The following is a 285,061-nucleotide window of genomic DNA, read 5'->3' on the forward strand; positions in this document are numbered from 1 at the left end:
AGAGAGAGAGAGAGAGAGAGAGAGAGAGAGACTCACTCTCTTATGCTGAGTCAGGTCTCTACCATAATGTACATCCTGCCTTGCCTTCACACACACACCCTGTCGTGCTGCAATATAATATTAACAGCCGAAGTAGGATTGGGACTCAATTGAATGTACTTGTCCCAGTGTCCATCAGGCTCTAAACCACAATGAGACTCAGAGAAAACTGTTCTTCTAAACCAGATATTCCCAAACTGGGGTACGCTCTGCCGTCGAGGGTATGATCTGCCGTCTGGGTACGCTCTGCCGTCGAGGGTACGATCTGCCTTCGGGGGTACGCTCTGCCGTCGAGGGTACGATCTGCCGTCTGGGGTACGCTCTGCCGTCTGGGGTACGCTCTGCCGTCGAGGGTACGATCTGCCGTCTGGGGTACGCTCTGCCGTCTGGGGGTACGTTCTGCCTTCGGGGGTACGCTCTGCCTCGGGGGTACGCTCTGCCGTCGGGGGTACGCTCTGCCGTCGGGGGTACGCTCTGCCGTCGGGTGTACGCTCTGCCGTCGGGGGTACGCCCTGCCGTCGGGGGTAAGCTCTGCCGTCTGGGGTACGCTCTGCCGTCGGAGGGTACGCTCTGCCGTCGGGGGGTACGCTCTGCCGTCTGGGGTACGCTCTGCCGTCGGGGGTACGCTCTGCCTTCGGGGGTACGCTCTGCCGTCGGGGGTACGCTCTGCCGTCGGGGGGTACGCTTCTACCGTCGGGGGTACGCTCTACCGTCGGGGGTACGCTCTGCCGTCAGGGGTACGCTCTGCCGTCGGGGGGTACGCTCTACCGTCGGGGGTACGCTCTGCCGTCGGGGGTACGCTCTGCCGTCGGGGGTACGCTCTGCCGTCAGGGGTACGCCAAATAAAAGTGTAATTCACATTTAAATAAAAACATGTCAAACAGTACATTTATATATTGCAGAGTTATGTGCATCCTTTTAAGCACACCCTTCTCATTAACCTGTGGTGAGTTATTCACCATTTTTTATTAACAAATAAGGTTTTATATGTAGATGGCTAAATAAAGACCAAAATTATTGATGATTATTATATTATTATTTGTGTCCAGGTCCTATAAGAGCTCTTTGTCACTTCCCACGAGCCGGGTTGTGACAAAAACTCACACTCATTCTTATGTTTAATAAATGTATTGTATAGTGTGAGTGTGGCAGGCTTACAATGATGGCAAAAGGGCTAGAGGGGGTATGTAGCTGGAGGTTCAATGTTTGAAGTGGTACGGGACTATAAAATGTTTGGGAACCACTGTTCTACACCATCCACCATGAGAGTCAGATAAAACTGTCCTTCTTGTAGTATTTTATGGTGAAACAAAATGAAAAAGCACATTGTGACAGTGAGACCACTGTGTTACTGTTTACAGACGCACATTGTGACAGTGAGACCACTGTGTTAGTGTTTACAGACGCACATTGTGACAGTGAGACCACTGTGTTACTGTTTACAGACGCACATTGTGACAGTGAGACCACTGTGTTACTGTTTACAGATGCACATTGTGACAGTGTGACCACTGTGTTACTGTTTACAGTAATCCACCATCCTGATCCTCCATCCTGATCACCCTCTCTCTCCTAGCCTGATCCACCATTCTGACTGTTGCGCTCTCATTGTGTGTAAGCTCGCGAGATCAGGATGGTGGATCAGACAATCTGTCTTCTGTCCTGGGTGATATTTAGTCTTCCGTGTGTGTGTGTGTGTGCGTGCGCATGTGTGTGTGTGTGTGTGTGTGTGCTGACCCATCTGCATTAGGCATACAGTCAGTGAACTCCCAATAAGGCTGTGACAGTCCCATCATAGCAGTCTGATATACAGAGCTATACGCTCAGAGATAGAGTGTGTGTGTGCGCGCACGCGCGCGCGCGTGTGTGTGTGTGTGTGTGTGTGTGTGCGTGCGTGTACGGTCTGGCAGAGACAGTTGGTGCTGAAGGTGAACTCTGTATGTGGAGCATCATCCCAGCCTGGATGTGAGGTGTGTGTGTGTGTGTGTGTGTGTGATGTTGACCCTCATTCCTATAGTATACACTTTGACCTGAGCAATCTCCTAAAAAGCTTCTGATAACGTTAATTGATGTCCGCTTCACAGTCGCATGTCAGCCTGCATGCACGCACACCCACCCTCACACACACACACACACACACACACACACACACACACACACACACACACACACCCCAGCCTAGTTTACAGGGACAAGGGGACCTTCACATATATGCTGGATGGGAAATTGTTTTGTGAGTGTTTAAGATGATTGCTGCCCGCAATGACACTACAGAGGACGTTTACCTATCCTTCCTGTGTGTGTGTGTGTGTGTGTTCGTGCGTGTAGTAACCCAGAGTTGCTGTTTTAGACATCCACCTTCTTGTTCACAGTAATACCATATTGTAGATAGTGGAGAATACACCCTACATCGTATATCAATATCCAGTCATTGCAGATTGCACCATTTTATGATCTATATTTGAACTGCCCGAACCAAGACAATATTACAGACTGTTTTCCTTGATGGAGAAAGGCCTAAAGGTGGTGGTTAAGGCTAGTGTTGGTTAGTAGTGTTGGTTAGAAGTGCTAGTTAGTCGTGTTGGTTAGTAGTGTTGGTTAATTGTTTTGGTTAATATTGTTAGTAGTGTTGGTTAATAGTGTTCGTTAATGACTGAAATTAATGACTTACATTTAATTTCGTGTCAAATCGCCAGTTGGTAACCCATCCCTTATGGGATTAATTGACACATAAACAAACATTACAATAATTTACTGTGGTAATTAAATGATAATACTTCTTCCGGTGTTCTCTGCATTATGCATCGCATAAAGAGTGAAAAAAGCAAGGTCAAAATCAATACATAATAGTAAATAAGGTTATCCAAACAATAATTACATCCCTAGAGCAGTAACATAATATACATACATACATTACACAACCTACAGGTGAAGTGGCTAGTTTACATACACTTAGGTTGGAGTCATTAAAAACTAGTTTACATACACTGAGGTTGGAGTCATTAAACTAGTTTACATACACTTAGGTTGGAGTCATTAAAACAAGTTTACATACACTTAGGTTGGAGTCATTAAAACTAGTTTACATACACTTAGGTTGGAGTCATTAAAACTAGTTTACATACACTTAGGTTGGAGTCATTAAAAACTAGTTTACATACACTTAGGTTGGAGTCATTAAAACTAGTTTACATACACTGAGGTTGGAGTCATTAAACTAGTTTACATACACTTAGGTTGGAGTCATTAAAACTAGTTTACATACACTTAGGTTGGAGTCATTAAAACTAGTTTACATACACTTAGGTTGGAGTCATTAAAACTAGTTTACATACACTTAGGTTGGAGTCATTAAAACTAGTTTACATACACTTAGGTTGGAGTCATTAAAACTAGTTTACATACACTTAGGTTGGAGTCATTAAAACTAGTTTACATACACTTAGGTTGGAGTCATTAAAACTAGTTTACATACACTGAGGTTGGAGTCATTAAAACTAGTTTACATACACTTAGGTTGGAGTCATTAAAACTAGTTTACATACACTTAGGTTGGAGTCATTAAAACTAGTTTACATACACTTAGGTTGGAGTCATTAAAACTAGTTTACATACACTTAGGTTGGAGTCATTAAAACTAGTTTACATACACTTAGGTTGGAGTCATTAAAACTAGTTTACATACACTTAGGTTGGAGTCATTAAAACTAGTTTACATACACTGAGGTTGGAGTCATTAAACTAGTTTACATACACTTAGGTTGGAGTCATTAAAACTAGTTTACATACACTTAGGTTGGAGTCATTAAAACTAGTTTACATACACTTAGGTTGGAGTCATTAAAACTAGTTTACATACACTTAGGTTGGAGTCATTAAAACTAGTTTACATACACTTAGGTTGGAGTCATTAAAACTAGTTTACATACACTTAGGTTGGAGTCATTAAAACTAGTTTACATACACTGAGGTTGGAGTCATTAAAACTAGTTTACATACACTTAGGTTGGAGTCATTAAAACTAGTTTACATACACTTAGGTTGGAGTCATTAAAACTAGTTTACATACACTGAGGTTGGAGTCATTAAAACTAGTTTACATACACTTAGGTTGGAGTCATTAAAACTAGTTTACATACACTTAGGTTGGAGTCATTAAAACTAGTTTACATACACTTAGGTTGGAGTCATTAAAACTAGTTTACATGCACTTAGGTTGGGGTCATTAAAACTAGTTTACATACACTTAGGTTGGAGTCATTAAAACTAGTTTACATACACTTAGGTTGGAGTCATTAAAACTAGTTTACATACACTTAGGTTGGAGTCATTAAAACTAGTTTACATACACTTAGGTTGGAGTCATTAAAACTAGTTTACATACACTTAGGTTGGAGTCATTAAAACTAGTTTACATACACTTAGGTTGGAGTCATTAAAACTAGTTTACATACACTGAGGTTGGAGTCATTAAAACTAGTTTACATACACTTAGGTTGGAGTCATTAAAACTAGTTTACATACACTTAGGTTGGAGTCATTAAAACTAGTTTACATGCACTTAGGTTGGGGTCATTAAAACTAGTTTACATACACTTAGGTTGGAGTCATTAAAACTAGTTTACATACACTTAGGTTGGAGTCATTAAAACTAGTTTACATACACTTAGGTTGGAGTCATTAAAACTAGTTTACATACACTTAGGTTGGAGTCATTAAAACTAGTTTACATACACTTAGGTTGGAGTCATTAAAATTAGTTTACATACACTTAGGTTGGAGTCATTAAAACTAGTTTACATCCACTTAGGTTGGAGTCATTAAAACTAGTTTACATACACTTAGGTTGGAGTCATTAAAACTAGTTTACATACACTTAGGTTGGAGTCATTAAAACTAGTTTACATACACTTAGGTTGGAGTCATTAAAACTAGTTTACATACACTGAGGTTGGAGTCATTAAAACTAGTTTACATACACTTAGGTTGGAGTCATTAAAACTAGTTTACATACACTTAGGTTGGAGTCATTAAAACTAGTTTACATACACTTAGGTTGGAGTCATTAAAACTAGTTTACATACACTTAGGTTGGAGTCATTAAAACTAGTTTACATGCACTTAGGTTGGGGTCATTAAAACTAGTTTACATACACTTAGGTTGGAGTCATTAAAACTAGTTTACATACACTTAGGTTGGAGTCATTAAAACTCGTTTTCAACCACTCCACAAATGTCTTGTTAACAAACTATAGTTTTGCCAAGTCGGTTAGGACATCTACTTTGTGCATGACACAAGTAATTGTTCCAACAATTGTTTAAAGACAGATTATTTCACCTATAATTCACTGTATCACAATTCCAGTGGGTCAGAAGTTTACATACACTAAGTTGACTGTGCCTTTAAACAGCTTAGAAAATTCCAGAAAATTATGTCATGGCTTTAGAAGCTTCTGATAGGCTAATTGACATAATTTGAGTCAATTGGAGGTGTACCTGTGGATGTATTTCAAGGCATACCTTCAAACTCATTGTCTCTTTGCTTGACATTATGGGAAAATCAAAAGAAATCAGCCAAGACCTCAGAAAAATAATTGTAGACCTCCACAAGTCTGGTTCATCCTTGGGAGCAATTTCCAAACACATGAAGGTACCACGTTCATCTGTACAAAAAATAGTACGCAAGTATAAACACCATGGCACCACACAGCGTCATACCGCTCAGGAAGGAGACGCATTCTGTCTCCTAGAGATTAACGTACTTTGGTGCGAAAAGTGCATATCAATCCCAGAACAACAGCAAAGGACCTTGTGAAGATGCTGAAGGAAACAGGTACAAAAGTATCTATATGCACAGTGAAATGAGTCCTATATCGACATAACCTGAAAGGCCGCTCAGCAAGGAAGAAGCCACTGCTCCAAAACTGCCATAAAAAAACAGACTACGGTTTGCAACTGCACATGGGGACAAAGATCGTACTTTTTGGAGAAATGTCCTCTGGTCTGATGAAACAAAAATAGAACTGTTTGGCCATCATGACCATCGTTATGTTTGGAGGAAAAAGGGGGAGGCTTGCAAGCCGAAGAACACCATCCCAACCGTGAAGCACGGGGGTGGCAGCATTATGTTGTGGGGGTGCTTTGCTGCAGGAGGGACTGGTGCACTTCACAAAATAGATGTCATCATGAGGTGGGAAAATTATGTGGATATATTGAAGCAACATCTCAAGACATCAGTCAGGAAGTTAAAGCTTGGTCGCAAATGGGTCTTCCAAATGTACAATTTATTTATTTACCTTTATTTAACCAGGTAGGCAAGTTGAGAACAAGTTCTCATTTACAATTGCGACCTGGCCAAGATAAAGCAAAGCAGTTCGACAGATAAAACGACACAGAGTTACACATGGAGTAAAAACAAACATACAGTCAATAATGCAGTATAAACAAGTCTATATACAATGTGAGCAAATGAGGTGAGAAGGGAGGTAAAGGCAAAAAAGGCCATGATGGCAAAGTAAATACAATATAGCAAGTAAAATACTGGAATGGTAGTTTTGCAATGGAAGAATGTGCAAAGTAGAAATAAAAAAATAATGGGGTGCAAAGGAGCAAAATAAATAAATAAATAAATTAAAATTAAATACAGTTGGGAAAGAGGTAGTTGTTTGGGCTAAATTATAGGTGGGCTATGTACAGGTGCAGTAATCTGTGAGCTGCTCTGACATTTGGTGCTTAAAGCTAGTGAGGGAGATAAGTGTTTCCAGTTTCAGAGATTTTTGTAGTTCGTTCCAGTCATTGGCAGCAGAGAACTGGAAGGAGAGGCGGCCAAAGAAAGAATTGGTTTTGGGGGTGACTAGAGAGATATACCTGCTGGAGCGTGTGCTACAGGTGGGAGATGCTATGGTGACCAGCGAGCTGAGATAAGGGGGGACTTTACCTAGCAGGGTCTTGTAGATGACATGGAGCCAGTGGGTTTGGCGACGAGTATGAAGCGAGGGCCAGCCAACGAGAGCGTACAGGTCGCAATGGTGGGTAGTATATGGGGCTTTGGTGATAAAACGGATTGCACTGTGATAGACTGCATCCAATTTGTTGAGTAGGGTATTGGAGGCTATTTTGTAAATGACATCGCCAAAGTCGAGGATTGGTAGGATGGTCAGTTTTACAAGGGTATGTTTGGCAGCATGAGTGAAGGATGCTTTGTTGCGAAATAGGAAGCAAATTCTAGATTTAACTTTGGATTGGAGATGTTTGATATGGGTCTGGAAGGAGAGTTTACAGTCTAACCAGACACCTAAGTATTTGTAGTTGTCCACGTATTCTAAGTCAGAGCCGTCCAGAGTAGTGATGTTGGACAGGCGGGTAGGTGCAGGTAGCGATCGGTTGAAGAGCATGCATTTAGTTTTACTTGTATTTAAGAGCAATTGGAGGCCACGGAAGGAGAGTTGTATGGCATTGAAGCTTGCCTGGAGGGTTGTTAACACAGTGTCCAAAGAAGGGCCGGAAGTATACAGAATGGTGTCGTCTGCGTAGAGGTGGATCAGGGACTCACCAGCAGCAAGAGCGACCTCATTGATGTATACAGAGAAGAGAGTCGGTCCAAGAATTGAACCCTGTGGCACCCCCATAGAGACTGCCAGAGGTCCGGACAGCAGACCCTCCGATTTGACACACTGAACTCTATCAGAGAAGTAGTTGGTGAACCAGGCGAGGCAATCATTTGAGAAACCAAGGCTGTCGAGTCTGCCGATGAGGATATGGTGATTGACAGAGTCGAAAGCCTTGGCCAGACAATGACCCCAAGCATACTTCCAAAGTTGGAGCAAAATGGCTTAAGGACAACAAAGTCAAGGTATTGGAGTGGCCATCACAAAGCCCTGACCTCAATCCCATAGAAAATGTGTGGGCAGAACTGAAATAGCGCGTGCGAGCAAGGAGGCCTACAAACCTGACTCAGTTCCACTAGTTCTTTCAGGAGGAATGGTTCAAAATTCACCCAACTTATTGTGGGAAGCTTGTGGAAGGCTACCCGACACGTTTGACCCAAGTTCAATCATTTAAAGGCAATGCTACCAAATACTAATTGAGTGTATATAAACATCTGACCCACTGGGAATGTGATGAAATGAATAAAAGCAAAATTGAAAGGCCGCTCTAACTGTTAGTTAGTAGTGTTGGTTAGTAGTGTTAGTTACTAGTGGTAGTGTTGGTTAGTAGTGTTGGTTAGTAGTGTTGGTTAGAAGTGTTGGTTAGTAGTGCTGGTTAGAAGTGCTGGTTACTAGTGTTAGTAGTGTTGGCTAGTAGTGTTACTAGTGTTAGTTACTAGTGGTAGTGTCGGTTTGTAGTGGTGGTTAGTCGTGTTGGTTAGAAGTGTTGGTTACTAGTGTTAGTTAGAAGTGTTGGTTACTAGTGTTAGTAGTGTTGGTTAGAAGTGTCGGTTACTAGTGTTAGTAGTGTTGGTTACTAGTGTTAGTAGTGTTGGTTACTAGTGTTAGTAGTTTTGGTTAGAAGTGTTGGTTAGAAGTGTTGGTTATTAGTGTTAGTAGTGTTGGTTAGAAGTGTTGGTTACTAGTGTTAGTAGTGTTGGTTAGAAGTGTTGGTTACTAGTGTTAGTAGTGTTGGTTAGTAGTGTTGGTTAGAAGTGCTGGTTACTAGTGTTAGTAGTGTTGGGTAGTAGTGTTGGTTAGAAGTGTTGGTTACTAGTGTTGGTTACTAGTGTTAGTAGTGTTGGTTAGTAGTGTTGGTTAGAAGTGTTTGTTAGTAGTGTTGGTTAGTAGTGTTGGTTAGAAGTGTTGGTTACTAGTGTTAGTAGTGTTGGTTAGAAGTGTTGTTTACTAGTGTTAGTAGTGTTGGTTAGTAGTGTTGGTTAGTAGTGTTAGTTAGAAGTGTTGGTTACTAGTGTTAGTAGTGTTGGTTAGAAGTGTTGGTTACTAGTGTTAGTAGTGTTGGGTAGTAGTGTTGGTTAGAAGTGTTGGTTACTAGTGTTGGTTACTAGTGTTAGTAGTGTTGGCTAGTAGTGTTACTAGTGTTAGTTACTAGTGGTAGTGTTGGTTTGTAGTGTTGGTTATAAGTGTTAGTAGTGTTGGTTACTAGTGTTAGTAGTGTTGGTTAGTAGTTGTGGTTAGTAGTGTTGGTTACTAGTGTTACTACTGTTGGTTAGTAGTGTTGGTTAGTAGTGTTAGTTACTAGTGGTAGTGTTGGTTAGAAGTGTTGGTTACTAGTGTTAGTAGTATTGGTTAGTAGTGTTGGTTAGTAGTGTTAGTTAGAAGTGTTGGTTACTAGTGTTAGTAGTGTTGGTTAGAAGTGTTGGTTACTAGGGTTAGTAGTGTTGGTTAGAAGTGTTGGTTACTAGTGTTAGTAGTGTTGGTTAGTAGTGTTGGTTAGAAGTGTTGGTTACTAGTGTTAGTAGTTTTGGTTAGAAGTGTTGGTTACTAGTGTTAGTAGTGCTGGTTAGAAGTGTTGGTTACTAGTGTTAGTAGTGTTGGTTAGTAATGTTAGTTAGAAGTGTTGGTTACTAGTGTTAGTAGTGTTGGTTAGAAGTGTTGGTTACTAGTGTTAGTAGTGTTGGGTAGTAGTGTTGGTTAGAAGTGTTGGTTACTAGTGTTAGTAATGTTGGTTAGAAGTGTTGGTTACTAGTGTTAGTAGTGTTGGTTAGTAATGTTGGCTAGTAGTGTTATTAGTGTTAGTTACTAGTGGTAGTGTTGGTTTGTAGTGTTGGTTATAAGTGTTAGTAGTGTTGGTTACTAGTGTTAGTAGTGTTGGTTAGTAGTTGTGGTTAGTAGTGTTGGTTACTAGTGTTACTACTGTTGGTTAGTAGTGTTGGTTAGTAGTGTTAGTTACTAGTGGTAGTGTTGGTTACTAGTGTTAGTAGTGTTGGTTTGTAGTGTTGGTTAGTAGTGTTGGTTAGAAGTGTTGGTTACTAGTGTTAGTAGTGTTGGTTAGAAGTGTTGGTTACTAGTGTTAGTAGTGTTGGTTACTAGTGGTAGTGTTGGTTACTAGTGTTAGTAGTGTTGGTTTGAAGTGTTGGTTTGAAGTGTTGGTTACTAGTGTTAGTAGTGTTGGTTAGTAGTGTTGGTTAGAAGTGTTGGTTACTAGTGTTAGTATTGTTGGCTAGTAGTGTTACTAGTGTTAGTTACTAGTGGTAGTGTCGGTTTGTAGTGTTGGTTAGAAGTGTTGGTTACTAGTGTTAGTAGTGTTGGTTAGAAGTGTCGGTTACTAGTGTTAGTAGTGTTGGTTAGTAGTGTTGGTTAGAAGTGTTGGTTACTAGTGTTAGTAGTGTTGGTTAGTAGTGTTGGTTAGTAGTGTTGGTTAGAAGTGTTGGTTACTAGTGTTAGTAGTGTTGGTTAGTAGTGTTGGTTAGAAGTGTTGGTTACTAGTGTTAGTAGTGTTGGTTAGTAGTGTTGGCTAGTAGTGTTACTAGTGTTAGTTACTAGTGGTAGTGTTGGTTACTAGTGGTAGTGTTGGTGTGTAGTGTTGGTGTAGTGTTGGTTAGAAGTCTTGGTTAGTCGTGTTAGTAGTGTTAGTTACTAGTCTTAGTCGTGTTGGTTAGTAGTGTTGGTTAGTAGCGTTAGTAGGGTTGGTTACTAGTGTTGGTTAGTAGTGTTTGTAATGTTAGTTATTAGTGTTGGTTAGTAGTGTTCTTTACTAGTGTAAGTAGTGTTGGTTACTAGTGTTAGTTATGGAGAGGAGGCTCATTTACAACAGACCTGCAGTGTTTTTATGTCCTGACATGTACCAGTATAAACATGTACCAGTATAAACCACCCATATACATGTACCAGTATAAACCACCCATAGACATGTGCCAGTATAAACCACCCATAGACATGTACCAGTATAAACCATCCATAGACAGGTACCAGTATAAACCATCCATAGACAGGTACCAGTATAAACCATCCATAGACAGGTACCAGTATAAACCATCCATAGACATGTACCAGTATAAACCACCCATAGACATGTACCAGTATAAACCACCCATAGACATGTACCAGTATAAACCATCCATAGACATGTACCAGTATAAACCACCCATAGCCATGTACCAGTATAAACCACCCATAGACATGTACCAGTATAAACCATCCATAGACAGGTACCAGTATAAACCATCCATAGACAGGTACCAGTATAAACCACCCATAGACATATACCAGTATAAACCATCCATAGACAGGTACCAGTATAAACCATCCATAGACAGGTACCAGTATAAACCACCCATAGACATTTACCAGTATAAACCATCCATAGACAGGTACCAGTATAAACCATCCATAGACATGTACCAGTATAAACCATCCATAGACATGTACCAGTATAAACCATCCATAGACACCTATCCCTCTTAGTGCCGTTACAGACACACACAGTCCTCATCAGTTACTGTCGAGAGGAGAGAGAGTGCTGGCATCCATCTTGTTTACATCTGCAATGGCTGGCGGTCATATTGATCTCTCTTTTTCTCTCTCTCTGTCAGTGGGATGTTCTTTGATGGGAATCACACCTACATGATCGAGCCTGGAGGAAAGGACCACATCAGCGTGAGTACCTCGGCTAAGCCTGGCCTTGGCCATCCATTCACACATGCGCACACACTCACGTACACACTCACACACACTGTGTAATAGTAGTCGTCTGGAATGAATGGGACTAGAAGCTCTTGCAGACCGGACCGTGAATGCAGATCACAAAGCAGACTACCCTTACGTTACACATCCCATAATTAACATTGACTTCAGAGTAGAGAGATTATCCACTAGGACAGAGCAGAGCTGACCAGCCAGTTAGTTCATGAGGAATAGAGAGTGATATTATTAAGCAATAAGGCACAAGTGGGTGTGATATATGGCCAATATACCACGACTAAGTGATGTTCTTAGGCACGATGCATCGCAGAGTACAGCCTGGATACAGCCCTTAGCTGTGTTATATTTGCCATATACCACAAACCCCCGAGGTGCCTTATTGCTATTATAAACTGGTTATCAATGTAATTACGGCAGGAAAAATACATGTTTTGTCATACCCGTGCAATACGGTCTGATATACCACGGCTGTCAGCCAATCAGCATTCAGGACTCTAACCACCCAGTTTATAATACAGTATATGTTTGTATTTATGAGGGAGAGCTGATGGTTTAAAGCAACATCTGTCGCCCTGAGAGAAAAGACCAAGCTCTGATTCTGATGTGTTGATGTGAGAGACACTTTATCTTCTGCGTCTGTGTTTAGGGTGGAGGTAATCAGGAAGGGAAGAAGGTATATTCGTTTGTGTGCAGTGTGTGTGCAGTGTTTCTCCTAGGATTATTTTCAGCCGTGGCGGCAAGGGTAGGGGGGATGAATTACTACTAGCGTTAGCGCAATGACATGCTAGCTGTTCCCATAGACATCCAGTCATTGAGCCAACAACTATCAATTTAAAAATGCATCTTGGCAGAAATATATAAATAAATAATGGTGTGTCTGTATGTGTGTGTGTGTGTGCGTGCATGTCGTGCGTGCGTGCGTGTGTGTGTGTGTGTGTGTGCGTGTGTGTGTGTCTGTATGTACAGTAGGGAAAAAAAGTATTTAGTCAGCCAACAATTGTGCAAGTTCTCCCACTTAAAAAGATGAGAGAGGCCTGTAATTTTCATCATAGGTACACTTTAACTATGACAGACAAATTTAGAATAAAAATCCAGAAAATCACATTGTAAGATTTTTTATGAATTTATTTGCAAATTATGGTGGAAAATAAGTATTTGGTCACCTACAAACAAGCAAGATTTCTGGCTCTCACAGACCTGTAACTTCTTCTTTAAGAGGCTCCTCTGTCCTCCACTCGTTACCTATATTAATGGCACCTGTTTGAACTTGTTATCAGTATAAAAGACACCTGTCCACAACCTCAAACAGTCACACTCCAAACTCCACTATGGCCAAGACCAAAGAGCTGTCAAAAGACACCAGAAACAAAATTGTAGACCTGCACCAGGCTGGGAAGACTGAATCTGCAATAGGTAAGCAGCTTGGTTTGAAGAAATCAACTGTGGGAACAATTATTAGGAAATGGAAGACATACAAGACCACTGATCATCTCCCTCGATCTGGGGCTCCACGCAAGATCTCACCCCGTGGGGTCAAAATGATCACAAGAACGGTGAGCAAAAATCACAGAACCACATGGGGGGACCTAGTGAATGACCTGCAGAGTGCTGGGACCAAAGTAACAAAGCCTACCATCAGTAACACACTACGCCACCAGGGACTCAAATCCTGCAGTGCCAGACGTGTCCCCCTGCTTAAGCCGGTACATGTCCAGGCCCGTCTGAAGTTTGCTAGAGAGCATTTGGATGATCCAGAAGAAGATTGGGAGAATGTCATATGGTCAGATGAAACCAAAATATAACTTTTTTGGTAAAAACTCAACTCGTCATGTTTGGAAGACAAAGAATGCTGAATTTCATCCAAAGAACACCATACCTACTGTGAAGCATGGGGGTGGAAACATCATGCTTTGGGGCTATTTTTCTGCAAAGGGACCGGGACGACTGATCCATGTAAAGGAAAGAATGAATGGGGCCATGTATCGTGAGATTTTGAGTGAAAACCTCCTTCCATCAGCAAGGGCATTGAAATATGAAACGTGGCTGGGTCTTTCAGCATGACAATGATCCCAAACACACCGCCCGGGCAATGAAGGAGTGGCTTTGTAAGAAGCATTTCAAGGTCCTGGAGTGGCCTAGCCAGTCTCCAGATCTCAACCCCATAGAAAATCTTTGGAGGGAGTTGAAAGTCCGTGTTGCCCAGCAACAGCCCCAAAACATCACTGCTCTAGAAGAGATCTGTATGGAGGAATCGGCCAAAATACCAGCAACAGTGTGTGAAATCCTTGTGAAGACTTACAGAAAACGTTTGACCTCTGTCATGGCCAACAAAGGGTATATAACAAAGTATTGAGATAAACTTTTGTTATTGACCAAATACTTATTTTCCACCATAATTTGCAAATAAATTCATAAAAAATCCTACAATGTGATTTTCTGGATTTTTTCCCCCTCATTTTGTCTGTCATAGTTGAAGTGTACCTATGATGAAAATTACAGGCCTCTCTCATCTTTTTAAGTGGGAGAACTTGCACAATTGGTGGCTGACTAAATACTTTTTTGCCCCACTGTATGAGTGTGTGTGTGCCTGTGTCTCTATTTGTGTGTGTGTGAGCGAGCACAAGTGCCCGTGCGGGTTTGTGTGTGTATGTTTTTCAGTCATATAGAGCCGCCTTCTTAAAATGCATATAATTCTGACAGGTTTACCACCTTATGGTGGAGAGAAGAGAAGAGGAGAGAGAGGAGAGAGAGAGGGGGGAGAGAGAGAGAAGGGAGAGAGGAGAGGAGAGGGGAGAGAGAGAGAGAGAGGGGAGAGAGAGGAGAGAGAGAGAGGAGAGCGTAAAATGAGGACGTGAAATGAGTCAGGGAGAAGGAGGGAAGAATAGAGAAAAAGGGAGAGAGGAATGGATAGAGACAGTGGGAGTGAGGGGGAGAGGATTGGACAGAGACAGTGGGAGTGAGGGAGAGAGGATTGGACAGAAACAGTGGGAGTGAGGGAGAAAAGAATGAACAGAGAGAGTGGGAATGAGGGAGAGGGGAATGGACATGAGACAGTGGGAGTGAGGGAGAGAGGAATGGACAGAGACAGTGGGAGTGAGGGAGAGAGGAATGGACAGAGACAGTGGGAGTGAGGGAGAGGAATAGACAGAGACAGTGGGAGTGAGGGAGAGGGAGAGAGGAATGGACAGAGACAGTGGGAGTGAGGGAGAGGAATAGACAGAGACAGTGGGAGTGAGGGAGAGGAATAGACAGACAATGGGAGAGAGGAAAGACAGAGACAGTGGGAATGAGGGAGAGGAATAGACAGAGACAGTGGGAGTGAGGGAGAATGAGGGGGTGAGAGAGAAACAGAAATGAACAACACTGGGAGCCTGTGGCTTTGTGGCATCTGTTTTAGCAGCCTCCTTCATCCTTCCTTCCCTCCCTATCTTCCTCTCCTTCTCTCCCTCTGTCATTCCTCTGTAGTCTTCCTGGAGGAACAGAATTATTGAAGCAAGGGAGTGAGTGGGAGAACGAGGGAAAATTGCACTCCAAGATCTCTTAACTCAGAAAATCTCTGCAGCGCTGTGTTCGACAAACACACACACACAGTGTGGCATCTATAAGTTGTTAGCCGTTAGCATCCTGGCTCCAGGAAAAGGCCATGCTGTGCTGCTGTCAAGACCAGTGTTGGCCGTCAGTTTCTGGGCTTAGAGCTGCTGATACGCCTGCCTTCTTGGGGCTACTCTCTCTCTCTCTCTCTCTGACAGTCTGCTTGGTGTGCAGTTCATTCTAAGAGGCTTGTCACACAGACACACAGATGCCTGCTGGAAAGATCAAGTAGTGGCCTCCCTGTCCTGCATGCCAAGTTTGATACTCACACATACTCACCCACAGACACACACACACAGCTGTACTTGCATCCTCTCTGCAGTGTTTTGTTTGTACACCCTCTGTCAGCAGACATTGTTTTAAAAGTTTTTTTTAGCATTCCCCATCACCCTGCTTCAGTGTGTGTGTGTGTGTGTGTGTGTGTGTGTTCTCAGATGATCTCAGGCAGTAGTGTTAGGTAAACAAACCCCACAGCTCTCTCTGTGTGCCTGTCTGTCAGCCAGTCTGTTTTAGAATAAAGTATTTACACAACTGTCAGTCAATGTAGTTTACAGAGCTCTTCACAAAAATAATGGTAGACCCACATCTAAAACCCAGACGTGTTCACACAAATAGCAAGCGAACAAACAGCTTCCAAGCTGGCACCTGGCTGATCCGGTGATATGATCCGGTTGGATGTGACTTGTGTGTGTGTGACTTGTGTGTGTGTGTGTGTGACGTGTGTGTGTGTGTGTGTGACTTGTGTGTGTGACGTGTGTGTGTGTGTGTGTGTGTGTGTGTGTGTGTGTGTGTGTGTGTGTGTGTGTGTGTGTGTGTGTGTGTGTGTGTGTGTGTGTGTGTGTGTGAGAGAGAGAGAGTGTCCTGTCTGCCATATGGCTAATCCATCTGCCCTCCTTCAGCCTGGACAGAACCACCAAGCCAGGCAGCCAAGAAGAGCCAGGCAGTAGGAAGGCAGCCAAGATGAACCAGGGAGCCAGGCAGAAGGAAGGCAGTCTAGAGGAGCCAGAACCAGGGAGCCAGGCCATAGGAAGGCAGCCAAGAGGAGCCAGGCAGTAGGAAGGCAGCCAAGAGGAGCCAGAACCAGGGAGCCAGGCAGCAGGAAGGGAGCCAAGAGATACCAGAAGCAGGGAGCCAGCCAGTGGGAAGGCAGTCTAGAGGAGCCAGAACCAGGGAGCCAAAAGTAACCAGAAGCAGGGAGCCAGCCAGTAGGAAGGCAGCCAAGAGGAACCAGGGAGCCAGGCAGAAGGAAGGGAGCCAAGAGGGACCAGAACCAGGGAGCCAAGAGGGACCAGAACCAGGGAGCCAGGCAGAAGGAAGGGAGCCAAGAGTAACCAGAAACAGGGAGCCAGGCAGCAGGAAGGGAGCCAAGAGGAACCAGAACCATGGAGCCAGGTAGCAGGAAGGGAGCCAAGAGGAACCAGAACCATGGAGCCAGGCAGCAGGAAGGGAGCCAAGAGGCTGACTAACATGGCTCTATGTGGGCAGGATGTTGGGACTGGGATTCTGGGATCGGTTCTCTGCAAGATGCTGCTGCTGTAGCAAAATCTGTGTGTTTGTGTGTGTGTGTGTGTGTAGGAGGGAGTTTATGCTGAGCTGTCTTTGTACAGAACACCATATGTCTGGGTTGTGCCACCCCCTGCCCTGCCCCCACCTGCACCACCCTGCACTGCCTGTCTCAATAAAATATGGATGTTAGGGAATGTGAAATAAAGCTTCCATGTTTGGGCACTCCTCTCCTTTGCATAGAAATATGATTAACAGAATGTATAGATATGGTTGTTTCTCCCTTGTGATACTTCATGGGTGCACCGTAATGGTGTCTGTCTGGATTGTGTACATCTGTGGGCTGTTAGTACTCAGAGCACATAGAAAGGTTGTGGTGATCAGCATCACAGAATGTAACATTCCAAAAACAGCCCTTCCTGGATGGTGGATTGGCTGGCTTACAAAGAACCAGTCATCTCAATGGGGATACTCAGTGGATTCCCTCTCTGTACCCAGGACTTCCCAGACTACCCAGTCCCTCAGGCTGTGCTGGGGCCAGTGCTGGTTGGGGAGGTGTGGGGGATGGCGCTGGATGGCGACGTAGTGGTGAGGGTGGAGGGTGTGAAGACGGGGGGGTGAAGCTGATAGCCTATGAATGTGCAGGCTTGGAGGGTAGTGGTGGTGAGGGGGGTTGAGGACTAGGGGGATCCTTTGTGGCCTTTATCCAACCCCCTTCATGCACTCTGATGCAACACAAACACACACACACACACACACAAACACAGGGCAAATCCTTGGAACTCCTAAGCCTGAATGAAAGGGGTGCTAACCCCACCCCCACCCCCCCACTCTATATTAATTCACCCGAGATACGGTCTCCCCCATCAACCCAGGCCACGCCCTGTTCTTTTGTCCAAGGACATCTGAGCCCATCTGTGTGAGACCCTAATCCTACTCACGACACACACCCCGTGGCTGCCTGTGTATGTGTGTGTTTGTAGGCAGTTGTCCCCCCAAACTGCTATCCTACCTTACCAAAAAGGGATTCATCAGGAAACAAAGACAATTGGACAAGAGAACATTATACAGGATTCATTTGAGATGACTGTTTCTTAACAAAGTCCAAACATTAACCAGCATATTCATGTTTACAAAACATTATTCTACATAGCTCACATATTCTGAAATGAAACCGCATATTAATACACTGCTCAAAAAAATGAAGGGAACACTAAAATAACACATCCTAGATCTGAATGAATGAAATATTCTTATTAAATACTTTTTCTTTACATAGTTGAATGTGCTGACAACAGAATCACACAAATTATCAATGGAAATCTAATTTATCAACCCATGGAGGTCTGGATTTGGAGTCACACTAAAATGAAAGTGGAAAACCACACTACAGGCTGATCCAACTTTGATGTAATGTCCTTAAAACAAGTCCAAATGAGGCTCTGTGTGTGTGTGTGGCCTCCACGTGCCTGTATGACCTCCCTACAACGCCTGGGCATGCTCCTGATGGGGTGGCGGATGGTCTCCTGAGGGATCTCCTCCCAGACCTGGACTAAAGCATCCGCCAACTTCTGGACAGTCTGTGGTGCAACGTGGCGTTGGTGGATGGAGCGAGACATGATGTCCCAGATGTGCTCAATTGGATTCAGGTCTGGGGAACGGGCGGGCCAGTCCATAGCATCAATGCCTTCCTCTTGCAGGAACTGCTGACACACTCCAGCCACATGAGGTCTAGCATTGACTTGCATTAGGAGGAACCCAGGGACAACCGCACCAGCATATGGTCTCACAAGGGGTCTGAGTATCTCATCTCGGTACCTAATGGCAGTCAGGCTACCTCTGGCGAGCACATGGAGGGCTGTGCGGCCCCCCCTAAGAAATGCCACCCTACACCATGACTGACCCACCACCAAACCGGTCATGCTGGAGGATGTTGCAGGCAGCAGAACGTTCTCCACGGCGTCTCCAGACTCTGTCACGTCTGTCACACGTGCTCAGTGTGAACCTGCTTTCATCTGTGAAGAGCACAGGGCGCCAGTGGCGAATTTGCCAATCTTGGTGTTCTCTGGAAAATACAAAACGTCCTGCACGGTGTTGGGCTGTAAGCACAACCCCCACCTGTGGACGTCGGGCCCTCATACCACCCTCATGGAGTCTGTTTCTGACCGTTTGAGCAGACACATGCACATTTGTGGCCTGCTGGAGGTCATTTTGCAGGGCTCTGGCAGTGCTCCTCCTGCTCCTCCTTGCACAAAGGCGGAGGTAGCGGTCCTGCTGCTGGGTTGTTGCCCTCCTACGGCCTCCCCCACGTCTCCTGATGTACTGGCCTGTCTCCTGGTAGCGCCTCCATGCTCTGGACACTACGCTGACAGACACAGCAAACCTTCTTGCCACAGCTTGCATTGATGTTCCATCCTGGATGAGCTGCACTACCTGAGCCACTTGTGTGGGTTGTAGACTCCGTCTCATGCTACCACTAGAGTGAAAGCACCGCCAGCATTCAAAAGTGACCAAAACATCAGCAAGGAAGCATAGGAAATGAGAAGTGGTCTGTGGTCACCACCTGCAGAACCACTCCTTTATTGGGGATGTCTTGCTAATTGCCTATAATTTCCACCTGTTGTCTATTCCATTTGCAAACAGCATGTGAAATTGATTGACAATCAGTGTTGCTTCCTAAGTGGACAGTTTGATTTCACAGAAGTGTGATTGACTTGGAGTTAAATTGTGTTGTTTAAGTGTTCCCTTTATTTTTTGGAGCAGTGTGTATACACATGTATCATGAAACAGAATAATAAAGAACAGACATGATACAGATTAATCTGTCAGTTCTGTTCTGTATAGAAATCTACCATCACATTGACATGAACTGCAGCATTTAGGTTTGCGATCCACCACTAATCACATTGGCAACATGAAAGAGTGAGATTAAACAGAGTACTGGTTGGTGTGAAGACTTGTCTGTGGGATGATGAGAGATGGTGTCTGTCCTTAGGGGGTTTTGTGACACACATCAAAGACTGTAACTCAATGGAGAGAGCTCACTCATCAAAGACTGTATATGATGATAGAGTTAGCTTACTGCCTGGTTGTTTCTGCCTGCACTGATGTGGAGGAAGCCGTTCTCTATGGACAAAGGCTGAGTTGGTTTAGGCCTCCCTGCGTGTGAGTGCTCCCACAAAATGTCTCATTTCCATCCGTCTTTCGATTAGCAACTCATTGGGCGAGTTACAGGGACCTATCCAGCCCTACTTATCAGTGCAGATCAAGGCGAGGATACTGTTGGTGAACAGAACTTACAGCCCATTAATCACTACTCTGACTGATCAACAAAGTGCCAAAGTGGAGCAATAACCAGCTGACACAGCACTAACCCTGAGGACCGGAAACAACCCATTACCCTGCTGCTTGTAATCCAATCTGCCTGCCAGATAAACCCAGCTCCATCTCAACCAGCCCTCTCTGTCTCTCAGCCTTTTGGCTGAACAGGTTCACCCAGTTTAAATCACAGCACGCCAGCCGGCTAAATGACTCCAACTAATACATTCACTCAGATTCACTGCAAACAGGTGACTAATTTTAGTGTGGCCTTTCTCTGGCCCTAGATACAATTTTTATTGAGAAAAGGGTCTGGTGAACAAAGACATTTTCCATAGAGATAAGAACAGACTGTACATCCAGCACTGCAACAGAGAGAGCATGTCGGAGACGTTACGGCTGATACAAAGGGTATTAAAGATTAAATCAACACACGAGTTAGAGGACAGTTTGGTCAAAACTAGTGTTTACGGATAGAATGCAACAGAAATCACAGAATCCTTTCTCTAGATTGTAGAATCATAAGAGGCCCAGTGCATTCAGTCAGTGTTCTACCATTTTAGAACCAGCACATCCAATGGAATGTGATGTTACAGTGTAGTGAACCCCCCTTCATGTGAAATCAATGACAGTTTAACTTTTTATTTATCTAGGCAAGTCAGTTAAAAACACATTCTTATTTACAATGACAATGCCTACCCCAGACAATGCTGGGCCAATTGTGCACCGCCCTATCGGACTCCCAATCATGGAGATACAGCCTGGAATCGAACCAGGGTCTGTAGTGACACCTCTAGCACTGAGATGCTGCGCCACTCAGGAGCCCAGTAGTGGATGAATGAAGTGGAAACAAGAGTAGCTCTACGTTTGCTTACACAGCTCAGTGTAGACTTACAATTTGACAAAAAGGACAGGCGACAGATGGCAGTGTTCCGGAGCTAAAATAAGATGTTCATTTTGACGTTCCTTTGGTCTGAGTGGCAGACAGAGCTACAGAGGAGCAGTATGTGTTCTGGTTCAATCATATCTCCCAGGCACCTTAACAAAGGAGACAGGTCAACAACTACCTTCATGATATTGCACTTTGTGACATCTGCCGATGTAAAAAGGGCTTTATACATTTGATGTACGGTGGCAACATGATATGTGTACATATAAAAACTCATGGCCTTAGAGCCACTGCTGTACTGTTGATGGGTCATTAGGACATTCCCATGTCATCTCACATGTTACAGCATATTATATTTACATTTCTTCACAGACCAACAATATGAACAACACACATTAAAACAACAGGCACAACCATGACATCACTGTCAGTGTCACTCCCTTTTACCTCACAGTTAGAGTACAGTTTAGTACATTTTGAAATATTAGTGAACAATATACAGTGTAGAAATGCTATGAGGTTTCAAGCAGATTTACATTAAGAAGAGATGTACAAATCGGTGTGATTAGAAAATATTGTTTTCAATTAAAATGTAACAGTGAATTCAGACTTCATTATGGGGCATCTCTGGTGTCCTTTCACCAGATGAGGAGCCTGCATACTAAACTGTGTCTAACACTGCAGTGCTTGGTTGAGTGACGCACAGTTGTATTTCTAGTGCAGACTGACCAACAGTCATATCCTTCACTGACAGTACACACCCTTTACAGGAGACAGGACAGCTAAATGGAACCAGGACTCAAGTGTTCTTGCAGCAGCCATCCCTCCCTCAGAGGCCTTGTGTTAGAACAGGGATGTCTATCTCTATGCCAGACATGCGTGAGCGTGTGGAGTAGCGGTGGCCTATGTAGCTGGGGGCGTAGCCCACCTGAGAGGGTGCATAACTCTGGGACGGGGCATAGCTGTAAGCCTGGTTGTGCCCCACCTCTGACCCATACCCATCCGGGGCTGACATCTGGGACATATAGACCTGCTGAGGCTGCTGGGCCAGTGGGGCTACGCTCTGAGGGTAGCCCTGGGAGGGAGCGTAGGGCTGGGCATCCATCACAGTGGGGACGTACCCCTGTGGAGGGAAGGTCTGAGGGGGTCCGTAGACAGGGGAGGGGGGGTACCCGTTGGCTGTGAGGGGCTGGGTGGAGAGGGAGTTAGGGAGAGGCAGCCAGAAGGGAGAGGGTAGCTTCTTACACATGCAGTACCACATAAACATCAGCAGGGCGGCGAGCATGAGGCCGCCGGAACAGCCGATGGCCACGTAGACCGCGAACCCGTCTGAGAAGATGCGGTCGTACCTGATGTTCATCTCTTTGGTCCGGAACAGGAACCACACGGAAGGCGCAAGGGCGATAGCACCGCCCAGGAACAGGAACATTCCGGCCACTAGGTGGCAGCCTGCGCTGTTGACCAGACAACGGGTACTCTTGATGTCTGTCTCAGCCTTATCAGAGCAGCAGCAGGTCTTAGACATGCCTGCCATACACAACACCAGGGCCAGGGAGCCAAACAGTAGCCCAGTCGGCAGGCAGAACTGGAGCAGTCTCAGGTCCAACTGGTCCACTTTAGAATACCACTGTGGGGAGAAGGAATACATGAGAAATGATTTATGCAAATCTCAAATGGCACCCTGTTTCCTGTATAGTGCCCTATGTGGCAGTGCACCATATGGGATGCTGTATGTCCTTATGATTGTGCGATCATCAGACCTGTACCTCTGAGTCGTAGTAGTAGCAGCCAGAGTAGCCATCTTGTTTCACACACTTGGCCCACAGGCCATCATAGACGCTGATGTTCTTGGCGTTTTTGTTGAAGGTGACAAGCCGTGTCACTCGCCACTGTGGGATCAGCGCAGCCACAGCGATGCCGCCCACGGAGATGAAGGCGATGATGAAGGAGAAGGCATTGGTGGCGTGGATGTCCCGGCACGACATAGCCGCTGCAGATAGGAGGTGATGTCAACAGGACTTCCTGTTCTTTTGGATAAAAAGAGAAAGGGAAAACGAGGGAGATCAGTACTCAGTCAGATGAACTGGGCATCCAGATTTAGAGGCCTGTTTAGCTCTGAATATAAATATGTGACAGAGCATTTCCTATTCTGCATAGCAGGGAGACCTTTCTGCTTGACAACAATCCACAGCATTACACTGTACTCTTCAACAGCATCAAAGTTTACCACACTGAGGGAGGTGACCCAGCTACAGGCAAACCCCTTATATGTTCCTATTCACCAACACAGTTGGCCTAGAATCTGCATGTGACTGAAAACAATGCTCTCATTTCATTGGAACTCAGACACTTACAAACTAAGCCTATTAGGCAAGTACTGTAGTACTACTCCACAACAGGGGCTGTCCAGAAAAACAATGGACAACAGACTGGACTACCCTTTACTACCATTGACAATGGTTGTTGTGCCGTAATGCTTCTCAATGCAGTAAACTCAATTGTCTCAAAGTAGAACCAGTTATTTACCAATGTGTAACTGGCTCACTATGTTTACAGCGCTGGAATATAACGTTAACTTAGTGTGTGGATGTTCTACGGAGCAGACTAGCATAACATGACAGACACGTAATAAGAATTCAGTAGTGAATGTGTGTAGTCAGTGCGCAGCTAGCTAATTAGCCCACTAACCTACTTTAGTTGTTCTCCCCGTATGCTTGTGAAGTTGTGGATATGTAATTTAGCTGTGATATCTCCTACATGCAGTTGTTCAAACAATGTTGATACAAGTTAGCAATCATGAACCAGCTGACTAGCTAATAATAAGTTAGCATCAGCTAACGTTAACTAGAAACCTGTTGCGCCCTGGATTGTCGAAAAGATGGGACTAGCTAGCTAAACGCTAGAGCTCACAGAAGCTCAACTGACTCTATGAAAAAGAGAGGTCGAACTTCATACCTTTGATTTGTGTAACGTTAACGCGTTTATTAGGGAGAAATCTCAGCCATTCCAATTCGTTGTTCGTTTTTCAGTTCCAAGGAGCTGCTTCCCGTCCGTAGCGCACTCGCTTCATGCGCGTCCCCGTGGTTGGCAAGAGAATGTGACGTCACCCGCACGTTCATATTCACATTGTACTGGCCTTGGTCTCCCTTAAGGTCCTTGTGTAATTGTAATGTGATATTGTACCCCCTAGCTCGATTGTCCATTGTTTGTCATCTATGTATGCTTGTGTTCCCTCATGTGCTTTATGTATTGATTTGTTGTTAATAAAATAAAATAAAAAATACTGGCCTTGGTCTGTGTGGTTGATGATGACAGACAGCGCACTTTATTCAATTTATATGAATATACATGGTTGGATGATTTTAAAATATATATACAAAAAAAGAGAGAATAAATGAATAATGACCCTCCACCTTTCTTTCTAATGTCTTGCAGGGTGATGTCCAGATCCACATGATCTATAAATCAGCAGGACAAGAGGCAGCAGCATACTTCCTTCCTATTGGTAAGGTATCTGCTGTAAGAGTTATGAGGGGTGGATTAAATTAACGAACTATTGGAAAACTGACAAATAAAATAAATATTGCAAAACTATTAGTTCTGGCCACACAATCTGATTGCTTACCATGAGTTGCAGCTGAACCAATATCCAGTATCAGAGCCGTAGGCCTATAGAAACACATAAGCCGGAGTAAACATAATATAGAACTGCATAGCTGGTTACTGTTAGATGTGGAGAGCGTTATAGTGAATGTTATAACCCTATACGCTAACAAACAATAATACGCTAACCCTCCTTTGTTTTTGTTTTTCCCCAGTTGACCTCCCAGAGCCTCCTTTCCCCAGCCCTCCATTTCCTGGGTCAAAGGTCGTCCACAGGAGGAAGAAGAGACAGGTGAGTGAGAACTGTAGAATGCCCCAGGTTTTACTCCTACTATCCTTATGGCCACAGTTATGGATGAGTCATAATTTACTGTAACTGGGGAAGGAATGCTGAGAAAGGAGTCATCTTGAGTTCAGTCATGTGTGTGGTGTGTGTGTGTGGTGTGTGTGTGTGGTTGAGAGAGTGTGTATGGTGTGTGCTTGAGAGAGTGTGTGTGGTGTGTGTGTGTGTGGTTGAGAGAGTGTGTGGTGTGTGTGTGTGTGGTTGAGAGAGTGTGTGTGGTGTGTGTTTGAGAGAGTGTGTGTGTGGTGTGTGTGTGTGTGGTTGAGAGAGTGTGTGTGTTGTGTGTGTGTGTGTGTGTGTGTGGTTGAGAGAGTGTGTGTGTGTTGTGTGTGTGTGTGTGTGTGTGTGGTTGAGAGAGTGTGTGTGTTGTGTGTGTGTGTGTGTGGTTGAGAGAGTGTGTGTGTGTGGTTGAGAGAGTGTGTGTGTGTGTGGTTGAGAGAGTGTGTGTGTTGTGTGTGTGTGTGGTTGAGAGAGTGTGTGTGTGTGTGTTTGAGAGAGTGTGTGTGTTGTGTGTGTGTGGTTGAGAGACTGTGTATACTATATAATCGTGCATGCTTATGTGTGTCTGTATGAGTGTGTTGGAGATAATTAAATAGTGCTCTGCGTGTTCTTCACGTTGTTGACTTTGCATTTTGTATGTTAATTCACTGAGGTAGAAATGAAGGTGATTTCCTTGTCACCCCTCTCATCCTCTTGTTATAAGATATTCACCATGTGAGTGAAGGTTGTTCTCTGTGGCTCCTCATCCTCCACTGCCTGCAGACAGACAAACTGGTGTGGATGTGTCTGCATCTCTCTCTCTCTCTCTCTCTCTCTCTCTCTCTCTCTCTCTCTCTCTCTCTCTCTCTCCCTCTCTCTCTGTTCTCTCTCTCTCTCTCTCTCTCTCTCTCTCTCTCTCTCTCTCTCTCTCTCTCTCTCTCTTCTCTCTCTCTCTCTCTCTCTCTCTCTCTGTCTCTCCCTCTCTCTCTCTCTCTCTCTCTCTCCCTCTCTCTTCTCTCTTTCTCCCCTGAGAGCTATATAGACCAGGTTTACAGGAAAGCACAGACAGACCTGATGCGGTTGAAACATTCCATCATCCCAGCATCATTCTTCCTGTTTCTATGATGAGTTTTGGTGGAAACAGTCATCCTACAAATATAATGTTTTTACAGTAAGAGAGAGAGACAGTTTTAATGCGTGTGTGTTAGATCCATTGTTGCTTACCGTCTGCCCTGTGTTGCCCTGTGTTGCTCTCGTAGGCCCCGCGGGTTGGAGGCAGTGTAACCGAGGAGACCAAGTACATCGAGCTGATGGTGATCAACGACCATCTGATGGTGAGAGCAGTCCGTCTGTGTGTGTTTATGATTGTGTGTGTGTGCTCTTTCTTTCACTGATGTTACCCCCAATAAAGAAGCCGAGGGTGCAGGTATAAGGCTGACTCTCTCTCTCTCTCTCTCTCTCTCTCTCTCTCTCTCTCTCTCTCTCTCTCTCTCTCTCTCTCTCTCTCTCTCTCTCCAGTATAAAAAGCATCGTCTCTCTGTTGGTCAGACGAATAACTACGCTAAGTCTGTGGTCAATATGGCTGATATGGTAAGTTACCTAACATAATCTTTTTGGTATTGGATATTTTGAGCTACATGAGCCTAGAGACAGTAGACTCATCTGGTCTTTAGAATCTCAACCAATCAAGGGCGGAATCGTCAGTGTCACCCTCTGCAACGATAACTGGTCTCCTCAGCCTCGTCTGTCTGCTGTGCTGCTGAAATCTGATAGGCCCGTTGCAGAGGACAGGGTCACATTTGGAAGCTGATAGGCTGGTGGAAAAGGGTCATATCTGTTTGCGTGCCCTTGAGATTTAGTGATGACATAAAAGGATGCTATATAGGGAATGGTGTGTGTTTGATAGATGTTTTGTTTTAAGAATAGAACTGAAAGCGTCCCTGTCCACTGTGCATTGTTGATTTAATGGAATGTTTTTGACTTACTGTGCAACCACAAACAGACAAACAGACAGGCCTAAATATAGACAACAGTGACCCTTCCTGTACCCTCCCTCTCCTCTGTGCATCAGTCCATCCCTCGCTCCTCTCTGCACACCTGAGCCTAAAAACAAACAACAATCCCCTCCCTTCTTCTCCTCCATCAATCCTCTCCTTTCTCCCCTCTCCATCTCTGTCCATATGAGACTACTGCTGGTATTCAGCTAAATCAATCAGTCTTTACAGGTGTCCTTTCCTCCCTCCCCTCAACGTCTCCACTGTTTATCTGGGCAGTCAAACAGGTTGTTTAATAGATGTTCATCCTATTCAGGCAAACATGTTCTCTCACTGTACCACTCGTCCCCATTGTGTCCTTTGAAGAGACTATTAGCCTCTGTTGATTCTGTCTGGCCACGGAGCAGTGTTCTCAGAAGCTGCTCAGATTACAATCACAAACACTACCATTATTTGTTGTTATCCCCCAGACATAAGTCTGTTGGAATGGATGTCGTCATTAGATCTGTCAGCTTTCAAAGTCATTTAGGTCATTTAAGTAGCTTTGTAGGAAATGTTTTGATGTCAGTCAACTCTCAAGAGACAGACAGCACTGTATTTCCTGTAGCTGTTCTGTTGGTCTGATGTTTGGTGTTCTGATGTCACCCTCCCTTCCCAGATCTTCAAGGAGCAGCTCAACACCCGCATCGTGCTGGTTGCCATGGAGACGTGGGCGGCTGACAACCGGTTCAACATCGACGACGACCCCATGGTGACCTTGAGGGAGTTCATGAAGTACAGACGAGACTTCATCAAGGAGAAGTGTGACTCTGTGCATCTTTTCTCGTAAGCCTGTCTGTCTCTGTTTGGGCTGGGGGAGAGGGGGTGGTATGGGGTCTGTCTGTCTGTCTCTGTGGGGTGGGGGAGAGGGGGTGGTATGGGTTCTGTCTGTCTCTGTGGGGTGGGGGAGAGGGGGTGGTATGGGGTCTGTCTGTCTGTCTCTGTGGGGTGGGGGAGAGGGGGTGGTATGGGTTCTGTCTGTCTCTGTGGGGTGGGGGAGAGGGGGTGGTATGGGTTCTGTCTGTCTCTGTGGGGTGAGGGAGAGGGGGTGGTATGGGTTCTGTCTGTCTGTCTGTCTCTGTGGGGTGGGGGAGAGGGGGTGGTATGGGTTCTGTCTGTCTCTGTGTGGGGTGGGGGAGAGGGGGTGGTATGAGTTCTGTCTGTCTCTGTTTGGGGTGGGGGAGAGGGGGTGGTATGGGTTCTGTCTGTCTGTCTGGGGTGGAAGAGAGGGGGTGGTATGGGTTCTGTCTGTCTCTGTTTGGGGTGGGGGAGAGGGGGTGGTATGGGGTCTGTCTGTCTGTCTGTCTCTGTGGGGTGGGGGAGAGGGGGTGGTATGGGTTCTGTCTGTCTCTGTTTGGGGTGGGGGAGAGGGGATGGTATGGGTTCTGTCTGTCTCTGTGTGGGGTGGGGGAGAGGGGGTGGTATGAGTTCTGTCTGTCTCTGTTTGGGGTGGGGGAGAGGGGGTGGTATGGGTTCTGTCTGTCTGTCTGGGGTGGAGGAGAGGGGGTGGTATGGGTTCTGTCTGTCTCTGTTTGGGGTGGGGGAGAGGGGGTGGTATGGGGTCTGTCTGTCTGTCTCTGTGGGGGGGGGGGGGTATGGGGTCTGTCTGTCTGTCTCTGTGGGGTGGGGGAGAGGGGATGGTATGGGTTCTGTCTGTCTCTGTGGGGGGGGGGGGGGGGGTATGGGGTCTGTCTGTCTGTCTCTGTGGGGTGGAGGAGAGGGGGTGGTATGGGTTCAGCCTGTCTCTGAGTGTGTGTGTGTGTGGGGGGGGGGGGGGGGGGGTATGGGTTCTGTCTGTCTGTCTGTCTCTGTGGGGTGGGGGAGAGGGGGTGGTATGGGCTCTGTCTGTCTGTCTGTCTCTATGGGGTGGGGGAGAGGGGGTGGTATGGGGTCTGTCTGTCTCTGTGGGGGGGGGGGTATGGGGTCTGTCTGTCTGTCTCTGTGGAGTGGGGGAGAGGGGGTGGTATGGGTTCTGTCTGTCTCTGTGGGGTGGGGGAGAGGGGGTGTAATGGGTTCTGTCTGTCTCTGTTTGGGGTGGAGGAGAGGGGGTGGTATGGGTTCTGTCTGTCTCTGTTTGGGGTGGGGGAGAGGGGGTGGAATGGGTTCTGTCTGTCTCTGTGTGGGGTGGGGGAGAGGGGGTGGTATGGGTTCTGTCTGTCTCTGTGTGGGGTGGGGGAGAAGGGGTGGTATGGGTTATGTCTGTCTCTGTTTGGGTGGGGGAGAGGGGGTGGTATGGGTTCTGTCTGTCTCTGTGGGGTGGGGGAGAGGGGGTGGTATGGGTTCTGTCTGTCTCTGTTGGGGTGGAGGAGAGGGGGTGGTATGGGTTCTGTCTGTCTCTGTGGGGTGGGGGAGAGGGGGTGGTATGGGTTCTGTCTGTCTCTGTTTGGGGTGGAGGAGAGGGGGTGGTATGGGTTCTGTCTGTCTGTGTGGGGCGGGGGATAGGGGTTGGTATGGGTTCAGCCTCTCTCTGAGTGTGTGTGTGTGTGTGTGTGTGGGGGGGGGGGGGGTTCTGATGCATTTTAGTCACTTCAAACCATGCTTCCTGTCAGACTGATTTGTAATAGACTGTCATCACCCCAAATGAAAAAGTTAACATTGGCTGTTGGTGACATCCTAATTTGACTGGACAAAAAACTCTGGGAACCCCAGTTTAGAGATTGAATCACTTCCTCTCTTTTTACCAGAGGGAACCGGTTCCATAGCAGTTGGGGAGGCGCTTCCTATATGGGAGGAGTCTGTTCTCTAACTAAAGGAGGAGGAGTCAATGAGGTAAGCCCCCGCTTCAGGATGAAAAAGGACCACGATCACCATCTCTTTTAGGCACAAATTTAAGAACTTATTCTCTCTCTCTGTTTTCTCTCTTTCTTTATTTTCTCCTCCCTTCCTCTGTCAGTATGGCAAGACAGATGAGATGGCCATAACCCTGGCCCAGTCTCTGGGACAAAACATTGGCATCTTTTCTGACAAGAAGAGGATCCTCAACGGTACACACACACACACACACACACACACACACACACACACACACACACACACACACACACAGGCCACACACACGCTGGCCACACACACACACTGGCCACACAGAGACGTGTATGTTGTGTGTTCCACAGGCGAGTGCAAGTGTGATGACCGTTGGTCTGGCTGCATCATGGATGATGTTGGGTAAGTTTCCTCTAAAGTACTTTGTTTCCCAAACAGCCCGTCGCACACTGCCATGGCAACAGACCCCATCTCCCGCGGCAATGCCGACATTCCAAACGTGTGTTCCCTCTGTGCATCTCTGTGTCGCTGTGATGTCTCTTAGTCTCTTAGAGAAGAGGGTTGTCACTATCTGACCATGTTAGAAAGGATGGAAGTACTGCACTTTTAACCACTAACCCTAACTCACCATAACCTTACCCCTAACTCTCAGCCTTAAACCTAACTCTCAACCTTAAACCTAACCCTAACTCTGAACCTAACCTTAACTCCGACTAAGAACTAATATCTCATATACGTGTTCATCACTTCTGATGATATTGCCACCTTTTGTTCATCTTAGACTGGCCAGAAAGTGACTACCCAGAAAAATAGTCAGTCTGACTTAGTTGGACATTTAGACAGGGAAGATCATCTGAATTAGGACAATTAATACATTCACAGTGATTATCTTGTTAGTGTTGACTCTGGGTTAACAATGTCTGGAGCGTTAGAAAATACTTTAGACTGCATTGTAGTTCATGAAATGTTCCACTAGATGGCAGTAGAGGCTGTTGTTTACTCCAGACATCAGTAACTTCAGGCACTGGACTGTTTGGCCAGGGATTCATATTAGTAATACTATCTGTGAGTGATTGGTCATGTCCTGAACGGCCACGTAGAGTTTCACCAATCACATTCTATATTCTGAATAATATGTTATACCTCTCTTGGTTAAATGTGGAGCTCTTGTACTGTCCTTGTCAGCCAAATGTTTACCGTTCATTGTGTGTTTCTGTGTGTACACGCTTGCTGCTTTGCAGCTTGTGTGTGTGAGTGTATCTATATGGATGCAACTGTGTGTGAGGGCTGTGTGTGTTAGTATGGAGGATGTGTGTCTTTACCCCTCTTCTTTAATACCTCTTGCGTTTCCCCTCAATCCCAAATGGGACAGCAGGTGAGCAGAAGCTTGGCTGGAACGCTGCTCATGCAGTTTGAACCAATCGGCTGCCTGGAAGGGTTGTCAGTCATCTCAACCTTTCCCATTCCATCCAATAGCATTACGGCCTCTGTGGCTCGACGTCCCGCCGTAGCTTCGTCTTCTTCAGATGATGATGCAGTGTAAAGAAATACAGCTCTGTGGTCTGAGCTCAGCTGTATTTATTTATGTTCATTATGTACATATATTTTTCAGATTTATTTTCATATATTTTTTCAGTTTTGGGCTGATGTCACTCGCTGAGCACTTTTGGAGCAACGGATTGTTCTACTGTTATACTCATAGGGGGGATCCCTTTTCCCCCTTAAAGCTTTGACAATGAGCCCCCACCCATCATGTCTTGTCCATCTAACCGATTGAGATACAGTCTGCAATGTCATTCCCGTACGAGACCAATATGATTTATCTCCATTAATACTGTACTCAACAGCACGGACCCCTTTTAGGATTCTATCTTTGATATTGTTATCTGACTTTAGCAACCTCTCCGTGGGGTCAGCATGTCAAAGGTCAGAAGTTATTATTTATCCTTTCCCCAGCACATGGCACTTACCCAGACTCCCTCTCTCTAAGCAGAGGTCAATGGTATTTCAGACACTCGTATTCAATGAGCAAGTATCAGTCACTTTTTATTTTCTCTTCTCAGCGCCTGCATGTCTGTTCCTGTTAACTAATACTGACAGTCTACTGTGTGGTGGTTCTCTCCATCAAAAGCGTTGGGGTTCTATCTGGGTTCCCTAAATAGTGTGTGTTCTATCTCGTGTGTGTGTGTGTGTGTGTGTGTGTGTGCGAGCAATGCACAATTGGGTTGTTAGCCAGCCTGGGGGTGCCATAATGCACTGGATGGACTTGTGTTTGTATCACACTGGGTTCCTCTGTGTTAGGTTCTTCATTACTGAGGGTTTTACTATGTTGAGGCTATGTTGGGGCCACCGCCCACAAATGGGAAATGTTCTTTATCAGTCATCATATACTATCCTCTCTTCATTTAGAGTGTTTAGCGAGAGAGAAGAAGAGACTGAGAGAAACATAGAAAGAAGTAAGGGAGGGTTGATGTATGTTTATATTGCCAGTGATTCATTGGAGGTCTCTCTCTCTCTCTCTGTTATTGTGAGCCTTTGTTTGATTCCTAATCAGTATGACTCTCACTACTATTGTAAGTGCTACAATAATCCAAACTCAACTCAGCCCCTTGACTTCCACCATTTCCTTTCTCCGGGAAGCTCCTGTTGGGCCCAGGATTTGCTGCATTGTGTTTACAGCACTAGCTCCCATTAGCCACTCACTAGCATTACTACTCAGAGCGGATACATATTTGCTGTATCATTTAGCAACTGTGCTATGGCGAGACAGGACAATGGCGTCTGAGGCTAAGCCCTGATTGCAGGAATGCAGAGCAGCAAGGGGCCAACACTAACAATGACAGACTAACAACAGAAAGACCCCTGATTGAGTGTCAATTGCTTACTAGAAAACCAGGTGCTATTGATTACTTCAGGGCAAAGGTGGTCTGCAGAAATGTATTCATTTCAAGTCAATCAATTTCTGCAACAAAAGACACCTTTGTCCTTAAGCTATCAATGGGACCTGATTTCTGCCACCACACATCACGGATTGTGTGTAGGTTATGATTCACAACCAGAAGCAACAACAAGGACAATAACAACAACAATATGTGACAAATATTATTTCCTCTACACACCATCAGTCAATATTAATCTTGTATGTCATACCGCTACTCTCCCTATTCCTTGACCCTGACTCTGACTGTGGTCATCAACAGATAAAAGGTGTGTGTGTGTGTGTGTTATTCTATAGATGGTGGGCTGTAAGGGATTGGATTGAACTGAAATGGAACCAACTATTAGAATCATTCAGAAATGTTAGTCAGTCTTGTTCAACACGTCTTGTGGTGAATGCTTCCTTCCTGTTCATATAGGGTCATTTGTAAGTATATACCACACTACTGGCCTTCTCTCTGTAAGGACAACGCTAAAGCAACACAAGAGTGGCACAGTGTGTCTCAGAGGGATGTGTGTTGTTGATGACGTGCTGCAGTTGTTTCCACTGTAACTGCGTGACTCTGTGGTTGTGTTGAACAGCTTCTACCTGCCCAAGAGGTTCTCCAACTGCAATGTGGAGGAGTACCACACCTTCCTCAACAGTGGTGGTGGAGCCTGTCTCTTCAACAAACCCATAAAGGTACACACACACACACACACACACACACACACACACACACACACACACACACACACACACACACACACACACACACACACACACACACACACACACACACACACACACACACACACACACACACACACACCCCTGGAGGGGGATAATGAAGAAAATAACTTCAAAGCTTATAAAGCACTTTTCTTAAATTTCACCCAAAGCACATAGATAAACCTAACCTCTCTCCTCTCTCCTCTCTCTCCTCTCTCTCCTCTCTCCTCTCTCTCTTCTCTCCTCTCTCCTCTCTCTCCTCTCTCCTCTCTCTCCTCTCTCCTCTCTCTCCTCTCTCTCCTCTCTCCTCTCTCTCCTCTCTCCTCTCTTTCACTCTCCCCCCTCGCTCTCTGTGACTCCAGCTGGTTGACCCTCCAGAGTGTGGGAATGGTTTGGTGGAGCCAGGGGAGGAGTGTGACTGTGGTAGCCCAGCGGTGAGTAGCTGAGAGTGGACAGACATTGGCCCTAGACACCTCTGGTCCTGGAGAATCTACAGGGAACCTTGATTCATATGTGTTTGTTTATATGTGTTTGTGTTCCTTCACTAGGAGTGCGAGAGGGAGGGAGAGAAGTGCTGTCAGAAGTGTACACTCACACAAGGCTCAAAGTGTAGCGACGGACTCTGCTGTAACAACTGTCAGGTACAGGACACTATGCATTGTCACAACACGCATATATGCATATTCAATCAATCAAATGTATTTATAAAGCCCTTTTTACATCAGCAAATGTCATGAAGTGTTATACAGAAACCCAGCCTAAAACCCCAAACAACAAGAAATGCAGTTGTAGAAGAACGGTGGCTTGGAAAAACTCCCTAGAAAGGCAGGAACCTAGAGAGGAACCAGGCTCTGAGGGGGTGCCAGTCCTCTTCTGGCTGTGCCAGGTGGAGAGGAACCAGGCTCTGAGGGGGTGCCAGTCCTCTTCTGGCTGTGCCAGGTGGAGAGGAACCAGGCTCTGAGGGGGTGCCAGTCCTCTTCTGGCTGTGCCAGGTGGAGAGGAACCAGGCTCTGAGGGGGTGCCAGTCCTCTTCTGGCTGTGCCAGGTGGAGAGGAACCAGGCTCTGAGGGGGTGCCAGTCCTCTTCTGGCTGTGCCAGGTGGAGAGGAACCAGGCTCTGAGGGGGTGCCAGTCCTCTTCTGGCTGTGCCAGGTGGAGAGGAACCAGGCTCTGAGGGAGTGCCAGTCCTCTTCTGGCTGTGCCAGGTGGAGAGGAACCAGGCTCTGAGGGAGTGCCAGTCCTCTTCTGGCTGTGCCAGGTGGAGAGGAACCAGGCTCTGAGGGAGTTCCAGTCCTCTTCTTTCTGTGCCAGGTGGAGAGGAACCAGGCTCTGAGGGGGTGACAGGTGGAGATTATAAGAGTACATGGCCATTAATACCAGATTGTTCTTCAAGATGATTAAACGTTCATAGATGACCAGCAGGGTCAAATAATAATTACAGTGGTTGTAGTCTGTGCAACAGGTCAGTACTTCAGGAGTAAATGTCATACACCTGCTGACATGCTTTGACCTGTGTTGTGTGTGGGCAGATGGAGTTTATGGGCGTGGTGTGTAGGGAGGCAGTGAATGACTGTGATATTCCAGAGAACTGCACTGGTAAGTCCAGCCAGTGTCCCCCGAACGTGCACAAGATGGACGGCTACTCATGTGAAAAGGAACAGGTAAGAGATATCAAGAATAATCAGAGTGGACCAGTCGGTGTGTACAGCTGTGTGTTTGTGTTTGACGTGTACCATTCCTCTGTGTCCAGGGTCGTTGCTTCAACGGGAGGTGCAAGACCAAAGACAGACAGTGCAAGTACCTGTGGGGAGAGAGTGAGTAACAAAACTGTTTTTGATTCCATCACTGATGAAAACGTTTTTATGTCGACCTCAATGACACTCAATGCAGGGTTATTTATGTAGGTTGTGACATCATCCCTGTTCATTGTTTGATTTTTCAGAGGCGACCGCTGCTGATAAGTTCTGTTATGAGAAGTTGAATATCGAGGGGACAGAGAAGGGGAACTGTGGGAAGGACAAAGACACATGGGTCCAATGCAACAAGCAGTAAGGACACTTGTTTGTGTCACAGTTCTGTTGTGCTTGAATACAATGACATGCCATCGCACTGTACTTTTATCCTTGAACATAACATGTGTCCAGCAAAGTTTAGGTAACTAATGGAACCTGAACTTAGAGAGAAGGTTCATCACTTCTTCCTGTGTGTTTCAGAGACGTGCATTGTGGGTACCTGCTATGTTCCAACATATCGCCGGCCCCCCGACTAGGAGAGTTGCAGGGGGGACTGACGTCCTTCTCTGTTGCACAGCACAGTGCCTCGCTGGACTGCAGGTACACACACACACACACACACACACACACACACACACACACACACACACACACACACACACACACACACACACACACACACACACACACCCTTCAGCCCAGTGTGACTCGGTCAGAGGTCATCAGACTCTGATTCATTCAGCTCGTTATGGTTCTCCTTGGGTTGCTAATGAGGAATTACAGTCCATTCATAGATATTTACACACGCTGATTGATAAAGCGACCTCCTTATATTTACGTCACTAAACACAATTACTATTTAGCGGAACAAAATTCCTATTATGTGGACCCATTTATCTATAATTGTCCTGTAATTATCATGAACACACAACACCACCAACCCACATAGGCACCTTTAGTCAGACTCTCTCTGGGGATGCAATTTGTCTCAACTGATGATTTATTTATTTATTTAATAATTCAAAGACACATACAGTGGGGCAAAAAGTATTTAGTCAGCCACCAATTGTGCAAGTTCTCCCACTTAAAAAGATGAGAGAGGCCTGTAATTTTCATCATAAGTACACTTCAACTATGACAGACAAAATGAGAAAAAAAATCCAGAAAATCACATTGTAGGATTTTTAAGGAATTTATTTGCGAATTATGGTGGAAAATAAGTATTTGGTCAATAACAAAAGTGTATCTCAAACACACTGTTGCTGGTATTTTGGCCCATTCCTCCATGCATATCTCCTCTAGAGCAGTGATGTTTTGGGGCTGTTGCTGGGAAACACGGACTTTCAACTCCCTCCAAAGATTTTCTATGGGGTTGAGATCTGGAGACTGGCTAGGCCACTCCAGGACCTTGAAATGCTTCTTACGAAGCCACTCCTTTGTTGCCCGGGCGGTGTGTTTGGGATCATTGTCATGCTGAAAGACCCAGCCACGTTTCATCTTCAATGCCCTTGCTGATGGAAGGAGGTTTTCACTCAAAATCTCACGATACATGGCCCTATTCATTCTTTCCTTCACACGGATCAGTCGTCCTGGTCCCTTTGCAGAAAAACAGCCCCAAAGCATGATGTTTCCACCCCCATGCTTCACAGTAGGTATGGTGTTCTTTGGATGCAACTCAGCATTCTTTGTCCTCCAAACACGACGAGTTGAGTTTTTACCAAAAAGTTATATTTTGGTTTAATCTGACCATATGACATTCTACCAATCTTCTTCTGGATCATCCAAATGCTTTCTAGCAAACTTCAGACGGGCCTGGACAGGTACTGGCTTAAGCAGGGGGACACGTCTGGCACTGCAGGATTTGAGTCCCTGGCGGCGTAGTGTGTTACTGATGGTAGGCTTTGTTACTTTGGTCCCAGCTCTCTGCAGGTCATTCACTAGGTCCCCCCGTGTGGTTCTGTGATTTTTGCTCACCGTTCTTGTGATCATTTTGACCCCATGGGGTGAGATCTTGCGTGGAGCCCCAGATCGAGGGAGATTATCAGTGGTCTTGTATGTCTTCCATTTCCTAATAATTGCTCCCACAGTTGATTTCTTCAAACCAAGCTGCTTACCTATTGCAGATTCAGTCTTCCCAGCCTGGTGTAGGTCTACAATTTTGTTTCTGGTGTCCTTTGACAGCTCTTTGGTCTTGGCCATAGTGGAGTTTGGAGTGTGACTGTTTGAGGTTGTGGACAGGTGTCTTTTATACTGATAGCAAGTTCAAACAGGTGCCATTAATACAGGTAACGAGTGGAGGACAGAGGACAGGTTTGTGAGAGCCAGAAATCTTGCTTGTTTGTAGGTGACCAAATACTTATTTTCCACCATAATTTGCAAATAAATTCATCTCTCTCTGATGATGCAGGCCTCCAGAGCATATACAGAATAACGTCTCTAGCTCTCTCTTTGTGAATTCAATTCTATATTTGATTTATGTCCCTGTGTAACTTCTATATGAATGGATCCTCTGTAACTGTGCTGTGTTGTGTGCTGTATGTCAGTGGGGGTCATGTGATGATAGACGGGGACAGTGACCTGGGCTATGTGGAGGATGGGACAGCCTGTGGGACAGAGAGGGTCTGCTTCAACCACAAGTGTCTGCCCCTTCAGGAGTTCAACTTCAGCACCTGCCCTGGAACCACCGAGAAGACCATCTGTTCTGGACACGGGGTACGGATACACACACACAAATGCACAAACACACATGCATGCACACCCACTTTCTCTCTCTCTCTCCAACCTTTCAGCTCCTAATACATATTTTTTGGTGTATGTGCCTGCATGCTTGTGTATGTGTGTGTTGCAGATTTGTAGTAACGAGCTGAAGTGTGTGTGTCACTTGGGTTGGACTGGAGACGATTGTAACTCCACGTCTCCTCTGAGCTACCTGGTGGTTGGACCCACCGCCTCTGTATCAGGTACAAATAACTCCACACGTCTCCCTATCTCTCTCTAACTCTTTCCCTCTCCCCCTATTTATATAAGCCCTGCTTATAAATATCTCTCTCTGTCTCTCTGTCTCTGTCTCTCTCTCCCTATCTCTCTCTAACTCTTTCCCTCTCCCCCTATTTAAATAAGCCCTGCTTATAAATATCTCTCTCTGTCTCTCTGTCTCTGTCTCTCTCTCCCTATCTCTCTCGCTCTTTCCCTCACACTCTCTCTCCCTCTCTCTCTCTAACTCTTTCTAACTCTCTCTCTAACTCTCCTACTCTCTCTCTCTCTAACTCTTTCTAACTCTCTCTCTAACTCTCCTACTCTCTCTCTCTCTCTCTCTAACTCTCTCTCTCTAACTCTTTCCCTCTCCCCCTATTTACACTAAGACTCTGTGAGAGGTTTTGGTTCGACATACATATTTAAGCCTTTATTTTCATCATAAATCATTGGTTCATTCATTGTTTAGTTATTCTGCATATAATCATTATTTTTGGCCTTTACGTTTGCATTAGTATCTGTTAAAACAACAACCAGGCACATCTTTCTTTTTGTTTGTTGTTTATTTTCACACACATTCTTTGTCGACAGGCTCATGTCATTGATGGAGTGACGCTGAGGTCAGATCTGAGTTCCTCTTCATTGTGTTTGCTCCTTCTGTGATGTCACTTCCTCCTCTTTCTCCTCCTCTCACCCCATCCCAGTCTCCCCAGCCTGTAGTCAGTCATGTTTTTGAATCTTTCTACGTTTCCCCTCAAAAACATACACATCAATGTTTGTAATGTGTTTCCTCCCCCTCTTTCCTTTCAGATCTCTTCCCTCTGAGTGTGCTGTGTTTTAGTGTACTATTGAAGTGAGGTGTACCCACTTGATCACTTCAAAGTGTGTTTCTCCTACAGATTCATCTGGAAACAACTATAATACAGTTTGTTTATAAAGTGCTCTCTCTCCCCCCTCCTCTCTCAGGTATCACCAGTACTAACATCATCATCGGGGCCATCGCTGGCTCCATTCTGTTCCTGGCTCTCATCCTGGCCATCACCGCCTGGGGATACAAGTGAGTACAGCTGGACCTCAGCTCTAGACGTGGGATAGCTGACTAGGAACTGGCTTGGGATCCTGTCATTGGTCAGTGTTTCTGACGTGACTGTCCTTCACTAACAGGAGCTACAGACAGCGGTGCTACGTTGAGTCAGAGGTTCACAGAAGATTCTGCAGGTTTGTCATCCTTATTCGTTCCCATTTAAATTTTTGTCATTTAGCAGCGCATCTTACAATTCCACATTTTCTATAACGGTCATTAGTTGTTGATCTATTTATGTGTTGGTCAATTTGTTGATGTGTTTGTGAAATCTATGTCATAACAGTGTTCAGATGTCTAATGTTTGTTGGCGTTTCTCAGGCAAATGCCTCCGGGTGACTATGTGAAGAAACCCGGGGATGCAGACTCGTTCTACAGTGACCTGGCCCCTGGGGTCAGCACCAACTCAGGCTGTAGCTCCAAGAAGAGGTCTGGCTGTCTGTCTAACCTGCAGATATACACGCTCTCTTTCCCCCCCTCCATCGCCTCCATCTCACAAAACATCTCTCTGTTTGCATTCAGGTGTGACACCATCTCACTGCCATCGTAAACGTGTGTGTGTGTGCGTGTGTGTGTGTGTGTGTGTCTCTGTGGTGAGGGGGTTTCTTATTTTGTGTGTGTCGAGGGTATCGTGTCTTGTTCGCAATATGTGTAGTTGGTTGTGTTGGTTGCAATATGCCTCTTTCTGCACATTCTTCTCATCATGTTGTCATGGTATCACTCCCTGTTGTCATGGTATCACTCTCTGTCATCATGCTATCGTTCACAGTCGTCATGGTGTGGTAGTCTGTTCTCATGGAATGTACCATCAGTCTCCTTCTTCTCCTCCTCCTACTTTGAGCTGTCTGTCTGTTCTCTACTGTAGACAAAGGAAAATAATATAATAATAATATATTAATATGCAGTCGTGTGTGCATACATTTGACTTATGGGTGGTCCCAGAAAACAAACCCACTAAACAGATGTTGTAAATCTGGGCTCCCGAGAGGCGCAGCGGTCTAAGGCACTGCATCTCAGTGCTTGAGGCAACCGACCGTATCACAACCGACCGTGATTGGGAGTCCCATAGGGTGGCACACAATTGGCCCAGCGTCGTCCGTGTTTGGCCGGTGTAGGCCATCATTATAAATAAGACTTTGTTCTTAACTGACTTGCCTAGTTAAATAAAGCCTAAATAAACATTTTAAAAAGTCTGGGGATTAGGTTGTCAGTAATGATGATCGTGATGATAATGGTTATCACTGTTTCACAAGGAAATCTAACTCTGTGTGTGAAGGTCTAACGGTCTATCCCACTCGTGGAGCGAGCGAATCCCTGACGCCAAACACATCTCTGACATTTGTGAGAACGGACGACCCAGGAGCAACTCATGGCAAGGTATACACACACACACACACACACACACACACACACACACACACACACACACACACACACACACACACACACACACACACACACACACACACACACACACACACACACACACACACACAGAGAGAGTTATATTTCCCTATGCTAACCATGTGTTACTGTGTCCTTCCTCTGTAGGAAATCTGAGTGGAAATCGCAAGAAGTCGAAAGGGAAGAAGTTCCGTCCTCGCTCCAACTCTACAGAGTAAGTCACCATGTTCCTGGATGGGCTTCCACATGGCTCAGGGATTGTATTTACACCCATCCAGTCACTATAGAAATCAGCTCAAATAGCAGCAAGCCAAGAGGTTCTGTATGGTGAAATAGACTTATACAAGTTGTGGGGTTACTTGTAGAATCTGTGAATCCAGCATTTCACAAGAACTTTATAAAAAAGTGTATTAATGGGTTACATTGACTACTACCAGATTTTGTTACCTCAGAGACGCCATTGTTCTAGAATGTTGTACTGCACTGTTCTATAAAGAAAAATGTCATTGTAGAGTGCATGTGGGACTTAATGGCAGTCAGTATGGCCATGCTTGAACAGACAAATGCTATTTGTTTTTATCTAGGGGTTAGTGTTACGGGTAAGGGTAAATGTAAAGGTTAAGTGTTAAGGTCAGGGCTATTGCTTATAAAGATGACATCTGTGAAACCATACTTCTGTCCTTTCTAGCATGGCCACTCAAAAACAACCCTAACTGCACATGCTCCCCGTGAATGAACACAATTAACGTCTTGTTGACCTTTCAGCCTTGTTGACCTTTCAGCCTTGTTGATCTCCCAGCCTGTTGTTGTTTGTTTGTTTGTTTGTTTCCTGGTCTTGGCACCTGAGGTCATTGGCAGAGCAACTGTTCTTGTTTGAATGCATGGGAGTGAATGAGGAGAATTTAACTGCTTGGACCGATTTGTGACATGTGGACTAAATGCAAATGACCATCTTACTAAAACACACATTCATCTAGTCAAGTTCTTCACAGTCCCATCTTGTCTTCCTCTCACTTTCATCTTGGTGGTGTGTGTTCAGAATGTCATTGGTCTGCTCTGCTCTCTTAAAATATCTCCTCTTCCTCCCTCGTCCTCTTTCTCCCTTTTCCTCATCTCCATCCTCCTCCCTCTCATCCTCTTTTTCCTCCTGTTTCCTCTTCTCCTTTCCTCCTCCCTTCTCGGTGTGTCTATCAATCCCCACTCCTGCAGGTATTTAACCCCTCGCTTCCCAACAGAGCATTATGATGTAACTAAGTGGGTAGAAGATGTGAATAAAAACAGTGAAGGACCCTACCTTAGGTATTACCTCAGATCATCTCCTATTCCTCAACAACCCCCACCCCCCTCTTTTAACTCCCTTTTGGCTTGGTCCATGTATTTGGGTTCAATCTGGCCAGGGGAGGTAGGGAAGGGTTATACCAGTGGTTCCCAAATGGGGGTCAGCTCCCTTTATCACAGATAAAGAGCAGATTGATTGGTAGTTCTGGTGATGATGTCAGAGCTTTGGTTGACAGCTCTTGATCCTCTTGTGTCTTTGGACTCATTGATTCATTGCTTTTAGCGTACGATGGTTGGATGTATCAATAGCTGCTGAACTTTTACAACAGTTTTACATTTTGTTGAGTATTGAGTAACATAATTGTCTTGCTTTATTTGTAATGACACCAAAAGGAAGTCATTAGAAATAATCTCTATTACTAGTCTATTTCCTTATTTCCCTCCGTTGCTCTTGCCATCTTCTCTTTCTTTATCTGTGCATGTTCAGTGTTGTGTTTGCTCTGATGTCATCATTGTGCTACACACATGTCTGAGCCTACTGAGTGTCTCTGTGCTCACCGGCCTGGTCGGTTCACATTTACCCATCTCCACTACACCTTCTGGTCCTGGACCAGCCCAGATACACCCCAACACAGGCACAGGTCTAGTCAAATTAACTGTACTCAGTGGGTGTCTGACTGACCTGCCCACTCCCACTCCAGCCACAGCACAGCTGACCCTGTTGCAATGCTGATGATGGTGCAGCGGTTGAGGATGTCATAGGCAGGTCGATGAGAGGTAGAGGTGACTGTTCCCAGACCAGGACAGTTCAGGCTGGTCTACTCTGGCACAGGCAGATGCTTCCCCTAACCACAGCTCTAGGGTCAAATTATCATACCCCCAATCTGAACCTTAAACATTAGGGTCATGAACAAATGTCTGCCTCGGTGTTTAGGGGCAACTTCTGCCTATTCCAGGCAGATCAGTAAGAATGATGATGTCACTGTTTATAGTGAGGTAATTTCCTGTCTCTTTCAGGACACTCTCCCCGGCGAAGTCGCCCACCTCCTCCACGGGGTCCATTGCATCCAGCCGGAGGTACCCTTACCCCATGCCCCCCCTCCCCGATGACCAGAAGAAGGCCAACAGGCAGAGTGCCAGGGTAAACTACTATAATAACACAGTATATAGCACATACTGCATATAACATCTCATACGTAACACATACTGTACATAACATCTCATACGTAACATACTGTACATAACATCTCATACGTAACATACTGTACATAACATCTCATATGTAACACATACTGTACATAACATCTCATATGTAACATACTGTACATAACATCTCATATGTAACATACTGTACATAACATACTGTACATAACATCTCATACGTAACATACTGTACATAACATCTCATATGTAACACATACTGTACATAACATCTCATATGTAACATACTGTACATAACATTTCATATGTAACATACTGTACATAACATCTCATATGTAACATACTGTATATAACATCTCATATGTAACACATACTGTACATAACATCTCATACGTAACATACTGTACATAAAGTCCTAGAAAGTAGGTAAATACAGTAGTAGTTCATGACGTGTGTACTATAAATACCCCTATTGCATTGTGGGGTTAACTGCAGTTAAGGTACTGAAGCCATTATCTAATTTTAGTCTTTGTCTCTTCATCTCGTTTCTCTTCCTGCAGCTGTGGGAGACTTCAATATAACACTCCTGTTATCTACTCTGCAAAACTACTTAAGAACTACATTTTCGTCCACTTTTCTATGAATTAAAAAATACAAAGAAAAACAAAATTGAAACAAAATGACGAAAAAAGTGAGCAACTGGTGTGAGCGGAAAAGAGAAGCAGAGGAAGATGAAGAGGAGGAAGGTGTGAGAGTGTGTGAGAATGTGTGAGAGTGTGTGCGAGGTCCGTCAGACCTGACCTGCTCTGTAGGGGACGCTACAGGGGCCATCTGTCATTCCTACACTGACAAGCCAAGACAGAACGAGGCAAGACAAGATCCCTTTCAGATTAGTTGGAGATCCACCAGAGATCAGCCCTTCACTCATTGGTGAGGAAAAAGCAAAGCTGTTGTGATGGTAACAGTGCAGACAGAGAGGAGAGGCCTCGTTGTGGATGTCTCCCCCACTCCCAACACCCCAACATCCCCCAGCTTCCACCACATTCTTCTAGCTCCTCCCTCAAACTGTCCCACCTTACCTTACTCACCTCTCCCCCCAACCCCCCTCTAGCCCTGCCCCTATGTAAACTCTCTCCTCTGATTGGTGCTCCTCTCTGTTGAGGGGCGCGGACAGCTATCATATCGGCAGATTTCTCTACCATTTTGAAGCACGCTGTTTAATTACTGTAGAAAACTCCAACACTGTATGCATGAGAACCCCCTGTTAATCAACTCTTCCTAGTGTCATAAAGGAGAAGAAGTCTGGGACGGACAGCATGCGGGGGATGGTGATGTCATACGTACTGTAGGCCTTTAAGCTTTCTTTACATTATAGGCTTCTTCTATCTCTGTGATCAGCGACTCATTATGAACTGTATCACACATTATACTAGCCAACTGCCCCTGACATGGACCCTAGATCCTAGCCCCTAGACCCTAGACCCTAGCCACTCCGTTCTCTTTCTTTCGCCGTGTCAGGTTTTCCTGAAGGATTTGGTTATCGTTGTAAATATGTACAGCTTAAAGGCAGAGTAATGTGTGCTTTTCTTTTTTACTTACTGGGAGGCGAATGATGAAGGGATGCTCCCCCTCTCCTCCTCCTGCTGTGGTTCGTGTTGTAGACAGACAGGGTCTCCGTAGGTCTTTGTAGAGACCCCGGTTTCTCTCTTTTCATTTCTGGCTGAACTCTCTCTCTTCTCTCCCGTGTGTCTGTGTGAACACTCCAGCTTTCTTTTTCTTCCACAGCAGAATGTACAAACAGTGTTCTATATTTCCTCTTTGTGTCCTCCGTTTCTCTGAGTAATGCACTCAGTCACAGCCCGTCATAATTAACACAGTAAACTTAAGAATGTCATTGATTTATTACATTAACTGAGCATTTTATCCATTTGGATATTGATAATGATGAATATATTTTGAACTAACATCGTCCCATGAGCCCTTCCTCGCTACAGAGGGGAGAGAACAAGTGTTTTTTTTTGTAGTTTTAGATGTGATATACATGTTCATTTTGCCATGGTGGTTTAGAGAAGTTGGAGAAATGTCCTGTGACTATAATCATTCCACACTACGGTCTGTGTGTACAGCAGGGACAGACTGGCCATCTGGCATTTTGGGCAAATGCAAGATGGCCTGGTCCATTTTTTACACAGTGGGCCACAGTGGGTCTTACTTGTTTTTGGGGGGGCAAAATGATAATTATCTTGCTAATAATGGGGGCCTCGAGGAAAGAAATGGGCCGTTGTGTTTAAAATGCCAGAGCCGATTTCTGGTCCCAGTCCGCCCCTGGTGTACAGTGTGAGACCAGACATAACAGATAGATACAACTGGAACTGACAACGCCACTGAGATCCAACTGGACGATGTGGGAATAACAATGTGGAAACTGAACATTGTGTCAGATGAATTTGGAATTTGTTTGGATAAAATTATTAAAATGTGCATTTTTGCTTTTGTTTTGTTTCCTACTGTAAGTTTGCCCTGCTGTCTGTAAATGAAGTGTCCTGTACAGTGCTTGCTGTTTGAGATTTATAAGACCAACAGAATGACAATGGATCTACTAGCTAGCACACTATCGCTGTTCTCTAGTAATCTGTCTATGAGGCTGTAATACGAAATAAGCATGTCATTGAAATAGTTTTTTCCTTGATTGCCAATTGCTGTTATCTTCTTGCAATTTCATACCATAAACCCCATATCAGTAGTGAACAGGTTTTCAACATAATCAACCAGGTCTCAAACATTTTCATGAATGGCCCAAGTAATCTAGTGGTTTAAATGTGGCTTAAGATTCAGGTTCTTACCTACTCAGAGTAGGATAAAGTGTCCCTAGTCACTGATCCAAGGTCAGTTTTGTATCTTACCCCCCTGATGGTAAATGTTGTGAATTGGGGAGTGGAAAGCTGATCTTAGATCTGTGGCTAAAGGGAAACTTATTTGTACAGAAGTCACAACCCCCATCCCGTAGTTACTGTACTGTCCATATCAGTTAAGCCTGCTGTATGTTAACTCCGTATGCTTAAGTTTAAAATGTGGGCACTGATCGTTTTGATTTTCTACTGTATGCATTATGACTGCAAAGATATTAAGATCACCACAATATCACATTAATATTGCTACTGTTTGACAAGTCTCAAGTATTTTTTTAAACTCTTAAGTACCTTTATATGTTCACTTCTCAGTGTTGTGTACAGCCGTTATTCAGACAGACCAACTGCATTGTTGTTCTTCTGTGCGTTGAGTGGAACGGCGATATGATGCAGACATTTTAGTTTTTTAAAGCACACACTCATCTCGGACCACTCTGGCATGTGAAGATCTGTACTTTTATGGTATGAGGATGGGACGCAGCTATGGCAACATGGGGTGCATTATGCTATAGAGATCTGTGCAGGTGAGCTCATGTTGACTAAAGTTCTCATCACTCTTGTCTTATTTTAATTACGATATGATTGGCTGGTGCTTAGTAACTTGAGATTTGACCAAGGGATTCCCTAGGCCGTGGTAATATGAAAATAAAGGATCATACTTGTCAAGCAATATTTTAAATATCATATTGTCTTAATTCTGACATCTATGATAATTTACCTGCAGGTCATAGGATTGAGGTATATTAGACGTTAGGATGGTGGCAGGTGGAACCTGTCCAGGTAACAAGATGTAACTTGTCTGATGGGTGTTATCTGTATTAGTGGCTTGACTGACGTAACCCAACCGGACCCACAGAGAAACGTCCAAACGCTCACAAAGTAGGGACAGATTCTTGAATGTATCAATACAACCAAGCACCCAGCTGTAGCCTGTGGAGAAGTAGGTTATATCAGGCCTCTGAACACACCATGAAGTCTGAGATGTAGGTTATATCAGGCCTCTGAACGCACCATGAAGTCTACTGAGATGTAGGTCATATCAGGCCTCTGAATGCACCATGCAGTCTACTGAGAAGTAGGTTATATCAGGTCTCTGAACGCACCGTGCAGTCTGAGATGTAGGTTATATCAGGCCTCTGAACGCACCATGAAGTCTACTGAGAAGTAGGTTATATCAGGTCTCTGAATGCACCATGCAGTCTGAGATGTAGGTTATATCAGGTCTCTGAACGCACCATGCAGTCTACTGAGAGGTAGGTTATATCAGGTCTCTGAACGCACCGTGCAGTCTGAGATGTAGGTTATATCAGGCCTCTGAATCCACCATGCAGTCCCATCCTGCTGCAATATGCTCCTACTGCGACCTTAACCTTCATATGTACCGCTACAAGATCTATATAAAGTCGGTTCCCAAATGATTGCCACCCTGCATGAGCAATAATGACTGTAAAATAAATCATTCAAATACTGACCTAAATTGTATGTAACAAAAAAAATTGGGAAATTATATTATTTGATAATATTTTGCTCAGAGAAAGATCTACCTCAAAAAGGTTAGGGGTCAGAATGATTGAAACGCCAAAGGGTTCTTATAAAGTAGTCAAATGTTTCATATTCGGTCCCATATTCCTACAGCACACAATGACTACACCAAGCTTATGACTCTAAAAACTTGTTGGATGCAAAAATGTGTCATTGCGTGCTAGGAATATGGGACCAAAACTTTTGACTGACTTTATTTCTAAGAATCTTTAGGGATGTCAAATTTGACATTTCTTTTTGAGATAAATAAGTATTACTTGTTAAACAATCTTTCACTGAGAAACTGTATTAGTATAAATCAATCGTTTCCCCCGTTTAAAAAAATACATTATAGCGTAGTATTTTAATTATTTCAGTCATTATTGCTCATCTTTATGGAGGGTGTCAATCATTAAGACCCCACTGTATAATTACAGCACTTGTCTTTTACTGTATGCTGTATGTACATAGACTGACAATGCAAAAATCAATGCCCATATTTTTTTTTCTTTTCTTACAATATCATTCAGTATTGTAATATATTTAATATAAAATAAAACTTTCATCGATATTTTCTGTGTATGTTTAGTTTCCCTTAAGGTAAGGTTATTGCTAAAGGAGGCAGCATTAATTAACATGTTTATTACTACATGGTGGAAAAGCAACATATTACATCAAACAGTCAGAGACAACATCCAGCAGAAAAACACAAACGTACTTCCTCCCCTTTTTGTCAGCCCTCTTCCTCAACCATATTGTGGTCATAAGGGGAAGGCAGGACGACAACACCCTTGCCTGGGTTATGACTGTGGGTGACATCATCGTTAGTGTTTTCCATAAATAGTCTGAAGCAGGGTGCAGAGCCAGGATGAATGTCGAGGAGTCATCCTACCTAGGGTATGATAGGTAGGAACACCACCCTGACTTCCACAATATTGAAAACGTTCCAGGTTGAGTGAACAAGAATCAAGTTCAAACCCTTTTTCAAAACTGCAGAACATACTAACCCTGAATGTTCTACAGTTCAGCTCAAACTGAGGCGGTGGGGCCCCATGTGAGTGTGTTCTTGGCTGGGACTGCCCCTCTCAGCGCCTGTAGCCTATCACGGTGCAGGGAGTCCGTTGCCATAGAGGCATCCTTGTCTAGTGATTGGCGGATACAGGTCTTGAGGTGTGCGATGCCAAAACCGGTGGCAGCTGAGATAGGAACCACGTGTCTGAAGACCATGTTGTTCTTAGGAAGCATATCGTCGGGTAACAGGTGGGAGAACTCTGAAAGGGAGAAGCACACCAGGGGGGCACTATGAGTAGTCTAATGTCACAGATCGTACACCTTAATTACCTAAGTATTACCTAAGTTTATAATCTATGTATATCATTAGATTACCGTGTGGGTTTAGGAGTTGCTCCTGCAGCTCTGTGAGTTTGTCCTCTGCATCAGGCAGGTCCATCTTATTGACCACCAACACAGCAGGCTTACACGGGAGATCCTCCTTATACAGCTCCAACTCCTATAGGAGGGGTCGAGAGAGTAGGGGACGGGCGGCAGAAAGTGGGATAAGGAGAGAGAGAACATATTGTGATACTGGTGCTCGGAGGGAGGGGGTGGTTCCTGTGTAGATGTGTCCTGTTAGACTCACTTTAATTAAAAGTTGAACAGCCTCAAAAGCAGACCTAAAGGGCGTTTTGCTTGCCAGCTGGAAACCACAAACGTCCACCTATGACCAGAGAGAGAAGAGAGACTTCATCAGTATTACAGCTAGAGGCTTTCTCACCACAAATCTCCTTGAGACTTTGACCATAAATTGTGTTTAGGTCGAACCACAAAGAGCAGCTGTCTGGTCCTCTCCACGTGTTTGAGGAACTGGTGGCCCATGCCTCTATTCATGTGGGCCCCCTCTATCAGCCCTGGGAGGTCTGCCACTGAGATCTACACCAATCCGAGAAGAGAACACAGAATGGACCAATCAGAGGACAGAACGGACCAATCAGAGGAGAGAGAACGCAGAGTATGTAAAAACCAGAAGAAAGACCATCTTGAGAATGAACCAATCAGGTAAAGGAAACGGTTGAGTTGCACAAAAGGGAGGAAGTGACCTCATCTGCTTCTCTTACCTGTTTATGGTCTTCATACATGACCTTGCCAATCTCCGGTGCAGTCAGTGGTGACTGCAGAACGACAACACAAACATTTACCATTCATAAATAACTCAAACATCATGGTGTCATCCTCCACTCAAACGTTTGATAAAAAACTGGGTAATATATGGAACATTCACTTCAACGGGATGTGTGTGTGTAAATGTGTACTCAATACTCACAGGCATAGCTGGCAATCTGGGGTTTGGCGTGAGACAGGGCAGTCAGTAGAGAGGACTTTCCTGCATTGGGGAACCTGGTAATGATGGAGGGAGAAATCATGTCGTCAATGTGTTCCTGTATGATTGTGTGTGTGTGTGTCCTGTCTCACCCCACCAGGCCGAGGTCAGCAATGAGTTTGAGGTCCAGTCGTATCTGTCTGGTCTGGCCCTTACTGGGCAGGAACTCTGAGTGGTAGGATCCTCCTTGACCCCCTCTGGCCACCAGCACCCGATCTCTCTCAGTGTTCAGCTCACCTATGGAGGGGATTGATGAGCTATGGTCAGTAAATTTACACCCAACACTCTGATCCTGAGTGCAGACATCAACATCATCTTCAACCAGTACACAGTGCCTTGTGTCCGTGAAGGAGGTGTATAATGTGTGTAAAGACTTACCGAGGACCTTTCCATCATCGTTGGTGACAGTAATGCCAGGAGGAGCCATGACTTCTTGGTCCTCTCCTTTCTGCCCCCTCAGGGTACGGACACCACACACACACACACACACACACACACACACACACACACACACACACACACACACACACACACACACACACACACACACACACACACACACGTTGAGACTTGGATTAGATTGCTGGTAGTTCATGTCATGACACTTCCAAAAAGACATACCTGCTGTTGATTCCTACTCCAGCGATTAAGCGTTTCTGGGGGTACTTATCCTTGACCCTCTTCAGAGTCATCGCGTTCTGAGCCACCACCCACACGTCTCCCCCTTTCCCCCCCTGACCCCCCAGACGGGGCAGCCCCATCCCCCCACTACCTCCTCGCACATACAGACGCAGGTTGTCCACGAAGTTACCGTACTGGAGGAAAGAGAGTAGTGATGACATCATTTCACTTTGCGTCAGACAACTGAAATATCTACAGCAATTAATATATTGTAATGTCTTCTACAATGACGTGGACAGTAACGTTAGGCTACACAGTGAAACTATTTCAATTTCCATAGCTAGCAAGTTCATTGTAGAAACGACCATGTAAAACTGATAGAACACCACAACCAACTAGCTAGTCCTGTCTACGAAACTGACCGTGAAGACCACCTACGACTAGCAAACTAAGCTAACTAGCATGGCAACCTGGATAGTAGAGCCACACAGACAGGAGGGGTTAGTTATACATATATTTGGTATAGCTAGCTATGATGCAACTGTATTTATAACACTGGGTTACTAACCTTCCGGTAACAAATCCTGCTGATCCAAACCATTTTGACTGAATATTTAGATGTTACAGTTGACTGTTTGTGGCATTTTTGCCTGAAGACGTCAGATTAGCTGTTCACATGTGTCGTTTGAATAGGTTGCTTGGTGCTGGAACAGGAAACAGCAAACGGGGCGTTTGATTCGATGATGTCAGCGTCAGTCAAGGTAGCTAGTCCCGCCTCCCTCTCCTCCCCAGCTAAACTATGCACACAACATATTAGGCTATGTTGTGGGGTTTTACCTGTAGTCCTAGTCTACAAATAAATCACATTGTTTTGAACAATAATTTGGTTACATCCCTTTGATAGCCTACACTAGTAGTGTTTTTGAAAAGTTAAGTCATTTTAGGTTAGGCCCTATTTGTTTCTAATGTTACAGCATACTCTACACCAAATGAATTAATTAATCCATTCAGTCAGTCAGTCAGACATCATGTTTCTTCATAGGCTATCCTTGGTCAACTGTCAGCTTGTGCGGTGTTTGGCTATAAAGAGCTCCGCAATCGAGTGGCCATGTGAGTCAGTCAATACATCCACACAGTGAACCACACTTGGGATACGCACCCACGTTGGGTGGTGGTTTTTAAAACTGCAACAGCTGATAGGAACATAACAAGTAAGTCGCCTATATTTTGTTCATATCCTAAAAAGGCTATGGAAGCGTACCTTTGAGAGGGAGATCATTACGCACACCTCTGATTTCACTTCTCACATTTTCTGTTTCTAAATGTGTGTCTGATGGCCATCTGATCTGTCACAAGTAGGCAGGTAGCCTATATTTTACTTGAGCCTTCTTTCTCTTAGGCTATTTGTCTCTGCATTCCCATCTCTTGGCCACTCAGGGCTCTCTCTCCTATCGCGCTAGTCGGATGATGGTTTTTCTCCGTGGCCCATTCCTCCATGCAGATCTCCTCTAGAGCAGTGATGTTTTGGGGCTGTTGCTGGGCAACACAGACTTTCAACTCCCTCCAAAGATTTTCTATGGGGTTGAGATCTGGAGACTGGCTAGGCCACTCCAGGACCTTGAAATGCTTCTTACGAAGCCACTCCTTCGTTGCCCGGGCGGTGTGTTTGGGATCATTGTCATCCTGAAAGACACAGCCACGTTTCATCTTCAATGCCCTTGCTGATGGAAGGAGGTTTTCACTCAAAATCTCACGATACATGGCCCCATTCATTATTTTCTTTACACGGATCAGTCGTCCTGGTCCCTTTGCAGAAAAACAGCCCCAAAGCATGATGTTTCCACCCTCATGCTTCACAGTAGGTATGGTGTTCTTTGGATGCAACTCAGCATTCTTTGTCCTCCAAACACGACGAGTTGAGTTGTTACCAAAAAGTTATATTTTGGTTTCATCTGACCATATGACATTCTCCCAATCTTCTTCTGGATCATCCAAATGCTCTCTAGCAAACTTCAGACGGTCCTGGACATGTACTGGCTTAAGCAGGGGGACACGTCTGGCGCTGCAGGATTTGAGTCGCTGGCGGCGTAGTGTGTTACTGGTGGTAGGCTTTGTTACTTTGGTCCCAGCTCTCTGAAGGTCATTCACTAGGTCCCCCCGTGTGGTTCTGGGATTTTTGCTCACCATTCTTGTGATCATTTTGACCCCACGGGGTGAGATCTTGCGTGGAGCCCCAGATTGAGGGAGATTACCAGTGGTCTTGTATGTCTTCCATTTCCTAATAATTGTACACACAGTTGATTTCTTCAAACCAAGCTGCTTACCTATTGCATATTCAGTCTTCCCAGCCTGGTGCAGGTCTACAATTTTGTTTCTGGTGTCCTTTGACAGCTCTTTAGTCTTGGCCATAGTGGAGTTTGGAGTGTGACTGTTTGAGGTTGTGGACAGGTTTCTTTTATACTGATAACAAGTTCAAACAGGTGCCATTAATACAGGTAACGAGTGGAGGACAGAGGAGCCTCTTAAAGAAGAAGTTACAGGTCTGTGAGAGCCAGAAATCTTGCTTGTTTGTAGGTGACCAAATACTTATTTTCCACCATAATTTGAAAATAAATTCATAAAAAATCCTACAATGTGATTTTCTGGATTTTTTTTCTAATTTTGTCTGTCATAGTTGAAGTGTACCTATGATGAAAATTACAGGCCTCTCTCATCTTTTTAAGTGGGAGAACTTGCACAATTTGTGGCTGACTAAATACTTTTTTGCCCCACTGTACCTGTATTTGGGTTGTAGGTGTTGCCGACGTTTGTGAAGATCTTGGTGTAGATCAGTTGGGTCTCAGTATTGAAAGGTCCTACTTTCCCTGAGTTGTCAAACCAGCAGAGAAGGCCACCTTTGGTCTGTCTGTGAACAGGGGAGAACACAGGATACATACATACTGACAATGGAGAAACAAATACAAATGAACAATGCAAGATGTCTTTGGAAATATCTTAGTCAGCAGACAAGAAGAAAGGTAACAATTTAAACTTTGAAAATAGATGATAAATTGGTGGCTGACGCATTTTAGCACTAAAGTTTTTATCAGAGCAAATTTGAGATAAAGTTGTCTGTTTCCCTGTATTCTGTCTCTTCAGCACCTCCACCTGGCTCCCCAAGGCTGACAGTTCTGCTGACATAAAGACAACACATCAAACAGTTACCTAAACTTATTTGTAAGCCATATATTCATATTATATAATGCTGTCTTCAGCACCTCTACCTGGCTCTCACTGGCTGTCACTCTGGCTCCCATGGCTGACAGTGCTGCTGCTTGTGCTGGAGTTGTAGAATCAACAAAAAAAAGATGTTCAAGCATGTCATCTTCAAGCTATTGTTGATTGCTACTAAATTATATAAATACTGTAGTAATAATTCCCTACTGATTGCTTATGATCATATCCGCATACCTGCATTAGCTCTCTTCAGCTCCTCTCCTAGCCTCTCACTGGCGCTCAGTCTGGTCTCCAGGGCTGAAATAACAGGACAATGTATTCAGAAATTATAATGATTTAATTCAGACAATCGAACAAGTCTCCCAGAGTAGCGTTGCTGTAACTTAGAGTGAATGGGCCGCAGGTTGAAGTTCATTGGCATGAATCTTGCCCTGGAAGCAGAACTGAGCAATTTCTGCTAGATGGGCCAGCTCCAAAGTCAAAAGTGGCTATTTTGTAAAAATCCATGAAAACAAAAATGTCACTTTTTGGTATTAATTTAAGGTTAGACATTAGGGTTAGCAGTGTGGTTAATTTTAGAGTTAATGTTAGGCTTAAAATCAGATTTCATTACTTTGTGGCTGTGCCAGCTAGTGACCACTCTGCAGAGCTGCCTCCAGAACAAGATTCGTGACAAAAAACGCTAACCTGCCAATGGACCTACATGTAAAGTCATATGATTTATTTAATACAATAAAAATCCTCATTACCTGCATTGTCTCTCTTCAGTTCCTCCTCCTGTCTCTCACTAGCTGTCAATCTGTTTCCCATGTACCTCAGCTCCACTCTGCTCCACCAGGATGGTTCCCATATTGTGCACCTTGTCTCTGTGCTTTCAGCTCAGTCCAGATGTCAAGACCACCATTATCACGGCTCTCCCACGTTCACTGTGACCCTGTAGAGTGGCGTCATTCTCCCTAACCCCTCCACTCTGCCCCTGAGCCCATGTCCTAGACAGACAGAACAGCAACACCAGCATAGCTGGTATTTCCTACTCAGAAGTAAAATGAGTGATAAGGATTTTAAAAAAAAAGTGAAATCATTGAAACTTGTTGAGCTTAAAATGTATTTTCAAAATAATGTTTCAATGATTTCATTTTTTTTGTCCTTATCCCCCATTCTACTTCTGAGGAAGGGCAGATAAATATTGCAGAGTTGAAGAGAGATGTAATATTTAACCACAAGAGGGAATAATTGTCACATTTTGACAGGCTATTGTATTGTACACTGGTGTGCACCTGTATTTGTGTACTTTTTACCCATGACTTTACTTGTCCTTGGTGATATTTTAACGTTCCACTGAGTTGCAACATGTGCTGGTTTCTCATGCATCAGGTTACCAAGACCAGTGTGTATAAAGAAGAGGACTGAGTCCAGTAGACTACATTAGTTCTGAAGAGGTATTGTTTCAGAATGAGGGATGCTGGAGCTCTGCCGGTGTTGCTGTTCTGTCTGTCTGGGACATGGGCTCAGGGCCTGAGAGGGGTTAGGGAGAATGACATCACTCTACAGAGACCAACACTTTACATGTTGCATTTATATTTTTGTTCAGTACAATTTTTTTAACGATTTTGTTCCGTTTGATTTTCAAGCTAATGTGTTACAAACAACAACAAAAATATAAAACGCAACATGTAAAGTGTTGGTCCCCTTACTCAAGAGCTGAAATAAAATATCTCATTCATTTTCCATGCGCACAAAAAGCTTATTTCTCTCAAATTTTGAGCACAAATTTGTTTAAATTCCCATTAGTGAGCATTTCTCCTTTGCCAAAATAATCCATCCACCTGACAGGTGTGGCATATCAAGAAGCTGATTAAACAGCATTACATAGGTACACCTTGTGCTGGAGACAATAAAAGGCCACTCTAAAATATGCAGTTTTGTCACACATCACAATGCCACACATCTGTGTGTCAAGTTTTGAGGGAGTGTGCATTTGGCATGCTAACTGCAGGAATGTTAGTTTCTCTACCATAAGCCACATCCAATGTCATTTTAGAGAATTTAGCAGTATGTCCAACCAGCCTCACAACTGCAGACCATGTGTAACCACGCCAGCCCAGGAACTCCACAACAGTCTTCCTCACCTGCGGGATTGTCTCAGACCAGTCACCCTTTTGTGGGAAAAAACTCATTCTGATTGGCTGGGCCTGGCTCCCCAGTGGGTGGGCCTGGCTCCAAGTGGGTGGGCCTATGCCCTCCCAGGCCCACCCATGACTGCGCCCCTGCCCAGTCATGTGAAATCCAAAGATTAGGGGCCTAATTAATTTATTTCAAATGGAGACTGTGAACAAGTGGTTGTGCTGAGCGTGCTGGTAGGGCCAACTTCCAGCCGTAGGCCGTGGTTGTGCTGGCACCTCCCAGAAGTGAACCGAGGTTGAGCTGGCAGCTCCCATTGTGCAAGAAGCCTGAGGAGTCGGTCTAAAGTTATACAGTTACATTGATGCTGTTGACCCGGATCACGGGTTGCTGCGGAAAAGGAGGAAGGTCAAAAGGGGGGTGAGTGTAACGGATGTGAAATGGCTAGCTTAGTTAGCGGTGCGCGCTAAATAGCATTTCAATTGGTGACGTCACTTGCTCTGAGACCTTGAAGTAGTACTTCCCCTCCCACCCTCACCAGCTGGCGATTTTTCCTTGTTTCGCCTACAAAGCAATACGTTTTTGTATGGCGGTCAAGGAGACTGTCAGATTTAGTCAACTAAATGAATAACAAATTTGCTACAGGTTTATTTGATCGAATATAAGTTTCGTAATGCTTAAGTTCTTACGTGTACAATTTAAGTAGGACAATTTTGTATGATGTCTTTTTATTTTGTACAATGGCTATTTTTCCACCCTTACCATCCTACAGTAGGTGTCGGCATGCACCTCTAACGCTTGTTTGCGGACCGTCATAATACCATAGAAGAAGAAGAAGAAGAAGAAGAAGAAGAAAGATAGGCGGGAGCTAGACAGACCGCGGTGCCGCTTTGTGGACAACGAGTCCAATATTAGGGCGCAGAGACGTGTATCTTGTCAGTATATCCATAGTCTTTGGTCAAACACAGAAACCGGTTTCTCTCTCCTGAAATAAGGACATCTGTCCTTGAGGTGGATAGATAAAATTATCGGGTGACATTAGTAGCATATTCGGGATTGGATGCTGTCATTAATGGTTAAAACACATCTCATCAGACAGTGTCTGTTCACTGCGAAGAGAGAGAGAGAGAGGGAGAGAGTGAGAGAGAGAGAAAGAGAGAGAGCGAAAGTGAGAGTGAGTGAGGGAGGTGATATGTGTGTCATCTCGATAGAGCCTCCCACCGGCGACCCCATATATACTGTGAGAGCGGCGGCCGTCGGCCGTACAGAGGAGTGATTGGGAGATATAGAGATACATCGTACCGAGGTAAGTAGCCTACAGAGCTGCCGCCTCGGAGCTGAGGGATGGTGTTGCTGCTTTCTCTTGTAGGGATGCGGAGAACTAGAGGATGGCCGGGAGTGTCTGACCTAAATTATAGGAGGTACCCTACAAGGATGATGAAATTGTCGCAATTCGCATGTGCGCCCGCGTACGATGGAATCACTCTCAAGATCACGGATGGGGAGAGACAGTAGCATACCCTATAGCAGCCTAATATAGGATGCTGTATAGATTGTGTAGCGGGCCAAACTCGCAGTGCCATTTAGACTAGAGAAGTCCTGTGATGGGCGGTAATTGTGTAATCCACAAGCCTATTTGTAGAGAATGTAACATTGATTACAGTAACAATATACATTTTGTCTCAGAAATATGACAAATTTGCTAAATTATTATTGTGGTATAGGCATAGTTAGCCAAATGGAGGGTTGAATTAAGCCCTGTTTATACCTGGTGCTAACATGCACACTTTGTCCTCATTCTGATTGTGCCCACATTCGTAGACCGGTATAGACGATTAACAGCCACATTGTGATCCGATCTTCCTGACCACCTTCGGAGGCAGTCAGGCACACAAACCAAACCATTTAAATCATCAATATAACTGCCTCTAAACTCATTGTCAGGTAGCAGCACCATTGACTTATGTAATCAGTAAATGTCTTTAAATAATTCAATATTATTATTATCTGTCTGTCCAGATTATCTGTCAAATAACAGCTAATCTGGCTACAATGCGGACACAGTGGATGAATAAGAGACATTTTAATACAATCTGTAAACAAAACAAACCATAAGCAGATAGTGATTGGATCGTATTGATCAGATCCCCAAACTCACGTTAGTGCATGGTGTAAACAAGGCTTTACAGTACAATAACATAAAACACAATTACAGCTAAAACTGATCAAATAGCTATTAGGCCGATTTATTTCAAACATTCCAGCTCAGAATACCAGCCTGATGCAGTTGGCTTTATATCAGCACTTTCACATGCAGGGAATACTAAAGCATCTCCACGGTAACCAAATTACGCTTTGACTCCAAAGTTTAAAAAGTTTCAAAGTTTCAAAGTTTTAAAAAACCATAGAACTCTATGTAAATAGACTGTTTTGAACAAAAAAACACATTTACTGGGAGAACTGTGCAGATGCTGAGAGAGAGAACAGCCAAAGGTAATGATAGACTATTGAATATCACACCATTGATATTCAGACACAGTACAAAGTTCGTGGCACCTGTACAAAGTTGGAACTTGTTATTTTTAACAGTGAATAAAAGTCATGAAAATATGTAAAGTTCTTCTTCCTGTTTACCATTTTATTCTTTCTTCCTGTTTACACTTAAAGGTACAGGCTTTGTACAGGTGCAGATACTGAGTGATTTTTGCCCTGAGAGTAACAAAGTTGTTTATCTGATGTAACAAGTGTCCCCTGGCTTGTTAAGTTGGTAGGGAATTGACCCCAACCCTGGCACTGCCACCTAACCCATTCAACCCTGGCACTGCCACCTAACCCATTCAACCCTGGCACTGCCACCTAACCCATTCAACCCTGGCACTGCCACCTAACCCATTCAACCCTGGCACTGCCACCTAACCCATTCAACCCTGGCACTGCCACCTAACCCATTCAACCCTGGCACTGCCACCTAACCCATTCAACCCTGGCACTGCCACCTAACCCATTCAACCCTGGCACTGCCACCTAACCCATTCAACCCTGGCACTGCCACCTAACCCATTCAACCCTGGTACTGCCACCTAACCCATTCAACCCTGGCACTGCCACCTAACCCATTCAACCCTGGCACTGCCACCTAACCCATTCAACCCTGGCACTGCCACCTAACCCATTCAACCCTGGCACTGCCACCTAACCCATTCAACCCTGGTACTGAACCTAACCCATTCAACCCTGGCACTGCCACCTAACCCATTCAACCCTGGTACTGAACCTAACCCATTCAACCCTGGCACTGCCACCTAACCCATTCAACCCTGGCACTGCCACCTAACCCATTCAACCCTGGCACTGCCACCTAACCCATTCAACCCTGGCACTGCCACCTAACCCATTCAACCCTGGCACTGCCACCTAACCCATTCAACCCTGGCACTGCCACCTAACCCATTCAACCCTGGCACTGCCACCTAACCCATTCAACCCTGGCACTGCCACCTAACCCATTCAACCCTGGCACTGCCACCTAACCCATTCAACCCTGGCACTGCCACCTAACCCATTCAACCCTGGTACTGCCACCTAACCCATTCAACCCGGGTACTGCCACCTAACCCATTCAACCCTGGCACTGCCACCTAACCCATTCAACCCTGGCACTGCCACCTAACCCATTAAACCCTGGCACTGCCACCTAACCCATTCAACCCTGGCACTGCCACCTAACCCATTCAACCCTGGTACTGAACCTAACCCATTCAACCCTGGTACTGAACCTAACCCATTCAACCCTGGCACTGCCACCTAACCCATTCAACCCTGGCACTGCCACCTAACCCATTCAACCCTGGCACTGCCACCTAACCCAATCAACCCTGGCACTGCCACCTAACCCATTCAACCCTGGCACTGCCACCTAACCCATTCAACCCTGGTACTGGACCTAACCCATTCAACCCTGGCACTGCCACCTAACCCATTCAACCCTGGTACTGAACCTAACCCATTCAACCCTGGCACTGCCACCTAACCCATTCAACCCTGGTACTGGACCTAACCCATTCAAGCCACGGCATAACAAATCAATGTATTAATCAGTTTTTTAATATATATATAATATAGACATTTTATAGATTTTATATATATATATATATACAGTGCCTTGCGAAAGTATTCGGCCCCCTTGAACTTTGCGACCTTTTGCCACATTTCAGGCTTCAAACATAAAGATATAAAGCTGTATTTTTTTGTGAAGAATCAACAACAAGTGGGACACAATCATGAAGTGGAACGACATTTATTGGATATTTCAAACTTTTTTAACAAATCAAAAACTGAAAGATTGGGCGTGCAAAATTATTCAGCCCCTTTACTTTCAGTGCAGAAAACTCTCTCCAGAAGTTCAGTGAGGATCTCTGAATGATCCAATGTTGACCTAAATGACTAATGATGATAAATACAATCCACCTGTGTGTAATCAAGTCTCCGTATAAATGCACCTGCACTGTGATAGTCTCAGAGGTCCGTTAAAAGCGCAGAGAGCATCATGAAGAACAAGGAACACACCAGGCAGGTCCGAGATACTGTTGTGAAGAAGTTTTGGCCGGATTTGGATACAAAAAGATTTCCCAAGCTTTAAACATCCCAAGGAGCACTGTGCAAGCGATAATATTGAAATGGAAGGAGTATCAGACCACTGCAAATCTACCAAGACCTGGCCGTCCCTCTAAACTTTCAGCTCATACAAGGAGAAGACTGATCAGAGATGCAGCCAAGAGGCCCATGATCACTCTGGATGAACTGCAGAGATCTACAGCTGAGGTGGGAGACTCTGTCCATAGGACAACAATCAGTCGTATATTGCACAAATCTGGCCTTTATGGAAGAGTGGCAAGAAGAAAGCCATTTCTTAAAGATATCCATAAAAAGTGTTGTTTAAAGTTTGCCACAAGCCACCTGGGAGACACACCAAACATGTGGAAGAAGGTGCTCTGGTCAGATGAAACCAAAATTGAACTTTTTGGCAACAATGCAAAATGTTATGTTTGGCGTAAAAGCAACACAGCGCATCACCCTGAACACACCATCCCCACTGTCAAACATGGTGGTGGCAGCATCATGGTTTGGGCCTGCTTTTCTTCAACAGGGACAGGGAAGATGGTTAAAATTGATGGGAAGATGGATGGAGCCAAATACAGGACCATTCTGGAAGAAAACCTGATGGAGTCTGCAAAAGACCTGAGACTGGGACGGAGATTTGTCTTCCAACAAGACAATGATCCAAAACATAAAGCAAAATCTACAATGGAATGGTTAAAAAATAAACATATCCAGGTGTTAGAATGGCCAAGTCAAAGTCCAGACCTGAATCCAATCGAGAATCTGTGGAAAGAACTGAAAACTGCTGTTCACAAATGCTCTCCATCCAACCTCACTGAGCTCGAGCTGTTTTGCAAGGAGGAATGGGAAAACATTTCAGTCTCTAGATGTGCAAAACTGATAGAGACATACCCCAAGCGACTTACAGCTGTAATCGCAGCAAAAGGTGGCACTACAAAGTATTAACTTAAGGGGGCTGAATAATTTTGCACGCCCAATTTTTCAGTTTTTGCATTGTTAAAAAAGTTTGAAATATCCAATAAATGTCGTTCCACTTCATGATTGTGTCCCGCTTATTGTTGATTCTTCACAAAAAAATACAGTTTTATATCTTTATGTTTGAAGCCTGAAATGTGGCAAAAGGTCGCAAAGTTCAAGGGGGCCGAATACTTTCGCAAGGCACTGTATATATATATATATATGTGCTTTTAACAACAAAATAAAGTCACAAAGTGCTTTACAGTAGAAGTTTTGAGTATACCCCCCCTCCATGTGAGTAAGCTGGCTGGATGTGGGTGACCGTGTTAAATTGGTCAGTGGTGTGGAAATGCCAGATTTAGCCTGCCAAACAGGGGGCACGGCTCTACAATACCCACTGCCTGCTCCCTCCATGACTTTCTCTGGTACTCCCGCCCAAACAGAGCACGGCCAGTGTATGGTATCCTGCCACTTTTACTGAAAAGGGTAACGCCAACTCCCCAGCACTCGGTGAAAAACAGCCTGCAGGGCTCTCTCACCCAGGGCTGGGCAGGGGAGTGGGAGGTGGAAAGGGGGATATGCGGGAGGGAGGTGCGTGCTTGTCAGAGGGTAGGTGGGGGGATGGGTGCGTGTCAGAGGGGAGGTGGGAGGGGAGATGGGCGCGTGTCAGAGGGGAGGTGGGAGAAGAGATGGGTGCGTGTCAGAGGGGAGGTGGGAGGGATGGTGGGTGCATGTCAGAGGGGAGGTGGGAGGGATGGTGGATGCATGTCAGAGGGGAGGTGGGAGGGATGGTGGGTGCATGTCAGAGGGGAGGTGGGAGGGATGGTGGGTGCATGTCAGAGGGGGGGAGGGAGGGATTGTGGGTGCATGTCAGAGGGGAGGTGGGAGGGATGGTGGGTGCATGTCAGAGGGGAGGTGGGAGGGATGGTGGATGCATGTCAGAGGGGAGGTGGGAGGGATGGTGGGTGCATGTCAGAGGGGAGGTGGGAGGGATGGTGGGTGCATGTCAGAGGGGAGGTGGGTGGGATGGTGGGTGCATGTCAGAGGGGAGGTGGGAGGGATTGTGGGTGCATGTCAGAGTGGAGGTGGGAGGGATGGTGGGTGGATGTCAGAGGGGGGAGGGAGTGATGGTGGGTGCATGTCAGAGGGGGGGAGGGAGGGATGGTGGGTGCATGTCAGAGGGGAGAGGGTGTGGATGACCTGTGGCAGGTGGTGAGAAGCAGGGGAACTGGGAGGAGGTGTGTGCATGAGGCAGGGTTAGAGGGGAGATGTTTGGGTGGGTGTGTATGGGGATGGCGGTAGGGAGGCGCGCCCCTCTTGTCTAGTCTGTCAGTGTGCCAGGTCTACATTCCCACTGCACCGGGCCGGTGAAAAGAGCTGTAAATATATAAACAGGCCTGGCAGGATTAGAGCCTGCTGGGAGTGATCAGGGGGGATTTCCACCCCGCCGGGCACACAATGGCACCGCCACATAACATAAACACGCATACACACACACACAATGGCACCGTGGCACAACAGACCTGAGCCTCCATAGATTTGATGCATACTGTCTTTTGTTTGGGAAGAGGTGGTTCGTCTAGCCACGGGCTGTGTGTACGATGCAGGGGGCACGGCGTGGTGGCAGGGGAGGGGTGGTGTGGGGTGGGAGGGAGGGGTGTTGTGGTCCTGATTGGATGTGTGTGTGTGTGTGTGCAGAGAGAGAGAGAGACAGACAGAGAAAGAAACGGAGAGAGAGACGGACACAATAGCAGGATGAACAGAGTTGTTTTATTCCCTGTGTGTGTGCTGGAGAGTCAGCTGAGCGTGGATAGAGACAGACCGAGGGATGGGATCTACACTCACATAAAACAACAACCGTCGACGGCCGATCCAGTCCAGTTTGAACCTGTCACACCAGACTGAGAAGTGACAACTGCAGTAATTTCACAGACCACAACCCTCTCTCTCAGCTAAAAGGCACTAACTAACACACTCTAACGGACGACAGCTCTACTGTTGGCAAAGTAGACATTCTCTCTGTATGAATTGGCAGTCCCACACTCACTCTACTGTATCTGACTCACTTAACCTGAGAGAATGAAAGACTGTCTGCAACCACCAACCATCATTTATGAGTATCCATCCATCCTGTCACCGTGGTGACCCCCTTTCTCTCTCTCTCTCTCTCTCTCTCTCTCTCTCTCTCTCTCTCTCTCTCTCTCTCTCTCTTTCTCTTTCTCTCTCTCAGTGTGCCGGCTCTGGCCCTGGCTACAGCCATGCCTCTTCTGGAAGAGACCACTGTGCCTCGAGAGCATCCCCCCACACTGCCTGTGGTCATCATAGGTATGTTTAGCCCTAACCTCTGACATCTAACCCTAACCTCTAACTCTGCCCCGAGAGGCTAGCACCCCTTCGCCATCCCACCTCGCCCGCCTTCATCATTTACAGGTAACCTCTGACATTGCAAACATTTGATTCTCTCCTCTGTATGTCTGTGTAGGTAACGGGCCATCAGGTATCTGCCTGTCCTACCTGCTGAGTGGCTACAAGCCCTACCTGGACCCTTCAGCTGTTCACCCAAACCCTGTTCTGTACAGGAAGTTACAGGAGACCAGACACCTGCCCATCACTGAACAGGTGAACATCAAAGCATTGCTTTAAACACATATACAGCACACACACACAGATCACAGTTGACAAACACAAACATTGAAACATGATCTGGTCTCTCTATGCAGGATCTGGAGTATCTGAGTGAAGGTCTGGAGGGGCGGTCAGGAAACCCTGTAGCGGTGCTGTTTGACACCCTGCTGCACCCCAATGCGGATTTTGGCTACGAGTTTCCCCCTGTGCTACAGTGGAGAAGAGACAAGCAGCAGCACCTCCCTCACCTGGTGCTGGGCAGGGCAACGCCTGGAGGGGCCTGGCACGTGAGTTATTCCTAAACAGCTTATACCCTCCTTTCCCCATTCATTTACCCCTACACCTCACCCATGGTGCTGGGCAGGGCAACGCCTGGAGGGGCCTGGCACGTGAGTTATTCCTACACAGCTTATACCCTCCTTTCCCCATTCATTTACCCCTACACCTCACCCATGGTGCTGGGCAGGGCAACGCCTGGAGGGGCCTGGCACGTGAGTTATTCCTACATAGCTTATACCCTCCTTTCCCCATTCATTTAACCCTACACCTCACCCATGGTGCTGGGCAGAGCTATGCCTGGGAAACCTGGAAAGACTTCACCCCCAAATCTCCCCACCCATATGTTCCAATCCTCACCTCCAATCCTCTCTTTTCTCTCTCTTCTAGGTGATGGAGGGCTCCATGCTGACCATCAGTCTGGGCATCTGGATGGAACTGCCAGGGATCAACTACCGAGACCTGACTAACAATGGCAAATGCAGGTACTGACAATGGCAAATGCAGAGAGGGAAGGAAGGAGGGATGGAGAGAGATAGAGAGGCTGCAATAAAGTTAAATAGATTCAAAACAATGAGACAGCTTAAAATTCCTTAATACGTTAAGAGTTTACTAAAATATATTTTGTTTGACAACGAGTGCTCCCCCCCCCCCCCCAGGGGCGTGACCAACGACCGGGCCACTCCAGAGGAGATCTCATCTTACTACCGTAACTACGTCAAGCTGATGGGCCTGAAGCATAACTTTGTTGACAACACCTACGTGACCTCTGTGCAGAAACTTTTCCGTGGACCCGAGGGGGAGGGTCTAGAGAATGGCCATGGAGGGTTGGGGGTGGGGGGAAAGGGGGTGTACGAGGGGAGGGAGGGTGAAGGTGTAGACGAAGGGGGAGGTGGGGGCCTGTGGGAGGTGAGGGGCTACCAGCGGGTGCAGGGTGACACCCACGTTCCCTTCTGCCTGTTTTCGGAGAATGTAGTTCTGGCCACGGGCGCGTCTGATTCGCCAGCTCAGCTGGGTGTGGAGGGGGAGGAGCTTCCATTCGTGTTCCACAGCATCTCTGCCCTGGGATTGGCTGTGAGCCGGAAGAAGCTTGGGCCAAACTCTGATCCGGTGCTGATTGTGGGGGCGGGGTTAAGCGCGGCGGATGCGGTTTTGTGCGCTTGTAACAACAACATTTCCGTGCTGCATGCCTTCCGCAAACACGTAGACGACCCAGGCCTCATCTTTAAACAGCTACCCAAGACCCTCTACCCAGAATACCACAAGGTCTACCACATGATGCACTCCCAGACCCACGCAACACCAAACATGGCTGCCACCTCCACCACCAATGGCCTTCCCAGCATGGCCGCCTCAGTCTGCTCCAAGATGTGCTCCAAGCCCCAACCCACCACAACTAACATGGCCGCCAGTGGTGGTCCCGTTCTGTTCCCTGACTACACCAGCTTCCCAGAGCACCGCGTGGAGTCCTTCCAGCCAGACATGAAGTGTGTCCTGCAGGGGAGCAACTCCCTCAAGGCCTTTAAGATCTCCATGGCCCTGGTGTTGATCGGCACCCATCCCAACCTGTTCTTCCTCAAGGGCCAGGGCCAGTACCTGGGACTGGACCCCACCAAACCCATCTCCTGCAAGCAGAACCCTGTGGATGTGCACCCCTACACCTTCGAGTGCACCAAGGACCCAGGACTGTTCGCCATGGGCCCGCTGGTGGGTGACAACTTTGTTCGCTTCCTAAAGGGCGGTGCTCTAGGCATTGCCTCCTGTCTGCTCAAGAGACTGAAGAAGAAAGGCAAGCTGATCGCAGAAGGGGGAGGAGTAGGAGGAGGGGAGTTTATCTAGGTGAAGTGTGGATGGAGAGGCACGAGGTGGTGAATGAGTTGGAAGGGAGAGAAAGAGAGGAGGAAGAGGCATCTTTATTTAAGCGAAGGGAGAAAGGAGGGGAAGGAGGTGGAGAAAGGGAGGAGAGGAAGAGGAGGGGGTTCATCTTAGTAAAAAATAGCTACTATAACCAATGGAGTTCTGAGTTAAAAGGGCAAAGCCAAACAGTACGTTTTTTTATATTTTATTGTTTGCAGTGGACATGCCTATTTGAACTCTGAAGCTTTCTTACCACTTCTGAGAGAACTGAAAACAATGGAAGTGGAGGCAGGCTAGTTACAGTTCATGACCAGGTTCAGCCCACCATCCGTTACAGCTCCACTGTTCTGGTTTCTGCTGCGAAGCTGTCACAGGGTTTAATGTCCTCTATCCAGAAATCCAATCTGCAGTGTGACAATGTTTTTTAAGTCATATTTGTGACATTTTGTAATGTCTTGAGTTTTTGTTATTTGCTCACCTTGTCTTTCATGCAAGTGCATTTTCTGATTTCTCATCTACTTTAAACAATTGTTCTACTATTTCTCTGATGGCCTTCACCATGCAATGGACTGTGAACCACTACAACCCCCTTTAAAGCCTCAAGGAAATGGAACTTTGTAGAGATAGGCCCATAGCTGCTATAGTGTTTCTGCCATCATCTCAATTCTGAGTTTCTCATCAGTGCCAAGCTTCAGACCCCAAGCAGTATCTGGCAGATCAGGATGTAATGGGAACGTTGAAGTAACAGATGAATAACAGATTAATCAAAAACCCCATCACCATCCTAATCAGACGAAGTAGAACTAACTCACTATGGTTGGAGCGCTCCACTTAACGCTTTTCCTACGCAAACCCTTCCACTCACACACCTGACCTGAATGTAATTCTGGATCAGATAACTCATTGCTAACTTACTGTACATGTCAGCCTGATTTCAAACAATGGGGCATAAGAGTTCTCTATTGATGTTAGACCATAACAAAATGCCAAATAGTGTTTTTTAGACACACTGAAGTCATGCAGATGCGCGTGACTCTTGGCCGCAGTAAGAAAGCCATCGCCATCTGCATCCATTCAACATAGACTAGATTTATTTACGATATTACTCACAAGGATTGGCACTAAAAGTAGGCCGAATGAAGCGTGACCTCGAGCGGACGCCATTGAGAGAAGAGGTCACAGAGTGAGCTAAGCGAGGCAGGTGGCACCCCCTGCGACACGGAAAAAGGTGCCGCCAGTGGGTTGATAGCCACTGGTGGAAATCCCCGATCTACCCTGTCCTCCGGCACAGGACCGGAGCGTCCCGAACGGCCAGCCAGTAAATAGAAGGAAAATGGCCACTTCTGGGGGGTTAGTGCGGGGAGGTAGGGGAGGGACCCTCTAGTAGGGCCTCTCCAGCCCACACCCGAGCGACACCCACCAGGGGAGGCCGAAAAACGCTGAAAATGTCCCTTGAGGGAGAAAAGCCCCAGAAGAAGGTGTTGCGAGGGGCTATCAGAAGCAGGAAAACTATAAGAAAAAGCATAAATAAATAAAGATGAAAATTATAGCGGGCAAGAAAAAGCTGAAATAGAGGGGCCTCCGGAAAGGACCCCCACACCCATGGTGGTGATGAGTACATCAAGAATTCAACGGCCCAAACCCCTGGAGCCATGCCAAGAGCAAAAATCAAATAGAATAAGGGGCCTGTAGACAGGTCCCCAACACCCGTAGCGGTGACGAATACAAGAACAATTTAAGGCCCAATCCCTGGAGCCATGCCAATAGAACATATATAAAGATAGCGGGCAAGATAGTCATAATGAAAAGTAAAAACAAAAAAATTCATAGAGAGCCAGATCCGTAACCTATGGGATAAGGATTGGCACTAAAAATAGGCCGAATGAAGCGTGACCTCGAGCGGACGCCATTGAGAGAAGAGGTCGCAGAGTGAGCTAAGTGAGGCAGGTAGCACCCCCTGCGACCCGAAAAAAGGTGCCGCCAGTGGGTTGGTAGCCACTGGTGGGAACCCCCGATCTACCCCGTCCTCCGGCACCGGATCGGAGCGTCCCGAAGGGCCAGTTAGTAGGGAAGTCCGTTGATTACGCCGAAGAACTGCTCGTTCAACCTAGGCTGGGTTAAAGCGCTAGACGTGAGGAGTTTTTGGGAATTGTCGCCACGAGTGTGTTGCATCGTGGTTATGTCGCCTGTAAGGCCTCCGGTCGGAAGGTAGGCGGCTGACGCGCAGCCCAATAACGCGGAATTGTCAGAGCTCGTCGGGCCTAGCGCGACCGGGTGACAAAGCGAATGATATCCAGACAGCGGGGCTCGTGTAATACCCTCGTGCTCCTCATGCACAGCATGTAAATATCGGGGTGAGCACGGTTCGGCGAGAGCAACTATGACTTGCAAACCCTTCCACTCACACACCTGACCTGAATGTAATTCTGGATCAGATAACTCATTGCTAACTTACTGTACATGTCAGCCTGATTTCAAACAATGGGGCATAAGAGTTCTCTATTGATGTTAGACCATAACAAAATGCCAAATAGTGTTTTTTAGACACACTGAAGTCATGCAGATGCGCGTGACTCTTGGCCGCAGTAAGAAAGCCATCGCCATCTGCATCCATTCAACATAGACTAGATTTATTTACGATATTACTCACAACAAAATAACTTTTTGGGGTCTCATATGCTTACCGTGATGTTTTGATTCTAACTGGAACAGTCGCTAAGATTATATCTGGTTGTGATCTTTGAAAAATAACTATTTGGGATGCAGCAGTTGTTAGCTAGAATGCTAACGCTCATTGACATAGGATATAGCAAAACCTAGCTAAATAGCCATTTTACTGGTTGAAGTTGAAGTGTTTTTTAAGTATAATGCAGTTGATTTGGGATAACACAAACATATTAAGCAGGACATTCATACTTTAAAATCCAATTATAATCCAAAAGTAGTGTGAAATGCACTCACAAGTAACATCTAAATATAGGCTTTTTTGCTGCCACCAATTTGCAGCAATGTTAACAAACACAGAAAGGGGTCTATAAAATACTACTAGTCGACGACTCCTGATAAGTGTACATTGGATAAACGCAAACTGTAGGTGCATTCATTGACGTCCATCAGTCTGAATACAAAACTGCTAGTCCATTACATTTATCAGGAGTTGACTATCGCCTATTGAAGTCATAATGACTATGTTAAATGCACATTTTCTGGTTGCCATTATGGAGTAAATATTATGCCTGTGGCTCTGATTCCAGGTCCGTATAGTATTCTCTGTGACATTTCTCATACCATGTCACTTTCACACAGCCATCATACGCCTCATGTGTTTGTTGTGCCAAATACCTGTTACTGTATGTAAAGCTGTGAGGACTGAGGGTGGAGTTTCATTCATTTATTGAACCAATCAGTCGCCTTTAGAATGTGTGTATTCATATGCCGTTTATTTCCGCATGCAGTCATCCTCAAGACTGAAGCTGCTTGCAGAAAAGAAAAAATGAAACAAATTGTGGAATTGGGATAAAATATAGATTGTTGACCAGATCAGCAAACTGAAAATGTATGGACAGTTCCTGGTCAATATGCTGTATTCCAAACTAACCAGCCCTTAAGCACTACATCCAGACCTGAAAAGATGAATCAGTGGATAGGTGTAATTGTAAGGTGGTGGTAGTCACTCAACCTTGCCCCCAGATAGGCCATCAGCTTATGGCTAATTACACCTACATGTCCAATCTACACAGTAGGTGCCTTAACTAGGGGTTGATTAATAAGAAAAGGAAACAGCAGGTTCCCCAACCCCTGGGGTCTAACCAGGGTTTTCTACTACTGTCTTACAACACATAACCCACGGTCTTCTCCTGTTCACAACAGACAGACACGCTGCTTTGTGCGTGGTAGAGTTGGACTCCTCTCTTGTACAACTCAAATGACTTTCTAATATGTTTTGTATACTGTATTTTCTATTATGAACAAATAAAAATCTTGAAACGTAACACCTATTTATTTGTTTACATTGCTCGCCATCAGTGACTAAATCAAGGTATATAATTAGTGTACAGTACATAGAAAGTTAGACATTTCTGCCCACATCTATCACCGACAAACATTGTTAAAACATTTGTCATTGACAGGCCCCTCTTGATCATTGTACTCAAAATGACCAGAGTTAACTCAAGATTCATTCCTGAACATTATTAGTGGAGCGGAGATGGCAGTTCTATCAAACTGTGAATTCTAGAAGCCAAAACATTCCATGGGGTGTTGGCATCCCTTCCTGTGTCTTAAGATGAACATTTGTCTGCAGGGCTTCTCATGTTACAACCAGGTGCTCTCATCTTTTCTTGGTGGGTTTGGGGTTGTACCTACACACACACACACACACACACACACACAGGTTAAGTCAGGGCAGTGGCCATCCAGACATCCCACTTAAACACTCAGGCTTTTAACATTCCTGCTAGATCAATCCTGGATGCATTTTGGACAAATATTAAAAATAGCCCAAATTAAGCCAGCGCTGTAAACCTCTGGCCGGGTTTGAAGAACTCAAACCAAACATCCTCCCAATAAACTAAGTCTGGGAGACGGGTTCGGGCCAGACCCAAAAACATAAAACCGTGGCTTGTTTTCTTAGGAGCCGGCGCTGTCCTCTGGCCATGCATGACTGAGTGGGCATCATGACTCAATGATCAAACAGCACAGTCTCGCTCCAGGCAGGCACGCACACACCCTTTCTGCTTAGCCAGGCAAAATGCAGCAGCCCTAGCGTGTGCTTACATCACCAGCACCCAGACAACCAGGTGTGACGCAGGAATCACTGGGCGCTGATTGGTCAGTGACAACAAGCCCAAACCGTCCCAAACGAAGATCCACCCACTCACATCAGGAATGTTTCTCTCTGTTCTGTGGGTCTTGGTCTAAACGGTCTTTTTCAGATGACTATTTGACAGGCGATTCCAAAAATGGTGTTGATGTGTATTGTACGTATGCACGGGACCAGCTAATTTCTCCTTGGGAGAATACAGCTCTATCTAATGTGAATCATCGTTTAGCTGGGATCAAAACCTGAGATCAGCCATGTTGGTTGGATTACAGCTACAACCAAGGCTGTCAATGTTGTCTTGTGTTTCTGAATGGGGGTTAAGGGAATGAATAGATGAACAAGTGTGGAGTAGTGAAGAGCTCAGCAGACAGCCAGTCATCGTGTGGGCAGGCAGCTGTGTGTGCGTCAGCCTGTAGGGCGCTGTTGTCTTGTGTCTAGTAGTGACGTCCTTGAACACGGAGCAATGCCCCCTGGGAATGTGATGTTTGTGTAAGCTGGGTGCTCCAACCCTTCTGCTCCACTGCAGACTGCAGACGGAGTGGCTGACTTTTTCTACCTTGGGGGCTGGAGGGTTCAACATAATCAACATCACTCCACATTCATCCATTCATTCCCAGCCTGGCTCCAAACATCTTCCAACCAATAGCCCGGGCTACAGCTTGGTTTACATTGTACTGTAGACTGTGGTGCTCTCCATCTGAAATAATGTGACCCAAATTGGTTTGGGTTGATTGTTTTGGTGTTTGCAGCATGGCAAGCCTTGTCCTCGTACCTGAAGAGGTCATCTCCCAAAGTCTCCTCTTTCTTGTTCTGACGCTCATCCTGAAACACAGACACAGGGCTTTGACTCACAGACCCACAAACCTCCATCTCCTCTCTACCCAGCCTCAACCCCCTCCATCTCCTCTCTACCCAGCCTCAACCCCCTCCATCTCCTCTCTACCCAGCCTCAACCCCCTCCATCTCCTCTCTACCCAGCCTCAGCCCCCTCCATCTCCTCTCTGCCCAGCCTCAACCTCCCCTCTACCCAGCCTCAACCCCCTCCATCTCCTCTCTACCCAGCCTCAGCCCCCTCCATCTCCTCTCTGCCCAGCCTCAACCTCCCCTCTACCCAGCCTCAACCCCCTCCATCTCCTCTCTGCCCAGCCTCAACCTCCCCTCTACCCAGCCTCAGCCCCCTCCATCTCCTCTCTACCCAGCCTCAGCCCCCTCCATCTCCTCTCTGCCCAGCCTCAACCTCACCTCTACCCAGCCTCAACCCCCTCCATCTCCTCTCTGCCCAGCCTCAACCTCCCCTCTACCCAGCCTCAGCCCCCTCCATCTCCTCTCTACCCAGCCTCAGCCCCCTCCATCTCCTCTCTACCCATCCTCAACCTCCCCTCTACCCAGCCTCAACCCCCTCCATCTCCTCTCTACCCAGCCTCAGCCCCCTCCATCTCCTCTCTACCCAGCCTCAGCCCCCTCCATCTCCTCTCTACCCAGCCTCAACCTCCCCTCTATCTCCTCTCTACCCAGCCTCAACCTCCTCTCTACCCAGCCTCAACCTCCCCTCTGCCCAGCCTCAGCCCCCTCCATCTCCTCTCTGCCCAGCCTCAGCCCCCTCCATCTCCTCTCTACCCAGCCTCAGCCCCCTCCATCTCCTCTCTACCCAGCCTCAACCTCCCCTCTACCCAGCCTCAACCCCCTCCATCTCCTCTCTGCCCAGCCTCAGCCCCCTCCATCTCCTCTCTGCCCAGCCTCAGCCCCCTCCATCTCCTCTCTGCCCAGCCTCAACCCCCTCCATCTCCTCTCTGCCCAGCCTCAGCCCCCTCCATCTCCTCTCTGCCCAGCCTCAGCCCCCCCATCCCCTGTTACTACCATTTCATGGTAAATAGCACATACTTCTCTTCTAGGAGTGTTTGTGTGTCTCAGGGGTTGCTAAACAGACAGTAAGTATTGTAGTAAACAGCAGCTGAAGTAGGACTGTGTACCTCTGCTGCGTCTCTCAGCCACTCCTCCAGCTCAGAGTTCTTGCCTCGGTTGTGGGCCAACAGGTCTGACCCGCCGATGATGTTGGGCAAACCCTGGGCACCGGGAACTGGGACCTGAAACACACACACACATTACTACACACACACACACACACACACAGAAACAGAGACATTAACCTAACAGAGTCCCATGACCCTGTCTTGTGGTGAGGTGCATTCTGGGGTCTACCTTGCGGAAGCGTTTAAAGTCCTTCCTGATGACATTGCCGTGCGTCTCCATGGGGCGTGGTTTAGGTCTTGCCGGTGTTGCCACGGTGAGGGATTTGAACTCCACCACTATAAGTCTGCTGGGGAGATTCTCACTCCCTAAACCCTACATCACAACACACAGACCAGTTACTGACAGACCTAACTCTTCCCCACTGGCCCCTACTCCAGACCTAACTCTTCCCCACTGGCCCCTACTCCAGACCTAACTCTTCCCCATTGGCCCCTACTCCAGACCTAACTCTTCCCCATTGGCCCCTACTCCAGACCTAACTCTTCCCCATTGGCCCCTACTCCAGACCTAACTCTTCCCCATTGGCCCCTACTCCAGACCTAACTCTTCCCCATTGGCCCCTACTCCAGACCTAACTCTTCCCCATTGGCCCCTACTCCAGACCTAACTCTTCCCCATTGGCCCCTACTCCAGACCTAACTCTTCCCCATTGGCCCCTACTCCAGACCTAACTCTTCCCCATTGGCCCCTACTCCAGACCTAACTTCCCCACTGGCCCCTACTCCAGACCTAACTTCCCCACTGGCCCCTACTCCAGACCAGTTACTGATAGACCTAACTATTTCCCCACTGGCCCCTACTCCAGAACTAACTCTTCCCCACTGGCCCCTACTCCAGACAGATACAGACAGGACTTACTGAGGCTTTTTAAAAATGGATTTTAAAAATGGCAGATATTTTCAATGAAACAGAAGTAGAAGCTATCAATTTTTATATTTTAAATTAAAATCACTTCCTGAATCGAGTGGCTTCAATTGGAATTGATCCCAGCCTTGATAGAAACACATGATAACAAACACGCAATGACAGCTCCTCTCACCTCAATGAAAGACACCTCTTCGTCTTTGACCTCAGCTACAGGCTCCGCTCGCTGTCGTCTGCTGGCTGACGATCGCTCTTCTGAATCCAAGCCTGACCTATGATTGGCTGTGATTGGTTCCACTGGATAAACCCGCTGTTTCTTATTGGCAGAGGTAAGTTCCACTGTCTCTAGGAGCTGTTTTCTATTGGTTGAGCTCTTGTCTGTCAGTTGAGACATCTGGCCTTGATTGGTTGAACTCTGTTCCGTCAGCTTCAACCGCTGGCCTTGACTGGCTGACATGGGCTCATCCGATTCGTCCATGTCCTCAGACATGATGGACTCCAGTTCGTCCATCTCTATCTCTAAAGCCCCACACCCTTTAGTCTCCTCCATCTCCTTCCTCTTCCTGGATTGGAGCCCCTGCTGGGCAGGGTTGGAGAACCCCTCTGACAGAGCCTCAATCTGACCTGGAAACAGATGTGCACCTGAGCTGTGTTGGCCCTGAGACCTGCCTGTGGGGGAGAGGGTGGGGTTGGAGGTCTCCGAGTGCTGTGGTACTGTCCTCTTCGTATTCTCCATGTCTTCTTCCCTCCTGGAGAACTTGGCCTCTGATTGGACAGTAGGGGATTCCTCGCCTTCCCTAGGTCTGAGACAGAAAACATTGGTGTCTGTATATAATATCACCATTAACTCATGATTGATAAGCCACTGTGTGGAATTGAATGGATATCTCCAGAGAGCTGCACTTACCTTTTCTTGCCAACAGGCTGGAAGAAATTAGTGAGGGCAGACTGTTTCTGGGGGGAACATTTCTGCGAGACCTGTTGTTTCTGGGAGGAGCACTTCTGTGGGGACATCGTCTGCACTCCTCCGTTGGTCCAAGGGGCTGTGGCCAGGAATCTGGTGATAGCATCACCTTTCCCTCCACCTAATATCATGATAATACAATGTCATTTAGCAGACCCGTGTTTTCAGTTTATATGGCCCACGCCAGAACTTTCCTACTGTAACTCTGACACCCACTCTGTCATTAGAAACTATTCTACCTGGATGTTGTAGCTCTCCCTTTTTTCTGTCCGAGCCGCCACCACCAGTGCTGTCTGAGGCACTGAATGATGACATCATAGTCTCTGCCACTGTGCAGGTCCCGGCCAGCTCTCGGCCTGATGGTTTGGGTCGGTTAAGATGAGAGGTGGTCCGGCTCTGGTCCCTCTCAGGGGTCTCTCCAACTGCACTCACCCCAGCCACATCCACCCTACTCAGGGATAAGAAAACACAGATCAGCCTGATGCACTCAAATAGAACAGTGAGTTTGGAGCTCAGGTTGTGTGTGTGTCTGTGCGTCTTACCCACTGATGCCCTGTGACGGCTCTGTGTTTACAGCATAGGCTGTGATGTTCTGAGATGCCGCTGGCATTACCGTCTCGTCCACTGGTGCATTCTGGGATAGCGTGGCGCCAGGGATGGTGGGCTTCATTCTCATGGATTCTGACCAGGGGAGAAACACATTAACAACGATACAAGTGTTGACTCCACTATATAAGTCCATATCATTATAAAATCAGGAACTTAAAATAAACTGAGACTATGATTCACTGTATGAGAGCCCCACCCACCTGAGTCAGCCTTCTGATTGCAGGGATTGCAGTACTTGTCACAGCTGACATAGATGGCAGCCAATCCGATCTCAGACTCTGTGATGAATCGAACACCTTTCCTGGAGAGCGTGAGAGATGGTAAATATAGACTGTGCTGACACAACCAGTTATTCTCATTTCAGAGCTGCAAAGAAGAAGTGTAACACCATAACAGTGAATTGAAATAGGAAAAGCCTCAAGTCTCAAAACCTTTGGGAATGTCTCAATTGTTTGTGTAGTTCAACCCCCCCCCCTCAATTTTTTAGGTATGGAACACATTCAAACTGCACTCTGTCTTTATGATACTGCAATGTGTGTACCTCTGTAGAATCCTCCCCACAGAGTCTGCCCACTTCTTAGTGGAATGGGGCAGTAGTGCTTGGGAGTTTCCCGTTGCCATGCCGATCACACAGCTCAATGGTGATTCCAGGAGTGACACAGGGACAGACCCCTCCTCCAAGAGCTGGCTCCTCCCACCTCCACAACTCACTGCCAAACTCAGACGCTTTTGCTGGAGAGGAGTGAGTGAGAGATTTATTATTATTATTGTGATTATTATTTCAAATAGGAGCTGTACGGGTAGTAGGGGTGACGGTAATGATAGTAGTTTAATGATGGTAGGGATAGTGGTGGCGGTAGTAGTAATGATGATGGTAGTTGTAATGTAATGGTGATGATGACCGTTATAAATTAGTTATAGTAGGTAGTCGGTAGAGATATTAGAGGCAGAAGTGCTACTAGTGGTAATGGTAGCAGTAGAGATATTAGAGGTAGAAGTGATACTAGTGATACTAGTGGTAATGGTAGTAGTAGGGATATTAGAAGTAGAAGTGCTACTAGTGGTAATGGTGGCAGTAGACATAATGGTAGAAGTGCTACTAGTGGTAATGGTAGTAGTAGAGATAGAGGTAGAAGTGCTACTAGTGGTAATGGTAGCAGTAGAGATATTAGAGGTAGAAGTGCTACTAGTGGTAATGGTAGCAGTAGAGATATTAGAGGTAGAAGTGCTACTAGTGGTAATGGTAGCAGTAGAGATATTAGAGGTAGAAGTGCTACTAGTGGTAATGGTAGCAGTAGAGATATTAGAGGTAGAAGTGCTACTAGTGGTAATGGTAGCAGTAGAGATATTAGAGGTAGAAGTGCTACTAGTGGTAATGGTAGCAGTAGAGATATTAGAGGTAGAAGTGCTACTAGTGGTAATGGTAGTGGTAGAGATATTAGAGGTAGAAGTGCTACTAGTGGTAATGGTAGTGGTAGAGATAGAGGTAGAAGTGCTACTAGTGGTAATGGTAGTGGTAGAGATATTAGAGGTAGAAGTGCTACTATTGGTAATGGTAGTAGTAGAGATATTAGAGGTAGAAGTGCTACTAGTGGTAATGGTAGTGGTAGAGATATTAGAGGTAGAAGTGCTACTATTGGTAATGGTAGTAGTAGAGATATTAGAGGTAGAAGTGCTACTAGTGGTAATGGTGGTAGTAGAGATATTAGAGGTAGAAGTGCTACTAGTGGTAATGGTAGCAGTAGATATAAAGGTAGAAGTGCCACTAGTGGTAATGGTAGTAGTAGGGATAGAGGTAGAAGTGCTACTAGTGGTAATGGTAGTGGTAGAGATATTAGAGGTAGAAGTGCTACTATTGGTAATGGTAGTAGTAGAGATATTAGAGGTAGAAGTGCTACTAGTGGTAATGGTAGCAGTAGATATAAAGGTAGAAGTGCTACTAGTGGTAATGGTAGTAGTAGGGATATTAGAAGTAGAAGTGCTACTAGTGGTAATGGTAGCAGTAGAGATATTAGAGGTAGAAGTGCTACTAGTGGTAATGGTAGCAGTAGAGATATTAGAGGTAGAAGTGCTAGTAGTGGTAATGGTAGCAGTAGAGATAAAGGTAGAAGTGCTACTAGTGGTAACGGTAGCAGTAGAAATATTAGAGGTAGAAGTGCTACTAGTGGTAATGGTAGTGGTAGAGATATTAGAGGTAGAAGTGCTACTAGTGGTAATGGTAGTAGTAGAGATATTAGAGGTAGAAGTGCTACTAGTGGTAATGGTAGTAGTAGGGATATTAGAAGTAGAAGTGCTACTAGTGGTAATGGTAGCAGTAGAGATAAAGGTAGAAGTGCTACTAGTGGTAATGGTAGTAGTAGGGATAAAGGTAGAAGTGCTACTAGTGGTAATGGTAGCAGTAGAGATATTAGAGGTAGAAGTGCTACTAGTGGTAATGGTAGCAGTAGAGATATTAGAGGTAGAAGTGCTACTAGTGGTAATGGTAGCAGTAGAGATAAAGGTAGAAGTGCTACTAGTGGTAACGGTAGCAGTAGAGATATTAGAGGTAGAAGTGCTACTAGTGGTAATGGTAGTGGTAGAGATATTAGAGGTAGAAGTGCTACTAGTGGTAATGGTAGTAGTAGGGATATTAGAAGTAGAAGTGCTACTAGTGGTAATGGTAGCAGTAGAGATAATGGTAGAAGTGCTACTATTGGTAATGGTAGTAGTAGAGATATTAAAGGTAGAAGTGCTACTAGTGGTAATGGTGGTAGTAGAAATATTAGAGGTAGAAGTGCTACTAGTGGTAATGGTAGTAGTAGGGATATTAGAAGTAGAAGTGCTACTAGTGGTAATGGTAGCAGTAGAGATAATGGTAGAAGTGCTACTATTGGTAATGGTAGTAGTAGAGATATTAAAGGTAGAAGTGCTACTAGTGGTAATGGTGGTAGTAGAGATATTAGAGGTAGAAGTGCTACTAGTGGTAATGGTAGCAGTAGAGATATTAGAGGTAGAAGTGCTACCAGTAGTAATGGTGGTAGCAGTAGAGATATTAGAGGTAGAAGTGCTACTAGTGGTAATGGTAGTAGTAGAGATAGAGGTAGAAGTGCTACTAGTGGTAATGGTAGTAGTAGAGATAGAGGTAGAAGTGCTACTAGTGGTAATGGTAGCAGTAGGGATATTAGAGGTAAATCAAATCTAATTTTATTTGTCACATACACATGGTTAGCAGATGTTAATGCGAGTGTAGCGAAATGCTTGTGCTTCTAGTTCCGACAATGCAGTAATAACCAACAAGTAATCTAGCTAACAATTCCAAAACTACTACCTTATAGACAGAAGTGTAAGGGGATAAAGAATATGTACATAAAGATATATGAATGAGTGATGGTACAGAGCGGCATAGGCAAGATACAGTAGATGGTATTGAGTGCAGTATATACATATGAGATGAGTATGTAAACAAAGTGGCATAGTTAAAGTGGCTAGTGATACATGTATTACATAAAGATGCAGTAGATGATATAGAGTACAGTATATACGTATACATATGAGATGGATAATGTAGGGTATGTAAACATTATATTAGGTAGCATTGTTTAAAGTGGCTAGTGATATATTTGACATAGTTTTCCATCAATTCCGATTATTAAAGTGGCTGGAGTTGAGTCAGTGTGTTGGCAGCAGCCACTCAATGTTAGAGGTAGAAGTGCTACTAGTGGTAATGGTAGTAGTAGGTATATTAGAGGTCGAAGTGCTACTATTAGTAATGGTGGTAGTAGTACAGTCACCTCTCATGGCAGACCTTGTGGATCTGCTGCCATATGTTTGGGTTTTCTGTGTAACAAAATTACTGAGTGGAGGGGGAGCCAGGCCATTTAGGATCTTGAATACAAAACATGCATTGCGTGTATTGCACAAGATTTTCCCAACTCAGGAGCTCATGCTTTCTGAGGATGTAACAGTGATGATGGCTATTTGGCTTCCTATCTAGCACTTTGAGAGCCTGTTTGTAGACAGACTGAATGGGTTTTAATGTAGTACAGCAAGCTTGGGCCCAACTAGTCAAGCAGTATGTTAAGTGGGGGAGTATCATAGATTTGAAGTACAGTTTTGCTACCTCTGTAAGTCAATTTTTTTTGTATAAATCGGAAATTAGCTAGGTTGAATTTGGTTATTTGAATGACCTTTTTCACCTGAGAGGTTGGAATGATGCCACACTGACACACTGAGTACTGCCTTCAAGGTAGAATTTCAGCCATCTCAAGGCATCGGGGGAAAAGTTGAACTTGGACAATTTTGTGATGAGAACCTCATGGTTAACAGTATCAAAAGCCTTCCTTAGGTCCAGAAACACAGCCCCAACAACGCCCCCTTTGTCCATCTTGGACTTCACATTTTCCAGAAGAAAGCAGTTGGCTGTTTCTGTGGAGTGTTTTGCTCTGAAGCCAAACTGCATGGAGTGTAATGTGAAGGGACTGTTGTTGAGGTGGGCAATCAGTTGCTCTGCTACACACTTTTCAACAACCTTCGACACCACAGGTAGTATACTAATGGGCCTGTAGTTACTCAAGTCAGCAGGGTCACCCGATTTAAAGATGGCCGTTATTATGGCCGACTTCCATACCCTTGGAAACACCCCGAGACCAATAGATGTGTTGGTGACCTTAGTAATGGGGCCAATGAGTGACTCTGTAGTTTTTAAGAAAGGTAGAGTCCAGCCCAAACACATCTTTGGCTTTAGAGTTCTTTAGTGAGCTAATCACCTTATTCACCTCTGACTCAGAAACCTCCCTTATGACGAAGACGAGTTGAGCGAGTTGAGCGTCATTCACGAGCCCAAGAAACCAGTGGAGGGGTTCTGTGTCAGTACCCTGACAGAGTCAATAAAGTAGGAATTGAAGGCTATTGCTATTTTGACTGCACCCTGTGTTATATTGTTATTCACCATGATTTCTAGTCTTTTTGCAGTGTTACTATGGTATTTCCCTGTTAAAATTTTTCGATTCTGCTGCTTCCTGTGCTTGGCCCTCCTATGTTGAACATAATAAACCGCTCTCTATCCACCGGATGTGTACCAAACTCACTAAAAGTGGCAGTAATAATGCCTCTCTTGAAAAAGCTAAACCTTGACCCAGAAAATATAAAAAACTAAAATGGGCCTATATTGAATCTTCCATTCCTCTCAAAAATCTTTGAAAAAGCTGTTGCGCAGCAACTCACTGCCTTCCTGAAGACAAACAATGTATACGAAATGCTTCAGTCTGGTTTTAGACCCCATCATAGCACTGAGACTGCACTGGTGAAGGTGGTAAATTACCTTTTAATGGCGTCAGACCGAGGCTCTGCATCTGTCCCTGTGCTCCTAGACCTTAGTGCTGCTTTTGATACCATCGATCACCAAATTATTTTGGAGAGATTGGAAACCCAAATTGGTCTACATGGGCAAGTTCTGGCCTGGTTTAGATCTTATCTGTTGGAAAGATATCAGTTTGTCTCTGTGAATGGTTTGTCTTCTGACAAATCAACTGTAAATTTCAGTGTTCCTCAAGGTTCTGTTTTAGGACCACTATTGTTTTCACTATATATTTTACCTCTTGGGGATGTCATTTGAAAACATAATGTTAACTTTCACTGCTATGCAGATGACACACAGCTGCACATTTCAATTAAACATGGTGAAGCCCCAAAATTGCCCTCGCTAGAAGCCTGTGTTTCAGACATAAGGAAGTGGATGGCTGCAAACTGTCTACTTTAAAACTTGGACAAAACAGATATGCTTGTTCTAGGTCCCAAGAAACAAAAGAGATCTTCTGTTGAATCTGACAATTAATCTTAATGGTTGTACAGTCGTCTCAAATAAAACTGTGAAGGACCTCGGCGTTACTCTGGACCCTGATCTTTCTTTTGACGAACATATCAAGACTGTTTCAAGGACAGATTTTTTTCCACCTATGTAACATTGCAAAAATCACTCTTTCTGTCCAAAAATTGTGCAGAAAAATTAATCCATGCTTTTGTTACTTCTAGGTTAGACTACTGCAATGCTCTACTTTCCGGCTACCCAGATAAAGCACTAAATAAACTTAAGTTAGTGCTAAATACGGCTGCTAGAATCCTGACTAGAACCACATTTTTTTTATCATATTACTCCAGTGCTAGCCTCCCTACACTGGCTTCCTGTTAAGGCAAGGGCTGATTTCAAGGTTTTACTGCTAACCTACAAAGCATTCAATGGGCTTGCTCCTACCCATCTTTCCGATTTGGTCCTGCCGTACATACCTATACGTACGCTACGGTCACAAGACGCAGGCCTCCTAATTGTCCCTAGAATTTCTAAGCAAACAGCTGAAGGCAGGGCTTTCTCCTATAGAGCTCCATTTTTATGGAATGGTCTGCCTAGCCATGTGAGAGACGCAGACTCGGTCTCAACCTTTAAGTCTTTACTGAAGACTCATCTCTTCAGTGGGTCATATGATTGAGTATAGTCTGGCCCAGGAGTGTGAAGGTGAACGGAAAGGCTCTGGAGCAACGAACCGCCCTTGCTGTCTCTGCCTGGCCGGTTCCCCTCTCTCCACTTGGATTCTCTGCCTCTAACCCTATTACAGAGGCTTAGTCACTGGCTTACTGGTGCTCTTCCATGTCGTCCCTAAGAGTCACTTGAGTGGGTTGAGTCACTGACGTGATCTTCCTGTCTGGGTTGGTGCCCCCCCTTGGGTTGTGCCGTGGCGGAGATCTTTGTGGGCTGTACTCTGCCTTGTCTCAGGATGGTAAGTTGGTGGTTGAAGACATCCCTCCATGATCTGTGGACGAGGCCATACACTGCTTTCCACTCTGGTGAGTATTGCTGGCTCGGTGATGTTAGGCCCAGGATTGAGTTGCACATCCCCGAAGAGCAGGAGGGTAGTGAACAAGTAGTTTAACAGTTTCCGATAAATGTTGGACTTGTGTTTGTTACGCCTAAGTGGTTCAGGGGAATAGGGAGCGAGGTAGACTTGGCTTTTATTCAGAACATTGTGGTATGCTGTGTGCTGTTCGCTCCCGTTGAACGGTGAACCAATGTGTTTGGTGTTGATATTCTCAAGCAGTCATCCCAGCAAGGACGCACTGAGATTTCAGTAGAGCAGCTTCATAACTGACAATCATGGCAATATACTGGAGATAAAACACATAATTGCGCTTTAAATCTTTGCATGAGTTACTTAGCTGGGGTCGGCGTACACCTGATGTTTTAGATAAAATAACAGCATCTGTAGGAGAAGCGGCACCTGCAACACCACCCTGCCTTCCGTCTGCCATTGTTTGTTTGGGGTCAAAACAAAACAACAGGCCAGCACCTGTTTTTTTTAAGGGCTCCTAACCAACTGTGCTATTTTTTATTTATTTTTTGCATTGTTTGTAACTCATTTTGTACATAATGTTGCTGCTACCATCTCTTATGACCGAAAAGAGCTTCTGGACATCAGAACAGCGATTACTCACCTCGACCTGGATGAAGATTTTTGTCTGACGCTAAGAATATACTGCTTTGTCAAGACAAGGCCCAAATCCCTGTCATCAACGTGAAGAAAAGACGGAAGAAAAGGGAGGGCTGCGGGGTGCCATGTAAGAATTTGTCGAGGTGGTAAACCACCACTACCCTCTGTATTATTGGCCAATGTGAAATCATTGGAAAACAAACTGGACAATCTACGATTAGGACTATCCTACCAACAGGACATTAAAAACTGTAATATCCTATGTTTCATCGAGACATGGCTGAACGACGACACGGATAACATAGAGCTGCCTGGCTTCTCCGTGCATCGGCAGGACAGAGCAGCTACGTCTGGTAAAACGAGGGGTGGGGATGTGTGTCTATTGGTCAATAACTGCTGGTGCGCAATGTTGAATATTAAAGAAGCCTCAAAGTATTTCTCGCCTGAGGGAGAATACCTCATGATAAGCTGTAGACCACACTATCTACCAAGAGAGTTCTCATCTGTATTATTCGTAGCCGTCTATTTACTACCCCAAACCGATGCTGGCACTAAGACCGCACTCAACGAGCTGTATAAGGCCATAAGCAAACAAAAAAATGCTAATTCAGAAGCGGCGCTCCTAGTGGCCGGGGACTTTATTGTAGGCAAACTTAAATCCGTTTTATCTCATTTCTACCAGCATGTCACATGTGCAACCAGAGGCGAAAAAAACTCTAGACCACCTTTACTCCACACACAGAGACGCATACAAAGCTCTCCCTCCATTTGGCAAATCTAACAATAATTCTATCCTCCTGATTCCTGCTTACAAGCAAAAACTAAAGCAGGAAGTACCAGTGACTCGCTCAATACGGAAGTGGTCAGATGACGCAGATGGTACGTTACACGACTGTTTTACAAGCAGAGACTGGAATATGTTCCGGGATTCATTCAATGGCATTGAGGAGTATACCACCTCAGCCACGACTTCATCAATAAGTACATTGACGCCATCGTCCCCACAGTGACCGTACGTACATTTCCCAACCAGAAGCCATGGATTACAGGCAACATCTGCACCGGGCTAAAGGCTAGAGCTGCCGCTTTCAAGGAGTGGGACACTAATAAGAAATCCCGCCATGCCCTCAGACGAACCATCAAACAGGCAAAGGGTCAATACAGGACTAAGATTGAATTATACTACACCGGCTCAGATGCTCGTCAGATGTGGCAGGGCTTGAAAAATATTACAGGCTACAAAGGGAAACCCAGACGCAAGCTGCCAAGTGACGCGAGCCTACCAGACGAGCTAAATGCCTTTTATGCTCACTTCGAGGCCAGCAACACTGAAGCATGCATGAGTCCACCAGCTGTTCCGGACGACTGTGTGATCACGCTCTCCATAGCCGATATGAGCAACACCTTTAAACAGGTCAACATTCACAAAGCCGCGGGGCCAGACGGATTACCAGGACTTGTACTCAAAGCATGCGCGGACCAACGGGGCAAGTGACTTCACTGACATTTTCAACCTCTCACTGACCGAGTCTGTAATACCTACATGTTTCAAGTGGAACACCATAGTACCTGTGCCCAAGAAAGCGCAGGTAATCTGCCTAAATGATTACCGCCCTGTAGCATTCATGTTGGTAGCCATGAAGTGCTTTGAAAGGCTGGTCATGACTCACATCAACACCATCATGCCGGAAACCCTAGGCCCACTCCAATTCGCATACCACCATAACAGATCCACAGACGACGCAATCTCAATCGCACTCCACACTGCTCTTTCACACCTGGACAAAAGGAACACCTATGTGAAAATGCTGTTCATTGACTAAATGAACAGCTCAGCGTTCAACACCATAGTGCCCACAAAGCTCATCACTAAGCTAAGGACCCTGGGACTAAACACCTCCCTCTGCATCCGGATCCTGGACTTCCTGACAGGCCGCCCCCCAGTTGTAAGGGTATGCAACAACACATCTACTATGCAGGAAACAACACTCTCTGCTACCACACGGCATGCGGTACCGGAGTGCCAAGTCTAGGGCATAAAGGCTCCTTAACAGCTTCTACCCACCCCCAAGCCATAAGATGGCTGAACAATTCATCAAATGGCCACCCAAACTATTTACATTGATCCCCACCCCTTTGTTTTCACACTGCTGCTACTCGCTGTTTATTATCTATACATAGTCACTTTACAAATGACCTTGACTAACCTGTACCCTGCACCTTGATTCGGTAACTCGTTATTGTTATGCAATTTTCTTCTGTTACTTTTTTCCCCCATAATTTTTCCTCTCATTAGTTTATTGAGTAAATATTTTCTTAACTCTATTTCTTGAACTGCATTGTTGGTTAAGGGCTTGTAAGTAAGCATTTCACGGTAAGGTCTACACCTGTTGTATTCAGCGCATGTGACGTTGAAATGTTGATTTGTTTGCAGTGTGAGCGAGAGAGGCAGGCCAGTACCTGTTTGGCATTGAGGAAGAGGAAGGTCTTGCCAGTGAAAAGTTCTTTACGTTCTGGCCTCTCTGTCAGGTCCACCTCATCCTTATTCAGACTGGGCTCGTCTATCTCTGGGAAGAAACTATTAACACACACAAACAATCCTTCAATAACATTGAAGGGATAGTGAGCGATTTGGGCAATTTAAAAAAAACAATTTAATCCATTTCAGAATAAGGCTGTAACATAACAAAATGTGGAAATGCACTGTAGGTCTATAAAATGAGGCCTGGGTGAAGTGGCAGCTATTGTGTGGTTTGTGGAGGTGAGCAGCAGCCTTGTGTGTGGTGTCTCTTAGTACCTTTCAGCTTTTGGAGGTGGTTGTTTCTGTTGCAGGGCTTTGGTGAGCTCAGTGAAAAACTCCTGCTTGACTATGGGCCGACAGCACAGCAACGCACAGATAGTCTGCATGGGGAGAGAGCACATTCTGTATGTACAGATGAATTCACACACACACACACACACACACAGTTTGTGGTCATGTGCTGACCTTAATGGTGACTTTAACAGTGGGCATGACCAGGTGAGTGCAGTCCTGTGTCCAGGTGTTGGTCAGCCGGCCACCCAGAAGCTGCAGGGTCTGAGACAGAGAGACCTTCCCTTCATTATCAACACAGGACGAGCACACTACCACAGTTACCTGCTGCACACTGGAGAGAGAGAGACATTTCAAAATTTACATTTCTAATTTGTTTCCATCAAAATTCTTATCATTGCGTAAATGTGGGTGCACACCTGAATTTGCTGTGAAAGACCCCAAATGTCACTCTGTCCCCTGCCGTCAGGCTGCGAGGGGTGTCCCCTGACAGACGCTCCTCGTTAACAAACGTGCCATACTTAGAACTGTCCTTCAGGGTCAGGGCCTGGCACACAACACAATAACAGTCTGTTGGTTACATCTACTTTATGAAAAACTCTCTTAACCAAACAATACAAGACGTGGATTTTGATATCCCTAAAAACAAGTGTCTCCTTATGTAACACATGTACAACATTAGGCAAAAAACCCAGCTCTGTCTACAAGACAAGATTCATGCTGGCTAGTTAGGATGGTGAACAGTACGAGAGCACCTTCTACTGCAAGGGAGACATGACAGCATTTGATGGACTAGGGACAGAATGTAGGCCTGCTCACATTCTGCCTATATATTTTTCTGTGAAGTATTTAGGAGTTGTAGGGTAGTGCTCTGGTTAAGCGGGTGTGTTGGGTTTGTGTGTGTGATTAAAAATACAGTTATTACTAATAAAGAATATCCCCCGTCTCTCTCACCTGATCTGTAGCAGTGAGGTGAGCATGAGCCCGGCTGATGGACTGGTCATTGGGCAGGATGACCTCACAGTTTTTACGCCCCACCACATACTCCTTCTCTGGCAGGAGGTAGTGGGTGACACCTGGGACAGGACATGTCATGAGATTGAATAATAAGAAAAGTAATGTTCTTATTCAAAACAACTGGAGGATGATTAAGGGCTTAATCATCATATGTTATGCGTTAGATAGAAGATTACCAACTGCAACAGTGTAGGACTGCACGTTAGCTTGCTAGCCAGATGTAACTTAGATGAATTGTGTCATAGCAATAATACTAGCTAGTTAGATGGCTAGCTATCCAAACCATTTTTAGTAGTTACTGTAGCAGGTTTGATTCTCATCTTCTAAGCGCATATTCTGATACTCCAAAATACACTGAGAAACATAGCTAGCTAACATGTAGAACGAGCTGTCAAATGTAGCTAGCTAATGTTGTTAGCTGGTGGGTTGGTCATCCGCTATGGCTAAGATAGCTAACGTTACTGTAGCTAACTAGAGCTGGGCAAAACAAAAGTTACCTCCGGATTCTAAAGGGTTCAGTGTCCACATGTTATAATACACCACGAGCTATGGAACGAACACCCGAACATGTGCTCTTCTCTGTCAATAACTAGCTAGGTATACATCTACAAATAGTAAAATATCTAATGCGAGTTGCGTACAGTCAGCGCGAAAGTCCACATCAACTTCCTATCAAAATAAGAGTCCCAACTGTGGGCATTGACATGGTGCTGCTACTTATCAACTGAATCCAGTATAATTTTGTAATATGTAGTCCCCCATACAGTGATGCCTGTCAATGGTTCGTGAGAATATGTGCACAAAACAGAAAAGCCCATGTCTAACTGTGCTTTAAATGTGATTTATGTAGTGACAATATCAGTGAGGTGTATTCATGGATGCCAAGGGAAGTAAGGCTTCCCCCAAAAATGTAAAGAAAAAAACACAATTATTTATCTTTCTATCACACCAAAGCATATGAGCAAGAGAAACAGCGCCCCTCTGTCTCTGTATGTGTAGGCCATCTAACTGATGTTGTCTGATCGAAAATAGTATGTCATCATTGTCGCCCGTATGGCCTCCCTTGATAAAAAAAAAAAAAGTATACAATAATAGCCCATGTTGAGCTAACTGAGTGAGCTCAACTGTGAATGGTGTCAAGGGAAGCCAGTTTGGATTTGGCTTCACTCTAATCATATCACATGGAGAACAATACCTAATTGGTCTTGTCTACACTTGACACTTACATGTCACTTCCGCTATCAGACTACGAAGCTCGCATTGTACGGGTTTCCCCTCAGTCTTGATGAAATCAGGCTACTGAAAGTGCATACAGTGGGGGACTTCAGCACTCAGCATTCCTCCCACAAGTCTCCAGAAAACTTGTGTTTTGGGACAGAGGCACCTTTTCATTATAACGTTGGAGGAAATACATTCCTAGTGTACCTAGCTGGCCTCAAATGCTAGCCAGCTAGTTAATATTAAGAAAATACATTTTTGGGGGGCTAGAGTTATGCTAACTAATTTGCAATCCCCTTAGCGTTGCTTGCTATCGTGCTTGCTAGCTACAGAGGTTAGCTGGCTACTTAGCTACAATAGTTAGCTACTGCCATCAGTTGTTGTTGTGTTAGGATGTGTTCGTAAATTCACTCTGGCTATCTACTCCGATTTCAGTTCCCTCTCATCTGAGTGTGTCATAGCACAGAATAATTGATGAATTTACCAATCCGCAACACCTGTTGAATATGACCGGTGTCAGTAGGCAATTTTTTAAAACTCAATTGTTGCCTGCAACACAGTTAGTCACCAACGCTCTAGACATCATGAAAACAGCCTAACCACTTCTACTAGGGCGAGTAAAATGGTCAGAGTGAGGTGTCTATCATTTGTGTGTGGAAGTGGCTAGCCAACTTTAGCCAGTTAGCTTGGGTGCTTGACTGCTGCTGTGAGGTCAGAATGCTCAGATCAACCCTACTCCTCAGCCAGAGTGTCCAGTGTGTGCTCTGAACGCTCACGCTCTGAAATTATAAATGGCTCATTTGACAAATTCCAATACTTTGAATTTATGAAGCACAGAGCGTACTCTGGCACTCCAGAATGAATTGACGAACACACCCTTTTTATCATATTTAGCCTATTCCACCATCTGTAGAATGCATACTGGCATTTGAATATAGTGTGGGAACGGACACAATGTGAACATGGTGGACACATTTAAATGTAAATGAAGAGTCATGACTTGTTGCGAATTGCATGATCAGAACTCCATTATCAGAATACAAAGCTGCATGAACTGTCAAGTGTAGACACGGCTATTGACAGAAACAACTTGAATTGTTGCATCTCATTGTGTTGTTGTCCTCCGGTGGCTATCTAGCTAAAATGGTCCCTTTTCTAAATTCGCCATGGATGGAGATAGGGATTTGGACCTGTGATTTTCCTTAATTCTCCGTACTGGCCAATAATTACGAAGGTGATTCTGATCCAGACATAAATTCATACATTGTGCCCTTGGCCTGAAAGCAAGGAAGTTCGATATGTAGCTAGCTAGAAGTAGAAGGCTAATGTTAACTAGCTAATATTGCGCATGAAAGGAAGTTAGGCTAGCAAGCATGCATTTTAGCCAGGAAGCCTAGAACAACAAAAAATAAAGGCGTGTACTGTATGACAGAATCATAGACCATTTCATCAACATGAAGAGAGGATTGCTGCATTATGTTTTTTCTACTTGCATGAATTGTCACGCCCTGGTCTAAGTATTTTGTGTTTTTCTTCATGTATTGGGTCAGGCCAGGGTGTGGCATGGGGTTTTTGTATTGTGGTGTGTTTTGTCTTGGGGTTTTGGTGTGCATGTATTGGGATTGTAGCTAGTGGGGTTATCTAGCAAAGTCTATGGCTGTCTGATTGGGAACCATATTTAGGCAGCCATATTCTTTGAGTTTGTCGTGGGTGATTGTCCTTAGTGTCCTTCTTCCTATCTTTGTTAGTTTTCACAAGTATAGGCTGTTTCGGTTTTCGTTTCGTTATTTACATTCTTTGTTTTGTAGTGTTTGTGTTACTTCGTGTTTACGTTTTTTCATTAAACATGGATCGCAATCTACACGCTGCATTTTGGTCCGACTCTCCTTCACACCTAGAAAACCGTAACATGAATACACACACACACACACACACACACACACACACACACACACACACACACATATATGTTTGGGGTTTTAGGCTGGGTTTCTGTACAGCACTTTGAGATATCAGCTGATGTACGAAGGGCTATATATATATTTTTTTTGATTTGCCCTTTAAGTTGTCACTGTATTAGACTAAGCAGAGGTGATTTGGTGATGTTGAAATGTTGCCAGAATAGTGGAGGAAGCTCCTGCTTTCATTGCGACTTGGGGTAACTTCCCAAAAGTTGTTTAGTAGTCTGAAAATGTCAGAAACTTTAACTTGCTTGACCATGCTGTAGGTCATGTAACTATGCTTTGTGGACTTCAGGTTGCTCTCTGTAGGTTTCAGGTAATGCAGACTGTGTTGAAGTAACAATGTTTATTACAGCAACATGGGTAGGCAAATGACAGGGATCGATAATCCAGAGTGGTGGGGCAAAGGTACAGGACGGCAGGCAGGCTCAGGGGTGGGCAGAGTGGTCAGGCAGGCGGGCTCGTCCCCTCACCCGGGCGCGAACCAGGGACCCTCTGCACACATCAATAACAGTCACCCTCGAAGCATCGTCACCCATCGCTCCACAGCGAAAAAGCCACGGCTCTAGCAGAGCAAAGGGGACCTACTACTTCAAGGTCTCAGAGCAAGTGACGTCACTGATTGAAACGCTATTTAGCGCGCACCGCTAACTAAGCTAGCCGTTTCACATCCGTTACACAGGCAAGGGTCAAAACCAGGAGGGCAAGAAAATGAGAGACTGGGAAAAGCAGGAGCTGAGACAAAACACTGGTTGACTTGACAAACAAGACGAACTGGCAACAAACAAACAGGTATAAATACAGAGGGGATAATGGGGAAGATGGGCCATTAGCTGTTGTGGCTGTGCCATTAGCTGTGCCATTAGCTGTTGTGGCTGTGCCATTAACTGTTGTGGCTGTGCCATTAGCTGTGCCATCACTGTGCCATTAGCTGTTGTGGCTGTGCCATTAGCTGTGCCATCACTGTGCCATTAGCTGTTGTGGCTGTGCCATTAGCTGTGCCATCACTGTGCCATTAGCAGTTGTGGCTGTGCCATTAGCTGTGCCATCACTGTGCCATTAGCTGTTGTGGCTGTGCCATTAGCTGTGCCATCACTGTGCCATTAGCTGTTGTGGCTGTGCCACTAGCTGTGCCATCACTGTGCCATTAGCTGTTGTGGCTATGCCATTAGCTGTGCTATCACTGTGCCATTAGCTGTTGTGGCTGTGCCATCTCTGTGCCATTAGCTGTTTTGGCTGTGTGAGTGGATTGTATTACAGTAATTATTTTTCTTTGCTGTGGTTCAGGCCTTGACTTGGGCAGGAGCTCACTGTAGCTGAGTACCAGCATCTCAAATGTTCTACTGCTTGGGCTCCTGTTCCTCTTATAGAATATAATCTCAAAAGTATCGTGGAGCTCCTGCACCTAAATATAAACAGTACCAGCACCCAAAATTATTACCGGAACCTATTTCAGTCCAAGTCAAGCACTGCCAGTGTTAATAACAGTCTATCTGCATTTGTTCATAAGAAACAGTGAGAAACACTATCAGTCAATCTGTTTTAAAAATGTCAAAAAAATAATTTTCTCATCTTCCCATTTATGAGTGGCAGAATTATGGCCCGATCCGAGTCACTAGCTTACTGGTGCTCTTCCATGCCGTCCCTAGGAGGGGTGCGTCACTTGAGTGGGTTGAGTCACTGACGTGGTCTTCCTGTCTGGGTTGGCGCCCCCCCTTGTGTTGTGCCGTGGTGGAGGTTTTTGTGGCCTATACTCGGCCTTGTCTCAAAATGGTAAATTGGTGGTTGAAGATATCCCTCTAGTGGTGTGGGGGCTGTGCTTTGGCAAAGTGGGTGGGGTTATATCCTGCCTGTTTGGCCCTGTCTGGGGGTATCATCGGATGGGGCCACAGTGTCTCCTGACCCCTCCTGTCTCAGCCTCCAGTATTTATGCTGCAGTAGTTTTTTTGTCGGGGGGCTAGGGTCAGTCTGTTATATCTGGAGTATTTCTCCTTTCTTACCTGGTGTCCTGTGTGAATTTAAGTATGCTCTCTCTAATTCTTTCTTTCTATCTCTCTGTCGGAGGACCTGAACCCTAGGACCATGCCTCAGGGCTACCTGGCATGAAGACTCCTTGTTGTCCCCAGTCCACCTGGCCGTGCTGCTGCTCCAGTTTCAACTGTTCTGCCTGCGGCAATGGAACCCTGACCTGTTCACCGGACGTGCTACCTGTCCCGGACGTGCTACCTGTCCCAGACCTGCTGTTTTCAACTCTCTAGAGACAGCAGGAGCGGTAGAGATGCTCCCAATGATCGGCTATGAAAAGCCAACTGACACTTACTCCTGAGGTGCTGACTTGTTGCACCCTCGACAACTACTGTGATTATTATTATTTGACCATGCTGGTCATTTATGAACATTTGAACATCTTGGCCATGTTCTGTTATAATCTTGTTGTGTCTTTGGCTATGCCGGATTAAGTGGTATGACATGCTATTCTATAAAATAATTTCTATGTAATTAATATTACCTGATTGAGCTAATCATGTAAATGTAATTAACTAGAGAGTCGGGGCACCACAAAATAATATTTATAGAGTTGTTATCTTCTGAATGAACTCTTAAAGACCTAGTAATATTTTACATCAATAGCAGTTGATATTAATCGTCACCTTAATTCAGTCTCATCTGAAAGTTGTAAATTCTTGGTTATCTTCACGAACCCTGGCTAACAAGTTGAATCAGCAATACAAAATTGGGTTTAATTATGTATTTACTAAATACCTAACTAATCACACAGAATTACATATACACAGAATTAATTATACCTTGATTACAAATGACGTCATAAAGGAAAACGTCCCTAGCGGGTGGAACAGATATGACAGCTGGTTACACAAAAGAAAAGGGCAGGGTTTGAGTGAAAGAGCGGGAAGACTGAGGGACAAAGGAAGAAGCTGTGCTATTGTAAATACAGTATCTTATGCGTTCTAAATTACCGCCCATTTGGAAAAGGAAAATGCAATAAATATTTACTTTGAGCTGTGCTTCGGTAGGTTGGTGGTAGATGGAAGGCCGTGTTGCTCAACCGAAGTCCTTTGAAGAATGTCTCTGGTGGTCAATTGGATACGTTGCAGTAATGTCGTTGTGTGATAGACGGGATACTCTGTCTGTTCCTTCCTAACCCTCGTTTGCAGCTGCTGTTGCTAATTCAACGGCTAGGAAGTATCACTTCTGTAGTGAATAAGAGTTCAAATTTCATACCATTCGCAACCAAAGCTCACGCTGATGTTGGCTTCGTTCTGTAGTTATTATCTGAACCATTCTGACATCGGACCGTCGTCTTCACATCCTCGGAACAGGAGGTTACATTTTCGTCAAGGGCTTATATAGTGGAGGGAGAAAAGGGGTGTGTTTCATAGTTTACAACCTATGTATCTGTCCCCCCCCTAACTCTATAGGTCCATCTCTCACTCTCTTTATGATTATCCTTCTATGCATTGGACACACACACACACACACACCGTTATGACTTGTCTTCGTCATCTTCTCTTGTTTCCCTGCAGTGATTGTCCCTGTGCAAACAGTGTGGACTCACTCAGATAACAGTTGCCCCAGGAAGCAGTTATGAGACCATTTTTTTGGATCCCCCAAACTGGATGTAACATTTGGTTTCAGAGAGTTAAACCACTGGTGATCATGTGGCTTCAGAGAGTTAAACCACTGGTGATCATGTGGCTTCAGAGAGTTAAACCACTGGTGATCATGTTGCTTCAGAGAGTTAAACCACTGGTGATCTCTATCAATGTAGCTGTATAGTAACCATTAACCTATGCCATCACGGACAGCAGATGAGTGTTTGGTTTCTGTGCATGTGTGTGTGTTTGGTTTGCGTTTGTATATGTGTGTGTGCACCCTTGTGTGTTTATGAGGGAGGGAAAGTCATTGAGAGAAGGTGTCTGCAATATTTGAGGGACCATGTTGTAAGACCACATAATATGACCACTCAGTATACCAGACGTACTCCTATAGCTCCTTCCACCAGCCTCCTCTGCTATATAGAGTTGAAGTCGGAAGTTTACATACACTTAGGTTGGAGTTATTAAAACTCGTTTTTCAACCACTCCACACATTTCTTGTTAACACATATTTCTTTAGCAGATGCACTTTAATTTAGATTACGAGGAAGTCTTTTAATGGCTGCATTGTCCAACAATTGCTTTATGATGCAATTACATGAATACATTCATGCATATCAGTCATTATTATGTATAACAAGAGGTTCTATCACTTATGATGAGTCATTAAAGCCTGTGTTTTGGTAAAAAGCTGAGGGATGGGCCTGGAGAAATGTAACTACTTTCAAATTTAAAGCAAGGACTGACCATCCATGATATCAATATTATTGTTTTAACCATGTTTTGAGGCTGTACAGTGTTTGTTTACATTGACTTTGTTTACAAACATTGGAGTATAACAAGCCTATATTTTGGGTTAAGATGCTGTATGACAGTTGAACTAAGCCCTTGAGGCATTTAGAAGTTATATTCTTCAAGAACCAATGGCTATAATGTATATCATTAAGTCCTAAAATGGATGTAGTAACTAAGGATTGTAGCTTTAAAATGTGTTTGTGAGTATGGCATCACTGTGTTTCACTGACCTTTATAATGAATGTCATTAAATACCTTAGAAACATGCAGCCGTCTAATTATGTAGATATAGGCAATGTTATCCACACTATTTCAAAGTTTTGTTTTGTGCGTGTGTGAGTCAGAGTTTATCTTGTAATCTGTTGTTTATACACATTAATGCTCTTTCTTCTTGAAATTGTCTGCACTTACCACCTTGGGTGTCCTGATAACACTCACAAAACAACACACACACACACACACACACACACACACACACACACACACACACACACACACACACACACACACACACACACACACACACACACACACACACACACACACACACACACACACACACACAGGAGATATAGAGATCTATGGTGCAGCTGTGAAACCATATTGATATATTCTGTACTATCCTGGGTAAGCAGCATCTGATAGATATTCATATCGTCTGACATCAGAAAACCCACCCACCCAGTATACACTACTACCCACATCAGTTAAATTGACATCATTGTGATGTGCAATACATGTTTCCTAATGCTCTCAGAAGCATGTACAGAGTGGTGTAAAGCAGTTAAGTACAAATTCTTTAAAGTACTACTTAAGTAGTTTTGGAGGGCAAGCCAGACAAAATTAAATGGGCCTATTTATATAATGAATATGAATTCAGAAGACAGAAATGATTAAATATTAAAGTATTAGACCTCTCACTAAAGGCTTCAGTCATACAAAAGTTACACTTAAATCAGAACTGGTTCACTAGGAAATTAATAAGATTTGTTTTATACCTTTATTTAACTAGGCATGTCGGTTAAGAACAAATTCTTATTTTCAGTGACGGCTTAGGAGCAGTGGGTTAACTGCCTATTCAGGGGCAGAACGACAGATTTGTACCTTGTCAGCTCGGAGGATATGACCCTTGCAACCTTTCAGTTACTAGTCCAACCCTCTAACCACTAGGCTACCCTGTCTAACCCTATGTTAAAAAATGGCCTTTTCCCTTTATTCAGATTACAACCTTGCACTTTCAGTTATTTGAAAAGGAAATGATCTCCCAAATATTGTTATTTTTAAAACAAGGCATAGAAAGTCGGTTTCAATTTAAATGTAATCCACCAGAAAAATCAGAACAATAAATATTGTGGTTAAACTCAAATATACTAATAGATTTTCTTTTGTGTTTGTTTTTTTGAGAACGTGTTTAAAAAAAGTTGAATCCTTGCAAATGATATCATAAATAGGACTGGTGGAGTCACATGCAGCTATTATAAATATATAGAAATGCCTGCTCTACCCAAAATTACAAACAACGACAATTGTCATAAATAAAAAGGTATACCAGTTTCATTTAAGGACCCAAAAATTGACAGCTGTGCCATATAGATTGCAAAATAGTCGGGAAGAGATTTTCGACGTACCGATTCCATGGCACATGGTTTATGAACTGATACGCAAAACGACGGCGGATTCAAAACTTCACATTTTTTCATACAAAATTATTATACAAGATTCTTGCAACCAATATATGGGGGGATACAACCTTCCCAGCTCTGCAGATTTAGCTGCGAAGAGACAGAATCATTCGATCATTTTGTTTTGGTACTGTCCATATGTATCTTGTTTTTGGTCACATGTCCAGGAATGGCTGAAAAATTCAAACATTTACTTCCAGCTAACTCTGCAGATAGCACTACTGGGTGATCTGAAAAGTCATCATCAATCAATCCATAATATAATAATACTTTTAGCAAAAACTTTAATTTACAATCTGTGGAAATTATGAGAATAGAAAGGTTCAGAAACATCACAGCTCACTTGAAAAATATATGGCAAATAGAAATCCAATATGGATGGTGTTAAGAGATAGATGGGAGGGATTGAATGGCGCTGAAGGTTGGGAATAATAGCAACTAATAACAAGAAGATAACTAATGTAAAACATACTGTGTCCGTAAAACATATATTGGTTCAGAAATTTTGTGAAAGAAACAGATGGAGAGGTTGAGGTTAGCGGAAGGACAGGAGTAAAAACAAACAGAATATAACTATTGTAAAATAGACTGTGCCATAAAATGTATATAGTATGTATAAACTGGAAGTAGAAGCCTAAGTGTTGTTGTTCACTAGTGTACTCCAATTAGGGGAGGGTGGTAGGGTTAGAAAGTAATAAAGGAAAATATATATATATAAAGATGTGTATGTATATGTATTTATATGTATCTATGTATGTATATATTTATGTATGTGTATATGTATGTACAGTGTGTATGTGTATGTATGTAAACTCAGCAAAAACAACAAAAATGTCCTCGCACTGTCAACTGCGTTTATTTTCAGCAAATTTAATATGTGTAAATATTTGTATGAACATAACAAGATTCAACAACTGAGACATAAACTGAACAAGTTCCACAGACGTGACTAACATAAATTGAATGTGTGGCCATCAGCTGCATTAAGTACTGCAGTGCATCTCCTCCTCATGGACTGCACCAGGTTTGCCAGTTATTGCTGTGAGATGTTACCCCACTCTTCCACCAAGGCACCTGCAAGTTCCCAAACCTTTCTGGGGGGAATGGCCCTAGCCCGCACCCTCCGATCCAACAGGTCCCAGACGTGCTCAATGGGATTGAGTTATGGGCTCTTTGCTGGCCATGGCAGAACACTAACATTCCTGTCTTGCAGAAAATCATGCACAGAACGAGCAGTATGGCTGGTGGCATTGTCATGCTGGAAGGTCAAGTCAGGATGAACATTGAGATTGCCTGCAATGACAACAAGGTCAGTCCGATGATGCTGTGACACACCGCCCTTAGACCATGACGAACCCTCCACCTCTAAATCGATCCCGCTCCAGAGTACAGGCCTCGTTGTAACGTTCATTTCTTCAATGATAAATGCGAATCCGACCATCACCCCATGTGAGACAAAACCACGACTCGTCAATGAAGAGCATTTTTTGCCAGTCCTGTCTGGTCCAGCGACGGTGGGTTTGTACCCATAGGCGACGTTGTTGCCGGTGATGTCTGGTGAGGACCTGCCTTACAACAGGCCTACAAGCCCTCAGTCCAGCCTCTCTCAGCCTATTGCGGACAGTCTGAGCACTGATGGAGGGATTGTGCGTTCCTGGTGTAACTCGGGCAGTTGTTGTTGCCATCCTGTACCTGTCCCGCAGGTGTGATGTTCGGATGTACCGATCCTGTGCAGGTGTTGTTACACGTGGTCTGCCACTGCGAGGACGATGAGCTGTCCGTCCTGTCTCCCTGTAGCGCTGTCTTAGGCATCTCACAGTACAGACATCTGCAGTCCTCATGCCTCCTTACAGCATGCCTTAGGCATGTTCACGCAGAAGAGCAGGGACCATGGGCCTCTTTCTTTTGGTGTTTTTCAGAGTCAGTAGAAAGGCCTCTTTAGTGTCCTAAGTTTTCATAAATGAGACCTTAATTGCCTACCGTCTGTAAACTGCTAGTGTCTTAACGACCGTTCCACAGGTGCATGTTCATTAATTGTTTATGGTTCACTGAACAAGCATGGGTAACAGTGTTTAAACCTTTTACATTGAAGGGACGTTTCTTATGTTTATATGTGCATATATATTTGCAAAAAAATATATGGGGGATTGGAAGTGATGCAAACAATTACATTGATGGAAGCTACATTCTATCTGCAATATTAAAGCTGATCTACCCCCTTATAATTTATAGTTTTGACAACTTTTACTTATCTACATTTCATTCAAAAAATTATATCTCGAGTGTTGGAGTGTGCCCCTGGCTCTCCGTAAATTTAAAAAACGTTATTGTGCCGTTTGCTTAATATAAGCAATTTGAAATTATTCATGCTTTTTTTGATAGTTAAGTATATTTCTGCAATTAAATTTACTTTTGATACTTAATTAAGTATATTTGAAACGAAAAAATGGTTTACTTTTACTCAAGTAGTATTTTACCAGGTGACTTTTACTTGTCATTTTCTATTAAGGTATCTTTACTTTACTTTACTCAAGTATGACAATTGGGTATTTTTTCCACCACTGCATGTATGCATCACACACATGATGATATTACTCACTATCCTTAATCACATTAGCTGTTGCTTAGCAACTAGCACAAACTCTTAGTGTCTGGAAGTAATGTGGAAAGTCTTTAATTCCCAAACTAAGTCAAAGATATGATTATTAAAAGATCAAAATAGCCTGCCGAAGACTTCTCGCAATATCTCTGCATTCAGAGAGGGGTGAGTAAGGGAGAGAAGAGGGAGAGAGGGTGAGGGAGAAAAAGAGAACAACAGAGAGAGCAAGGGGGGAAGAGAGGAAGAAAGAGTGAGGGATGGAGGAAGACAGCTAGGGAGGAAGACAGCTAGGGAGGGAGGGGAAATGAGACAACGAGAGAGGAAAATATCTCAGTTTTACTGTCTCTGAGGTCTGATAATGACTGTCTCTGTGAGGTTTGATAATTACTGTCTCCGTGAGGTTTGATAATTACTGTCTCTGTGAGGTTTGATAATTACTGTCTCTGTGAGGTTTGATAATTACTGTCTCCGTGAGGTTTGATTAATTACAGTCTCCGTGAGGTTTGATAATTACTGTCTCTGTGAGGTGTGATAATTACTGTCTCCGTGAGGTTTGATAATTACTGTCTCTGTGAGGTTTGATAATTACTGTCTCCGTGAGGTTTGATAATTACTGTCTCCGTGAGTTTTGATAATTACTGTCTCTGTGAGGTTTGATAATTACTGTCTCTGTGAGGTGTGATAATTACTGTCTCTGTGAGGTGTGATAATTACTGTCTCCGTGAGGTGTGATAATTACTGTCTCCGTGAGGTTTGATAATTACTGTCTCTGTGAGGTTTGATAATTACTGTCTCTGTGAGGTGTGATAATTACTGTCTCCATGAGGTTTGATAATTACTGTCTCTGTGAGGTTTGATAATTACTGTCTCTGTGAGGTTTGATAATTACTGTCTCCGTGAGGTTTGATAATTACTGTCTCCGTGAGGTTTGATAATTACTGTCTCCGTGAGGTTTGATTAATTACAGTCTCCGTGAGGTTTGATAATTACTGTCTCTGTGAGGTTTGATAATTACTGTCTCCGTGAGGTTTGATAATTACTGTCCCCGTGAGGTTTGATAATTACTGTCTCCGTGAGGTGTGATAATTACTGTCTCCGTGAGGTTTGATAATTACTGTCTCCGTGAGGTTTGATAATTACTGTCTCTGTGAGATTTGATAATTTGATGTGGAGTTTTTGGAAGGCCAATCCACGTGCATCCTCTTAAATGTCAGCAGCCTCCACAGTTTGGACCACTTCCTATCTGTGGGACTGGGATGGACTGCTCTGACCATGGACCACTTCCTATCTGTGGGACTGGGATGGGCTGCTATGACCATGGACCACTTCCTATCTGTGGGACTGGGATGGGCTGCTATGGCCATGGACCACTTCCTATCTGTGGGACTGGGATGGGCTGCTATGACCATGGACCACTTCCTATCTGTGGGACTGGGATGGGCTGCTATGGCCATGGCTCATAACTGTACTAAGGTGCCATTATAATTAGCCTACTGTTCACTCCTGATTAGTGCACGTGGGATAACACAATCTTTGTGCAAGTGCATCAGTCCCAATTTAGATATCAACAGCGGATTTGGTATATCTGCGCCTGATATCTATATAATAGTTATAAACTATTGCAGATAGTAAAAGTCAACTGTACCCTCAGTGACCTGACAACCAGATACAATTCGCTGTACTGCCCAAAAAAAGGCACATTTGCATTTGTTTATGGACAAACCGTAGTGAACTGTAAATGGTTGTTTGCTTTGTGGGCAGAGTCTTTTGGCAGCCGCCAAACTGGAGGTGCACACCAATACTCTGACATCAAACGACATTAATCCTCACACCTCCGCAGTTCTCATTTGTTCAATGTTCTCTGTATACACAGTATACAGTATAAACACTGTGGCAACATGTTCCAATCAGTCAGGTTTAACCGTCTTTATTCACAGTAGATGCAATAGCAAAGATAATATAGATATATTTTTTTAACGAAATCTAAGCAGCCTAATACTACATTACATTGCCTGAATGTTGTCAATTGGTTATTTTAATCATGTTAATTAAGAGATTTAAACTAGAAATGTTTGTTTCATATTAACTTACAATATGTCCATGCTCGTCTATTCAAAACCTGGATCACTCTTTAGAATAAAGTCAAATCAAAGCTCATGAATAAAGCATTTTTTAAATTATTTACAAACAATACAAACCCTGATTATCTGACTCGACTGGCCTGTTAGTATCCAGGGTCTGTAGATGTGTGCCAGGCTCTGTAGGAATATGTCTGATATTTAGTTGACTTGATTACGCAGGAGAACAACCGAATATCAAACATATCACACAGCCCCTGGCCAAACAGGACCCCATGCAGCCATCCTGTCTTCTGTCTGAAAGGAGACAGATATGGGTGGGTTTTTAGGACAGATCATTTGTGTGCTGGTGTTAAGAGTTAGAGAGATGATGAAAAAAGAAACATCAGGAAAAGGTGAATTTGGACGTCAACATGAACAATTTATAAAATAAAAAATAAAAAAACTGTGGTATAAACTGGTTTAAGACATTTGATGTAAGTGCACATTTAACATGTTATTTAGTTGCATAGGGAGAGGACCAGACATGAATGGTATCCAGAGTTCCACCTACAGCAAAGTAACAGCAGAGGGAAGAGCCCTTTGTGGGGAGGGAGTGAAGGTGGGGTTGGTAGGGACAGATGAAAGACAGGAAACCAACTGATCCAACAGTCCTACAGAGCAAGAGAGAGAGAGAATCTTATACTTACAATGTTTTCTATGTCCTAATAGCGTAGTCCTCTTTATCTTGGTCCAGTGTATGTGTGTGTCATATCCATTGCCCATGTTCTGGGTTGTTGACATGAAGAGCAACAGCCATTCAATGCATGTCCCATTCACACATCTACTCTGGTCACAAAGGTGTTAGGTCTCAGCATGTGGGTGTGTAGGTTTGTGAAGTTTCCGTAAAGTATGTAAGTACAAGGCTATGTAATTTTTAAAGTGCTGGGGAATTTGAGAACATATGTGTGTGTGTAGCTGTGTGTCAGTGTGTGGTGGAGTTGTGGTCTGTGTGTAAGAGTTTGTGTGAGTTCCCTGTGGGACGAGGTATATATACACCCCTGTAGATTTGGGGGGCTCCACACACACCCATACATCATTAGGAGTGTATTGATTGCTGTGGCCTCGGGCTCTTCCTCCCTGCATTAGCTGGATCAATACATCAGACTTTCATCCAGCTGTGAGTTCACACACTCACACACCCACATGGTCATAGACTAAGGTCAAATAACTCCATGTTTGAATTTGTTCTTAGCTGTAACTATGGCTATAACGTCACTGTAACTATGGCTAGAATGTCACATACAGCCTTATAAGTGGACTATCTTTGTGAGTTTAGTAGATAGGAAAGTTGTTTGGATTGATTGTTGCTCCCTCCAGCAGTGGCCTTGTGGTGGGCCTACTGTGGATGGATGTACTGTAGACCAGATATAAATAACCTGTGTGTTCTCCTTACAGCCTTTTTCTTTATTTTCAACCACCCCCTGTCGTCAAGGAGCCCTGGTTGTCAAGGTGAACCTAGTCCTCATATTGACCTTAGTCATCAAGGTGACCTCTGGTTGTCAATGGAACCCCATGGTGGCTTGTGATGTCATCTGGTGAGATTCTGCAAGTGTGTCTGTGTATCTCACTCTGAATGCAGGTCAAGGGTCATCACTCTTGATGTGTGAAGGGCTCAATGAGAGCAGAGCAACACTACCACACCTTTAGTGGTAGAATGAGGGAGGAATCTGAAAAGGTCAAATCAACCAGTTCAACAAGGGGTTTGGTGTTGTGTCGTGTGAAGGGATTCACAGTCTTATTTCACAATCATCCAAATATTCTGTTTACTTCCCTTCTTTCAATCATGACCCTGCCTCAGATATGCCATCTACTGGGTTCCTGTAGGACAAAAAGGGTACAAAAGATATTATAAAGTAAATATGAACAACAAAAAATCTGACTGTTTTCCAGCGAAACAGACCAACAGAGGGTTATTAAAAAATGTATATGAGGCTCCAACTACATATACTTAAACTTATACATTATATAAAAAATGTTATCATACATTTACAATAGAATTTAAAGTCTAAATGAAGTCTTGTTCAGCTTTGCAGCATTATTAAGTCTAATAGCAATGATTCTATTTATCTGTTAAGGATTTGTCATCTGTTAATTTCTAATTCTATTTATCTGTTAAGGATTTGTCATCTGTTAATTTCTAATTCTATTTATCTGTTAAGGATTTGTCATCTGTTAATTTCTAATTCTATTTATCTGTTAAGGATTTGTCATCTGTTAATTTCTAATTCTATTTATCTGTTAAGGATTTGTCATCTGTTAATTTCTAATTCTATTTATCTGTTAAGGATTTGTCATCTGTTAATTTCTAATTCTATTTATCTGTTAAGGATTTGTCATCTGTTAATTTCTAATTCTATTTATCTGTTAAAGATTTGTCATCTGTTAATTTCTAATTCTATTTATCTGTTAAGGATTTGTCATCTGTTAATTTCTAATTCTATTTATCTGTTAAGGATTTGTCATCTGTTAATTTCTAATTCTATTTATCTGTTAAGGATTTGTCATCTGTTAATTTCTAATTCTATTTATCTGTTAAGGATTTGTCATCTGTTAATTTCTAATTCTATTTATCTGTTAAAGATTTGTCATCTGTTAATTTCTAATTCTATTTATCTGTTAAGGATTTGTCATCTGTTAATTTCTAATTCTATTTATCCTGTACTGTTAGAACATGTAGTACTTTCATATTAAACTGAAAGACTAAGAATCATTTAACGTCATGACTACCACCTTACATCATTTGACTTGACTACTTCCTCATTGCTTCGATTAAGGACAGATATTAGGCATATCAGGACATACTATATGTATTAGTGATGTTAGTGGGATGTTGGGCAGAGGTCCACTCCCCCATCCTATCCCTCCCTCCTCCCCCTTTCCCCACTCTCTCTGCTCTCCCTGTCCTACAGTTGCTGGGCGGTAACAGTGACCTTCTGAGTTTGCTGGAGCGGAATGATAGCTCCCTAATTGGCTAGGCCTAATTTAAGCCTGAAGGGAGCATTGTCATCTGTGGAGGGAGGTAGGGGGAATAGAAAGAGAGAAGGGGGAGGCAGAGGGGAAGAGATAGGAGGGAGAAAGGTGGAGAGGGGGACATTAAATGGATAGGAGAGGGAGAGCAAGCGAAAGGTAATGACAAAAGGACAGACTGAACAGGATGGAGTGACAGAAAGACAGAGGTCTCTACAGTATATTGTATGGAAGAAAATAAGGACAATTATTTCATTTTATACCAATACATTGCAGAGAAAAACATTTAATTCTCAAAAAGACACGTGTCTAAATTATTGGCACTATTAAATATTGTTATATTTTATCAGAATTAACATTTTTCTTTTTTTGATCTCAGTTTAAGGAACTGAATTGTGGATTTCCTTGGCTTCCTGTTTCACTGGGGCATTAAAAATGAGGTAACACGCATGTAAAATCCCTCTGTCATTCATCACCATGGGGAAAGGCAAAGCACTCACAAATAAGAAGAGACATGGTTGTTGACCTTCATAAAATCAGGCAGTGTGTACAATTTTTTTTCTGATTAACAAATATACCACTTAACATTATTAAGGCAACAATTTAGAAGTTTTAAACCACTGAAACAGTGGTGATATCAGATGCAAGTATATCTTGTCTCCAGTGGTATAGTGGTAAAATTGCAAAACTTGGTCGCATCTTCGGGTCACCAAATCTACAATGAGACACCACCTCCATGCCAGTTGGCTATTTGGAAATGCTTCAGTCAAAAGCCTTTACTGAGAGCAACCAGCATATGGAAACGCCTGGGGTTTACTAAACGGCATGGGAACTTTGACTGGAACAAGAAATAGAGCTCTTTGGCCATGCACACCAGTGTTGGGTTCGGTGTCAAAAGAAGAATGCATATGCAGAAAATAACCTCATACCTACTGTAAAATATGGTGGCGGATCTCTGATGTTAAAAGGCTGTTTTGCTTCCACTTGTCCTGGGGCCCTTGATAAAGTCAACAGCATCATGAACTCTACCAAGTAGTACAACATGTTTTGACAAAAAGGCTGAAACTTGGCCGCAAGTGGATCTTCCAGCAAGACAATGACCCCAATCAAACATCAAGAATCCACAAATAAAATGCTTAATTGACCACAAAAATCAACATTTTGCAATTGCCATCTCAGTCTCTGGACTAAAAAAACCTGTGGTTTGAACTGAAGAGATGATTATTTATTATATAGTACTTTTTGCTCATCTTTATCAAGGGTGCCAATACATTTGAGGTGATATGAGTTTTACATTATTGTGATACTCTAACAGATCTCCAGCAGCTGTTATTAGTTATTTGTCTTGAAATGTTTAAAGATGGAGGGAATCAGAACATACAGTAAACAATGCCATTGTTTGTGCTCACATTAAAAATGAAATGGTTCTGTATCAATAGTTACTAAAATCCACATTCACACCTTTCCTTTAGGGTTAAGCTTTATTACATCAGAATCAGACAAACAGAAATACCATTAGTTTAATCCACGACTTTTGATTGGTCAATGCTATGGTCGCCACCACTGCAAAATACCGTCACCGGGGTAACAGAGTGAGGATGATGAGGAGTGACAGAGAGAGGCTCTGGACTTTCCGATTGGTCGATACTGGTGACACATACACATTTGTTCAAATCACACACACAAACACCCCCCGAGGGAGGGTCATACTGAGAGAGAGAGGAACGGACAAGGTTAACAAACAGTATTCAATATCCACTCATGTTAGATGGTAGTTAATAGACACTAAAGTAGCATGAAGGACAAGTTCTAACGAGTTTAAAAAGGAACAGAGAAATGTCCTGCAGAAGGTCTCCATTTTTCATCTGCCTTCCTTAGGTCTTTTCTTTGATTCCACGTGGCTCTTCCCGTTCTCTTCGTCCATCCCTAAAAACAAACAAAGGTCAAAATGAAAGAGTCAGTCATCCTTCACACAATAAAAGGCAAATAGAACCAACATCCTGATTGACAGATGAGACATTGTTCCAGAGAAGACAGATCACACATCTGTCATGCACACACCTCTGTCAACAATGAGAGATGGGGATAATAACTAGGACATCATAAAGCTGGTTAACAACATCATACTGACACCACAGTCAACTCTAATACAGTCCCAGACAGCAAGACTCAAAAGATAGTGACACTGTATTTGACTGAAATACTATCCTTTTAAATGATAGAATACTTTTTTTATGATGGTGTTTTTGAGTCATATCTGGCATTTCTACATAATAACATGTATCTTCACTGCTATAAGCTGTTTCCTAATGCTATCAAGAGAAAACCAATCAGTGGAATGCTAACAGAAAAAGACAAAACAAAAGTTACCCAGCTCTGCTCATCTCATCTCATCTTTGGGGCCTCAGGTTTGGGTTCTTCTGGTTTGGGGGCAGCCTCTTGTTTAGGGGCTTCTTTAGGAGAATCAGGTTTGGGGGCAGGCTCTTGTTTAGGGGCTTCTTTAGGAGAATCAGGTTTGGGTTCGTCTGGTTTGGGGGCTTCTTTAGGAGAATCAGGTTTGGGAGCATCTGGTTTGGATTCTTCTGGTTTGGGGGCATCTGGTTTTGGAGTGGCCTCTTGTTTAGGCGGTTCATCTCCACACAGTTTCCTTTGGGAGCCAGAGACAGATAGAGCTAGTGTGTGCAAGTGTCCATATGCCTGTGGTGTACAGGTATACATACAGACGGACATGTATAGAGGTGTTCCATGTTCAGGGCTCCAGTCCCAGTCTCTTACCTTCCCTCTACAGAGTCTTTCTTCACAAAGACACACACTTTGCTGCGCTGCACCACCTGCTGTTTGAGAGACGTCATCTCTGCTTCCCAGGCAGCCTTTTGCTTCTCAAACTCAGCTACAGGACCAGACAGAGAGGGGGTTAGATGCTACAGGACACAACAGGGGGCTAGAGGCTACAGGACAGAGGCGGAACAGGGGGTTAGAGGCTACAGGACAGAGGCGGAACAGGGGGTTAGAGGCTACAGGACAGAGGCGGAACAGGGGGTTAGAGGCTACAGGACAGAGGCAGAACAGGGGGTTAGAGGCTACAGGACAGAGGCAGAACAGGGGGTTAGAGGCTACAGGACAGAGGCAGAACAGGGGGTTAGAGGCTACAGGACAGAGGCAGAACAGGGGGTTAGAGGCTACAGGACAGAGGCAGAACAGGGGGTTAGAGGCTACAGGAAAGAGGCAGAACAGGGGGTTAGAGGCTACAGGAAGCCCCGTGCTTCTACACCTGCATTGCTTGCTGTTTGGGGTTTTAGGCTGGGTTTCTGTACAGCACTTTGAGATATCAGCTGATGTACGAAGGGCTATATAAATAAATTTGATTTGATTTGATTTGATACAGGACAGAGGCAGAACAGGGGGTTAGAGGCTACAGGACAGAGGCAGAACAGGGGGTTAGAGGCTACAGGACAGAGGCAGAACAGGGGGTTAGAGGCTACAGGACAGAGGCAGAACAGGGGGTTAGAGGCTACAGGACAGAGGCAGAACAGGGGGTTAGAGGCTACAGGACAGAGGCAGAACATGGAGCTAGAGGCTACAGGACAGAGACAGAACATGGAGCTAGGGGCTACAGGACAGAACATGGAGCTAGGGGCTACAGGACAGAACATGGAGCTAGAGGCTACAGGACAGAGACAGAACAGGGGGTTAGAGGCTACAGGACAGAGGCAGAACAGGGGGTTAGAGGCTACAGGACAGAGGCAGAACAGGGGGTTAGAGGCTACAGGACAGAGGCAGAACAGGGGGTTAGAGGCTACAGGACAGAGGCAGAACAGGGGGTTAGAGGCTACAGGACAGAGGCAGAACAGGGGGTTAGAGGCTACAGGACAGAGGCAGAACAGGGGGTTAGAGGCTACAGGACAGAAGCAGAACATGGAGCTAGAGGCTACAGGACAGAGACAGAACATGGAGCTAGGGGCTACAGGACAGAACATGGAGCTAGGGGCTACAGGACAGAACATGGAGCTAGAGGCTACAGGACAGAGACAGAACAGGGGGTTAGAGGCTACAGGACAGAGGCAGAACAGGGGGTTAGAGGCTACAGGACAGAGGCAGAACAGGGGGTTAGAGGCTACAGGACAGAGGCAGAACAGGGGGTTAGAGGCTACAGGACAGAGGCAGAACAGGGGGTTAGAGGCTACCTGACAGAGACAGAACAGGGGGTTAGAGGCTACAGGACAGAGACAGAACATGGAGCTAGGGGCTACAGGACAGAACATGGAGCTAGGGGCTACAGGACAGAACATGGAGCTAGGGGCTACAGGACAGAACATGGAGCTAGGGGCTACAGGACAGAACATGGAGCTAGGGGCTACAGGACAGAACATGGAGCTAGGGGCTACAGGACAGAACATGGAGCTAGGGGCTACAGGACAGAACATGGAGCTAGGGGCTACAGGACAGAACATGGAGCTAGGGGCTACAGGACAGAACATGGAGCTAGAGGCTACAGGACAGAACATGGAGCTAGAGGCTACAGGACAGAACATGGAGCTAGAGGCTACAGGACAGAACATGGAGCTAGGGGCTACAGGACAGAACATGGAGCTAGGGGCTACAATACAGAACATGGAGCTAGGGGCTACAGGACAGAACATGGAGCTAGAGGCTACAGGACAGAGACAGAACATGGAGCTAGGGGCTACAGGACAGAGCATGGAGCTATGGGCTACAGGACAGAACATGGAGCTAGGGGCTACAGGACAGAACATGGAGCTAGGGGCTACAGGACAGAACATGGAGCTAGGGGCTACAGGACAGAACATGGAGCTAGGGGCTACAGGACAGAACATGGAGCTAGGGGCTACAGGACAGAGGCAGAACATGGAGCTAGAGGCTACAGGACAGAGAGGGGGATATGAAAAGACAGGTTAGTGAATAAAACATATTCAATAAGACCAGTTGCATATACAGAATACCACTAATACTACTCTTAATCCCAGCGACCTGCAATGAGCTTATTCCACCACAAGATGTCTCTCATCCACCAAAATATTTAGAAGAGAAAAAGCATTGCACCTAGAACTGGTCATGGACCTGTTTTAAACCTGTTTTATGTTCTAGTTCACTGTGAAAGGAAAAGGGATACCTAATTAGTAGCACAACTGAATGCATTCAACAGAAATGTGTCTTCTGCATTTAACCCAACCCCTCTGAATCAGAGGTGCGGGGAGCTGTCTTAATCGACATCCACTTCATTGAGGAGCAGTGAACTATCATACATGTTATCATAGTCGTATCAGTAATAAGGCGAAGAGCCTTTCAGAACAGTGTTGATGTAACCATAGTTTCAGGTGTTTAAACACTCACTTTTAGAGTTACTGTTCTCTGCCTCAATGGCCCCCACCTCATCAGCGACATGTTTCTGTGACAGGAGAGAGAGAAAACACACACACACACACAGGAAATCAATTGTGTACACTCTAAACCCCAGACATACGCCTCCGTCCTTACCTTTTCTCCCTGGCATGCCTCCAGTTCACTCTTCTTCTTGGCCTCTGCAGCCTGCAGTGGGGGGAGTTCTGACCCCAGAGTATCCACCTGAGCCTTGGTCTTGTCCAACAGGTTGTGAGCTCTGATCACCTCGTGTTGGTACTCTCCCAGTACGTCTCTGGTCACACGCAGTTTAATCGTCTCGAACGATACATGTTTCTGCTCCTTCATCTCTTCTTTCCGCCGCACGTTTATCAGTCCCAGCAGAGCTACGCTAGTCAGCAGAGACACCCCCACCAATACACCCGGTGTCTTCATCATGCCGTGGAGTTTGACCAAGGAACAGTCGTTTTCGCTGGTCCCTGTCTACTGCTCCGCGGAAGTGTTGACGACGTCCTCGCAGACTTACAGCGGAAGTACCAATGGAGTGTGAAAGGACAGGTGGCCACCCACTGTACTTGAGCGGAGTCCGTGCTTCAGCTTTCAGGTGAAACGGAAGTCAGGTTGAAAATACTATATCCCTGAAAAACAGAAACATCTGCTTCTGTCGACTCCGCGGAGAGCGCACATATTCTTCTTTTTTCTTTTGGAGAGAGCTTCACCAAAACCATCCCCGTGCCCGCCCACCTGTCACGGTCTGTCAGGCTATCTTGGACCCTTGGGATGGGCCTACCTCCCTTTGAAGTTGACTTTTAAAATGGTTAAAGTTAGGTAAGAATTATGGTTAAGGTTAGAGTAAGAGTAGGGTTTAAGGTTAGGATTTAGGGTATGGACGTCCCAAGACTCCCAGATAGCACTAGCAAACCTGGCACTGCTACGCGGAAGTAAGTGGATGAATGCAAAATAGTCATCAGCACTCCGGAATTCAAGGGAATATAAACGTAAAAAGGTAACGTGATAATACTGTATAACATGCGCAACTCGAATTAGGAATGATATCATAATTTGTTATAACACGCCCTAGCCTATAGGCTACGGCTACCTTTGATTTAGTTCCAGTATAAACATTTAGTCATGACAAACATATTAACCTAGAAAGCTCTGCCAGTTTGAGGTAAGGCCACACTAGCTATGTTTCCAGTCAATTAACTAGGAATTTACAGTAAAACAAAAAGCAGAGCAAAATCGTTGGTAAAGTCAATAAAACAATGTTATCTGGTTACAACCAATAATTTATATACAGTAGATGACAGACATGGGGCACTGTGTTGAAGCCACCTGCGCCTCCATCTTGGAACTCTCCCGCCGTTGTAAATATGTAAGGAAATATATAAATGTACCAAGCTAAGGACCCTGGGACTAAACACCTCCCTCTGCAACTGGATCCTGGACTTCCTTACAGGGTGCATGTGTAACAGTATAGCTTCCGTCCCTCTCCTCGCCCAAACCTGGGCTCAAACCAGGGACCCTCTGCACACATCAACCACGAAGCATCGTTACCCAACGCGCCACAAAAGCCGTGTCCCTTGCAGGGCAAGGGGAACAACTACTTCTAGGTCTTGGAGCGAGTGACATCACAGACTATTAGCGCGCACCACCGCTAACTAGCTAGCCATTTCACATCGGCCACACATGCTTATTGATGAATTGGAGAGAAAAAAAATGTAATCTATATTAGAATAAGGCTGTAACGTAACAAAATTAGGAAAAAGTCAAGGGGTCTGAATACTTTCTGAATGCACTGTATATTTTCAGTTTGTAAGTGTGTGATATGCGGGTTGGAGACATGTTTATTTTGACATAATAAAGAACAACTTTTATAAACAATAGGAACACTGCCATGTTGCACTGAGCCTTTCTGTTTGAAAAACCACATCAGTATCTGACTTTCGGCTGTCACAAATGCACCTCCCCCGACTTCACCCCTCAACTTTTGTCTACAGTCGGTTGCTTTCCCCTTTCCACTCAAATGATCCCAATGCCTTACTGGCCTCTTCGAGACCGGCCCTTTATATCCTAATCAGACAGCACCAGAGTAAACACCAGCCTCTTGGAGACAGGCCCTTTATATCCTAATCAGACAGCACCAGAGTAAACACCAGCCTCTTGGAGACAGGCCCTTTATATACTAATCAGACAGCACCAGAGTAAACACCAGCCTCTTGGAGACAGGCCCTTTATATCCTAATCAGACAGCACCAGAGTAAACACCAGCCTCTTGGAGACAGGCCCTTTATATCCTAATCAGACAGCACCAGAGTAAACACCAGCCTCTTGGAGACAGGCCCTTTATATCCTAATCAGACAGCACCAGAGTAAACACCAGCCTCTTGGAGACAGGCCCTTTATATACTAATCAGACAGCACCAGAGTAAACACCAGCCTCTTGGAGACAGGCCCTTTATATCCTAATCAGACAGCACCAGAGTAAACACCAGCCTCTTGGAGACAGGCCCTTTATATACTAATCAGACAGCACCAGAGTAAACACCAGCCTCTTGGAGACAGGCCCTTTATATCCTAATCAGACAGCACCAGAGTAAACACCAGCCCGTGAGGCTGGTAGGAAGTCAAAACAAAAGGCTGCTACTTTGCCAGCTGCTACAGAATCATAGTGTTTACACAATGTCATCAATACAATATGAATAATCAGTGTGTCCTCGGTCCTTGTACATCCAGTCTGGTGTTAATCACTATCAATAGATATGAGAATAATCCATAACATTCAGTATCAAGTCTAGTGACCATCAACCCGCACCTTGAGTGTCACATACACTGGAAATCATGTGTTTTACAGAAGGAACATAATATATACTAATATGCTAAACATTGTGTTAATCACTCTAAACTGAATATGAACTTTAATGATCTTAAATCTCCCCATAGCACACACTGCACCCTAAATGATGACTTACTACATGGAACAATTTCATAATCTCTGGTTGTCTGTGTACCCTCTAAGAGGAAGAGGGAGGAGAAATTAAATGCAAATGAAAGAGAGATAAATAGAGAGAGAGCATCTGTTAACCATGACCTCTGAAACAGAAGGTGAGAGAGCAAGAGAGGAAGGGAGGGAGAAAGAGAAGTGGGGAGGGAGGGAGATAAAAGTGGTGGGAGTGGTAGTTAAACAAGGAAGTAGAATTCGCTTTGTCGACCAAACATTCTGCCTAGCAGGACGAACCAGTTACAGGTGGACAGACTGCCATCAGCAACCAGAGGGAGGGAATTTGAACACACACACTCTCCAACACACACAGGCTGACTATGGGGATGGTTGAGAAGTGACCGATCAAGACAGCAACCAAGAAAGACAAACTGGACCTGACTTGAGCCTCATATCTCTCTCCCTCTCTCTTTCTCTACCTCCTTCCTTCTCTCTGTCCTGTCCCAGCAGTATGCGGGCTGTGTCTGCACTAGTGTTCCTGGCCGTGGGTGTGATGGTGGTGTTGATGTACCAGGCGGTCCGCCAGGAGCTGACTCTGCGGGGTCTTAAAGCCCGCGCTCTGGAGAGCTCCTCTCAGGTCAAGCAGAAGGAGAACGACATCGTCCAGGTCAAGATGAAGATCCAGAAGCTGAATGGTGAGCTGGAGCCCATCAACACCAAGAGAGAGGAGCTGACTAAGAAGAAGGGGCAGTCTGCTAAAGCCACAGGCGAGGCAGACAAGAGTCTAAAGACCTGTCATACAGAGAAGGTAGGCTCACACACACACACACACACACACACACACACACACACACACACACACACACACACACACACACACACACACTATGCAAACAGACACCTGCTACATAGAGAAGGTACAGCACTGTTTATACTCGTGTTATGGTCTATAATAATCCATTAACAGAATGCCTGTACCAAGTCTCACCAGAGAATTAGGAATTAGAACACTGAAACAAAGGCAGCACTAAAACAATCTTCCTATCCATTGTGAAACCATTGGCAACAGACTGGCTTGTGATATGTTTATTGGTCAAATTCACTTACAGTGGTAGTGTTGGATATGATGATGGTCAGTTGACTTATTTTCTGTAGATTAATTAGTCCTCTTAACCCTCGTGTAAGGGCCCTGTATTCACGATCACCATCAAATCAAATGGAATTTGTCACATGCGCTAAATACAACAGGTGTAGTAGACCTTACCGTGAAATGCTTACTTACAAGCCCTAACCAGCAATGCAGTTCAAGAAATAGAGTTAAGAAAATATTTACTAAATAAACTCAAGTAAAAATGTGTTTATCAAAAGTAACACAAGAAAATTACATAACAATAACAAGGCTATATACAGGTTGTACCGGTACCAAGTCAATGGGCGGGGGTACAGGTTAGTCAAGGTAATACGTACATTTTTACATGTAGAGGTGTATATCAGGTGAGGTGTGTTAATGTTTTGTGTTTCATACTAAAGGGCAACTTGATCTGATTACCACATCACCACATCATTCACCACTGTGGCAGATTACACACACTAGAAGGTAAACTGACATGGGATATACAGTGGGGCAAAAAAGTATTTAGCCAGCAACCAATTGTGCAAGTTCTCCCACTTAAAAAGATGAAAGAGGCCTGTAATTTTCATCATAGGTACACTTATATGACAGACAAAATGAGAAAAGAAAATCCAGAAAATTACATTTAAGGACTTTTTAATGAATTTATTTGCAAATTATGGTGGAAAATAAGTATTTGGTCAATAACAAAAGTTTATCTCAATACTTTGTTATATACCCTTTGTTGGCAATGACAGAGGTCAAACGTGTTCTGTAAGTCTTCACAAGGTTTTCACACACTGTTGCTGATATTTTGGCCCATTCCTCCATGCAGATCTCCTCTAGAGCAGTGATGTTTTGGGGCTGTTGCTGGGCAACACGGACTTTCAACTCCCTCCAAAGATTTTCTATGGGGTTGAGATCTGGAGACTGGCTAGGCCACTCCAGGACCTTGAAATGCTTCTTATGAAGCCACTCCTTCGTTGCCCAGGCGGTGTGTTTGGGATCATTGTCATGCTGAAAGACCCAGCCACGTTTCATCTTCAATGCCCTTGCTGATGGAAGGAGGTTTTCACTCAAAATCTCACGATACATGGCCCCATTCATTCTTTCATTTACACGGATCAGTCGGCCTGGTCCCTTTGCAGAAAAACAGCCCCAAAGCATGATGTTTCCACCCCATGCTTCACAGTAGGTATGGTGTTCTTTGGATGCAACTCAGAATTCTTTGTCCTCCAAACAAGACGAGTTGAGTTTTTACCAAAAAGTTATATTTTGGATTCATCTGACCATATGACATTCTCCCAATCTTCTTCTGGATCATCCAAATGCTCTCTAGCAAACTTCAGACGGGCCTGGACATGTACTGGCTTAAGCAGGTGGACACGTCTGGCAGGATTTGCCAGGATTTGCCTGGACTGCAGGATTTGAGTCCCTGGCGGCGTAGTGTGTTACTGATGGTAGGCTTTGTTACTTTGGTCCCAGCTCTCTGCAGGTCATTCACTAGGTCCCCCGTGTGGTTCTGGGATTTTTGCTCACCGTTCTTGTGATCATTTTGACCCCACGGGGTGAGATCTTGTGTGGAGCCCCAGATCGAGGGAGATTATTAGTGGTCTTGTATGTCTTCCATTTCCTAATAATTGCTCCCACAGTTGATTTCTTCAAACCAAGCTGCTTACCTGTTGCAGATTCAGTCTTCCCAGCCTGGTGCAGGTCTACAATTTTGTTTCTGGTGTCCTTTGACAGCTCTTTGGTCTTGGCCATAGTGGAGTTTGGAGTGTGACTGATTGGGGTTGTGGACAGGTGTCTTTTATACTGATAACAAATTCAAACAGGTGCCATTAATACAGGTAATGAGTGGAGGACAGAGGAGCCTCTTAAAGAAGAAGTTACAGGTCTGTGAGAGCCAGAAATCTTGCTTGTTTGTAGGTGACCAAATACTTATTTTCCACCATAATTTGCAAATAAATTCATAAAAAATCCTACTGTGATTTTCTGGATATTTTTTCCTCATTTTGTCTGTCATAGTTGAAGTGTACCTATGATGAAAATTACAGGTCTCTCTCATCTTTTTAAGTGGTAGAACTTGCACAATTGGTGGCTGACTAAATACTTTTTTGTCCCACTGTATTACATTGCCTTCAGAAAGTTTTCACACTCCTTCACTTTTTATTGTTTTACAACCTGAAGTTAAAATGGATTGAATTGAGATTTTGTGTCACTGATCTACACACAATACCTCAAAATGTCAAAATGGTATTAAGTGTTCTGAAATAAAAATAAAAAAAAGTATTCAGCACCTTTGTTATGGCCCAAATAAATTGAGGAGTAAAAATCTGCTTCTGCAAAGCTAATTGTTTTAATTATTTAGCTATTTGTTTGGAATTGTTTATATCTTTAGGTATATAAAGAAAAATATAGCACATAGAAACGCATTGAATAACGCAAAACTGAGGATGGATCAACAACGGTGTAGTTACTCCACAAAACTAGCCTCAAGGACAGAGTGAAAAGAAGGAAGTCTGTACAGAATAAAAAATATTCTAAAACAGGAATCCTGTTTCCAATAAGGCACTTTAGCAATACTGCAAATAATGAGGCAAAGAAATTACATTTTTCTCCTGAATACAAAGCTTTATGTTTGGTGCAAATTCAACAAAACACATCACCATACATCGCCACTCTTCATATTTTCAAGCATGTTGGTGGCTGCATCGTGTTATGGGTGTGCTTGTCATCGGCAAGGACTAGGGAGTTTTTTATGATAAAAATGTATGGAATAGTGCTAAGCACAGGCAAAATCCTATAGGAAAACCTGTTTCAGTCTGCTTTCCAACAGACACTGGGAGACAAATTCACCTTTCAGCAGGACAATAACATAAAACACAAGGCTAAATATACACTGGAGTTGCTTACCATGACGCCATTGAATGTTCCTGAGTGGCCTAGTTACAGTTTTGACTTGAATCGTCTTGAAAATCTATGGCAAGACATGAAAATGGCTGTCTAGCAATGATCAACAAACAAGTTGAAAGAGCTTTAACAATGTTTTAAAGGATAATGGGCAAATATTGTACAATCAGATGTGCAAAGCTGTGTGCTCACACTATAATCGCTGCTGAAGGGGATTCTAACATGTTTTGGCAGGGGGATTGAATACGTACAGTATCTAATCAAGATATATTAGTGGTTTATTTTTCCATTATTACTTTTTTATTTCTTTATTTTCCTTTTTGGATTACAGAGTATTTTGTGTAGATCGTTGGCAAAAAAAATACAATTAAACCTATTTGAATCCGACTTTGTATCACAACAAAATTTGGAAAAAGTCAAGGGGTGTGAATACTTTCTGAAGGTATGTTTTGTGTTAAGTGGCATGTGAGAGGAATTCTGCCAGGTATTCTCTTAGCAGTGATCAGTCAGGAATTACATTTTGTTCTCACTTATTAGTCACAAATATTATTAGTCACACTTTAAACAAAGTGCATATTATGAAGGACTCATTGTATGCCTTATGTAGCCCTTAATAAGGCCTAGCTAGACAAGGCCCACAATGCTTCAAATACCGGTCCTCATCTTCCTCATCCCCCCTCTTTTTTTCTCCTCAGGCCGATGTGGAGAAAAAGAAGACTGAGGCGTCGGCGGCCCTTCAGAAAGTTAAAGGTACGATGGCTATTTTACTGCAGTGATGGGATACCGTCAGCTCAGTCATGAATTGCTCCCTTTTAGGTGGTTGTAGAATTTAATATCTCTTTTCTGGATTTTGATCATTAGTGGGTATCAGCCTAATTCTGCTCTGCATGCATTATTTGGTGTTTTACATTTTACACGGGGGATATTTTGCAGAATTCTGCATGCAAAGTCTCAATTTGGTGTTTGTTCCATTTTGTGAATTCTTGGTTGTTGAGCGGACCCCAGACCTCACAACCTTTCTCTCTCTCAATACATTTTTTCCTGCCCTCCCCATTTCCCTCCATGTCTTTCTCTCCTCCTTACCACCTCTCTCTCAACACCCTTTCTTCCTTATCTACCCATTTCCTTCTGTCTTTTTTCCTACCCTCCCGCTTTCTACCCCTCTCTCATTATCCCTCGCTCCCCCTCTAGATGATCAAGAAGCACAGAAGAAGAAAGCTCAGGAGGAGATCCAGGCATTGAAACAGCAGATTCTGGAGCGGGACAAGGCACTGTGTGCCTTTGTGGACCAGACCAATGAGGAAGGACGGTAAAGAGCAGATACACACACAGGCATTCAGGCACACTCACACACACCCGGTAACACAGGCTTGTGGTCACCATTATGAAAGACTTCTATGGTCACGGTGTACTGTGTTTCATGTGGTTCTGTGGTTACTGGGTGCTCACATGCTATTGATAACTAATGGTTGTTATTGTTTTCTTTGTTGTTTATCAGGAAGCTGTGTGGAATCACAGAGGCCCCGAAATGAAGACTTGGGCAACACTATCAGCCTCCATCCCTCCCTCCCTCGCTCCCTCGCTCATGCTTGCCGTGATGCACACACACCCATACACATCATCGTTGTGCAGCTCATAACATTCCCCACCTACAACCACCTTCACTTCACTGTACCTCTCAATACTCAGGAAAATAAAAAACAAGAAGGGTTTGGAAAACCCAGTCTGAATGTCATGTCTTCATTACATACAGTACACTGTTAGTTTATGTATGCAGGTAAGGAAGGGAGACATTACATTTTTAAATTAGTGAGTTTCATCCTATGGTACAGTACATTAATGTAGGAATGACTGAAAGAGGTTAGGGCTAATTCCCTCAGAGATGGAGCAAGGTGTCTCTGAGGTGACTTCTGAATGTTGCAAAGGTTCTAGAGAAGAGTTCTAGAGAAGAGCTCTAAAGAAGTGCGCAGGTGCATGCCCATCTGGTTCAATTGTCTATTAAATATTTATTATGCATAGATCTATGATTGACCTTTATAGTGCATAGATGTATGATTGGCCTTTATAGTGCATAGATGTATGATTGACCTATATAGTGTATAGATTTATGATGGACCTTTATTGCATTTGGGTGTGGTGTGCGTTAATCAGAGTATAACATTGCCCTGTGTGGGTAATGGGAAAATTTAAGATGAATAAAGTGAATATTCAGTTAACAGTAATTAACACAATGATTAGCATATTTATGTTTTCCCTTTCTATAATACACATAATTTCCAATGTTCTATTTGTGAGACTCACTTTTGTATGGGTTGATGGTCACTAGACCTGAGCTACTGAAGGTACAAGGACCGAGAACACACAGATTATTATTGTATTGATGACATTATGAACACTGAGTGATTCTGTAGCAGCCGGCAAAGTCACTGTCTTTGTATTGACTCCAAGCCCCTCTGGCTGATATTTTAGAGAACATTTGGTACTGTCTGATTAGAATATGAAGGTTCTGTCTCCAAGAGCCCCGTTGGACATTTTCTATGCTTCTGTTCTGGAGGTGTCTCCCTGAATGACTGTATTAAACTGGATCGATCTGATTGATATTATCAACGACTGCTCTCCTTTTTGTTTATCTGGAAATTCCAGTTACTTTCTCAGTTTGTGTTACAGTCTCCAACCATGCATGACCAAGTGTACCAGATATGGCTAGAGAGATTGGACCTGTCATTGTGAGCTACAATACAGTATGTTAAATGTAGTGAGCTCATATGTTACAGAATTACCCCGCAAATGACCAGTAGAAAGTTCTACTGAATGGACAAATGCCAGACTGTGTATAGGTTGATTTTTTTTGGTCTTGCTTACTGTTGACAAGGAGACCTGTTTGTTAACCAAATATGTGTTTTATTTATGTACAGTGCTACCTCCCTGACTGTCACACAAATTCCTGTTTTGTTAAGGTGACATAAGGCCCAGTAATTCGTTACTGGAATGTAAATTGCTTAAAAGTGTACTTTTACAGAAGCAGTTTATCCACTCTGCAGAAGAAGAAGTACAGATCAGACCTTTTTTTATGTATGTAAATACAACGATGTAAAACTGTAATCCTAAAGAAAAAGCACATATTAAATTGTAAACAAGGTGCTTGTAGATGGCTGTGAGTAAATGTTTTCACATTAATACTTCAAAGTATTCTATATTTGTTCACACATCCTAGCTGCTAGATGGCTTTCAGCATAAACTTCAGATGGTCTTTGGTGTTGTTATGGGTCTAGTAGAGACTAGAGTCTAGACTCTCTGTTTGTAGATGGTCTTGCCCAGTCTGTTGAGTTCTATGACGTACTGCTGTCTCTCATGCTCCAGGAGGGCCTGCAGTGCTGCTCTACGGACCTGCACACACACAGAAAGCAGACATCATGGAGAGCATGTACTGTACATACAAGGGAAGCCGTAGTTGATGTTCTGGTACAAATATGGACAATGCAAGCAATTCATAAGTTTGATAAGTTGGTGTGTCCTATATGGAAAACCTGACAATGTGTAGCCTACGTTTACCCCTACCTGGTGTTACAAATGTGTGATTGCTTTGACAGTGTACGTGTGTAAAGGACACCGCAACACAAATGAACAAGAATAAGCCCATTCATTTTCCTCAGTCAGAGGAATAGGTTAGAGATATGATGCTACGAACCTTCATGAAAGGGCTGATAATAGGTTATTTAATGATGTCCCTTAAAAGAACAAGGTCTCTAAAATGGTATGGAGACAGGGATTAGCTTCGTGGCAACAACACTAGCTGGATCCTATCCACATTAATTTATACTTCAGGTTTCCTGATTTTGCCTTCAAAATAAAAGTCTGCAGTAAAATGCTGTGTCTGCCACGAAATAATAGTTTTTTGCAGCTTTGCATAGTGCATAATGTTACAATTAGGAGAAATATAATAACTACATGGGGTAAAAATCTAAACTAAAGAGAATTAGTACTTTATATAAATCAAATCAAACATGCGCCGAATACAACAGGTGTTGTACAGTGAAATGCTGACTTACAAGCCCTAACCAACAATGCAGTTCAAAAAATAATAAAAAATAAAATAAAAAAATAATATATATATATATATATAACTAAACAATTAATAATTAATTAATACAATTAAAATAAAATAATAAAATAACAAATAAAAGTAACAAATAATTAAAGAGCAGCAGTAAAATAACAATAGTGAGGTTATGTACAGGGGGTACCGGTACAGAGTCAATGTACAGTAAGATAAAGAATATTATAAGGTGGAACATATTGAGAAAATGGTTGGTGCTTAATAATAGCCTACTGGTAAAGAAATATACATTAAACATAAAAAATCTATATATTTTTTTTAATTGTATGATTGTTTGTTAATTTACTGGTGCTATTGTTTAAGGATGCAATTTGAAATGTAATGTTTAAGAAAAAAGTACTGTATTTTTGTTTTATTGCACAGACAAATTGAACACAGGAAAAGCGATTGATTGTGTGTCCATAAAACCAGGGCCCAGTCTACTCACTAGAGTTCCTAGAATACAAATCAGATGAGTTAGAACAAAAAGCTAGGTCATAGGAAGTGTTGCTGTACTGTTACTGTGGTCAAACATCTTAAAATGGGGTGCCTGGACACAATACGATTATTTGTGCAGATGTAAAAATGGGGTGGGGAGTGCTCAGGGTCTGTAGAATGTAATGGTGTCATTTCATGGGACTCATGGGACTGAATAATACAGAGTGTTGCTGGCCTTTTACCCCACCCATTCCATTGGCCACGATGCAAATCACTGTATAAGGAATACATGTTGGCTTATAGAGCAAAAACTATTCTAGGTGTTGCAGTAGAAGCATTGTAGGGAATACTCAGTAGAATGTATATATGGTGTCATTTCATTGAGCTCTGAATAATACGGAGTGTTCCTTCCTGAACAGTGCTATATTTGTACCTTATAGTGTCCAGGCACCCCATTTTAAGCTGTTTGACAACAGTGAAAATTAAATCGAATTAAATGTTATTTGTCACATACACGTGTTTAGCAGATGTTATTGTGGACGTAGCGAAATGCTTGTATTTCTAGCTCTAACAGTGCAGTAATATCTAAGAGTAATATCTAACAATTTCACAACAATACACACAATCTAAAGGAAAGTAAAGGAATTAAGAATATATAAATATTTGGGTGAGCAATGTCAGAGCGGCATAGACTAAGATACAGTAGAATACAGTATATACATATAAGATGAGTAATGCAAAATATGCAAACATTATTAAAGTGACTAGTGTTCCATTATTAAAGTGGCCTCTAATGTGCTAGTGATGGCTATTTAACAGTATCTAACAGTTTGATGGCCTTGAGATAGAAGCTGTTTTTCAGTCTCTCAGTCCCAGCTTTGATGCACCTGTACTGACCTCGCCTTCTGGATGATAGCGGGGTGAACAGGCAGTGGCTCGGGGTGGTTGTTGTCCTTGTCCTTTTTGCCCTTCCTGTGACATTGGGTGCTGTAAGTGTCCTGGAGGGCAGGTAGTTTGCCCCCGGTGATGCGTTGGGCAGACCGCACCACCCTCTGGAGAGCCCTGCGGTTGCGGGCGGTGCAGTTGCCGTACCAGGCAGTGATACAGCCTGACAGGATGCTCTCAATTGTGCATCTGTACAAGTTTGTGAGGGTTTTAGGTACCAAGCCAAATTTCTTCAGCCTCCTGAGGTTGAAGAGGTGCTGTTGCGCCTTCTTCACCACACTGTCTGTGTAGGTGGAACATTTCAGTTTGTCAGTGATGTGTACACGAGGAACAAGAAGCTTTCCACCTTCTCCACTGCGGTCACATCGATGTGGATAGGGGGGTGCTCCCTCTGCTGTTTCCTGAATTCCACGATCAGCTCCTTTGTTTTGTTGATGTTGGGTGAGAGGTTATTTTCCTGGCACCACACTCCCAGGGCCCTCACCTCCTCCCTGTAGGCTGTCTCTTTATTGTTGGTAATCAGGCCTACTACTGTTGTGTCATCTGCAGACTTGATGATTGAGTTGGAGGCGTTCATGGCCACGCAGTCATGGGTGAACAGGGAGTACAGGAGGGGGCTGAGCAGGCATCCTTTTGGGGCCCCAGTGTTGAGTATCAGCGAAGTAGAGGTGTTTTTTCATACAGTACATTCACCACCTGCGGGCGGGCGGCCCGTCAGGAAGACCAGGACCCAGTTGCACAGGGTGGGGTTCAGACCCAGGGCCTCAAGCTTAATGATGAGCTTGGAGGGTACTATGGCGTTGAATGCTGAGCTATCTTGATCTGTATTATTCAGAGCCTATGGAATTACACCATATATACATTCTACAGACCCTACTGAGTATTCCCTACAACACTTCTACTGTGGCACCTAGAATAGTATTTGCTCTATAAGCCAATATGTCTTCCATACACATTGCTTTGCATTGGGGGCATTTAGGATATTGACATCCTGAAATTCTGTGACCCGTCTTTCCCAGCTCAGTCTCTCTCTGCTGGGTCAGTTCTCTCAGCTTCAGGGTCCTCATGGAACCAGCCTGGGTGGAGCCCTCAAACTCAGCATTTAGCATTTCACCACAGATACTGAGAAAGAGAAAGAGAGAGAGGGGGGGGGGGGGTCCTTTCACTACAGTTCACTACATTGAGAAGTGAAAGGACTGTAACTTCAAGATATTTCAGGGAAAACGTATCAAACGTTGCAGTTACAATTAGCCCAACAGTACAGAACTGAATAGTTTACACACCTGTCCAGCTCTGCAATGCAGTTCGTCATCTCGCCATCTTTCTATAAAAGAGGGAAGATGCAGACTAGAACACATTTCCAGCCACTTAGCTATAGGTATCTGACCACTTTTTTGTCTGTGTGTTGCTTAGTAGTGACATGCTTACCTTGATTCTGTCTCTCGCCCTCTGGACAAGTTTGTTTTTGGAACGTCAGTCCTCACAACCAAACATCCTGCTGGCAGTTTATTTGAAGTAAATAGTCACAAGTATCTTGCTTTAACAAAGACTGCACAATAAACGAATAAATGGTTAAAAAAATGTCAGCGTCTCAAAGGATGGAGGCGAGTCTGTCTACGTTGGCATGGTAACTAACCGATGTAGCCGGAAATGTCCTTCCTTCGCTGCCAATTACATTGAACGATACAGATCACATGACCAGCATGACGCGTGTTGCCCGTCGTCTTTCCTTGTGCAGGAAGTGGTTACATGGGGCGGTTAGATACACATGAAAGTCATTCTACCGGCAAAAACCAGAGGCGAGACAAAATTGACAAAAGCTCCGTATTTATCTTCCTGTTGTTAGTTTGTTACAGTAGAACGTTATAGTGCGATGTTAGATTTGATTCTGAATGTGTATTGCTATCATACCTCAGCCATTAGTCAGTAAAGCTAAAGGGCTAGCTATAGTAACCGTAACGTTACAGTAGCTAACGTTAGCTAGGTTACATTAGCTAATTTACTTGTAGTTACATCAGAATAGGGCTTGGCAATCTTACCCCAGCATTGTCATCATGATACGAACAGGAGGAGTGCAGCAGATGGCCAGGGGACTATGCCAAATAATGGGACGTGAAATCTCAAAGGGAAATTTCAACACCAACATCAGACAAATGACTCCAAGAGGGACTCTCCAGCTTCCCTGGTCCTCTATCAACAGTGTCCGAACCATGGCGGTAGGTCCAGAAACACACCCACAGCCACACATATTTAGCTAGCTACAAACAGCCATAACATTAGTGTAGCCTACTGTCAAGGGCAATATGAGTGAGAACATGTGAGTCATGATTCATCTTACCTAAACATTTGTCATGGTTCCCTTTTCCCGAACGTTACTGCCGATAGAAACAGTATTTTTTCCCCACAATGTGCATTGTCAACTGTGCAGAATGTATTTCGTTCTGGATGTTTCTGCCGTGTCATGCTGTTCTGTTGTCATAGAGTGGGACCCCCTGTACTCAGTCAGATAATACTGTAATAAAGTATGGATGAGGGTGTAATGGTAGTGTTTGTCCACAAGGTGCTGCCCTGGCCTTTCTCTTTCCAGCCACGGGACTTCAGCCTGCCCAACTCGTCCTGGGGCTCCGACATGAGGCGTTTGTATGAGCACTATAACAGCCAGTGTGAGGTAGAGACAGATGACGGAGAGAAGAAGTGGGGGGTCTGGAGAAGACTGCCCAGCTATAACCGCTCCCTCAAGTATGCCACAGGTACAGTAAGGAAGGGTTTCTTCCACATATGGATGGTGTGTGTGTGTACGAAAATGCATGCACTCACTACTGTAAGTCGCTCTGGACAAGATAAATGACTCAAATGTAACGTGTTTGTATAACCCTGTCTCTCAAGTCCTGGGCATAGTGTCTGAGTAAGATGTTGTGTGTATGTGTGTAACTCTGTGTGTCTCTCCTTCCAAGGTTGGTGTATCTGAGTAAGATGTTGTCTGTATGTGTGTTTCTCCTTCCAAGGTGGGGTGTATTTGAGTAAGATCATTCAGTCGAAGGCACGTCTGTTCACGCGGAACATCAGGGAGCAGGGAGCAGGGTTCGAGTACGTCGTGTTTGTCAACAAGCAGGAGCAGAAGTGTGTGTGTGTGTTCCAGGCTGGCCACCTACTGGAGGGACCCCCGGGGTGAGCTGTTTGTGTGTGTGTGTGTGTGCTGATGGCATGTGTATAATGTGACAATGTTTGTCCTTGTATCTCTGTAAAAATGACACAATCAACTGCTAGCATTCAAACATCATATTTAGTCTGAAGTATAATGTTTATAAATGATGTGTGCGATTCCAGGCACGTCCATGGGGGGGCAATAGCTACCATGATTGACACTGTAACGGGGACCCACGCCACCTACCTCTCTGGGCCTGTCATGACTGCCAACCTCAACATCAACTACCGCAGGTACACACACTTTCTCCCTCACTCCCTTCCTCACTCTCTCCATCACTCACTCATGGCTTATTAAGCTCTAAAAACATGTTTTCATGTTATTGTGGTCATTATTGTAGGGTTCTAAGTGAGGTTCTAGATTTTTCCTGACCACATTTCCTGGTTATGACACATACTGTATCCCGCCTCTCCTCCCCAAAGCCCCATCTCATTGGGTAGTACAGTGCTGCTCACCTGCTCATTGGATAAGAAGGAGGGACGGAAAACCTTTGTTTCTTGTCAAGTGACCAACACAGACAGCTCCAAACTACACACAGAGGCCACAGGTACTGCCTCCCACCCTCACGTGTTGGTTGTGTTTTAGACATGTGTCATTGGACTTTCAGTCAGTCTGAAGTGTTCTCTCAGTCTTAGTATGTTTGGTTCTTTTCCCTCATCCTTCTCTCTCTCTCCTTCTCCCTCTCTTTCTCTCTCCTTCTCCCTCTCTTTCTCTCTCCTTCTCCCTCTCTTTCTCTCTCCCTCTCTCTCTCTCCTCTCTCGCTCTCTCTCCTTCTCTCTCGCTCTCTCTCCTTCTCCTTCTCTCAGGGCTGTTTCTGTCAATCACAATGGGACACCTATTAGGAGGATGATGGATAGGCCAGCTCATCGACCAACCAGACGCTACAAACACACAACATCAGAAACAGCACTGACTTCCAAGGGGGTGTGTTTCTATGCACACAAATGTGTATATCAGTACCTGGGTGTGGGAGTGTGTATGCTTGAGTGTGGGAGTGTGTATGCTTGAGTGTGGGCGTGTGTATGCTTTAGTGTGGGAGTGTGTATGCTTGAGTGTGGGAGTGTGTATGCTTGAGTGTGTGTGTGTGGTTCTGACTGTCAGATCCAGTAATCTTCTTAACTCTAGCAGTTTGCCTGAGACACCTGATGCCTTGTGCTCCACTGACATACCCTACAGATACTGTATATGGATATTGTACCTCTCTTTCTCCACTGTTACACACTCCTGGACAACCGGCTCCAGTCAGAGTGAAGCTCATAACCTCTGGTATATTATATTCAGGTCGAGGCTGTGAATACTTTTCTGAACCCTTCTTCCCGACAGCTAAAGGTCCCGACACTTCTGCATGTGCAAGAGTCTCTACTTTACGCACCTCTCTGCACATTTCTCAGTCAATTGTGACTGATAATCTTCATGTTTTACCGGTGAAACGTCCATGCAGCATCTGCATACCTGTGTCTAGTTTCAATCATAGGACATACAGTGCCTTGCGAAAGTATTCGGCCCCCTTGAACTTTGCGACCTTTTGCCACATTTCAGGCTTCAAACATAAAGATATAAAACTGTATTTTTTTGTGAAGAATCAACATCAAGTGGGACACAATCATGAAGTGGAACGACATTTATTGGATATTTCAAACTTTTTTAACATATCAAAAACTGAAAAATTGGGCGTGCAAAATTATTCAGCCCCCTTAAGTTAATACTTTGTAGTGCCACCTTTTCCTGCGATTACAGCTGTAAGTTGCTTGAGGTATGTCTCTATCAGTTTTGCACATCGAGAGACTGACATTTTTTCCCATTCCTCCTTGCAAAACAGCTCGAGCTCAGTGAGGTTGGATGGAGAGCATTTGTGAACAGCAGTTTTCAGTTCTTTCCACAGATTCTCGATTGGATTCAGGTCTGGACTTTGACTTGGCCATTCTAACACCTGGATATGTTTATTTTTGAACCATTCCATTGTAGATTTTGCTTTATGTTTTGGATCATTGTCTTGTTGGAAGACAAATCTCCGTCCCAGTCTCAGGTCTTTTGCAGACTCCATCAGGTTTTCTTCCAGAATGGTCCTGTATTTGGCTCCATCCATCTTCCCATCAATTTTAACCATCTTCCCTGTCCCTGCTGAAGAAAAGCAGGCCCAAACCATGAGAGGCAGGCCCAATTTTAACCATCTCTAGTAGAACAGAGACTGTGTGTAAAGAAGCTTCGGGACCTTTAGCCGTCGGAATGAGGGGTCTAGAAAAGTTGGATCCACAGCCACTCCGATATATTTCATGGATAGTTTATTTTTTATTTATATAATTCTGAATAATTTATTAGGTCTTTTACAGTTTGAGGTTTGAATCATTGCTGATACGTTATTATGTGACCATTATGACCTCTTGAATAAAGCTTTACCTCTTGGGTACTGTAGACTGTTCAATGGTATCTGGCTCAATGTGGGATAACTTTTCCATTCTCACTGGTCCATGTGTTATAAACAACCTTCAGACAGACTGATGTCATTACAGACCCTTTTCTCTTCATCTGTCGACTTCTCTCTACGAATCTACATTCCCCTCTTCTTTCCATCCTCTCTCTCTCTCTGTCGCTGTCTGTCTCCCTCTCACCCCTTCTTCCTTCTTTCCCCTCTTTCCATCCTCTCTGTCTCCCTCTCACCCCTTCTTCCTTCTTTCCCCTCTTCTTTCCTTCCTCTCTCTCTGTCACTGTCTGTCTCCCTCTCACCCCTTCTTCCTTCTTTCCCCTCTTCTTTCCATCCTCTCTCTGTCTCCCTCTCACCCCTTCTTCCTTCTTTCCCCTCTTCTTTCCATCCTCTCTCTGTCACTGTCTGTCTCCCTCTCACCCCTTCTTCCTTCTTTCCCCTCTTCTTTCCATCCTCTCTGTTTCTCTGTCGCTGTCTGTCTCCCTCTCACCCCTTCTTCCTTCTCTCCCCTCTTCTTTCCATCCTCTCTGTCGCTGTCTGTCTCCCTCTCACCCCTTCTTCCTTCTTTCCCCTCTTCTTTCCATCCTCTCTGTCTCTCTCTCTGTCACTGTCTGTCTCCCTCTCACCCCTTCTTCCTTCTTTCCCCTCTTCTTTCCATCCTCTCTGTCGCTGTCTCCCTCTCACCCCTTCTTCCTTCTCTCCCCTCTTCTTTCCATCCTCTCTGTCGCTGTCTGTCTCCCTCTCACCCCTTCTTCCTTCTTTCCCCTCTTCTTTCCATCCTCTCTGTCTCTCTCTCTGTCACTGTCTGTCTCCCTCTCACCCCTTCTTCCTTCTTTCCCCTCTTCTTTCCATCCTCTCTCTGTCTCTGTCGCTGTCTGTCTCCCTCTCACCCCTTCTTCCTTCTGTCCTTCCTCTCTCTCTGTCACTGTCTGTCTCCCTCTCACCCCTTCTTCCTTCTTTCCATCCTCTCTCTGTCTCCCTCTCACCCCTTCTTCCTTCTTTCCCCTCTTCTTTCCTTCCTCTCTCTCTGTCACTGTCTGTCTCCCTCTCACCCCTTCTTCCTTCTTTCCCCTCTTCTTTCCATCCTCTCTCTCTCTCTGTCGCTGTCTGTCTCCCTCTCACCCCTTCTTCCTTCTTTCCCCTCTTCTTTCCATCCTCTCTGTCTCTCTCTCTGTCACTGTCTGTCTCCCTCTCACCCCTTCTTCCTTCTTTCCCCTCTTCTTTCCATCCTCTCTCTGTCTCTGTCACTGTCTGTCTCCCTCTCACCCCTTCTTCCTTCTTTCCTTCCTCTCTCTCTGTCACTGTCTGTCTCCCTCTCACCCCTTCTTCCTTCTTTCCTTCCTCTCTCTCTGTCACTGTCTGTCTCCCTCTCACCCCTTCTTCCTTCTTTCCCCTCTTCTTTCCATCCTCTCTCTCTGTCTCCCTCTCACCCCTTCTTCCTTCTTTCCCCTCTTCTTTCCATCCTCTCTCTCTCTGTCGCTGTCTGTCTCCCTCTCACCCCTTCTTCCTTCTTTCCATCCTCTCTGTCTCTCTCTCTGTCGCTGTCTGTCTCCCTCTCACCCCTTCTTCCTTCTTTCCCCTCTTCTTTCCATCCTCTCTGTCTCTCTCTCTGTCACTGTCTGTCTCCCTCTCACCCCTTCTTCCTTCTTTCCCCTCTTCTTTCCATCCTCTCTCTGTCTCCCTCTCACCCCTTCTTCCTTCTTTCCCCTCTTCTTTCCATCCTCTCTCTCTCTCTGTCGCTGTCTGTCTCCCTCTCACCCCTTCTTCCTTCTTTCCCCTCTTCTTTCCATCCTCTCTGTTTCTCTCTCTGTCGCTGTCTGTCTCCCTCTCACCCCTTCTTCCTTCTCTCCCCTCTTCTTTCCATCCTCTCTGTCGCTGTCTCCCTCTCACCCCTTCTTCCTTCTCTCCCCTCTTCTTTCCATCCTCTCTGTCGCTGTCTGTCTCCCTCTCACCCCTTCTTCCTTCTTTCCCCTCTTCTTTCCATCCTCTCTCTGTCTCTGTCGCTGTCTGTCTCCCTCTCACCCCTTCTTCCTTCTTTCCTTCCTCTCTCTCTGTCACTGTCTGTCTCCCTCTCACCCCTTCTTCCTTCTTTCCCCTCTTCTTTCCATCCTCTCTCTGTCTCTGTCGCTGTCTGTCTCCCTCTCACCCCTTCTTCCTTCTTTCCTTCCTCTCTCTCTGTCACTGTCTGTCTCCCTCTCACCCCTTCTTCCTTCTTTCCCCTCTTCTTTCCATCCTCTCTCTCTCTCTGTCGCTGTCTGTCTCCCTCTCACCCCTTCTTCCCCTCTTCTTTCCATCCTCTCTGTCTCTCTCTCTGTCGCTGTCTGTCTCCCTCTCACCCCTTCTTCCTTCTTTCCCCTCTTCTTTCCATCCTCTCTCTGTCTCTGTCGCTGTCTGTCTCCCTCTCACCCCTTCTTCCTTCTTTCCTCTCTCTCTCTCTGTCACTGTCTGTCTCCCTCTCACCCCTTCTTCCTTCTTTCCCCTCTTCTTTCCATCCTCTCTCTCTCTCTGTCGCTGTCTGTCTCCCTCTCACCCCTTCTTCCCCTCTTCTTTCCATCCTCTCTGTCTCTCTCTCTGTCGCTGTCTGTCTCCCTCTCACCCCTTCTTCCTTCTTTCCCCTCTTCTTTCCATCCTCTCTCTCTCTCTCTCTCTGTTGCTGTCTGTCTCCCTCTCACCCCTTCTTCCTTCTTTCCCCTCTTCTTTCCATCCTCTCTGTCGCTGTCTGTCTCCCTCTCACCCCTTCTTCCTTCTTTCCCCTCTTCTTTCCATCCTCTCTCTGTCTCTGTCGCTGTCTGTCTCCCTCTCACCCCTTCTTCCTTCTTTCCTTCCTCTCTCTCTGTCACTGTCTGTCTCCCTCTCACCCCTTCTTCCTTCTTTCCCCTCTTCTTTCCATCCTCTGTCTCTCTCTCTGTCACTGTCTGTCTCCCTCTCACCCCTTCTTCCTTCTTTCCCCTCTTCTTTCCATCCTCTCTGTCTCCCTCTCACCCCTTCTTCCTTCTTTCCCCTCTTCTTTCCATCCTCTCTCTCTCTCTCTGTCGCTGTCTGTCTCCCTCTCACCCCTTCTTCCTTCTTTCCCCTCTTCTTTCCATCCTCTCTGTTTCTCTCTCTGTCGCTGTCTGTCTCCCTCTCACCCCTTCTTCCTTCTCTCCCCTCTTCTTTCCATCCTCTCTGTCGCTGTCTCCCTCTCACCCCTTCTTCCTTCTCTCCCCTCTTCTTTCCATCCTCTCTGTCGCTGTCTGTCTCCCTCTCACCCCTTCTTCCTTCTTTCCCCTCTTCTTTCCATCCTCTCTCTGTCGCTGTCTGTCTCCCTCTCACCCCTTCTTCCTTCTTTCCTTCCTCTCTCTCTGTCACTGTCTGTCTCCCTCTCACCCCTTCTTCCTTCTTTCCCCTCTTCTTTCCATCCTCTCTCTCTCTCTGTCGCTGTCTGTCTCCCTCTCACCCCTTCTTCCTTCTTTCCCCTCTTCTTTCCATCCTCTCTGTCTCTCTCTCTGTCGCTGTCTGTCTCCCTCTCACCCCTTCTTCCTTCTTTCCCCTCTTCTTTCCATCCTCTCTCTCTCTCTCTGTTGCTGTCTGTCTCCCTCTCACCCCTTCTTCCTTCTTTCCCCTCTTCTTTCCATCCTCTCTCTCTCTGTCGCTGTCTGTCTCCCTCTCACCCCTTCTTCCTTCTTTCCCCTCTTCTTTCCATCCTCTCTCTGTCTCTGTCGCTGTCTGTCTCCCTCTCACCCCTTCTTCCTTCTTTCCTTCCTCTCTCTCTGTCACTGTCTGTCTCCCTCTCACCCCTTCTTCCTTCTTTCCCCTCTTCTTTCCATCCTCTCTCTCTGTCTCCCTCTCACCCCTTCTTCCTTCTTTCCCCTCTTCTTTCCATCCTCTCTCTCTCTCTGTCGCTGTCTGTCTCCCTCTCACCCCTTCTTCCTTCTTTCCCCTCTTCTTTCCATCCTCTCTCTCTCTCTGTCGCTGTCTGTCTCCCTCTCACCCCTTCTTCCTTCTTTCCCCTCTTCTTTCCATCTCTGTCTCTCTCTCTGTCGCTGTCTGTCTCCCTCTCACCCCTTCTTCCTTCTTTCCCCTCTTCTTTCCATCCTCTCTCTCTCTCTCTCTGTTGCTGTCTGTCTCCCTCTCACCCCTTCTTCCTTCTTTCCCCTCTTCTTTCCATCCTCTCTCTCTCTGTCGCTGTCTGTCTCCCTCTCACCCCTTCTTCCTTCTTTCCCCTCTTCTTTCCATCCTCTGTCGCTCTCTGTCTCCCTCTCACCCCTTCTTCCTTCTTTCCCCTCTTCTTTCCATCCTCTCTCTGTTGCTGTCTGTCTCCCTCTCACCCCTTCTTCCTTCTTTCCCCTCTTCTTTCCATCCTCTCTGTCGCTGTCTGTCTCCCTCTCACCCCTTCTTCCTTCTTTCCCCTCTTCTTTCCATCCTCTCTGTCGCTGTCTGTCTCCCTCTCACCCCTTCCTTCTTTCCCCTCTTCTTTCCATCCTCTCTGTCGCTGTCTGTCTCTGTCGCTGTCTGTCTCCCTCTCACCCCTTCTTCCTTCTCTGCCCTCTTCTTTCCATCCTCTCTGTCGCTGTCTGTCTCCCTCTCACCCCTTCTTCCTTCCCTCTCTCTTCTTTCCATCCTCTCTGTCGCTGTCTGTCTCCCTCTCACCCCTTCTTCCTTCTTTCCCCTCTTCTTTCCATCCTCTCTGTCGCTGTCTGTCTCCCTCTCACCCCTTCTTCCTTCTTTCTCCTCTTCTTTCCATCCTCTCTGTCGCTGTCTGTCTCCCTCTCACCCCTTCTTCCTTCTCTCCCCTCTTCTTTCCATCCTCTCTGTCGCTGTCTGTCTCCCTCTCACCCCTTCTTCCTTCTCTCCCCTCTTCTTTCCATCCTCTCTCTCTCTGTCGCTGTCTGTCTCCCTCTCTCTCTTTCTTTATTTGTCAGTCTGTCTTGTCTCTGACCCCTCCCTCTTTGTGAATGATCCCCTTCCAGTAAGAAATGAATGACAGGCAGCATTACGGTAAAAACTGACATGTTGTCCACATCACAGAGTTCAGAGGTTCTGTCAGCATAAAACCATGGTAACTAACTGATAATAGCAGGCATGGTAACTAACCGATACTAGTAGGCATGGTAACTAACTGATACCAGTAAGCATGGTAACTAACTGATAACACTAGGCATGGTAACTAACTGATAGTAGCAGGCATGGTATTGAACTGATACGAGTAGGCATGGTAATGAACATATGCTAGTAGTCATGGTAATGTACTGATACTAGTAGGCAGGGTAACTAACTGATACTAGTAGGCATGGTAACTAACTGATACTAGTAGGCATGGTAATGAACTGATAAAAGTAGGCATGGTAATGAACTGATACTAGTAGGCATGGTAACTAACTGATACTAGTAGGCGTGGTAATGAACTGATACTAGTAGGCATGGTAACTAACTGATACTAGTAGGCATGGTAACTAACTGATAATTCTAGGAATGGTAACTAACTGATAGTAGTAGGCATGGTAACTAACTGATACTAGTAGACATGGTAACTAACTGATACTAGCAGGCATGGTAACTAACTGATACTAGCAGGCATGGTAACTAACTGATACTAGCAGGCATGGTAACTAACTGATAATACAAGGCATGGTAATGAACTGATACTAGTAGGCATGGTAACTAACTGATACTAGTAACGGATACTAGTAGGCATGGTAACTAACTGACACTAGTAGGCATGGTAAACTAACTGATACTGTAACGACGTTCTTCGTTTGAAGGAGAGTCGGACCGAAATGCAGCGTGGTGGTTAATCAACCACAATCCCAATGCCTACAAAAACCCCAACAAGACAATACAATAACCCCATGTCACACCCTGGCCCAAACAAACAACCAAAGAAAACACAAAATACCATGACCAAGGCGTGACAGATACTAGTAGGCGTGGTAACTAACTGACACTAGTAGGCATGGTAAACTAACTGATACTAGTAGGCATGGTAATGAACTGATACAAGTAGGCATGGTAATGAACTGATACTAGTAGGCATGGTAACTAACTGATACTAGTAGGCATGGTAACTAACTGATACTAGTAGGCATGGTAACTAACTGATACTAGTAGGCATGGTAACTAACTGATACTAGTAGGCATGGTAACTAACTGATACTAGTAAGCATGGTAACTAACTGATACTAGTAGGCATGGTAACTAACTGATACTAGTAAGCATGGTAACTAACTGATACTAGTAGGCATGGTAACTAACTGATACTAGTAGGCATAGTAACTGATACTATTATACATGGTAATTAACTGATACAAGTAGGAATGGTAACTAACTGATTCAAATAGGCATGGTATCGAACTGATAATACTAGGCATGGTAACTAACTGATACTAGTTGACATGGTAATGAACGGATACTAGTAGGAATGGTAACTAACTGATTCAAATAGGCATGGTAACTAAATGATAATTCTAGGCATGGCAACAAACTGATACTATTAAGACTGGTAACTCACTGATACTAGTAGGCACTAGACACACCCCTAATCAACCACAATCCCAATGCCTACAAAAACCCCAACAAGACAATACAATAACCCCATGTCACACCCTGGCCCAAACAAACAACCAAAGAAAACACAAAATACCAAGACCAAGGCGTGACAGATACTAGTAGGCGTGGTAACTAACTGACACTAGTAGGCATGGTAAACTAACTGATACTAGTAGGCATGGTAATGAACTGATACAAGTAGGCATGGTAATGAACTGATACTAGTAGGCATGGTAAATAACTGATACTAGTAGGCATGGTAACTAACTGATACTAGTAGGCATGGTAACTAACTGATACTAGTAGGCATGGTAACTAACTGATACTAGTAAGCATGGTAACTAACTGATACTAGTAGGCATGGTAACTGATACTAGTAAGCATAGTAACTGATACTATTATACATGGTAATTAACTGATACAAGTAGGAATGGTAACTAACTGATTCAAATAGGCATGGTATCGAACTGATAATACTAGGCATGGTAACTAACTGATACTAGTTGACATGGTAATGAACGGATACTAGTAGGAATGGTAACTAACTGATTCAAATAGGCATGGTAACTAAATGATAATTCTAGGCATGGCAACGAACTGATACTATTAAGACTGGTAACTCACTGATACTAGTAGGCATGGTAACTGATACTAGTAGGCATGGTAACTAACTGATAATACTAGGTATGGTAACTGCTACTATTAGGCATGGTAACTAACTGATACTAGTAGGCATGGTAACTGATACTATTAGGCATGGTAATGAACTGATACTAGTAGGCATGGTAACTAACTGATACTAGTAGGCATGGTAACTAAGTGATACTAGTAGGCATGGTAACTAACTGATACTAGTAGGCATGGTAACTAACTGATACTAGTAGGCATGGTAACTAACTGATTGTAGCAGGCATGGTAATGAACTGATACTATCAGGCATGGTAATGAACTGATACTATCAGGCATGGTAATGAACTGATACTAGTAGGCATGGTAACTAACTGATAATACTAGGCATGGTAACTAACCGATACTAGTAGGCATGGTAAACTAACTGATACAAGTAGGCATGGTAATGAACTGATACAAGTAGGCATGGTAATGAACTGATACTAGTAGGCATGGTAACTAACTGATACTCGTAGGCATGGTAACTAACTGATACTAGTAGGCATGGTAACTAACTGATACTAGTTGACATGGTAATGAACGGATACTAGTAGGAATGGTAACTAACTGATTCAAATAGGCATGGTAACTAAATGATAATTCTAGGCATGGCAACGAACTGATACTATTAAGACTGGTAACTCACTGATACTAGTAGGCATGGTAACTGATACTAGTAGGCATGGTAACTAACTGATAATACTAGGTATGGTAACTGCTACTATTAGGCATGGTAACTAACTGATACTAGTAGGCATGGTAACTGATACTATTAGGCATGGTAATGAACTGATACTAGTAGGCATGGTAACTAACTGATACTAGTAGGCATGGTAACTAAGTGATACTAGTAGGCATGGTAACTAACTGATACTAGTAGGCATGGTAACTAACTGATACTAGTAGGCATGGTAACTAACTGATTGTAGCAGGCATGGTAATGAACTGATACTATCAGGCATGGTAATGAACTGATACTATCAGGCATGGTAATGAACTGATACTAGTAGGCATGGTAACTAACTGATAATACTAGGCATGGTAACTAACCGATACTAGTAGGCATGGTAAACTAACTGATACAAGTAGGCATGGTAATGAACTGATACAAGTAGGCATGGTAATGAACTGATACTAGTAGGCATGGTAACTAACTGATACTCGTAGGCATGGTAACTAACTGATACTAGTAGGCATGGTAATGAACTGGTACTAGTAGGCATGGTAACAAACTGATAGTAGTAGGCATGGTAACTAACTGATACTAGTAGGCGTGGTAACTAACTGATAGTAGTAGGCATGGTAATGAACTGATACTAGTAGGCATGGTAATGAACTAATACTAGTAGGCATGGTAATTAACTGATACTAGTAAGCATGGTAACTAACTGATACTAGTAGGAATGGTAACTAACTGATACTAGTAAGCATGGTAACTAACTGATACTAGTAGGCATGGTAACTAACTGATACTAGTAGGCATGGTAACTAACTGATACTAGTAAGCATGGTAACTAACTGATACTAGTAGGCATGGTAACTAACTGATACTAGCAGGCATGGTAACTAACTGCACAAGTAGGCATGGCAATGAACAGATACTAGTAGGCATGGTAACTAACTGATACTAGTAAGCATGGTAACTAACTGATACTAGTAAGCATGGTAACTAACTGATACTAGTAGGCATGGTAACTAACTGATACTAGTAGGCATAGTAACTGATACTATTATACATGGTAATTAATTGACACTCGTAGGCATGGTATCGAACTGATAATACTAGGCATGGTAACTAACGGATACTAGTTGACATGGTAATGAACGGATACTAGTAGGAATGGTAACTAACTGATTCAAATAGGCATGGTAACTAAATGATAATTCTAGGCATGGCAACGAACTGATACTATTAAGACTGGTAACTCACTGATACTAGTAGGCATGGTAACTGATACTAGTAGGCATGGTAACTAACTGATAATTATAGGCATGGTAAAGAACTGATACTAGTAGGCATGGTAACTAACTGATAATTATAGGCATGGTAAAGAACTGATACTAGTAGGCATGGTAACTAACTGATAATACTAGGTATGGTAACTGCTACTATTAGGCATGGTAACTAACTGATACTAGTAGGCATGGTAACTGATACTATTAGGCATGGTAATGAACTGATACTAGTTTGAATGGTAATGAACGGATACCAGTAGGCATGGTAACTAACTGATACTAGTAGGCATGGTAACTAAGTGATACTAGTAGGCATGGTAACTAACTGATGCTAGTAGGCATGGTAACTAACTGATACTAGTAGGCATGGTAACTAACTGATTGTAGCAGGCATGGTAATGAACTGATACTATCAGGCATGGTAATGAACTGATACTAGTAGGCATGGTAACTAACTGATAATACTAGGCATGGTAACTAACCGATACTAGTAGGCATGGTAACTAACTGATACAACTAGACATGGTAACTTACTGATACTAGTAGGCATGGCAATGAACTAATACTTGTAGGCATGGTTACTACCTGATAATACTAGGCATGGTAACTAACTGATACTAGTAGGCATGGTAACTAACTGATACTAGTAGACATGGTAACTAACTGATACTAGTAGGCATGGTAACTAACTGATACTAGTAGGCATGGTAACTAACTGATACTAGTAGACATGGTAACTAACTGATACTAGTATGCATTGTAACTAACTGATAATATTAGGCATGGTAACTAACTGATATTAGTAGGCATGGTAATGAACTGATACTAGTAGGCATGGTAACTAACTGATAATACTAGGCATGGTATCCATATGATACTAGTATGCATGGTAACTAACTGATAATACTAGGCATGGTAACTAACTGATACTAGTTAGCATGGTAACTAACTTATACTCATAGGCATGGTAACTAACTGATACAAGTAGGCATGGTAATGAACTGATACTAGTAGGCATGGTAACTAATTGATACTAGTAGGCATGGTAACTAACTGATAGTAGCAGGCATGGTATTGAACTGATACTAGTAGGCATGGTAACTAACTGATACTAGTCGGCCTGGTAACTAACTGATACTAGTAGGCATGGTAACTAACTGATACTAGTAGGCATGGCAACTAACTGATACCAGGCATGGTAACTAACTGATACTAGTAGGCATGGTAACTAACTGATAATACTAGGCATGGTAACTAAGTGTTACTAATCGGCATGGTAACTAACTGATAATACTAGGCATGATTGCTAACTGAAAATAATATGTCTGGTAACTAACTGATACTAGTGGCCCATTTCTCTGGAGTTTCTGATTTAATTAGTGTTTCATGGAAACCCTACAGTGTCCCTCCTCATGAAATACATACACACAGTTTACTGGTGTGGTTTTGGAGTATTTTGCTGTGTGTGTGTGGGTGTGGTTAGGTGTACGTGCATGCGTGTGTGGAAGACACAGCCAGAGCTGCGGTAGGGAGAGCCTGAGACTCAGGTGTGGTCAGATGGGCTGTGAGGAGCGAGGGCGCAGTGGAACTGAGGTGGACAACTTTCCAGTCATTTCATTTTGTTGAAACCACAAAAGCACACATACATTGTATGTCCAGAGAGTAGTAAAGCTTTCTTTCACTGTGAGAGATTAGATTTTTGTCATATTTGATCTCATATTTGATTGCCATAATCTGTGGCCCTGGCATATTGTCAGTTATGTATTGTTCTGATTTCTCTTTACAGATTGATGGCCTTGCTCACACAAATGCCATATCATATAGACTAAATAATAAGCAGATCACCTCACTGAGACAGTTAAACCTATATCTCTGGTCCAGCCGAAGGAAACCGACAGTTGCTGAACCGCGCGGCTGTAATTAAAAAAGGATAGCACTGACGCACCTTTCTTGCGCAATCAAATTTCCAAAAGCGCAACAGTCGCTTTACCGCAGAGGTCAAGATTTCCACGGTCATCTTCTTGAGACCACACCAAAATGAACCGGAACACACTGTTCATCCCCGGTGAAACCTGAGTAGCCTGAACTGAACTGAAGATGAAGTTGGCGATTGTTATATTTACCTGAAGACAAGGCGAAATATGGAGAGTGACAACAGAGAATGACAAAATGACAAAGACGTTCTCAGAGTAAATGAGTTTAGTAACTATAACAGAGATGATAGTGCATGTTGTAAAGCGCATGCGCAGATCACCACTGTGGCTTTAGTTTAGGACGGTTGGTTACAATTTGCTCCCAAGTATTGTAGCTATTTACAGCCCACACATTTTTTTTTTAATTGCTTAAATCAGCTTGATCTGATATGACCTGAGTTAGAACCATCAACAACAAGCAGGTTAAGTAACTGTAGTGGTTAAATACAGTACTTTGTTTACACCGGATAATTCAGTGCGTTGTAGATTATGTAACGGGTAAACCGGTTCTTGGTAACCCTTTACCATGCACACTGCTGGAGACTACATGCGCTTCTATTAATGACCGTAATTAAAACCGAAAAGTAAAGCAATAAAATTAAATTAAACGTTTGATAATGAGTCTATAATTACACATTTTCTTTCTTCTTCATATTTCCTGAGGCCGTATTGCGCGTGTGTGCGTGGATGCACATGTATGCACACACACAGACACACGTGTTTGCCAGTCTATAGCATTGACTATTGTGTAGTGGGAGCACACCTAGGGATTACAGAAATCAAGCTACTGAAAAAAACCTCCAGACAAATATATAGGCCTAAACGTTTTGGGTATTGCTTGCCTGCCCTCATATTTATTTAGGCAAATGTGTTGGTTGGGCTATGTTTTAACCGGGCACTACAGAATAAAGACCGACCCGCTGCAACAAACAAACGGCCGTGAGTTATTACATAAATCCTGGTGACATAACCTCTGAGCGGAGCTCGGGCCGAAAGCCAGGGCGCAAAGAGCAAGCGGGTTGAAACCGGAGTAGCCTGAACTGCTTGTACAAGGAAGTTCGTTGCAAAAATGAAGTTGGCTGATATTATCCTCACGTGAAGACAATATGGAATATGGAGAGAGAATGACAAAATGACAAAGACGTTGTCAGAGTAAATGAGCGTACTGACTCTAACAGAGATGGTAGTGCATGTTTGATAGCGCATGCGCCGTCCCTGCCTCTAGAACAGCAGGTAGTTCTATATATTTAGAATTAAAGATCCAAAGTTTTTGAAGTTATTTATGGTGCATTGCATACTAAGTGCATATCAAAACGCGCGGTAGAATAGACAATAAAAAGGGGTGTGTAGACACGCTTGTCCCAGGAGTGTGAAGTGGCGTAGTGTGTGTCAGAGCCAGGTGCAAGCACACGCAGTTTGTTTTGACCGGGGGAGTTATGGAATTTGAGGAGCACGATTCACCCGAACACATCACTACAGAAGAACCAATCAAAAGAGGTGAGATATATTATCTTGATTATTGATAGGCTAGGCCTAGTGTATTCATGTGTAGTCATGGTAGGCTAGGCCTAGTCTATTCAGTCATTTACATTTCACAATGTAAATTATTTGCAGATGCAACTATTAGTGTTTTAGCTATACATTGTGGATTGGGTGAAATGAAAAGGTCACAGGTTAGCATTATAAATTAATGCACATTTAAAGGTGAATGCATGTGAATGTGTGCACATTGCAATATACTCTGTCTGTGTGTGTGTGTGTGTGTGTGTGTGTGTGCGTGTGCGTGGATGCACATGTATGCACACACACAGACACACGTGTTTGCCAGTCTATAGCATTGACTATTGTGTAGTGGGAGCACACCTAGGGATTACAGAAGTGCTGTATGAGTGTTGGTATTCAGTCCCTGTCCCCTTCTCCCTCTCCTCCCCCATCACCCTGTCCCCTTCTCCCTCTCCTCCCCTTCTCCCTCTCCTCCCCTTCTCCCTCTCCTCCCCTTCTCCCCCCCATCACCCTGTCCCCTTCTCCCTCTCCTCCCCCATCACCCTGTCCCCCTCTCCCTCTCCTCCCCCATCACCCTGTCCCCTTCTCCCCCCCATCACCCTGTCCCCTTCTCCCTCTCCTCCCCCATCACCCTGTCCCCTCCTTTAAGAGAGCCTCATTCTAATGCTTATCTCTCCCCTTTCTCCTCACGTTTCTCTCCATCTTTAGCTCCTTCTCTCTTTTTGTCTCTTATCTATCCCCGTCACTATGTCTCTCTCTTACACATTAGTTGTCTCGTTCTCTCTCTCTTACCCCCCTCACTCTGTCTTTGTCAGATCACCAAGGCTCCCTCCCTCCAAGTTCTTTCTCTGCCTTCCCCCTCACATCCTGCCTCATTCACTCTCCCTCCTCCCATCTTCCCTATCCCTCTCTCTTTTTCTTCTTACCCCATTTACTCTCCTCCCCTCCCTCTCTACCTCCTCCTCCCTCCCCCTCTCTCATTAACTCACCTCTCTTCTGCTGTCCAGCTGATGGTGTAACTCTCCTTGAGGGTAAACATGGCAGTAATCCTCTATAAAACCAGGGCTTAGCTCTTAGCTGTGTGGGCCTGTTTTGGGCCTGCTGCATTTGCCAGCATTACACAGTCTAAAATCAAACCCTGTCTTACAACTTAGATTCCTTCAGTCTCTCACACGTACTTCATACGTCATTCATTAAATGACGTCATCCAACAGGCCTAAACCACAGGTGTCAAACTCATTCTATGGTGGGCCGAGTGTCTGTGGGTTTTAACTTCTCCCTTGTACTTGATTAAACAATGAAGGTCAGTGATTAGTTAGAAGCTCCCCTCACCTGGTTGTCTACTCTAGGTCTTAATTGGACACAAATTGAAATTCAATAACAAGAACCAGCAGACACTGGGCTCTCCATGGAGTGAGATGGACACCTCAGCTAAATATAGGCTACAGACTCAGATTGATATTTTCATCTTTATTCCCTAAATTGAACCAGGTCTGGCTGAGAGGGTGCACTGATACAAATATCCTGCAATGATGCCGCAGTTGTCCTCTAGATACTTATCTGGCTTTAGAACACATTAAAACCCTTTCTCACGGAGCCGTGACACTGCATATTACTCTCTCCATTACACATTGACAGGACATCATGATAGCTATACAGTTATGCACCAGAGAGCTACTCTCTTCTATACTGTGTACATACAAACACGCACACACAAACACGCACACTCACACACACGTAAATGCACCAGCAGTCGCTCCCTTATTACATCACAGTATGTGTGTAACATGCAGCGGTTATCTCTGTGTGTGTTCTTCTGTCACTCTCCAGCCTGCAGCTGCTATATCTCCATACAGAGGAGGATAGAGAGACGGGGAGAAGAGAAACCCTTGGAAACCTCTTTTGATTAAATAGCACCGCCTAAATCTTAGCAAGTCTTCCATTGTCAGATAAAGCATTGATTGAAAAAGACTGAATGCTGCTGTTTGATTCGATTGAGAGAGCAAGGCAGATAGACAGATAAGGAGAGAAAGAGAGCGATAGAGAGAGATAAGATGGGGTGGGTTGGTATTGATGCTGACAGACCAGTCTTTTTGAAAAGTAGAGCACATTGAGGAGTTGGAAGAAGATAGCGGTTTCCATTTCCTTCATGTTGGTCTTGTGTAACATGGCCTCTTAGTCCCCACACTGTGGTTTGGGCTGATACTCAGTGGCATGGGTCAGGTGTCACTGCAGTTCTCACTGGAATCAGATCATTAACACTTAGGTTTAGGATTTAGTTTAGTTTGGAATCGCATGAAATTGACTCATGATCCGACAGCATGGCTGACGTTCTTAGTCCACTGAAGGTTGAAAAGCGACTCAAATCCTTTCTTTTTGTGTACAATCGCAAACGGCAGTGGGTGTGTGTGTCTATGCGTTTTCTTAGTCTAGGTGTGTATGTTTTCTGTGTGTGTGTCAAGTGCTCTGCTCTCACCTGACCTCTGTGTTCTGCTTATGAAGCAAACATGATTTGATGAGGAGGGGAAACAGAGGGAAGCAGTGACAGCCACAGCAGACCTTCTCTACCCCAGACACAAAGACCCAGGCTACCTCTGCCTCTGTCTGCCTCCACCCAGTGATGCTTATCTCCCCTGCCCTCTCTCAACACACACGCACACACACTAAAAATACACACCTCAGCTTGGAAACAACCCCCACACACACATACACACACCCAGTCTAATATGAACTTTCTCACAATTGTGGTCAGAAAGCTAGACTCCCACCTTCCTCCACTATAATTTGTGACTGTCTTTTACTCACCAAGGTGTGTGTGTATAAATATGTGTGTGTGTGTCTGTGTGGGTGTCTGCGTGTCTGCGTGTGCCTGAGAGAGAGTTCAAACTCCATCCACACTCTGCTTGTGTCAGCTCCTACTCTCCCAACTGTCTCTTTCTCAAGGCTCTTCCACACCAATTAATTTCATACAACAACTTCATACAACAGACACACCTGTGCGCAGAGGCCCAGCATCATCCTGGCATAGATTCAGTTCTCCTCTGTTGTGTCAGAGAGACATAGACTCAGTCCTCCTCTGTTATTTTTACTTGAAATGTAACCTTTATTTAACTAGGCAAGTCAGTTAAGAACAAATTATTATTTACAATGGCGGCCTACACCGGCCAAGACCGGACGACGCTGGGCCAATTGTGCGCCGCCCTATGGAACTCCCAATCACGGCCGGTTGTGATACAGCCTGGAATCGAACCAGGGTGTCTGTAGTGACGCCTCAAGCACTGAGATGCAGTGCCTTAGACGGCTGCGCCTATCGGGAGCCCTATTGTTATTGCCAGAGAAACATAGACTCAGTCCTCCTCTGTCAGAGAGACTGAGATGAGCCCAGTTGGGATGATGAGGGACATGGGGCTGAAGCTACAGTAGAGCATTGAACAAAGATGTGAGAGAGGAAGTGTTTCTTGTGTTCAAGCAGAATTTAACTTGTCTTTTCTTTACTACAGGAGACACTGTGTCCAAGAAGACTCATTTGAGTAAGTGTTTGTGTTTGTGTGTGTGTTTGGTTATGTGTCAATATGCCTGTCTGTTCATGTCCATGTGTTATGTGTGTGCTAGATATATGAGCATGCAGTGTGGTTATGCCAGGATCGCTAGTATTTGCACACGTTTGCATCTGTGCTGAAAAACACACACACACACACACACACACACACACACACACACACACACACACACACACACACACACACTCACACACACACACACAGGTTTCTCTGTGGTGCCAACATCAACATTATAGCTCTGTTATGCACCTGTGGTACTTTGTGTAGACAGTATTCTCCTGTTTGCTGGATTTAGGTTTGGAGATAAACTCTATATTGGTATTCTGGCATCTGGATGCAGATGGTATCAGATAGCATCTCCTTCACATGTGGTGGTGTTTCTGGGCTGTTTCTGCTCCTGACTACAACACACCTGTTACTTTTGAGTGTAGGGAGAACATTGAAAAATGTCTGGTCGGTTTTCATGATACTAGTTTTCACTTTGAATAATAATCAGACCGATGATGGGATGTGTATCATCAGAAAGCTCTCTCTTTATTGGCTGTTTAAGATGTCAGTCCATACTCAATTGGCTAGTTAGGCTGTCACTCTGTGCTGTGGGTACAGTCCTATCCTCTAGACATGTTAGAGATGTACAGTATATGTCCTTTCATGCCAATAAAACGTTTTTGTGTTTCAATGTCTATTTGAGGGAGATAGACTGGTGGGTACAGAGAGTGGTTAAGGCTTTGAGGGTGACTAGGTGAGGGGGTTACGCACAACAAAGAATGGGACAAAAAGTACTGTATGAAAAGAGAGAGAGCGAAAGGGGAAAGGCCCTCTGTCTTTCACACGCACTGTGTGACTGACAGAACGCTTGAGCAGTGACTAGCGGAGACTCTGAGGCCTAACCATGCTGTAGGCGCACTAAGATAGTCACTCAGCAAGAGAAAGGACAGACAGAGAGAGAAGAGAGGAGAGAGAGAGAGATCAAGACAGTGACAGTGACAATTTGACAGTGATTGTGAATTGAGGGTGACAACAAGAAAGAGAGAGAGAAATAGAGTTTGTGAAAGTGGGACAAGAAGACTGAGAAGTGGAGTGAAGACGATGCGAGGTAGGAGTGATGGCCTTGATTTAATGTGTGTTACTCTGTACAGTACCATTTCTCTGTGTGTGTGTGTGAGAGAGAGTGTATACTGTACTGTAGCCTACATTTGAAGTATGTTTGTTTGGCTTTTTTTCGTCCCCCATTCTCCTTCCGTATTCCTCCATCTCTTCAAGTACAGCAACAGCAATGTATCCGCTCACAGTCATATTCATTTCTAAACTGAAAACATGATCATGTAAATAGATTTTCCAGAATGATTATAGTGCACTGTGTTTCAGCCTGTTGGCATGTCCAACATCCTCACCAGATCCTGGACCTGTTTCTTTCCAAAACCTCCAACAACTTGACTCTGTAGCTGCTCTTCAAGTTTACATTTGACATTTGAGTCATTTAGCAGACGCTCTTATCCAGAGCCACTTACAGGAGCAATCAGGGTTAAGTGTCTTGCTCAAGGGACAGATTGTTCACCTAGTCGGCTTGGGGATTTGAACAAGTGGTTAAGAACCTAACTCATAACCGCTAGGCTACCTGCCCCCCCAACTCATAACCGCTAGGCTACCTGCCCCCCCAACTCATAACCGCTAGGCTACCTGCCCCCCAACTCATAACCGCTAGGCTACCTGCCCCCCCAACTCATAACCGCTAGGCTACCTGCCCCCCCAACTCATAACCGCTAGGCTACCTGCCCCCCCAACTCATAACCGCTAGGCTACCTGCCCCCCCAACTCATAACCGCTAGGCTACCTTCCCCCCCAACTCATAACCGCTAGGCTACCTGCCCCCCCAACTCATAACCGCTAGGCTACCTGCCCCCCCAACTCATAACCGCTAGGCTACCTGCCCCCCCAACTCATAACCGCTAGGCTACCTGCCCCCCCAACTCATAACCGCTAGGCTACCTGCCCCCCCAACTCATAACCGCTAGGCTACCTGCCCCCCCAACTCATAACCGCTAGGCTACCTGCCCCCCCAACTCATAACCGCTAGGCTACCTGCCCCCCCAAGTGTCTGCTTATTTTTGTTCTAGTTCTTCTAGAAGCATAATGGAGTCCGAATATAACTGTTTCGTCTGATTCTACAGGGCTGTAGAAGTGATATAATGTAACCATTTACTTTGATAATAATGTATATATTTCAAAACATCTTGCACAGCATTATCACTTATTGTAAAAATACACAAGTGATGTAGTTATAAAAATGTCAATGTGGAAGTTGGGCCTAATCAGTCTTCAAAATAGTTGGTCGTTTTTGTCTAAATATGTAAATGGTTAACTATGACTACTTGTTTAGGTTGTTTTGAAACCAAATGAGGGATCTTTGAAGCGTCTAATTGGTTAGTAAGTCGGCACGAGGACATTTATGTGTAATTACTGTGGTCATGGATACTGTCCTGATATGACTAAGTATTTTACCTGCTTATGTTTCAAAGACTTAAATTACAGCAACACATTTCCATGTTCTCTCACTACCACTCACACAGTCTGTGATGTGACACACGAGAACTACCACTCACACAGTCTGTGATGTGACACACGAGAACTACCACTCACACAGTCTGTGATGTGACACACGAGAACTACCACTCACACAGTCTGTGATGTGACACACGAGAACTACCACTCACACAGTCTGTGATGTGACACACGAGAACTACCACTCACACAGTCTGTGATGTAACACACGAGAACTACCACTCATACAGTCTGCGATGTAACACACGAGAACTACCACTCACACAGTCTGTGATGTGACACACGAGAACTACCACTCACACAGTCTGTGATGTGACACACGAGAACTACCACTCACACAGTCTGTGATGTGACACACGAGAACTACCACTCACACAGTCTGTGATGTGACACACGAGAACTACCACTCACACAGTCTGGGATGTGACACACGAGATCAACCACTCACACAGTCTGTGATGTGACACACGAGAACTACCACTCACACAGTCTGTGATGTGACACACGAGAACTACCACTCACAGTCTGTAATGTGACACAAGAGAACTACCACTCACACAGTCTGGGATGTGACACACGAGAACAACCACTCACACAGTCTGTGATGTGACACACGAGAACAACCACTCACAGTCTGTGATGTGACACACGAGAACTACCACTCACACAGTCTGTGATGTGACACACGAGAACTACCACTCACAGTCTGTAATGTGACACAAGAGAACTACCACTCACACAGTCTGTGATGTGACACACGAGAACTACCACTCACACAGTCTGTGATGTGACACACGAGAACTACCACTCAGTCTGTAATATGACACACGAGAACTACCACTCACACAGTCTGTGATGTAACACACGAGAACTACCACTCACAGTCTGTAATGTGACATAAGAGAACTACCACTCACACGGTCTGTAATGTGACACAAGAGAACTACCACTCACACAGTCTGTGATGTAACACACGAGAACTACCACTCACACAGTCTGTGATGTGACACACGAGAACTACCACTCACACAGTCTGTGATGTGACACACGAGAACTACCACTCACACAGTCTGTGATGTGTCACACGAGAACTACCACTCACACAGTATGTGATGTAACACACGAGAACTACCACTCACACAGTCTGTGATGTGACACATGAGAACTACCACTCACACAGTCTGTGATGTGACACACGAGAACTACCACTCACACAGTCTGTAATGTGACACAAGAGAACTACCACTCACACAGTCTGTGATGTGACACACGAGAACTACCACTCACACAGTCTGTAATGTGACACAAGAGAACTACCACTCACACAGTCTGTGATGTGACACAAGAGAACTACCACTCACACAGTCTGTAATGTGACACAAGATAACTACCACTCACACAGTCTGTGATGTGACACAAGAGAACTACCACTCACACAGTCTGTGATGTGACACACGAGAACTACCACTCACACAGTCTGTGATGTGACACAAGAGAGAGGAACAGGGACTGTGTAGGCAGATGGGGAGAGAGGGATAGTGAGTTTGGCATGAGACCGTACTGTGTTGTGAGATGGTCCTCTTAGAGCATCCTCTGTACCAGTTTCTATTTACGCATCGATATGGCGCTATAGGGACTGTGTAGGCACTCAGTCCTCCTCTGTTATTTTTACTTGAAATGTAACCTTTATTTAACTAGGCAAGTCAGTTAAGAACAAATTATTATTTACAATGGCGGCCTACACCGGCCAAGACCGGACGACGCTATGCCAATTGTGCGCCGCCCTATGGAACTCCCAATCACGGCCGGTTGTGATACAGCCTGGAATCGAACCAGGGTGTCTGTAGTGACGCCTCAAGCACTGAGATGCAGTGCCTTAGACGGCTGCGCCTATCGGGAGCCCTATTGTTATTGCCAGAGAAACATAGACTCAGTCCTCCTCTGTCAGAGAGACTGAAATGAGCCCAGTTGGGATGATGAGGGACATGGGGCTGAAGCTACAGTAGAGCATTGAACTAAGATGTGAGAGAGGAAGTGTGTCTTGTGTTCAAGCAGAATTTAACTTGTCTTTTCTTTACTACAGGAGACACTGTGTCCAAGAAGACTCATTTGAGTAAGTGTTTGTGTTTGTGTGTGTGTTTGGTTATGTGTCAATATGCCTGTCTGTTCATGTCCATGTGTTATGTGTGTGCTAGATATATGAGCATGCAGTGTGGTTATGCCAGGATCGCTAGTATTTGCACACGTTAGCACCTGTGCTGAAACACACACACACACACACACACACACACACACACACACACACACACACACACACACACACACACACACACACACACACACACACACACACCGTAGCACAGCTGCCCCTCTGTGGTTGGCGCCATAGTGTGTGTGTGTGGTAGTGTGATATACACTGAGTGTACAAACCCTTATGTCACTTGTCAAATCCACTTCTATCAGTGTAGATTGATGGGAGGAAGGAGTTTTAAGCCCTGAGACATGGATTGTGTGTGTGCCATTCAGAAGGCGAATGGGCAAGTTAAAATATTGACTTGCCTTTGAATGGAGTATGGTAGTAGGTGCCTGGCGCACCGGTTTGTGTCAAGAACTGCATCACAGTTTCCCGTGTGTATCAAGAATGATCCACCACCCAAAGGACATCCAGACACCTTGGCACAACTTTGGGTAGCATTGGAGTCAATATGGGCCAGCATCCCTGTGGAATGCATTCGACACCTTGTAGAGTCCATGCCCCGACGAATTGAGGCTGTTCTGAGGGCAAAGGGGGTGCAACTCAATATTAGGAAGGTGTTATGAATGTTTGTACACTCAGTATATATCTCCTGTGTGTTTGTCACTGAATATAACATGCTGCAGATGTCATTTCTAATATTACACACACTGGGTTCCAATTTTAATGTCAAAGAAGGAGAGGCTTCACCTTTGCTCCTAAACCCTGTTAGAATAATTAACACAACTGTAGACTGTTTTACAATGATGACATTACTTAAATCAACAGTGAACATTTCTGCATTTCGAATCTTTCATTTTTCTCTGAGAGTGGCCCACCACCATAGCCATATAGGCTTGGTTCAGGCAGCGTTCTCCATTCACAAACAGAGTCTGCTGATGCTTCTGGGGGATTCCTGTTCAGATTGATGTTCTCTTACTTCAAAAGACTTTCCTTACGCTTTTGGGCGTACAGACAGCTGCACACACATACACACTTCCAAAGCACCTCACTTTACTTCAAAGAGTTGATACCAAAATCTGAAGTAACACATTCACCCCCAAACATGACAAATGAAAGAGAGCAGTCACACAGTCACACGGTCACACACCCATCAACATTACTTGGTTTACCTCACAACTCATTATTGTTTCCTTTGGACTCTGGGGTTCAAAACAGCCTTTCTAAAATGCTTATGTTGAAATACGTAAGCCGTCTTTGTTATTGATTGTGAAGATTTCAGTTATTTTACTTACTAGACAGCATGGTATTACTCAGAAATGACACTTTCCAAAATAACTATTCAGATGCTCCACTCAAAACAAATTCAGTGTGATGGTTATCATTTAATTTAAGATATAGTCTTCAAGCTTGTCACGTAGAGAATTCTCATGCCAATACTGTAAAAAAACAGTGTTATTTATCTAGGATTATCTTGCATAAAAATGTTGTTTTACACTATCTCTCAAAGCGCTTTCAATTGTATACCTTCCACATCCACTTTCAATATAGCACCCATCTGGGTGATGCACAACTTCCATTTTGAGGCATACTGTCCCCCCATCAGCTATCACCGCTCAATAACCTACCAATAACAAATACCTTGCATTAAATGGGTCTCAAACAGCACAAGAAACTTCAAAATATACATTGAATTAAATGTCTTAAATTCCAGAGATTCCTTTACTAATTCAGTTCTATTAGTATTATACATATGTTATAGCACAATGTTTTAATTGTAAAGTATTAAGAGCTTTATATTAAGGTTAAGTGTGATGGATACGTATTTGATATTTACAGCATATATATTTCTTAGTCTCAGATGTTTCATTTAAAGTCATTTCATTCTAATTATGATATTTGCTTCTATATTTTGTAATATTTCATATTTGTCAAATGTTTTGTCAAATGTGGAATTGATTCATTTATAGCAAATTGTTCAATATCTACCAAGAAGTAAGTAACGTTAAGGATCAATAATCACTCAAAATATATTTACATTTATAGCTATTTTATTCTTTGAACATATTTAATAAACATTTCTTATTCCCTTTGTAACATTTTATAGTCAAATTTGTCCAAATACTGCTTGTCAAAAAATAAGAAATCTATTCATATTTATATGAATAAAAATCATATCAAGCAATTGTTATCTAGACCAAAAAATTTTGACAGAAAAACCTGATGCAACATGAGTTATTTTTGGTTGAAACATGTCAGTGTGCCATCGATTTAGATTTGAGATTTTATTTCAAAGTATTCACACAATGTTCCAATGTTATCTCAAGCAAATCTCTTACTCTCTAAGGATAACCGTATGCCCCGTGTTCTCTTTGTCATGCATCTGTATGTTGGCTGGTGTAATTTAGCTGGGTGTTTCCGGTGGAGGAAAGTTGAGGTTTTTCGTCCGTTTACAGAGCAAAATGCAGAATGCTGACAGGGGACTTTATACAAAGACAATGGAAAGGTGCTGAATGGCACTCGCTGCTCAGAGATATTCAACCCCTTGTGAAGGCCAATGGACATTTTATATAAAAGGCCCTTTTTTGTTAGGCTGCATAGCCTCTGATAGTGGCTTTCTACTGCCCTTCTGCATTAGCTCAATGAACGTAGTCGTGGAAACCATCACAACCTCACTGTATTTGATTTGACTCTCTTTATGTATAATACAGGGCCTTCAGAAAGTATTCACACCACATGTTGTGTTACAGCCTAAATTCAAAATGGATTCAAGTAAGATGTTTTGTCACTGTCCTATATACAATACCCCATAAAGTCAAAGTGTAATTGTGTTTTTTGACATTTTTAGAAATGAATTAAAATGAAAATCTGAAGTGCCTTAAGTCAAGTATACAACCCATTTGTTATGGCAAGCCTAAATAAGTTCATGAGTAAAGATTTGCTTAACAAGTCGTATAATAAGTTGCATGGACTCACTCTGTGTACAATAATAGTGTTTAACATGTTTTTTGAGTAACTACCTCATCTCTGTACCCCACACATATAATTATCTGTAAGGTCCCTCAGCCGAGCAGTGAATTTCAAATACAGATTCCACCACAAAGACCAGGAAGGTTTTCCAAGTATTGACTCATGGGTGTGAATACTTACAGTTGAAGTCGGAAGTTTACATACACTTAGGTTGCAGTCATTAAAACTAGTTTTTCAACCGCTCCACAAATTTCTTGTTAACAAACTATAGTTTTGGCAAGTCCGTGAGGACATCTACTTTGTGCATGACACAAGTCATTTTTCCAATAATTGTTTACAGACAGATTATTTAACTTATAATTCACTGTATCATAATTCCAGTTGGTCAGAAGTTTATATACACTAAATTGACTGTGCCTTTAAACAGCTTGGAAAATTCCAGAAAATGATGTCATGGCTTTAGAAGCTTCTGATTGGCTAATTGACATAATTTGAGTCAATTGGAGGTGTACCTGTGGATGTGTTTCAAGGCCTACCTTCAAACTCAGTGCCTCTCTTGACATCATGGGAAAATCCAAAGAAATCAGCCAAGACTTCAGAAAATTATTGTAGACCTCCACAAGTCTGGTTTATCCTTGGGAGCAATTTACAAATGCGTGAAAGTACCACGTTCATCTGTACAAACAATAGTACGCAAGTATAAACACCATGGGACCACGCAGCCGTCATACCGCTCAGGAAGGAGACGCGTTCTGTCTCCTAGAGATTAACGAACTTTGGTGCAAAAATTGCAAATCAATCCCAGAATTGATTTGCACTTGTGATGATGCTGAATGAATCAGGTACAAAAGTATCTATATCCACAGTAAAAACGAGTCCTATATCGACATAACCTGAAAGGCCGCTCAGCAAGGAAGAAGCCACTGCTGCAAAACTGCCATAAAAAGCCAGACTACGGTTTTGAACTGCACATGGGGACAAAGATCGTACTTTTTGGAGAAATGACCTCTGGTCTGATGAAACAAAAATAGAACTGTTTGGCTATAATGACCATCATTATGTTTGGAGGAAAAAGGGGGAGGCTTGCAACCCGAAAAACACCATCCCAACCGTGAAGCACGAGGGTGGCAGCCTCATGTTGTGGGGGTGCTTTGCTGCAGGAGGGACTGGTGCACTTCACAAAATATATGGCATCATGAGCAAGGGAAATGATGTGGATATATTGAAGCAACATCTCAAGACATCAGTCAGGAAGTTAAAGCTTGGTCACAAATGGGTCTTCCAAATGGACAATGACCCAGAGCATACTTCCAAAGTTGTGGCAAAATGGCTTAAGGACAACAAAGTCAAGGTATTGGAGTGGCCATCACAAAGCCCTGACCTCAATCCTATAGAACATTTGTGGGCAGAACTGAAAAAGTGTGTGCGAGCAAGGAGGCCTACAAACCTGACTCAGTTACACCAGCTCTGTCAGGAGGAATGGGCCAGAATTCACCCAACTTATTGTGGGAAGCTTGTGGAAGGCTACATGAAACGTTTGACCCAAGTTAAGCAATTTAAAGGCAATGCTACCAAATACTAATTGAGTGTATGTAAACTTCTGACCCACAGGGAATGTGATGAAAGAAATAGAAGCTGAAAGAAATAATTCTCTACTATTATTCTGATATTTCACATTCTTAAATAAAGTCATGATCCTAACTGACCTAAGACAGGGAATTTTTACTAGGATTAAATGTCATGAAGTTTGAAAAACTGAGTTTAAATGTATTTGGCTAAGGTGTATGTAAACTTCCGACTTCAACTGTATGTAAATGAGATATTTCTCTATTGCATTTCCCTCAAAATTGCAAGAATTTCTGAAAACATATTTACATGTTGTCAACATGGGGTATTGTGTGTCGATGTGTGAAAATAAATTATATTTAATCCATTTTGAATTTAGGTTGTAACACAACCAAATGTGGAATAAGTCAAGGGTTATGAATGAACCTTTATTTAACGAGGCAAGTCGGTTAAGAACACATTCTTATTTACAATGATGGCATACCAAATGACAAAAGGCCTCCTACGGGGACGGGGGCTGGGATTGAAAATAATAAATAAATCAAATATAAATACAGGACAAAACACGACAAGAGAGACAACACAACACTACATGAAGAGAGACAACACAACACTACATGAAGAGAGACAACACAACACTACATGAAGAGAGACAACACAACACTACATGAAGAGAGACAACACAACACTACATGAAGAGAGACAACACAACACTACATGAAGAGAGACAACACAACACTACATGAAGAGAGACAACACAACACTACATGAAGAGAGACAACACAACACTACATGAAGAGAGACAACACAACACTACATGAAGAGAGACAACACAACACTACATGAAGAGAGACAACACAACACTACATGAAGAGAGACAACACAACACTACATGAAGAGAGACAACACAACACTACATGAAGAGAGACAACACAACACTACATGAAGAGAGACAACACAACACTACATGAAGAGAGACAACACAACACTACATGAAGAGAGACAACACAACACTACATGAAGAGAGACAACACAACACTACATGAAGAGAGACAACACAACACTACATGAAGAGAGACAACACAACACTACATGAAGAGAGACAACACAACACTACATGAAGAGAGACAACACAACACTACATGAAGAGAGACCCAAGGCAGCAACACATGACAACAACATGGTAGCAGCATAACATGGTAGCAGCACAAAACATGGTACAAACATTATTGGGCACAAACAACAGCACAAAGGGCAAGAAGGTAGAGACAACAATACATCACACAAAGCAGCCACAACTGGCAGTAGGATTGTCCATGATTGAGTCTTTGAATGAAGAGATTGAGATAAAATTGTCCAATTTGAGTGTTTGTTGCAGCTCATTGCAGTGGCTAGCTAGAGCAAACTGAAAAGAGGAGCGACCCAGGAATGTGTGTGCTTTGGGGACCTTTAAGAGAATGTGACTGGCAGAACTGGTGTTGTATGAGGGCTGCAGTAGATATCTCAGGTAGGGGGGGAGTGAGGCCTAAGAGGGTTTTATAAATAAGCATCAACCAGTGGGTCTTGCGACGGGTATACAGAGATGACCAGTTTACAGAGGAGTATAGAGTGCAGTGATGTGTCCTTTAAGGAGTATTGGTGGCAAATCTGATGGCCGAATGGTAAAGAACATCTAGCCGTTCGAGAGCACCTTTACCTGCCGATCTATACATTATTTATCTGTGGACTAGTGTTGCATAACATTTATCTCTCTCACTCTCTCTACAGTATTTCTTGCTCTCCCTCGCTATCCCCACTTTCCCTCTCTCCTTACCAGTCACTTCTCTCTCACTCACTGTTACTTTCATCTTCTATTATCTCTCTCTCCCGCTTTTCTTTCTTAATTTAGATCAGTAATTCCCTCTCTTTTCTGTATCTGGCCTATAGCTGGTTCGGATAAAGAGATCAGGGATGGGATGAGGGGGGACTGAGAACTCATGTAAGTAACTGTCGAGACCATATCATAATTTACTACACTGAGGGGAGATTGAAAAGTCAAGTAAAGGTTGAGAACAGTAACATGGATCCACCTGCCATCCCTTGACGAGCTGCTGTTTGTTAGTGTGTAGGATGTCCCAGGCCCATAGTGCCGTAGCAGACACTGCCATGGTGACTAGTCAGAGGAGACAGAAGTGTAAGAGGTCATGTTATATTAGCTAGCTGCCATCGCTCCTCATCCGCTCCAGCAATACCACCACTGGTGCTATCAACAGATGTGAAGGAGGCTGGGTAAATGACGGCTCTGATGAAGTTGGAGCCAGGTTAGCAGTTAGCCAGGTTAGCAGTTAGCCAGGTTAGCTGTTAGCCAGGTTAGCTGTTGATCTTAACTAGATGGGTAGGGCTGCCTGGGGGAGAGATGCCTGTAACAGTTAAAGATAGGGCTGCTGTGCACATCATAGAAGATCACTGACTGGTCTAGGTGATGGAGATCTATAGATATATTTGAGAGAGAGATTTATCTAGAGGCCTGTGGTCTGTGTAGGTGGACAGATATGAGAATAAAGGACACATAGAGGAAATCGACCAATATCAGCAATGTGGCTTCAGAATAAGATGAAGAAAGAGAATAGAGAGATAGAGGGTGAGTTTGAGAGATAGGGACCGAGATGGAAACACAGTTTGCTGTGGCAGTTGCAAATTATTCCTAAGTGTTTTCAATCATCAATGATCTAATGTGGAGGAGTCCACATCCCACACCATATGTTGTCTATGGTATTGCTGATCCTCATACAGCCCTGCAGTACATACTGGTCCTCAATCCCAAATGAATGGAAAAGATAGAAACATACATGTGTGTATGTGCGTCAACGGTGAAAGGTTGTGGGTCAGGTTGGTTTCCTGTTGTTTGAGGTTGAGAATCAGAACTGAGAGAGAAAAAAACAGAGACCACTGACACTCTCTCTCTCTCTTGCTCTCTCTCTCTTTAACTCTCTCTCTCTTTAGCTCTCTCTCTCTCTCTCTCTTGCTCTCTCTCTCTTTAGCTCTCTCTCTCTTTAGCTCTCTCTCTCTCTATACAGTTTTGCAGGCAGTCACTCTACTTGTTTCATCTACCCACCCATCCATTCTGTCTATCCACTTTCCCATTAACATTCTCACACAATTAGCCAGTCTTCATGAAGTGTTGTTCAGTTGTTTTACTGCATATAGACAATACCATGCATGCAGTCTTTAGGGTTATAGTTTGTTACTCTTTTCAGATGTGCAGTATAGTGCGTATTCTATCAGATGTGCAGTATAGTGTGTATTCTACCAGATGTGCAGTATAGTGTGTTTTCTACAAGTCCATGCTAGGTAAAACTCCGCCTTATCTCAGCTCACTGGTCACGATGGCAACACCCATCCGTAGCACGCGCTCCAGCAGGTGTATCTCACTGATCATCCCTAAAGCCAACACCTCATTTGGCCTCCTTTCGTTCCAGTACTCTGCTGCCTGTGACTGGAACGAATTGCAAAAATCGCTGAAGTTGGAGACTTTTATCTCCCTCACCAACTTCAAACATCAGCTATCTGAGCAGCTAACTGATCGCTGCAGCTGTACATAGTCTATTGGTAAATAGCCCACCCTTTTTCACCTACCTCATCCCCATACTGTTTTTATTTATTTACTTTTCTGCTCTTTTGCACACCAATATCTCTACCTGTACATGACCATCTGATCATTCATCACTCCAGTGTTAATCTGCAAAATTGTAATTATTTGCCTACCTCCTCATGCCTTTTGCACACATTGTATATAGACTCCCCCTTTGGTTTCTACTGTGTTATTGACTTGTTAATTGTTTACTCCATGTGTAACTCTTTGTTGTCTGCTCACACTGCTATGCTTTATCTTGGCCAGGTCGCAGTTGCAAATGAGAACTTGTTCTCAACTAGCCTACCTGGTTAAATAAAGGTGTTCTCAACTAGCCTACCTGGTTAAATAAAGGTGTTCTCAACTAGCCTACCTGGTTAAATAAAGGTGTTCTCAACTAGCCTACCTGGTTAAATAAAGGTGTTCTCAACTAGCCTACCTGGTTAAATAAAGGTGTTCTCAACTAGCCTACCTGGTTAAATAAAGGTGTTCTCAACTAGCCTATCTGGTTAAATAAAGGTGTTCTCAACTAGCCTGCCTGGTTAAATAAAAAAAATAAAAAATAAAAAAAAATTCTATCAGATGTGCAGTATAGTGTGTATTATCAGATGTGCAGTATAGTGTGTATTATATCAGATGTGCAGTATAGTGTGTATTATATCAGATGTGCAGTATAGTGTGTATTATATCAGATGTGCAGTATAGTGTGTATTATATCAGATGTGCAGTATAGTGTGTATTATATCAGATGTGCAGTATAGTGTGTATTATATCAGATGTGCAGTATAGTGTGTATTATCAGATGTGCAGTATAGTGTGTATTATATCAGATGTGCAGGGGGTTTCTCAGTTTCACCGCTGACTGACCTCTTACGGCCTCTGGGAGATTCCTGTGGCACCTGAAAAGAGGGCACAAAAACTTGACACACTGACACACACACATTTCACACAATTAATTGCTGTACTGTAAACACAAGGGATTGTCTCACCGCTTGACAAACTAACTTACACACACCAACAAAAATAAAGACAAACACTCTTCCCGAACTCTAAAATCACGACAGAATAGCGTATTTATTTTCATATGTTCTGAATGTAATAATGTATGATTTGTTGAATGATGAGGAGGGGGATGGGGGAGGAAGAGGGTGGGGGGTGGGGGGGATGGACATTCCTGGCAGTGTCAACCAAGATGAAAGACTATTACTGGCAGCACTATCCTTTATGAGACAGATAGAGAGAGAGGGATGGAGAGAGCGAGAGGTGAGATGAAAGAAGGATAGTCAGAGCAAAAGAGAAGCCAGTTAACCACTTGAAAAGACTGAGGTTGACACCTTCACCTCCTCCTCCTCTCTCCATTCGCAAATATTCCCCCTCTACTGTTGTCTCTTCTGTCTGTCGCTGTGTATTTGATGTCATTCGGTTCATTTTTAACAATGTAAGAAATGCTAATGAGAGGAAAACAGAGTGTTCATTCTTTCACTCTGATTGCAAAGTTTGATGACAACCAAGCAAATTGTCTCTTTTTAAACCCCGTATTATTGTAGCAAAGCTGCGTGTGTGTGTGTGTGTGTGTGTGTGTGTTTGTGTGTGTGTGTGTGTTCATGTGAAGTGTTGTTGATTTGTTAGGGGAATGGTCAAACCTCAGTGGGATAGATATACTGACATACCTGCTGAACACACACAACGCAGGTGTCACGTAATCAGGTGTCACGTACACAGACCAAAAACCCCTTTTCCACTCCATATTTGTGGTCAACCAACTTTCTCAGTCTGATTTTGTGTTAATGTTACCTCTCTGCAGTCTAGGTTTCTCTTTCCCCTTCCTGTCCTCAATTCTCTTTACCATCATCTATATTTCACTTTCTTGTCTCCCTAAGTCTCCCTAAGTCCCCCTAAGTCCCCCTAAGTCTCCCCTAAGTCTCCCCTAAGTCCCCCTAAGTCTCCCTAAGTCTCCCTAAGTCTCCCTAAGTCTCCCCTAAGTCCCCCTAAGTCTCCCTAAGTCTCCCTAAGTCCCGCTAAGTCCCTTTAAGTCTCCCTAAGTCTCCCCTAAGTCTCCCTAAGTCTCCCTAAGTCTCCCTAAGTCCCCCTAAGTCCCCCTAAGTCTCCCTAAGTCTCCTTGATAGACAGTTCTGAATGGGCTCACACTGTAGTTCTGAAAGATCTGGGTTTGGACATTGGCTACATTGGCTCTGCTGGCCAATGTAGTCCACAGGTGTTTGTGTTACTGTGAACTGTAATGTGTGTGTGTTAACTGTAATGTGTGTGTGTTAACTGTAATGTGTGTGTGTTAACTGTAATGTGTGTGTGTTAACTGTAATGTGTGTGTGTTAACTGTATTGTGTTACTGTTAACTGTAATGTCTGTGAACTGTAATGTGTGTGTTATTGTGTGTGTAGCTCAGATTGAGGTGATTCCCTGTAAGATCTGTGGTGATAAATCATCAGGAGTTCACTATGGAGTCATCACCTGCGAGGGCTGCAAGGTGAGACTGCAGCACTACACACCTGATTTCTCTCTGACCAAGCAGACATAACTAACCGTGTGGTCAGATGACTTATTTCCAGGGATTTCATTGGTTATGTCAATGGTCCTCTCTCCCCCTCAGGGTTTTTTCCGGCGTAGCCAGCTGCCGTCCGTGTCCTACTCCTGTTCCAGACAGAGTAACTGTCCTATAGACAGAGCCAGCCGCAACCGCTGCCAGAGCTGCCGACTGCAGAAGTGTGTGACCCAGGGCATGAGCCGGGATGGTGAGACACGCACACACATAAAAAAAAGATGTCTCCTGGTATTTATTTATTTAACCTTATATGAGGGTAATTCAACTCAACTCCACCACAAACTGTTTTTGTTTCCCCAGCGGTGAAGTTTGGTCGGATGTCGAAACGTCAGCGGGAGTCTCTGCATGCCGAGGTGGAGAGACACCGTCAGCAGCAGCAGCAGCAGCATCTCCAGGCAGAGGCCCAGCCCGCCCTGCCCTGCCCCAGCAAGGCATGCCGTTTCCGGACACCCCACCTGCTCCAGGCCCCGGCTCCGGCCTACTCCTTCCCTGGAGAGCCAGAGCTGCCACCCTGCCCGACAGATGTGCTCCCCTACCTGGTGTGCTCCCCAGGCGAGTCCCAGGCTCCAGGTCTGGCCTACCAGGGCTCCTGTGTGTCTCCTGGTAGTGGGCACTCAGACGAAAGAGGTAAGGCAGTGGATACATACTGTACACACACTCGAAACACATAATCAGACCAGCACTGTTTAATATCTATTACCCCTTCCTCCTTCTCACTCCGTCTTCTTCAGGGTTCGACTCCCGTCAGCCGTCTCCTGACCAGACGATAGGGATGGGAATTAGATCGTATGACCCAGAAGACCCCTACTGCCCTTACCCCTCCTCCCACTCCCTGCTACACATAGAGAGGCTGTGTGACAGTATCGTGCGGTCCCATAGGGACACCAGTCAGTTCAGACTAGAGGAACTACAGGCTCTGAGATGGAAGTTGTTCAGCAGAGAGGAGATCCATGCCTACCAGAGCAAGGTACTGTACCAACACATCACTGGTCTCTTATAAATCATCAGTCAGTTTCATTAATAAGTTAAAAGAAGTCTGACCCCAAGTTTTTCATTTTATTATTTATTTGACCTTTATTTAACTAGTCAGTTAAGAACAAATTCTTATTTTCAATGACGGCCTAGGAACAGTGGGTAACTGCCTTGTTCAGTGGCAGAACTACAGATGTTTGCCTAGTCAGCTCGTGGACTTGATCTTGCAACCTTTCAGTTACTAGTACAATGCTCTAACCACTAGGCTACCTGCCGCACCAGGTGTGAAGGCATCTTGTCTCTCTCTTCTCCTTCTCACCTCTGTTTGGTATTCCCTCTCCCCTCACATTTCTCTTTTTCTCTTGTTTCCCCCTCCCTCCCTCCCTCCCTCCCTCCAGTCAGTAGATGAGATGTGGCAGCTCTGTGCCCTGAGGCTGACTGAAGCGGTACAGTACGTGGTGGAGTTTGCCAAAAGCATCCCAGGGTTCCGTGGGCTTGGACAGAACGACCAGATCACCCTGCTCAAGACTGGTGAGCCGAATCCACCTGTCAATCACTACTTACTACACTGTCCTCTCTCAAGAAAAGTCTTCCTGTAAGAAGTGCACATTGCCATTATTAAACATTCTTGACCCTCTCTCTCATCTCTCCATCTCTCTCTCCCCTCCATCTCTCTCTCTACCCACCATCTCTCTCTCTCGCTCCCTCTCTCCCTCTCTCCATCTCTCTCTCTCAGGATCGATGGAGGTGGTTCTGGTTAGAATGAGCAGGTGTTTTAACACAGAGAACAGCACCGTCTTCTTCGATGGGAAGTTTGGTAGCACTGAACTTTTCAAGTCTCTGGGTTAGTCCATTGGTTCCTAGTCTTAGCTGTTGAATGGATGCTACAGTGAACTTTTCAAGTCTCTGGGTTAGTCCATTGGTTCCTAGTCTTAGCTGTTGAATGGATGCTACAGTGAACTTTTCAAGTCTCTGGGTTAGTCCATTGGTTCCTAGTCTTAGCTGTTGAATGGATGCTACACTGCCCTCCATAATTATTGGGACAGTGAAGGATTTTTTATTCTTATGGCTCTATACTCCAAAAGTTTGGATTTTGAAATCAAACAATGACTGAGGTTAAAGTGCAAATGGTCAGCTTTAATTTGAGGGTACATACCACCCTCATTTTAGGGGACCAAAATGACTGGGACGAATTCACTTATATATCTATTGAAATAGTAAAAAGTTAAGTATTTGGTCCCATATTCATAGCACGCAATGATTACATCAAGCTTGTGACTCAAAACATCTGTTGGATGCATTTGCTGTTTGTTTTGGTTGTGTTTCAGATTATGTTGTGCCCAATAGAAATGAATGGTAAATAATGCTTCGTGTCATTTTGGAGTCACTTTTATTGTAAAGAATAGAATATGTTTGCTAACACTTCTACGGTAATGTGGAGGCTGTATGATATTTGTGTGTCTAACCTTCTGAACTTTAACTTCAAATACAAACTTTTGGAGTATAGAGCCAAAATATGTTTTTTAAATCCTTCACTGTCCCAATAATTACGGAGGACACGATCTCATATTAACTTTGCCAATTGGTTCCTAGTCTTAGTGATGCTAACTCTGCTAACTGTGTTGTTCCAGGCTGTGGTGATCTGATGGTGGCGGTGTTTGACTTCGCTCACAGAATGTGTGCCCTGAGACTGACTGAGCAGCAGATGGCTCTCTTCAGCTCACTGGTGCTCATTAACCCTGGTAAGACACACAAATGCACACACATTCTGTAAAATGATACTGCAGATAATCTTAGTACAATAAAGTTATAGATCAGCAAAGTCACAGATCCGTAAAGTCACAGATCCGTAAAGCCATATACCCATAAAGTCATAGATCCGTAAAGCCATATACCCATAAAGTCACAGATCCGTAAAGCCATATACCCATAAAGTCATAGATCCGTAAAGCCATATATCCATAAAGTCATAGATCCGTAAAGCCATATACCCATAAAGTCACAGATCCGTAAAGCCATATACCCATAAAGTCATAGATCCGTAAAGCCATATACCCATAAAGTCATAGATCCGTAAAGCCATATACCCATAAAGTCACAGATCCGTAAAGCCATATACCCATAAAGTCACAGATCCGTAAAGCCATATACCCATAAAGTCACAGATCCGTAAAGCCATATACCCATAAAGTCATAGATCCGTAAAGCCATATATCCATAAAGTCATAGATCCGTAAAGCCATATACCCATAAAGTCATAGATCCGTAAAGCCATATACCCATAAAGTCACAGATCCGTAAAGCCATATACCCATAAAGTCATAGATCCGTAAAGCCATATACCCATAAAGTCATAGATCCGTAAAGCCATATACCCATAAAGTCACAGATCCGTAAAGCCATATACCCATAAAGTCACAGATCCGTAAAGCCATATACCCATAAAGTCACAGATCCGTAAAGCCATATACCCATAAAGTCACAGATCCGTAAAGCCATATACCCATAAAGTCATAGATCCGTAAAGCCATATACCCATAAAGTCACAGATCCGTAAAGCCATATACCCATAAAGTCACAGATCCGTAAAGCCATATACCCATAAAGTCACAGATCCGTAAAGCCATATACCCATAAAGTCACAGATCCGTAAAGCCATATACCCATAAAGTCACAGATCCGTAAAGCCATATACCCATAAAGTCACAGATCCGTAAAGCCATATACCCATAAAGTCATAGATCCGTAAAGCCATATACCCATAAAGTCATAGATCCGTAAAGCCATATACCCATAAAGTCATAGATCCGTAAAGCCATATACCCATAAAGTCACAGATCCGTAAAGCCATATACCCATAAAGTCATAGATCCGTAAAGCCATATACCCATAAAGTCATAGATCCGTAAAGCCATATACCCATAAAGTCACAGATCCGTAAAGCCATATACCCATAAAGTCACAGATCCGTAAAGCCATATACCCATAAAGTCATAGATCCGTAAAGCCATATACCCATAAAGTCATAGATCCGTAAAGCCATATACCCATAAAGTCATAGATCCGTAAAGCCATATACCCATAAAGTCACAGATCCGTAAAGCCATATACCCATAAAGTCACAGATCCGTAAAGCCATATACCCATAAAGTCATAGATCCGTAAAGCCATATACCCATAAAGTCATAGATCCGTAAAGCCATATACCCATAAAGTCATAGATCCGTAGTCATATATCCATAAAGTCATAGTCATAGATCCATGGAGTCATAGTCATAGATCCATAAAGTCATAGATCCATAAAGTCATAGATCCATGGAGTCCTAGATCTGTAAAGTCATAGAACATAATAAGCTGATTAATGGTATAACATTTTAATCTTTTTTTTGTGTGTATTTTTGTTTGTGTGTGTGTGTGTAGATTGCCCCTGTCTTGAGGATAGAGGCAGAGTACATAGAATGAGAAGAGACTTGGAGGTATGCCTCAGCCACATGCTACGCAGAGACAACCAGGAGAGCCTTCAGGACAAGGTAACATACACAGGCACTTGCACATACACGCACACACACAGGCACTTGCACATACATGCACACACACAAGCACTTGCACATAAACACGTGCACACACACTCATTCATTTAAGTTTGACGGAGTAGTGAGTGGAGAGCGTTACCAGTGGTGTAAAGTACTTAAGTAAAAACACTTTAATGTACAACTTAAGTCATTTTTTGGGGGTGTCTGTACTTTACTTTACTATTTCTATTTTTGTCAACTTTTACTTTTACTTCACTACATTCCTAAAGAAAATAATGTACTTTTTACTCCATACATTTTCCCCAATACCCAAAAGTACTCGTTACATTTTGACAGGAAAATGTTCCAATTCACACACTTATCAAGAGAACATCCCTGGTCATCCATACTGCCACTGATCTGGCGGGCTCCCTAAACACAAATGCTTCGTTTGTAAATGATGTCGGCGTGTTGGAGTGTGCCCCTGGCTAGCTGTAAATGATGTCGGCGTGTTGGAGTGTGCCCCTGGCTAGCTGTAAATGATGTCGGCGTGTTGGAGTGTGCCCCTGGCTAGCTGTAAATGATGTCGGCGTGTTGGAGTGTGCCCCTGGCTAGCTGTAAATGATGTCGGCGTGTTGGAGTGTGCCCCTGGCTATCCGTCAATTATTTTATTTTTAATGGTGCCATCTGGTTTGCTTAATATAAGGACATAGAAATGGTTTATTCTTTTACTTTTGATACCTAAGAACATTTGAGCAGTTCCACTTACTTTTTATACTTTAGTATATTTCAAACCAAATACTTTTGGACTTTTACTCAAGAAGTATTTTACTGGGTGACTTTAACTTTTACTTGAGTCATTTTCTGTTAAGCTATCTTTACTTTTACTGAAGTATGACAATTGAGTACTTTTTCCACCACTGGTGTTTACCCTCTATGACATCACTGGACAGTGTGTAGAACTGTCATTGACAAGCTGTGTGTGTGATGTCCCCAGCTCTACCAGAAGGTGTCAGTGTTGCGGTCTCTGTGCAGTCTTCATGTGGAGAAGCTGCACTGGTTCAGCCAGCGCTACCCGCTCACCGTCCACTCTGTCTTCCCTCCTCTATACAAGGAGCTGTTCACCTCTGACCTGCCTTCTGTGGACTCCCTGTGAACTCCCTCTGAACTGCACCGTACATGTTGACAGATAATTAGACAAAGAAACATATGCATACAGAAGTAGACAGACACACACAGACACATACACAGAGACACAGACACACAAACTTAGACACACAGAGACACAGACACATGAGAATGCATTGATAACATGAGAGGAAATTACTTTGAATGCTTCACTTGTTGAATAAATATGTTTTTGTCATTTCAGAGAGCAATGATTTGATTTGATGATTATTTCAGTAGCCTATTAGTGATTGGACATTGAAGCGATTTTCATGCAAAACAATGTTTTATATGTTGTTGTTTTGTTTTTCCTTTTTGAGAGTGTTATTTCGTCCTTGAGATGATGTATGTTATTTTGTCTCAGGGTGGCTGTTGTGACTGTATCCAGACCAGTTGCTAGCTGGTATAAATGACCATATTTAGATGATCTCTATGAAATCTAATGAGTGTTTTCTGAGTTGTTTTTAAATGTGTGACTTTACAGAGTTGGCTAACCCATCAGACTGAGTACCTGAACTATAGCCCATGGGCCCCATGCTTCAGGAGCCAAACACACAGTCAAGTATATAGCTAGTCTTCTCAATGAACTGTGTGTGGATCGAATTTGACCAACAATCCTATCTGTCTCTATCGAGCTTTAAAAGAGGCTGTGTGTTGCATTAAAACAGAGTCAGAAATCCTAGACAGGCAGAAATGTAAATATGAATAATCTAGAACATAAACTTGGATGCTGGGTAATATTGCTGTAGGCCTACAGTATGTAGGTAGGCATTTGAATTACTAACTTTGGGCATGACTGTTATTGTAAACGTGTCAGATTTGTTTCTTTTTACATGCTCTCTGTTAGTTTGTCTCCTAAGTGTTACCATGGTGATTCCCATTGAAAAGGCTTCCAATAAACTGCTGATATGATTTAAAAAATGACTGGTGTTCCTGTATTGTCTGTTTTCCCATTGTACAAAATAGGATGTTTAATTGCATGCCAGGAAGGGAAAGAGGAAACATAGCGGGAGAGAGCTCAGTGCATGCAGCTTGCACACTGGTAGAATGTACATGTTTTAATGACACATCTATGATAAAACACACACAGACATTCCTGCTTTGAGCCGTCCTCAACAGTGTGTGTGTTTGATTCATAGACTACCCAATGAGCTGAGTGTGTTCTATCGACATCTGTGTGTATCAGCAGTGTGCGGATGTCTGTTTTTCTTGTATGACTTCACCTTCGATACCTTGTAGCTGAAAGTAGCCTAACTGGATGTGGCTACAGGACACCACTTCTTAACTGTGTGTGAGAGTGGCAGTGGCTGACACTCAGCTGAGCTTCGTTGTGTGTATGGGAAGACTTTTGTTCCGTCTTAAACTGCCCGTTTTGGGAAAATAAATAATGAATGTATTTATGTGTGGATGCCTTTGTTCGTCTATCTCTGTTGAAACCAATCAATCCTTCTACAGGGAAGATGTTGATTGGTGTAAGACTCTGGTTGTCCACCAGAGGTCACAATGTCCTTCTTCTTAGTTGTCCTGGCTTGTATGGGCTGTTTTCAGAGCAGATTTTCAGATGCAGCAATGACTGTCTGAGATGCGATTTTCTCCTTCTCACCTTGTGACTTCAGTCAGAGTTTGAAGCACTTTACACGTGCAGCTACAGACTGGCAGTATCGTGGTCTGATATAATATAATGTAATGTTTAAATACCCTACATGACTCATCTCATATGTACAGTGGGGCAAAAAAGTATTTAGTCAGCCACCAATTGTGCAAGTTCTCCTGCTTAAAAAGATGAGAGAGGCCTGTAATTTTCATCATAGGTATACTTCAACTATGACAGACAAAATTAGAAAAAGAAATCCAGAAAATCACATTGTAGGATTTTTTATGAATTTATTTGAAAATTATGGTGGAAAATAAGTATTTGGTCACCAACAAACAAGCAGGAGATCTGGCTCTCACAGACCTGTAACTTCTTATTTAAGAGGCTCCTCTGTCCTCCACTCGTTACCTGTATAAAAGACACCTGTCCACAACCTCAAACAGTCACACTCCAAACTCCACTATGGCCAAGACCAAAGAGCTGTCAAAGGACACCAGAAACAAAATTGTAGACCTGCACCAGGCTGGGAAGACTGAATCTGCAATAGGTAAGCAGCTTGGTTTGAAGAAATCAACTGTGGGAGCAATTATTAGGAAATGGAAGACATACAAGACCACTGATAATCTCCCTCGATCTGGGGCTCCATGCAAGATCTCACCCCGTGGGGTCAAAATGATCACAAGAACGATGAGCAAAAATCCCAGAACCACACGGGGGGACCTAGTGAATGACCTTCAGAGAGCTGGGACCAAAGTAACAAAGCCTACCATCAGTAACATACTACGCCGCCAGGGACTCAAATCCTGCAGTGCCAGACGTGTCCCCCTGCTTTAGCCAGTACCTGTCCAGGCCCGTCTGAAGTTTGCTAGAGAGCATTTGGATGATCCAGAAGAAGATTGGGAGAATGTCATATGGTCAGATGAAACCAAAATATATATTTTTTGTGAAAACTCAACTCGTCGTGTTTGGAGGACAAAGAATGCTGAGTTGCATCCAAAGAACCCCATACCTACTGTGAAGCATGGGGGGTGGAAAAATCATGCTTTGGGGCTGTTTTTCTGCAAAGGGTCCAAGACGACTGATCCGTGTAAAGGAAAGAATGAATGGGGCCATGTCTTGTGAGATTTTGAGTGAAAACCTCCTTCCATCAGCAAGGGCATTGAAGATGAAACGTGGCTGGGTCTTTCAGCATGACAATGATCCCAAACACACCGCCCGGGCAACGAAGGAGTGGCTTCTTTTTTGCCCCACTGTATATGTGTATGAACCGGTTTAGCTAACGTAGGCTAATGCGAGACATATCTGATATTGGCAGAAGGCTTAAATTCTTGTTAATCTAACTGCACTGTCCAATGAGAATAACAGATATATAAGTCACATTTCTAGCAACGCCTCCTCCCTTTCATGTGGACGAAACGTTCTATGACTCTGTCATACAGTACATGCTTTTAGATTTTGTTGTCCTAGGCTACCTGGCAAAAATGCTTGCTCGCTAGCCTAACTTGCTCTCATGGGAAATGATGAGCCAGCTGGTTAACATTAGCCTTCTACATCTGGCTACGTATTGAACTTCCATCCTCTCAGGCAAGAGACACTATACATTTTATGGTTGGATCAGAATCGCTGTCATAATCATTGGCCAGTATGGAGAATTAAGTAAAACCACAAGCCCAAAACCCTATCTTCATCCATGGCTAATTTAGGACAATTTTAGCTAGCTAGTCACTGGAGGACAACAACACAACAAGATTCAAATTGTTTCTGGATGTGACATGATGTGATGTGATTGGACTGCAGCCAAATCCAAACTGGCTTCCTTGACACTTTTTTGGGTGTGCCAGGACCATTCACAGTTGAGCTCACTAGGTTTAGTTCAACACTGATTGGCTATTATTTTATAAGTGTTTTATCAAGGGAGACCAAATGCTTGCTAGCTTCCCTTGCATTCGATATTACACATACAAAGAGGCGCTGTTTTGCACAATCAGTTGCTTTCCATAGTGTGAGGATACATTCAACCTCTTGCGAAATGAAGGACAATTATTTATTTTGTTATTGGCCAATTTTTTGGGGGGGAGACTGGCTTCCATCCATGAATACATAGCACTGCTGACTAATGGTGGGACAATACCTCCCTCTTTTCCCTCCAATCACAGAACAACCATACATGTATTTATGCTCTCTCACAGCTCTCACACACTCATTCTCTGTTTCATACCACTCCATAAGGACATAACGGTTTGAAAAGAAGGGATTCCAGCTGTCGTTTGTCAAGTCGTTTCCTGAACTTGGCGTGGCTTTGGAACAACTTTGCTAAACACAGGGAAAGAAAGTGGGGGTGAAAGAGGGCAAAACAGAGGGAGTTGAAACAGTCCAGTGAAAGAGGACAAGGATAACTCCCGTATCAGTACTCAAAATGGGTTGGTCTTGGGCTCTAGCGTGCTGGTGTGCATTAGTGCTGGTGTGCTCGTCTGAAGGTGTGTAGCCTACAAGGTTTTTGCATGTAGTCATCAGTTCTTTCTGTCCTTGTTTTATGTCCTGGTATGTGTTTATGGCTCCCCTTCTGTTTGTGCATGGTCTGTTAGAAGTGCACAGAAGAGGCCATTTTTATGCCCTATCAAGATCATGAAGAAAAACATTATTTGTTGGACGTGATACATTCCATTCCACCAGTTTAGTGTGGAACAACTTTGTCCAAGTCTACTAACAGTATAACTATTATTCTAGGTATAACAAAAAATCTAGACTAGAGAATTCACACCATGTTAATTGAAGGTGCAATATGCAGAAGTGGCTCCGTAATTTCCTGCTTGATACAATTCAAATAGTTAATTTCAGTTTGTGACAAAACAAGTAATGTATAATGTTGAGAATCATTGTACCATCTAAACCGCTATGAAATACATTTTCAATAGGCAAAAATATTTATATTTTCAGCTGTTTGAAGCTGGTATACAAAACCAAAAGCAAAAATGTAACTTAAGAAATGGGAATCATTGAAATAGTACACTTAGAACAGATCTTCCACTTCTTAGGCTTGCTGTCAATGAGAATAACAGATCTATAAGTCACATTTCTATGTGATTTGGGTCACCCAAAAAGTTACATATTAGCTTTAAGTATTCTGATTTCATGATTTCCACAAATCTAGGTGGAAAACAACAGTACTGACATCACATGGTCAGAGTGCTATGGCTTATTTATTAACTAGTACGTGTGGGCGTGTGTGTTTACATTCTCTCATCCCTTCCACAGATAACAGATCCCTTCCTGACATGTTACAGAGACCGGCCTCCATTGACATAGAGGATTTCCTGCAAAGTTAGTGTGACATGTAGTGTGTGTGTGTGGTTTTTTTTTTTCATTTTTTTTTTCAATGCCCTCAAGGTGCTGTGTGTATATTTGTCTTCCAGGGGAGATCACCCAGTACCCGGACACAGACTTTACACCTGGAGTTCGGCCAATGGCTGTGCCTAGCATGTTTGGGCAGTCCTACCCCAGTGTCCTCTTCCCCCCCGGCCGGCCCTCCCATAAAAACCTCCAGGCCATCTGTCTCCATAGCAGCCATCGTCCGCGGTACCCTTCCTACTCCCTCCCCCGCAGCGGCGGAGGCCACTTTATTCGTCGAGCTGCAGCAGTCAACCGGGTAGAGTCCTGGTACAGCGCATGTTGCCATGGGAACGGGACACAGCAGGTCCAGGAAGTGACGCTGTGCTGCGTTACACAGGCGGTGAGTGTTTCTGCGGCAACATTGGATTCTGTCCTTTCGTGTTGTGTTGCGTTCAGTTCTGTTTAGGTCCATTCACTCCTAGTGTACCAACAGAACCACCTTCTAGGTGCACAGATGCAATAGTGATGAGGACAGAGGATGCCCAGGGAAGATGAGACTTAGTAGAAGGAAAGCCCATACAGACACAACAGATTAGCCTTGGAGTCTATCTGTATAGCTGTGTAGAGGGGAAGGCATTCATGAGTCAGGCCCACTAAAGTTGTATCTTCACTATTTTAGGACTTCTTTTATCTCTATTTTTCATGTGTGAATTGATGTTTGTATATGTCACTTACAGTGGGAACAGACCCTGTCCACATTCTGTGCTGAGGAGTCCGGAGTGAAGACAGTCCCTCACCCCTGCTGCCAGAAGGAGGGCGAGGCCAGACTGAGCTGTTTCCATAGGGAAAACCCAGACCCCACCTACCTGCCGACCACCCCCATACCTGAACCTGGCTTCACCTTTAACCCCAACACTTGTCACAAGTAAGGGAGGGAGAGAGGTTTACTTTAGTTTTAGGGCAGGGCTGTTATGGTGACGGTATTACCGCCACACTGGTGGTTACGAGTCATGACCGCAGTCAAATTCCACGTGACTGTTTAACGGTAACTAGGCTTCTCCAAAACTGCGCTCTGATGGTGCTGATGATCATTAGTAGAGTACCAAACTTGCTAACAGTCAGTTGCTAATGTGCTGGTACTCAGCACCGTACTGTCTCTCTAATCACACTGACATCAATAGAAATGTAAATCGAAAATCTAATCAAACACTTCATGAGTGCCCATGAGCTCATGTTGCGCAACAGTTCTATAGGCTAATCAATTGTGGGAATTTTTTTGGCCTCTTTTAAAAAGAGGATCCCATCAGCTTTCTATAGGCCAGGCCTACTATATTTATTTCTCAACGTTCCTAATATTAAGCACATTGCTTCGCTTTCCAAAGGAGTATAGCCTACTTGGCTGCATGAATATTAACCATAGGAAATGCGCCCTCTATTTGCTATTTAAGTGTATTTACATCAAATCAAACTATATTTGTCACATGCGCAGAATACAACAAGTATAGACTTTACTATGAAATGCTGACTTACAAGCCCTTAACCAACAGTGCAGTTCAAGAAGAGTCAAGAAAATATTTACCAAGTAGACTAAAATAAAAAGTAATAATAAAAGGTAACACAATAAGAATAACAATAATGAGGTTATGTACCAGGGGCACCGGTACTGAGTCAGTGTGTGGGGGTACAGGTTAGTTGAGGTCATTTGTGCATGTACAGTTGAAGTCGGAAGTTTACATACACTTAGGTTGGAGTCATTAAAACTCATTTTCAACCACTCTACAAATGTATTGTTAACAAACTATAGTTTGGGCAAGTCGGTTAGAACATCTACTTTGTGCATGACAAGTAATTTTTCCAACAATTGTTTACAGCCAGATTATTTGACTGTATCACAATTCCAGTTGGTCAGAAGTTTACATACACTAAGTTGACTGTGCCTTTAAACAGCTTGGAAAATTCCAGAAAATGACGGCATGGCTTTAGAAGCTTCTGATAGGCTAATTGACATCATTTAAGTCAATTGGAGGTGTACCTGTGGATGTATTTCAAGGCCTACCTTCAAACTCAGTGCCTCTTTGCTTGACATCATGGGAAAATCCAAAGAAATCAGCCAAGACCTCAGAAAAAAATGTAGACCTCCACAAGTCTGGTTTATCCTTGAGAGCAATTTCCAAACACTTGAAGGTACCACGTTCATCTGTACAAACAATAGTACGCAAGTATAAACACCATGGGACCACACAGCCATCATACTGCTCAGGAAGGAGACGCGATCTGTCTCCTAGAGATTTTGGTGCACGTATTTTGGTGCAAAAAGTGCAAATCAAATCAAATTGATTTATATAGCCCTTCGTACATCAGCTGATATCTCAAAGTGCTGTACAGAAATCCAGCCTAAAACCCCAAACAGCAAGCAATGCAGGTGTTGAAGCACGTTGGCTAGGAAAACTCCCGAGAAAGGCCAAAACCTAGGAAGAAACCTAGAGAGGAACTAGGCTATGAGGGGTGGCCAGTCCTCTTCTGGCTGTGCCGGGTGGAGATTATAACAGAACATGTCCAAGATGTTCAAATGTTCATAAATGACCAGCATGGTCAAATAATAGGTCTGGGACAGGTAGCACGTCCGGTGAACAGGTCAGGATTCTATAGCTGCAGGCAGAACAGTTGAAACTGGAGCAGCAGCACGGCCAGGTGGACTGGGGACAGCAAGGAGTCATCATGCCAGGTAGTCCTGAGGCATGGTCCTACGGCTCAGGTCCTCCGAGAGAGAGAAAGAAAGAGAGAAAGAGAGAATTAGAGAGAGCATACTTAAATTCACACAGGACACCGGATAAGACTGGAGAAGTACTCTAGATATAACAAACTGACCCTAGCCCCCCGACACTTACTACTGCAGCATAAATACTGGAGGCTGAGACAGGAGGGGTCAGGAGACACTGTGGCCCCATCCGATGATACCCCCGGACAGGGCCAAACAGGAAGTATATAACCCCACCCACTTTGCAAAGCACAGCCCCCACACCACTAGAGGGATACTTTCAATCACCAACTTACCATCCTGAGACAAGGCCGAGTATAGCCCACAAAGATCTGCGCCACGGCACAACCCAAACCAGACAGGAAGATCACATCAGTGACTCAACCCACTCAAGTGACGCACCCCTGCTAGGGACGGCATGAAAGAGCACCAGTAAGCCAGTGACTCAGGCCCTGTAATAGGGTTAGAGGCAGTGGATAGAGGGAAACCGGCCAGGCAGAGACAGCAAGGGCGGTTCATTGCTCCAGAGCCTTTCCGTTCACCTTCACACTCCTGGGCCAGACTACACTCAATCACAGTACCCACTGAAGAGATGAGTCTTCAGTAAAGACTTAAAGGTTGAGACTGAGTTTGCGTCTCTCACATGGGTAGGCAGACCATTCCATAAAAATGGAGCTCTATAGGAGAAAGCCCTGCCTCCAGCTGTTTGCTTAGAAATTCTAGGGACAATTAGGAGGCCTGCATCTTGTGACTGTAGCGTACGTGTAGGTATGTACGGCAGGACCAAATCAGAGATATAGGTAGGAGCAAGCCCATGTAATGCTTTGTAGGTTAGCAGTAAAACCTTGAAATCAGCCCTGTCTTGACAGGATGCCAGTGTAGGGAGGCTAGCACTGGAGTAATATGATCCAATTCTAGCAGCCGTATTTAGCACTAACTGAAGTTTATTTAGTGCTTTATCCGGGTAGCCGGAAAGTAGAGCATTGCAGTAGTCTAACCTAGAAGTAACAAAAGCATGGATACATTTTTCTGCATCATTTTTGGACAGAAAGTTTCAGATTTTTGCAATGTTACGTAGATGGAAAGAAGCTGTCCTTGAAACAGTCTTGATATGTTCGTCAAAAGAGAGATCAGGGTCCAGAGTAACGCCGAGGTCCTTCACAGTTTTATTTGAGACGACTGTACAACCATTAAGATTAATTGTCAGATTCAAGAGAAGATCTCTTTGTTTCTTGGGACCTAGAACAAGCATCTCTGTTTTGTCCAAGTAGAACGTTTGCAGCCATCCACTTCCTTATGTCTGAAACACAGGCTTCTAGCGAGGGCAATTTTGGGACTTCACCATGTTTCATTGAAATGTGCAGCTGTGAGTCATCTGCATAGCAGTGAAAGTTAACATTATGTTTTCGAATGACATCCCCAAGAGGTAAAATATATAGTGAAAACAATAGTGGTCCTAAAACAGAACCTTGAGGAACACCGACATTTACAGTTGATTTGTCAGAGGACAAACCATTCACAGAGACAAACTGATATCTTTCCGACAGATAAGATCTAAACCAGGCCAGAACTTGTCCGTGTAGACCAATTTGGGTTTCCCCAATCTCTCCAAAAGAATGTGGTGATCGATGGTATCAAAAGCAGCACTAAGGTCTAGGAGCACGAGGACAGATGCAGAGCCTTGGTCTGATGCCATTAAAAGGTAATTTACCACCTTCACAAGTGCAGTCTCAGTGCTAAAACCAGACTGAAGCATTTCGTATACATTGTTTGTCTTCAGGAAGGCAGTGAGTTGCTGTGCAACAGCCTTTTCTAAACATTTTGAGAGGAATGGAAGATTCGATGTAGGCCGATTATTATTGTTTTTTTTCTGGGTCAAGGTTTGGCTTTTTCAAGAGAGGCTTTATTACTGCCACTTTTAGTGAGTTTGGTACACATCCGATGGACAGAGAGACGTTTATTATGTCAATCCCAGATCAACAGCAAAGGACCATAGGACATATTCCAGTCTGTGCTAGCAAAACAGTCCTGAGTGAGTCACTGGTACTTCCTGCTTTAGTTTTTGCTTGTAAGCAGGACTCAGGAGGATAGAATTATGGTCAGATTTGCCAAATGGAGGGTGGAAGAGAACTTTGTATGCATCTCTGTGTGTGAAGTAAAGGTGGTCTAGGACTTTTTTTTCGCTGGTTGCACGTGACATGTTAAAAATTTGGTAAAACTGATTTAAGTTTGCCTGCATTAAAGTCCCCGGCCACAAGGAGCACCGCTTCTGGGTGAGCATTTTCTTCTTTGCTTATGGCCTTATAGAGTTGGTTGAGAGCGGTCTTAGTGCCAGCTTCGTTCTGTGGTGTTAAGTAGACAGTTACGTATAATATAGATGAGAACTCTCTTGGTAGATAGTGTGGTCTATAGCTTATCATAAGGTACTCAACCTCAGGGGAGCAATACCTCGAGACTCCTTTAATATTAGACATTGCGCACCAGCTGTTATTAGACACACACCCTCACCCCTCGTCTTACCAGAGGTAGCGTCTCTGTTCTGCCGGTGCATGGAAAATCCCGCTAGCTCTATATTGTGCATATTGTCGTTCAGCCACGTCTCGTGAAACATAAGATGTTACAGCTTTTAATGTCCCCTTGGTAGGATAATCTTAATTGTAGGTTATCCATTATATTTTCCAATGATTGCACGTTAGCAAGAAGAACAGATGGCAGTGTGAGTTTACTCGCTCGCTTACTGATTCTAAGAAGGATGCCCGATCTGCAGCACCTTTTCCTGCGTCTTTTCTTCACAGAAAAGGGGGGGATCTGGTCCTGTTCCAATGAAAGCAAGATAGCTTCTCCTCGGACTCATTAAAGGAAAAGTTTATTCCAGTCCGTGGTGAGTAATCGCTGTTCTGTCCAGAAGTTATTTTTGGTCATAAGAGATGGTAGCAGCAACATTATGTACACAATGAGTAAAAAAATAAGTTACTCAAACTGCTAAAAAACAGCACAATTGGTCGGGAGAAAGTAAAACATCAGCCATGTTCTTCGGCGCCATCTTCATAGAGTATGTATTACATTTATTCTTCCCCCTGCCCCTATTCTGATAGCTGCATGATAATAATCCAAACTAATTTCATACATATAATATTTAGTATTAGTGATGCACCGATATTACATTTTTGGCAGATACCGATATTCAATATTTTCCTTGCCCAAAAAACCCGATATTACATTTTTGGCAGATACCGATATTCAATATTTTCCTTGCCCAAAAAACCCGATACCGATATTACATTTTTGGCAGATACCGATATTCAATATTTTCCTTGCCCAAAAAAACCCGATAACGATATTACATTTTTTTGCGGCCTTAAGCATTCTAGTATAGTTAAATAGTTAACACACACATGGACGCAGCGGTCTAAGGCTCTGCATCTCAGTGCAAGACTGTCTCTACAGTCCATAGTTCGAATCCAGGCTGTATCATATCCGGCCGTGATTGGGAGTCCCATAGGGTGGCGCACAATTGGACCAGCGTTGTCCAGGCCGTCATTGTAAATAAGAATTCTTTCTTAACTGACTTGCCTAATTAAATTAAGGTTACACACAACCCACACTGACCAAAATGTTATTTTGTTGGCATTTATGTCTGTCGCCACTACCAGTAAAACATAATCAAAACCTATTTCTTTTACTTATTTGCTGTGCTGTTTCGTTGTTAATATGTTCAGTCGTTTCAATCTCAACCAGGATTTCTATGGAACGCCGTTTGGGTCTTTGCGTGTCAAAAAAGATACACGTCTAATGACTCTATTTGACGTGTCAAATAACACAACATAATCTGTTTCAGTAGCTATAGATACCTAGCTAAATATATAGATACCTAGCTAACTATATAGATACCTATAAAACTATATAGATACCTAGCTAACTATATAGCTAGGTGGCATCTAAAATAACCCTAATTTATAAGACAGTTCTTATTTGATAAATGTTAATGTCTAATTGCAATAGACGAACAACATGTGTCAACCTAGCTAATACTTACAAGGATTCCTAAATCATTGCTAAGAATAATGAAAATGACAGCAGTTTTTACTGGTCATTGTGTTCAGGCTGGTTGAATTGGTGCTAGCTATGTACCAAGCTAAAGCTATCTACCCCAGAAGTTTTTTATTTATTTTTATTTATTTTACCTTTATTTAACCAGGTAGGCAAGTTGAGAACAAGTTCTCATTTACAATTGCGACCTGGCGAAGTTGCGGTCGAACAAATGATGCTTTATTACCAATGCGGTATTGTAAACACATCGTTCGTGGCCAGTGTTTGCTTGTTTGCAGACTTTTTTGTACAGCTTTGACAATGCTACTATATATTTTTTGACATGCAAAGACTCAAGCGTTGTTCCATAGTATGTATGTCGTCAAGATAATAGCAGTGATGAGATTACTGTGTAACTCTGGTAGGGCAACGTCAGAAAAATAGCGCACTTGGTAGTGTTAACTGGTGCTCGACCAGTTGGCAAAAGCCAACATTACCAACGACAGAGAACGGTTGATTGTCAAGGGCAATGAATCCCATTATCTTGGCTTTAATGGATTTCACCTTTGAGTTGTCTTGCTGACATTTTTACTTGTTGACTGCTCGATCCACACAGCATACATTGTGGGCTAGTTTAGGAATGCTGTGTTGCACAAATAGTGCAAAATTTTACGTGGCGTCATTATGTCATTTACCTTCGTTATATAGGTATGCACGCCTGCTTTGACATCGGTTTTGCACATTTGGCGTTAAACTAGACATCGGCTGATACCGATGTTGGCATTTTTAGCTAATATCATCCGATTCCGATATGTTCACAATATATCGAGCATCCCTATTTAGTATATGTAAGGGCAAGATTAAACTAGTCTAATGGGTGACAATATTATAATATGTTAATGGTGCCCAGTATGTGCAGTAAGGCAAGAAACAGCGCATGCTTTTTTTTGTGCAACTTTTTCAAATCATAGTCGCGCATGTCGTGTCAAATCAAATCAAATCAAATGTATTTATATAGCCCTTCGTACATCAGCTGATATCTCAAAGTGCTGTACAGAAACCCAGCCTAAAACCCCAAACAGCAAGCAATGCAGGTGTAGAAGCACGTAGCCTAGCATGTAGCCTAGCCCATAGGCCTATATGTTCTGACAAGGTTTGTATCATAACTAACCTGGCCAAATAACTCCAAACGCAGCCTGCAGGCCTAGAACCCCTGGGACACGGTAAGAGACCACATAGCCTACAGACCTAGAACCCCTGGGACACAAGAGAGCACATAGCCTACAGAGCCTAGTGAAACATGTGTTCTTATAAACTCAGTCAGTGCGCAGTTGCGTGTGAAAACAGAGTTTTGACTGGCCACTATATAAAAGAGGATCCCAGCTTTCTTGTGCTGATATATTTATGTCTCAATTCTTAAAATGAAGCACATTAATCTGCTTTACAACCGGTGTAGCCTAACTGGCAAACATAGGCAGTGTGTGAGTTTCATATTTGGGGAAGATATTTCTCACTATAAAAATGCACCTTTTATAATAAAGCATAATGCTGTTTCTTATATAAAATAGCCTACTATTGGAAATGTGATGAGTAGATTGGATGGTCATAATTTAGGCTAATAACTCATGGCTGAACGTGTATAGCATGGAGCTTCCCAAAAAGCTTCCCACATTTTCAAACAGTTGATTTATATTTTTCAACAGGGCTATACATTTCTGTGTTTTTTTCTCTACTGAGTAGCCTCGTTTCACTGCCAAAAATAAAATTAAACCATCTATTGTTCAGCGAAATAACACAATGTCAAATACAGGTAGCCTAGTCAAATAATTAACATCCAATCACATTAACTGTTACTCTCTTGCGGGAATTCCACCAATGGTCCATATATAGCCAAACGTAGCTGCTGCTCATTCCGTTTGCTCAAAAATGGATTAATGGTTCAAAAGAAGTAAGGCCCGCGACCATAGAGACACATACCAACAGTACTACACCTGCACCTGTCGACGATGTAACGGTCGTCGTATGAAGAAGGTGTGGACCAAAGCACAGCGTGGTAAGTGTTCATGTTATTTTTATTTAAACTGAACACAAAACAAAATAACAAAGAGAATGAACGAAAACGAAACAGTCCTGTCACAAAACAGAAAACAACTACCCACAACCCATAGTCGGAAAACAGGCTGCCTAAGTATGGTTCTCAATCAGAGACAACGATTGACAGCTGCCTCTGATTGGGAGCCATACCAGGCAAAACACATAGAAATCTAACACACAGAACAAAACATAGAATGCCCACCCCAACTCACGCCCTGACTAAACTAAAATAGAGACATAAAAAAGGAGGTCAGGACGTGACAGACGACACAAGTTGTTCAGCTTCCACGAGCACATCCAATGCTAGCATCAGTAATTCTACATTTGTTGTTAGCCCACCTAGCATGGACACTGACAGTTGTGAATCTGATGCAGCCGAAGAGCCACTGCCCCTTACCCAGGAAAGCACCGAACAACAGACAGGGACATTGGACCATCGTAGAGGTGCAAATACAACTACATGGGGTTCACGTACACTACCATTAAAACGTTTTGGTCACTTAGAATTATCCTGGGTTTTGAAAGAAAAGCAAATTGTTTTGTCAATTAAAATAACATAAGCATTTTCAGAAATACAGTGCAGACATTGTTAATGTTGTAAATAACTATTGTCGCTGGAAATGGCTGGTCTTTCATGGAATGTCTACATAGGCATACAGAGGCCCATTATCAGCAACCATCACTCCTATGTTCCAATGGCACGTTGTGTTAGCTAATCCAAATGTATAATTAAAAAAGGCTAATTGATCATTAGAAAACCCTTTTGAAATTATGTTAGCACAGCTGAAAACTGTTGTCATGATTAAAGAAGCAATAAAACTGGCATTATTTAGACTAGTTGAGTATCTGGAGCATCAGCATTTGGGGGCTCGATTACAGGCTCAAAATTACCAGAAACAAAACTTTCTTCTGAAACTCATCAGTCTATTCCTGTTCTGAGAAATGAAGGCTAATAACTGTCTACACTGTATTTCTGATACATTTTATGTTATTTTAATGGACAGACATGTGCTTTCTTTCAAAAACAAGGACATTTAAGTGACCCCAAACTTTTGAACAGTAGTGTATACTGGGAGTAGTGCCTTCCCTTTGCCACAGTGTGCAAAAGTACTATCTTACAACTCAATGAAACTGTACCGGCCTTCCTCCTCCTCTTCTGAGGAGGAGAAGCGAGAAGGATCGGAGGACCAATGCGCAGCGTGGTAAGTGTCCATAACGTTTATTTTAAGATATAAACTGAACACTATGAAATATAAAACAATAAACGTGAACATGAACGAAAACAGAAACAGTACCGTGAGGCAACAAACCCTCACACCGCAACAAACACCCACAAACCAAAAGTGAAACCCAGGATAACTAAGTATGATTCTCAATCAGAGACAGCTAACGATACCTGCCTCTGATTGAGAACCATACTAGGCTGAACTCAAAACCCTAACATAGAAAAACACACATAGACTGCCCACCCCAACTCACGCCCTGACCATACTAAATAAAGACAAAACAAAGGACATAAAGGTCAGAAAGTGACAGTACCCCCCCCAAAGGTGTGGACTCCGGCCGCAAAACCTGAACCTATAGGGGAGGGTCTGGGTGGGCATCTGTCCACGGTGGCGGCTCTGGCGCAGGACGTGGACCCCACTTCACCACAGTTTTTGTCCGCCTCCTCAACCGCCCCAGTGGCTTCTTATGAGCGGCGACCCTCGCCGCCGACCTCCGACTGGGGACCCTAACCATGGGTCCCGAATGGACGGGAGACTCCGGCAGCGCCGGACAGGCGGGAGACTCCGGCAGCTCCGGAGTGAAGGGCGATTGTGGCTTATGCTGGGAATGCAGGGAATACTCAGGGAAAGTGACATACACAACCATGTGCAACAGAGGGCTCTGGGTGAAAATGGTGCCGGCTCACCTGGGGTGACACCAGAGCGCACTGCCTGCTGCCTCGATCCCCAGAGGAACCAACCCGGAACTGACCTTCAGTGTGACCTCTGCGGCCACAGATAGTGCACGAGCTGGAACCCCCTCCGGTCTCCTTGTGCACCACCCCTCCCAGCTCCATGGGTATCGGAGAGGGGGTGCGGGAGGATGGAACCACCAAACCCCAATCAGAACGTCCGCGGGTAGCTAGCAGGTTGTCCAGCCGGATGGACTAGTCCACCTGCTGGTCGAACGTGAGGGTGGTGTCTCTGCAGGCCAGCTCCCGACGGACGTCCTCGCGCAGACTGCAGTGGTAATGGTCGATCAGGGCCCTGTCGCTCCATCCCGCTCCGGCAGCCACTGTCTTAAACTCCTGGGCGAACTCCTGGGCGCTCCTCGTCCCCTGCCTCAGATGGAAGAGCCGCTCACCCGCTGCTCTACCGTCAGGCGGGTGAACTCCTCAAACTGGTCCAACGCCGCATCTCCCTCTCTCCACACGGCATTGGCCCACTCTAGGGCTTTCCCGGTGAGGCACGAGACGAGGGCGGACACCCTCTCACGGCCCGAAGTTGAAGAAGGAACCCCTGGCAGTTCGCAGCCTTTCTATCCTATTCCTGGGGCAGGGAGAGACGAATCCCACTGGGACCAGGAGGGAGAGGGGCGCTCAGAGGAGACCCCGGTTATGCTGGTGGAGGTGCTGGAAGAACTCCCTGTCTCTCCCAGTGGTCCATAGTTTGGACAACGCAGTCCATGGCAGTGCCAAGAAGGCGGAGCATTGCTGCGTGCTCCCGGACACGCTCCTCCACCCCTATACCCGGGGTACCTGTTCCTGCTGACTCCATAGTCAGGTAGGTGATTCTGTAAGGGGTGCGTACTGGCGGCAGAGAAGTCAGACGCAGGAGAGCAAAAACTGTGTTTCCAAACGGTGCAGTTTAATGACAAAAAACCCACCGGAAAACAGAACAATCAAATAATGGGTACATAACCCGACTCACACCAGGACAGCCGTGCACAAGCACTTACAATAAACAATCTGACAAGGACATGAGGGGGAACAGAGGGTTAAATACACACCAGTACAGACGTACACATACACTTACAACAAACAATCACCGACAAGGACATGAGGGGGAACAGAGGGTTAAATACACAACATTTAGTTGATGGGATTGGAACCAAGTGTGATGGATTACAAAACCAAAGGAAAATGAAAAGAGGATCAGCGATGGCTAGAAGGTCGGTGACTTCGACCGCCGAACGCCGCCTGACCAAGGAGAGGGACCAACTTCGACGTAAGTCGGAGGAGGAAATTATTACTGAAAAATTGTGAATATGCGCTATGTGCACTCACCAAGGATATTGCTGTTGCTCTCGGCTGGTGCCAATAAAATAGGCTATTCTGTTGTTTGTTTAATTGATAATTTTGATAACTAAAAGACAGATAACTAAAAGACAGATTAGTCCTTTCATTGTCTTCTCTTTACAGCGATAACCATTTTCTGTCCAAACTATGTTTTCCCGCAATTGTATTTTGAAATATTGCGATATGCCTGGCTTGGCCTTTACTTTCACAGATAGTCGCAACTCAACAATAATCTGCCCAAATTGCATGTTGCCTTTCCTTCCAACTGTAGGCAAGTTTATTTAAAACAATCCACAACAAAATAAATATCCTCTGTGGCCAAATCATGCTTTAGTAGCCTATTTTGAGGGATTTAATTTATTTCTGTATAGACAGGAGTAGGCTAATTAGGCTATAGAATTTTGGCAATTTAATTCAATTTACTTTAGGAAAAGCTCCTCCTAGCCTTATGGATGCGCTGCCTATGCTTGCATTTTAAAAACATACAGTAACTGCACATAACCTCCATTCGCTATTCACTATTGAAGTGCAGGCTACGGATGACATTAATTTTTTTTGTGGAGCATTCTAATCAAAAGTAATTTCACACATATTGGTACACACCAGATTAAATTGAGAATAGTCTGATGGGTGAGAATATGATCAAGTGCTTGTCAAATTGTGAATGAGAGACTGATGAAGTGTGTGCAGCCTGTGGAAGAAACAGAGCAGAGCACATAACTTTCGTGTATTTTCTTATTCAAATCATCATTAGTCACATCATGCAGCCTTAGAATGTATTAAACATCAAAACATATAGTCAAAGGTTTGGACACCTACTCATTCCAGGGTCTTCATTTTTTATTTGACTATTTTCTACATTGTAGAATAATGGTGAAAAAAATCAAAACTATGAAATAACACATATAGAATCATGTAGTAACCAACAAAGTGTTAAATAAATCAAAATATATTTTATATTTGAGGTTCTTCAAAGTAGCCAACCTTTGCATTGATGACAGCTTTGCACACTCTTGGCATTCTCTCAACAAGTTTCATGAGGAACGCTTTTAAAACAGTCTTGAAGGAGTTCCCACATATGCTGAGCACTCATTTGGCTGCTTTTCCTTCACTCTGCGGTCCAAATCATCTCAAACCATCTCAGTTGGGTTGAGGTCGGGTGATTGTGGAGGCCAGGTCATCTAATGCAGCACTCCATCAATTTCCTTCTTGGTCAAACAGCCCTTACACAGCCTGGAGGTGTGTTTTGGGTCTTTGTCCTGGACGCCATCCAGGTGGGATGGCATATCGCCACAGAATGCTGTGGTAGCCATGCTGGTTAAGTGTGCCTTGAATTCTAAAAACATCGCTGACAGTGTCACCAGCAAAGCACCCCCACACCGTCACACCACATTCTCCATGTGTCACGGTAGGAACCACAAATGCAGAGATTATCCGTTCACCTACTCTGTGTCTCACAACGACACGGCGGTTGGAACCAAAAATCTCAAATTTGGACTCATCAGACCAAAGGACAGATTTTCACCGGTCTAATGTCCATGTCTTGTGTTTCTTGGCCCATCAAGTCTCTTCTTATTGTTGGTGTCCTTTAGTAGTGGTTTATTTGCAGCAATTCGACCATGAAGACCTGATTCAGGGAGTCTCCACTGAACAGTTGATGTTCAGATGTGTCTGTTACTAGAACTTTGTGAAGCATTTATTTGGGCAGCGATTTCTGAGGCTGGTAACTCTGATGAACATATCATCTGCAGCAGAGGTAACTCTGGGTCTTCCTTTCCTGTGGCGGTCCTCATGAGAGCCAGTATCATCATAGCGCTTGATGGCTTTTGCGACTGCACTTGAAGAAACTTTTAAAGTTCTTGAAATGTTCCAGATTGACTGGCCTTCATGTCTTAAAGTAATGATGGACTGTCGTTTCTCTTTGATTATATGAGCTGTTCTTGTCATAATATGGACTTGGTCTTTTACCAAATATGGCTATGTTCTGTATACCACCCCTACCTTGTCACAACACAACTGATTGGCTCAAACGCATTAAGAAGGAAAGAAATTCCATAAATGAACAAGGCACACCTGTTAATTGAAATGCATTCCAGATGACAACCTCATGAAGCTGGCTGAGAGAATGCTAAGAATGTGCAAAGCTGTAATCAAGGCAAAGGGTGGCTACTTTGAAGAATATCAAATATATTTTGATTTGCTTAACACTTTTTTGGTTACTGCATGATTCCATATGTGGTATTTCATAGTTTTGCTGTCTTTACTATTATTCTATAATGTAGAAAATAGTACAAAAATAAAGAAAACCCCTGAATGAGTAGGTGTGTCCAAACCTTTGACTGGTACTGTATATCACAACTAAAGTTGCATTAACAACAAAACATTAAGCATACAGGAGGACCTGTTTCTTTGTTAACCGCTCAACACAGAATAGCAGCATGTGTTCACTCCCTCAAATCATTTGGAGAAAATATCCTTTCTATTTTATTCAGGACAACTCAGAGTATGCTATTCTGTTCTTCTGAAATAGACTACATTTTCATCATATCATGTTTTTTTAAACCTGTCTAAAATAAATAATGGATTTATTAGACATCTTAAAATGTAGATGTTCAAAAGGTCTGCATCAGTGGCTTGTAAGCTGTGTGTGGAAGCCAGGAGATGCTAAACGTGTTGATGTTAATTAACTTCAATTACCATGAGACTGGCAGTCATTTGCATGACAATCACAGGCTGACAAAATGTCATGACCGCCACAGCCCTGGAAACTAATGACTACATGTATTGTGTCCTTTCCTCCCAGGTCCCAGCCTGGTCCATGTGCTGTCAGAGGGGAGAAGCACAAGAAGAGCCCCCAAGCTACTCCCAGAGACTCTGACATCAGCTTCCCCCCTGGACGCCCCACTTTCGACAACATCGGATTGGTCTGCTGCCTACACAACAGCCGACCCCTCTCCACCACCAAGTGCCTGCCACGTACAGGCTTTGGCTGGCTGGCCCGCCAATCAAAGGCCATGAACCGCCTGGAGAGAGGGTTCAAACACTGCTGTAAGGGACTGGAGAACGTGCTACCCTGTGCTGAGGGAAAGGTAAGGAGTGTGTGTGTGTGTGTGTGTGTGTGTGTGTGTGTGTGTGTGTGTGTGTGTGTGTGTGTGTGTGTGTGTGTGTGTGTGCGTGTGCGTGTGTGTGCGTGTGTGTGTGTGTGTGTGTGTGTACAGTTCGAGTGTTGATCAATTCAAGTGTTTACAGAACATCTCTCCACCTCTCTCTTAGTGGCGTGAGGTGCTTGACAGGTTCTGTGAGGAAGAGCAGAAGGGGAGACCTCACAACTCCTCCTGTTGTGATGTGGGAGAAGGTGAGGACAGGTATACCTGTTTCTCCTCCCTCGCCCCTCATCCAGACTATGACCAAAAGCTTGACTCTGCTTCTGACGCACCACAGACCCACAACCTCGGACACATCTGTGAAACATACAAGGTCATCAAGAAGTAAGGGTTTGTTTAGGTTTATTGTGTGTGTGTGTGTGTGTGTGTGTGTGTGTGTGTGTGTGTGTGTGTGTGTGTGTGTGTGTGTGTGTGTGTGTGTGTGTGTGTGTGTGTGTGTGTGTGTGTGTGTGTGTGTGTGTGTGTGTGTGTGTGTGTGTGTGTGTGTTTGTTTGTTTGTTTGTTTGTTTGTTTAATTTGACCTTTTTCCTCCTCAGTCACATTTTTATGCTGCCCAGCCCGATTGTTTATCTTTCTGGGTGACAGAACCAGACCTTTCAGAAAGGGTACATTTCACTGTAGTAGATGGTGACTGTAGCTATGTTTCCATCCGACTGGCGACAGATTTTAAATATGCGCATTTTCCCACAAGTGGTGTGTTTCCACCAAACTGACTTGTTGCTGATTTTTGTAGTGCACACAATTATTATTATTTTTTTTCATTTTCCTGAATAAAAATCTAAAGTTCAGAAACGGTTGTTATAAATAGTAAATGTGCCAACACTGGTCTTGGCACAATCGCTCGAGCCAACAGCTAGCAAATACAGTGTGGGTAAGCTAGTCTACATGATGAGATTTATTATGGATAACAGCGACCAGTATTTACATTTTTTAAAGCATCAAGCATCAATCATAATGTCACCAGAATAAAACCTTTGATACAGTGCCTTGCGAAAGTATTCGGCCCCCTTGAACTTTGTGGCCTTTTGCCACATTTCAGGCTACAAACATAAAGATATAATACTGTATTTTTTGTGAAGAATCAACAACAAGTGGGTCACAATCATGAAGTGGAACGACATTTATTGGATATTTCAAACTTTTTTAACAAATCAAAAACTGAAAAATTGGACGTGCAGAATTAATCAGCCCCCTTAAGTTAATACTTTGTAGCGCCACCTTTTGCTGCGATTACAGCTGTAAGTCGCTTGGGGTATGTCTCTATCAGTTTTGCACATCGAGAGACTGAAATATTTTCCCATTCCTCCTGTCAAAACAGCTCGAGCTCAGTGAGGTTGGATGGAGAGCATTTGTGAACAGCAGTTTTCAGTTCTTTCCACAGATTCTCGATTGGATTCAGGTCTGGACTTTGACTTGGCCATTCTAACACCTGGATATGTTTATTTTTGAACCATTCCATTGTAGATTTTGCTTTATGTTTTGGATCATTGTCTTGTTGGAAGACAAATCTCCGTCCCAGTCTCAGGTCTTTTGCAGACTCCATCAGGTTTTCTTCCAGAATGGTCCTGTATTTGGCTCCATCCATCTTCCCATCAATTTTAACCATCTTCCCTGTCCCTGCTGAAGAAAAGCAGGCCCAAACCATGATGCTGCCACCACCATGTTTGACAGTGGGGATGGTGTGTTCAGGGTGATGAGCTGTGTTGCTTTTACGCCAAACATAACGTTTTGCATTGTTGCCCTAAAAAGTTCAATTTTGGTTTCATCTGACCAGAGCACCTTCTTCCACATGTTTGGTGTGTCTCCCAGGTGGCTTGTGGCAAACTTTAAACTACACTTTTTATGGATATCTTTAAGAAATGGCTTTCTTCTTGCCACTCTTCCATAAAGGCCAGATTTGTGCAATATACGACTGATTGTTGTCCTATGGACAGAGTCTCCCACCTCAGCTGTAGATCTCTGCAGTTCATCCAGAGTGATCATGGGCCTCTTGGCTGCATCTCTGATCAGTCTTCTCCTTGTATGAGCTGAAAGTTTAGAGGGACGGCCAGGTCTTGGTAGATTTGCAGTGGTCTGATACTCCTTCCATTTCAATATTATCGCTTGCACAGTGCTCCTTGGGATGTTTAAAGCTTGGGAAATCTTTTTGTATCCAAATCCGGCTTTAAACTTCTTCACAACAGTATCTCGGACCTGCCTGGTGTGTTCCTTGTTCTTCATGATGCTCTCTGCGCTTTTAACGGACCTCTGAGACTATCACAGTGCAGGTGCATTTATACGGAGACTTGATTATACACAGGTGGATTGTATTTATCATCATTAGTCATTTAGGTCAACATTGGATCATTCAGAGATCCTCACTGAACTTCTGGAGAGAGTTTGCTGCACTGAAAGTAAAGGGGCTGAATAATTTTGCACGCCCAATTTTTCTGTTTTTGATTTGTTAAAAAAGTTTGAAATATCCAATAAATGTCGTTCCACTTCATGATTGTGTCCCACTCGTTGTTGATTCTTCACAAAAAAATACAGTTTTATATCTTTATGTTTGAAGCCTGAAATGTGGCAAAAGGTCGCAAAGGTCAAGGGGGCCGAATACTTTCGCAAGGCACTGTATTTACTGGAAAGGAGCATCACTGTGCATCTTCACCACCCTGTGAAGTTCATCATAACTTGTTTCATCTGTAGCCTAATAAACTGCATAGTTTCCTGAGTCGTAGTGGAAGGACCACACACCATATTATCGAGTGACTGCAAGTTTACATGGATATGATGGTTATTATATCAATAGTTGCGCATAAAGGAATTTCCACCTCCATTTCTCACATAACTCATTTTACAGACGAAAAGATCCCACCATGTCAAACGAACAAATTATCTGTCAGTATTTATACAATTTTACAAAAGATTCCTGTTTCCATTCCAGTTGTTGTGGTTTTATTTTATACGGTATGTCCTTACTTGCAATAAAACTGTGGAAGGAAATGTGGTTAATGACATTCAAATTCCAGATTTGGATTTTATCAAAAAACATGACCAAAAGTTTAAAAACAATAGTATACAATAACTTTCACAAGTATCTTATTACAGCAGCTAGTTTAATCCAGGGACATTTGTACATATCTGTCTAACAAAGCCCTTTGACTGATTTGGTTTGATTATTAAGTAAAACAAAGATGTAGTATACTGAGATGATCTTGCAATCTGCTCTCTCAGCTTCCCTGTGGCTCTCCCTGTCCAGAACTTAGTGGACCAATGCTGCTCCCTGCCAGCAGACCAGAGAACTGCATGTGTTCAGATACAGGTGAGTTTGACACTAATGCAGCTTCACTCAGACAACCCCATATCTCATATTAACCAGGTTGTCCCATTGGGATAAAATGAACATGATTGGCCATCAAGTGTCCAAAGGATCTTAGACTGAGAGTTAAGTTAGTTGTAAACAATCATTTTTATATTGTAACTCTTTGCATGTTGCAGGCTTTTTGATATTGTTGTTTTCATAACTTCTCTCTTTGACTGTGAACCCAGCTAGTGATGCTGTCGCAGACACGCTGTCTTGAGGGGAAGCCCTCCTCTTCCTCTGTCTTGCAGAAGTCCTGCCCTTCCTCCTCCTTCTCCCAGGACTCCCCTATTTGCCTCTCCAGACTGCTCATGAATGCCATCACCAAGGCAACCAAGTCCCCACACCTCAGAAAGAGGAAATTCCTCCTCACCTGATTTTGGTTTTACTCTGATGGCAGTGGGCCAATCCGAATTAGCGGTCAGGGCATTTCTGCAGTAGTCACTAGATAACCATGCCAGAAAGGATTCAATTGGCTAATACAGAAGAACTGTTGAGCAATTGCATGATTTAGTCAAACAGGGGTTAGGGTGTGGGTAAGAGTAAGCAGAATTTATAGTTAGTGCCATTTATTCCATATTTTCTAGCATGGCCAGATGACAACCAATTAATGTATGGTATCCGAGTGCACATAATATTTCAGTATTTACTGTCAGTGTCTGTCATTAAGAGGGTGTTATAATGTTAGAACACCTGGAGAGCTGATATCAATATAAAAAAGAAGTGCTAATTCAAATGGTGATTTGTTTCGTAAAGCAGATATGTTTCAGATTTGTTAGTTGTATTTTTCATATAGCTCCAGAACTGCTAGTCCAGTTGTCCTGTTCTATTTCTAACATTTGAAATAAATCTTTACAGAATGAATATGTCTTAATCATTTTGGAGTGAAGCACTGCCAGTTATTGTAATTTGTCATTATCTGACACACGAACAACATTGAAATGATTATTTGAATAAACTGAAATGTTGATGGAAGTGGACTTTATGTTATAGTGACTGTGTGACTGACATGTATCCACTAAGTTAGTGTAGTAGAACTTGCATTAATAGAGACAGACAGGGTCCTCACTAGCTGTCACAGCCACAGAGTTTAGCCCAAAGCCTGGCAGATGGCGATATTGAGTGGTTTCATCTCACCGTCCAAAGGCATTGTATGAAGCCGGTTATATACACTTGTATCCCCGGTGGACCGGTTCTTACATGAAACATTCTCCATTCAGGCTGCAAAGGCATCGATTTCCTCCGTAATTTAATTGAATTGCGAGAAGGTAGAAAAAAAACGGGGAAACTGCTTTCTTTATGAAACACTATTTTCCACCACCATGCCAAAGTGGCTAAGAATGTTAGTCCCAGATGTTGCATATTGCGTTCAGCCAATCAGGTTGCAGAAGTCTGTATACCTTACCCCAGTGACGCTGGGTCAGGACAGGAGAGTCTTCTCCACCTTTCTAAGCCTGTTATCGTACAGGCTCTTATCAGCTTGACTATGGTGTTTGTTACAGTTGATCTTTCCTTGGTACTGTAGTAGCTAGCCAGTTTGAGTCAGGTCATGAGAATAGACAGGTCTGTTTTGGTCCAACAATAACAAGCCTGATTGCTTTATGGGGATCTAAGTCTGAATACAGGACTGCGAACTAGGCCAATGAACAAACACATACAAATGATACAGGGTGTTCTCACTATATACAGTACCAGTCAAAAGTTTGGACACACCTACTCATTCAAGGGGTTTCTTTATTTTGACTCTTTCTACATTGTAGAATAATAGTGAAGACATCAAAACTATGAAATAAGACACTATGAAATAATAATAATAAGTGTTAAACAAATCAAAATATATTTTATATTTGAGATTCTTCAAAGTAGCCACCCTTTGCCTTGATGACAGCTTTGCACACTCTTGGCATTCTCTCAACCAGCTTCATGAGGAATGCTTTTACAACAGTCTTGAAGGAGTTCCCACATATGCTGAGCACTTGTTGACTACAAATCATCCCAAACCATCTCAAATGGGTTGAGGTCGGCTGATTGTGGAGGCTAGGTCATCTGATGCAGCACTGATGCAGCACTCTCCTTCTAGCCCTTACACAGCCTGGAGGTGTGTTTTGGGTCATTGCCCTGTTGAAAAACAAATGATAGTCCCACTAAGAACAAACCAGATGTGATGGCATATCACTGCAGAATGCTGTGGTAGCCATATTGGTTAACTGTGCCTTGAATTCTAAATAAATCACAGACAGTGTCACCAGCAAAGCACCATCACACCTCATCCTCCATGCTTCACGGTGGGAACTACACATGCGGAGATGATCTGTTCACCTACTCAGCGTCTCACAAAGACACACCAGTTGGAACCAAAAATCTAAAATGTGGACTCGTCAGACCTAAGGACAGATTTCCACTGGTCTAATGTCTTTTGCTATTTTTTCTTGGCCCAAGCAACTCTCTTCTTCTTATTGGTGTCCTTTAGTCGTGGTTTCTTTGCAGTAATTCGACCATAAAGGCCTGATTCACGCAGTCTCCTCTGAACAGTTGATAGGCAAGATGACGCCTGACAGATAGGGCAGTTCTGCTTCTAGTTCCTAATCAACTTTGCAGTATTTTGCTTTTTGTGTGTGATTTCTTACATTATTAGCCCAGGAAATGTTTGTGTTATTACATACAGCTGGAAATAACTTTTGGATATCAGAGCGACGGTAACTCACCAGCATTACCACCGGGAATACGACTTTCCCAAATCGTATCCTTTGTTCGTATCCCCAGGGGAATTTAACTGATTCCAGAGGCTGATCCAAAACACCGCCGGCGGAGAAGAGGTGTTCGGAGTGGACTTCTAGTCCGACTCAGGAGGCGCACACACCATCCACTGCTCCCTGGTGTATTACTTGCTAATATTCGTTTTCTGGATAATAAATTAGACACGCTCAGGTCAAGAATCTCCTTCCAGACAGACATCAGGGATTGTAACATGCTCTGTTTCACGGAAACATGGCTGTCTCGGGATATACTGTCTTTGTCCATACAGCCAGCTGGGTTCTCAATACACTGTTCAGACAGGAATAAAGAACTCTCTGGGAAGAAGCAAGGTGGGGTTGTATGTTTCATGATTAACTACTCATGGTGTGATTATGATAACACACAAAAACTCAAGTCCTTTTGTTCACCCAACCTAGAATATCTCACAATCAAATGTTCGTATTACCTCCCAAGATAATTATTTGGTTATAGTCACAGCCGTTTATATTCCCCCTCAAGCCAATACCACGATGGCCCTCAAAGAACTTCACTGGACTTTATGCAAACTGGAAACGACATATCCTGAGGCTGCATTTATTATAGCTGAGGACTTCAACAAAGCACATTTGAGGAAAGATCTGTGATGATAAATCATCAGGAGTCATCACCTGCGAGGGCTGCAAGGTGAGACTGCAGCACTACACACCTAATTTCACTCTGACCAAGCAGACATAACTAACCGTGTGGTCAGATGACTTATTTCCAGCGATTTCATTGGTTATGTCAATGGTCCTCTCTCCCCCTCAGGGTTTTTTCCGGCGTAGCCAGCTGCCGTCCGTGTCCTACTCCTGTTCCAGACAGAGTAACTGTCCTATAGACAGAGCCAGCCGCAACCGCTGACAGAGCTGCCGACTGCAGAAGTGTGTGACCCAGGGCATGAGCCGGGATGGTGAGACACCCATGCACACATACAAAAAAGATGTCTCCTGGTAAAATAAAGGTTGAATAAATACACACTTTTCAGATCAGGACAGTGGATCACCGTCTACAGATCATAAATTGTAACGCAGCAGATGTCATACTTTTGTAAAATGTCCTTTCTTGTCTCTAGTATGGGTGAATGGAATGTCCAAAACTTCAACATCAAACAATGAACACTGGGACAATATATTTCAAATGCTGGGAATGATGAGAGATGGAATATGGAAAATGTATAAAGACATTATAACGAAAACATGAGGAGTTTTAACACCAGGTTTACATCCTTTACGTGGTGTAGAAAATATCAAGGATGAAGAGAATGTTTTTGTGATGATAGGATTGTGATTTTACTTCTCTAATGAGATCATAGTGATTAGGATACTTTGCCTCTTTACAAGCCACGCCCCAGGGAGCCCAGAGAGTGTGTCAGCATGATGAAAACTCACCCTTTTTTATAAAAAAAAGGGGTGGATCAGCTTAATATTGGAAAGATTGTTGCTTCCATCAATGTAATTGTCTGCATGATTTCCAATCCCCCATATATTTTGGGGGGTAAATATATATTACCATATACATACACATATGCATACATGTACACATATATACATACACATACCTATATAGACACATATACTTTTTTTTAAAGATACCTTTATTATTCCGCAAACCCTACCACCCTTCCCCTAATTGGAGTAAACTAATAAACAATAATGCTTTGGCTTTTACCTTCTACAGTTTATACATCTTATACACATTTTACAAAAGTATGACTCTGTCATACAGTACACGCCTTTATTTTTCGTTGTCCTAGGCTACCTGGCTAAAATGCTTGTTCCCTAGCCTGACTTGCATTCATGGGAAACGATGAGCCAGCTAGTTAACATTAGCCTTCTAAATCTAGCTACATATTGAACTTCCATCCTCTCAGGCATGCGGAACAATGTATGCATTTATGGTTGGATCAGAATCGCTGTCATAATCATTTGCCAGTATGGAGAATTAAGTCAAACCACACGTCCAAATCCTTATCTTCATCCATGTCTAATTTAGGGACCATTTTAGCTAGCTAGTCACTGGAGGACAACAGCACAACAAGTTTCAAATTGTTTCTGTCAATGACATTTGGCTCTGGATGTGACATGATGTGATGTGATTGGAGTGCAGCCAAGTCCAAACTGGTTTCCTTGACAATTTTTTGGGTGTGCCAGGACCATTCACAGTTGAGCTCACTCGGTTTAGCTCAACACTGATTTGCTATGACTTTATATTTGTTTTATCAAGGGAGGTCAAATGCTTGCTGGCTTCCCTTGCATTCGACGCTACACATACAGAGGGGCGCAGTTTCGCTTGCTCCGATGCTTTCTCTAGTGTGATAAATTCACCCTCTTGCAAAATGAAGGACAATTATTTATTTATTTTATTAGTCCATTTTTGGGAGAAGCCTGGCTTCCTTCTATGAAAACACGCCACTGTTGACTCGTGGTGGAAAAAATCCCTCCTTTTTTCCCCTCCAATCACAAAACCAACATACATGTATCTATGCCCTCTCACAGCTCTCACACACTCATTCTCTATTTCATACCATTCCAAAAAGACTTAACAGTTCGAAAAGGAAGGACCTTGATTTGATTTGAAGGAAGGACCTTGATTTGACTCAAGGGTTGTTTTCTGAACTTGACGTGGCTTTGGAATGACTTTGCGAAACACAGGGAAAGGTGGGGTGGTGAAAAATGGCATAACAGAGAGAGTGGAAACAGTCCTGTGAAAGAGGACAAGGATATCGGACACCTCCCGTGTCAGTACTCAAAATGGGTTGGTCTTGGGCTCTAGCCTGCTGTTGTGCATTAGTGCTGGTGTCCGCGGCATCTGAAGGTTTGTAGCCTACGAGATTTTTGCAGTTCTTTCTGTCCTTGTTTTATGTCCTGGTATGTGTTTATGGCTCCCCTTCTGTTTGTGCATGGTCTGTTAGAAGTGCACAGAAGAGGCCATTTTTATGCCCTATCAAGATCATGAAGAAAAACATTATTTGTTGGACGTGATACATTCCATTCCACCAGTTTAGTGTGGAACAACTTTGTCCAAGTCTACTAACAGTATAACTATTATTCTAGGTATAACAAAAATCTAGACTAGAGAATTCACACCAAGTTAATTAAAGGTGCAATATGCAGAAGTCGCTCCGCAATTTCCTGCTTGATACAATTCAAACAGTTAATTTCAGTTTGTGACAAAACAAGCAATGTATAATGTTGAGAATCATTGTACCATCTAAACCGCTATGAAATTCCTTTTCAATAACCAAAATATTTGTATTTTAAGATGTTTGAAGAACTAACTGTAACCCATAGGTGAGTGTGTTCTAACCATAACTAACTGTAACCCATAGGTGAGTGTGTTCTAACCATAACTAACTGTAACCCATAGCTGAGTGTGTTCTAACTGTAACCCATAGGTGAATGTGTTCTAACCATAACTAACTGTAACCCATAGGTGAGTGTGTTCTAACCATAACTAACTGTAACCCATAGCTGAGTGTGTTCTAACTGTAACCCATAGGTGAATGTGTTCTAACCATAACTAACTGTAACCCATAGGTGAGTGTGTTCTAACCATAACTAACTGTAACCCATAGGTGAGTGTGTTCTAACCATAACTAACTGTAACCCATAGGTGAGTGTGTTCTAACCATAACTAACTGTAACCCATAGGTGAGTGTGTTCTAACTGTAACCCATAGGTGAGTGTGTTCTAACATAACTAACTGTAACCCATAGGTGAGTGTGTTCTAACCATAACTAACTGTAACCCATAGGTGAGTGTGTTCTAACTGTAACCCATAGGTGAGTGTGTTCTAACCACAACTAACTGTAACCCATAGGGGAGTGTGTTCTAACTGTAACCCATAGGTGAGTGTGTTCTAACTGTAACCCATAGGTGAGTGTGTTCTAACTGTAACCCATAGGTGAGTGTGTTCTAACTGTAACCCATAGGTGAGTGTGTTCTAACCATAACTAACTGTAACCCATAGGTGAGTGTGTTCTAACCATAACTAACTGTAACCCATAGGTGAGTGTGTTCTAACTGTAACCCATAGGTGAGTGTGTTCTAACCATAACTAACTGTAACCCATAGCTGAGTGTGTTCTAACTGTAACCCATAGGGGAGTGTGTTCTAACCATAACTAACTGTAACCCATAGGTGAGTGTGTTCTAACCATAACTAACTGTAACCCATAGGTGAGTGTGTTCTAACCATAACTAACTGTAACCCATAGGTGAGTGTGTTCTAACTGTAACCCATAGGTGAGTGTGTTCTAACTGTAACCCATAGGTGAGTGTGTTCTAACCATAACTAACTGTAACCCATCGGGGAGTGTGTTCTAACCATAACTAACTGTAACCCATAGGTGAGTGTGTTCTAACTGTAACCCATAGGTGAGTGTGTTATAACTGTAACCCATAGGTGAGTGTGTTCTAACTGTAACCCATAGGTGAGTGTGTTCTAACCATAACTAACTGTAACCCATAGGTGAGTGTGTTCTAACTGTAACCCATAGGTGAGTGTGTTCTAACCATAACTAACTGTAACCCATAGGTGAGTGTGTTCTAACTGTAACCCATAGGTGAGTGTGTTCTAACTGTAACCCATAGGTGAGTGTGTTCTAACCATAACTAACGGTAACCCATAGGTGAGTGTGTTCTAACTGTAACCCATAGGTGAGTGTGTTCTAACTGTAACCCATAGGTGAGTGTGTTCTAACCATAACTAACTGTAACCCATAGGTGAGTGTGTTCTAACTGTAACCCATAGGTGAGTGTGTTCTAACCATAACTAACTGTAACCCATAGGTGAGTGTGTTCTAACTGTAACCCATAGGTGAGTGTGTTCTAACCATAACTAACTGTAACCCATAGGTGAGTGTGTTCTAACTGTAACCCATAGGTGAGTGTGTTCTAACTGTAACCCATAGGAGAGTGTGTTCTAACTGTAACCCATAGGATAGTGTGTTCTAACTGTAACCCATAGGTGAGTGTGTTCTAACTGTAACCCATAGGTGAGTGTGTTCTAACTGTAACCCATAGGTGAGTGTGTTCTAACCATAACTAACTGTAACCAATAGGTGAGTGTGTTCTAACTGTAACCCATAGGTGAGTGTGTTCTAACCATAACTAACTGTAACCCATAGGTGAGTGTGTTCTAACCATAACTAACTGTAACCCATAGGTGAGTGTGTTCTAACTGTAACCCATAGGTGGGTGTGTTCTAACTGTAACCCATAGGTGAGTGTGTTCTAACTGTAACCCATAGGTGAGTGTGTTCTAACCATAACTAACTGTAACCCATAGGGGAGTGTGTTCTAACCATAACTAACTGTAACCCATAGGTGAGTGTGTTCTAACCATAACTAACTGTAACCCATAGGTGAGTGTGTTCTAACCATAACTAACTGTAACCCATAGGTGAGTGTGTTCTAACCATAACTAACTGTAACCCATAGGTGAGAGTGTTCTAACCATAACTAACTGTAACCCATAGGTGAGTGTGTTCTAACCATAACTAACTGTAACCCATAGGTGAGTGTGTTCTAACCATAACTAACTGTAACCCATAGGGGAGTGTGTTCTAACCATAACTAACTGTAACCCATAGCTGAGTGTGTTCTAACTGTAACCCATAGGTGAATGTGTTCTAACCATAACTAACTGTAACCCATAGGTGAGTGTGTTCTAACCATAACTAACTGTAACCCATAGGTGAGTGTGTTCTAACTGTAACCCATAGGTGAGTGTGTTCTAACCATAACTAACTGTAACCCATAGGTGAGTGTGTTCTAACTGTAACCCATAGGTGAGTGTGTTCTAACCATAACTAACTGTAACCCATAGGGGAGTGTGTTCTAACCATAACTAACTGTAACCCATAGGTGAGAGTGTTCTAACCATAACTAACTGTAACCCATAGGTGAGTGTGTTCTAACCATAACTAACTGTAACCCATAGGTGAGTGTGTTCTAACCATAACTAACTGTAACCCATAGGGGAGTGTGTTCTAACCATAACTAACTGTAACCCATAGGTGAGTGTGTTCTAACCATAACTAACTGTAACCCATAGGTGAGTGTGTTCTAACCATAACTAACTGTAACCCATAGGTGAGTGTGTTCTAACTGTAACCCATAGGTGAGTGTGTTCTAACCATAACTAACTGTAACCCATAGGGGAGTGTGTTCTAACCATAACTAACTGTAACCCATAGGTGAGTGTGTTCTAACCATAACTAACTGTAACCCATAGGTGAGTGTGTTCTAACTGTAACCCATAGGTAAATGTGTTCTAACTGTAACCCATAGGTGAGTGTGTTCTAACCATAACTAACTGTAACCCATAGGTGAGTGTGTTCTAACTGTAACCCATAGGTGAGTGTGTTCTAACTGTAACCCATAGGTGAGTGTGTTCTAACTGTAACCCATAGGTGAGTGTGTTCTAACCATAACTATCTGTAACCCATAGGTGAGTGTGTTCTAACTGTAACTCATAGCTGAGTGTGTTCTAACTGTAACCCATACGTGAGTGTGTTCTAACTGTAACCCATAGGAGAGTGTGTTCTAACTGTAACCCATAGGTGAGTGTGTTCTAACTGTAACCCATAGGTGAGTGTGTTCTAACCATAACTAACTGTAACCCATAGGTGAGTGTGTTCTAACTGTAACCCATAGGTGAGTGTGTTATAACTGTAACCCACAGGTGAGTGTGTTCTAACTGTAACCCATAGGTGAGTGTGTTCTAACCATAACTAACTGTAACCCATAGGTGAGTGTGTTCTAACTGTAACCCATAGGTGAGTGTGTTCTAACCATAACTAACTGTAACCCATAGGTGAGTGTGTTCTAACTGTAACCCATAGGTGAGTGTGTTCTAACTGTAACCCATAGGTGAGTGTGTTCTAACCATAACTAACGGTAACCCATAGGTGAGTGTGTTCTAACTGTAACCCATAGGTGAGTGTGTTCTAACTGTAACCCATAGGTGAGTGTGTTCTAACCATAACTAACTGTAACCCATAGGTGAGTGTGTTCTAACTGTAACCCATAGGTGAGTGTGTTCTAACCATAACTAACTGTAACCCATAGGTGAGTGTGTTCTAACTGTAACCCATAGGTGAGTGTGTTCTAACCATAACTAACTGTAACCCATAGGTGAGTGTGTTCTAACTGTAACCCATAGGTGAGTGTGTTCTAACTGTAACCCATAGGAGAGTGTGTTCTAACTGTAACCCATAGGATAGTGTGTTCTAACTGTAACCCATAGGTGAGTGTGTTCTAACTGTAACCCATAGGTGAGTGTGTTCTAACTGTAACCCATAGGTGAGTGTGTTCTAACCATAACTAACTGTAACCCATAGGTGAGTGTGTTCTAACTGTAACCCATAGGTGAGTGTGTTCTAACCATAACTAACTGTAACCCATAGGTGAGTGTGTTCTAACTGTAACCCATAGGTGAGTGTGTTCTAACCATAACTAACTGTAACCCATAGGTGAGTGTGTTCTAACTGTAACCCATAGGTGAGTGTGTTCTAACCATAACTAACTGTAACCCATAGGTGAGTGTGTTCTAACCATAACTAACTGTAACCCATAGGTGAGTGTGTTCTAACTGTAACCCATAGGTGAGTGTGTTCTAACTGTAACCCATAGGTGAGTGTGTTCTAACTGTAACCCATAGGTGAGTGTGTTCTAACCATAACTAACTGTAACCCATAGGGGAGTGTGTTCTAACCATAACTAACTGTAACCCATAGGTGAGTGTGTTCTAACCATAACTAACTGTAACCCATAGGTGAGTGTGTTCTAACCATAACTAACTGTAACCCATAGGTGAGTGTGTTCTAACCATAACTAACTGTAACCCATAGGTGAGTGTGTTCTAACTGTAACCCATAGGTGAGTGTGTTCTAACCACAACTAACTGTAACCCATAGGGGAGTGTGTTCTAACTGTAACCCATAGGTGAGTGTGTTCTAACTGTAACCCATAGGTGAGTGTGTTCTAACCATAACTAACTGTAACCCATAGGTGAGTGTGTTCTAACCATAACTAACTGTAACCCATAGGTGAGTGTGTTCTAACTGTAACCCTTAGGTGAGTGTGTTCTAACCATAACTAACTGTAACCCATAGCTGAGTGTGTTCTAACTGTAACCCATAGGGGAGTGTGTTCTAACCATAACTAACTGTAACCCATAGGTGAGTGTGTTCTAACCATAACTAACTGTAACCCATAGGTGAGTGTGTTCTAACTGTAACCCATAGGTGAGTGTGTTCTAACTGTAACCCATAGGTGAGTGTGTTCTAACCATAACTAACTGTAACCCATCGGGGAGTGTGTTCTAACCATAACTAACTGTAACCCATAGGTGAGTGTGTTCTAACTGTAACCCATAGGTGAGTGTGTTCTAACTGTAACCCATAGGTGAGTGTGTTCTAACCATAACTAACTGTAACCCATAGGTGAGTGTGTTCTAACTGTAACCCATAGGTGAGTGTGTTCTAACCATAACTAACTGTAACCCATAGGTGAGTGTGTTCTAACTGTAACCCATAGGTGAGTGTGTTCTAACTGTAACCCATAGGTGAGTGTGTTCTAACCATAACTAACGGTAACCCATAGGTGAGTGTGTTCTAACTGTAACCCATAGGTGAGTGTGTTCTAACTGTAACCCATAGGTGAGTGTGTTCTAACCATAACTAACTGTAACCCATAGGTGAGTGTGTTCTAACTGTAACCCATAGGTGAGTGTGTTCTAACCATAACTAACTGTAACCCATAGGTGAGTGTGTTCTAACTGTAACCCATAGGTGAGTGTGTTCTAACCATAACTAACTGTAACCCATAGGTGAGTGTGTTCTAACTGTAACCCATAGGTGAGTGTGTTCTAACTGTAACCCATAGGAGAGTGTGTTCTAACTGTAACCCATAGGATAGTGTGTTCTAACTGTAACCCATAGGTGAGTGTGTTCTAACTGTAACCCATAGGTGAGTGTGTTCTAACTGTAACCCATAGGTGAGTGTGTTCTAACCATAACTAACTGTAACCCATAGGTGAGTGTGTTCTAACTGTAACCCATAGGTGAGTGTGTTCTAACCATAACTAACTGTAACCAATAGGTGAGTGTGTTCTAACTGTAACCCATAGGTGAGTGTGTTCTAACCATAACTAACTGTAACCCATAGGTGAGTGTGTTCTAACTGTAACCCATAGGTGAGTGTGTTCTAACCATAACTAACTGTAACCCATAGGTGAGTGTGTTCTAACCATAACTAACTGTAACCCATAGGTGAGTGTGTTCTAACTGTAACCCATAGGTGAGTGTGTTCTAACTGTAACCCATAGGTGAGTGTGTTCTAACTGTAACCCATAGGTGAGTGTGTTCTAACCATAACTAACTGTAACCCATAGGGGAGTGTGTTCTAACCATAACTAACTGTAACCCATAGGTGAGTGTGTTCTATCCATAACTAACTGTAACCCATAGGTGAGTGTGTTCTAACCATAACTAACTGTAACCCATAGGTGAGTGTGTTCTAACCATAACTAACTGTAACCCATAGGTGAGAGTGTTCTAACCATAACTAACTGTAACCCATAGGTGAGTGTGTTCTAACCATAACTAACTGTAACCCATAGGTGAGTGTGTTCTAACCATAACTAACTGTAACCCATAGGGGAGTGTGTTCTAACCATAACTAACTGTAACCCATAGCTGAGTGTGTTCTAACTGTAACCCATAGGTGAATGTGTTCTAACCATAACTAACTGTAACCCATAGGTGAGTGTGTTCTAACCATAACTAACTGTAACCCATAGGTGAGTGTGTTCTAACCATAACTAACTGTAACCCATAGGTGAGTGTGTTCTAACCATAACTAACTGTAACCCATAGGTGAGTGTGTTCTAACTGTAACCCATGGGTGAGTGTGTTCTAACCATAACTAACTGTAACCCATAGGGGAGTGTGTTCTAACCATAACTAACTGTAACCCATAGGTGAGAGTGTTCTAACCATAACTAACTGTAACCCATAGGTGAGTGTGTTCTAACCATAACTAACTGTAACCCATAGGTGAGTGTGTTCTAACCATAACTAACTGTAACCCATAGGGGAGTGTGTTCTAACCATAACTAACTGTAACCCATAGGTGAGTGTGTTCTAACCATAACTAACTGTAACCCATAGGTGAGTGTGTTCTAACCATAACTAACTGTAACCCATAGGTGAGTGTGTTCTAACTGTAACCCATAGGTGAGTGTGTTCTAACCATAACTAACTGTAACCCATAGGGGAGTGTGTTCTAACCATAACTAACTGTAACCCATAGGTGAGTGTGTTCTAACCATAACTAACTGTAACCCATAGGTGAGTGTGTTCTAACTGTAACCCATAGGTGAGTGTGTTCTAACTGTAACCCATAGGTGAGTGTGTTCTAACCATAACTAACTGTAACCCATAGGGGAGTGTGTTCTAACCATAACTAACTGTAACCCATAGGTGAGTGTGTTCTAACCATAACTAACTGTAACCCATAGGTGAGTGTGTTCTAACCATAACTAACTGTAACCCATAGGTGAGTGTGTTCTAACCATAACTAACTGTAACCCATAGGTGAGAGTGTTCTAACCATAACTAACTGTAACCCATAGGTGAGTGTGTTCTAACCATAACTAACTGTAACCCATAGGTGAGTGTGTTCTAACTGTAACCCATAGGTGAATGTGTTCTAACCATAACTAACTGTAACCCATAGGTGAGTGTGTTCTAACCATAACTAACTGTAACCCATAGGTGAGTGTGTTCTAACCATAACTAACTGTAACCCATAGGGGAGTGTGTTCTAACCATAACTAACTGTAACCCATAGGTGAGTGTGTTCTAACCATAACTAACTGTAACCCATAGGTGAGTGTGTTCTAACCATAACTAACTGTAACCCATAGGTGAGTGTGTTCTAACCATAACTAACTGTAACCCATAGGTGAGTGTGTTCTAACCGTAACTAACTGTAACCCATAGGTGAGTGTGTTCTAACTGTAACCCATAGGTGAGTGTGTTCTAACTGTAACCCATAGGTGAGTGTGTTCTAACTGTAACCCATAGGTGAGTGTGTTCTAACTGTAACCCATAGGTGAGTGTGTTCTAACTGTAACCCATAGGTGAGTGTGTTCTAACCATAACTATCTGTAACCCATAGGTGAGTGTGTTCTAACTGTAACTCATAGCTGAGTGTGTTCTAACTGTAACCCATAGGTGAGTGTGTTCTAACTGTAACCCATAGGAGAGTGTGTTCTAACTGTAACCCATAGGTGAGTGTGTTCTAACTGTAACCCATAGGTGAGTGTGTTCTAACCATAACTAACTGTAACCCATAGGTGAGTGTGTTCTAACTGTAACCCATAGGTGAGTGTGTTCTAACCATAACTAACTGTAACCCATAGGTGAGTGTGTTCTAACTGTAACCCATAGGTGAGTGTGTTCTAACTGTATCCCATAGGTGAGTGTGTTCTAACCATAACTAACTGTAACCCATAGGTGAGTGTGTTCTAACTGTAACCCATAGGTGAGTGTGTTCTAACCATAACTAACTGTAACCCATAGGTGAGTGTGTTCTAACTGTAACCCATAGGTGAGTGTGTTCTAACTGTAACCCACAGGTGAGTGTGTTCTAACCATAACTAACTGTAACCCATAGGTGAGTGTGTTCTAACTGTAACCCATAGGTGAGTGTGTTCTAACTGTAACCCATAGGTGAGTGTGTTCTAACCATAACTAACTGTAACCCATAGGTGAGTGTGTTCTAACTGTAACCCATAGGTGAGTGTGTTCTAACTGTAACCCATAGGTGAGTGTGTTCTAACTGTAACCCATAGGTGAGTGTGTTCTAACCATAACTAACTGTAACCCATAGGTGAGTGTGTTCTAACTGTAACCCATAGGTGAGTGTGTTCTAACCATAACTTACTGTAACCCATAGGTGAGTGTTTTCTAACTGTAACCCATAGGTGAGTGTGTTCTAACTGTAACCCATAGGTGAGTGTGTTCTAACCATAACTAACTGTAACCCATAGGTGAGTGTGTTCTAACTGTAACCCATAGGTGAGTGTGTTCTAACCATAACTAACTGTAACCCATAGGTGAGTGTGTTCTAACTGTAACCCATAGGTGAGTGTGTTCTAACCATAACTAACTGTAACCCATAGGAGAGGTGGGTTCGTTCTATCCAGCCTATTCACAGATCTGTCAGTGTTAATGAAAGAAAGGAGACGAGAGAAGGAAAGTATTCCAAAGTATTTGGGACACATCCTCTCCTATGCCCATGCCATTCTGCCATGTAATTAATACAGTGTAGGCACATGACATGTTATTAGTGTATGGCTGTCAGTACTAACTTCTGTCTGTCACTGTGTAGAGTTTCCTGTCATGGAGCAGAGAGAGGTCACCCATGAACATATGAAGCCTTACCTGCTCAAAGACCTCAAGGAGAGAGGTGGGTGGCGATGCCTTCCCTGCTGGTATACTTCATATCACACAGCCAATGGAGTATGACGTGTGTGTTGTATCCTGTGTGAGGGAGGTACAGTAACAGAAGTGTGTGTTCTCAGCGGGCTCCAGGGCAGCTGACGTAGACATCACCCAGAGGGAGATCACCCTGCACCTGGACACAGACTTTACACCTGGAGGTCGGCCGATGGCTGGGCCTCGCTCGTTTGGGGATTCCCACCCCAGTGTCCTCTTCCCCCCTGGCCAGCCATCCCCTAACAACCTCAAGGCCATCTGTCTCCATAGCAGCCGTCGTCCCCAGTACCCTGCCTACTCCTTACCCCAGACAGGCTTTGGCTACCTTCGTCGTCAAGGTGACGCCGTCAACCGGATAGAGTCTTGGTACAGCGCATGTTGCTATAGGAACGGGACGCAGCAGGTCCAGGAAGTGACGCTGTGCTGCGTTACACAGGCGGTGAGTGTTTATGTGGCAACATTGGATTCTGTCCTGTTCCATTCTGTCGTGTTGTGTTCAGTTCTGGCCCGTTCACTCCTATTGTACCAACAGAACCGCCTTCTATGTGCACAGATGTAGCATTGATGAGGACAGATGATGTCTAGGGAAGATGAGATGGTAGTAGTGAAGAGGACAGAGGATGTCTAGAGAAGATAAGGAAAAGGGGGATATCTAGTCAGTTGTACAACTGAATGCATTCAACTGAAATGTGTCTTCTGCATTTAACCCAACCCGAGACAATAGTAGTGAAGACAGAGGATGCATAGGGAAGATGAGACTCAGGAGAAGGAAAGCGCATACAGACACAACAGATCATCCTTGGTGTCTATCTGTATAGCTGTGTAGAGGGGAAGGTGTTCATGAGGGCTAAAGCTTTACCTTCACCATTTTAGGACTTCTTTTATCTCTATTTTTCATGTGTGATTGATGTTTGTATATGTCACTTACAGTGGGAACAGGCCCTGTCCACATTCTGTACTGAGGAGTTCTCAGTGAAGACACGCCACCACAACTGCTGCCAGAAGGAGGGCGGGGCCAGACTGAGCTGTTTCCATAGGGAAAACCCAAACCCCACCTACCTGCCGACCACCCAGGGGGCAGGCTCCTCCCCCATACCTGAACCTGGCTTCACCTTTAACCCCAACACTTGTCACAAGTAAGGAGAGAGAGAGAGAGACCGGTTTACTTTAGGTTTAGAGTAGGGCTGTTATGGTGACGATATTACGTGACTGTTTAGTCACAGTAACTAGGCTTCTCCAAAACTGTGCTCTGATGGTGCTGATGATCATTAGTAGAGTACCAAACTTGCCAAAAGTCAGTTGCTAATGTGCTGGTACTCAGCACCCTACTGTCTCTCTAATCACACTGACATCAATAGAAATGTAATCGAAAATCTAATCAAACACTTCATGAGTGCCCATGAGCTCATGTTGCGCAACATTTCTATTTGATTTCTAATCAATTGACAAAACAATTTTTATGGCCTCTTCAAAAAGAGGATCCCATCAGCTTTCTACAGGCTAGGCCTACTATATATTTTTCTCAACTTTCCAAATATTAAGCACATTGTTTCGATTTACAACAGGAGTATAGCCTACCTGGCTGGGATGAAAATTAACTATGGGAAAAGCTCCCCTTTTCCAATAGGTGCATGATTATGGTCCTTTCTAAATCATAACACATATAGTATTTAGTATGTGTAAAGACAAGATTAAAATAGTCTGATGGGTGACAATATTATCACTTGTGAATGATGTATTATCACTTAATGATTCCCTGCATGTGCAGTAAGGCAAGAAACAGCACGTGCCTTTTTTAGTCCTACTTTTTCAAATCGCACGTCATGTAGCCTAGCCCATAGGCCTGTATGTTTTGATAAGGTTTGTATCATAACTAACGTGGCCAAATAACTCCAAACGCAGCCTACAGACCTAGAACCCCTGGGACACGGTAAGAGAGCACATAGCCTACAGACCTAGAACCCCTGGGACACGGTAAGAGAGCACATAGCCTACAGACCTAGAACCCCTGGGACACGGTAAGAGAGCACATAGCCTACAGACCTAGAACCCCTGGGACACGGTAAGAGAGCACATAGCCTACAGACCTAGAAACCCTGGGACACGGTAAGAGACCACATAGCCTACAGACCTAGAACCCCTGGGACACAAGAGACCACATAGCCTACAGACCTAGAACCCCTGGGACACAAGAGAGCGCATAGCCTACAGAGCCTAGTGAAACATGTGTTCTTATAAACTCAGTCAGTGCGCAGTTGCGTGTGAAAACAGAGTTTTGACTGGCCACTATATAAAAGAGGATCCCAGCTTTCTTGTGCTGATATATTTATGTCTCAATTCTTAAAATGAAGCACATTAATCTGCTTTACAACCGGTGTAGCCTAACTGGCAAACATAGGCAGTGTGTGAGTTTCATATTTGGGGAAGATATTTCTCACTATAAAAATGCACCTTTTATAATAAAGCATAATGCTGTTTCTTATATAAAATAGCCTACTATTGGAAATGTGATGAGTAGATTGGATGGTCATAATTTAGGCTAATAATACAACTCAATCATTGTTCGCAAAAATATACCATTCAATGCATGGCTGAGCGTGTATAGCATAGACTAGAGTATGGCTAGGCTGTATCAGATAGGCCTACGTTTATTCTTTTTTTGAATGGGAAAAATTTTGCCTTTTTAGAAACACATTTTATGCATTTCTACTACTCTATATATGACTGGAGACATTAGCAGAATATTTTTTTATATGACAAATTAAAGGGTAGCCTACTCTGTTGACAGTGACAACAATTTCAATAAAAAAACGACACTGTCTATATAATAGGCCTACAAATAGAATATGACGTCCATCTGGAAGAGGTGGGCCATTCTAATCAAAAGTAATTCCACACATATTAGTAGGCTATATGTAAAGATCAGATTAAATTAAGAAGAGTCTGATGGGTGAGAATATTATCAAGTGCTTGTCAAATTGTGAATGATGAAGTATGTGCAGCCTGCGCAAGAAACAGAGCAGAGCACATAACTTTCCTGCTTTTTTCTAAAGCACCATCAGTCGCATCATGCAGCCTTAGAACCTATTCAATATCAAAACCTATAGCCTAACATTTGTATGACAACTAAAGCTGCATAAATAACTCAAAATTAAGCATATAAAGTACATTCGGAAAGTATTCAGACTTTTTCCATATTTTGTTATGTTACAGCCTTATTCTAAACTGGATTAAATCGCTTTTACCATGTTATGTTACAGCCTTATTCTAAACTTGATTAAATCGCTTTTACCCGCTCAATCTACACACAATACACCATAATGCAAAAACATTTTTTAAACATTTTTTTTATACAGAAATGTGACATTTACATAAGTATTCAGACCCATTACTCAGTATTTTGTTGAAGCACCTTTGGCAGCGATTACAGCCTTGATTCTTCTTGGGTATGACGCTACAAGCTTGGCACACCTGTATTTGGGGAGTTTCTCCCATTCTTCTCTGCAGATCCTCTCAAGCTCCGTCAGGTTGAATGGGGAGTGTTGACCGCACAGCTATTTTCAGGTCTCAACAGAGATGTTCGATTGGGTTCAAGTCCAGGATCAGGCTGGGCCACTCAAGGACATTCAGAGACTTATCCCGAAGCCACTCCTGCGTTGTCTTGGCTGTGTGCTTAGGGTCATTGGCCTGTGGGAAGGTGAACCTTTGTCCCATTCTGAGGTCCTGAGTGCTCTGGAGAAGGTTCTCATCAAGGATCTCTCTGTACTTTGCGCAGTTCCATCTTTCCCTTGATCCTGACTAGTCTTCCAGTCCCTGCTGCTGAAAACCCTCCCCACAGCATGATGCTGTCACCATCATGCTTCACCATAGTGATGGTGCCAGGTTTCTGCCAGACGTGAGACTTTGCATTTAGGACAAAAGTTCAGTTATGGTTTCATCAGGCCAGAGAATCTTGTTTCTCGTGAGCTGAGATTCCTTTAGGTGCCTTTTGGCAAACTCCAAGCAGAATGCCGTGTGCCTTTTACTGAGGAGTGACTTCTGTCTGGCCGCTCTACCGTAAAGGCCTGTTTGGTGGAGTACTGCAGAGAAGGGAGAACCTTCCAGAAGGACAACCATCTCCACAGAGGAACTCTGGAGTTGTTTTTCCATTTAAGAATGATGGAGGCCACTGTGTTCTTGGGGACCTTCAATGCTGCAGAAATGTTTTGGTACCCTTCCCCAGATCTGTCACTCGACACAATCCTGTCTCGGAGCTCTATGGACAATTCCTTCGACCCCATGGCTTGGTTTTTGCTCTGACGTGCACTGCCAACTGTGGGACCTTATATAAACAGATGTGTGCCTTTCCAAATCATGTCCAATCAAATGAAATTACCACGGGTGGATTCCAAGTTGTAGAAACATCTCAAGGATGATCAATTGAAACAGGAAGTCCCTGAGCTCAATTTCGAATCTCATAGAAAAGGTTCAGAATACTTACAGCACCAGTCAAAGGTTTGGACACACATGCTAAGCATATGTGGGAACTCCTTCAAGACTGTTGGAAAGCATTCTAGGTGAAGCTGGTTGAGAGAATGCTAAGAGTGCAAATCTGTCATCAAGGCAAAGGGTGGCTACTTTGAAGAATCTCAAATATAAAATATATTTAGATTTGTTTAACACATTTTTGATTACTACATAATTCCATATGTGTTTTTCATAGGTTTGATGTAATCACTATTATTCTACAGTGTAGAAAATAGTAAAAAAATATAGAAAAACCCTGGAATGAGTAGGTGTGTCCAAACTTTTGACTGGTACAGTATGGAAATAAGGTATTTGTTTTATTTGTAATTAATTAGCAAAAGATTACAAAAAACTGTTTTTGCTCTCTGAATATGGGGCATTGTTTGTAGATTGAGAATTTGTTTTCTTTAATCCATTTTAGAATAAGGCTGTAATGTAACAAAATGTGGAAAAAGTGTTTTTTTGTTCATGAAAAAATAGTGCGCACATGCAGCTATCTCAGAAATCGTTTGGAGGAAATATCCTTTCTATTTTATTCAGCTATGTTCAATTGTATTCTTCATACTATATAATGCCACTGAAGTCTAAGACAATCTTGTCTGCTAAATGAACTAGTGTAGCCCACAGACATATGGCATAGCCTGATCAGGGACTAACATAAGGACAACTGAGTATGCTATTCTGTTCTTCTGAGTATGCTATTCTGTTCTACATTTTCTTCAGATCATGTTTCTTTAGACCTGCCTATAATACATTTATTGGATTTATTGTGATGGTGTAGGCCAGGTATTCCCAAACTGGGGTACGCAATGCCGTCGGGAGTACGCCAAATAAAAGTGTGATTCACATTTTAAAAATGTTTTAGAATAATACTTTTAAAAAATGTTCTTCACATTTTCAAACAGTCCGTTTTATATTTTCCAACGGGGCTATACATTTGGTTGAGTTTTTTGTTCTCGCCTTAGTAGCCTCGTTTCACTGCCAAAAATAAAATGAAACCATCTAGCGTTCAGCGAAATAACAACACAATGTCAAAAACAGGTAGCCTAGTCAAATAATTAACATCACGTTGACCGTTACTCTCTCGCGGGAATTCCACTAACGGTCCGTATGTAGCCAAACGTAGCTGCTGCTTATTCCGTTAGCTCGAAAATGAATAAATGGTTAAAAAAAAGTCCCACGTCCATGGAGACACATACCAGCTCTAATGGTGGTACTGCTACTACCAGCAGTACTGCACCTATTGACGACACAAGTTGATCCGCATCCACGAGCACATACAATGTGTAATGAAGTGCTATTTCCTATGCAAATGACCAGCTTACTGCTATTGCATTGCTATAACTGAGACAACACATAGCAACGTATTTTCACAGTAAAACATGTTAGGGCACACACAGGATATCTCTCACACACACACTCACTTAAATCATCCACAACACTGTCAAAACAGGATACATCCTAGCCACAGGTGCTAGCCGTCCTGCCTGCAAGAACGCACACACATTACACACACTCACTGCGAGGACACCAAGATAGGGACGCACACACATTACACACACTCACTGCGAGGACACACAGACTTGACTTGCCAAGACTAGAACGCACACACATACACACACTCACTGCGAGGACACCAAGATAGGGACGCACACACATACACACACTCACTGCGAGGACACACAGACTTGCCAAGACAGGAACGCACACACATACACACACTCACTCCCTCCCCTGGGAATGGGCTCCAAAGACAAAGAACTCTTCCAACTGCCAATGGGACGGCGACACCAGTCTGGAGGGAACTGCCAATCAACTACCAGCAACCTACCAGAGGCCTGAATCTACCAGAATCTACCTACGTCATACCCATGCATAAAATGAACTGCACACAATGTATCGGGGCTCTTTTCTGAAGGTTCCCTAAGAGCCAGACGAAGGAGAGTCCGTGCAGCACGCTATGCCAGATATCTCTACTCTGTAAAATAAACTGCCTTTACTATACCTGATCCACCCTGTCCAGTGTTTCAACTTGGTCTCATGTATCGATTCATCAACAAATGCTAGCATAATTAATTCTACATTTGTTGTTAGCCCAGTTAGCATGGACACTTGACAGTTTTGAATCTGATGCAGCCGAAGAGCTACTGCCTCCTTACCCAGGAAAGCACCGAACAACAGACAGGGACATTGGACCATCGAAGAGGCGCAAATATGATGACAACTACATTGATTTGGGGTTCACTTATATTGGGAGCAGTGCCTCTCCTCAGCCACAGTGTGTTATATGTGCAAAAGTACTATCTCACAACTCGATGAAACCTTACCTCTTGCGCAGACATTTAGAAACAAAATAAGCCACAGGATTTTTTTGAGCGAGAATTAAAAGACGACTTTCGAGTAGTAAGACATATATAAAAGCAACAAATAGCATTAATAAGAAGGGTCTAGATGCGTCTTACAGTGGGGCAAAAAAGTATTTAGTCAGCCACCAATTGTGCAAGTTCTCCCACTTAAAAAGATGAGAGAGGCCTGTCATTTTCATCATAGGTACACTTCAACTATGACAGACACAATTAGAAGAAAAAAAATCCAGAAAATCACATTGTAGGATTTTTTATGAATTTATTAGCAAATTACATTTGAGTGTGCACTGACCCTGGTGCTAGAGGGAGTACGCAGCCAGAGTTTGAATGTTTGAAGGGGTACGGGACTATAAAAAGTTTGGGAACAAGGCTATATTAAAGGCTATATTAAATGGATTTATTAGGCTTTTTCAAATGTAGTTGTTCCAAAGGTCTGCATCAGTGGTTGTAGGCTATGCTATGCGTGGAAGTCAGGAGATGCTCAACGTGTTTATGTAGGCCTAATTAACTGTCAATTACCGTGAGACTGACTGTGGCTTCTAGGCTATGCTATGTGTGGAAGTCAGGAGATGCTAAATGTGTTTATGTAGGCCTAATCAACTGTGAATTACTGTCAAGTTATTTGCATGACAATCACCGGCAGACATTTCATGACCTCCACAGCCCTCGTTTAGGGTTAATGTTAGGTTCAAATTGTCCTTTTTTATGGCAACTAATGACTACATGTATTGTGTCCTTTCCTCCCAGGTCCCAGCCCGGTCCGCGTACTATCAGAGGGGAGAAGCACAAGAAGTGGCCCCCAAGCTACTCCCAGAGACTTTGACATCAGCTTCCCCCCTGGACGCCCCACTTTCGACAACATCGGATTGGTCTGCCGTCTACACAAGCACCGCCCTCTCTATACCACCAAGTGCCTGCCACGTACAGGCTTTGGCTGGCTGGCCCGCCAATCAAAGGCCGTGAACCGCCTGGAGAGAGGGTTCAAACACTGCTGTAAGGGGCAGGAGGATGTGCTACCCTGTGCTGAGGGAAAGGTAAGGAGCAGTGTGTGTGTGGGCTATGTGCTATGGCCTGCCTATCTGCACTTGTCAACATGGGAAAAGTAAGGATCCAATTCATACCTATGCTGAAGAAGGCTACTAAACAGAAATATCTGTATAAACTATCCTCTATACAGTGAAAAATAATATTTATGTTTTCATCTCCTCTCTTAGTGGCGTGAGGTGCTTGACAGGTTCTGTGAGGAAGAGCAGAAGGGGAGACCTCACAACTCCTCCTGTTGTGATGTGGGAGAAGGTGAGGACAGGTATACCTGTTTCTCCTCCCTCGCCCCTCATCCAGACTATGACCAAAAGTTCGACTCTGCCTCTGCCGTACCACAGACCCACACCCTCAGACACATCTGTGAAACATACAAGGTCATCAAGAAGAAGTAAGTGTGTTTGTTTAGCATTGTTTTGTGTGTGTGTGTGTTTAATTTAACATTTTTCCTCCTCAGTCACATTTTTATGCTGCCCAGCCCGATTGTTTATCTTTCTGGGTGACAGAACCAGACCTTTCAGAAAGGGTACATTTCACTGTAGTAGATGGTGACTGTAGCTATGTTTCCATCCAACTGGCGACAGATTTTAAATTTGCGCATTTTCCCACAAGTGGTGTGTTTCCACCAAACTGACTTGTTGCTGATTTTTGTAGTGCACACAAAATGTATTTTTTTTCCATTTTCCTGAATAAAAATCTAAAGATCAGTGTGTTTCCATCATATTTCCAACTCTACTGATAGATTTGTCACAGAAACGGTTGTTATAAATAGTAAATGTGCCAACTCTGGTCATGGCACATTCGCCCGAGCCAACAACTAGCAGATACAGTGTGAGTAAACTAGTCTACATGATGAGATTTATTATGGATAACAGCGACCAATATTTAAATTTTTTCAAATGGCAGTCAATCATCAATCATCATGTCAACAGAATAAGACCCTCAATATTTATTGGAAAGGAACATCAAGCTCATCACTGTGCACTTTCACTACCCTGTGAAGTTGATCATTTATTTAATCTGTAGCCTAATAAACTGTATAGTTTCCTGAGTCGTAGTGGAAGGACCACACCATATCACCTGACTACAAGATTACTTTGCTATGATGGTTATTATATCAATATTTGCACATAAAGCTGTTTCCACCTCCATTTCTCACACAATACATTTTACGGACACAAAAAGAACCCACCATGTCAAACGAACAGTTATCTGTTGGCATTTATAACATTTCACTGAAAATTCCTGTTTCCATTCCAGTTGTTGTGGTTTTATTTTATACGGTATGACCTTACTTGCAATAAAACTGTGGATGGAAATGTGGTTAATGACATTAAAATTCCAGATTTGCATTGTATTCAAAGACCTTTACCAAAAGTTTAAAAACAATAGTATACAATAACTTTCACAAGTATCTTATTACAGCAGCTAGTTTAATCCAGGGACATTTGTACATATCTGTCTAACAAAGCCCTTTGACTGATTTAGTTTGATTATCGAGTAAAACAAAGATGTAGTATACTGAGATGATCTTGCAATCTGCTCTCTCAGCTTCCCTGTGGCTCTCCCTGTCCAGAACTTAGTGGACCAATGCTGCTCCCTGCCAGCAGACCAGAGAACTGCATGTGTTCAGATACAGGTGAGTTTGACACTTAATAATGCAGGTTCACTCAGACAACCCCATATCTCATATTAACCAGGTTGTCCCATTGGGATAAAATTAACATGATTGGCCTACAGGTGTCTACAGGATCTTAGACTGAAAGTTATATTGTAGGTCTAAGGATATAGCAGGCTTTTTGATATTGTTGTTTTCATAACTTCTCTCTTTGACTGTGAACCCAGCTAGTGACGCTGGCAGAGAGCCGCTGTTCTGCAGAGAAGCCCTCCTCCCCTGCTGTCTTCCAGAAATGCTGCCCTCCCTCCTCCCAGGACGCCCCTATGTGCCTCTCTGGCCTGCTCATGAATGCCATCACCAAGGCAACCAAGTACCCACGCCTCAGAAAGAGGAAATGCCCCCTTGCCTCATTTTTGTTGTTGTTGACGTTTCACTCTGATGGCAGTGGGCCAATCTGAATTGGCGGTCAGGGGATTTGTGAAGTAGTCACTACATGACCATGATAGAATTGGCTAATACAGAAGAACTGTTGAGCAATTGCATGATTTAGTCAAACAGGAGTTAGGGTGTGGGTAAGAGTAAGCAGAATTTATAGTTAGAAAGTTACATTTATTCCATATTTTCTAGCATGGCCAGATGACAACGAATTCATGTATGGTATCCGAGTGCACATAATATTTCAGTATGATTGTCCGTGTCTGTCATTAAGAGGGTGTTATAATGATAGAACACCTGGAGAGCTGACATAGTTTACCCCTGGCTGAACTGGGAGGACAACATCAGGGAAGAGCGCGCTTGTTTGTAATGGAAAAGCGTTGCAGTAGCTTTTGATAAAGAAGAACATCAAGATGAAGATTGTGGAGATTGTGACAGCCGGCTAAATGGCATCCCTTGAGAATGCAAGAACAAGATGTATGTCAGGAGAAGTGCAGTATTATCATAAGGAGGTGTATATTTGGAATACGGAGGAGGAATAGAGGGAAAAGAGAGGCAGAGGATGTCTAAGAGAGAGAGGAACAAAGAGGCTGAGCTTGAGTGCATTAAAAATAGTGTGAAAAAGGGAGATAATTTGTTAAAGAAGAATTGTAGAAAGTGTAAGCAGATTGAGCTGAAGACAGGAGGAGAAATGGAAATGAATGAGGTTGAAGTATCGGAGGTGGTAGGTGTGGTGAAGTTCTCGGAGCCCAAGGGTCAGGATAAAGAGGAGTGTGACAGTAGGAGTGAAGTTTTGGGAAAAACTGTACCCCTGCCTTTTGGCTGATCCATTTGTGGTTTCAGGCTGGGATAAAATAGAGATGGGTGCTGTGGAATCGGTGAGGGTAACCAGAAGTGGTCTTGTGATAATTGTTTGTGTTTCTGCTGGTCAGAGGGAGAAGGCATTCCACATTAAACGAACGGGGGCAAGAAATGTGAATTGTTTTGCTCTCAAGATAATGGCACCATGTCACACCCTGACCATAGTTTGCTTGTATGTTTCTATGTTTATTTGGTCAGGGTGTGATCTGAGTGGGCATTCTATGTTGTGTGTCTAGTTTGTCTGTTTCTGTGTTTGACCTGATATGGTTCTCAATCAGAGGCAGGTGTTAGTCATTGTCTCTGACTGGGAACCATATTTAGGTAGCCTGTTTGGTGTTGGGGTTTGTGCGTGATTGTTTCCTGTGTTAGTGTCACACGGAACTGGTTTTGGGTTTTCACTTTGTTGTTTTGGTTATGTTTTCTCATTTAAAAAACTTGGACAACTACTGTGCTGCATTTTGGTCCACTTCTCCTTCATCAGAAGAATCCTGTGACACACCATTGAAAGGATTGATTACTGGGTTAACAGTAAATGTAAAAGTTGACCAACTGAAGGGGAAGATTCCCGGTGTTTGATGCTCTTCATTTGGTGTGACGCAGACAATGTGGCAAGTGGTGAAACAGAAGAGTCATTGTCTGTTCTTTTGAGTTTTGATGTTGAGTCTTTGCCCAATAAAGTGATGTGAGGATTTTAAAGTTATCGTGTACAATTTTGTGCCAAATACATTACGTTGTTACAGGTGTCAAGCTTTTGGGCATGTGGCAGCAGTGTGTTGGAGGGAGATTCCTAGTTGTGAGAAGTGTGCAGAAGGGCATGAGACAAAGGACTGCGTAGCATTGGGGAAGGTAGTGGTATGTGTTAGTTGTAGGGTTGCCGATGGGGCTGAGGATCAAAAATGTCCAGTGCAAGAGAGGCAGGTTGAGGTTTCCAGGGTTAGAGTAGTGCAGAAGTTGCCATATGCTGAGGCAGTGAAGAAAGTAGAGTAAGATAGGTCAAGGGGCGGGATCCTGATAGGAGTGGTGTGAGTTGTAGATCTGTACCAGTACAGAGGGATATGCCAACAAGTAATATACGTTTCTGGAAAATTGGATTTTGGGCATTTATAGCAATGGTTATCAACTACTGCAGGGATGGAACCTAAGTCACAGAAAATTGAGGTTGTGGTGGCAGCTGCAGAGAGGTATTTGGGTGTGCGGGCTTGACATTAGAAGAATTACAGGATGTGTTAAGGTTGTTGGCCTGAGGTAGGACTAAATAGATTTAAATAGTGGAGTAGGGTAATTTTTATTCATTTTTTTGTAGTTTTAGATGGTAGGATATTTGTTTACTTTTTCAAGCAAAGTATAAGGGAGGTTTACTCCAGTCTAGTAGGTGGCGGTAATGCAAGTTTATTGGATGCAAACCGCCGTTAAACGTCATCGAAGAGCGCAACATCAGGAACTAGCATTAGCAACTCTATTATGGTGGTGGAAAATGGTCTTTCATAAAGAAAGTATGCATATTATCTATGTTCCCCCCCCCGCCTCCTCGCCATTAAATCGATGTCTTTGCAGCCTTATTTAGAATGTTTTATGTACGAACCGGTCTAAGGGAGATACACAAAGTCATAAACCAACCTATTTCTACAATTTATCTTCTTACATTTTTATTTTAAATCTAACCAGAACCACACTGCTGACTGTATGTCTAACCTTAACCCCAAATTAAGACCAAATAGCACATTTTGGATTTCATATATTTTTACGATATATCCCATTTTGACTTTGCCGCTGGCCATCTACTAGCTAGGTGGATACCCATACCAAAGATTTGTTCTATCTGTTCCGATACCGGCCAATCCAAAATGGCGACCGCCGTTCCAGTTGATTCGGGATTGACTGCTCCGACAGGTATCTATAATAACTCATTTAGGTCTCCGTGAAGTAGTTTGCACGAAAATGCTATCTAATAACGTAGCTACAGATTCAGCACAGCCTGTAGCTGAATATGGTCATTTTGTCTGAATTCAACTGACTTCATTTCTCCTGTCTGAGCTAGCTAACGTTATCACAGATGCTGTTAGCTAGTTTGCTAACATCAACAAACGGATCGGATGGTTTGCGTTATAGCTAGCTAGGCATCTAACGTTACACGCTTGAAATTGGGTCATGTACTTTATGGTGTTTGTATTAAGGGCTTGGGATGGAATAGCCGGACACCCGAAAATGTGGTTATTTTCAATCAGATGTAGTTAATGTTGGCTCACCCTGAATGGGGCAAATTCTCGAACTACAGCAATGTTAACTAACTACAGTAACGTTAGTTGGCTAATTTACTGCCTCTGTTAACTATTTGCCATGCTCGAAACCAGTGGGTCTTTGTTGATATTTTGTAATATTTGCCGCATCTCGTAGTAGGACGAAACACCTGTTAGTTGATGTTAGCCGGCTAACTAGCCAACCCAACAAACTGAGGACAGCCAGCAATGTTGGCTAGCTAACTAGGTGTGTGTTGAATATTTACTTGTAATGCCAGAACAATTGTTTTCGTGGATAGAATGTGGTGGTCATGTCTATGTTGTTGACACGGTAATGTTGTTATACAGCTTTTGGACTCCTGACAAAATCAGTCAGTCACTAATCAATTAGGCTAAGTAACGTTAGTTTAGGGTGGAATGGATTTCGCTTCCATGGGAGATGGGAGATAAAAAATAAAAAAAAGGGGCAGAACGACAGAGTTTTACCTTGTCAGCTCGAGGGATTCGATCTAGCACCCTTACAGTTACTAGCCCAACGCTCTAACCACTAGGCTACCTGCCACAACGGCTACCTGAGAATAAACAATAATCTGAGTAATGTAGGTCTATGTGGTTGAAGAAGAGCCTCATGCTCTATCATTCCAGCACATTTACAGAGAACTTCACTGGAAGTCACAGAGAGGAAGAGGAATTCACGGGGATCATAAAGTAGACTAGAGCTGGGAGATAAATCCATATCGCGTTAAATTGCCTGAATTGATGCGAGAACGATACGTTTATAACATTAATGTTCTCCACAGTTAATTTAAAAAAAAATCCTTTATACTACTACTGGTTTGATGGTTGTAGTTATCAATTGTCCCATTAACAATCGCCCAAATTAGCCAATTTATTTCCTTTCAAACTTCACATTTTTCTAGTATAGGCTATGGATCGAAATGAATGATATCAGCTAAATGCCTGCGATAAGTGATCAATGTTGAAAATGTTTGGTTTATTTCCCCAGGTCTAGAACTGACTGATTTGGTTTTTGGTTGTGGTCACATTATTCACTTGTTCAGAATCAGTTGATATCAGAGGTTATGATGTGAACAGTGACGCTGGGTCAGGAAAGGAGAGTCTTCTCCTTATTGTACAGGCTCTTATCAGCTTCACTACGGTGTTTGTTACAGTTGATCTTCCCTTGGTACTGTAGTAGCTAGCCAGTTTGAGTCAGGTCATGAGAATAGACAGGTCTGTTTTGGTCCCGCAATAACGAGCCTGATTGCTTTATGGGGATCTAAGTCTGACAGGACTGCGAACTAGGCCAATGAACTTACACAAACAAATGATACAGGGTGTTCTCACTATATACAGTACCAGTCAAAAGTTTGGACACATATTCATTGCAGTTTTTATTTTTATTTTTTACAATTTTCAACATTGTAGAATAATAGTGAAGGCATCAAAACGATGAAGTAACACATATGGAATCATGTAGTAACCAACAAAGTGTTAAACAAATCAAAATATATTTTATATTTGAGATTCTTCAAATTAGCCACCCTTTGCATTGATGACAGCTTTGCACACTCTTGGCATTCTCTCAACCAGCTTCATGAGGAATGTTTTTTTTGAAGGAGTCCCACATATGCTGAGCACTTTTTGGCTGCTTTTCCTTCACCCTATGGTCCAACTCATCCCAAACCATCTCAATTGGGTTGAGGTCGGCTGATTTTGGAGGCCAGGACATCTGATGCAGCACTCCATCACTCTCCTTGGTCAAATAGCCCTTACACCGCCTGGAGGTGTGTTTTGGGTAATTGTTCTGTTGAAAAACAAATGATATTCCCACTAAGCCAAACCAGATGTGATGGCGTATCACTGCATAATGCTGTGGTTGCCATTCTGGTTAGGTGTACCTTGTATTCTGAATAAATCACTGAGTGTCACCAGCAAAGCACCATCACACCTCTCCCATGCTTCACGGTGGGAACCACATATGCAGAGATCATCCATTCACCTACTCTGCTTCTCACAAGGACATGCCGGTTTTGAACCAAACATTTCACATTTGGACTCATCAGACCGAAGGACAGATTTCTACCGGTCTAATGTCCATTGGTTGTTTTTCTTGGCTCAAGCAAGTCTCTTCTTATTATTGGTGTCCTTTTAGTAGTGATTTGTTTGCAGCAATTCAACCATGAAGGCCTGATTCACGCTGAATTGTCCGCTGAACAGTTGATGTTGAGATGTCTGTTACTTGAACTCTGTGGAGCATTTATTTGGGCTGCAATTTCTGAGGCTGGTAACTAATGTACTTATCCTGAACTTGAGCTTATGTTGGGGGGTCGGTAGGTAGCCTAGTGGTTAGAGCGCTGGGCCAGTAACTGGAAGGTTGCTAGATCGAACCCCCGAGCTGACGAGGTAAAAATCTGTCGTCCTGCCCCAGAACCCGCTGTTCTTAGGCCGTCATTGTAAATAAGAATTTGTTCTTAACTGACTTGCCTAGTTAAACAAAGGTCAAATAAAAATCCTCTGCAGCAGGGATAACTCTGGGTCTTCCTTTCCTGTGGTGGTCCTCATGAGAGCCAGTTTCATCATAGTGCTTGATAGTTTTTGTGACTGCACTTGAAGAAACTGATTTGGCTCAAATGCCAAATCAGGAAAGAAGGAAAGAAATTCCACAAATGAACTTTTAACAAGGCAGACCTGCTAATTGAATTGCATTCCAGGTGACTACCTCATTAAGCTGGTTGAAAGAATGCCAATAGTGCCAAAGTTGTCATCAATGCAAAGGTGGCTACTTTGAAGAATCTCAAATCTGAAATATTTTGATTTGTTTAGCTTTTTTGGTTACTACATGATTCCAGATGTGTTATATCATAGTTTTGATGTCTTCACTATTATTCTACAATGTCGAAAAAAGTACAAATAAAAACCCTGGAATGAGTAGGTGTCCATACTTTTGACTGGTACTGTATAAGTTCATAAATTAGGCCAATAACCAGCACATTTACTCTAGTCTGTCAGACAAAAATAGGGGAGTGTCCCATATTATTGCTCTACATGCAGGCTACAGTACAGGCTGCTAGCAGGCAAACAGCCAACGTGTGTTTTGAACTGAACTGCGCTGGCACTAGAAGATATGTTTAGTATGCACGCACCCTCATTGTAACTGTGGAAATGTTTCGACACAATGTCGAACTAGGATGTTATTGAAATCCTATTGTAAAAACAAGCTTTTCTTAAATGAAGCCCTGCTTGTTTCTAGATCTCTGTAGTAGAGGTCGACCTATTAATCGGAATGGCCGATTCATTCGGGCTGATTTCAAGTTTTCATAACAATCGGAAATCGGTATTTTTGGGCACCGATTTGGCAGGTTTTTAAAAAATATATTTTTTTACACCTTTATTTAATCTTTATTTAACTAGGCAAGTCAGTTAAGAACACATTCTTATTTTCAATGACGGCCTAGGAACAGTGGGTTAACTGCCTCGTTCAGGGGCAGAACGACAGATTTTCACCTTGTCAGCTCGGGGGATCCAATCTTGCAACCTTACAGTTAACTAGTCCAACGCTATAACGACCTGCCTCTCTAGTTGCACTCCACAAGGAGACTGACTGCCTGTTACGCAAATGCTGTAAGCCAAGGTAAGTTGCCAGATAGCATTAAACGTATAAAAACAATCAATCAATCATAATCACTAGTTAACTACACATGGTTGATGATATTACTAGATATTATCTAGCGTGTCCTGCGTTGCGTATAATCTGACTGAGTATCTAACTGAGCGGTGGTAGGCAGAAGCAGGCACGTAAACATTCATTCAAACAGCACTTTCTTTGCGTTTTGCCAGCAGCTCTTCGTTGTGCGTCAAGCATTGCGTTGTTTATGACTTCAAGCCTATCAACTCCCGAGATGAGGCTGTATCTTCTTCCATAGACATTAGGACTCAGTTCTGGAGGAGAGCCTTGCAGAGAGGTATCTGCATGGTGTTGCAGTGTGTGAGAGAGTGGATGAGCGTGTGCTTCGTTCCTGTGAGTGCCTCTTACAGGCATTGCATTACAGGGCCTTGTGGCATTTGAGCAAGCTGAGAGCAAGCAAAGGACGAGTGGACCAAATACAGGCTGTTAACGGTTGTTTTCTATTGTTCGTGTTTGCTTTCTATTGTGTGTGCAATGCATTTTGCAGTGAAATGGCTACTTGGTTTAGCAAGACACAGTGCCTCTCCACTCCCTGAAAGAACTAATCCTTGTGGTGTTTGCTCAAGTAATGTGGATTGGTTTAATTGATTGATTTCATCCATTTCACAATTTGAATAGGCCTAGCCTAATGTCACAGACAAGTAGCCGTTAGGCTGTTTCCTGTTTCGCTATCAGTACGCCACTTTTCCATTATATATTTTCAGTAGGTCTCCCTCCTCTTGCCTCTCACTGTCCTCAACATAACTCTGACCTGCCCACACTATTACAATAAAAGCAGACAAGTTTTTTGCCAACTGGTTGTAATTTTGTAATATTTGAACACATGTTGAAACTCAGAAATAGCAGTTGCTATTGGTTACAGGCCTGAAGTTCTCATGGAGTGGGTGAGAAGGCGAATCTCACACACGCACACAATTTTAATGGTGAATCCTTTTGTGAGGAGCACATATTTCAAGCATTGTCATGACGATGTGATAACATTGAGAAAATACCAGACATATTTTGCTTCTAGATTTTTCACACACGTGTTTGCTGTGTTTCTCTATGTTGGCATGTTTGTCGCACAAATTGACAATGTTTTATAATAGGCTATTGGATGTTATCTCTTTGGCTGGATAAAGTTGGGGCTGGGCCTGGGGTCTGCAGGGTCGAATTTATTCTTAGAGAGGATTGGTAATGAGCACAACCCTACCAAAAAGGAAGATGGCAACTCGGTGAGTCACAGGGAAAGTCCCAAGCTTAGTTTGGGTTATGGAAAAAGTTTAGTCATTGCCTGTGATAGAGGACCCAGTGGTCTAGAGACAGTATCAGACTGGGGTTATGTCTGCCAGAGGCCTTTGGTAGAGGACCCAGTGGTCTAGACACAGTATCAGACTGGAGTTATGTCTGCCAGAGACCTGTGGAAGCGGACCCAGTGGTCTCGACACAGTATCAGACTGGAGTTATGTCTGCCAGAGGCCTGTGGTAGAGGACCCAGTGGTCTCGACACAGTATCAGACTGGAGTTATGTCTGCCAGAGACCTGTGGAAGCGGACCCAGGGGTCTAGACACAGTATCAGACTGGGGTTGTGTTTTGCAGAGACTGGCGTATGTCCCTGTGTCGATGCCAAGAGTTCTCATAATTTCCTCCGACCATCCTGATCTTTCCCTGTATCCGGTGTTCCCCATTAAGCCTAATACCAGGCTATGTCCACTCATTGCTCTGTGTGTGTGTGTTATGCCGTGAGTGGACACTTAACTTGTTGCCCTTCCGCTGCTCTATGCTCTCTCTCACAGTATCTGCTCTGTGGTAGACTGTCTGAGAGGGAATGTCTGTTGTAATACTATACTGTCTGGAAATGGAGAGGCACTAAGTAACAGATAGGCAGTCAGTAAGGGTAGTTGTAACTAAATGTTGTAACTACAAGCTACAACATTTGGTGTTTTAGAATTGAGTGAAAAACGTCATACAAATGCAATGCATCCTGAGCAGTGACTGAAGTACAAGAGTTCCCCAGGATTGTTTTAGGCTTGAGGCAAAGGCCCAACCACAACAGCATCCAGGGCAGGCTGACATGGAAGCAGCATTCGAGGGAATAGTGGTGTAAATCTCGAGCACAATGTGAATGGGAGCAGCAGTTAGCCTAGGCCTATCCATTCCTGTGGCTGTGTAGGTCTAACCATGGCTCTGCATCTGTGGAAAATTACATGGTTGATGGCTGTTTTTGTAATTAACTTAGAGTGGTTGTCAAGCATTTACTGTGGCAAATTTCTTCTCAAGTCAAAATTACGCTGAAGTTTATTAGGTTTTGTGCATGGAGTGGAAAGACTGCAATGAAGCAATTCGGACACTAGGGTTGGGCGATTGTAAGATTGCATCGTTGATGATGACATCTCGATGTCAAACGACAGTTGAACATATTTGAATTTGACTACACCGCTGGAGTCTTAGCTCGCAACAGTGCAGTGAGCACACAGCAGGGCGGCATGCCAAATGGCCTACACCCTAATTGTAGTAGCCTACAATTTCAATACATGTGGTAGTTAGATTATTAGCATAATGAAAGAGAACAATGTAGAAAGAGCGGAGAGCATGAACAATAAATTGTGCCGTTAAATCCCTCTTTGCAAACCAAACATCCAATAATATAGGCCTACACATAGGCTACTGTCAATAAATTGCAGTAAACGTTACTTTGACAATTTAAACTAATATTGTCGAAGTGTTTATTAATGTCATTGAATTGTGCAACGGACAATCTGGTATAAGCTCCTGCAGCAGCACTTTCAATAAGCGGGAACAAAAAATAAATGAATGAGTCTGTCGGAGTTCTCTCGCAAACAACTTTCTTTTGAATAGCTTACAAATTGTGCACTTATAAAATAGTCAACATCAATCAGATTAAGTAAATTATTATTTAGCCTTTAACATTCTTTATAACACTTGAATGAACATTGGTTTAGGCTTAAAACGAATAGGCCTATTATCCTTAGGCTAAATCCTAAATATACAATCCGATAAAACAAATGATTATTTATAACAAGGAACACCAGCATGTTCACCCCCAGAGTATCGAACTCCGCAGTAGTCTCTCCATCCTTTGCCCTGATAATCTTTCAGCATATTCTGCAAGTGCCTTGGGTAAGGTCTGCTGGCTCACCTTTGTCATATGGCCTGAAATTGAGCGAAAAACTGCCAAACGGGCGAAGACGTGCTTTTCCCTCCACTAAAAGTCAGCCATAGTTCTTCTTCCGATGTTGCATTGGCAGGCTACACACTAGTTACTGAGTGAAATCCACTTTTTGAAACTGACTGAAAGTAGCCTAATGGAAGAAAGAATGTCACATGTGCTTTTCCAGATGATCAAGATGGAATAACAATACACTGGATACAACCTTAATATTTGTTTTAAAAGGTCTACTAATATAACTGATATCTGAGTCTTTTTATGGACAAGAGAATAATACACCTTCCAGTTTGAAAATCCTTCTGTAGCCAAGAACAATGTAGAAATAATAAGTCTTGTTTTGAACAATGATTTAATGAACTTGTTTGTGGCTTTTGTAACAATTTGAATAAGAACAATGACGACATGCCCCAAATCACAGTTCTGGTATAACCAATGTCTTTTATATTGCGTTCTTCCCGCCAATTGACCCCTCCGTGCGCAATGTACATCAACGACGTTTGGATGGGACGCTGTGTCATTCCAGACATCACACAACCCGATCAGACACTTTAATGCAGGTTCCTTCCTCCATAAACTACTATACTATATGACAAGTTCATCACTACCGCTGTCTAGCATGACTCTAGCTCTATGATATTAGCTATGTTCTGTCGTTAACTATTAGATTCTAAGAGGACTGAGTTGCGCATGGAACATGGAGGAGCCTAACGAAAATAGGCCGACATCACTATACTCTCTAATATGTTTTCCTTTTTTCTCTCTCAAGGGTCCAGTGGGTCTCGGAAAATGGCATCCCCCGAGGTAAGACCGACACCATCCCTGACTCACACAACCACTAATTACAGCACTCTGTTGATGATGCTGGAGCACTGTTGATGAAATTGTTTTCCACTACCTTTAGGTATTTACGCAACGTTTATAGACCCTGGTGAAGATGTGTTGTATATCACCTCTCTGTCTAGGGAGAGGACACAGGATATGTGGAAAGGGAGGGGGAACTGGTTTTGATGGTTTCTGTGTGTCACTGGCAGATGTTTACCTTTAAGCTGTGTGTCATAAAACCAAACAATGGAGAGAACAGGGTGACGCTGAAACTTGTTTTAATGGAGTCAAACACACAACTCTACAGTGCATTTCTTTAGTTTCTTAATACCTTTTATTTCTTCCCATCCTCTCTTCCATCTTTCTCTCCTCTCTCTCTCTTTCATCCTGTCTCTCTCTCAGATGCCTGGATCAAGTCAGAGTATGAAGAAGACCATTGGACACAGAGGAGTTGAGACGAACACTGGAGAGACCACCTATAAGAAGGTCAGCATGGGGTCAACACACACACACCACATGTGTGCTAACATTACCTGTAGCCTGAAACCTTTCCTCGTCCACACCCAATGATGACTCGCAGAATGTAATGTACACAAGCATTTGAGAGTCATAGATTAATTATAACATGAGAATTCCTCAGACACAATGAATTTATCAATCTCTCTTGACAAGCCAAGCTTCCACTTCCCCCTCCAGACTACGTCGTCAGCCCTGAAAGGAGCAATTCAGCTGGGCATCACTCACACTGTGGGCAGCCTGAGTCAGAAGGCTGAGAGAGATGTTCTCATGCAGGACTTTGTGGTGGTCGAGAGCATCTTCTTCCCCAGGTTAGACGTGTGTGTGTGTCTGTGTCTCTCTTTGTGTGTCTGTGTCACTGGTGTAGCACACAACCCCTGAGCACCGGGGGCCCCCCCGACACCACCAAAAATATAAGTCGGGCCCCCAGATACTATATGAACATGTCATAAACCATGAAGGAAATGTTTATAATTACAGGAAATTGGCTTTAAAACTGAAACATGTTCTCTCAGCTTCATGGCAAAATCTGTATAAAAAAAACTAAAGAATTCCCCTGAACTGTGCTACACCACTGTCTGTGCCCATCTTGCATTTATGCTTGAGAGAAGTCTTCCTGTATTCAGCACTCATTAACACCCTTCTCTCTGTCTCAGTGAGGGCAGTAACCTGACCCCTGCCCACCACTACAGTGATTTCAGGTTTAAGACCTATGCCCCCATCGCCTTCCGCTACTTCAGAGAACTATTTGGCATCCGGCCAGACGACTACCTGGTCAGTAGACTACAAAAATGTACTCAATTGAATCTGTTTGATTGGTTGTAGTTCTCTATTGTTGATTGGTTGTGTCTGGTTGTAGTTCTCTATGGTTGATTGGTTGTGTCTGGTTGTAGTTCTCTATGGTTGATTGGTTGTGTCTGGTTATAGTTCTGTGGTCAGGATGCTACCTAACTCCTCTCCTACAGTACTCTCTGTGTAACGATGGCCTGATAGAGCTGTCTAACTCCGGCGCCAGCGGCTCTCTCTTCTACGTGTCCAGTGATGATGAGTTCATTATCAAGACAGTGCAGCACAAAGAGGCTGAGTTTCTCCAGAAGCTACTACCAGGATACTTCATGGTGAGATATTGAAGGGGTGGGTACTTCATGGAGATACATTGAAGGAGGAGGGGGGTGACTTCATGGAGAGATATTGAAGGAGGAGGGGGGGACTTCATGGAGAGATATTGAAGGAGGGGGGGTGACTTCATGGAGAGATATTGAATGAGTGGGGGGTGACTTCATGGAGAGATATTTAAGGAGGAGATGCTTCATGGAGAGATACTGAAGGAGGAGGGGGGAGATTCTGCAGTGTGTTTTAGTGTTTATATAATACCTAGCTGTCTCTGGTGGCCTGTGTGTTTATATAATACCTAGCTGTCTGTGGTGGCCTGTGTGTTTATATAATACCTAGCTGTCTGTGGTGGCCTGTGTGTTTATATAATACCTAGCTGTCTGTGGTGGCCTGTGTGTTTATATAATACCTAGCTGTCTGTGGTGGCCTGTGTGTTTATATAATACCTAGCTGTCTGTGGTGGCCTGTGTGTTTATATAATACCTAGCTGTCTGTGGTGGCCTGTGTGTTTATATAATACCTAGCTGTCTGTGGTGGCCTGTGTGTTTATATAATACCTAGCTGTCTGTGGTGGCCTGTGTGTTTATATAAAACTGTTACGCACGCCTCTATAAAGAGGGAACGCAACACCCTGCTACAACTAAACTCTCCATGAAGTGAAAGAGGTATGGACTGTAGGTGCAAGTAAGAATGACAACAGGCAGAATGTGGTACCGTTTACAAGGACTTTATTCCTTTACACGGTAATATGGGTAAAGGGGCTGGACAGAACCAAAGCAAAGAAAGTAAATCTCAAAGCCCCCCCCCTGGGAAGTGGAACATACCACTTCCCAGCAAAATCAACCTCCCAGCAAAATCAACCTCCCAGCAAAATCAACCTCCCAGCAAAATCAACCTCCCAGCAAAAAAAAAAAATCTGCCTCTATCACAATCCCTACCTCCAGCAAAATCTCCCTCCAAAAAGATCTCCCTCCTGAACAGAACACTGGCTTTTATATAGCTTCAGAAGGAATGGGTAATTGGAGACAGCTGTGTCTTGACGAGGGGGCGGGGTCAGCTCTCCAATTAGCCCTGGAGTCGACCAATCAGCTGCTTGAGGGATTTCATGAAGCCATTTCCTGAAATAAACACATGCAAATACACCAACTACAACACATAATCTGGGGAACGTAACAGATACCTAGCTGTCTGTGGTGGCCTGTGTGTTTTAGTGTTTATATAATACCTAGCTGTCTGTGGTGGCCTGTGTGTTTTAGTGTTTATATAATACCTAGCTGTCTGTGGTGGCCTGTGTGTTTTAGTGTTTATATAATACCTAGCTGTCTGTGGTGGCCTGTGTGTTTTAGTGTTTATATAATACCTAGCTGTCTGTGGTGGCCTGTGTGTTTTAGTGTTTATATAAGACCTAGCTGTCTGTGGTGGCCTGTGTGTTTTAGTGTTTATATAATACCTAGCTGTCTGTGGTGGCCTGTGTGTTTTAGTGTTTATATAATACCTAGCTGTCTGTGGTGGCCTGTGTGTTTTAGTGTTTATATAATACCTAGCTGTCTGTGGTGGCCTGTGTGTTTTAGTGTTTATATAATACCTAGCTGTCTGTGGTGGCCTGTGTGTTTTAGTGTTTATATAATACCTAGCTGTCTGTGGTGGCCTGTGTGTTTTAGTGTTTATATAATACCTAGCTGTCTGTGGTGGCCTGTGTGTTTTAGTGTTTATATAATACCTAGCTGTCTGTGGTGGCCTCGTCTTTTTTTCACTCTCCTCTCCTTTCTACCCGTCCCTTCCCCCTTTTATAGAACCTGAATCAGAACAAACGGACCCTGCTCCCTAAGTTCTACGGTCTGTACTGCATCCAGGCGGGAGGGAAGAACATCCGCCTGGTGGTGATGAACAACCTGCTGCCCCGCGTGGTCCACATGCACCATAAGTACGACATGAAGGGTTCCACCTATAAGAGACGGGCCTCAGCCAAGGAGAGGGACAAGACTTTTCCCACCTTTAAAGACCTGGACTTCATCCAGGACCTGCCTGATGGACTACTGCTGGAGACGGACAACTACAACGCCCTTAGCAAGACCATCCAGAGAGACTGCCTGGTGAGGGAGGGAGGGAGGGTGTGTGTGTTCTGTGTGTGCTGTTTGGGTCTACTGTATAGTAACTCTTATGTGTTTGTGTGTGTGCTCCAGCTCCTGCAGAGTTTTAAAATCATGGACTACAGTCTACTGGTGGGGATCCATAACCTGGAGCAGGCTAGTAGAGAGAGGGAGCGAGGTGGGGGGCAGATGGGGGACAGTGGGGGGTCAGAGGGGGCGGTGACCCCAGACCAGCGCCGACCCCAGGCCCAGAAAAGTCTGTACTGCACAGCCATGGAGTCTATACAGGGAGAGGCCCGCGGGAAGGGAGCCCTGGAGTCTGAGGACCAGTGAGTCAATCAATACATCACACAATATTACCTTGGGAAAATATGCAAACTGTCACGTAAATCAGGATTTGTTTATGGTGATTGGTTGGTGTGGCATGTGATGTCATTTCAGTATGGGCGGGATCCCAGCCAGGAACTCTAAAGGAGAGAGGTTGCTGGTCTTTATCGGCATCATCGACATTCTGCAGTCCTACAGGTAGGTGCTTGTGTTTCTTTGTGTGTGTGCGTTCTTGTGTACAGACTTCATACAATTTCACATGATAATATAGTGACACAGTACTCAAAGTATTCGGAAAGTGACACATTTTTTGTTTTACCCCGGCATTTTGGATTTGAAACGATACACTGATCTGGTATGGATGAAAATACACTCAAATCAAAGCTTGACAGTCTGCACTTTAACCTCATAGTCATTGTATCATTTTAAATCCAAAAAGTGCTGGGGTACAGAGCCAAAACAACAACAAATGTGTCACTGTCCCAATACTTTTGGAGCTCACTGTTTATACCATTTAGCAGATGCTTTTATCCAAAGCGACTTAGTCATGCGTGCTTATATTTTACGTATGGATGGTCCCGGGAGTCGAACCCACTATCCTGGCGCCATGCTTTACCAACTGAGCTACGTTCACAAAGACTGTTTTTCAGGTTCATCAAGAAGTTGGAACACTCATGGAAGGCCCTCGTCCATGATGGGGTAAGATCCTCAACACACACACATTACCTGTAGTACATTATGAAAGATGTGTCAGATCTACCACTGCTTATGTCAGGCCTATGTCAGGTTGTAACTGGTTTATTCCTTTTCCTCTGTAGGATACAGTGTCGGTGCACAGACCAGGCTTCTACGCTGAGCGCTTCCAACAATTCATGTGTAACACAGTGTTCAAGAAGATCCCATGTAAGACTGCTGTGTGTGTGTGTCTTCTGTTTCAATATCTACTTTTTATGATATGACGTGCTGTCGTTATTTTGTTTTCCCCACCCCTCAGTGAAGCTCTCCCCATCCAAGAAGTCTCGTGGTGGGGGTCCGGGGGGTCTGAGGAGAGCTCCTACCCTGGGAGGCCCCACCCCACTCTCCCACGCTGCTGGACAGTCTGTGGTGGACTCCCGACTCGTCTACCAATCACACTTCAACAAGGCTGACGCAGAGGGAGACAGTGGTGAGTGAACAGTTAACACAATCAATGTTTGTATGTTTGATCAGAGGTCAAGGTGGACCAGAGCTACATGAAGTGCGTATGGACAAGGGATTAGGGGTTGACTTGGAATTGTGCCATTAGTTCCCCTCTTTACTCCCTCTTTCTGTTCAGGCATGCAGTCGGGCAGGCCAGACCTGGTGCCAAGGACACCTCCCCTGGCGGGAGTGTCAGGGGATGCAGAGGCCAACTTTTCCACGTCCTCATTAGGAAGCACAGGACTCACCTCCTCCTCTCCTCTGTTACAGTAACACATCCCTCCATCCCCTCTCCTCCACAAAGTCAGTCCTCCTCTTCAAGTCATCCAGTTCACATGTGTTTCTCGCCCTCTCGCTCTCTCTCGCTCTCTCTCTAGGTCAGTAGGGGTTGAGGTACATAGAGCAGTAACAAGCACAGACCAAGACCACGGTGTCTCCCACAGGTACACAAATGAATTACACCACTGATTCATGTATTCCCACTTACGTGAACACACACACAGCCTTATCAGTCTTCTCTCTCTGTCTCTCAGTATGGGTGCGGAAGTGGAAGCGTCAGGTGATCAGTCGGGTAATGAAGATGCCATCTCACTAACAGACATCATCCCAGAGACTAACATCTGCTTTGTAAGTCTGGCCCAATCCTTTTCCTCCTCCTCTTCTTAAGATCTTCACTATGGTGTTTACCATGGCTCACTGGACTCCCTCCCTGTGTGTCCCCCACAGTAACAACTGATCTGGAGTCATCTGAGGAAAAGGTGATTCTGGAACCAAGGAGGTGGGTGGAAGAGTGAGATGGGGAGAGTAGTCTTGCATCCTCCATTCTCACTCTGTCGATCCATCCATCCTTTTCTGCAGGGGAGGTTTGGAACATACTTCAGGCTGACTGAAGGGGGGGGTGAAGTGAGGGAGAGTGTGACTGGGTGCCAGAGAGAGGAACAAAGAGGGAGAGAGGTGTATATATGTGTGAGGAGGTGGTAGCTGTCTGAAGGCTTGGTCAGCCAGACAGACACACGGGTATGCTGCTAGAAACCTTTCTCCAACTAAGTTACAGGAGTCTCTGTGTCACGAAACCCACATACACTGTCCCACCTATCACAAAGTCTGAAGGGGAGAGGGATGTGGGCTTAGACACCCCTGCATCAACAGTGTGGAGGTGGAACACCATGCTCTATATCACTCTCTGTTCTGTTGCTTTGTGCATTCCTTCTTGTGGACAGTATTAGGGTTCTGTTTTCAGTGTCTCCAATCATAATAACTCATGTTATCATTCTACATCTGTCCACACCTTCCTCCCTCCACACAGCCAGGAGATGGGACGGACAGGAGAATCATCTCTATATGTAGTGTTTTTTATTTTATTATGACCACACTTTTACTGTTGTGGACAGAACATATGACTTCATCACACAGACCTTCTATTCTTTTAGATTATGGATGTATACAGTAGCTGACTGACTGGAGTTGGGGGCAGGAATGTACAGGCCAGAGCTATTCTGCCCTACCAAGCAAAAAGGCAGTAACTGCTCATAGTGTGGAACTGAGAAAAATTGCTTTTATTTACCTTAGCTTCATAGTTACCTAGTGGAGTTACTGCTAATATCAACCCCATTTTCTCAAAAACAATGCGAGGAAGGATACTTGTGTAACGGATGTGAAATAGCTAGCTAGTTAGCGGTGGTGCGCGCTAAGTAGCGTTTCAATTCGTGACGTCACTTGCTCTGAGACCTTGAAGTAGTGGTTCCCATTGCTCTGCAAGGGCCGCGGCTTTTGTGGAGCGATGGGTAACGATGCTTCGTGGGTGACTGTTGTGTGCAGAGGGTCCCTGGTTCGCGCCCGGGTATGGGCGAGGGGACGGTCTAAAGTTATACTGTTACACTTGCCCACATGATTAAGTCATTTTTGCTACATTAAATACATGCTAACTCATTTTGGACCAAATGAGCAGTTACTGCCTGTTTCTTGGTAGGGCAGTATGGGTAGGCTATACACCACAGGAGGTTGGTGGCACCTTAATTGGGGAGGACGGGCTCGTGGTCATATCTTGAGTGGAATGGTATAAAATACATCAAACACATGGTTTAATGCCATTCCATTTGCACTGTTCCAGTCATTATTATGAGCCGTCCTCCCCTCAACAGACTCCACTGCTATACACAGTGTTACCGGCTGATGGGAAGGCTCTGTCTGTCTCCATGGTTATCCTGGAATCTTCCTCTCTGATGAGACCACATGTGCTATATTGATCTAGGAGTGAGAGACCAGAGCAAGAACATAGTAATGGCCGCCACCTCCATACCCTTAGAATAGAGCGGGGTTCCCCAACTGGAGACCTGCGGATGCAATTTTTTTTATTGGTGGACATAAAGTAAACACCAGCAAATCCACTCTAAATTATTTCAATTTAAGAAATCTGTTCTAAAGTATTCGTATGCAAAATAGAGATCTGTGATTTGAAAGCAAGGTTTGAAATTGTTTGTCAAATATTATTAATGTTTGGGCTTTCTTGCAGTCAATTTGCAAATTATTTGTAATTATGTTCCGGCCCCCTGACCATCCGCTCAAGAAGAAAAAAATCGCCCCACGGCTGAATCTAGTTGATGATCCTTCGAATGGAGGTTCACCACACCAGAGAAGAGACAAAGAGGAGCAGTAACAGAAGGACAGGACAGTGACCTGACCACACTAACGCTAGCTTTTTATATCTGTGCCTTTGTGTCTGTCTGGTGCTAGTCTTGCTGAGCTGTGTCTCTCTCTCTCATATTTTTGTTTCTTTAATGTCTCGTTACACATACATTCAAACTCTTGTTTGAGCATGTTTTTATATTCTCACTACCAATCAAAAGTATCTTTGAAAGAAAATTGACCAATCAACCAGCAGGGTTGAAAGGAATGAGCCAATCAAAATTCAGAGCGAGCTTTTAACGCACACTCCACACCTGCCTTTTTCTGTCTTCGTATGGCAGTTCAATTTCATCACATTCATTCACACCCAGCCATTTAGACTGTTTTGTGCACAAAGATTATGAGTGTTCTTCAAGCAATGGTAATTCTACCACCGTCATTCAAGCACTTTGATACTTTTATCTGACCTGACTTTCATTAATAAGCAACAAGGGATTTCTGCTGGCTACAGAAATGGCTGCTTCACCCCACTGAGTTTGAGACTCACCACATTGTATGAATGACTTTGTTTGCGTCTCTGTAGTACACCTCTTGTACATTAACGTTTATATAAACATGGGTTTATTTTTTTCCCCCCATTTGCTCAGTCATTGTGTAGAATACTAACACAACCGCTGTGTGGTAGCTCATACTATTTATCCTGTAGTAGGATATTTCAGACACATCACTACCTAGTGGTTATGCTAGATCTTGTATTTCACACCAACAGAGTGATTTTAAAGGGCCACCATGGCCTGATTGTGAGGACACATTTCTAAGTAGATGGGAGTGCACATATGGTTCAAAGCAGAGAGGGAGAGATGGACAGACTGACAAACTGGGAGATATCAGCCGGTGGTGGAAATGATTCATGTTCATCGATGCACTGTGAGACAATAGGGATGTTTAAAGGGAATGGGGGAGTACAAGAACACAGCCATGCCCTGAAGTGGAGCTCTTTCGGATCAACTGTCATGACAAATTGGAAAAGCAATCAAAATGTTATGGACTTGAACATGGATGAACTTGCTGCATATGGAAACTACATTGAAACCTATGCTTCAGAACTTGAGTTTTGATGAACTTTATGTTTTCCTAACGGATCTGAGTTTAATGACCCTTCAAACAGAGTTGCAGAGCTCACCGTTTGAGAGGAGCTGTCCTGCATGATAACTATACGTATTTTAAAGCACACAGGAAGGAAGGGCACAAGAGAGGGTGGTATTGGTTCCAAATTAGTTATTTACACAACTTAATACATAGTTTGATTCATTTCTGGTTCTTGTCTACTTTTCCTCGCGAACCCAACCTCTTTGCAAAAAGCTCATATGGTATTCCTGGTTAAATAATTTCCAAACATGGCCCTCAATTAAAAGTTGTGCTCTTTTGACTGTTTTGACCTTTGACCCTGATAACCCTGCTTAGCTTCCCCATCATTTCAAAGAGCTCAGTTCAGTCTTGTGCTTTTTGAGAACAGTTGGCCACCAAAGAAAACACTCCAAGCCCATGTTCCCAAGTTTTGAATCACATTTTCAATAGATGGTATTGTGTCTTATTATAACAAGGGCCTTAGTGTGACAACAGGGTCTGGATTTGACTCCATGAACGCTGATCATGACTTTTAGCGTATGCTTAACTTTACAAACTAACATCTGACAGTCAGAACAATGTTGTTTTAAAGCCTGTGTGCTTCTGTGTATAGATGCTGGATTAAACCCGTTGCAGCGTCTGGTGACTTGACTGGACCACAGCACAACAGACACCTCACCCTTTGGTGCTCAAAGGGCGGTACACTTGCAACACAGACACTACAGAACATATGAACTAATGCAATATGAACAAGTCTGCCATCTTAAAGTTTCAAGAATCGTATTTATTGTATTTGTATTATGACCTTGTAGCCTGAAATGATTCATAAGTTGTACATGTACCTTAGATGATTGTACGTATAATAATGTATTCTTCTGACAGGAAATGTCAGACTTAAGTAGTGTATTGCATATGGGAGGGGATTGTTTGACAATTTCACTTTTTATATTTCATGTTTGATTTTGATAGTGATATATTCTCCATTGTTCTGGGGCAAGGATGTCCCATGCTTTTTTACGTTGAATGTTTCACACAGCCTCCGAGCCAATGTTGCTGGTTACCGTCTATGCTTCAATTACTTTATTTTTACTCTGCCTGTATAAAATATGTATATAGTAGTCACGGAAATGCCTTCTCATGCTGCCTATACCTTCTACCATCTTTCAGTGATGTAATGTTTTTCATATTGGCTCTGATTTTAGAATAAACTTATTTTCTAAATGTTGGTTCTTGTCCTTATTCCTGAACATGATACAACTGTTTAGGGAATGGAAGGGTAGGTCTACACTACAGTAGATCCACAAACTCACATCACTTTATTTGTGAGCGGGGGAGTCTCTGTCCTTGACATGGTATTTTACAGTATATTGACTTAGGTTTTTGTTTGCAGGAGAGGCAAAGAAGGCCTTAAGCAGGGCCCCAAAAAATGTAATATTAGGTGTTCTTGCGTTCACTACTTTTCCTCCCTAATCCATCCTCTTTGTAAAAAGCTCAATATATTCCTGGTTAATATTATTAACAACCATGGCCCTCAAGTTGTGCTCTTTTTAATGTGTTTACCTTTGACCCTGATAGACCTGCTCAGCTTACCTGCTCATTAAACCAAACCAAAATGTGGATTGCAGCCTCTCTTGGTCCATAACGTATGTCAGTGGAGGCTGCTCATAATGGAAGGAAAGGCACAGGAGATGGTGGCCACTCAGTAAACAATGGACCTGATCGGACAGCTCAGAGCTTGTGCTCTTTTCTGTCCATAAGAAACAAATCAAATCAAATTTATATATATATAGCCCTTCGTACATCAGCTGATATCTCAAAGTGCTGTACAGAAACCCAGCCTAAAACCCCATACAGCAAGCAATGCAGGTGTAGAAGCACGGTGGCTAGGAAAAACTCCCTAGAAAGGCCAAAACCTAGGAAGAAACCTAGAGAGGAACCAGGCTATGTGGGGTGGCCAGTCCTCTTCTGGCTGTGCCGGGTGGAGATTATAACAGAACATGGCCAAGATGTTCAAATGTTCATAAATGACCAGCATGGTCGTATAATAATAAGGCAGAACAGTTGAAACTGGAGCAGCAGCACGGTCAGATGGACTGGGGACAGCAAGGAGTCATCATGTCAGGTAGTCCTGGGGCATGGTCCTAGGGCTCAGGTCCTCCGAGAGAGAGAAAAAAAGAGAGAATTAGAGAGAGCATATGTGGGGTGGCCAGTCCTCTTCTGGCTGTGCCGGGTGGAGATTATAACAGAACATGGCCAAGATGTTCAAATGTTCATAAATGACCAGCATGGTCGTATAATAATAAGGCAGAACAGTTGAAACTGGAGCAGCAGCACGGCCAGGTGGACTTGGGACAGCAAGGAGTCATCATGTCAGGTAATCCTGGGGCATGGTCCTAGGGCTCAGGTCCTCCGAGAGAGAGAAAGAAAGAGAGAAGGAGAGAATTAGAGAACGCACACTTAGATTCACACAGGACACCGAATAGGACAGGAGAAGTACTCCAGATATAACAAACTGACCCTAGCCCCCCGACACAAACTACTGCAGCATAAATACTGGAGGCTGAGACAGGAGGGGTCAGGAGACACTGTGGACCCATCCGAGGACACCCCCGGACAGGGCCAAACAGGAAGGATATAACCCCACCCACTTTGCCAAAGCACAGCCCCCACACCACTAGAGGGATATCTTCAACCACCAACTTACCATCCTGAGACAGGGCCGAGTATAGCCCACAAAGATCTCCGCCATGGCACAACCCAAGGGGGGGCGCCAACCCAGACAGGATGACCACATCAGTGAATCAACCCACTCAGGAGACGCACCCCTTCCAGGGACGGCATGAGAGAGCCCCAGTAAGCCAGTAACTCAGCCCCTGTAATAGGGTTAGAGGCAGAGAATCCCAGTGGAAAGAGGGGAACCGGCCAGGCAGAGACAGCAAGGGCGGTTCGTTGCTCCAGAGCCTTTCCGTTCACCTTCCCACTCCTGGGCCAGACTACACTCAATCATATGACCCACTGAAGAGATGAGTCTTCAGTAAAGACTTAAAGGTTGAGACCGAGTTTGCGTCTCTGACATGGGTAGGCAGACCGTTCCATAAAAATGGAGCTCTATAGGAGAAAGCCCTGCCTCCAGCTGTTTGCTTAGAAATTCTAGGGACAATTAGGCCTGCGTTTTGTGACCGTAGCGTACGTGTAGGTATGTACGGCAGGACCAAATCAGAGATATAGGTAGGAGAAGCCCATGTAATGCTTTGTAGGTTAGCAGTAAAACCTTGAAATCAGCCCTTGCTTTGACAGGAAGCCAGTGTAGAGAGGCTAGCACTGGAGTAATATGATCAAATCTTTTGGTTCTAGTCAGGATTCTAGCAGCCGTATTTAGCACCAACTGAAGTTTATTTAGTGCTTTATCCGGGTAGCCGGAAAGTAGAGCATTGCAGTAGTCTAACCTAGAAGTGACAAAAGCATGGATTAATTTTTCTGCATCATTTTTGGACAGAAAGTTTCTGATTTTTGCAATGTTATGTAGATGGAAAAAAGCTGTCCTTGAAATGGATTGGTGGAAGAGGCAGGGCAGGCCAGGAGCAAGGAAGGAGGGTGTGGTCAAGCAAGGCATCCCCTGAGGATAGATGCCCTAAGGTTTTTATCAGAACGGGCGAGTTTGTGGTGTTTGCTTTAAAAAATAATAAAATAAAAATAGATAACTTCATTAAAATTATAGCTCACAACTGTGCAGGGGGAGAGGGGTGGGGGCGCTAAGGAGTGCATTCACATATCTACACACTTTCATACACACACAATTGATTGTATTTTTTGGTCTTTTTTGTATTGGTATTGGTTCCACAATGAGTTATTTACACTAATTACTGAATTACTACATGGTTTGGTGTATTTGATACCATTCCACTAATTATGCTCCAGCTATTACCATCAGCCCGTCCTCCCCAATTAAGGTGCCACCAACCTCCTGTGGTGTACGTGTAAGTCATTGTCAACAAATATATGCGCAGGTATATTGGGGCTGAACTGCTTTTCCCATCGACCATCAGTTCTGGTGACGTAGATAGCAACAAGAAGATTCCAAGATGGGGCTCGAAAGTACTATGGTCTGGTAAGGGAAATAACAAATACATTGTCATATGTATTATTCTTTAAACTAAGTAAGAGGAAGAGTTTGTTTAGTTTAATGTGAACGTGCGTCTTTTTTTATTTATTATGAAATTGCCGCTAACATGAGTTATGTAAACACGTCCGGCCAGCAATCCTAGCCATTTTCCTGAGTCATTTTTGGCTTGCTAATGCTAGCTTCGCTATGACATGCAAACGGTTGTGATTGCAATACAATATTTCAGAGAATTTAGAGCAGCTTAGTTAGCAAGATGTTCTCCGAGAAGTTGTTTCAAGTAAGGTCGTGATGGATTTCGCCAATGTAGCAAGCATTACATCCTGAAATGTATCGTTAGCTAGCTAGTATTCTTTGTTATTTGGTGAACAAGGCAGTGGTTTAAACATAAGGTTCGGTAAACGATTACCTCAGTCTTTGTTTCTGCCTACTCTAAGTTGTTCTGGATAAAAGCTTCCTATGTCAACATCGACATCATTCGCTAGCTATGCACTTCAATATGTCCCTTACCATCAGTCTGTCTAGGGATTAGCAGTAGTATGGGAGAAGGGGGTAAAATGGAGAGTCCTGGTTGGGGAAAACGGTTGGCAGAATGTTACTGTTGCCAGTTAAAGGTGACACTTAGATGCACGTTGCAGAAATGTCTCCGCCATTTCCTGGTTGCTAAAATTCTAATAGTTATCATTTATTTGTGACAAAAAAAGCAAGCAAGTATAGTGTAGAGCATCATTGTACCATCTAAACCACTGCGAAATATATTTTCAATAACCACAAATATTGTATTTTCAGTTGTTTTGAAGCTGGTGTACAAAACCAAACGTAAAATACTTGCTTTCAATGAGGATTACATAACTCACATTTCTATGTGAATTTGGTCGGTGAGCCCAAAAACGTACAAATGGCAGCATTAACTCATTTATGCAACACTGTTCTAAATATAGATATAATACTTGTCACTGTGCTCTAATACAGGGTTTCCCAAACTCAGGCCTGGTGCACGTTTTGTTTTTTGCCCTAGCACTACACAGCTGATTCAAATGATGAACTCATCAAGTTTTGGTGGTTTGAATCAGCTGTGTAGTGTTAGGGCAAAAAACTAAATGTGCACCCAAGGAGGGGCCCCAGGACCGAGTTTGGGAAACCCAGCTCTAGTGGGCCTTTATCGGGGATGGGCAACTCCAGTCCCCGGAAGCCTAGTTGGTGTCACACTTTTTCTCCAGCTAACACACTTGACTCCAATAATCAAGTAATTATGATCTTCAGTTTAGAATGCAATTAGTTTAAATCAGCTGTGTTTGATAGGGATGGGGGGGGAAAGTGTGACACAACTCTGGCCCCTGAGGACTAGAGTTGCCCCTCCCTGGCCTACATGCTACACTGTGTAATGGATGTATGTACTGTGTTGTCTGTGTGCCTCAGTGTGGACAACAGTGAGTATATGAGGAATGGAGACTTCCTCCCCACCAGACTTCAGGCCCAGCAAGATGCTGTCAACATTGTGTGCCACTCCAAGACGCGCAGCAACCCTGAGAACAATGTGGGCCTCATCACCATGGCCAAGTAAGGAGCTGTGTGTGTGAGATGTCTTTATCCTTCCCTTTGGTCGCAACAAACATTTTAAACATTCATCATTTAGATATTACAGGATGCCTGGATACTTGTGATTTTTTTTTTGTGATTGAGTGTAAGAAATGTGTAGTAACTATTGTTCTCTGCGCAGTAACTGTGAGGTGCTGACCACATTGACTGCAGACGCGGGGAGGATACTGTCTAAGCTGCACGCTGTCCAGCCCCGTGGAAACATCAGCTTCTGCACAGGCATCAGAGTGGCTCATGTATGTATACTACACAATAATACAATACAACTTCATCATATTGTTCGTAATGACACTGAACCCTGTGTCCTCTCCTCTCCCAGTTGGCTCTGAAGCACAGACAGGGGAAGAACCACAAGATGCGTATAATTGCCTTTGTGGGCAGCCCAGTGGAGGACAACGAGAAGGATGTGAGTGTTCTATCAATGCAGTGTGTTGATAACCGCATGCATGTCCCCTCTGACATCATTTCCTGTCACATTCTCTCTAGCTGGTGAAAATGGCAAAGCGTCTAAAGAAAGAGAAAGTCAGTGTGGACATCATTAACTTTGGAGAGGAGGTACCAAATTTCTTACCTAATATTTATCTGGTCTCATTATTTCTTTATAGCCATAATTGTCTCCCTTATATAACCTCATTTTGGTCTCCAGGAGGTGAACACAGAAAAGCTGACGGCCTTCATCAACACTCTGAATGGGAAGGAAGGAGCAGGGTCCCACCTTGTGACAGTGCCTCCAGGCCCCAGTCTGGCTGATGCCCTACTGTCCTCTCCTATCCTTGCTGGGGAGGGAGGAGCCATGCTGGGCCTGGGGTCCAGTGACTTTGAGTTTGGAGTGGACCCCAGTGCAGACCCAGAGCTGGCACTGGTGAGAGGGGAGGACTAGATGGGTTGATCATCCCCTTTCACTCTAGTTTTTACACTTTCTAGTTCTCTCTCTCATTGCCTCTTTTTTAGATGATTATTATCGTATGCTACAATCTTCCCCCTTTGAACTTTTTCTGCACTCTGTGCCTTCTCCAGGCTCTGAGGGTGTCTATGGAGGAGCAGAGACAAAGGCAGGAGGATGAGACTCGCAGGGCAGCAGTGGTGTCTGCTGCTGAGGCCGGGGTTCCCTCGCCTACCGCTGACGGTAAGACAAATGCACAACTCTCCATCTATACCATGTACACATAACAATAACCCTCCACCTACAAACTAATCACTCATCTATAGCTGGCAACCAACCAATGCCCATACACCATTATCTCTCTCCCCTCTCTGTACTTGGATCTTCCCTGGAGGGAGGCACTGCATACGGAGGATAAACTGTTAACCACCTCCTGTTCTAGAGTCAGACGAAGCTCTGCTGAAGATGTCAGTCCCCCAGGCTGACACGGCCACGCCCGCTATGCCCGACTTCAGCCGCATGACGGAGGACGAGCAGATTGCCTACGCTCTACAGATGTCCATGCAGGGTGGAGGTCAGTGACATACACCTGTTATAACCAGTTATAACATGGCACAGTCAGTCTGTAACATCTGTCCTATCCTACCCAGCAGAGTTTGGTGCAGAGTCAATGGACATGGACACAGGAGCCCCTGTAGACTCAGAGGGTGCTAAGGTACGGCAACTCTCTCACACCACTGAGATGAAAGTGTACATGTGTAGCGGACATATCCCGCTTGTTACACATGCTCAAATGCTCTTGTTTTTCTAGCGTATGTTAATCTCTCTCTGCAGGATGAGGAGGACTATGATGTGATGCAGGACCCAGAGTTCCTCCAGAGCGTCCTGGAGAACCTACCGGGTGTCGACCCCAACAACGAGGCCATCCGGAATGCCATGGGCTCGCTGGCCTCACAGACAGGATCCAAACCTGACAGCAAGAAAGACAAAGACGATGAGAAGAAGAAATGAACATTTACACAGTAAACATAATAGATACCCTGGCATTGACCTGTTGACAATGGCTCCTTTTAATATAATAGTTGTGCAAACTGTAACCTCAAATGACCTCTAGTTTTTTTTTGTATCGCCATACTCAAACAGTTGAACAGGGCTTTCTTTATCTTTGTTGTGTCAAGGTTAATGATGCATGTTGCCTTTAAAAAAAATATTAAAAAGTTTGTACTAAAGTGGGACCTTATATCAACCCAAGCACATTCAGTAAGTGTACATTTATGTGCTGATAATAATAAATACATTTACATAATTCAAGAGAACACCTCAGCTGGTTGTTGTGGAGTTTTGTGCCAATGTTGACATGCTGCACACATACTCCTTCCAAAGAGGGGATTGATGACTACACAACAGATGTGGTGGAATATTGACTTGACTTTTAGTATAAAAATGTCAGATAAACATTGATTTTATTGCAAACTATTCCTGTGTAACTAGGTCTTTCTGAAAAGCCATGCTTTGTGAAACACATAAGATACATTGTCTAAATGTTGTCCCTGCAACCCCACAAATGCAACAAAAGCATGCCCTTGGCTTTGGAGGACATTGTGCCATAAAGGTTATTTGATTGTACCACTGCCATGTTCAGGAAATGATAGCCAACACTCGCAAGAACAAGGCATTACAATATAACACGTATGCACGTACGTCAGGAGTGTGGGGTAACAGCTGGCAAATTGCATACACATCAGCTTCCAAAGTTGACACGTTATGAACCTGGCAGGACCTATCTCCCCCGTCGTTTCTGGTGACGAACAACTCATGCGTCAAAAAGGAAAGTCGGGAACCGAAGAGCCAGGTAAACAAACCACATTTCCTTCACATTTAAAACTAGATATACATTTCTGCTTGTCACATATACCCGTATAAACAACTTATTCAAATGAATGCCTTTAAATAATTTCCAATTGTAAGGTTTAAATACCTGAAAAGCAGGTGTTAAAAGGCTTCCTTGCGTTGACGACGTAGAAAATTCTAGCTAGCTAAGTAATGTTAGCTACGCTAGCTGGTCGGAGCAATGCTAGAAGGGAACGTAACTAGTTAGTGTATGTGTGCCGAGGTGGTTGACAACTCAGTGTCGTAACTAGCTACATAGCTAAATGCACATTCTGCCTGATAACGATAAAATATCCACATTTTGTGTTCTCGCAAACTCAGCGTGAATAGCTAGTTAGCTAGTACAGCTACACTACATGAAGCATGTGCAACAAGGGGGGAAAACGCTGTCTGAAAACTAGGCCTAGCTATCGATATTGCTATCTGCCTTTGCTGTACTAACTTGCTAATTTTAGCTCAGTAGCCAGTTCACACGAGGGCAGTAGGGGAACTTAAACTTTCAAATAAGTTTCTAACTTCCAAATAAAGTGGTTGCTTCTAACTGCTAACTCATTCAACAAGTTTGCCAGGTTTGAGGTTTATTGGGTTCTAGTAATTAACTTACATAGCTACCTGAAATATAGGCTATTCAACATTGCAATTCAACATTATGATGATGCACGTTCAAAACAGGAAGTCACATTACGTTTGTCATGAATTATCAAGATTCATAGTATTCGGTCCTGCCTCAGGCTTTGGTTGTGTTGGGGACAACCATGTTTATTTCTCACTCGTGTGTGTCCGTTCTGCAGGTTTTGTAATCCGGGAATGGGGGACATGAAAACCCCAGATTTCGACGACTTGTTGGCAGCCTTCGACATTCCAGACATCGATGCCAAAGAGGCCATCCAGTCTGCACCGGAAGAGGGTGGGGAGGGGTCAGGGAAGGTCGGGGGAAGCGTGTCGGGGGCCAGGGGTCCCTCACCAAGACCTTCCAGCCCCACTGACTCCCCTCCCAACTCCCAAAGTGAGCCTCCAGTGGTCAGTGTGATTGTTAAGAACAGGGTGAGGCCTGACTCCTATGAAGAGACTGAGGGGTCAGATGAAGAGGATGGGGACAGCCCTGGGGGCAGTGGGACAGACCCTGAGGTGGAGACTGGGACGGGAGTCAAGGGGGGCCTGCTGAATTCACAACTGGCTCCTAGGATGCCTGGTCTGGTCTCCTCAGAACCTCTTCTCCAGAATGGGTTTGAGGGGTCCACAGTCACGCTGGAGCCCAGTGTGAGAGGCCAGGGGCTGGGCCAGGCATTGGGTCAGGCCAACGGGGAACTCTGGTCAACCTGCTCCCCTCCCACTGCGAGTGAAGGAGGGGGCAGCATTGGAGGCGCAGGGGGGTCGGCCTGCACAACCAAACATACAGTTAATATTCTCAACAGACGGAAACCTCTCTCCTCTCATACCTCTGCTGGTCCTATAACCTCCACATTCTCCTCATCATCATCGTTGTCCTCACTCTCTATCAACCCACACCTCTCTTCTCCCTCCATCCTGAGTGAGGACACTCTGTGCCCTCCCGGGCCTCTTTCCTCCCCCCCTCCCTCCAACGGAAGCCTGAGAGTGGGGGTGAGGCGCATCATGGACTCGGATGAGGACGACTCTGAACCGGATTTGGGAAGCCCGCTAGTGATTCAAGAGAGCCCAGATTCTCCCATGTGCTCCCCTCCCAAATTTCCACGCAGACACCGCCAAGTGTCCTCTTCAGAGCTGTTCAGCTCCCCAACTCCCCCCTCCCCTCCTCTCCTCTCTTGCCCTCCTCCTCTCTCCTCCAAACCCCCTCCCTCCATCTCTCAGACATCCTCCAGCTCTAAACCGCCCCCTCCAGATGAAGTACCCTCCACCCCCAGGTCTCCCTCCCCTCCTCCTGCCCAGGCCCGTCAGTCCTGGCTGGCTGCCGCCCTCAGTAACCCCAGACCCATCTCTAGCCCAGTGATGGAGGAAAGAAACCCGGAACATGTGATCGAGGAGAGGGATTCACCAGAGAGCCCCCCGCCTGACCAGACAGGTTCTGCTATGTCCACTTTGTCCAAGAGGAGCTCCAGCCCGGCACCAACCTCAGCACCAACTCAACAGGGGGCTAGAGAGGGAGAGGAGCCCATGGCGAGTGAGCCTAGCCTGGAGTGCAGATCAGACAACAGTGAGAAGATGGAGGTTGTGGATGGAAGACAAACAGGAGACACCGAGACGGCTCCGGCCAATTCTACGACAACACCAACAGCCCCCGTTCGCCCACTCAAAGTCCGAATCAAAACAGTCAAGACCCCGACAGGCAGCATCACCAGGACAGTGACGCGAGTAGCATCCAAAGGAGCAGGGGGGACCTCCTCAAAAGGCGCAGATGGCTCCAAACCCTCCCCGGGGGGTCGTAAGGTCCTCAGCCGGCCCAAGAAGGTGGCATCTCAGCAGCCTCCGCAGCAGAAGTCAAAGGGTGGCAGCCTCCTGCCTGTGTCTACACTCCAGGATGCAAGTACTGCCATGTTGATGGCCGCCAGCAAGGCCCAAAACAAGATGGCCGCCGACAGCAACAAGCCCAAAGTGTCGGCTACGGCTGTCAGCATCACCAAGTCAGCAGCCCTCCCCTCTGTCTCTTCCGCCTCTTCCTCCTCCCCCAGATTCAGTCCAGGGGGGGCTGGCGTGCGCAGCCTGGGCCAGAAGACCCTGAATGGGGGTGTGTCTGTGTCCCCCTCCCCCCTCCTCACCCCTCAGGGGGGCAGTAGACCAGCCTCCATAGTGAACAGTACAGGAGCCATTATCTCCAGGAGCCAGTCCAGTCTGGTGGAGGCCTTCAACAAGATCCTCAACAGCAAGAACCTGCTGCCCAGCTACAGACCAGACCTCTGTACACCACTACCACCGGAGTGGGACCTGCCTCTGCCTGCACAGGTAACAGACCCAGGTCTATATTAGGGGTATTCTTACACCACGAGGTCCGAAGCCTGCTGCTTTTCTGTTCTACCTGATAATGAATTGCACCCACCTAGTGTCCCAGGTCTAAATCGGTCCCTGATTAGATGGGAACAATGAAAAAACACAGTGGAACTGGCTTTGAGGTCCAGAGTTAAGGTTAATGGGTCTATATCGGCATGGATTCAATATTGCACTAGTAGTGGTTGGGGTAAAAGCAGACGTCCAATTTCTGTTAGACCTTGTCTTCAGTAGACCAATAAATCGCTCTTGTTGATGTTGTGTATTTCTTATGGTCACACACCAGATAGGTGCAGTGAAATGTGTTGTTTTACAGGGTCCGCCATAATACTACGGCACCCCTGGAGCAAATTAGGGTTAAGTACCTCACTCAAGGGCACATATTAATCCCCAAAGGGATTTGATTGCGCCAGCCAATACATACAAGACCAATGAATATGCATTGTATCTAGAGACATGTCATCGACATGGGTATTGTATTCATGTTGTTCTTCCTTTGTGTCGCAGGGCTACCGCTGTCTGGAGTGTGGCGATGCGTTTGCCCTGGAGCGCAGCCTGGCCCGCCACTATGACCGGCGGTCCCTGAGGATTGAGGTGACTTGTAACCACTGTGCCAAGCGGCTGGCATTCTTCAACAAGTGCAGCCTGCTGCTCCACGCCAGGGAACACAAGGAGAAGGGACTGGTCATGCAGTGTTCCCACCTGGTCATGAGACCTGTCAGTGTAGAGCAGATGATAGGCCAACAGGACACCACTCCCATCGGTGAGAGAGACTGTGTGCTATTACCTTCATTTCTCACCTAGGACTGTATACATACAGTACATTCGGAAAGTATTCAGACCCCTTGACTTATTCTACTTTTTTTGTTTTGTTTACAGCCTTATTCTAAAATGAATTAAATAGTTTTTCCCCCTCAATCTACACACACTACCCCATAATGACAAAGTAAAATCAGGTTTTTAGAAATGTTTGCAAATGTATAAAAAAGAAAATAATGAAATATCACATTTACATAACTATTCAGACCCTTTACTTTGCCGAAGCACCTTTGGCAGCGATTACAGCCTTGAGTCTTGGGTATGACACTACAAGCTTGGCACACCTGTATTTGGGGAGCTTCTCCCATTCTTCTCTGCAGATCCTCTCAAGCTCTGTCAGGTTGGGTGGGGAGTGTCGCTGCACAGCTATTTTCAGGTCTCTCCAGAGCTGTTCAATTGGCTTCAAGTCCAGGTTCTGGCAGGGCCACTTAAGGACATTCAGAGACTTGTCCCGAAGCCACTCCTGCATTGTCATGGCTGGGTGCTTAGGGTTGTTGTCCTGTTGGAAGGTGAACCTTCACCCCAGTCTGAGGTCCTGAGCGCCCTGGAGCAGGTCTTCGACAAGGAGATCAATGTACTTTTCTCTGTTCATCTTTCCCTCGATCCTGACTAAGCTCCCAGTCCCTGCCGCTGGAAAACATCCCCACAGCATGAGGCTGCCACCACCGTGCTTCACCATAGGGATGGTGCCAGGTTTCAGTCAGACATGACGCTTGGCATTCATGGTCTGAAAGTCCTTTAGGTGCCTTTTGGCAAACTCCAAGTGGGCTGTCATGTGCCTTTTACTGAGGAGTGCCTCTTACTTCCGTCTGGCCACTCTACAATAAAGGCCTGATTGGTGGATTGCCTCAGAGATGGTTGTCCTTCTGGAAGGTTCTCCCATCTCCACAAAGGAACTCTGGAGCTCTGTCAGAGTGACCATCTGGTTCTCCATCACTTCCCTAACCAAGACCCTTCTCCCCCGATTGCTCAGTTTGGCTGGGTGGCTTGGTGGTTCCAAACTTCTTCCATTTAAGAATGATGGCCACTGTTAATTTTTTGGTACCCTTCCCCAGATCTGTGCCTCAACACAATCCTCTCTCTGAGCTTTACGGACAATTCCTTCGATCTCATGGCTTTTGCTCTGACATGCACTGTCAACTGTGGGACCTTATATAGACAGGTGTGTGCCTTTCCAAATCATGTCCAATCAATTTAATATACCACAGGTGGACTCCAATCAAGTTGTAGAAAGATCTCAAGGATGATCATTGGAAACAGGATGCACCTGAGTTCAATTTGGAGTCTGATAGCAAAGGGTCTGAATAGTTATGTAAATAAGGTAATTCTGTTTTTTTTTTATTATACATTTGCAATTATTTCTAAAAACCCTTTTTTCACCTCATCATTATGGGGTATTGTGTGTAGATTGATGAGGAGAAAAAAATAATGTAATCAATTTTAGAATAAGGCTGTAACGTAACAAAATGTGGGAAAAGACAAGGGGTCTGAATACTTTCCGAATGCACTGTAAAGCATCTCAGAGTAGCAGTGCTAGGATCAGATTTGACTTTGAGATCATAATGAATATTATATAAACGGGGGGACCTGATCGTAGATCAGTGCTCCTACTCTGAAACGCTTTATGAATACTAGTGCAGCGCTGTTTATCAGTACCTATCTACCCCACCTCTCTCTTTACCTCTCACTCTTTTTTTCCCCTCTACCTTTCACTCCCCTTCCCCTATATTCCCCTATCTATCTCCCCGTCTCTCTCTATGCCTCCTTCAGGCATGCTCTCTCCCTCCCTCTCCACCTCCTCTGTCCCAGCGTCCTCTGCTCCAGCTGTGACTTCAGCAGTGACCCCGGCAACTCTGAGCCCCGCCCCCCAGCTGCAGCAGCCAATCATCAGTAAGAAGGCGACAGAGCCGGTGCTGTACACCAATAACAAGTGTCCTGAGTGTAAGGTGCAGTTCTGCAGCAAGGCTGAGGTGGCTGCCCACTTCCAAGAGGTCAAACCAGCCGTTAACACTGTGAGTAGAGCAGTGTGTGTGTTCAAAAATACACAGAACTTTTTCAGTCTAGACGCTGTATGTAATAGCTTGTTTCATGGCTTTAGGAATACCTGCCTTACTGACCTGTGCACCCTCCTTTCCCCATCTGTCTCTCTCCCTCCAGTCCTGTACGGAGTGTTCTCCTCCCATGCTCCTTCCTAACGGCTGCAGTGCCTCTGCTCACGCTCGCATCCACAACCCCCGCCCCCCCCACGTCTGCCCAGAGTGTGGGGGTGTGGCCAAGCAGCCAGCCTTTCAATCACATTTGGAGGAGGCCTGTCTCCATTTCACACGACGCATTGGATACAGGTGACCTTTCAACCCTTCACTCCCTCCCTTCACTCCCTTCACTCAAACATAGTTACTCCCGTAGACACTGATCTAGGATCAGATCACCTTACAACCAAATAGAGTCTCAAGGAAATTGACTGTTAATTAACTTAAACATGTGCACCATTGGAACGTCAATATATAAAAAAGTATAATAAATCTATGTAATGTACACCACAATAAATTGATTATTTATTTTAGTCAGGTCTAAAACATTTTGATATGAAGAAAATGTATTTCAGAAGAATAAAATTTGAGTTGGGCTACTGTAGGCCTATTCTATCTGGCTATGCTCCATGCTGTAGGCTTGTTAATTTGGCATTTAGCTGACAATATATGCCTTTTATTTTATATGATAGATAGAGGCCTGGGTACCAGGCCATTAGGACCTGATGGAGGGACAGTAGAGCCCTGAGTACAAGGCCATTAGGACCTGATGGAGGGACAGTAGAGCCCTGGGTACCAGGCCATTAGGACCTGATGGAGGGACAATAGAGCCCTGGGTACCAGGCCAATAGGACCTGATGGAGGGACAATAGAGCCCTGGGTACCAGGCCATTAGGACCTGATGGAGGGACAATAGAGCCCTGGGTACCAGGCCATTAGGACCTGATGGAGGGACAATAGAGCCCTGGGTACCAGGCCATTAGGACCTGATGGAGGGACAGTAGAGCCCTGGGTACCAGGCCATTAGGACCTAATGGAGGGACAGTAGATCCCTGAGTACCAGGCCATTAGGACCTGATGGAGGGACTAGATCCCTGAGTACCAGGCCATTAGGACCTGATAGTAGTTAGCGACTTGAGTACTCTTATGCTATAAAGATAAAATGAAAATGATAAAATAAAAACATTTTAGGGAGCAAGACAAAATATCAGCCAACTCTTTCTTTCATATTCATACAGCTGCAGGAAGTCTCAAACACTAAGAATGTCCAGAGTGCATAAGAGGAGATTACCATGACTCAAAATGACGTGGAATTTTACTATGGTCATGACTCGTGACTGTCAGTGTGTCTGTATATGGTCACCGCAACAGCCCTACCACCAACCCATGCTTTAACCATTCGGAGGATGGAGAAATATCTGACACTGAATCCGTGTTTAGGGACAACATCAACAATTATATTTATTTCTCTGTCTGCAGGTGTTCTAGTTGTCAGGTGGTGTTTGGAGGGTTAAACTCGGTCAAGTCCCATATCCAGACGGCCCACTGTGAGGTGTTCCATAAGTGTCCCAGCTGCCCGATGGCCTTCAAGTCCTCCCCCAGCGCCCAGAGCCACATCAACACCCAGCACCCCACACTCACTGGAGGACAGGCCAAGTATGTACACACACACACTGGTTGTGTTCTCCGATTTGTACATTTTTAAATTTCACCTTTATTTAACCAGGTAGGCCAGTTGAGAACAAGTTCTCATTTACAACTGCGACCTGGCCAAGATAAAGCAAAGCAGTGTGACACAAACAACAACACAGAGTTACACATGGAATAAACAGAGTCAATAACACAATAGAAAAAAGTCTATATACAGTGTGTGCAAATGATGTAAGTAGGTAAGGCAATAAATAGGCCATTGTAGCGAAGTAATTACAATTTAGAAAATTAACACTGGAGTGTTAGATGTGCAGATGATGATGTGCAAGTAGAATTACTGGTGTGCAAAAAAAGTAAATAAAAACAATATGGGGACGAGGTATGTTGTTGGATGGGCTATTTACAGGTGGGCTGTGTATAGCTGCAGCAATTGGTATGCTGCTCAGATAGCTGATGCTTCAAGTTAGTGAGGGAGATATGTCTCCAACTTCAGCAAATTTTGCAATTCGTTCCAGCCATTGGCAGCAGAGAACTGGAAGGAAAGGCAGTCAACGGAGGTGTTGGCTTTGGGGGTGACCAGTGAAATATACCTGCTGGAGCGCGTGCTACGGGTGGGTGTTGTTATGGTGATCAGTGAGCTGAGATAAGGCGGAGCTTTACCCAGCAAAGACTTATAGATGACCTGGAGCCAGTGAGTATGGCGACTAATATGTAGCGAGGGCCAGCTGACGAGAGCATACAGGTCGCAGTGGTGGGTGGTATATCAGGCTTTGGTGACAAAACGGATGGCACTGTGATAGACTGCATCCAGTTTGCTGAGTAGTGTGTTGGAGGCTATTTTGTAAACGACATCGCCGAAGTCAAGGATCGTCAGTTTTACGAGAGTATGTTTGGGAAGGAGAGTTGACAGTCTAGCCAGACACCTAGGTATTTGTAGTTGTCCACATACAGTGGGGAGAACAAGTATTTGATACACTGCCGATTTTGCAGGTTTTCCTACTTACAAAGCATGTAGAGGTCTGTAATTTTTATCATATGTACACTTCAACTGTGCGAGACGGAATCTAAAACAGAAAATCACTTTGTTTGATTTTTATGTAATGAATTAGCATTTTATTGCATGACATAAGTATTTGATCACCTACCAACCAGTAAGACTTCTGGCTCTCACAGGCCTGTTAGTTTTTCTTTTAGGATCCCTCCTGTTCTCCACTCATTACCTGTTTGAACTCGTTACCTGTATAAAAAAAACCTGTCCACACACTCAATCAAACAGACTTCAACCTCTCCACAATGGCCAAGACCAGAGAGCTGTGTAAGGACATCAGGGATAAAATTGTAGACCTGCACAAGGCTGGGATGGGATACAGGACAATAGGCAAACCGCTTGGTGAGAAGGCAACAACTGTTGGCGCAATTATTAGAAAATGGAAGAAGCAATGACGGTCAATCACCCTCGGTCTGGGGCTCCATGCAAGTTCTCACCTCACGGGGCATTAATGATCATGAGGAAGGTTAGGGATCAGCCCAGAACTACACGGCAGGAACTGGTCAATGACCTGAAGAGAGCTGGGACCACAGTCTCAAAGAAAACCATTAGTAACACACTACGCCGTCATGGATTAAAATCCTGCAGCGCACGCAAGATCCCCCTGCTCAAGCCAGCGCATGTCCAGGCCCGTCTGAAGTTTACCAATGACCATCTGGATGATCCAGAGGAGGAATGGGAGAAGGTCATGTGGTCTGATGAGACAAAAATAGAGCTTTTTGGTCTAAACTCCACTCGTGTTTGGAGGAAGAAGAAGGATGAGTACAACCCCAAGAACACCATCCCAACCGTGAAGCATGGAGGTGGAAACATCATTCTTTGGGGGATGCTTTTCTGCAAAGGGGACAGGACGACTGCACCGTATTGAGGGGAGGATGGATGGGGCCATGTATCGCGAGATCTTGGCCAACACCCTCCTTCTCTCAGTAAGAGCATTGAAAATGGGTTGTGGCTGGGTCTTCCAGCATGACAACGACCCGAAACGCACAGCCAGGGCAACTAAGGAGTGGCTCCATAAGAAGCATCTCAAGGTCCTGGAGTGACCTAGCCAGTCTCCAGACCTGACCCCAATAGAAAATCTTTGGAGGGAGCTGGAAGTCCGTATTGCCCAGCGACAGCCCCGAAACCTGAAGGATCTGGAGAAGGTCTGTATGGAGGAGTGGGCCAAAATCTGCAGTGTGTGCAAACCTGGTCAAGAACTACAGGAAACGTATGATCTCTGTAATTGCAAACAAAGGTTTCTGTACCAAATATTAGGTTCTGCTTTTCTGATGTATCAAATACTTATGTCATGCAATAAAATGCAAATTAATGACTTTAAAATCATACAATGTGATTTTCTGGATTTTTGTTTTAGATTCCGTCTCTCACAGTTGAAGTGTACCTATGATTAAAAATGTACAGACCTCTACATGCGTTGTAAGTAGGAAACACTGTCGATTTTGCAGGTTATCAAATACTTGTTCTCACCACTGTATTCTAAGTCAGAACCGTCCAGAGTAGTGATGCTAGGTGGGCGGGTGCGGGCAGCAATCGGTTGAAGAGCATGCATTTAGTTTTACTAGCATTTAAGAGCAGTTGGAGGCCACGGAAGGAGTGTTGTATGGCATTGAAACTTATACCCTTCACTCTTTCCTTACAGGATGATCTACAAGTGTGTGATGTGTGACACGGTATTTACCCAGAAGCCACTGCTGTACGTCCACTTTGACACCCACCTAGTCAAGCAGAAGGTGCACGTGTTCAAGTGTCCTGAGTGCCCCAAGCTCTACGCGCAGAGAAGTTCCATGCTGGAGCACATCAAGGTACATCTATGGGTTCCCCTCTCACACAATCCTTCTCCAGACTGGGTATGGGTCGGTCAGTTCTGTTGATATGAAATGTAGCTTAACTTTCCTCCATCTCCCTATCTGCGGTGTTCCTTTCTCTATCCTCCTTCCCCTTCCCTCGCTCAGACTACTCACAGAGGCCCTGCGGTCAAACAGGAAGTTCCCGTTGCCATGGCGCCCTCCCCTGCCCCTCCCCCCCGGGTGCGGAGCTCAGTGAAGACAGAGAGCTCTGACGGAGAGGAGTGGGGAAGGGAGGAAGAGGAGGAGGAAGAGAGGGATGGAGAGAGCAGTAAGACAAACCCAGGGTGGAGCTGTGCTCCCTGCCACGCCCGCTACGCTGACAGAGAGGACTACATTACCCATATGGCCGAGCAGCATGGCAAGGTCAGGAACACAGACTGCACATAAAGACAGTTAAATGTTTCATGCAGTAGTGATATACTGTTTGATGTGCAGTACAGTAGATTGATTCTGAATCGGTTCTAACTGATCAGTGATCCATTGTATCTTCTGACCCTCTAGGTCAGGCCTACTCTACTGCCGGCCCACGGGCCCAGTCCTGCCCAAAATTAATCCCTAACTGGCCCTTAAATGAATCACCTAATCACCACAGGCCCAATCCTCACTTGAGAAAAGTTTTATGCTTAATACGTCACTTACGTTCTTCCATCAAAATACGATCAGAGTTTATTTATGCTCAACTTTGAGCTCCCCAGGTGTTTCTCAAGTTGGGATTGGGCCCGATCATATAGGTTATAAAGTCATATCATGTATATCTAAAGTTCTGGAGCACAGTCACCTCTCACATGAAGTGGAGGGATCCAGGAAAGTTTGCCCTCTTTTTTTTCTTTGAAGAACAGATTTTCAGCCGTTTTTCTCAGTAAGCATCATTGTCTTTAGTAGCCTTTCTGTTTTTAAACTAGGGGAGCTGAGGGGACTGTTCACTGTAAGGTGCCTGTGTTTTGTGTAGATCCTGAAGAAGTTCCCATGTAGTCTGTGTGAGAACTCCTTCTCCTCCACGTCCAGCCTCAGACGCCACATCAGAGTCAAACACAAGGGCATCAAACGAGCCTTCCACTGCCGGTGAGTATGCACACTACACCCTAACCCCTACATACCCTACCCCCACGTCAGAGTCTAAATGAGTCATCCACTAAGTATGCACACTACACGCTAACCCCTATACTACCCTACAACAGCTGTATCTCACCTTAACCCCTACACTAAACCCTAACGTGTGTTTGTGTGTGTAGGTTGTGTGGTGAGGGTAAGAGGACGTTCAGCAGTAGACTGGTGTTGGAGAGACATGTCCAGCTGAGACACAGCATGTCAGCTCTGGACACAAAGGTACAGTTCCACTTTCTTTCACAACTACCGACTGCAGCCTTTATATAGGAAGACCGGTTATTAATGCTAAATGTCATTAACTCTAATTCTCTCTGTCTGTCTGTCAGCGAGGGAGGGGTGCAGAAGGGGCCGACAGTTCCTCGGAGCAGGACGGAGGCTCCAACCCTCCGTTCACTGTTTCAGCTGAGGAAGACGGAGGAGGAGGGTTGAAGACTGAGGAGGAAGAGGACGATTTGACCGAAGGCATCATCCCTGCTAAGAGACCTCGCGTCACCTCCTTGGCCCCCCCTCACCAGCCAGAGTCTGGGTTCCACTGTACTCCGTGTGGCTTCACCACCGAGGACCGCGCCGTCTTCCTGGACCACATCCCCCAGCACCGCTCCGAGGCCCTGGGGGGAGGAGTCAGCCTGCAGTGTCTACAGTGTGGAGCCTGCTTTGCATCCGCCCCCTCCCTCTCCCGCCACCGCTTCATCAGCCACAGGGTTCGAGACACGCCCCCTGACAACCACAGCCGTCACGGCCATAACGACCGCTCCCTGACATCATCGCCCGGCAATGGCGGTAACCACGGTGACGGGAGTCCCAGAGGGGGTTCCCTGCCGGGGTCTCCCTCTTCCTCGTCTCACCCCCCCACACCGCTGGGGGAGGACGGGGAGGGCAGGGTGGGGTGTAAGGTGTGTGGGAAACGCTTTGAGAAGGTTTCGGATCTGAACACACACTTCAGGACTCACGGCATGGCCTTCATCACCGCACGCAAGACAGACAAACCTGTCTAAGAGAGAGGGAGGGGAAGGAGGAGGAGAGAAAGATAATATTTTGGAGGGAAGGAGGGTGAGAGTACTATAAACTGCAGATATTTTAGTAAGAGAGAGGAGGTATGGGAAGGAAAGCTCTTCACTGTAAACCGTTCTTCAGCAGTGTGTTCCTGTCATCACCTATCCAACACACAAGCACATTGTGATAACAGTTGTTTTCATTCAATGCTTATTTAATTTTCTGTCACATTTGTCATATGGCAGCCATAACCTGTGTGTGTGTGTGTGTGTGTGTGTGTTTGTCTGACTGATTCTGGACACAGTACCTTAGGTGCTGTACCCGTCTAAACTGAGGTAGTATTAACATCTGGAGGCTGCTGAGGGGAGGACGGCTCATAATAATGGCTGGAACGGAACAAATGGAAAGGCATCAAACACATGGAAACCATGTGTTTGATGTAGTTAATACCATTCCACTGATTCCACTCCAGCCATTACCACGAGCCCATCCTCCCCAATTAAGGTGCCACCAACCTCCTTTGGTTGTAAATGACTTATGAAACGAATTATTACAGGTTATATTACCAAATAACACTTCCATTCAGAAGTGTACTTTTTAAAATGGAGACCGTTAACCACCAGTCAGTCTACAGCTGAGTTCTATTAGGTTTCTGTTGTCTGTCATCAACAGGGAATGTGACTGGTGTTGGAAGAGACTAGTCAACATGGGGGTGTGATTTGCTTATTGATTTGAATGTTTCTGTTTTCTATGGTTCATCCAAGCACAGAATCTCACAGTGGATTGGTGACAGCCACCACTGGTCTTTCTCTGTGTAGAGCCTGTCCCAGTTCTCATTCTCACTATTGCATTGATTTTCTTATAGTTTTGTTCATAGTATTTGATTTAAGGGTTTGTGTATGTGCAGGTATTTGTTTTTCATTGTAAGCTCTGGATTGGCTTTGTCTGTTGAATGTTCTCCATTCTCATCCCCGTCCGTCTAGCCATATAGGATGATCAGGGATGAGATTGGCTCCACAGAGACGTCAGGCAGAGTATTCCTGTTGATCCGGCCTTGTAACATCAGGAATTCCAGATGAATCAGGAAACATCCCATCTCAAGATGACCCTCTATAACCTGGAGGGGTTGGGTTGGACCCTTCCATTACTAAAGTGTGGTTGTACTTGACCACAACTGAACCATAACCATGTAAATATGAGTACTAGACATCTATCCTCTTTTTCTCTCTGAGAGGGAGGGAGATATGGAAGGAGTGATAGTGAAACTCCTGGTGTTGGATGAGAGGTGTGAGGGGTTGAGGACAGTGATTGTATGCTAAAGAAAAGCATGTAAGGCGTGTTGAACTACAGTAAAACACAAAGATATCTTTAAGTTAAAGTTAGTCACCAATCAGCGGTGTTAACTGTTCTCTTCTACTCTTTTGATAAAGGTATTGTGTGCGTGTCTCCAGCTAGAGTTTCTTCAGTCTTCAGAGATTACAATGTTAACACACAGCCCTCTTTCCCCCTGTAACCCAATTCTATGTTTTCTTTCTTGCGTAGAGCATTTCTAATAAAATACCCAGAGAAAGTGATTATTATATTCTGAGTCTTATTTGAGCTTCTGTCAGTTGTAACAATCCATAGAGTAAGTGATAGTAGGTTCATAATCTTTATTATTAACTTAGTCTTCCACTTCCAATCTTGTCAGCACTGGATTAGCACCCATAATCCTCATTTTATGATCCCAACTCTCAGAAAACAACCAATGCAGAACACTGGCTCACACATCATTATGTCATGTTCCAGCATTGTCCTACTAGAAGAGACCCACCATTGCAACAAAGATACATACATATTTCTTTAACAAATATAAGTGCTTTTACATTGTTACAGGTATCTGCTTTGATGTGCTCAAGGCCTGCTCTGGCTTAATCTAGAATAGTTTTTTTTTTTTTTTAAGAAGCAGGATATAAAGTTATATTTGTTACTGTTAAATGTGTTAAAATATGCCATATTATCAACAATCTCTCCTTGTTCAACACATGCATGAGTAGTTCCATATGTCATGCGTGTCTATTGGATGTGTAGTTTCACTACAGGACAAACCCCAGCAGTAGGAACAAGGGCTGCATAAAGACTCCAACTCCCAGAGTTCCCAGCATAGATGCTCCTGGTGGAGGACAAAAATACATTATACCACTGACCTTCTCTCTCTCCTGCCTATACATCTTCATATCAGTTTCTTCCTCATAGTCTAATCAACTCTTTATTTTTCTCTTACCTGACCACAGGAGCATTCCTTTATCTCTACCCATCTACATCTCTCACTCATGTTGTGTTCATAACATCTCGTAAATTTGTAATTACCAGCATATGACTGGGAAATATCCACTTGTCAATAATAGGGCGGCAGGTAGCCTATTGGTTAGAGCGTTGGGCCAGTAACCGAAAGGTTGCTGGATCGAATCCCCGAGCTAACAAGGTCGTTCTGCCCCTGAACCCACTGTTCTCCGGTAGGCCGTCATTGTAAATGAGAATTTGTTCTTAACTGACTTAGCTAAATAAAAAATCTGTGAGCTCAGTTGTTTGCCATTAGCCAATCGGCATTCTCAACTAGTTCAAAGCACTAGAACGCTTTACAAGTAGTATTTTCTGAGTTTCCCACTTGTTATGAGTGCAGAATTCATCTATCCCAGTCCCCTCTCTCCTACTCACCTGAGAGTTGGGGCAGGTTTCTGAGTGGGTTTGTAGTCGGTTCTGTGCGGTCATAGGCCACTCGGTCGTAGGCCACACCCGGAGCATTGCCAAGAGCGGCCCGTTGTGCCACCCCCAGCACTGCCCACTGTGCATTAGTTACCATGGCAGCATTGTCAGGACCCAGGGCCTTCAGCTGGCTGGTTGAGAGTGCCTGATCAGAATACAGAAGAGTATGGAGTGCTGGGTTCCAAAGTCACCTATTTTTCTTCCGTAAACCTAGTAATTATAAAACCTCAGTGGAACACAGCAGAGATAGAGAAGAGCCCCCAAAGCAAACTGGTTCTGGGAGTTTGTTCACAAATAAACCCCATAGAGCCCCAGGACAGCAACACAATTAGACCCAACCAAATCATGAGAAAACTAAAAAACTGAGCAAACTAGAATGCTATTTGGCCCTAAACAGAGAGTACACAGTGGCGGAATACCTGACCACTGTGACTTAACCAAATTTAAGGAAATCTTTGACTATGTACAGGTACAGACTCAGTGAGCATAGCCTTGCTATTGAGAAAGGCCACCGTAGGCAGACCTGGCTCTCAAGAGAAGACAGGCTATGTGCTCACTATCCAATAAAATGAGGTGGAAACTGAGTTGCTCTTCCTAACCTGCCAAATGTATGACCATACTAGAGACACACATTTCCCTCAGATTACACAGATCCACGAAGAATTCGAAAACAAACCCAATTTTGATAAACTCCCATATCTACTGGGTGAAATTCCACAGTGTGCCATCACAGCAGCAAGATGTGTGACCTGTTGTCACAAGAAAAGGGCAACCAGTGAAGAACAAACACCATTGTCAGTACAACCCATATTTATTTATTTTCCCTTTTGTACTTTAACTATTGGCATATCATTACAACACTGTATATATGACATTTGAAATGTCTTTATTCTTTTGGAATTTTTGTAAGTGTAATGTTCACAGTTTATTTCACTATTGTTTATCTATTTCACTTGCTTTGTCAATGTAAACATGTTTCCCATGCCAATAAAACCCTTAATTTGAAATTGATAGAGGGAGGCAGGGAGAGTGTACTCACAACGAGGCAGTCTGGGGGGATGAGGGGAACACTGGTCGGACTGAGGAATGAGAAGGCAGAGGGTCTGAGAGAAAGAAACTCTGACAAACTCAAACCAGCTGGAGAAAAGTGAGATAAAGCAGAGAGAGAAAGAGAGAGGAGGGAGGAGAAATGGCTTACATTTTAAAATGTATTTCACAAAATAAGTAAGAGCAATAGTGTGTGAGAGAGAGAAAAAGAGGGGAACAGAGGAGTGTATCTGACCCATATTGCTGCTTCAGAAGCTCTGTTACTGCCAGGGGGCACTGCACCTCGCCCACCGACTGTACTGCCTCCCTATAGAGATATATAACACATTATAAAACAATCTCACGCAAATGTAGGAGAGTTAAAATGGCTATTCCATCCAATTTCAAATTATTAGAATAGTACACAACGCAGAACAGAACAACCAGGTTGAAGGTCAGTGGCCAAAGCCCGCGAACAGGAATATTCCAAGTTCAGAGAGAAGGGGGGAGTCAGATCGCTATGATCGCCAGGAACTTTACTTTTGGTGTCTATTTTTAATTGTTGCGCTACTGGTGCTGCCTGTTGATGTTAGGTAGGCAGCTACAGTAGCTGAATGATGTTAACATCTTCGGGTTTTGTTTCATTAAATGTATTTTATTTCATCTGGGTGCTTGTGTCACCTACTAACACCCTGGTACTACCCGTAGCTCCCGTTCTCCTCAGTCAGAGAAAACACTGAGAGAGAAAGGTATATGTTGCAGATTACTCCTTTGTAAAGTCCATAACGTGAAATAAATCAAACATCCCAAGGTTAATGCTGTAGATATTGTTATATGGGAGTGTGAGACTATTGAAACATGTAACTTTCAGAGTTGTATTGTTGTTATTAATATAGTTTACAGAGTGCTAAAAGTGCTGCTGTTGCTAGCTAGCATGCCTTTCTGTGATGCAGAAGGTTAGCTGAGCTGGTTCTGGGGTTGTATTATGGTGAGATGTAGTTTGGTCCTCTACGGTCTGAATGGAATAGAGGCGATTTCACGTTGTAACTTGTTTATGTTGCAGTGTTTTTGTACATGAGTTGTTGTATTTTGGTACTGTCAACACTGAAAGCATCTAGCAATGTATTGGGGATGTGAGACAGGATATGTGTTTTACCTTTCTTCATGCTCCTGTGTAGAACAACTTGTCAGATGGTGCATTGAGACTGATGTGTTCCTGTCCTGTCTTTTCACAATACTATTGCAGATCAACATAAAAGCCTAAAAGACAGCCGTGGTGTCGCTCTTCATTTCTTGGTTCTCCTGTGGTACATAAGAAACCCGCTACACAAACACACACGCACTGTCCATGTCTGACCTGAAGGCATCAGTGTTGAGTTGACCAGTCTCCTCAGTGTTCAGACCACAGATGAACTGGTCCAGTCCCACCAACTCCACAGCTCCCAGTTCTCCCACTGTCTCATTAATACGCTCCACACAGCCTCCCTCTGCCAGGGACCAGACATGATCACCATTAGAGTCTAGTATTTAGTTAGTGTGTGTGTGAAGGTTCATATATACAGTACCTGTGGTTGTGTCAAGGAGCAGCGGGAAAGTGTCTCCAGAGTGTCCAGGGAGGAGAAGGGGAGGCTGGCCAGCTCAGTGAGGTTGAACCCCTGAGAGACACAGCCCAGCTGGAGCACCTGGCTCTCATTCAAACCTGACACTGGACCCCAGGCCTGTAGTACAATATAGTACAGCACAGCTCAGAATGCACAGCTCACTCAACAGCAGAACAAAAAAAAGATCCTCACCCCTGCACTTGAGATTCTTCTAACTTCTGTGGAGTTGGATGAAATGGCCCCAAGATTTAGACACTGATCTAAGGTATGTTTCGGAACCCCCGTAGACTTGAAGAGGGTAAACTGATCTGTGCCTGAGCTTGGCCATCTACCTGGATGGCCTTCTCTCTAAGCACAACTAGTTGCTCGGCGCTGTAATCAAGGACCTCCCCCAGCATTTCCATGACAGCGGTGATTGTGCCGGCGTCCATCTTGGAGAGCTGGGCTGGGCTCCAGTAGACATTGGCTCCGCCCAGTTCCTCCAACAGTGACACAGTAAGGCCCGCCTCCCCCTGAGGGAGAACTAGAGAGAGAGAGGGTCCAGGGAGGTTGTGGTAAATGTATTGTAATGTGCGTCTTTATTATGTTCATATTCAAAATAATCCCACACACATTCTTATCTGCACCTTAGGTGTGTGTGTTTCTCCTCTCTCACCTGCTCTCCTGCACATGGGCATTACTTCAGATGTGGAGGTGAAGAGAGAGAAGAGTTTCCATCGCAGGGCTGAGAGGTCCGGACCCCTACTAAACTCCTGAGGAGGGTTAGGGACCGGAGGGCTGGGTAGGCTGTCCATCAGGTCAGACAGAGTCTCTTTCAGCCACGACTAGAGGGAAGGAAGGAAGGAAGGAAGGGAAGGAGGAAGAGAAGAAGGAAGAGAAGAGATACAGAAATTTGAGTTTTTAGAGCTGCTCTCTATTTGACCATTAGTACTTACCTCGGCCCCTCATACAATAGAAGAGGATCGCCTAAACATTCCAGTTGAGAAGCCTGTTAATAGTACTGACTGAGACTAAGGCATATTGATAAGAGTAACACCTCTCTCACCTGCTTCTCCTGCAGTAGTTTATTGGCCAGTGTTTTGGCCTGGGTCAGACCCCACTTCACCTCTGACCCCAGTGACATCAGGGTGTCCTTGAGGGCGTCGGGGGAGAACTGGGAGAGATGGAAAGGGGAAAGCAGTGTAACACCGGGACCCAGCGCACGCAGCAGCTCAGGACTGGAATCATCCACAGATAATGACATCACAGTGTTGAAGAGCTTCAGCTGGAAGGAGGAGGAGGGGAGGAAGAGGAGGGTTAAAAAATAAACACCACAGATTATTCCCATAATTGTTCTCTGTAAAATCCCAACTTTAGTGATTCCTGAGTTATAAAGAATATAAACAACAACAACTTTGGAAATAGTGAGAGAGAGAAAGAGAGAGAGAGAGAGACTGGGGTATACCTTGTTGACTCCAGAGTTGCTACAGTCATCAAGTTGAGAGAGGAGGAGCCGGCTCAAGGAGGAGTTTAGGGTTGGGGCGTTGTCATAGAAACATGCCAGTGAGCCTAGTCTGGACAGGAAAGGGTCAGAGGTCATAGGTCAGAGTTAAGTAAAATACCCTACTGGCTATTCAGTACCGTGTTTAGTAAGTCATCCAACATCTGTTCTGAACTCTCCTCCCTTGTTTGTTTGTCATATTTCTGTGACTAAGCACTCGCTCATGCTCAAGGTACCAATGTGTTTCCTCCGACACATTGGTGCAGCTGGCTTCCGGGTTGGATGCACGCTGTGTTAACAAGCAGTGCGGCTTGGTTGGGTTGTGTATCGGAGGACGCATGACTTTCAACCTTCGTCTCTCCCGAGCCCGTACGGGAGTTGTAGCGATGAGACAAGATAGTAGCTACTAAACAATTGGATACCACGAAATTGGGGAGAAAAGGGGTAAAAAATAAATAAATATTTTAAATAAATAAAAAAAACACTGTATAACTTTACATAAAACAAGACCAAATATGGCCTTTGTGTCTAAAATGGATACAATCCCCATTATGTAAATAATTGTTTGCAACACTCCTGGTGAATAACTAGAGTACTGTCAGTGTATTTGCATATTTTGAATATATCTAGCTATGTAAATGAAGATGAATGTTGAGGTACCCATTCACGGTCAGAGTCAGGGTATTTCATGGTGCTATTGGGCTGGAAATAGAAACGGGAAGCAGAGTCCATGTTTGTGTCTGTTTCTTCAGCAGGGAGGGAGGTGAGGAGAGAGTGGAATCATTCTAATATCACACCTTTCGCTAAACGTAATTCTAATATTGTTTCTATCTATCGTGCATCCCTTTGTTCTCAGTAAAAGACAACTTTTATTGTCCGAAAAATGTCAGTTGGACAACGTGTCTCCATGTGAGCCAGGTCTCAGGGATACTGGGGTATATTCTTTAAGGCTTCCTCCTCTGAGGCTGTGAGCTCACAGCTGCCTAGCTACCGCCCTAGTTACCCACCTAGTTACCTGCCCCATGGAGTAAGCCCACTGGGGGTAAAGGAGAACATGCTGAGAAAAACATGTACTTTAATTTATATGTTATGTCACACTTTTTCTCCATCTCTCAATCTTTCTCTCGGTTATATTTTCCTTTCTACCGTACTCTTTTCCTCCTCTCTATCTCTCTCTCTCTCTCTCTGTCTCTGTCTCTCTCTCTGTCTCTCTCTCTGTCTCTCTCTCTCTCTCTGTCTCTCTCTCTGTCTCTCTCTCTCTGTCTCTCTCCTCCTCTCTTTCCATGTCTCTCTTTCAAAACCACTGCTTTCCTATCATAGCTTCTGTAAAAGACTTTCCTCTCTAAGTCATTTGCATATGGCTTCTGGAGATTTGACTTCTCACTTAGGCCTTGAGGTGTGTCATGCAATCTGCCTGTCTGAGCGTGGTGATTCTGGGGTTTATGGTCATAATTCCCAATCGCAGAATTATTTGACAATATGAGTATACATTGGTTACAAATTCCTGGGACTGTCTCCTCTAAATACAGTCCTGTCTATTCTGAATATCTTATTCATTTGAATGAGTTCATTAGTCAACAACCAATACAGTTCTAACCATTATGGAGGCCACAACCAACATAGTTCTAACCATTATGGAGGTCACAACCAACACAGTTCTAACCACAACCAAACCAAAGATAAATGTACTTACTGAATTGTGTTTTCTTTTTGGATGTGGAGTAGAGTATGTAACAGCAGTATGTTCAGCGGGAGAAGAGTGTATGTGTCCTCTCTCCCTCCCTCCCTCCCTCTCTCCCTCCCTCCCTCCCTCCTTGGAGGTTACCTGTACAGGTGTCACACCAGGTGCATACGCTCTGTGTGTGTGTGTCTCATACAAGCCTGAGTATTGTGTGTGGGAATGATATGTTGGCCATGTTACAGTAATCAGGCCTAAGTTCACAGTAATTTTATGTCAAAGATAATCATTATCATACTACAGTCGTGGCCAAAAGTTTTGAGAATGACACAAATATTAATTTCCACAAAGTTTTCTGCTTCAGTGTCTTTAGATATTTTTGTTAGATGTTACTATGGAATACTGAAGTATAATTACAACTATTTCATAAGTCTCAAAGGCTTTTATTGACAATTACTTGAAGTTGATGCAAAGAGTCAATACTTGCAGTGTTGACCCTTCTTTTTCAAGACCTCTGCAATCTGCCCGGGCATGCTGTCAATTAACTTCTGGGCCACATCCTGACTGATGGCAGCCCATTCTTGCATAATCAATGCTTGGAGTTTGTCAGAATTTGTGGGTTTTTGTTTGTGTCTTGAGGATTGACCACAAGTTCTCAATGGGATTAAGGTCTGGGAAGTATCCTGGCCATGGAACCAAAATATTGATGTTTTGTTCCCAGAGCCACTTAGTTATCACTTTTGCCTTATGGCAAGGTGCTCCATCATGCTGGAAAAGGCATTGTTCGTCACCAAACTGTTCCTGGATGGTTGGGAGAAGTTGCTCTCGGAGGATGTGTTGGTACCATTCTTTATTCATGGCTGTGTTCTTAGGTAAAATTGTGAGTGAGCCCACTCCCTTGGCTGAGAAGCAATCCCACACATGAATGGTCTCAGGATGCTTTACTGTTGGCATGACACAGGACTGATGGTAGCGCTCACCTTGTCTTCTCCGGACAAGCTTTTTTCCGGATACCCCAAACAATCGGAAAGGGGATTCATCAGAGAAAATTACTTTACCCCAGTCCTCAGCAGTCCAATCCCTGTACCTTTTTCAGAATATCAGAATATCTGATGTTTTTCCTGGAGAGAAGTGGCTTCTTTGCTGCCCTTCTTGACACCAGGCCATCCTCCAAAAGTCTTCACCTCACTGTGCGTGCAGATGCACTCACACCTGCCTGCTGCCATTCCTGAGCAAGCTCTGTACTGGTGGTGCCCCGATCCCGCAGCTGAATCAACTTTAGGAGACGGTCCTGGCGCTTGCTGGACTTTCTTGTGCGTCCTGAAGCCTTCTTCACAACAATTGAACCGCTCTCCTTGAAGTTCTTGATGATCCGGTAAATGGTGGATTTAGGTGCAATCTTACTGGCAGCAATATCCTTGCCTTGTGAAGCCATTTTTGTGCAAAGCAATGATGACGGCACATGTTTCCTTGCAGGTAACCATGGTTGACAGAGGAAGAACAATGATTCCAAGCACCACCCTCCTTTTGAAGCTTCCAGTATGTTATTCAAACTCAATCAGCATGACAGAGTGATCTCCAGCCTTGTCCTCGTCAACACTCACACCTATGTTAATGAGAGAATCACTGACATGATGTCAGCTGATCCTTTTGTGGCAGTGCTGAAATGCAGTGGAAATGTTTTTTGGGAATTCAGTTCATTTGCATGGCAAAGAGGGACTTTGCAATTATTTGCAATTCATCTGATCACTCTTCATAACATTCTGGAGGATATGCAAATTGCCATCATATAAACTGAAGCAGGAGACTGTGAAAATTAATATTTGTATTATTCTCAAAACTTTTGGCCACGAGTATATATCAGAGAGAAATACACTTTCAAAGAAGAAATGTTTTGTGTCTTGGAAAAAGGCTTAAAATCTCTTTTACGTAATCTTTTCAAATGACTTAAACACAGGTGAACTTTCAAATACACGTTAACATGAAAACATCAAACCAGTGATCCACTGAACCAGTGATTAGTTGCAACTTGTACCTACTCAAACATGAGAGACATGATATTTGTATATATTTTATTTTAAATGTTTAAATGTAACCTTTATTAAACTAGGTAAGTCAGTCAAGAACAAATTCTTATTTACCATGACGGCATACCACGGCCAAACCTGGACGATGCTGGGTCAATTGTGCACCGCCCTATGGGACTTCCAATCACAGCCAGGTGTGATGCAGCCTGGATTCAAACCAGGGACTACAGTGACACCTCTTGTACTGGGATGCAATGCCTTAGACCGCTGCGCCACTCGGGAGCATATCTGTGAGTGGGCACACCAATCAAGGCCCTGTGATCTTGTTATTGTACGTCCATTCCACACATTGACCTTTAACTAACCTTCATGGAAGTTTAAATCCTTGGGATTACCCTATGGCATCATATCAACTTTGTAACATGGTAAAAAACAACAACCTTGTAGTGAGGTTTAGTCCTGTTTCATATCTTTGTGATTATCAAAGACTACTTAGGGCTCTCTCCTTTCAGTGCTTTTCTACATTCAGTGAGGTAGTGGAATGTTTCCACAAATGACCATAAGAGTGAGATGCAGGTAAACAAATATTTGTATTTCTGAAGATGAAGAGATTGGGCAATGGATGGGAACGTCAGAATGACTAGGCCCTATAGTCAATCAAGTAGCCTCACAGTAATATAAGTAATGCTACCATCTTTCCCTGTAACAGTGTGGCAGGCCAAAAGACACAGGGTGACTGGAGTTTGGGAAACAGCCGTGGCCAATATGAACACAATGGCATATTAATAACAAAGAGATCAAATGTTGTTCCACACTGCATTAACTAACAATTTCCTTGTTAGAAATATGACACAGGCTGAAAATGTTGACTTTATAAACTGGTCCTGAAATTGACATTTTTTTTATTATAATTTTTTTCATATACCTTTGTTTAACTAGGCAAGTCAGTTAAGAACAAATTCTTATTTTCAATGACGGCCAAATTCTTATTTTCAATGACGGCCTAGGAACAGTGGTATGATTTTGTTTGTATATTACTGTGTATACTACTGAAATGTGAATAATTGAATTGGACCTCTATTGAGTTTGCCAATGGCATTATTCGAGATGAACTGGGCACACAACAACAATAAAAGCCAACCCCTATCTCAAATATATACATTTGTTTACCTTTATTTAACAAGGCAAGTCAGTTAAGAACACATTCTCACTTACAATGACAGCGTACCCCAGACAAACCCTCCCCTAACCCGGCCAATTGTGCGCTGCCCTATGGGACTCCCGATCACGGCCGGTTGTGATACAACCTGGGATCAAACCCGGGTCTGTAGTGACGCCTCTAGCACTGCGATGCACTGCCTTAGACCTCTGAGCCACTCAGGATCCCATAAATATAATCATCATGACTGGACATTAGGTGTACCAACAACTTTGACACAATAGTACTTCCCCTGCCTCACTGTTACATATGGCTACACACACAGCAGACTATGGTACTGTAGGTTACCACACGGAGAGGCCAGTTGTAAGGTTCTGTTCCTAAACCTAGCAGCAGATACCCTCTACATGGAGCAGGCTGCCTGATAAACAACAAGCCAGCTCACTGCAATCCCCCAGGACCCATCTCTAATTAGCAGTAATAATGACACTCATTAGGAAAAGGAACAGTACCTGTAGACTTATTTGGCATTGTCATGCATGATGAGTTGCTGGCTAAAGCAGAAATGCTACGGCTACCAAGCTACATGCAAGGTGCAGTAGCCTGCTTCTGAACATGGACAACAATAGTTGAGTATCCATACAATGTAGCTAAATAAGTGGTGCATACTACAGAGTCTGCAGCAATGGCATTACAGGACAACTCACCACTTGCAGCCAAAGCCAGGGCCAGTGGCAGAAAGAGCCAAGACATCAGTTTACATTTCCAACGCTTGACTGACCAGAAGGTGGCAGCAGAACCAAAGAAGCTAAAACTAACTGCCAGGAGTCCTGAGCTATGCAGCTACTGCGTCTTGCATATCTTGTTAGATCTCATCCTGGAGTGTTTGGTGCTATAAAACATGTGTGAAACTCAAACGAACACAGGCTGAAACAAATCCTGGATCTGCATGAGTAGTAGTAGATACAGTCCAAAGAAGAAGCCTGAATGAGGAGGGATTGCTAGTAATGAACTCGGTTTAACGTTACCCTTTTATCTGTGGATTCATTGTTGGAGTAGAGGACCTTGTGCATTTCAGGTAAAATAACAACCCAATGTTTATATCCCAGGACAAATTGGCTAGCAACAGAAAGCTAGCTATTGCCATAAATGTTTAATTATTTTCGAACTGTCCCCAAATTAATATAGGTGGTTAAGAGTTTGTTTTTATATGTCAACCTGCATGTCCTAAACGTGTCTGACACCAGACTCTGCGGTTTCAGAGTCTACGAGCAGGTTGCCGTTTGTCATGAATCTTGCCCTGTATGTGTAACAGTGTAACTTCAGACCGTATAGACACCAGGGTGTACAAAAACGCACGCTTGCTGTCTGTTCAGCATGTAATTTGAAGTAGGCTAGAGGCGGAGATGGTAGGAAGTAGGGCTGCACGCACCGGTATATAACAGTAGCCAGAAAATACTGGACCGGTACCAGACACCAGGGTGGACAAAAAAGCACCCTTGCCGCCTGTTCAGCATGTAATTTGAAGTAGGCTAGAGGCGGAGAGGGTAGAAAGTAGGGCTGCACGCACCGGTAGATAACAGTAGCCAGAAAATACTGGGCCGGTACCAAAGGATACAACCGCCAGGTGAGTTTTTATTTTCATTGTATCGGTTGGGTCGTTGAATGTTGTTACCGCTGTCTTTCATGGTGTTTCTAGACCTTGTTATGGAATTGTATCGGCCACGCTTGTAGACGTAGACTATATTATCTTATTTTGCATGGAATATAACCGGAAATATCAGAACCATATTTATTTGGATATATCGTACTGTTCTGATAGCCTCTAGATTGTTTTTGACCAGACGGTCGTCTGACCCAACTCGATAACCTTGTTGCGGTTTCAGAGTCGACGCGCCAGGATAGGGAGCAGGTTGCCGTTTGTCATGAATCTTGCCCTGTATGTTTAACAGTATAACTTCAGACCGTCCCCTCGCCGATACCCGGGCGCGAACCAGCAGTGGTGGGCCGTCAGGGCCAGCAAGGCCTTCTCTGCTGGCCTAAACATCATCAGAATATAATATATATATATATATTTTCCCACAAATATGTATTAAATTATTCCCCAGAGTAAGAGTTATACTCTTCATATCATAGCGTTCCTCTTGGTTGCACTGCTTCCAGCCCCAGGTTGAGATTTGGAGGGCTGGTCTTTATGTTAGATCTTTTATCCAATCATATTCAAATCAAATCAAATTTATTTATATAGCCCTTCGTACATCAGCTGATATCTCAAAGTGCTGTACAGAAACCCAGCCTAAAACCCCAAACAGCAAGCAATGCAGGTGTAGAAGCACGGTGGCTAGGAAAAACTCCCTAGAAAGGCCAAAACCTAGGAAGAAACCTAGAGAGGAACCAGGCTATGTGGGGTGGCCAGTCCTCTTCTGGCTGTGCCAGGTGGAGATTATAACAGAACATGGCCAAGATGTTCAAATGTTCATAAATGACCAGCATGGTCGAATAATAATAAGGCAGAACAGTTGAAACTGGAGCAGCAGCACGGTCAGGTGGACTGGGGACAGCAAGGAGTCATCATGTCAGGTAGTCCTGGGGCATGGTCCTAGGGCTCAGGTCAGTTGAAACTGGAGCAGCCATCATGTGTTGCCAGGGGTCTAAAATCTGCCCTCAGGCCTTCAGAATCAACAGTGCGGGCGCTTGTAACTTATAGTGAATGGAAATTAAAATTTTGTGTCAACCAATCAGCTTTAGAGTTGGCTATTGTACGCCTGCTGGCTGGCTCCAGTGTTACACAGGAGCCAGCTAGCAGGCTAGTGCGTGCACGTCTTTTGATTGGATTACCAATATTGAGAGGCAGGTCCTATGGGCAGGTCTATGCAGAACGTCAGAACTAGGCAACTGAATTTGATAAACAAATTAATTTGCGTACTACTAAGCTGTTTTTTCAACCCACAATGGCGGAAGGAGGAGAAGATATCGATTTGGTCGAGGATATAATTATAACGCCATTCTCAAGACAAACTTTTCAAGAAAAGTTAGACATTGTATGGAGAGGTCGCCCAACGCCGACGCTACAAAGCGCGCACCACGGCTGACTAGCTAGCCGTTTCACATCCGTTACATATGCAGAACTGAGCGATTTCTTCTCTGGGCCAGCGGTTTTTGGTCTTCATTTAACGTTCGAGGTAGGCATTAGGGTTAGCAGTGTGGATAAGGTTAGGTTTAAAATCCGATTTTATGACTTTGTGGCTGACGTCTCTGCAGAACTGCCTCCAAGGTAAGATTCCTGCAGATATATACTAGAATGCTTCGAACCACGTGTCCCGGTGTTGTACCGAGAATCTCCCCCCTGCCCCCGCTTCTACTCTTCACTCCGTTGTCAGTTTAACCCACTGATCTTAGTGGAAGATAGCATTTTTGTCTGCAGTTTTCGGTTTGACTATTTGTTTCAAATGTATGTAGCTGTTCTAGTTTGTATGGCACCCTGGGCGAACCCCCCCCCCCCCCCCCACTTGTATTCGACTAGTATTTTTGAAAGTGTAAGGATAATAATTCAGTCATAGTTGTTCTGAAATATTTGTTGCTTGCCAACATTTTACTCCCTCTGTTTAATATAACACATTCATTAATTTCGGTTGCCTATCCTGCGGTGAAGTTTGATCTATAGAAAGTATTTGACTCTAGCCACAAAATTTAAGGAAATTAGAAGGGAGGGGGGAGAATTCTAACTGGTAGCCTGCAGAGATCCTACACCTCAGACAAATGGAGACCATCATGCTGTTTGTTGTGTTCCTTGCTAGACTGAAATTATATTATCTCATGCTGTCCTTCAACCTCAAAATGTCAGTAAAAACAGGAAGGAAGAGCGTTATTCCTTCTTTCCTGTTAGGAATTTCATTCAAGTTAAGAATGTCCTAAAACTCATACTCGAAGAGATGTCATGACAAATTATTGCAGGAATTTGTATTGTTTTGAGTTCGACTAATATTCCTGGTCCATTATTTCACAGGTTGGATTCGTAAAAAGGTAGCTATGTTAACACACTCTCTGTCATTCATCAGTATTAATGCCCCCCCCAGCTATAGAATGATCTTTACATTGAATAATCTAATGTGTATGTATGTGGGATTTTAAAACCAAAGTTGACCCATGATACTGGTATCCTTTTGTCTCTATTCCACTGGATGGCCGATGTGATGAGTTTTCTGTTCTGGCCAACAGTGTGTAATCCTCCTCTGCCTGTTTGTGTGAATACATCTCACTGTTTCTCTCAGTTGCAATGAAGGACATGTGTTTCCTGTGTAACGACACAAAGTGCCCAGAGGTGACGAAATGTTTTGATCATAATGGTGACCTGAACCAGAATCTGCTGACGATGCCAGGTCCTTTCCAGCAATGCACATCCACCCCCTATCCTCCTTCTGGGAGGTGCACCATTTGTAGTCTGGATCATTATTACACTGTGTGCAGAAACGTCTCAGAGAGCATCCAGCCTGCCCTGGAGACCAACAGCACAGCCATTACCAACTATGAACAAGCCAGTGAGTGTCTCTGTGATGGCCCACAATAGTACAACGTGAACTAAATGCTAGTGGGTAGAGTGAACAAATTGATGGTCCTGGGTGTCTATAAACCCAGGGGGCTATAGGAAGTTACCAGTAGCCTATATTATAGAGTATGAGAAAAAAAATCTATCACCAAAAAAACATTTCCATATGTGATCCGTCTGTCAATTGTTGCATGTAGGCTAATTAGCCCTGTTCTGCTATTTCAGATTGCCCTGTCATCGGCATCGCACCAACTACTGTGAATGGTGAGTCATTGATTCAAACATTCTGTATTATTTTCACAAACTGGCTGTAGAGAATGTTATGGTAATTTTACCCAGCACTATTTATGCAGTGTCCCTTGCTGAGTTGAACACTAAGGCCGGGATTCAGTCTGATTGAGCTTTGCCCACAATGCACGTTTTAAAGGCAATGTTTCTGCCTTAGTGGAGATCACATTCACAGTGGCTCCATTGAAAATTACCTTAAAATGGAGCATTATCCAAATTGACACTCGGATTGATTCCCATCCTAGCTTTGTTAGTGAGACTTAATTGTCCTGTGTACAGTTGAGTGAATCCCTAACAAAGACATCTGCAGTCTGGCTGTTGAGTTGTTTGTCTTGGTGGCAGGTTCAGACTTCACTGGAGCTGCTGCTCAATATGGACATCCTGGTGAGTGCAGAAATACACAGTGCAGCAATGCTGCTCAACACTGACAATTTCCCTCTGACAGACTAATCTACTCCTCAGTGGCTTTGCAAATGTTACCGTCTCCCTTTTGTAATTGTATTAATCCTTTGATTGATTATTGCTTTATGATTCCTCATTGTAAATAATTTGTCCTCAAATTGTAATATGATACATACTTATTCAATAATTGTGTGTTTTTATCTGTTGTTCTTAAGGGGGTGAACTGTGGTGGTGTTTACTGATCCTCGTCCTGGTCGTTGTTTGCATTGGTATCATTGCTTACAGGTGTATCAAGAAGCGCAAAATAGAAAACCTTGTCATATAAGGGTGAGTGTGTTCTCTATCAGGCTGTAACAACAGACTTGCCTATAGATTATAAAGTCACTGAGGACCTGACCATCAGACATTCATAGATACTGTGATTGTCACTGAGGACCTGACCACCAGACATTCATAGATACTGTGATTGTCACTGAGGACCTGACCACCAGACATTAATAGATACTGTGATTGTCACTGAGGACCTGACCACCAGACATTCATAGATACTGTGATTGTCACTGAGGACCTGACCACCAGACATTCATAGATACTGTGATTGTCACTGAGGACCTGACCACCAGACATTAATAGGTACTGTGATTGTCACTGAGGACCTGACCACCAGACATTCATAGATACTGTGATTGTCACTGAGGACCTGACCACCAGACATTCATAGATACTGTGATTGTCACTGAGGACCTGACCACCAGACATTCAAAGATACTGTGATTGTCACTGAGGACCTGACCACCAGACATTCATAGATACTGTGATTGTCACTGAGGACCTGACCACCAGACATTCATAGATACTGTGATTGTCACTGAGGACCTGACCACCAGACATTCATAGATACTGTGATTGTCACTGAGGACCTGACCACCAGACATTCATAGATACTGTGATTGTCACTGAGGACCTGACCACCAGACATTCATAGATACTGTGATTGTCACTGAGGACCTGACCACCAGACATTCATAGATACTGTGATTGTCACTGAGGACCTGACCACCAGACATTTGTAGATACTGCTTGCTACATCCTTTACATTCTCTCTTCCCTATCTCTTTCCTTTTTTTGGGACAGCACTCAGGACTACCCATCCCTTAGCCAAGCTATTTGGACCCAACCACCAGAGACGGGGACAGCACTAAGGACTACCCATCCCTTAGCCAAGCTATTTGGACCCAACCACCAGAGACAGGGACAGCACTCAGGACTACCCATCCCTTAACCAAGCTATTTGGACCCAACCACCAGAGACAGGGACAGCACTCAGGACTACCCATCCCTTAACCAAGCTATTTGGACCCAACCACCAGAGACAGGGACAGCACTCAGGACTACCCATCCCTTAACCAAGCTATTTGGACCCAACCACCAGAGACAGGGACAGCACTCAGGACTACCCATCCCTTAACCAAGCTATTTGGACCCAACCACCAGAGACAGGGACAGCACTCAGGACTACCCATCCCTTAACCAAGCTATTTGGACCCAACCACCAGAGACAGGGACAGCACTCAGGACTACCCATCCCTTAACCAAGCTATTTGGACCCAACCACCAGAGACAGGGACAGCACTCAGGACTACCCATCCCTTAACCAAGCTATTTGGACCCAACCACCAGAGACAGGGACAGCACTCAGGACTACCCATCCCTTAACCAAGCTATTTGGACCCAACCACCAGAGACGGGGACAGCACTCAGGACTACCCATCCCTTAACCAAGCTATTTGGACCCAACCACCAGAGACAGGGACAGCACTCAGGACTACCCATCCCTTAACCAAGCTATTTGGACCCAACCACCAGAGACGGGGACAGCACTCAGGACTACCCATCCCTTAACCAAGCTATTTGGACCCAACCACCAGAGACGGGGACATCTTTTAATACATTTTCATATTCAGATTCTTGTCAATCAGTACCATTAAACCAGTGCCTTGGATAATTTTTGGTCCTCTAATACTGACACCAGTCGACTAAAGCCTACTCTTATTCTTAGGAATAAGTATGGAAAAACAAATGTTTTACCCATGACGCATCTACCAGGGTATTTTGAATGGGGCAAAAAAGGAAAATATGGCCAGTTATTAATCAAGCAGAGATGAGCTTATTCTAAAGTTGATGCCCTTTATCCCACCAATTAATTATAATTTACACATGTTCTATAACAACCATTACACATTTGAAACTTCATATGAGTCTGGTCTGCACATGGCTGAGGGAGGAATGTAGTGATTTATAATACAAGTTATTACCATCAAGATGATCAAGAAGTTTGGCTTGGAAAGACTAATGATTACACCCTAGATCAGCTAGATGCAGGCAAGGGGTAAAGTGACTATGCACAGATGATAAACAGTGAGTGGCAGCAGTGCAAAAACAATGGGGGGGGGGGTGTATCAATGCAATTAGTCCGGTTGGCCATTTGATTAATTGTTCAGCAGTCTTATGGCTTGTGGGTAGAAGCTGTAAAGGAGCCTTTTGGACCAAGACTTGGCGCTCCGGTACCACTTGCCGTGCGGTAGCAGAGGGAACAGTCTGACTTGGGTGACTGGAGACTTGGACAATTTTTGGGGCCTTCCTCTGACACTGCCTAGTATATACAGTTGAAGTCAGAAGTTTACATACACCTTAGCCAAATACATTTAAACTCATTTCACAATTCCTGACATTATTCCTAGTAAAATTCCCTGTCATTTAGGAGGACCACTTTATTTTAAGAATGTGAAATATCAGAATAATAGTAGAGAATTATTTATTTCAGCTTCTATTTCTTTCATCACATTCCCTGTGGGTCAGAAGTTTACATAACCTCAATTAGTATTTGGTAGCATTGCCTTTAAATTGCTTAACTTGGGTCAAACGTTTCATGTAGCCTTCCACAAGCTTCCCACAATAAGTTGGGTGAATTCTGGCCCATTCCTCCTGACAGAGCTGGTGTAACTGAGTCAGGTTTGTAGGCCTCCTTGCTCGCACACACTTTTTCAGTTCTGCCCACAAATGTTCCATAGGATTGAGGTCAGGGCTTTGTGATGGTCACTCCAATACCTTGACTTTGTTGTCCTTAAGCCATTCTGCCACAACTTTGGAAGTATTCTTGGGGTCATTGTCCATTTGGAAGACTTATTTGCGCCCAAGCTTTAACTTCCTGTCTGATGTCTTGAGATGTTGCATCAATATATCCACATCATTATCCTACCTCATGATGCCATCTATTTTCCGAGGTGCACAAGTCCCTCCTGCAGCAATGCACCCCCACACCATGATGCTGCCACCCCGGTGCTTCGCGGTTGTGATGGTGTTCTTCGGCTTACAAGCCTCCCCCTTTTTCCTCCAAACATAACGATGGTCATTAAGGCCAAACAGTTCCATTTTTTGTTTCATCAGACCAGAAGACATTTCTCCAAAAAGTACGATATTTGTCCCCATGTGCAGTTGCAAACCATAGTCTGGCTTTTTTTATGGTGGTTTTGGAGCAGTGGCTTCTTCCTTGCTGAGCGGCCTTTCAGGTTATGTTGATATAGGACTCGTTTTACTGTGGATATAGATACTTTTGTACCTGTTTCCTCCAGCATCTTCACAAGGTCCTTTGCTGTTGTTCTGGGATTGATTTCTACTTTTCACACTAAAGTACGTTCATCTCTAGGAGACAGAACGCGTCTCCTTCCTGAGCGGTATGACGGCTGTGTGGTCCCATGGTGTTTATACTTGCGTACGATTGTTTGTACAGATGAACATGGTACCTTCAGGCGTTTGGAAATTGCTTGTGGAGGTCTACAATTTTTTGGTCTGAGGTCTTGGCTGATTTCTTTTCATTTTCCTATGATGTCAAGCAAAGAGGCACTGATTTTCAAGGTAGGCCTTGAAATACAGTGGGGCAAAAAAGTATTTAGTCAGCCACATTGTGCAAGTTCTCCCACTTAAAAAGATGAGAGAGGCCTGTAATTTTCATCATAGGTACACTTCAACTATGACAGACAAAATGAGAAAAAAAATCCAGAAAATCACATTGTAGGATTTTTAATGAATTTATTTGCAAATTATGGTGGAAAATAAGTATTTGGTCAATAACAAATACTTATCTCAATACTTTGTTACATACCCTTTGTTGGCAATGACAGAGGTCAAACGTTTTCTGTAAGTCTTCACAAGTTTTTCACACACTGTTGCTGGTATTTTGGCACATTCCTCCATGCAGATCTCCTCTAGAGCAGTGATGTTTTGGGGCTGTTGCTGGGCAACATGGACTTTCAACTCCCTCCAAAGATTTTCTATGGGGTTGAGATCTGGAGACTGGCTAGGCCACTCCAGGACCTTGAAATGCTTCTTACGAAGCCACTCCTTCGTTGCCCGGGCGGTGTGTTTGGGATCATTGTCATGCTGAAAGACCCAGCCACGTTTCATCTTCAATGCCTTTGCTGATGGAAGGAGGTTTTCACATGTACTGGCTTAAGCAGGGGGACACGTCTGGCACTGCAGGTTTTGAGTCCCTGACGGCGTAGTGTGGTACTGATGGTAGGCTTTGTTACTTTGGTCCCAGCTCTCTGCAGGTCATTCACTAGGTCCCCCCCGTGTGGTTCTGGGATTTTTGCTCACCGTTCTTGTGATCATTTTGACCCCACAGGGTGAGATCTTACATACCCCCATCTCTCATTTTGTCTGTCATAGTTGAAGTGTACCTATGATGAAAATTACAGGCCTCTCATCTTTTTAAGTGGGAGAACTTGCACAATTAATGGCTGACTAAATACTTTTTTGCGCTTCTGTACATCCACAGGTACACTTCCAATTGACTCAAATTATGTCAATTAGCCTATCAGAAGCTTCTAAAGCCATGACATAATTTTCTGGAATTTTCCAATCTGTTTAAAGGCACAGTCAATTTAGTGTATGTAAACTTCTGACCCACTGGAATTGTGATACAGTGAAATGATCTGTCTGTAAACAATTGTTGGAAAAACTACTTGTGTCTTGCACGAAGTAGATGTCCTTACTGACTTGCCAAATCTATAGTTCGTTTATAAGAAATTTGTGGAGTGGTTGAAAAACGAGTTTTAATGGCTCCAATCTAAGTGTATGTAAACTTCCTACTTCAAATCAATTTATATAGCCCTTTGTACATCAGCTGATATCTCAAAGTGCTGTACAGAAACCCAGCCTAAAACCCCAAACAGCAAGCAATGCAGGCTTGGAAAAACTCCCTAGAAAGGCCAAAACCTAGAGAGGAACCAGGCTGAGGGGTGGCCAGTCCTCTTCTGGCTGTGCCGGGTGGAGATTATAACAGAACATGGCCAAGATGTTCAAATGTTCATAAATGAACGTGGTCAAATAATAATAATCACAGTAGTTGTCGAGGGTGCAGCAAGTCAGCACCTCAGGAGTAAATGTCAGTTGGCTTTTCATAGCCGATCATTAAGAGTATCTCCAGCACTCCTGCTGTCTCTAGAGAGTTGAAAACAGCAGGTTTGGGACAGGTAGCATGTCCGGTGAACAGGTCAGGATTCCATAGCCGCAGGCAGAACAGCTGAAACTGGAGCAGCAGCACGGTCAGGTGGACTGGGGACAGCAAGGAGTCATCATGCCAGGTAGTCGTGGTCCTAGGGCTCAGGTCCTCCGAGAGAGAGAAAGAAAGAGAGAATTAGAAAGAGCATACTTAAATTCACACAGGACACTGGATAAGACAAGAGAAGTACTCCAGATATAAGAAACTGACCCTAGCCCCCGACACATAAACTACTGCAACATAAATACTGGAGGCTGAGACAGGAGGGGTCAGGAGACACTGTGTCCCCATCCGATGATACCCTCGGACAGGGCCAAACAGGAAGGATATAACCCCACCCACTTTGCTAAAGCACAGCCCCCACGCCACTAGAGGGATATCTTCAAACACCAACTTACCATCCTGAGACAAGGCCGAGTAAAACCCACAAAGATCTCCGCCATGGCCAACCCAGAAAGGAAGATCACATCTGTGACTCAACCCACTCAAGTGACGCACCCCTCCTAGGGACGGCATGAAAGAGCACCAGTAAGCCAGTGACTCAGCCCCTGTAATAGGGTCAGAGGCAGAGAATCCCAGTGGAAAGAGGGGAACCGGCCAGGCAGAGATAGCAAGGGCGGTTCATTGCTCCAGAGCCTTTCTGTTCACCTTCACACTCCTGGGCCAGACTACACTCAATCATATGACCCACTAAAGAGATGAGCCTTCAGTGAAGACTTAAAGGTTGAGACCGAGTCTGCGTCTCTCACATGGGTAGGCAGACCATTCCATAAAAACGGAGCTCTATAGGAGAAAGCCCTGCCCTCCAGCTGTTTGCTTAGAAATTCTAGGGACAATTAGGAGGCCTGCGTCTTGTGACCGTAGCGTACGTGTAGGTATGTACGGCAGGACCAAATCAGATTTTAGCACTAACTGAAGTTTATTTAGTGCTTTATCCGTGTAGCCGGAAAGTAGAGCATTGCAGTTGTCTAACCTAGAAGTAGCAAAAGCATGGATTAGTTTTTCTGCATCATTTTTGGCCAGAAAGTTTCTGATTTTTGCAATGTTACGTAGATGGAAAAAAGCTGTCCTTGAAACAGTCTTGATATGTTCGTCAAAAGAGAGATCAGGGTCCAGAGTAACGCCGAGGTCCTTCACAGTTTTATTTGAGACAACTGTACAACCATTAATATTAATTGTCAGATTCAACAGAAGATCTCTTTGTTTCTTGGGACCTAGAACAAGCATCTCTGTTTTGTCCAAGTTTAAAAGTAGAAATTTGGCAACCATCCACTTCCTTATGTCTGAAACACAGGCTTCTAGCGAGGGCAATTTTGGGGCTTCACCATGTTTCATTGAAATGTACAGCTGTGTGTCATCCGCATAGCAGTGAAAGTTAACATTATGTTTTCGAATGACATCCCCAAGAGGTAAAATATATAGTGAAAACAATAGTGGTCCTAAAACGGAACCTTGAGGAACACCGCAATTTACAGTTGATTCGTCAGAGGACAAACCATTCACAGAGACAAACTGATATCTTTCCGACAGATAAGATCTTAACCAGGCCAGAACTTGTCCGTGTAGACCAATTTGGGTTTCCAATCTCTCCAAAAGAAGTGGTGATTGATGGTATCAAAAGCAGCACTAAGTTCTAGGAGCACGAGGACAGATGCAGAGCCTCGGTCTGATGCCATTAAAAGGTCATTTACCACCTTCACAAGTGCAGTCTCAGTGCTAAAACCAGACTGAAGCATTTCGTATACATTATTTGTCTTCAGGAAGGCAGTGAGTTGCTGCGCAACAGCCTTTTCTAAAAATGTTGAGAGGAATGGAAGATTCGATATAGGCCGATTAGTTTTTTATATTTTCTGGTTCAATGTTTGGCTTTTTCAAGAGAGGCTTTATTACTGCCACTTTTAGTGAGTTTGGTACACATCCGGTGGATAGAGAGCCGATTATTATGACTTCAACTGTAGGTCCTGGATGGCAGGAAACTTGGCCCCAGTGATGTACTGGGCCGTATGCACTACCCTCTGTAGGGCCTTAGGGTCGGATGCTGAGCAATTGCCATACCAGGTGGTGATGCAACTGGTCAGGATGCTCTCGGTGGTGAATCTGTATAACTTTTTGAGGATCTGGGAACCCGTGCCAAATCTTTTCAGTTTCCTGAGGGGGAAGGGTGTGCCCTCTTCACAACTTTCTTGGTCTGTTTGGACCATGATAATTTGTTGGTGATGTGGACACCAAGGAACATAACTCTCGAGCCGCTCCACTACAGCCCCGTTGATGTAAATGGGGGCATGTTCAGCCCTAATTTTCCTGTAGTCCACGATCATCTCCTTTGTCTTGCTCACGTTGATGTAGAGGTTGTTGTCCTGGCACCACTCTGCAAGGTCTCTGACCTCCTTCCTATAGGCTGTCTCATCTATGTCGGTGATCAGGCCTACCACCGTTGTGTCGTCAGAAAACTTAATGATGGTGTTGGAGTCATGCTTGGCCATGCAGTCATGGATTAACATGGAGTATAGGAGGGGACTAAGCTTGCAACCCTGAGGGCCCCCCGTGTTGAGGATCAGGGTCGCAGATGTGTTGTTGCGTACCCTTACCCCCTGTGGGCGGCCCGTCAGGAAGTCCAGGATCCAGTTGCAGAGAGAGAAAAAAAAATCCTCACTGAACTTCTGGAGAGAGTTTGCTGCACTGAAAGTAAAGGGGCTGAATAATTTTGCACCCCTAATTTTTCAGTTTTTGATTTGTTAAAAAAAATTGAAATATCCAATAAATGTTGTTCCACTTCATGATTGTGTCCCACTTGTTGTTGATTCTTTACAAAAAAATAGTTTTATATCTTTGTGTTTGAAGCCTGAAATGTGGCAAAAGGTCGCAAAGTTCAAGGGGGCTGAATACTTTCGCAAGGCACTGTAAGTGATGAAGATACTCCACAACAGCAACCAGAAACATACCCTCAACACCATAAAGAATAGAATACAATGAGCATGTACATTAAGATTAAGACCCCCCCCCCCCATGCTGTCCCTCTCTGACAACAGTCTGAAACATGACACCTCATGACACCTACAGTCTGAGCTATATGCATAATAATTACTAATGAAGCATAAACACACTTCACAACTCTAATCAGGGCAAATGCCTCCCGACTGGCGCAGTGGTCTAAGGCACTGCAGTACTAGCTGTGCCACTAGAGATGCCACTAGAGTTTCTGGGTTCAAGTCCAGGCTCTGTTGCAGCTGACCGGGAGACCCATGGGGCGGCGCACAATTGGCCCAGCGTCTTCAGGGTTAGGGGAAGGATTGGCCGGCAGGGATGTCCTAGTACCATCGCACACTCGCGACTCCTGTGGCGGGCATTTTGAACATGAACAAAACTAAAAAATATTTTTAAAATAAAATAAAAATGAATGAAAAAACGAAAAATAGAAATCAGGTCCGATTAACCTCTTATGGTATAAAAACTGGGAAACTGGGAAAATGCAGCGGCAAATTCAAATAATGATATAAAATCAAACATTCATTAAATCACACATGTAAGATACTCAATTAAAGCTACACTCGTTGTGAATCCAGCCAACATGTCAGATTTTAAAAAGCTTTTCGGCAAAAGCATAAGAAGCTATTATCTGATGATAGCACAATGTCAACAAAGAGGGTAGCATATTTCAACCCTGCAGGCGCTACACAAAACGCTGAAATAAAATATAAAACATGCATTACCTTTGACGAGCTTCTTCTGTTGGCACGCCAATATGTCCCATAAACATCACTATTGGTCCTTTTGTTCGATTAATTCTGTCCATATATATCCAAATGTCCATTTATTTGACGCGTTTGATCCAGAAAAAAACAGCTGCCAAAAAACGCAACGTCACTACAAAACATTTCAAAAGTTGCCTATAAACTTTGCCAAAATATTTCAAACTACTTTTGTAATACAACTTTAGGTATTTTTAAACGTTAATAATCGATCAAATTGTAGATGGGGCTATCTGTGTTCAATACAGCAAGTAAACAAATCATGCTCCTTTTTACGTCTTGCGCAACTCTCAATAGTGTAACGTTGTTCCAGGATGTGCTTCTTCTTCGTTGCACAAATGAATAACCTCAACCAAATTCCAAAGACTGGTGACATCCAGTAGAAGTGGTAGGAACTGAAAATATCCCTTGGCAAAGACAACTCAGGGAAAAGTCAGAGGCAAAAAAATATATATTCTGAACAGTTAGTCCTCAGGGTTTTGCCTGCTACATAAGTTCTGTTATACTCACAGACATGATTCAAACAGTTCTAGAAACTTCAGAGTGTTTTCTATACACATCTACTAATAATATGCATATCTTATATTCCTGGCATGAGTAGCAGGAAGTTGAAATTGGGCACGCTATTTATCCAAAAGTGAAAATGCTGCCCCCTATACCTTAAGAGGTCCGATTAACGGAGTTATAGCCTGAATGTGTAGCCTATAAGGAAGGGTAGGATTCAGTTAGAAATCAGACAAGTTGTAATGAAATTATTAACTAAACCTCCAGGGAATTATTAAGTAAGCAGCATTATAACTAAACCAGTTCCCCCTTTTGGATAATAGTTTTCTACTACTATGTATTAAAGAGGAGCATCTTAAAGCATGTAGAGAAAATAAAGCATATCCAGCCCTCCTCACAGGAAAACCCCTACAGAAAGAATGTGTTAGTGCACGAGAGAGAGAGAGAGAGAGAGAGGTGCAATGGAAAACTACCCAGTTATGCTCATTGGTTGTGGTAAGGATTTGTTGTGGTCAGCGGGTCTGGACAGGACTGGGTGTGAGGTTGTTGAGACAGTAGGCTGAAATGTGTTGTCAGAAACGAACATAACACATCAACAAGACAGATGAAGCAGTAACTTAAGTCTAGGTTCATCAATCACAGTTTGAATTGGAGTGACACAGTGAACAAGTGGGTTCTTACTTCCCCATTCAGTTCAAACATTTCTCAGAAACAGACAGAATATCAGACCAGTTATGTAAAGCAAACTGAATATTATAGCACTTCCAGAGAGAGAGATGAAGTGTCTTCAAGACAACACCCTAACACAACCCCCTGCCCCCCCCCCCTCCTTGTGAACTTCTCAGCAGTGACGCCACACTCTCAGCCCCCCCCCAAAAAAAACTTCATCTGATCATTCTATCCTGTACCTTTACAGCTCACATAAAAGCCACAGTGACCAGATCATTATGCATAACAAGTCAACCACACCGGAGTGTTTAGTCAAGTATAATGTTCTGATCACAATGCTGTCCCTCTCTGACACCAGTCTGAAACATGACACCTCACCTACAGTCTGGGCTAAATGCATAAGAACTACTAATGAAGAATAAACACACTTCACTACTATAATCTAAAACATTAGATTCATAACTTTCACTTTGCCAGAGACTTTGGAAAACAATGAGCAGATAGCTGTGGACAACAGACTATTGTTAGATATCAGGGCAAATAAACAGGAAATAGCCTGATAGGGTAGCCTATGAGGAGGGTTAGGAGTGTCTGACAAGTTGGAATACAAATATTAAATAAACCTCCAGGGAATGATTAAATAAACAGCAATGCAACTAAACCAGTTCCCCTTTGGGATAACATATTTCTACTACTGCATATTAAGAGAAGCATCTTCAAGCATGTCAAGTAAATAAGCTCTGACAACACAAATATGTCAAAAGCAAAACCACCCTCTGTGGCACGTAAACATTCCTGACACTCTATTAACCAAACAAAATAAACAGTTTTCCTCTGGTTACGTTACTACTCCACCTCCAGCTAACAATCTGTGCAAAGAAGAATACTGTTGTTACCTCTCCTTCCAACCAAGGTGCAGGAAGAGAAGAGCAACCACCTCTTCTCAGCAGTCACACCACATCCCCCCCCCCCCCCCCCCCTTCTCAGCAGTCACGCCACACTCTCAGCCTCCCCCTCCCACACACCCCACACAAGATGATGTACCAGACTGTTTAGTTAAATAGAAGGTTCTGGATCACAATGCTGTCCCTCTCTGACACCAGTCTGAAACATGACACCTCACAGTACCTTCAGTCTGAGCTAAATGCATACGAACTACTAAAGAAGAATTAACACTCTTCAAGACTATAATCTAAAACAGGGCTCTCCAACCCTTTTCCTCCTGTAGATTTTCACTCCAACCCCTGTAGTAACTAACCTGATTCAGTTTATCAAGCAGATAATTATTCAAATGAGCTGTGCTAGATTAGGGTTGAAGTGAAAACCTACCGGACGGTAGCTCTCTATGAATAGTGTTGGAAAGCCCCGATCTAAAACATTATACTCACAACTTTCACATTGCCAGAGACTTTGGAAACAGTGAGCAGATAGCCGTGGATAACAGACTTGTGTGAGCTATCAGGGCAAATACCCAGGGTTATAGCCTGAATTTGCAGCCTTTAAGGAGGGTTGGGGGTACAGAAATGTGTTATTCAGCAGGTTACCATGGACATGGAGGGGAGAGAAGAGGAGGAATGCAAAAACAGGGACACTATAGTGCGTGAGGTACACCAAGAAAAATTAAATATAAACCTACTGATCACACTCGGAACATTTGGGCACAGGGAGTCTTGTTAAACCAAAAATGAGTTTGACAGTGAATTTGTTTATCTGCACTCCTTTCCAGGTTGTTTGGCTCACTGGGGAAGGTAAACTATAGTGACCTCAGGACTATATCAGTGATCAGCATATACCAGCTTAACAGATCATAACTGTGAATCAGAGGGGCCCTGTGTTTCTTTAATGCAGAGTGTAGTGACACGCTGCCCTGGTATGCTGTGCTCCCTCTCAAATCAAATCAAAGTTTATTTGTCACGTGTGCTGAATACAACAGACCTTACAGTGAAATGCTTACTTACAGGCTCTAACCAATAGTGCAAAAAAGGTGTTAGGTGAACAATAGGTAAGTAAAAAAATAAAACAACAGTAAAAAGACAGGCTATATACAGTAGCAAGGCTATAAAAGTAGCGAGGCTACATACAGACACCGGGTAGTCAGGCCATGGCAGCGAAATAATTACAATAATAATTACAATAATAATAATTACAAAGCACTGGAATGGTAGATGTGCAGAAGATGAATGTGCAGGTAGAGATACTGGGGTGCAAAGGAGCAAGATATATAAATAAATAACAGTATGGGGATGAGGTAGTTGGATGGGCTATTTACAGATGGCCTATGTACAGGTGCAGTGATCTGTGAGCTGCTCTGACAGCTGGTGCTTAAAGCTAGTGAGGGAGGTATGAGTCTCCATCCTCTGTGTTTTTTGCATAGTTCGTTCCAGTCATTGGCAATAGAGAGCTGGAAGGAAAGGCGGCCAAAGGAAGAATTGGCTTTGGGGGTGACCAGTGAAATATACCTGCTGGATTGCGTGCTACGGGTGGGTGCTGCTACCAGTGAGCTGAGATAAGGAGGGGCTTTACCTAGCAGAGACTTGTAGATGACCTGGAGCCAGTGGGTTTGGCGACGAGTATGAAGTGAGGGCCAGCCAAAGAGAGCGTAAAGGTCGCAGTGGTGGGTAGTATATGGGGATGGCACTGTGATAGACTGCATCCAATTTGTTGAGTAGAGTGTTGGAGGCTATTTTGTAAATTAAATAGCTGAAATCGAGGATCGGTAGGATAGTCCGTTTTATGAGGGTATGTTTGGCAACATGAGTGAAGGATGCTTTGTTTTGCGAAATAGGAAGCTGATTCTAGATTAAATTTTGGGTTGGAGATGCTTAATGTGAGTCTGGAAGGAGAGTTTACAGTCTAACCAGACACCTAGGTATTTGTTGTCCACATATTCTAAGTCAGAACCGTCCAGAGTAGTGATGCTGGACGGACGGGCAGGAGCGGGCAGCGATCGGTTGAAGAGCAGGCATTTAGTTTTACTTGCATTTAAGAGCAGTTGGAGGCCAAAGAAGGAGAGTTGTATGGCATTGAAGCTCATCTAGAGGTTAGTTAACACAGTGTCCAAAGAAGGGCCAGAGGTATACAGAATGATGTCGTCTGTGTAGAGGTGGATCAGAGAATCACCATCAGCAAGAGCGACATCATTGCTGTATACAGAGAAGAGAGTCGGCCCGAGAATTGAACCCTGTGGCTCCCCCATAGAGTCTGCCAGAGGTCCGGACAACAGGCCCTCCGATATGACACACTGAACTCTATCGGAAAAGTAAACCAGGTAAACCTGGTAAACCAGGTGAGGCAATCATTTGAGAAACCAATGCTGTTGAGTCTGCCAATAAGAATGTGGTGATTGACAGAGTCAAAAGCCTTGGCCAGGTCGATGAATATGGCTGCACAGTAATGTCTCTTATCGATGGCAGTAATGATATCGTTTAGGACCTTTAGCGTGGCTGAGGTGCACCCATGACCAGCTCTGAAACCAGATTGCATAGCGGAGAAGGTTCGGTGGGATTCGAAATGGTCGGTAATCTCTTTGTTAATTTGGCTTTCGAACACCTTAGAAAGGCAGGGTAGGATAGATATAGGTCTGTAGCAGTTTGGGTCTAGAGTGTCATCCCCTTTGAAGAGGGGGATGACCGCGGCAGCTTTCCAATCTTTGGGAATCTCAGACGATACGAAAGAGAGGTTGAACAGGCTAGTAATAGGGGTTGCAACAATTTCTGCAGATAATTTTAGAGAGAGAGGGTCCAGATTGTCTAGCCCGGCTGATTTGTAGGAGTCCAGATTTTG

At 43.9% G+C, this 285,061-nt stretch overlaps 14 protein-coding genes, 2 long non-coding RNA genes and 2 pseudogenes across 33 annotated transcripts; 11 read left to right on the forward strand and 7 right to left on the reverse strand.

Moving 5' to 3' along the window:
* Nucleotides 1-11,498: 11,498 nt before the first annotated feature.
* Nucleotides 11,499-46,511, forward strand: LOC109886923 (disintegrin and metalloproteinase domain-containing protein 22-like). Of its 2 annotated transcripts, none has more exons than XM_031836930.1 (25): nucleotides 11,499-11,585; nucleotides 24,367-24,436; nucleotides 24,750-24,826; nucleotides 26,116-26,190; nucleotides 26,375-26,446; nucleotides 27,509-27,675; nucleotides 29,574-29,658; nucleotides 29,783-29,873; nucleotides 30,003-30,054; nucleotides 33,172-33,271; nucleotides 33,664-33,735; nucleotides 33,850-33,942; nucleotides 34,830-34,961; nucleotides 35,051-35,114; nucleotides 35,243-35,348; nucleotides 35,514-35,633; nucleotides 37,577-37,745; nucleotides 37,882-37,993; nucleotides 38,973-39,063; nucleotides 39,171-39,224; nucleotides 39,409-39,516; nucleotides 40,364-40,464; nucleotides 40,639-40,705; nucleotides 42,787-42,910; nucleotides 43,491-46,511. In XM_031836930.1, the coding sequence occupies exons 1-25, from the start codon at nucleotides 11,526-11,528 to the stop codon at nucleotides 43,509-43,511; spliced, it is 2,283 nt and encodes a 760-aa protein (XP_031692790.1). In that variant the 5' UTR covers nucleotides 11,499-11,525; the 3' UTR covers nucleotides 43,512-46,511. The 2 variants fall into 2 exon arrangements, with proteins under 2 accessions (XP_031692790.1, XP_031692784.1); XM_031836924.1 differs by having other exon boundaries at nucleotides 39,409-39,609; nucleotides 43,491-45,061.
* LOC109905769 (claudin-12) lies at nucleotides 20,299-24,065 on the reverse strand. Of its 2 annotated transcripts, none has more exons than XM_031836943.1 (3): nucleotides 23,887-24,065; nucleotides 22,698-22,953; nucleotides 20,299-22,558 (listed from the first exon to the last, which is right to left on the reverse strand). In XM_031836943.1, exons 2-3 carry the CDS (start codon nucleotides 22,914-22,916, stop codon nucleotides 21,761-21,763), a joined length of 1,017 nt encoding a protein of 338 aa, XP_031692803.1. In that variant the 5' UTR covers nucleotides 22,917-22,953; nucleotides 23,887-24,065; the 3' UTR covers nucleotides 20,299-21,760. The 2 variants fall into 2 exon arrangements, with proteins under 2 accessions (XP_031692803.1, XP_020358929.2); XM_020503340.2 differs by having other exon boundaries at nucleotides 22,698-22,958; nucleotides 23,887-24,045.
* On the reverse strand, nucleotides 43,668-51,064 carry LOC109886921 (GTP-binding protein 10-like; annotated as a pseudogene). The gene is made up of 10 exons (XR_004211868.1): nucleotides 50,927-51,064; nucleotides 50,359-50,552; nucleotides 50,116-50,192; nucleotides 49,830-49,974; nucleotides 49,670-49,754; nucleotides 49,475-49,528; nucleotides 49,182-49,289; nucleotides 49,000-49,077; nucleotides 48,747-48,870; nucleotides 43,668-48,631 (listed from the first exon to the last, which is right to left on the reverse strand). The product of XR_004211868.1 is annotated as a GTP-binding protein 10-like (transcript).
* Nucleotides 51,065-56,512: 5,448 nt separating this feature from the next.
* Nucleotides 56,513-67,904, forward strand: LOC109886924 (oxidative stress-induced growth inhibitor 2). Of its 2 annotated transcripts, XM_020478462.2 has the most exons (6): nucleotides 56,513-57,001; nucleotides 63,503-63,597; nucleotides 63,755-63,891; nucleotides 63,993-64,184; nucleotides 64,564-64,658; nucleotides 64,833-67,904. In XM_020478462.2, the coding sequence occupies exons 2-6, from the start codon at nucleotides 63,531-63,533 to the stop codon at nucleotides 66,010-66,012; spliced, it is 1,671 nt and encodes a 556-aa protein (XP_020334051.2). In that variant the 5' UTR covers nucleotides 56,513-57,001; nucleotides 63,503-63,530; the 3' UTR covers nucleotides 66,013-67,904. The 2 variants fall into 2 exon arrangements, with proteins under 2 accessions (XP_020334051.2, XP_031692826.1); XM_031836966.1 differs by lacking the exons at nucleotides 56,513-57,001; nucleotides 63,503-63,597; nucleotides 63,755-63,891; nucleotides 63,993-64,184 and adding an exon at nucleotides 64,217-64,388.
* nbn (nibrin) lies at nucleotides 67,727-87,398 on the reverse strand. The gene is made up of 16 exons (XM_031836955.1): nucleotides 87,104-87,398; nucleotides 86,544-86,665; nucleotides 86,009-86,136; nucleotides 85,764-85,923; nucleotides 85,575-85,678; nucleotides 85,238-85,355; nucleotides 75,862-76,052; nucleotides 75,521-75,621; nucleotides 75,254-75,392; nucleotides 74,951-75,159; nucleotides 74,655-74,832; nucleotides 73,923-74,550; nucleotides 73,052-73,195; nucleotides 72,823-72,936; nucleotides 71,625-71,674; nucleotides 67,727-70,391 (listed from the first exon to the last, which is right to left on the reverse strand). The coding sequence occupies exons 1-16, from the start codon at nucleotides 87,132-87,134 to the stop codon at nucleotides 70,361-70,363; spliced, it is 2,448 nt and encodes an 815-aa protein (XP_031692815.1). The 5' UTR covers nucleotides 87,135-87,398; the 3' UTR covers nucleotides 67,727-70,360.
* A 17,629-nt stretch (nucleotides 87,399-105,027) lies between these two features.
* On the reverse strand, nucleotides 105,028-109,884 carry LOC109900448 (proteoglycan 4-like). The gene is made up of 5 exons (XM_031836971.1): nucleotides 109,062-109,884; nucleotides 108,918-108,972; nucleotides 106,341-106,455; nucleotides 105,936-106,212; nucleotides 105,028-105,491 (listed from the first exon to the last, which is right to left on the reverse strand). Exons 1-4 carry the CDS (start codon nucleotides 109,359-109,361, stop codon nucleotides 105,951-105,953), a joined length of 732 nt encoding a protein of 243 aa, XP_031692831.1. The 5' UTR covers nucleotides 109,362-109,884; the 3' UTR covers nucleotides 105,028-105,491; nucleotides 105,936-105,950.
* Nucleotides 106,462-108,911, reverse strand: LOC116376503 (endochitinase A-like). The gene is made up of 2 exons (XM_031836969.1): nucleotides 107,799-108,911; nucleotides 106,462-107,567 (listed from the first exon to the last, which is right to left on the reverse strand). The coding sequence occupies exons 1-2, from the start codon at nucleotides 108,431-108,433 to the stop codon at nucleotides 106,913-106,915; spliced, it is 1,290 nt and encodes a 429-aa protein (XP_031692829.1). The 5' UTR covers nucleotides 108,434-108,911; the 3' UTR covers nucleotides 106,462-106,912.
* LOC109901380 (restin homolog) lies at nucleotides 109,418-118,491 on the forward strand. 3 transcript variants are annotated; one of them, XM_031836983.1, is made up of 5 exons: nucleotides 109,418-109,527; nucleotides 112,375-112,672; nucleotides 116,584-116,638; nucleotides 117,080-117,197; nucleotides 117,387-118,491. In XM_031836983.1, exons 1-5 carry the CDS (start codon nucleotides 109,463-109,465, stop codon nucleotides 117,418-117,420), a joined length of 570 nt encoding a protein of 189 aa, XP_031692843.1. In that variant the 5' UTR covers nucleotides 109,418-109,462; the 3' UTR covers nucleotides 117,421-118,491. The 3 variants fall into 3 exon arrangements, with proteins under 3 accessions (XP_031692843.1, XP_031692853.1, XP_031692846.1); XM_031836993.1 differs by having other exon boundaries at nucleotides 109,445-109,929; XM_031836986.1 differs by having other exon boundaries at nucleotides 109,492-109,929; nucleotides 112,372-112,672.
* Nucleotides 117,667-123,092, reverse strand: LOC109901387 (uncharacterized). 2 transcript variants are annotated; one of them, XR_004211880.1, is made up of 3 exons: nucleotides 122,796-123,092; nucleotides 122,651-122,691; nucleotides 117,667-119,275 (listed from the first exon to the last, which is right to left on the reverse strand). It is a non-coding gene; the product is annotated as an uncharacterized LOC109901387 (long non-coding RNA). The 2 variants fall into 2 exon arrangements; XR_004211881.1 differs by lacking the exon at nucleotides 117,667-119,275 and adding an exon at nucleotides 121,939-122,489.
* A 12-nt stretch (nucleotides 123,093-123,104) lies between these two features.
* On the forward strand, nucleotides 123,105-126,991 carry them4 (thioesterase superfamily member 4). Its single transcript, XM_020497415.2, has 6 exons — nucleotides 123,105-123,583; nucleotides 123,928-124,117; nucleotides 124,373-124,535; nucleotides 124,695-124,805; nucleotides 124,995-125,119; nucleotides 125,379-126,991. Exons 1-6 carry the CDS (start codon nucleotides 123,422-123,424, stop codon nucleotides 125,420-125,422), a joined length of 795 nt encoding a protein of 264 aa, XP_020353004.1. The 5' UTR covers nucleotides 123,105-123,421; the 3' UTR covers nucleotides 125,423-126,991.
* An 11,908-nt stretch (nucleotides 126,992-138,899) lies between these two features.
* On the forward strand, nucleotides 138,900-165,217 carry LOC109901423 (nuclear receptor ROR-gamma-like). 4 transcript variants are annotated; one of them, XM_031837002.1, is made up of 12 exons: nucleotides 138,900-139,614; nucleotides 143,121-143,150; nucleotides 147,826-147,855; nucleotides 158,482-158,567; nucleotides 158,691-158,832; nucleotides 158,943-159,269; nucleotides 159,374-159,609; nucleotides 160,013-160,145; nucleotides 160,351-160,458; nucleotides 161,246-161,356; nucleotides 163,035-163,144; nucleotides 164,124-165,217. In XM_031837002.1, exons 1-12 carry the CDS (start codon nucleotides 139,554-139,556, stop codon nucleotides 164,280-164,282), a joined length of 1,533 nt encoding a protein of 510 aa, XP_031692862.1. In that variant the 5' UTR covers nucleotides 138,900-139,553; the 3' UTR covers nucleotides 164,283-165,217. The 4 variants fall into 4 exon arrangements, with proteins under 4 accessions (XP_031692862.1, XP_031692873.1, XP_020353008.2 ...); XM_031837013.1 differs by lacking the exon at nucleotides 147,826-147,855 and having other exon boundaries at nucleotides 164,124-165,211; XM_020497419.2 differs by lacking the exon at nucleotides 143,121-143,150 and having other exon boundaries at nucleotides 164,124-165,211.
* Nucleotides 165,218-167,987: 2,770 nt separating this feature from the next.
* On the forward strand, nucleotides 167,988-188,860 carry LOC109905776 (extracellular matrix protein 1). Of its 2 annotated transcripts, XM_031837032.1 has the most exons (8): nucleotides 168,030-168,364; nucleotides 169,143-169,208; nucleotides 169,301-169,617; nucleotides 169,955-170,142; nucleotides 184,185-184,470; nucleotides 184,655-184,869; nucleotides 187,759-187,846; nucleotides 188,074-188,860. In XM_031837032.1, the coding sequence occupies exons 1-8, from the start codon at nucleotides 168,304-168,306 to the stop codon at nucleotides 188,260-188,262; spliced, it is 1,410 nt and encodes a 469-aa protein (XP_031692892.1). In that variant the 5' UTR covers nucleotides 168,030-168,303; the 3' UTR covers nucleotides 188,263-188,860. The 2 variants fall into 2 exon arrangements, with proteins under 2 accessions (XP_031692896.1, XP_031692892.1); XM_031837036.1 differs by lacking the exon at nucleotides 169,143-169,208 and having other exon boundaries at nucleotides 167,988-168,364.
* A 4,449-nt stretch (nucleotides 188,861-193,309) lies between these two features.
* On the forward strand, nucleotides 193,310-214,692 carry LOC109905775 (extracellular matrix protein 1-like; annotated as a pseudogene).
* Nucleotides 214,693-215,649: 957 nt separating this feature from the next.
* LOC109900457 (phosphatidylinositol 4-phosphate 5-kinase type-1 alpha) lies at nucleotides 215,650-234,116 on the forward strand. 2 transcript variants are annotated; one of them, XM_031837047.1, is made up of 17 exons: nucleotides 215,650-215,886; nucleotides 223,858-223,892; nucleotides 224,316-224,399; nucleotides 224,610-224,740; nucleotides 225,086-225,203; nucleotides 225,395-225,547; nucleotides 227,336-227,635; nucleotides 227,726-227,961; nucleotides 228,074-228,157; nucleotides 228,610-228,658; nucleotides 228,778-228,862; nucleotides 228,954-229,124; nucleotides 229,275-229,407; nucleotides 229,516-229,581; nucleotides 229,672-229,765; nucleotides 229,865-229,916; nucleotides 233,505-234,116. In XM_031837047.1, the coding sequence occupies exons 1-16, from the start codon at nucleotides 215,841-215,843 to the stop codon at nucleotides 229,865-229,867; spliced, it is 1,788 nt and encodes a 595-aa protein (XP_031692907.1). In that variant the 5' UTR covers nucleotides 215,650-215,840; the 3' UTR covers nucleotides 229,868-229,916; nucleotides 233,505-234,116. The 2 variants fall into 2 exon arrangements, with proteins under 2 accessions (XP_031692907.1, XP_031692899.1); XM_031837039.1 differs by having other exon boundaries at nucleotides 215,651-215,886; nucleotides 229,865-234,116.
* Nucleotides 234,117-236,873: 2,757 nt separating this feature from the next.
* Nucleotides 236,874-240,816, forward strand: LOC109905793 (26S proteasome non-ATPase regulatory subunit 4). 2 transcript variants are annotated; one of them, XM_020503402.2, is made up of 10 exons: nucleotides 236,874-236,999; nucleotides 238,431-238,571; nucleotides 238,732-238,846; nucleotides 238,930-239,016; nucleotides 239,097-239,165; nucleotides 239,257-239,472; nucleotides 239,628-239,736; nucleotides 239,936-240,067; nucleotides 240,144-240,208; nucleotides 240,328-240,816. In XM_020503402.2, the coding sequence occupies exons 1-10, from the start codon at nucleotides 236,974-236,976 to the stop codon at nucleotides 240,502-240,504; spliced, it is 1,137 nt and encodes a 378-aa protein (XP_020358991.2). In that variant the 5' UTR covers nucleotides 236,874-236,973; the 3' UTR covers nucleotides 240,505-240,816. The 2 variants fall into 2 exon arrangements, with proteins under 2 accessions (XP_020358991.2, XP_020359000.2); XM_020503411.2 differs by having other exon boundaries at nucleotides 240,147-240,208.
* A 379-nt stretch (nucleotides 240,817-241,195) lies between these two features.
* On the forward strand, nucleotides 241,196-255,420 carry LOC109900467 (zinc finger protein 687a-like). Of its 4 annotated transcripts, none has more exons than XR_004211892.1 (12): nucleotides 241,196-241,345; nucleotides 242,175-244,302; nucleotides 244,852-245,119; nucleotides 246,934-247,175; nucleotides 247,321-247,505; nucleotides 248,673-248,849; nucleotides 251,534-251,696; nucleotides 251,847-252,104; nucleotides 252,243-252,600; nucleotides 252,691-252,803; nucleotides 252,974-253,067; nucleotides 253,175-255,420. XR_004211892.1 is itself a non-coding variant. In XM_031837055.1 (11 exons), exons 2-11 carry the CDS (start codon nucleotides 242,191-242,193, stop codon nucleotides 253,841-253,843), a joined length of 4,281 nt encoding a protein of 1,426 aa, XP_031692915.1. In that variant the 5' UTR covers nucleotides 241,201-241,345; nucleotides 242,175-242,190; the 3' UTR covers nucleotides 253,844-255,420. The 4 variants fall into 4 exon arrangements, 2 of the variants coding, with proteins under 2 accessions (XP_031692915.1, XP_031692921.1); XR_004211894.1 differs by having other exon boundaries at nucleotides 241,198-241,345; nucleotides 244,852-245,107; XM_031837055.1 differs by lacking the exon at nucleotides 252,243-252,600 and having other exon boundaries at nucleotides 241,201-241,345.
* Nucleotides 255,421-255,479: 59 nt separating this feature from the next.
* On the reverse strand, nucleotides 255,480-262,445 carry LOC109905812 (stereocilin-like). The gene is made up of 10 exons (XM_031837074.1): nucleotides 262,387-262,445; nucleotides 260,658-260,766; nucleotides 260,259-260,477; nucleotides 259,869-260,037; nucleotides 259,546-259,736; nucleotides 259,178-259,330; nucleotides 257,869-259,099; nucleotides 257,626-257,723; nucleotides 256,539-256,731; nucleotides 255,480-255,993 (listed from the first exon to the last, which is right to left on the reverse strand). Exons 3-7 carry the CDS (start codon nucleotides 260,454-260,456, stop codon nucleotides 259,010-259,012), a joined length of 801 nt encoding a protein of 266 aa, XP_031692934.1. The 5' UTR covers nucleotides 260,457-260,477; nucleotides 260,658-260,766; nucleotides 262,387-262,445; the 3' UTR covers nucleotides 255,480-255,993; nucleotides 256,539-256,731; nucleotides 257,626-257,723; nucleotides 257,869-259,009.
* A 4,429-nt stretch (nucleotides 262,446-266,874) lies between these two features.
* On the forward strand, nucleotides 266,875-272,798 carry LOC109905820 (uncharacterized). Of its 2 annotated transcripts, none has more exons than XR_002257315.2 (7): nucleotides 266,875-267,184; nucleotides 269,564-269,580; nucleotides 269,829-270,095; nucleotides 270,329-270,367; nucleotides 270,734-270,775; nucleotides 271,009-271,120; nucleotides 271,928-272,798. It is a non-coding gene; the product is annotated as an uncharacterized LOC109905820 (long non-coding RNA). The 2 variants fall into 2 exon arrangements; XR_002257317.2 differs by lacking the exon at nucleotides 266,875-267,184 and adding an exon at nucleotides 268,698-268,831.
* The last annotated feature ends 12,263 nt before the right edge of the window (nucleotides 272,799-285,061 follow it).

Source organism: Oncorhynchus kisutch, linkage group LG2, assembly GCF_002021735.2.
Source record: "Oncorhynchus kisutch isolate 150728-3 linkage group LG2, Okis_V2, whole genome shotgun sequence".
In the NCBI taxonomy this organism is placed as follows: Eukaryota; Metazoa; Chordata; class Actinopteri; order Salmoniformes; family Salmonidae; genus Oncorhynchus; species Oncorhynchus kisutch.

Excerpts from the sequence above, each read along its gene's own strand:
- LOC109905793 (XM_020503402.2), top strand. The coding sequence starts at position 236,974 with ATGGGGCTCGAAAGTACTATGGTCTG. Across the intron at positions 239,017-239,096 it reads TGGAGGACAACGAGAAGGAT|CTGGTGAAAATGGCAAAGCG; the intron begins GTGAGTGTTCTA and ends CATTCTCTCTAG. Across the intron at positions 239,473-239,627 it reads CAGACCCAGAGCTGGCACTG|GCTCTGAGGGTGTCTATGGA; the intron begins GTGAGAGGGGAG and ends TGCCTTCTCCAG.
- LOC116376503 (XM_031836969.1), bottom strand. The coding sequence starts at position 108,433 with ATGTTCTGCCTCTGTCCTGTAGCCCCTAGCTCCATGTTCTGTCCTGTA. Across the intron at positions 107,568-107,798 it reads CCTGTAGCCCCTAGCTCCAT|GTTCTGTCCTGTAGCCCCTA; the intron begins GTTCTGTCTCTG and ends CTCTAGCTCCAT.
- nbn (XM_031836955.1), bottom strand. The coding sequence starts at position 87,134 with ATGTGGACACTGAACCCTTTAGAATCCGGAG. Across the intron at positions 85,679-85,763 it reads CTGTTAAAGTCACCATTAAG|ACTATCTGTGCGTTGCTGTG; the intron begins GTCAGCACATGA and ends CTCCCCATGCAG. Across the intron at positions 76,053-85,237 it reads TCTTCCTCAATGCCAAACAG|CAAAAGCGTCTGAGTTTGGC; the intron begins GTACTGGCCTGC and ends ACTCCTCTCCAG.
- LOC109905769 (XM_031836943.1), bottom strand. The coding sequence starts at position 22,916 with ATGTCGTGCCGGGACATCCACGCCACCAATGCCTTCTCCTTCATCATC. Across the intron at positions 22,559-22,697 it reads GCTACTACTACGACTCAGAG|TGGTATTCTAAAGTGGACCA; the intron begins GTACAGGTCTGA and ends TTCTCCCCACAG.
- LOC109886923 (XM_031836924.1), top strand. The coding sequence starts at position 11,526 with ATGTTCTTTGATGGGAATCACACCTACATGATCGAGCCTGGAGGAAAG. Across the intron at positions 29,874-30,002 it reads CAAGAAGAGGATCCTCAACG|GCGAGTGCAAGTGTGATGAC; the intron begins GTACACACACAC and ends TGTGTTCCACAG. Across the intron at positions 30,055-33,171 it reads TGCATCATGGATGATGTTGG|CTTCTACCTGCCCAAGAGGT; the intron begins GTAAGTTTCCTC and ends TGTGTTGAACAG.
- LOC109901423 (XM_031837002.1), top strand. The coding sequence starts at position 139,554 with ATGGAATTTGAGGAGCACGATTCACCCGAACACATCACTACAGAAGAA. Across the intron at positions 160,459-161,245 it reads TGAACTTTTCAAGTCTCTGG|GCTGTGGTGATCTGATGGTG; the intron begins GTTAGTCCATTG and ends GTGTTGTTCCAG. Across the intron at positions 163,145-164,123 it reads AGGAGAGCCTTCAGGACAAG|CTCTACCAGAAGGTGTCAGT; the intron begins GTAACATACACA and ends TGATGTCCCCAG.
- LOC109900457 (XM_031837047.1), top strand. The coding sequence starts at position 215,841 with ATGGCGACCGCCGTTCCAGTTGATTCGGGATTGACTGCTCCGACAG. Across the intron at positions 224,741-225,085 it reads GAGAGCATCTTCTTCCCCAG|TGAGGGCAGTAACCTGACCC; the intron begins GTTAGACGTGTG and ends TCTCTGTCTCAG. Across the intron at positions 225,204-225,394 it reads TCCGGCCAGACGACTACCTG|TACTCTCTGTGTAACGATGG; the intron begins GTCAGTAGACTA and ends CCTCTCCTACAG.
- LOC109905776 (XM_031837032.1), top strand. The coding sequence starts at position 168,304 with ATGGGTTGGTCTTGGGCTCTAGCGTGCTGGTGTGCATTAGTGCTGGTG. Across the intron at positions 169,209-169,300 it reads CATAGAGGATTTCCTGCAAA|GGGAGATCACCCAGTACCCG; the intron begins GTTAGTGTGACA and ends TTTGTCTTCCAG. Across the intron at positions 184,870-187,758 it reads ACATACAAGGTCATCAAGAA|CTTCCCTGTGGCTCTCCCTG; the intron begins GTAAGGGTTTGT and ends CTGCTCTCTCAG.
- LOC109886924 (XM_020478462.2), top strand. The coding sequence starts at position 63,531 with ATGCCTCTTCTGGAAGAGACCACTGTGCCTCGAGAGCATCCCCCCACA. Across the intron at positions 63,598-63,754 it reads ACTGCCTGTGGTCATCATAG|GTAACGGGCCATCAGGTATC; the intron begins GTATGTTTAGCC and ends ATGTCTGTGTAG. Across the intron at positions 63,892-63,992 it reads ACCTGCCCATCACTGAACAG|GATCTGGAGTATCTGAGTGA; the intron begins GTGAACATCAAA and ends CTCTCTATGCAG.
- LOC109900467 (XM_031837055.1), top strand. The coding sequence starts at position 242,191 with ATGGGGGACATGAAAACCCCAGATTTCGACGACTTGTTGGCAGCCTTC. Across the intron at positions 244,303-244,851 it reads ACCTGCCTCTGCCTGCACAG|GGCTACCGCTGTCTGGAGTG; the intron begins GTAACAGACCCA and ends TTTGTGTCGCAG. Across the intron at positions 247,506-248,672 it reads ACACGACGCATTGGATACAG|GTGTTCTAGTTGTCAGGTGG; the intron begins GTGACCTTTCAA and ends CTCTGTCTGCAG.
- LOC109901380 (XM_031836983.1), top strand. The coding sequence starts at position 109,463 with ATGGAGTGTGAAAGGACAGGTGGCCACCCACTGTACTTGAGCGGAGTC. Across the intron at positions 112,673-116,583 it reads AGACCTGTCATACAGAGAAG|GCCGATGTGGAGAAAAAGAA; the intron begins GTAGGCTCACAC and ends TTTTCTCCTCAG. Across the intron at positions 116,639-117,079 it reads GGCCCTTCAGAAAGTTAAAG|ATGATCAAGAAGCACAGAAG; the intron begins GTACGATGGCTA and ends CTCCCCCTCTAG.
- LOC109900448 (XM_031836971.1), bottom strand. The coding sequence starts at position 109,361 with ATGATGAAGACACCGGGTGTATTGGTGGGGGTGTCTCTGCTGACTAGC. Across the intron at positions 108,973-109,061 it reads AGGCATGCCAGGGAGAAAAG|AAACATGTCGCTGATGAGGT; the intron begins GTAAGGACGGAG and ends CTCCTGTCACAG. Across the intron at positions 106,213-106,340 it reads AAAGACTCTGTAGAGGGAAG|GAAACTGTGTGGAGATGAAC; the intron begins GTAAGAGACTGG and ends TGGCTCCCAAAG.
- them4 (XM_020497415.2), top strand. The coding sequence starts at position 123,422 with ATGATACGAACAGGAGGAGTGCAGCAGATGGCCAGGGGACTATGCCAA. Across the intron at positions 124,536-124,694 it reads CTACTGGAGGGACCCCCGGG|GCACGTCCATGGGGGGGCAA; the intron begins GTGAGCTGTTTG and ends GTGCGATTCCAG. Across the intron at positions 125,120-125,378 it reads ACTACACACAGAGGCCACAG|GGCTGTTTCTGTCAATCACA; the intron begins GTACTGCCTCCC and ends TCCTTCTCTCAG.
- LOC109905812 (XM_031837074.1), bottom strand. The coding sequence starts at position 260,456 with ATGTCATTATCTGTGGATGATTCCAGTCCTGAGCTGCTGCGTGCGCTG. Across the intron at positions 260,038-260,258 it reads AACTACTGCAGGAGAAGCAG|TCGTGGCTGAAAGAGACTCT; the intron begins GTGAGAGAGGTG and ends CCTTCCCTCTAG. Across the intron at positions 259,737-259,868 it reads GCCCATGTGCAGGAGAGCAG|TTCTCCCTCAGGGGGAGGCG; the intron begins GTGAGAGAGGAG and ends CTCTCTCTCTAG.